A 286,613-nucleotide genomic window follows, 5' to 3' on the forward strand; every position below is an offset into this window, starting at 1 on the left:
ATACCAAGTCTAGCAAATATGAGTACTTTAATTTACAAGCTTGATACTATTAATGCAATTTCTGATAGTGGGAATTACACTTCAGAATCAATATACAATTTTTATAATTCATAGCATAGCATAACATATAATGTGCACCCTCACCATGTTTGCTGATGACACTAAACTGGGTGGTGAGGTGGATATGTCAGAAGGGAGAGCCATCTCTCACAGAGACCTGGACAGGCTGGAAGAGTGGCTTAGCAAGACCAGTATTAGGTTTAACAGAGAGTAGTGCAAAGTCCTTCACCTGGGAAGACATAACCAAAGAGCCCAGTACAGGCTGGGCTCTGCAGCTGGGGAGCTGCCTTGCTGAAAGGGAACTGGAGGTCCTGGCGGACAACAAGCTGCACACGAGTCAGCGGTATGCTGCTGCAGCAACAAAGGCAAATCGGCTCCAGGGCTGCATCTGCAGAGGCTTTACTAGCAGAGAGCGAGCTGTGATCATCCCACTCTACTCAGCACATGTCAAGCCGCACCTAGAGTACTGTGCCCAGTTCCGGTCCCACAATTCAAAAAACATGTGGACAGACTGGAGAGGGTCCAAAAGGAGAGTCACGAAGGTGATCAAAGGGCTGAAGAACCTGCCCTATGAGGAAAGACTGAGGGAGTTAGGTCTCTTCTTCCTGGAGAAGGCTCAAGAGGAACCTCATCACAGTATTCCAATACTTAAAGGGCAACTACAAAGAGGATGAAGGCTCTCTCCTCACAAGGAGCCACATGGAGAAGACAAGGAGCAATGGTACAAGTTGTACTAGGAGAGTATCTTGGTTTCATTTGGAATAGAGTTAATTTTCTTCATAGTAGCTAGTATGGGGCTACGTTTTGGATTTGTGCTAAAAACAGACGTGATAATGTGGAGATGTTTTAGTGGTTGCTAAGCAGTGCTTACACTAGTCAAGGACTTTTTCAGCTCCCCATGCTCTGTCAGGGGCACAACAAGCTGGGAGGGGACAAGGCCGGGACAGCTGACCCCGACTGACCCAAGGGATATCCCACACCATATGACATCATGCTCAGCATATAGAGCTGGGGGGAGAAGAAGGAAGGGGGAGACATTTGGAGTGATGGCGTTTGTCTTCCCAAACCACCGTTACCCATGATGGAGCCCTGCTTTCCTAGTGGTGGCTGAACACCTGCCTGCCCACGGGAAGTGGCGAATGAATGCCTTGTTTTGCTTTGCTTGTGTGCAGGGCTTTCGCTTTACCAGTTAAACTGTCTTTATATCATCCCATGAGTTTTCTCACTTTTACTCTTTCGATTCTCTCCCCCCATCCCACTGGCGGGAGTGAGTGAGCAGCTGTGTGGGACTTAATTGCTGGCTGGGGCTAATCCATGACAGAGAGGTTTCATCTTGATACAAGAAAAATTTTTTACAGTGAGGACAATCAATCACTGGAACAACCTCCCCAGGGACATGGTAGAGTCCCCATTACTGGAGGTTTTCAGGATGGAACTGGACAGGGTGCTAGGAAATCTCATCTAGGCTCCCTTTTCCATGAAAGGTTGGACCACATGATCCTTTGAGATCCCTTCCAGCCTGGGCTGATCTGTGATGTTTTGGTTTGCCTGCATAAACCAACAAATCTATGCAAACATTGAATAATCATCTGAAGTTTTCTTCTCTGTCTTTATATCTGCAACATCAAATATTGCCTTTTGTTCTAGCCTACTTTTTACATTTTAACAGCACCAACTTTTTAATATTTTGATGGAATTTATCTACTTTGCCTTTCTTGTTTCTACACTTTCTGCAAGTTCTGCTTTTTCTTTATCTAGGTTTCCCATTTTCTGTGGATTTCCGTACTTCTATATAATGCCATCTCTTAATGAACCTTACTATTGGACATGTTTTCAGATCTAAAATTCCACTTTCCCAAGCAATAATAAATGTTGTAATTTCTGTTCCTATCAAGGCGAGAAGAGCTGTCACATTTTAGAGGAGAGTGATTCCTTTGGAGAAGAGAGTCAGAAATCAAAGCATTATTTGCTGATATGAGTTTCCTCTAGTTTTTAGGTCACTGTCCATTTATTAAAAAATATTTCCTTTCATTTGCTTCTGAAGTGTTTCCTTATTTCCTAAAGGATTTCTGCTGCATACAAATTGTTTGGTAGGAACTACATCATACAATCAGAATAAGTGGGTGCAGCACTGTTCCTGGAACTGTCTCTTAGAGTTACGTAAAAACGTTACATCGCCCATCTCCATGATCCAAGACAACTCGTGCATTATTCTGAAGACACCCAATCCTACCTGCCCAATGCAAGCAGAGTTGCAGTAGCCTATTGTGTGGCGACACCGACATCTAGTGGGCTCCAACACCACTTCCAGCTTTCCCAAATGTTCCAAAAAATCGGTTGAGGTCAAAGCATCTCTCTGTGGGATACTCTGACCTTAATATAGATGCATATTTAAAAGTACAATGAAATACGAATAGCCGAATGTTGAATTTCTTATTTAAGGCTGGGTCTTACTACAGAAGCATGAAGATTTATTTGAATTAGGAGCTGCAGGTACTGAGCTCCGCCTGTAGTAAAAGCTCTGATGAACTCAGTTCAAGTAACACAGGATTCAGCACTCCCCCAAAGAACTCTGCAGAAGACAGACAAAATCTGCTCTTTCACGCTTCCTGACAAGTGCAAAATGACAGGGTAAGACTGATTGATTTCAACGGTTGTGTTTACACTAACAGTACGGATGCTCAAAAGCTATGTAGGCTGGGGTCCCAGTCGCTGCCACAACTGCCACGTGCCAGTTCAGACTAGCTAGAAAAGATGTGATAGGCAAAGTCAGAACCATATAAGCTTCTTTCCTCAATATGGTCTGCCCAATGTTCTTAAAATAATTTCAGCTTCCAGCTTCCTACACAGACCTCACGATGTCCCACAGAGAAGATAAGTTTAATTATTCCTATGCCATATGGAGAAACTGTAGTACCATGTGACAAAGTAATTTTCTCACAGTCATCAGCAGGGAAGTGGTAGAGCTGCAAATACTCCTCTGGTAATTAAACTATCGTTGCACAGTAAAAGGAAGAAAGCCCAAAACTTTAATTTTTATTTCCACTGGGGCCAGTTACGGCCTATAGAATTTTCCATACAGTCTTCCTCAAAGTATAAGATAGACAGTTTCTACCAAGACAGACAGCTGGGGTGTGGGACGGAATTATTATCCTGCCTGGGTATCCAGCTAGCCCTCTACGGCTCCAGGAAGTATGATACTGAAAGGACAAAGATCACAAAAACAACACATGATTTACCTAGTGGAGTTCCCTGAAACGTCAGGACTTTTGCCTGCTGAATGTTTTGCCAACTGCTGCACGCAGTCCTAGTACAACTCCAGTTCAAGTGTTTAGGGGAAGCACAGCAACAGCTGCTGTAAGGATCAGTGGAAGAGTGCACTAATGTGAAAAGGAGCATTAACTCTCACTCAGATAGCTGTAGTTTCTGAGCGGAAGCATGCTGTTGAGAACAGCTGCTTTCTGGTTCTGTCAAATCCAGTCCCCAGATTTTTCGTGAAAGCCTGATTGTACACAGGCCAGGCAGCTGGCACTACTGATTTTATAATCTTTGCCTGGTTATTATCAAGCTAAGCTCACAGTTGCTAATGTTGGCACAGAAGCCATAGATTCACACATAAACAAATGTCCTTACCTATTTCAGTAAAACAAGCTTTGACTATTAAACGGAGGTAAAATTTAATAATGTTTATTTTAAATTACACATTCTGCTCCTTTTATATGTCTTTTCACTACATTAATAAATGTTAAATCAAATTTACCTTCAGATTTCCACGCACATCTATTTTGAAAACCTGGTTCCATGATTGCTGATGTTCTTCAAAGTATTAATCGGCATTCTGCAGAGTTGAGACTGGCAACACATTGCCAGAACTCTTCATTTGCTGCTGTTTAACTACACTGAAAAAGGACATAAATACATAAATATTCATAAAGCAGCTGTTTTATGCAAATATATGTGGCAGTTCCATAATCATGAGTAGGAAGGGGAATAGTGTACATACATGCAGTGACAAAAGGTGTGACCCCTATAACTCAATATATCATAGAACTAAATATGTATGAATTCCAACATGGGTACTACATTATTTGGATTACACTTGCTACCAGAATGTGTTTATTTATTTTATTGTGTTTTCACAGTGATATAAACTGACTTATGGAGGTATTTTGGGGCTGTCTTTGTTAAATCTTTGACTCCAAAGCCTTTGGTTTAAACACTACCTTCCCGTAAGTCAGAAAGCCATACTGGAGTCAGCTTAGAAGCATTTACGTTATAAGCTATTATTCTTTATATTAAAATATTTTATTTTCCTAATTATACTATAAACCTTTATATTAATATAATTTGGTTGGTTGGTTGGCTTGGGTTTTTTTGGTAAGTGCTAGTCTTTAAGGATATGGTCTAAGACTCATTAGCATCAAGGAGAGAATACTGGAAGCACTCCCAATGAATACACTAGATATTGGTAAGTGGTAGTCAAAGGATTACTTTAAAAATCAAATATTTCAGGAAAATCATACATACATTAAAATTACAGCACACCTTAATGGCAAGGTGAACAAACAAAATAGAAATTGACATTATCTATCAAGCCATTCTGAACCACACTAAACTATGCTAAACCTATGTTTCTCCAAAGTGACCTTAAAAAATGCTCAAGATTCCACACACTTCAATACTTTTCAAGAAAAATGACAAGAAATAAAACCTTAAGATTAAATTCTTCACAGATAAGCCTGACATAGAAGCAAATTTAGTAGTTAGTAACAGTGACTGTGCTGCAGCATCTAGTTGTTCAACCTACAGATCTCGAGCTTCTTGCCCTATTTTACAGTGTATTCAAATGTAATACTTTGCTGCAAAACTTTACAGCTACGTGATCAAGATTTAGGCAGACAAATGTGATGATTTAGAGAGATATAAAAGGCTAGAACTACAGGAATTCTAACCATTGGTCTTATTTGTCTCCTACTTCAGGAAATCTTAATCTGAAATCCTCAAAGCCCTCACTCAAATGCTTACCAAGTAAGAGTATTAACATTCTCTATATAAATTCTACTTCTGGTCATAGGCAGGGATGTTCCAGGGTCTGTTCATATCCAACAGTACAATGCTGTAAAAGGTTATTTTTTCTTTTTGGACATGTTATAAGCAAGGCTGAAGATCAGGCAGTAGGCAAAGTAGGGTGTTCATCATACCTGCCGGTGCATTGGTCACCCACCTTCTTCTTAATCATCAGAGACGAGGGGACATGGCATGCTTCAATTTCTTTTTCAGCCTGAGATGATTCCATAGATTCTCTTTTGGCTTATACTTCATTACTTTTACAAGTGACCATCCGTGCTGTCTACCCTGCACTTCTGAAGGAAGATACTGTTCCTCCAGCACATGTCGCAAAGTAAACATGCTGACTCCTCAGCTGTTTGCAGCTGATTTTATCAGAACGTGCTGGGTATCTCTACACACCGTACATTCTTTGAGTACACCTCTAGAGCTCTCTCAGTCAGCATCTAGTTTGTAACCAAGCCCACATACTATGGCTCTCCTTACCTGAGCCAGATGCATTAGTTTATCCCAAACTCAAATCCCTGAAAATGTTTTTGGCTCTGAATAGCAGCTGTAGAGGAGGAGCACATTTCCTACTAAAATTGAAGCTTCCAATAAAGACAGGACAGACAGCCTGTGTGTGGTAATCTCTTGCAATGACAACAGGAATCTCCCACATTCAGCTGTTAATACCTGAATGCCTGTTCCCTCTAGGATGCCAAAATAATGTCCAGAGTTTGTCCTCAACACTATGTTATAGGCCTATAGGGTGTGAAAAAAGATAATTTCAAGAAAGGGAGTAAATCAGTAGTGTTTTAAGAGTAGTAGAATGCTGTGGAACTCAGGAAGCATGGAGTTCCAGGTTGTGATCCAATAACTGAATTTATTTTTACATTGTAGAATAAAATGGGGAAAAAAATTATCCAAACTAGTTTTATATGAAATACGTAACATGCACTACAACAGATCTTCCTCTTAATAAGTTTAGTAAGCATTAGCCTGAAGAGTTTTCTCCCTCTCACTCACATTCTGACTGCTTAAACATTCATGAAAAGAGGAAGAAAGTTAAAAGTGAGAACTGAAAAAACACATCCAATGCCCCACATGCACCAAAGAGCCCATCTGCTAACGGCGGAAGTAGTGCCTACTTAGGGCATTTTCCTAAGAAGCGGTACTGTTCTGTTAGGGCTCCTTAGGAAATCAGCAATTAAAAGTAGGTATTCCAAATCCTACAACACTCTAACCCATGGGGGCTTAAAGGATGGCAGTTGTCCTCCTCTTCCATCCAGTTATGCTAGAAAGGAGAGGTAACTAACCATTTTCTGAAGTAAAAAAGTGGAGTGTCAAGGCTGTCAGTCAATATACCACAGAAAGCAGCACTTTCCTCTTGGGCAGGTAAGGCTCACGTCATGGGCAGCAAAGGGGTGCAACCTTCAGGGAAGAACTAGCAGTATTTTGTTTTGGGAAGAGTCAGACCATGTTGGTTGCTGCCAATTCCAGCCTGAAGATACCACCCTCCCAAGGCATTACTGGGGTACATCCCACCTGAAGTGGTGCTTCTGCTTCAAGGTCAGGCACTGCTGCTCTCAGTTGTTCGGCATCTCTGTCTGTTCGTGGAACTCAATCAACAGGAACTGCTGATGCTTAGCACCAATTAAAGCTATGAAATGAGATAATTGCATCTGTGTGTCCAAATTTAAAACCTTTGGTGTTGCTGTCTTTTCACATACCCTACGCTATCACAAGACATCGTAATCAGCTCTTTTATGACCATGTAGTGCTGAGCAAAACATAAAGATTCATGACACCTTTATATGCTAGTAAAACTCATTTTAAGATACGGAAACAAACATGCCATATCGTTTTTATACATAAATACATACACCCATGTAAAAATGAGACAATAGAAGCTGAAAAAGGTATAATGCATTCAGGCAAAACAAACACACACACAATAGCTTTCAGGCCCTCTCCTTATCAGCACTAAAGATACAATGGGGACTTTACACAGCCTGGGTTCTGTTTTGGTTTTAATTCCTGGAATTTGACTGCACATAAGCAAGATTGCATCGACTGTTATTTTCCTTCTCTGGAATTCACTTCTTGTCATAATACCCTAGGATATCCTGTGACTTTATCAAATTTAGCCAAACATTACTTATCATTTGGATTAGGAGGTAAATTACTGAACCAAATGACCAGGATCATTTTCAGGCTGGGAATATTAGTTTGTTGCCAACGATGCCACACTGTAAACCTGCTTTCTAATTGCTAGCCCATGTCAAAGGTCCTTTCTTCTCAGTCATTCAAAAAATCAGAAGAGATGATAAAATAATGAAAATTATAAAAATGAGAGCCTATTTTCTAATTTTCTCAATTGCTGCCATGAAGTTACACCACTCCAGTTATTTTCAATTACCCCCTTTGTGATGCTTTGGTGCTATTTTATGCTTGTGACTCAGTATACACTTATCTAAAAAAGCTCTTTTAACAAACAGCCTTTTTCTGAAAGACTTTAAAAAAATCTTTCCCAGCTTACATTTCCATGGTCTATTCGAAAAACGTTTTCCGTGAGGGCAGGATTTGACTTACAAAACTCAAAAAACGGGGAGGGGGGTGGTTGCACTTGTCCTCCCAGAGCCGGGTCCGAGGGCTCTGGGCCGGGCCGGAGCCCCACGGGGCGGCAGAATTACCACACGCAGGGCCGCTGACAAACGTGCCCCGGGCGGGCCGCCACCGCCCGCCTCGCTAGCTGCTCTTTACCGTAAAAGCCGCGACTGGCTCCGGGGAGCCTCCCCTCCCCGAGGCCGCCGGGCGGACTGACACCGCTCCGCAGCCCCCCGCGGGCCCGGAGCGGGCAGATAACGGCGGGATCGCCCTGAGGCGGCGAGGCCTTCCGGGTCCCCGCGAGGGGGCACCGCCTCCTCACGGGGGCGCGAGGTGGGGCGAGGCCGGGGCGGGCGTCGCCGCTTACACCGGCCGATCCGGGCTCTGCAGCTGACGCCGCGGCCGCGACCAATCGGCTGCGGCGCCGCGCCGGGCCTGGCACCGCCCCCGCGGCGGGTCCCCACAGGGAGGGGCCGGAGCGGCCGCCGCCGCCGGTGCCCGGGCTGAGTCAGCGCCCCCTCCCCGCCCCTCCCGCCGAAGATGAACATCATGGACTTCAACGTGAAGAAGCTGGCGGCCGACGCGGGCACCTTCCTTAGCCGTGCCGTGCAGGTACGCCCCGGTCACCAGCCTCACGGGGGCACCGCAGCCGCGGCGGCCTCAGCCGGGGGAGGCCGCGGGCTGGCTCCGCGGGGCCGCCGCTGGGCGCGGGGCGTTGGCCGGGGAGCTGGGCTCCACAGCGGAGCGGCGGGCGGGGCCGGGCTGGCGGCTGGGCCCGCCGCGGGCTCCCAGCTCTGAGGGAGCGCCGAGCCCGGCCGCGCTGGCGAGGGCTGAGCCCAGAGCTCCGGCCTGGCCGGGCAGCGACGTGCTGCTGCGAGGTGCCGCCTCCTCCTCAAGGCAGCTCCTTCCCCGCCGGTCCGCCGCTACCCCGGGGCTCGGCAGGGCCCGGGGATTTTCTCCAGGCCGGTTGCAAACCAGCCTGGCCTCGGGGGGAGGCTGCGGCAGCCCAAGGTCAGGGCAGGCGGCGAGGGGAGAAGGCGCCGGGGGGACGGGCTGAGCGGGGAGGAGACCCGCTCGGAATTCATGGGTGAAAGGACAAAGGTGTGTCTCGCCTGACACCAGCTTATTTTTTTACTGGCTGCTAAAACTGCATCCCGCTTCCCGGTCGGTAAAATTCGAGCTCTGACTTGACACGTGAATGTATGTGTCTGCACAGGCTTTTTGGGTCTGTTTGAGCTCTGTCGTTCCTCGATAGCCCATTGTTATTGAATCGGTCTTCCCCTTTCTTCACGCTAAGGGCACTATAATTGGCTTTTGTTCCTTAGCTGTTGTCTTGAGCCGTAATCCCCTTTCTTTATATAATCAAACCTGAACAGATATCCTGTCGGGAGGTGGACGTCCAAGCAGGGCATGGTAATCCACTTTGGTTTCTCATGAGTTCTCGCTGGGTCGCGGTCAGGTTTGGAGCGTGATTAAAGCTGTTATCTGGTCTGGTCGGTTCGATGTGTTGCCCTAAATCTCAATATTCAAGCAGAATCAATGACTGGCAGCGCAGCAGAGCTCTGAAAGTGCAAACTCGTCAGAAAACATTGTTAAAATTTAAATGAACTTAAAGAAGTCGATGTGGCTTCTTTTTGTGAAGGAGATCTTTCCACCCCACCCTCAGCTTCTTCCAGGTCTACGTGTTTCCCAGATCATCTCTTTCTCTCCAGCCTCCACCCCTTTCCCCTTCCTTGATGGACAAGGAGAAAACGGAGATGCAGTTCACTCTCCATTATAAGATCCTGTGGTAGGACCTTGTGATTTCATCTCTTCGTTTTAACTTTTTACATGTAAATCAGTTTATCGCACTAAATTTAATGTAGATTATTGCAGCCTGACCTGGTTTAAAGGTGGTATAAACGGTGGTTTACTCCACTATGCTCGCTATGCGTTGTTGGATTACATCTGAATAGCTACATTAGTTAGCTGCTTAATCTAAAATTATTGGAAATGTGGAAGTAATACTTTTGCTCTACCAGCTGCCACTTTCCCCTAAAATGAGAAGTTTGATGAAGCCATTGAGGGGCAGGAATAAATCCCTAACATGTTGTTATAATCTGAGTAATTCATGTTCTGTGTGCTACTGTTGCTTCCCTGTTTGGTTTTTTTTTTAAGTTACTGTGTAAGGCCTACAGATAATACTAAGGGGTAATAATTTTGTGGATTTTTTTTATGTCATCTGGTGTAGATTTTGTGTCCTCCAGTAAAAATTACAGTTCTCTATTTTGAGTTAAACTCTTACGCTCAGGCATCATTGGATGATGTGGTATCACTGACACTAACTGTATGGGATATTAGAAACAAAAAAACCCCACCAAACCCTATGGAACAGTTCAGCAGCATAAAATGGTACGTAGGAAAACCACTTAAAATCTCCATTTCAACTCTACTTAAGTTGTTTTACAAAATGGTGAACAATCCTGTTAGTCTTTCACAGGCTTATCAGGCTTTCTGTTACAAGGGGATTGGGGCTGTTTTACCCAAAACCACCTGACAATAATGTTCCAGGAAACCTGTTCCTTCTGTGGATGAGATTGATACCGTGTTCAGATGGCCATATTCTAGTTAGTAATCTGCAGTAAACTGCAGAAAAATCAAGGCTACTGGCCATTTTCATCCAAAGCCTACCCTTCCTTCTGGCAGGCAGAAAGTGCTTTGGAGGAGCCGTTCTCGGTCAGTCTTGCAATTTGTGGAACAAAGTAGCAAATGGTTATAGTTAGTGGTATTGGAGGGGAAATAAATAATGTCATAGGGTGTACTAATAGGAATGTGAGTCCTTGCCAGGCTCTGTAATCGACAAGCCGCCTGCGTAGTGGTCAGGAATGAGCTGGGCTTTTACGCTTTGGTAGCAGAAACACTTTTATTGGTCATGACTTCTGCCTGAAGTTAGAGGCTTATCTTAATGTAACTTCTAGTAATTTTGCAGCCTGGACTTGAAGTGTCAACTGGGCTGTGATAACCCAGTTGTGTACAAAACAGTACAATTACCTTCTGTGTGAGCTGGTCACCGTCAGGCAACTTGTGTATATATTTTGAATTTAATAAAGATGGATGGATTAGATGTCTTACTGATCTGATTTGTTCCAGCAAGTGCTTACATTAAATATCTCTGTGTGACATGTTTTAAACTTCAATAAAAAGGAAAAACTCTTAGTATTCTAATGACCATAGAAAATCATGAGTATCTGCCTGTCTTGGAACAGTTTTTTCTAAGCAGAAGAAAAATTCTTGGTTTGTAGCACTACCTTCCTTATTTTGTTCTTATCCTTAAGGTACAGAGTAATGTCTGAAATAGGATGTAAAACAGAAAGACCAGTTCAAATTTAGGTTCCAGGGTAACCGAGATGGGAAATCAGAGTGGCAGCGTTGTTTCGTTACATTGATGCTGGAAACCATGATTCTGTCAAACTGCTATTTACCGCGCCGCTTGATATTGCTAAAACGAAGTTTTTCTTTTAAGTGTATACATGAAATCTAACATTGCGATCTTCACTAAGCATTCTTCATGCTGCTGAGAGGATTTTTGGAAATATTAATACGAAAGCCCATTTTATATACAAATACTTTTCTCTGTAATTAGTAAAAATAATTTCAAAACCATTGATGTTGTATTATGATGAATCTTACAAAGACTTTGAGAACAATTTACAGTGCCTGACATCTTTTAAAAGAGCCTTTTAAACAGTACTAGTAATACATGCATAAATAAAATCCATTCTTCCCAATACTGCAACTGAACTTTCTCACAAAGGCAGTTTGCTTTTATGTAGAACTGCAAGTGCCTCAGCATTTATCTAGACTTTAGATGTGTATGCTATCAAAGTTGGGTTTATTCTACATGTGATCGAAATTAAAACAAAGTTGGACAATACAGCTTGTATTGTATTCTTGTTTCTTACTGCAAGTTTAAATATCCCACCAAAGAACTTGTTAAGAATGAAGTTTGATGGTAAAAAAATGCTTCAAGTCCTGTTACATGCTTAATCGGTAAGCTTCTTAGGGATTTAATCATAAGCCAGGTTCTTCTAAAAATGCCTGACTTTTGAGCAGGCTGTTAAGGGATGAGGTCATCATTGTCATGAGGAGCTACTACTCTGGAGAGAGGCAGGCAAAACCCTGGGTTCCGGTTTTGCTTGGTTCCCTGATGCGAAAGGCGTGGCTTCCCCCTCTCCCGGAGAACTGGGATTGAAGTATGAACTGCTTGTGTATTAACAAGAGTTGGCATGAATTTAATATCAAGTGGAATGAATTGTCCACCAGGCTGATTTAGCTAAATGGAGTTACGTTGTGTTTCATTGTCACTGAAAACACAGCTTGGAAGAGAACAGCAGAGGTCATCTTACTGTTTCTGTAAGGCATAACAGGATCAGTTATATCTAAACAGTTCATCAAACGTTGATTTGTCCTATTCTAAAAAGCAAAATGTCCCCTGCCCCCAAAGATATATATTCTACAACTTTCCAGGGAGGTCTGTTTTAGCTTTTAATCCTTGTCTTTAAAAACTTTCTCTGATGTCTACAAATTTAAATCTTCATGCTGAAGTTTAAAATCACTACTTTTTGTCCTGTTTGCTGTGGACAGGACAACTTTTTTTTAAGCACATCAAAGGTAGCTGCAATGAGAATCTGTTGTGCCTTCAGGTTTTACTGTGGGAGAAGGGACAAACTTAATTACAAAATATACAAGATTACTTCAATCTTTTAATTGCCTTCATTACCTCTGGACTCTCTCCTTTCGGGTCATGTTTCAAGGAGCACTATGCGAAATTGGACAGAATGCTTCAAGTGAGAACTCAGTACCAGGTAGAGCAGAGGATTTCTTCATAATGTCATAAATTACCTTTCTTGTCTTGGTTTGATTAACACCTCCCCGCCTCTCTCTCTTCCTGATAGTAAGGGGGTGTTGTTGATCTTCATAACTTTCAAATTTATCCTTAGATAAATCTCAGATATAAATCTAGATATAAATCTAAGGATAAATTTGATGACTGGATAACAATTATATCTTTGAAAATGTGATCTGCAGCTAATATGAGTGAATAGTTACTGTCTTAAACTTGTCCTGGGAAATTATATCTGTGACTGAGTGTTTTCAACCTGTCTCATAGTTCACAGAAGAAAAGCTTGGTCAAGCAGAGAAGACTGAACTGGATGCTCACCTGGAGAACCTTCTCAGCAAAGCAGAATGCACTAAACTGTGGACAGAAAAAATAATGAAACAAACAGAAGTCTTATTGCAGCCAAATCCAAGTAAGGAGCCCTTCAAGTTTTTGTTTGCAACTTTTAAACTAATAGATTTGCCAGTATAAATGTGTGCTGCAGTAGGTATTGCGTAAGTGTTGACTAAATATGGCAATTTTAAAATTTGAAGGCTGGAATTAGGGAAAGCACATTCTGAAGAGCTACTCAGAACGAGAGTGAGTGTACCAATTGCTGGTACTTTTTTAACCCTTCAAATGGGAAAAGCTTTAGGCAGAGCTCTTTAAACTATAGCATTGGTTCCACACTCTGGGCAGTCTCAGGCTGACTGTTTTTTGAGTTGTTTCCTGTTTAATTGATTTCCCCACTCTAATTCAAAAAATCTTTCGGTAAGAACTGAAGTTCTTCATGGAGTAGAAGCAGTAGCTCAAGAAATTTCGTTACTATTTCATTGCTTTAAACTGTCTGCATGATACAATCTAGCTTGAAGCAAGCAAGATGAACTGAAATGCCTGTCTTTAATAATTTCTTTACTAAAGAATTATTTTCTCCAGATGTTGAGTCTTTATCATTTGCCAGCATTTTATACACTATACTTAGGCAATACAATAAAGTTTCAAATATGCTTTCATCACTGGTGAATCTCTTACTGTAACAATAACAGAAAAAACATAGGTAGAAGAAATCTAGTTTTCTGGTGTGTTAATTTTATTTGCTTCTGAAATTGCTGCTGTGAGTGGTAATGCTGAGGATATTCATTTCAGAGCCCCATCCTACAGTTATCTGTGCCGTTTGTGGTGGTTGTACTAGAGTTGGCAGCTACAGGAATCTACTTACCGTATAGATCTAGATTTCAAGTCAAGACCTGGTCGCTAGCCACTGGGCAAACTACTATTAAAAAAAAAAAAAATCTAAACCTTGTTTAGGTTCACTCAAGTGATAAAATTATAATACCGCTAATGCCTCTGAACTGAAAAAATAAATATTCTCCTTGTAGTGACACACTGAGTTAGGATTTGTCGGTACAGGTAAGTCATACACTCCTAGCACTTCTCTAATGCCAAATAGATAAATTCTTTATAATGCTGATCTCTGAAGTATTATTTTGGAAGTTTGTTGCATAAAAGCAGTATTTAAAAGCAAACATAAAAACCAGAACAATTAATCCTGTGGGAAGGATGCAGTAGAACTTACAGAATACTCCAGCTCAAATTTATACTTTTGTCTAGGCCAGAGACAACAGTCATCTCTTCATTTAATTCAGTATTCGCAATATGTATTGACTTTTTCAGAACCTTTTGATTGTGGAATATTGGATCACTAAGTGTAGGCTGGTAGAACTGCGTGAGGAAGATTTAGTAGAAGGATAATACATCGTAGTATCTCAGTTACGCTGACCAGTCAGTTTTGTGACTGCTAAAAATACTCAGCTAATGCAGTGGTCTTTGTCAGTGAATGTAACTTCAGCTGCTTGGCAGCCTCCTTGGGGGGACTGTCACATGCTGTAGAGAGCTTCTTTTGGTTGTTAATGGAGCGACCCTGCCTGGAGGAGGAAAAGTGACTTTCAGTTGCATTGTCAACTGTACTTTTAGGTCAGACCCATGTAATAGTCCAATAATTTTTAGATTACTTTTCAGCTCTTTTGTCATTTAGTCAAAAATAAATGTTATGGTTAGAGTAAAGAAAACCCAATGAATTTGGATCTTTCTTGGTCCGCCCTTGGTGCCAGAGAATCTACTGGTACCCACATTTGTCTGTGTCAGGTTAATTTTTGTGACCTTCGTGAGAGAGTAGTGATTTAATCCAGTGCTGATGAAAGTTGTCTAATTAACAGCATTATTTTTGGTTGCATCAGAGAGGCACGTTTGTTCGTTGGAGAGCTTCTTTGTGGTTTTCTGTACTATTGCAAGCTAAAATTAGTTCATACTGACTGCATAAATAAAGTGAACTAATTATGAAGCCAAAACAATTGGTCAGAGAGATTGGGTGTTGTATCTGAGGAGTTTGCTATTGTAATTAACAGTGTCCCTGTTGATGCCTGTGAGGCTTTTTCACCTAAGAAGCATACTGTGGCTTAATATTGCAGTGGATGGATATTAATGATCATATAGTCACAACAAGTTTTTTTATATAATTTTGTTGCTCAAACTAGGGAGAGACGGGAGTACAAAATGAAACGCTTTCTAATATCTTTAGTGGGTTGTTTCAGAGCATTTTAAGGAAGCAGTGGGAGTGGGAAAGAGAGGATCAATTTTCTGGAGCTACCAAGCTTTCAGAATATCTCAGCAGGGCCCTACAGTAGCTGTTGAACTTAATACCTATGCTGCTGATTCTAGTGAACAGTTTTCAGTTTTTTCCTGGAGGGGGGAAAAAAATAAGACTGGTTTTGTTAAGGAGAGTGTTCTATTATGCTCTTAAAATGAAGACTTCTGGGCAAAGCTTTGGAAAACTGTCAAAATATGCTGATAGGAGCAAGAGGAAAAGTATAATTTTTCACTGTCACAGATGGCTCTAAGAAACACTTGAACATAGCATGACAAACATGGAACACAGTCCGTTTCCAAGAACAGTATCTTCAGCTTAACATCATTCACTTAATGTTGAATTTAATGTCCAGATTTTAAAATTCTTTTTTTCTTTTTCCTTTTCTCTTTTTTTTTTTTTGGTTTCTATTTCTAACTTGTGTTTTGAGTGACAGTAATTATTTCAAATACACTTTTTTTAGATGCCAGAATAGAAGAATTTGTCTACGAGAAGCTGGACCGCAAAGCACCAAGTCGCATGAATAATCCAGAGTTACTAGGCCAGTATATGATTGATGCTGGGAATGAATTTGGCCCAGGAACAGCCTATGGTTAGTAGAAGCAAAAAACGTCTTGTGTTGCAGAAATGAAGGGGGCGAAAATGCACAGATCTAGTTTTTTCTTAACAATGTAAAGTGGTTACTTCTTGTCTTCCTCTAGATAAAACAGGTCAATGACTTTTGTATTAGTTTGGGATGACCTGCTCTATAACTTTGCACATTAGGAGATCAACAATGAGGTTTCTATCCAAATCTCGAAATAGAACCTGCTGTTGGAATGATAACTGTCTTTGTGGACAGATAATTTTCTTACCAGAACAAAAAAATCTGGAATTTAGTTTCCTCATTAAAGGAACACATTGGCACATGTGACAACACTTATGCATTTTATTTGTGGTGTGGAGTGAAAAGGTTATATGAAATCAAATTCTTTAATAAGAAGCCTCTCTAACTTTACAGTATTCTGCTTTTCTTAATATATAATATTTTGCTAAAGTAGAATGTAATCTAGATTTTCTTCCTTCCCCAGCAAATTTATATACCTGTGACAGGAAGGTTGGGGGTGTTATATCTAATGTTTTTACACTGGTATTAATTATAAAGTCTACTTCTAGTGTTCTCTATAACAGATTTCGCTGTTAATTTAACTTAACTAACTGAAATGCATAGGTGTCTGTATATATAATGCATTCTGCAGTCAAAGTCTGATAGTTAGCCCTCTTTAGTTGCTTTCTTCAAAATTGCAGTGTGAGGGAAAACTTTTGTTCTGGAAAGAATGAGTTCTTTATATCTGGCAATAATGGAGTTCCTTTTCAAAAGCAGGAAAGTGCACTTAATACATTTACCTTTTTTTAATTTTATAGAAGACTTATGAATACAAAAACAATAATGGCAGGCTTTGTTCCTCTTCTGCATGGTTTTGTGCTGTTACCTGTGGCCTTCCTTCTGTTCGTCATCCTCAGGACTTGCTTTTTAACATCAAATAGTTGTACTTACAGGCACACTGTCCCTTAACTTGCAGAATTTTTAGAATTCAGGCAAGTAACTGTTAGCGTAAAGGTAGATATACTGTTAGCTTTCATGTGGTGTCACAAAATATTTTAGTTCTCTGAAAAGTTAGTGTCTTTTCTAACTCATCTGTATCAGCCTGAAACATAATAACAACTGTATTCTTGTACACTAACTTCAGTTTCGATACCTAACTCACGACCAAATTGCAAAGTATTGTTCAGTTAACTTACAAATGCCTATTTAGGAGTTGATGGTGGTGGGGAAAAGCACACTATTTTCTCGTAGTTAAGTGAAGTTTTCCTTTGCTACCCACTACTTCAGATTTAAACAAAAATGTGGTGTTAGGTGAGGAGGTAAGTAGGTATGATACCCAGTTCTAAAACAGGTGTTCACAATGGAGTTACCATAGTTAGTGCCACTTCTACAATGCTGTATCTATTCTCATTGTTATTAATGAAAATGGTTTAGTTCTTTGTGTGGGTTGGTTTGTTTGGGGTCATTGGGGTTTTCTTGGGGGAACTCGGGGGTATTTTTTTTTTAGTTTGGGTTTTTTTCCGAGCTGATTCAGATTTCTTTTGAAAGCCCTTGTGATGGCACTGGATTATCTTTCAAACTGCTGGCCTAAACTTTCCTTCCTGTAGAAACTTGTTTTTTCAACCATCTGCCTGAATCACTATGAAACTAACATTTATTTTTTTTTTCCCTTTGCAGGAAATGCTCTCATTAAATGTGGAGAAACACAAAAGCGAATCGGGACAGCAGACAGAGAACTAATTCAGACTTCTGCTATAAACTTTCTCACTCCCCTAAGAAACTTTATTGAAGGAGACTACAAAACTATTACTGTAAGTTGAATTGTGCATTCTTCAGCATTTCACAACAATTGTAACTGTAGACCTTCAAAATGAAGTAGTAGCTAATTGTGCATTTTTGTATTCCCCAAACTGCTTTGGAAAGAGTCAGGTAGAATTTGTGCCTTTGGTGTGTTTTCCTTCCTTTTGACCAGGTAAAAACAAAATAACTCTGAAAACTTGCTTTTTGTAACTATTGTTCTAGTAAAAAGTATGTATTACATACCTTAATTGCTTGATCTGGTTTTACGAACGCTGGTCTTGTGGCAGCAGTTTGATCAAACCCTGAGGTTTCACTTTCTGCATGGTAGTTAAGCTGATAGAGTGAGCCTCAGACAGGCTGCTGCCATCTGAGCAGGCTGCTGATTTGGGGTTCTTGGAAAGGGACAGGAGATGTTCAGCGGACATCCAGCTGTGCTTGCTTTGGCAGCACATATATTAAAGTTGGCACAATACAGAGAAGACTGGCCACTGCACAAGGATGACAAGCAAATTCATGAAGCGTTCCATATTTTAGAGGAGCAGTCATGGAACCAAGCCTGTCAGGAGTTTAAGGAGTGTTTTGATGACGCTCTTAGTCATATGGTTTAGTGTTAGGTAGTCCTGCGAGGGGCAGGGAGTTGGACTCAATGAACTTTACGGGTCACTTCCAACCCAAGGTATTCTGTGATCCTGTGATCTTGAGTATAAAATGTGCGAGATTAAATAGGATCTAATTCTGGCTCTCTGTTCAACTGAAGAACGTTTCCGTATGTGATACTTCAGTAAAAAAGTTTCCAAGTAGACGGGCTTTTGTTTTTGAGTATGTCTGCCTATTCTCATGAACTAACCTAACTCGCTTTCAGAAAGAACGTAAACTGTTACAAAATAAAAGACTAGATTTGGATGCAGCAAAAACCAGATTGAAGAAGGCAAAAGTTGCAGAAGCTCGAGCTGCAGTAAGTAGATTTTTTTTTTCATTTGTCTATAACTTTCAAAGTTATTGGTATGTATTTATAAACTCGGCTGCTTTGTTATGCTTCCAGTCCTAGCTTCTTACCCTTGCTATTTTTTCTGGGTACTTTGTAAGAAATGCCTCAGTGGAACACAAGGAAATGAAAGTGAATTGCTGATCAAGGTGTTAGTCTTCTATGTTTAGATATTCCATCAAGTTGAACTTATGTGAACCAAGTAAATATTCTCCCCTTGTTCTATACTAGATGAGCCTACGCTGCCAAAAATGACTTGCTACAGTCTGCCAAGATGGTTGTAAACACAAATCCTTCAGAGGTCAACTTTTGGCATTTGAATCTGTACAAGTGTTGAAGCATATGTATAATTACTTCCAACTGATGAACTGGTCTAGACTTAACTTCTCTTTATCAAAAACATTTTTAGTTTACTCTTTCTATATGGTTTACTACTTCACACCACCAGACAGGGTGAGATTCTCAAAGTCACTTTTCTTAACCATTCTTATTCCCTCAAGAAATGCTTGCTCAAGGAGATTAAAATTACTATAAAATAAAAAGCTTTTACTTTTTAAACTTTTAAAATGCCTCTAAATGGAGGAATAGATAATTGAACGTATGCAATTTCAGCAGGGCATGCTTATCATATTTTCACAGTTATCTTTTGACTGCATTCCTAAAAGTGCAGCAGTTCATGATGGATAGCAAAGTGATTTTTCCGGCAAGGCTTAATGCAGTGGGGGTCATGGACACAGATGGTGAAGGAATACAGACAATTTAAATGCACAGGCACCGTGTACATGATGAAGAGGCAGAAGTGGGGCTGTCAGATTTTGCTGACTTTTCCAAATGGATCGCTGTCCTGAAAGATCTTAGAAGTGTCATCTCTGAGGCTGAGCTTTGTTGAGGAAGCACCTCACATCTTTGAGATGGCAATCCTTCTAAAAAGCCAACATAAACTCTACCTGAAAGTTCTGCTTCTGTGTCTCAATCCTCCATGTAATGCACATCGTCCCCGTGTATTTAAATAGCCTTTATTTCCTAAGTCTGTGCATGCATTTTCCATTATATTATGTAAATTTTGTGCAAAAAAGTTACTTCCCTACTTAAGCTTTCTTGATTTCTGAGACTAACAATGGAGAGCAGAGCAGGATTTTAGTCAGCTAATAGTGGAATTTGGAAGCAATATGTAGTAAATTATTCCTTTGCTTGGATTTGTTCAGAGTTAAGTTTCTAAGAAAAAAAAAAAAGGTATTTTGGTTATTAACTTCTTTGTGGCTTGGTAGCAGGTATATACAGTACTTTCTAAAGCAATAGAAAGACCATAAGGAAATTGTTCCCCTTGAGATTAGTATTAAAGAAGGGGTCTGTACTTGAGTTGTATTTGCATCAACAGCGTAATTATCCAGAGCTTGGTGCTTGGACAAAATTATTGCCAGTTGCTTCTGCTACTACTTGACCAATCTTAAATATTCATATAGTAAGTAATTCACAGTGGTAGAGCATGAAACTCTAGGCCTCTGCCTTCACTACCTTGCCAATACTTCAATTTTAATTACATTTTAACAGCAGTGTGTATGTTTAAGAAGTATTGGACTGTAGAATTCCCAGAGAAGTGAAAAAATTGCATCTCTACTTCATGCTCTACAATATAGAAATGACTAACCTGGATATAGGTGTGATGCAAATGGTTCTTCTTCTGCTGGCTCACTTATTTATGAAGGAAGATATCTGACAAACAGTGCTGAAGTGTATCGAGCTATGATGCAAACTTTTGTTTCACTACTTTCTTTCACAGGATAAAGTGATAAATTGCACCTACGTGTGATTATTTTTCCCCGTTATAAAAATATTTAATATTTGATGAAATTACATTGTCCTGTGTTTACTGTACAACTGAAGTAGCTTAGAACAGTATTTAAAATAGAAATCTAAACAGTTTTACTTATCTATATTCAGTTCAGTCTTGCTTAGCTTAAGTTTGCAGTGCTTTGTGCCGATAATCTGTTCACCTGCTATATTCACAGTGTTGTAACTTGCTTTTGTCTTTTATCTATGCACTTAAGCAACTAAACACCTCTCAGCCTGAAGAGAATAACATTATGGTAAATGTCTCTTACGTGCTCAACTTGCTGCATGTAAAATGGCTAAAGGTTTGTTGGCCTTCTGTGTTCATTCATTTTCCTATCAAATGTTTCCTCTTGCTATCCAGCTCATTTGGTCTTGTTTCAGATGTTTTCTGTTCCAAACCGGACTGGAATAGTGTACTGAATACGCTTATGTTAGTATAGCATTATATGTTGTTTTTATCAGAATATTTCTGATAATCTGAAGTATACAGTATTATATTCTAACTGCATCCTAAGTTTACATACATGGAAAAGGAGTTGATTTTTTTTTAATCACTTCTGAAATTAATTTCAACCCTTGGAGGGAAAGGAATTATTTCACTTTCCTATGTTTTTAATGTGAGTAGGAGTGAATTATGTGAAATAGCCAGGAATATGTAGAAATTACTCTCTTCAAGCTGTTTTACAAATAACTGAAACTAAATAATGTCACATAAATTAATGGCTTGGCTTAGAGTACAGTATATCCTAACTTGCAAGGACTCATCAATGCAGCTGCTTTCAGCACCATCATTGTAAAAGTTGAACAGGAAGGGGTTAATTAATTTTGTACAATATAGACTGTGGTGGTCAGCCCGTCCTGGTTTGGGTCTTGGATCTGCACAGCACCATGGGTCTCATCTCAGTAGTGTTCCAGATTTCTCAGTCATGATCAGATAAAAGAGGAAATAAACTTGTTTGTTACAACTTGCTTCTGCAACCTTTATGCACTTTTCTTCCTACTGAAGTCATGATTGTATCGTCATCTGCAGAAAATGGAAGTTAAAGGAGAACTGCATTGCGAGAGGGAATTGGAATGGCAAGCTGAAGTAATTACCTTCTAGAGTAAATTCCTTGCAGTTCTCTGATTTTGCTGTTCTACTTGGAGCTGCATTAATACTCAGCTTGACATACCTCTGTAGCATTTTTAATTAAATTTAGGTTTCAGTAAAAATTCTTGTGAAATACGAAACCGGTAAATGGAATTAGCAAGAGAAATCATTCATCTGTTTCAGTCTTGACTTAATGTGGTGTTAAAATTAGAATAGCTTTACATAGTTTTCCAGTATTCTAATATATTAAGGTAACTTAAGTTCCTCCATAAGGTAACTTAGTTTGTCTGATTCACGTCACTCTCTAAGTAGTTAAGTCTTCATGTTGTAATACCTTGCTTTAAACAGATTGATGTTACATGTAAAGTTCTAGAAATCATACACTCTTCACTATCTACTTTATTTCACACATGTAGTACTATCCATACTCATTGTAGTTTCATTGTATATAAAGGGTTTTGGGCAACTGACTGACAGCACTCCTCAAAGCCCTGTGAAGTTCTGAGGACAGGAAAGTAGTTAAAAGCCAAAGTATGGTTGCATCCTGTATTAAAGCACCACCACTTTCTAAGTTTGTATGTTTTTATTTTTTTCCCCCCACTCTTAATGCTGACTAGATCTGGGCTGAGGAAGTGACGAAAGTAAGTACACAATTTGGAAACTGCAGAATTCTGAAACCATAACTTGTGCTGGTCTGATGTAATAAAGGATATTGCATGTTGTTAATTCCAGTCTAATGATGGTAGCCTGATGCATCACGTCAGAATACGCTGGTTCTCTCTCGGGCAAGCTCCAGTGGTGAAACAGTGCCAGGGGCTTGTTATATAGAAAGCCGTTTCTGGTTAAGTGGCATTTAGTACCATCAGATTCTCATGTGACAAGATACAATAGAAAAAGAACTACAGGTCTTGACTCTCAAAATTTACTAGTATGGCATCCTGTTAAAAAATGACCTCTTAAGGATGAGCTTACTTGAACATTTTCAGAAAGGTTGGGGTCTAGTAATCTGAACTGTCCTGAAAAACACTGATCTTCAACTTTTGCCCAGAACATGGAGCAGTAAATGAAATCCTGGAGTGCGGGGAAGAAACTTAAAGCAAACTCTGTTTTGCAGGGGTTGGTGGTTTTCTGTGTGTTTTGGTGTTGTCCCTCACCTGTCTCCCCAGTGTTTCTAGAGAATGCTGTGCTTTATCTTAAGCAACTGAAGTTAGGAGACAGGCACATCTGAAACTGCACCTGCGCTGAAGGCTGGTTCGTAAATACAGCAGTAGCCTTGGGATGGGGGCTGCAGCCTTCTCTCTTCAGGCCATCCCGTGCACAGGGGCAAAGTCAGTGGAGCTAAGGAGCATTGGGCGACGGCTGCTCAGGTGCCGCGAGAAGGGCTGTTCTCAGGCTCACTGGCTCTGACAAAGCAGTATTAGGAACAGGCTGTGCGAAGCTGTGCTGGTAGTTAAGAAATTTCTTAGGGGATTTCTGTGGAGGAGGGGAAGTAAAAATTAAGGGTAGCAATAGAAAGCAAGGGTTGCTGGAGGGCAGGGGCTTTGGAGTATGGTTTTTAAAGAGGGACTAGATAGGCAGCTGTAGGAGGTGTAGGGAGCTGCTATTAGAATCTGGGATACGGAGCTTTGGGGGAAATCTGGGGGGTTGTGAGAAAATAAATGAAGGCTTTTTCTATTCCAGCTTTCTGTGAGTTGTGTTGCAAACAAAGGAATTTATGTGTAAAGTGAGAGTTTAGGGTGTAGGAGGAGTTTAGAGATTGGACTGTAAAAGGAGGGTTAGGTCAACTTTCATCCCAAAGTTTGAGAATTATTTTACTATTTAAGTAAAGTGACAATTTGGAAGCAACAAGCCTGTGTGCTGGAGTAGTTTGTACTGTTTTGGGAAAAAGATGGCAGGGGAGCAGTAGTCCTGTAACGAAAACTACTCTTGAAGCTATAAGACTATGAATAAAACTGTTTGCTTTTCAGAGACGATGGCGAGTGACTTTAAGGATAGTGAGATCTAACAGATTGTGTTTTGGAGAGAAAAAGAAATAATGTGAAGTGCTTAACCATAGCATAAAGGAGACTAAAAGCTTTAAATCTTGTAATAAATTATGTAATTCAAGGTTCCCTTTTTTATTAAGCATATAAAAAGCAGAGACTATTGAGAAGAAACTAAAACACACATGTTCTGCCGAAGGAACAGTAATTCATGCAGGTTTCTAAAGGCAGTCAGTCCTTCGATGTTTGAAAGTTGGAGAAAGAGATTCATAGATGTTTTCAATTTAAATCTAAGAAGCTTCCCAACAAGGATTTCAGCTGTCCAGTAACCTCTAGCTCAGCAGGGGGTTTTTGAGTTTGAACGAAAGATCTGCATGGTGTCAATGAAAAACTTTCTTGTGTTTAACTTCCCCTCTGAAATGTGGGATTAGAGGATATTAACTACTGTACTATAAAACACATGGACCAATGTTACACACTTCATAAACATATGAATTTTGTTAGGAGTCTTCTGAAGTGTCTGGTGTAGTCAAGGGAAAGAGCAGAGGCTTCTAGCATGTGTTCAGCACATTGAGGTTAGAGTGGTTTTGAGCATCAGAAGAGCTCCTGTCTTTCTTTGACAACCAAGGAGATGAGGAGGCCCAGCTATATTCTGTAGCATGAATACATCCATTACCACTGTTCTTCTAATAGTGTGTCTAATAAAACAACATTAGGAAGATGATTTTATTTCCTGTGCTCTTATGATTGTGTGTTATCCCTTAGCTACAGGATTGCACAGTGTTTCTCAGAGGTCATATATTCTTATGTGAAATTTGGGGAGATTATGAACTTCTGAATGGTTATATTCACAAACAGGGTTCATATTCTGAACTCGGAGAGCAAGGGCCATTTTGAGGGGTCTTGGTGGGACATACTCAGTGAGGCCTTCTGGTTGTTCTAAAAACAAAATATGACTGCAGCCGGGGGTCACTGGAAAGTTCAGGCTTGTGTTTTGAGCTCTTCATTCTGTTCAGAAACAGAAATGGTCAGGCCATAAGCTTCCCAGATTGCAAGTCAGCTGTTTTCCGCGTTTACCACAAGGTGTAGAATAGATAAACTGTCCTGCTACTGTTCACCTGGTAGTACTGAAAAAAGGGATGGACAAATAAACACATGAACACATAAGTCAGTTTATGTAAATGTCTACAAAATCAGTATATCGGGCTTTTGTAAAGCAGTGTATTTAAAGTCTGTACTGGCTAAGTTAATCATGTTACCACATTACTCGCTTTGCCTTTTCTTATAGAAAGTAGATTTGTGAAAATATTATTGAAACAAATGGAATTAATCGGATGGATATTTCCCTTTCTTAGAAGTTCCTATTCTCATGTATTTACTTACCTGGCAGGAAGAAAAACACATTAGCTTCAGAGAAGCAAGAGACTAGACTACCTTCAGATAAATGGTTTACCTATGATTTTGCTGTTTTTCAGGGGTTTTTTTGTGTTTTTTTTTTTTTTAAAGGAAATTAAGATGTTGCTAATACAGAAGGGAATGCTTTTCTTCTCTTGGCTATCAGATTTGCTTTTTTCCTCTGTCTGTTCTTACATTTCTCTCAGGGACTGCCAGATGGAGTTCACTGATATTAATATAGATTTAATAGGAAAACTCCAAGCAAAGATTCTTGCCTCAACAAACTTTGAACCCCTAATTAGTTTGTAAGGTGATACATACACTGCTATCTCAGTTTTAAGTAAGAAACACACAGTACTCTGTAGCTGCTTCCTGACTGCTTAATTAATGTGTAAGCCTTCCCTGCTGCAGTGTCTTCACATGAAAAACATTTATTGGATAACTGCGTCATTTTTCTGTGCTCATTACTGAGATGAAGATCTTTCCATGCGACTTTTCATATTGATTAACGTTGGTGGAATGCAAGAGCAGAATGTTTGCAAACACATAAAATCCTTTTGAAACCAATGTTTTATCAGTATCACCTCGTTAAGTTTCCTGAAAATATATTTCCTTACTCAGTTTTGTTGAGAACAGTAACTGCTGTATCTTGGACTTAATGCAGATTTTTGCCTTTGGGTTTGGTTTTAGAAACAAGCTATTAAAATTCATATAAGCATTGAGGCAAGGTAATCTAGATTCCAGGCTGAGGACATTCTATCTTGGAATGGTAAATCTTAGTTTACAACACACATTTTTATGTATTTTTGTGTTTTGCATAGTGTCTCCCCCCCCCCCCCCCCAAATACTCTAAAGTAATTTTGGCTTGTGTTAGATGGGAGTCCTTTAAAACTGCTATAAAGTTGTTAACTTACTTAAAATTACTGATAACAATATGTAACAAGGAATAAATTTGAATTGGAATAATTTAAATGTGGAACTTAAATCCAATCATTTTAATAGAAGTTTTATTCTAATTGAAGTTAGAACTTTTGCTATAGTTAGATTCATTTATTTTTAAAGACACATCAATTATAAGCTCCAGCCATAGTTATAGTAATTTGGTGGCCAGTATGAGATGTTAATTTATGAAATATCCTGTTAAAACTTCCCATCAAAGATTTATGAACGGTTGATTGCTGTGCAGTTACCTGACAAAAATAATGTGAGGTTTACTCTAAATTATTTGGTCAGAGTCCTGTTTAACTTGAAATATGGAGAAAAATTGTCCTTGGCTGCCACTGCTGTGCTGGCAGAACCCCTGGTGCAGACACTGTTGTGCCAGTGAGCGCTTGGTTTGGTATCGGGAGAGGTGGGGTAATACTGCTGGCAGAAAAATGCCTTCCTTTTGCATGCGTTGACTCTTTGTGGTAGGTGTCTGATAGTAAAATCTGTTTGTTGTGTGTGCAGGGGGCCTCAACATTTCTGAACCCAAAATGCAATTACTCTTTTTACCAAGAAAAGATCTGCAAAGAAAAAGCACGCATTTCAAACCCCCAAGCTTGTGATTAATGCGTTTGTATGAGTAGCTCTGAATAAAATGGAACTGTTGCAGTCGGAAGGTGTAGCAGAGTGCATTGTACAAACACCTAACATGCATCCTTACTTTCAGTCTGAACAGGAAGTACGGATTACTCAGAGCGAATTTGACCGTCAAGCAGAGATTACCAGACTTCTGCTGGAAGGAATCAGTAGCACACATGTGAGTACCCGAACGGGGTAGAGGGGGAAAGTCAAAATCAAGGTGCTTTCTAAAAATAACTACAGGAAGCTGCTTGGAAACTCTGGGCTACAAATTTTCACTTTAACACCTTAAAGCATCAAACAACTGTGGGTTCTTTATTTTTTTAATTCTAGTTTAGTATCCACTGAATTTACGTTTAGTTTCTTGTTAACCTTGAGAGTGCAAGAGCTTTCATTTTTACCCTTTAAACTCAACTTCCAATTCATCAGATCAACTGAATATTGAAACCACAAAAACGTGCTAAGGTATTTTTTTCTGTGGTGGAAACAATAAAGGTAAATGGCATGACTCTTGTACAGCACCTATTTTCTTGTGCTCAAATACGTTAATTTTTGTGACATTTAATCCCAGTTACCTGGTAAATCCAGGCACTAGGTTTATGTGGCATAAAGCCCTATGCACCGATATTGGCGTTAGCACCTGATTAGGGGGCCAGTCTTTCTAATGCAGCATAGTGCTTCTACAGACTAAAAACTCAAATTCTTTGCTGTATTATAGGCACATCATCTTCGCTGTCTGAATGATTTTGTTGAAGCTCAGATGACCTATTATGCACAATGCTACCAATATATGTTGGATCTCCAGAAACAACTTGGAAGGTAGTATCTGTAAAAAAATCAGAAAACCCCCAGTTTTTTCTAAGTGCTTATAAATAGTAGGAGAACTTACACTGATATAACTGGTGAACATACAGGCATGCTGGACTGAAAGGAAATATATCTGTTCTCAGGTAATTAATATGTGATTACCCCAATGCAACTACTTCCCTAAGCCTACACACAGCACTAATGCCTTTTGAGGGTTATTTATTGAGATTTTTGTAATTGAGGAAGATGGACCTGTCATGTAATGACACAAAAAAGAGTTTCTAGAGATGTACATGTAATCATTCAGTTGTCTTATATTTCATGCTTCAAAACTCCTATGCAATGTGGGAAATGTTTTTGTACTGCCCGTAAATTCCTGTTACCTCTTAATTCGCTACAAGACACTACCTGGTTTTCAATGAAACTGCATTCTCCACTGTTAAGTGAGTTGCCAGCGTAGATACTGTATCTAAGGAGAAACGTACTTCATAATATTTAAGACCAGTCATCCAAAGCACTCACAGTGGAATGAACAAGTTTGTCTAGTTTTAATGTTTCATGGGTTTAGCATTTGTAAAGTAAGAGAAGAAACTGTTTGACATTAGTTTGTGCTTATAACTTTTTTGTGACCAGTGGTGATGTAAAGAAATCTACATGCTTACTTTTCATAAAGTTTTCCTATTCTAATTCTTATTCACAAATCAACCTTTCTTAGGTTTATACCAGACCATGTTATTTAGGTGAGTGTATGCATTGAAGGACTATCTGTACTTAGAAGTTTACTGTAGTTTCTATTCTAAATAACTGTCTCTCTAAACCATCTCTGTTTGTTTTTCATGACGAGGAAGTAAAAACAAAAGTGTTCTTGAGCTTTGTCCTTTCCTGACTTGCAACTTCCTGTGGTGTTTGATTTCCTTTCCTTAGTTTGTTTGAATGGGTCATTTTAAAAAAAGCTACATCTTTAAAGTTACATTCTGTTGAAAGAAGTGTTCAACTATAAAATTCAGTAGTGCATAAATGCAGTTGTAGAATTGAAAGCTTGAAAATAAAGATTTACTGGATTAAGGACAAGCACCTCTTAAATTAGAAATTAAGTGAAGTATATTTTTACAACTATTTTGAGAGGATGTTTTTAAAATCTAGTATATTTGCCAAACAGAAAGCTTTAAGCATAATACCCTTAACCTAAGGGAGAACACATGCCTCTCTAAATTCTTTTCCTTTAGGATGTATAGCGTGACCAGAACAGCTGTCTTTGTTTAAAATTTGTGTAAACTGCTACCAGGTATAAAAAAGGGTATTTGAAGAAAATACTGCCTTCAGGAAAACAGAAGGATGTATCTTTTGTCTGGCTACGATCTGATTAGTATTTTTAATAAAATTACTGTGACTGCTAGAAGACCAAAAGCATTGAAGCTTTGCAAAATCCTAAATGCCTCAAACAGCCAAATGAATGTGGATTAAAACAGTAATGGAATTAAATCTTGGGCGTGTCTTTCCTTCCTTGTGCAAGGAAGTCCCATTGAACTATAATGGAGGGCAGTGGGATAGGGTCTCAAGTTGCCCTCTGTGTTTTGGAAGAGTTCCTCAGTTCATAGGCATATGGTGCATAGCGCTTGCATTAAATAAACAGATAAGCAGGATGTGCGTGTGGTATTCTTCCTATGTTATGTGTAGGCAGATAATGGCACCAAATAAATAGCTTGGGCAGCTCAGATAGATTTTTTGCGTGCACTTGCCAGCTCTCTGGTGGTTGACAAGGGTTATACAGAGCTGAGTTACACATGCTTTTCTCACACATCTAAGAATGACATGTGCCATATTCTCATATGAAAGTCAAGAGCTGTGAGGGACTTATTTCTGGGTTGAGACCGCTGGTGAACCAAAGGTGTTCACCCTCTGAGTGGGATAGTTTGTTGCTTAAAGCAGAAACCTGGTTCTCACAGCGGATGCATATTATATGTTTTACCTAGGGCATAAACCCTAACCTGGTTCACACTGAGACTATTCAAGTTCCAAAGCTGACCACTGACTATTTTCCTGATGTACTCTCCAGAGTCAGCTGTAGGGAAGGTAGAGGGAAAACCTGTGCTCAGTTCTCTTTATATAAATAGAGGTGGTTTGATGGATGTTTCTCTTCAAGGCAGCATCAGCTGGTTATCCCTCCACTGCTTCCCCCTCCTGTGGGGCTACTTAAATAAGAATCGCTTCTCCCAGGTTAAAAGCAATCTCCTTTCTTTCAGTTCCCAAGAATGAACTAAACAAATCTATTTAAAATATCCTGGTACTCCGGCTGCTTTTTTTTTTCTTGCTGATAACTGCTTTTGCTTTGAATTTTCTCAGCTTCCCTGACAGCCAAGCCTAAGATTTGGCATAATTATTTTTTCAGATGGCCCATTACTAGTCCCCTACTCTACAACCTGTGAAACTCATGCTACTCAAGTGTTCAAGAAGCCCCCAGACAACCTCTGTACAGCTGAAGCTTTCCAGTAACACACCTACATATAGCTTTGCGAAATGAGTGAGGCATAATGCTTTACTGGTTGACAGAGTGGTTATAAAGCTTTGGCTTTCTTTTTCACTAGCTGTACAAACCAGTGACACTTTGAACTGAGCAGAATGATTTACAAATAATTATTTTGTTAACAGAGAACAAGTTTAGCAGTATATTAAATGGTAATTTAGCAATATTGAGAAACAGCTGATTGTCATTTAAAATTAAATCCTTCTGAATGCCAACTAATCAAGTAATAACTCAGCTGTGCCTCTTGATGTGTTTATCCCTAGAAAAATGTGGGGTACTCCCTTTGCTCTGCCATTTTGATTTGCTTAGGGAACTTGGTGAACTGGTTTGAAAAACTAATCTGGCAAATGAAAGAAAAAGAGAAAATATTTGGCAGAGAGGCAGTCTCTTCTTGGTGAGTTGAACCAGCTCTTTATGACCAAATGAGGTCAAGGTAAGCCAGCGGGGAAGTGGGACTTCTTCCTTTTGACGGTAGTAAACTGCTAACTAAACTCACAACAGTCTCCTGAAAGTCTGCCCAATTTTTTGTATGCTCCTGCTGTTTGCCTTCAGTCAGATACAACAGATATAACTGCAAGGCGGATGTGTTTAACAAGCTGTTCTGATGGAAAGTTAGCCATCTTCTTGATGATTTTTGTTAGATTAGATTGTTGAATCAATTCAAAAGCAACAGATTGCTAGGTCTGACTCAAATGACAGAGAATGAACATTTGTACAATAAAGGGGTAGAGGAGTGGGTCCAGCCCGTTTGGTGGCAGTGTAAATTTATGAGATTAAGTATGTATAGTGTGAAACTGTAAACTTGTGTGCAGTACTGCTGCAGCTGATAGAGATTTCAGCTGCCTTATTTCCACCTGTGTTCATGGCCACACAAAGAAAAAATTAGCCACTATATTGATAGATTTAGTTTTCACCTGTGTCAGCCACCTAAACTAGCTCCTCTCATGATTATATGAGCACTAGTAATGCTGCTGACATGGGTGTGGGAACATACTGATCTTGATTTACATGGTTAAAGTTGCCACTGAACTGCATATTCAAGGAAAACTTAACTAGAGAGGATAGGTGGGAAGGGATGAGATGAGACTGTGTTTTCTGACAGGTTCATACACAGAATAAGAATAGATCTTTATGTCAAAAGAGTAGGCAGAAAAACAAGGCGGGGGGCTAATAGATCCACATCCCAGATGTGAATGAAACAGCATCTGTGTAGAAGGACTGATGAGGAAAGTTATGTATGGGAATTGACTGACTAGTTGATGTGTAGACTGGCCAAAAGAATGGAAGGAAATGCAGCTATAGTTCCACATCATCCTGACTCAGTCTAACTCCTTGCTGACCCTTTTTCACTGCATCAGCTCTGCCACTTTTCAAAACCGTCATTGACTGGCTTTTAAGGTGGAAACATGAGTGTTGGAACAAAGGCAGCAAAGATGACAAGGAATGACTACATCAACTGATAACAAGGAATGACTACATCAACTGATAAATAAGTTTAGTCTGCCGTGGAACTTCACCCCAGGATGTCAGGCAGAGTGACATGAGACAGCGACCCAATCTCACAGCTTATTGTTGTCCCCAGTGCTGTCCCATTCCCCCTACCCCATTGCCCCAAAACCTCTTGCTGCTTTACTCTCCTCTCTGTTCATTCCACTTTTCAGCCATGTTATTCTGTCCTTTCCCTTGTATCTGCTCTGGCTCTCATCACGGTTTCTTGTGATTCAGCTTGTTGACTTAGATGGTGATACATAATTTTTTTTCTACCCCCTTTTTTTTTTTTTCCAGGCAGGTTAATGAGTTGAATAGACTTCATAGAAGGGTCTGGCAAACACTACAGCTGGCACAGAACAAACAGCAGCCTGACCTAGAAAGGAAGGGCTTAAGTTGATATAAGTTCATCTTTAGTATAACAAATATTTTTGCTTTACAGCATGTAGTTAGCTAAATCAACAAACTGATTTAGGTTACAAAAATAGTTGTAGGTGTTTTTTCCCCTTCTTTCAGAGGGAGGCTGTGTTTTTACCTGCATTGTATTTCCCTGATCTGGTTCACCAGCACAATCTTTTATGTAGCCGCATAATTGAGGAATGAGCAGGAGGAGGTGGAGGCTACTTTTACTGGCAGAGTTGTCAAAAGAAGTGTTTATTAAAATACAGTCTGAATTAAGTCTGACCAACAGTGCTTTCCTGGTTTGCCGCCTTTTTTAAGGCAATTATCAAGTGTTTTTTTTTAAGGTGGCAGTATTTCTTTTAAAGTATATTGGTTTGATTTATACCACAAGTCAATAACAAGTATGTTTAGGTTTATACAGGTATCAGTGCTGTTCTATTACTGTTGTCTGCTGGTGTTTATTCTGTAGTTGATGAAGGCAAGAAGGCTAATTTAGGCATCTGGGCATGTATAACTCCCCATGTAGAACTGATTCACTCAGAAGTATTTTCATTTTGTTTTCTCCCACAGCTTTCCATCTACTTTCCTCTCTAACAATAATCAGTCTTCCTCAACTCCTGTGCAGAGTGTTTCTACTCCTTCAGTCTTGGCCTCAGCCTCTGCTTCATTGCCTTCAGTGAGCAATTCAATAGTTACTTCAGGCATCAGTGAACTGAAGTCATCAAGCGGCAACAGGAAAGCTAGAGTTCTCTATGATTACGATGCTGCAAACAGCAGTGAATTATCACTACTTGCAGATGAGGTGAGAGTTTTCTATGTACCTTGATAATATAAAAGTAAAATCAGAATGCTTGTGACTAACCAGTTAAGATGTGCTACATCAAGAAATCTCTGTAGTTTATTTTTTTTAATTAAGTTTCGGTTGTACTCTTAGAGCGTTGTCCTGTACCCATATACCCCGATATTCTGTAGTGAGACTTAACATTTTTTTACACCAGCTTAGCTTACAAGAACATTTGCTAGACAATAAAGATGCAATTCTGCTGCCTTCTACCACACTTTTACCACTGATATCAATACAATTAGCCTTTGAAACGTTAACTGTTGCAATTTGGGAAGAATATTCCTGTTCCAATTCAATTGCACTGTTAAGTCAGAGAGCCTGTACAAAGCAGATGGAGCTAAACAATGAAGCAGGGTGCTAGAACAGAGTTCCACCTGGTAATGTGACTGTAGCTTAAGCCTGAAGAAGAGCATCCACAAAATTTTCAGACTTTTTGGTTTTTTAAATATGCATTACTTAAATATTTCTATTTGACATTTTCCTACCTAGACAGTGACTTAGAAGCTGTGGCTTAAGGTTTTCTGTTAAGATGTAGCACATCAACACCATCTGTCTTTCTATCATGTACTTGAAGATCCAATGAACTTTCTTTTAGATTTCCTGTTAAAGTTGATGGCAATCTACAAGGCGTATAGATAAAAATAATAGAAAAGAAACAATAATGAATAGAATTTCATAAGAAAGAAAAGGGACTTTGACATATGCTACTATATCCACTTCTGGATCAGTGAAATAATTTTTATGAGCCCTAGATAATGTTCCATGGATGCTTATATTAAATGTTCTGTTTAACTTGGTTAATCTCAATTCTAAAAACTTGGAAATCACCTGAACGTAGACTCTTAACTTTTTTTCCAGGCAAGGCAAGGGTGTAATAACGTGTTTCTGTTTTTTAGGTGATAACAGTGTACAGTATCCCTGGCATGGATTCAGACTGGCTGATGGGTGAAAGGGGAAATCAGAAAGGCAAAGTGCCTATTACTTATTTAGAACTGCTAAACTAGATGGTTGGCCTGAATAAAGACTGTCAATTATGGTGACACCATATTTATATACAATTAATGTTATGTAAGCAGGTTTAAGTGTCTTCCATGTTATTGGCTTGAGGGACAGATACCAGCCATTACAAACTGGCTTTTCTGCCAGCACAGTTGCATGGTAAATACTCTATTCAAACTAAATGTGTTTAAAGCTTTTACTTCATGTGCCAAGAACATGTTTCCTACAGATTTGTTTCTACTGAAGTTTTCACTAATACAAGCTTCTACTTTTGAGTAATCTAGATTGAAAGCAGGAGGTACTGTTTTCTACTGAAATTTTTCATTAATGGCAAAGCTTTTCTTCACATAAAATAAAATTATTGTGAACCAATGCAGGTGTAATGCATGTTATTTGAATAACCAAAACCAAATGTGAAACATAAACCTTAAAGAAGTCCATATGGTTCTGTTCCCAACGCTTGTGGAGTACAGATGTGCCAAGGCATATATGGCTATCTGCTGAGGAACTCGGACATTTAATCACATTTGAAAAATGACAATGGTTATTTTCTCTCTGTTGAAAGTTTAAGGCAAAATGCCTGTATGTTAACATTTTAAACTGCACCTAGGTGGGTTGACACAAGCTAGTGACATATGTTCTGACTTGTTTTCATCTTGCCTTGTATTTTTTTTCCTTTTAATTGCTTTCCAGAAAAGAAGCTAATTCAGTTTGATTAGTAATTACTAGATTCTTTCAACTGCAAATCAGCCCTTATGTTAAATTAAGCACTGCATTTTGCGAACCAAGTACGCACTGTCTCTCTTCATTTAAGTAGTCCTATAGACAAGCGTGCATTTGTTCAGATTACAGGTTTTTATGAAAATCTGCATTGACAATTCTTATGCAACAGTTTATTGTCATGTTCTAATTGGATTCAATTCGTGTTACATTTCTTTGTTTTGCAAAAGGACCTCCTTTAAATATGTGGGAAGGAAGAAAAAAATGTTTTGAACCTAAAAAAGGCTTTAACAAAGGTAGTTTTATTTGCAAATAGCATAACGCTTTCCTAAACGTTGCACCCTTTAATGTTTCATAAATAGCAGTCTTTTAAGGGCGTAAAAAGATTAAAAGGATAGATTATGGGGAACTTTTTAAGTTCCAGTGTATTTAATTAATTGGGTTGGACTGGTTGAAGGAAGTCCTTGCATTGAGAAGGAAATTACTCTCCTTGCAGAAGATGCAACATTGACAGGAGTCCCCTTCAGCTCTCAGGGAACACTGGTACCAGGTGCTTAGCTAATTGCTTCTGATCAGCACCTTTCTTTGCAATGACAGCTCTTTAAAGACTTTTTAACGCGGTCACTGCAAACATGCAGTGGTGAAACTTTCAGTGATACAAATTACTTCAGTGGGATGGGTTAAATTGCACTCATTTACGTGATGTGGTTGTTTTAATTAAAAATGATGATTTTTTTTTTTTGAATTGCACTTCCAGAAATAGTCTCTTTCATTTCTAAAGTGCAGAGGTTACATTAAAACAAATACATTGAGTTGGTTCATCAATTGCAACATTCTTGGGGTAACTACCAAGAAAATATTAGATTTATTTGGTCTGTTAAATGCAAAGGTTAGAGGAAACAATTGTAATAATTACCATTGAATTAGAAATAACCATGAATAATTCATGATGCATTAAATAAAATTAATAGGAAGATAAAGCCCTATAGGTCAGAAGGGAAAAGACCAAACACTTTATTTAACTGCAGTGGTGGTCTTGTCCAGTCCTCTCTAATGTGAACTGCCGTCAGATGTATTTCAAATTCAAATCAATATTATTAATTTGGCCTAATACATGTATTCTTGAATAATCTATAAGTAAAATAATTTAAAAATGTAATTGAGTCTTTGCTATACTGGACCATTTACTTCCTATTTAAATTCAATAAAGTGTTATAGAGCAGCATTTAAAAAGGTGGTGGGGGTTTAGTAAAATATAAGTAGTACAACTTTGTGCAGGCAACGTTTGGCAGCAGTCAAAATTACTTTTTGTTATACGTCAGCAGCTTAAGCTATGTGTGAGGGAAATTGCAGTTGACCCCTTAGTCTAACAAAACTGCAAATCCATATTCTCAGTTCTCCCTGTTTCTGTTTAATTTCAACTCAAAAGTAATTTTCCTCTTAAGTAATGAAATTTGTTACTGTTTGCTTAAACTCATCGATCTTGAGGTTCTCTGCTCTACCATTGAGAACAGAAGCTGGTAGAAAAGTGCTTGTTTAACACTAGTATTAAATTCAATAGAACTTTACTGCAGGTAGTCCCCAAACTCACTCTCTTCAAATGTCATTTTGTGGGGAACTTTCAAACAAAAATTGACTCGACTTCTGGTTTTGCTTTCTGACTCAATAATTTTCACAACAAATATGAACGTAACTGAACTTGGCTTTGCGTCTCTCATTTCTTTGGTTAATTCCCTGTTTTCTTAGAACAAACTTTATTGGTTGCAAGGAAGGATAAAAGGTAAATCAGACTAGAAAAACCCTACATGAGAGTTCCAGACATTTGAGAAATCAGATTCCAAACATGGAACAAGGCATAGAATGTGCATTACTTTATATTTAGTAACTGGTTTGGCAAGATAAGTGCATTCTGAATTGATACCTAAGGATGTGCATGGGGGGGATAAATACTTTCAATGCTGTTCAGTGTGTACCTTTATTCTATAAATACTGGCATTTTACTTCATTTTTTCTAATTAATGCTAAGATTTTGGACAATTTCAATCAAAATAGCCATCCCACGTACACTCTGTAACAAACCTGAGTGAGTTTTCATCAAAGATCATCAGCTTTTGTGGCAGATGGGATAATATGAGGCATCATCAGCGTGAGTAAATGAATACTTTTAGAAAACTAAATACTAGCTTTAAATAGTTTCTACCATAATTGCTGTTTTTAATTCTTTCTTAGGCTAAGCTTGAAAAGTAACTCATACTAATTCTTAACGGAAATCCTGTTTTGGACTTTTTGCAAACAGTGAGAATTTTGTAATTGTTACATTGCTTCTGTTTCTCTCTAGAGTAGTGTATCTTGGAGCAGGATTCTCTACCATATGGAAATTTTGGCTACAGGTAAAAACGTCAGTATATAGTGTCTTAATTCAGGCAAATGTGTGTGGGAAGGTGGAGGAAGGAACTACATCCATGAAGTACATCACTGAGGAAAGATACCGAACATAGGGCTCTGCCCAAAGTAATGAGTCTTCTGAAATGGGAGCATAATTAGCTCACGAACAATGCTGTGTTATTACAGCTCTGCTGCCTCTGGGATTGGAGCTAGCATCTCTGGATCTCACGTACAGTATGTGAATCGGTATGCTGCCATGCTAATTCTTACAGTGTCACCAGCTCAGGCTCCTCTATAATGTGCAATTTATTGAACATTACAGAAGTTGCAAGAAAGGGTAGAGTTGAGCCTGTACGTTCTAGTTGTCAGAATATCCAGTACCTTTAAGGAACACTGTAGGAGAGTGTCTGTCTTGTTTCGATGCAGGTACGGTAGCAGTAGACTAAAGCAGTAATATGAAGATTTGAGAAATACAAAGTTTAATAACTAGGTGCTCTGCTTAAACAGAACTTGAGAGAAGTACTTACAAGCTGCTAAAGCAGCGACCATCAAGTCCAACAGAAGCTTCCAAAAGATGGTTGTGGTGTACCGGGGGAGGAGAAGCAATATGGGAAATGCCCATATGCCCATGGATGTAGGTTCCAATTGTACAGCTACCTAAGTCTGGCCTCGGGATGCAGCTTCATAATTGCAATTTGCTGTATTGTTCTCAGTAGAAGAAACAAACATGACAGTTCCACTTTTTAAATCTGGCCCAGGGAACAGGTAGCATTTAAACCATTTTGGTTCTGCTATCGATAGTACATTTGGAGTTTAATTTGGGAATTAATGATTAAGCATCAATGGATTAAATGAAATTAAAGAGAAATCAATTAATTCCCGAGTGTTTGATTATCAGCACTGAATACTGGCCTCTTAGATGTCAACTCAGTTCTTTTTGGAAGGTTGTGCAAGTGTGACCTGAGGTGTATTCTAGGAGGCTAGGTGTGATAGTATATGGAAAATTAGTTAATTTGCCCCTGTAGTGCTTCAGAATAATTAGCGATACAAAAACTTGATGTACTACATGCAGCTTCAGTGCATCTGTGTGGCTTTTCATATATTACATCTGGCCTTTCCAGTCTCCTCTTGAAAGAATGCTTTCTCCCAGGCAGCTTCATTAAAGATCATTCTGTAAATTTGACAAACGTTTTCTGTCCATCCTTAATAGTTGCACTGATGCATCCACAGAGCCACTTCTAACACCAATTGTCATTACAGTATCCCATGACAATGCTTTCTACTATTGTCTCCGTCAGTCATGCCACAAAATAAGCATCGAAAGTACAAGTATGTAGCTGCTTTTGCCAGAAGATTATGGTCATGATTGCTTAGTTCCAGCAACAAGTTTCTGCCGTCAGCAGTCTGTCCATCTGGCTTTTAGACTTGGCAACAACACAGACATTATACTGATGTTCCCTTTCAAGCACAGGCATTTGAGAATGTATGCTGACTCCAACAAGTACTGGTACTTAAAAAGTACTATTAAATACAAGGTACTATGCGAGGTACCCTAGCAGAATCTGCTGGGAATACGGGTTGCTTCATAATGGTTCTGCTCTTTCTTCAGAAGTCATTAAACCTTTACGTATTAAGATGGCCATGTTAAAATTTAAGGTTTAGTATGACAAGAAGTCTCCGTTGTATAGAACATTTTAGCATAACGCCAGTAATCACTGGAAGATACATTTAAGACAATATATCGAACAGAACCAAATTAGTGGTGTATTTTTAGATTAGTGGTGCCAAAGGTATGGATTTCTAGGAATCTGTCTGTTGGCACTATCTCATCTGTCTTAGAATAATTCTCCTGTTTTTCTGTATATTTGGTGGTACCGAATATAGAGATGCTTTGAATTTATATTTTGCTTTGTCTGTCTTCCTTTCTTAGCTTACTCCCAAATCTGAATCTTGCTATTAAACTGGCCATCAAGGCTTTCAGAATACTCACCCCCAAAACGAACTCAAGTATTTAGAAGTAAATAAGCAGCTCAAGAAGGCAGGTATTGCTAATTCCTAACAACTGCAGTATTGGAAGAAATCCTGAGTATGATCTGTTGTGGATTTTTTTTACAGAGCGGTGGGGGGGGCAGATGCACCAATCAGCAAGATATGTGAATGATAATTTCTTCCTCACAATGTGTAGTACAAAAAGTTCCTCTAGTGCAGGTATCATGTGCTAGAGGTTATAGTCTTCTATATCCATATAAGATATAGTCTTCTGTATCCATACAGATCTGTAGGTCAAACCTGGAGGAAAACTGTATTTAGGACTGACTTTGCTGTACGTTGAAGGATTCCTGTCAGCTTTGGTGAGGGCTGAACTGGCCTGGCAGCTTACTGGTAGTCTAACTGTGGTAGGCCAGATCTTTATTCATGCGTGTAGCATCATAGCCAGGGGTTTATATGCGATCACTTAGGAAGGCAAACTGGACAGGATTGGCCTCATCTGTATTTTGTACAGTGAAGACGTGGCTACTCCACATTTTACAAGGAGCTGGCATGGGCTTCCTGAATGATAGAACGTATCAAGAATATATTGCAATTTGGAAAGCATAAGAACAAATACAAAACTTGTTAGGACTTACGCTGGCTATGTCTGTACTGTGCAAATCCCTTGTCTGGGATTTCAGAATCAAAACTGTTATTCACTGTAAAGAGTTTTGGTACTGGTGTCTACATAATGCCATCAGAATCGATTGGAATAGCTGAACTGTTCTTCATCCTACCTTGAAAGCTGGGAGGGCTTAGAAACTGACATAGTGAAATAGATAATTGGTCTGGGGTTTAAGCCAGGTGCTGCAGTACTGTGGAATTGTGTGGAAACAGCAACAGACTGTTGCTTCCTTTCTTTTCATTTTAAAAGCCCCAAGAATTTGCCATTTGAACGTTGTACACCGAAAGGCACTCATGACAGCCCACAAATATGAAAGGCTTATGAAACGAATGTTCTCCATTCAAAAGACATCATAGTACTTCCTGACTGAAATTTCTAGCAGGAGTCCCATTAGTAATTTTTGTGCTTTCACCTGGAAGAAACAGGCAAAAATATTCCCATCTGTAATCAGTACAAAATACTTGAGCATAAAGAGAAACAGAGTTTCAGTTCCCCAACAATGGAGACTGAAATTGTCAGTGGAAGGTAGTGAAACCTCCTGAAGTTCTGCAGTCCGACCTGGTAACTTTTAATCCTTGTTTCAGAATTTGTGGAATGGCTCCACCTAGCCATGCAACTCTGCATTAAATTTAGAGCGAAAGGATTTAATGTTTAAATGTCTAATCAGTAGTTTATGATAAGATGTTTTTGACTTCCCTTATCCCAGTTCAAAGCTAGTCTTTTAGAGGGTCAGGTGGTCATTTGGTCTGAAGTAAATACTTCTGGGGAAGGGAATAGGGTTATCAAAGCTCCACCAGCCATAAATAAACTAAGGTCCAGTCCTGGAGTCCTGTTTAACAGAACCCCTGCAAGAGTGAGTAGATGATGTGTGTCCCTGTAAGAGGAGATGGGAAGTTAGTCATTGCCTTTCCGGCACTACAATTACAAGTGTTCAGGAAACAAGGACTGCAGAATTAGGCTGTCTTATTTTCCATGGACTGTCCATATTTATTTAAGGTCAAGGTCTACTGAGGCCTGTGGGACAAGAGTTGAATCCCCATATCTCAGACCTACCTGAAACCATTTTAGTTTTTTGCTCCATTTCATTCACCTTAAGAATTTATGAATTGCTGAAAATCCTTGCTGAACTTGGCCTGCAGCCCACTGCTGGTCCATTTCCTTTTTCTTTAAGTAGAATTTCTAACTGGGTGTGTTCTAATATAACGGGCTGTAACCAGTTAATCACACAGCTATTAATGGAAGTATGAGGCAGTGCATAGCAAGCTTGTTAGTTTCACTTAGCCATGCATGTTTGTGTTTGGTGAAAATGCAGAGGCATCAGTCAAGCTGACAGACACAACCTCAGTCGTGTTCTATGCTACTGTCCTTACTGTTGTTCAGTGACATGGAGCACTCGGTGTGGCATCTGGCAGAGAGAAACCCCTCCAAACAAATTGGGTAGCTTGGGGAATTCTGTACCTTAGCTGAGGGAGTGGCAGGAAGACGTACCATGAACGCAAACACAAAATTACTGTATGAATGTTATGCCTTTTGTAAACAGTTTCCTGCCAGAAGTGAATGATAGGAAACACATTAGCATGGGGAGCTTGCATGCAGTTAATAATATGAATGCTAAGAAATTTTTTCCTCCTGACAGCACAGAATTGTTTTATAAATTTTTTAAAAATGTGAAATAGGTGTTTGACGTGAGCAATTAAGTGGAAGCTATTTAGAATTGCAAAATGAATTAAAGCTTTAAAATGTCTTTACACAGTTATAGGGAGAAGTAAAAGTACTGGAAATGGAATAATGAGCTAGGAAATTGCTTCTTCGAAAGGAGAAACATTTGAAACCAGAAAAAATCTTCCAATTTTACTTCCCTGAGTTAAATTGCTTTTAACTCTAGATACTCAACAGTGATGTTGATATACTTCAGGAGTCTCACAAATGAGAGGGGGTGGTTGTCTGTTAGAAGTTTTAAAAATGTTGAAATCCCCTTTTGGGGGATTTTAGGGAGTTATGTTTTATAAATCTTTGGAAAACGGAAAGGCCAATGCCGCTGAAGGTTAATTTGACATTTCCCACATCAACCTTTACACGCCACCAGCTGGAAATAGCATTGGTGTTTCTCCACTGAGAATATTAAGCATCTAGGAGAGTTTCTAGGTTTCTAATCCTGTTCCCCCTGCAGAGAAGTTATCCATTGTTTTCAGTGTAATGCTTGCATGTTGCTGATCATAAACTTCCTTTACAAAGGTGAGTGTCATTGTTTACCTGGGAGAAACTGCAGCACAGAAATGTGGAATGATTCATCCATGTTGTCTTAGTGTTGTGGTGATGTGGCCTTAGTCATATCCTGCTGCAAAGGTTGGCTCCGAGATGACCTCTCAAAGGCTGTGCTCACATTTTGTATTAACATCAAGAGCGAAAAAATAATTCAGGCTAAATTCATTCTCTCTCGTTGTCCTGAAAGGAGACCCTGACATTATTTTATCATTTTCCCAAACTTTCATTTTGCTCTGTGGCTTTGGTTCTTGGACAGCCTGAACAGGAGAAAAAAAAAAAAGGGAAAAAAGGAAAAAGCAGGTTCAGCACCAGTTGTGAGAAGGTCTGGCAGCCACTCGGGGAACACAGAAGTAGACAGGGTCCAACCTGGATCAGAACAGATGTACTTGCCCTCTGCTAATAGAATACCTGCTAGTGTCAACTTCATAGGGATTTGGTTTTTCCTGTCAATTCAAAGCTTCCTAGCTTTTTAATATCTGTAGATTTTAATATTAAGATACTTCTAGAGACGAGTATTTCTCTAGAAAGCAGTATACAGTGACTCTGGTGCATCAGGTGAAGATACCCAAGTTACCATGGCTACCCTAAGGCTTTTCCAAGTCGCAGTTGTCTGAGCTCACACAGCTGGCAGCACTTAAGTTTGCGGCTGTGAACGACAGGAACCAAAAGGCGGGCTGGGTTCTGCCTCCACCAGCCCTGCTCTGTTGCTGTGCCACCGGAGTCTGGAAGTTTCTGTGCACCATTTGTGCTGCAGGAGATGGCTTCTTAGAATGGCAGACTCTTCCTCCCTTCCAGCTTCCCAGACAGGCTCAAACCCTACCATTATTGGTGAGCAAGAAGGTAAGAGGTTATAGGGCTACAGGTGGTGAGAAAAGAATGATAAGAAAACCAAAATCCAAACTCCACCTGTTAATGTCCAGTGGAAACACTGTGGTTCCTGTTGTAATCCTAGTTGGAGTCATTAGGTAGCATGTGTTTGCTAATATGCTGAGAGGCTTGGAGAAATCTCTGGTAACAAGGGAGGAACGTTAAGTTTTTTGATAATTGTGTTAATCCTGTAAAAAAGTTTGTAGATTGCTCTTTTTTTTCTTTTTCATTTAAGACATGCTTAAGGATAAATAGCGTTTAACTAAATTTGGCATGGAATGGCTGACAAATAAGGAAACTGGTTAAGATTAGAAATGAGGGGAGCCTGGTTGGATGCAAGTTCATGGCTAGGGTGTGATGGTCTGGACTGGTAGCTTAACGTCTTTAAAGCACTGTAGAATTTGACTGGAGAGATATTTAAGTTTTGGTGCCAGATGAATATTGAGTGGGTGTGCAGGTAGTTTCATTTAATTCTGTACACTTCAAGCACTACGTATGTGAGACTCGTATAGATGGTAGCTCGTCCTCGACTGGGCATTTCCAGAGGCTTTCTGTCCCAACAAACCCTGTACTGCTTTGCTGACCATAGAGGACCACAGCCAGTGGCATTAGTTTCTGTGCTCCACTGTACTGTTCTCAGCTTATGCAAAATCCTGTGTATTTTGATTCTAACCTTTATTTGCTCTAGTTTAAAAAAAAAAAAAAGGTGATGTCTTTGTCCTTTGCGCTTGCAAGGTGCAGCATACATACAAGTCTGAGTCCAGCAAACCTTTTAAGCCTGCCTATATGAGTAGGATAGTTTGTATGTTCAGATTATGTGTATTTGTAAGGTCTTTGCTGGATGGAATTAAACGCTAGCTGCTTTGCAGCGGTAACCATTTGGAAAAAAAGTAGAGAACAGTGTGTTATTTTAGCCCACTCTGTGGCACGGCTGCCAAATGCTGATTCTGTCTCAGTGGCGATTACTGTAGTTGTTTGTCATCCTGTCAATTCTGCAGCAAAAATCAGTGTAACTGATATGTTAAATGCAATTTTTAAAATCACACAGTAGGATCATGAACAATGGTGACGAGGGTGTCCATCCTTAAATGTGTATCTGCGGGAATTGGGCGCTGTTCTTTGTCAAAGTGCAGTGCTCAAAGGAATGGAGACTTGGACTGTGGGGTGGGGAAGGGACACACTTTGATTGTCTGCATTCGTGTTTTCGTTCACAATGGGAGCATGCTTCTGATGTGAACCTCCCAGTTGTCCTTGCTTGGTGTGCTTTGATTCACATCATCGTGGTCTGGATTCCTTTAATGTGAAATGAAAGCACGAGGTGTTTCCTAGGAACACACCTGGAATGTGCTATCATGTAGATGTTGGATCTCGGCACTAATTCTTTTGCTCTATAATCCTCTCCCTCTGTGCCATGCTAATGCACGTGAAGATGGTGAGTGGCATTGATGAGCAGTGAAAACTCTCTTCAAAAGTCTCACAGCTCTCTGAGCTTGGATTAAGGTTTTTACCTGAGTTTGGAAATCATTCTTGAAATTATACTGCTTTAAGCAAGATCACAACTTGTGCTTGTTTCACAAGCACTGGCATTCAACACAGGCAAACAGCCTCCCTTCTCCTCAGAGACAGACAATTACCATAGCTAACACACTTTAAAAAACCACTTAAAATGCCAGCATCGTCATACTGTCCTCCTGTGCCAACAGAAGTCCTGCTAGAGGTATGCTGACAGGCTCTGCCCCTCGGAAGGCTCTTCCTCCTCAGGGGTGAGGTTTATGGATGTTGCTCATAATGAGTGCCTGAAAAAGAGGAGGGTGGTAATAGGCATCTTGTCGCTCCGGCAGTTCATTGCAGGGCCGCTCACACATGTGCCTTTCTATGTACAGAAATTCTATGTATAGAATATGTATACATACAAATTCTATGTATAGAATTTATCTGCTAATGACAGCAGTTCTTACCTGGATGCTGTGAAAACCATTGACTCTTCCGCAGAAATGAATCCAGAGAGTTTTTCAGTGACTGTGTCAGTAGCATGTTTCAATACAGAGTTTATATGTTAATGCTGTCATTATGACAAGTAAGCCACTGAGGAAATCTGTAATCGTGCAGCTCCAATGCAGACATGTCATGCACGTGTGATCTTCATGGTCCAAATGGGCCTTTTCTCCATCCCTGGTTGACACTGTTAATGCTTTCAACTTGGCGTGAACTGATGCTGGCCCTCTGATTTTGTAACCAAAGATGCAAAATGAAACTGAGGTAAAATTTCTTACCGAATACAGATTCACAGCGTGTTAAGTGATGTTCCTTGTGAGTGCATTTTAAAGGAATAATTATCTGCTAAAAAGGAAGAGGGATATGATTATGTGTGTCTTAACTTAAAGCCTGTAAGGGGGAGAGCACTAGCAGAGCCGTGCCCCTGCCTGTGTGTACAAAGCAGCAGGTGACAGCCCGTGGTTTGCCAAGATCAGGGTCGGTCCTTGTCATCATGCTCCCATCCTGAGCAGGGATCTGGCTGGACCCCAGTCCCAGGAAAGGTAAGAAATGGGGGAACAAACGCTCCTAGTATTATTAAATTTTGTGGCTTTCCGGTGCTTGTACATGCATGAATGGTGAACAGCAGCAATGCTCATGTTAGGCTAAGGGGGGAGTTTCTTTCACAGAAATAATTTACTGCAATCCCCAGCTGTTACAATGATAAATGATGATAAATGAAATAGTTTCATGGTGAAGAAGTTGTCAGTAAACTAGGAAAAGGGTGAGCCAGGGAGGCCGAAGCTGGCTAGAGCTGAAGCTGTGCACAGCTCTGAAGCTTAGGACAAGCAAACTCAATGTCCCTTTAGACTTACTTTCTTTTTTAAAAAAAAAAAAAAAGGTAAGAAAAGCCTACTCTTACACGCACTTCCTTATATGATTCTGTCTCCCAGATCACCTTAGGAAAATGCATCAGCGTCAGCCTGACATCAGTCACTATCCTCAGTCCCTGCAGTGGTGGTCAGTGCTGCTGGCGGGAGCGAGGGGCAGCCAAGATGGCGCCGGGCAGCCTGCAGCAGGGCCACAAAAGAATGCAGATAAGTCACTCCCTCCCTTTATATATACACGCACCTCTTTGTGTGGGTGTCAAATGTCCTCTAATATTTGTTTCATGGCAACATGTGCTTTGCCTGATGGCAGGATCCGCCTTTTGTTCCAGTGATGCAGAAATGATCTGTAAGGCTTATTTCTTGGCCTGGCAAATCTGTTTGAGGGCCAGTGACAGGTGCCCTGCTTTTTTGAGGGAAATCCTGAATCTTTGCAGCCAGGATTAAGAAAAAGCTTTGCTTTGATTTTGTTTCTCCGGATTTGCTGTTCTGATGGGCCATGGGAGGCATGACAGGGACTAGGTGCCAGCACAGGCTCCAGAGGGAGCCGCTGTGGATCCAAGGGTGCAGGCTGAGTCAGAAGGTCACAGGGAGGCTGTCACACAGCCGGTAACACACCTCTGCCTATTGCACACAGCGGGGAAAATCAGATTATGGATCTTCTTTGTCATATTCCCTTCAGCAATCTTTTGGCAAGACGGAGGTGGGACTTGGCCGTCCCCCCTGGGGACCCTCTGCAGGGAGGCCGAGTGCCCCAGGTGGGGAAAGCCTGGCCGGGCTCCCAGGGACATGTGTGGCATGGGGGTGGTGGGGTTCAGAAGTGAGAAGTCATAAAACTAGATACTCTGTGACTGATGCAGATAGTCTAATAAAAGTGTTAGTGAGAGTCCCCTCTGGAGACATGGCTGCTTAGTTGGGGGCATATGTGGCTGACTAATGCCTGGAGTGTGAATGCCGGTGTTTCCTCGCTGCTGGGAGTGGATGGAAGCTGTGGTTTGTTACCTTATCACAGCCCTGCTCTGTCAGACCCGGGTGGGGAAAAAACCAAGCTGTCAGCATTACGAGTCAGACTGGACTGGACTGGAAACTGCAGGCTGGAGTGTGGCTGCAATGAGTAAGTACAGAGGCTCTGAGGTGTTTCCCCATGAGCAACCTAAACCTGCTAGTTAGAGATGTCTCTGTTCTCAAGACCTTTTCTTATCAAAGATCAGCGCTTTCCAGAAACTGAATCAGGCAGGCTAAAATGTAGGGTAACACTGGAGAAACCAAGTCATTGACTGCGGGGGTAAAAGGTGGAGTAAAAAATTATGCTATCATGTTCTCTGCTTACCATCCACCAAAAATCTGTGTTTGCCCATGGAATTTAGAGCCTAGTCAGGAACTGTAGCCTAGAGATAGGTTTGTTAGACATCCTGCCTTAAAATTACATACATCCTACAAGAGAGAAAAGTGGGAATTTTTATCTGCCTGTATTTAAGGTGAGGAATGCTTTAGTCTGTGATTTGGCCATTGTTCCACTGAAATAACTATATGAAGAGAATTCTAGATTAAAAAGAATTGAACTATACCAAAACATGAATTGCTCTCCTAACCATAGCTTGGCCCCAAGAATGCAGAAGCAAATACTAAATTATGTGCTTTCCTACCAGTCTTGCTTTAAACTTTGGGGGGAAGTCAGAAGGGCTCCTAGCTAACTCACTGTCAGGAGAACATCTTCCAGTGTCTTTTCAGGATAGAAAACTTAACAAATAATGGTATTATAATTACTGAGGGATGTACCTAGAAAACTTTTAAGGAAAAATTTGGAGCTGACTTTCAAGTTTATATCCCAGAAAACAAAAGCCAGAGGTCCCCTTACAGGTCTTCCACTTTTAGGTACCACTGAGATTCTCTCCTGATAAGGTTTTACCCACCCAAAGTCCTGATTTTGTGTCTCTTGGAGACCGATTGAAGTTACCTGGGAGAGACTGTTATGCTGCTCTAAGCCACAAAGCTGTGCAGTCCCCATGTCTTCCTGCTTTCTCTTGTTTAGTGGTTGCACCCTGGCATGCAGGTTCTGCTGCTGGCACCCCTCCTGTGGAACCCTTTGTCTACATTTATGGGGACATAACATGTAGATTACCTTCCCACGTACGGTTTTCTAAAGGAAATGACGACGTATTCTTTTATGCCCTTCCTAACCAGGCATCTGCTCAGGCCCCATCTACCTGGTAGGTAGAGAAGTGCTGTGGAATGTCTCTTTCTTTCCCCTGTTCTCACCCATGAACACGGCCTTTGCTGACAACTTCAGAAACAGTTTCCTTTGTGCTTGATGCACTCAGCCCCAAGGGGATGTATTCCCAGCTCCAGGATACGCACTGTGCTGCAGTGCCGGATTGCTGGCTGAGAAGGTCAAGGTGTGGAATTGCTCTAGTGAATCTTTTTGGAAATGTTACGACTTCTACACTGTAAATCCATTTTCCAGTTATTCCTATATATCAAATACCAACACAGCCGCCACTGAGGATTTCCATTATACATAAACTAGGAAATATATTCTTAGATGAATTTGTGGTTTTACAGTAAGACTCATTTACTCCTTTCCATTCCATTCAGCATGACTTATAGTGGGATTTCACCACAGTAAAATCTTTAGAATACTGAGAACTAAAAAATTATTCTACTGTGCTGTTAGGATGTTGACTCACTAGAGCGATTGCTTTCCTGCTGCTGATGAGTAAATCAGGCACTTAAACTAAGACAAAGCAGAAATATCCCAGTCTCTGGGCTTTGATTCTGCTAGTTTGATGGTTAACCCTTATTTTTTGTGATATATTTTGTATGGCACATGAACGTACAACTAATTTTCTTTAGAAGAATAATTTATTGAAAGCCTATGTAATTAATATAGCAGTAAATTAAGCAGGGCTTTTAAACCAAGGAATTAAGGTGCTCTATTTTATGTACAAATCTTTGCTGTTTTACTGAGATTGAAATCCTGAGTTATTTATGAGAAAATGCTACATTCTTTCATAGTTTTGTAGCATCCATTGATTTTTACTAAACAATTCTTACCCATATTACTGCTCAGTTGTTCTTGTCCTGCTGCCTTCAGTTCATGCCCTCGTTCCTACTAAATATAAAACACTGTTAAGTGTTCCTATGAAAACATGAAATTGTTTTCCTCTCCCCTCCATTTCTAATATGTCCTTTTATTTGCTGTCACTTTTGGGAGATGTTCAGAGCAGAGTATCTTTGCATTCCTGAAATGGCTAAGGACATAACTTTATGTCTAGTCAAGTGACCTGATCTTAATCTCAGTCTGAAAGCAGAAAACAGGTAACCCGCAGGGAGACAATGCAGCAGCACTGAAGGCACAACTGCAGCAGGCTGTAGCAAAGATGTGATTTAATCTTGCATTATGCGTGCTTGGCAACTCTGGTATATACTCTAAGATCCCCTCACAGTGTTTATATCTAGTAATGATACCTATACCAGAGTGTTTATTTTTTTGAAGCTAGTCAGACTATAACTTCCCAAGGCACAACAACATGTGCTCTTACCTGTATTTGATGTGGTACTGCCCTACTCAAGATTATAATGACCACCAAAGGGCTCATCCTGGCAGATACCTGCAACTCTAACTGAACTCCTGTGCACTAGGATCAATTCCCTTTCCACAAAATGTTTAAACTATATTAGGCATCATATATGGCCTCTGAGGGCCGATGCAATAAAATACTAATATTGCTAGAAACTTCCAAAAGATGCATAATTAATGTGTCATTAATACAGCTTCGTAGTGGGCCACTGTAGAATATGTGTGGTGTGTGTATTTTCAAGGATAACAGTTACTGGTAGGAATACTCATAGGAGGGTACGTATATCACCACTGTCTACCTGAAGCGTATGCATGAGGCTGTCTAGGTCACCTGGGCCCACTGCATTGCTGCGAGGGCTTTGAAACAAATGTGCTTGACAGCACAGCCTGAGAGCAGGCAAAATGAGCTATGACTCAAAAGAAGTGCTTACCCTTGCTCGATGTAAGGGTAAATCACAGTCAACTCTCTTGCTCTTGCTTGCCTTAGCAGTGGGAAGCGTTGAGCGATGTATTCCATTTCTTCGTGGTTAGAAGCTTTGTTTAATTTGTATGCCAGTGGACACAGGTGCTGTATGTAAGGCTTTCCGTGTGCAACGGTGCAACTGAAATACGTCGTTGGTCCAGGGCATCACCTTGTTTCTTGGACAGCAACAAAGCTGCTAGGCCTCGTTCAGCACCAGGAATCCCTTTCAATACGTAACAGATCATCAGGTACTCTTTGAGACAGTCTGTGTTCACCTGGTGCCATGGTTCCTATTTAAATCAATAAATGCAAGAATACTCTGACTGCTCCTGTAGCTTGTCTCCTGTCTGAGCTCACTAGGTCAGTAATTTCATAATGTAATTCCTTCTGTCCATTCTTTATGACAAGTGATAAGGAGGAAAAAAAATACTGAAAATAGTCTCCAGCTGCCCTCTGCTTAGCCTTCTCAGGAGAGCGCATCTGGGAGGGAAGCTGGTGTTCCGAGCCACAGGTGTTCAATAACAAACCGTATCAGCGGGCTGTCTGTTCTTTGTCTCCTTGGCTGTCTTGTCCCTTGGGCTCTTCCTCTTAGACACAACAGCAAATTTGTTTCGAAGTAATTGGGTTGGGCCTTCACAGTTAACAACTCAAGGAAAAACACGCAAATTCAGAAGATGGTGTTTTCTTTAGCTGCTTTTAATATAAATAGTCTGTGTTTTAGCATCTGATGGACCCTTCTCAGGCACACTTGACAAATTTCAAAGTCTATTTACTTTAAGTGGTCAAAGCATCCCTAGCAAAGAAAATTTTGTGCTTTGCCTAACCTTCCTTACACACTGCAAAAACCAGCAAATGCTGCTGTTCCTTGCAATGCACTCTTGAAACTATCTCACGTTAGATTTGAGCCTGTTTGCCTTGATGGGTAGAATGTAGAGAAGTTCTAATGCAGCTCTAAAAATCCAGCTTCCCTGCTAATGAAGTCGAATGGCCAGAAAGCATTTTTGGCTTTTCATTTCTTTTGGGTTGGTTTTTTTTTGGGGTGGGGGAAGAGGTCTAATCTCCCTGGCTGAAGAGGAACATCAGAAGACTGACTTATTTTGTTTCTGAAAGTGACATTCTCAATAGGATCCCAGGTTTCCAAAGACACCTACTTAAATTTTTGTGTGCGCTCTTCATTAAGTTGGCAATCTGTTCTTGTTCTGTCTATGTGATGAAACAATAAAACAAAGGCTGAGCTGAATACTTTCTTTGCATGATTTTAATGTCTGCTGGAAGGTTTCCTTCAGCTCTGAAACAGAATTTTGTTCTGGTTCACATTGCAGGAATCTATGGCTAAGAAGATACCCAGGGAGCCCTTCCAAGTAGCTTGTACATTATGCTTCAATTTCATCTACATGCCATATGTAGAAAATGGAATGTATGCCACTTTTTTTTTTTTAAATGCTTATACTCTCCTGCAAGATGAGTTGCCTTTTTTTTTTCCTCCCCTCTAAAAAGATAGGCGGGGTAGATGGACACTTCATGTTTCAGCTCAGCCATGCGTGCTTGCTGCTTTTATCCCTCCTTTCATTAACTCTCTCAAGGTTTGGCACAACAAGAGCATTATATAAGACTAAATAATTCTTACATAAATTTGAGTGAATGCCTTTCATGAAGCACTGGGTCCTTACTGTGGCTATAAGTAAAAATCACTTCCTTTTTAAAGGGGAGCTTCAAACATTGTATTTTGTGTAGTTAATTGCCACAAGCCAAAATAACCTTTTGAGCTCTGTGAATTTTCACAGCTGCAGACTGGAGGAAAAAACCCCCACACTAATAAATAGAAACTTAATAATTTCCAAAAGAAATTATTCCCCACTCCAACTGCCTCTTTTAGCACAAAGCCCAGCTCATTTTTGCCAGAATGTTAAATGTTCCTAGCACGTGGCTATAGAGCCAAGAACCTGAGTATCATCTAAAGGACAAAATGAGAAAGAATAAAGCAAGGACAGTATGAATTTGACACTTCAAGAACAGCATGGAGAGCAGTCAACAGGTCAAGAAGCGCAGGTAATTAAGCTTTTGCCAGAGGCTAACAGATTGACTAGATTCAGGGCTCGGCAGCTCAGTAACAGAATCATGGAAGACTCTCAACATATTCCTATATATAGGGATGTACTTTGTGCATGCTTTTCAGTTAAGAGAATAAATATCTGCATTACAAGGCAAGATCAGCGTGTGGAACAGGAATCAGCAAATCAGGAACCTTGGAGGAAAACTGGGACAAAAGAGAATTTCCAGTCTCTTGGATGAAAATAAGTGGGAAAGGTGATCTGAGGCTGCAGAAACAGTATGGGGACTACAGTTGTAAAACCCAGTTATGCTAGAGGAGAAATTCTTTGGCCTGTCATCCTCCTCTACTATGGGACTGTTATCTCCTCATACAAGAGTGAGTTCCTTGGTTCAGTGAAAGATAAGCAAGCACAGCTGACCCTGGAAGAGGAAGTTTGTGTAGAGAAGTAGTGGGCTGGCACTAGGAAGACATGGAAAGAAAAGGGAGCTTAAACATCAGAAACTCACTGGCCATCATGTTAAGGGGGAAGAAGGAGGAAATACTGAAAGAGAAGCAGAGAGAAATATTTGGTAAATACCAAATGAAGCAAACAATCTCTCCATTGAGTGGTAAAGAGGACCTAAGGCTGGGGAGGAGGTTAAAACATTCTGCTAAAACAGCATGATCAATCATCAACACAGAAACTGAAATCCCTTGCTGGCAAACATAGGGATGAGACGTGTGGGACACAGTATATTAAAAGACCAGTGGATGGCAGCATATTTTTACTACCAAAATACTGGGTTGTCATGCCACATGTTTCAGTTGTAGCTCATCTGCTGACTAACACGTCACATGTCCCAAGAACAAATCCATGTGTGGTAAGTTAGCACAAGCTCCAAACATTCGTGCTTTTTGTGTAGAGTTGTATTTCTCTAGGACAGCAGTGACTGCTATTGTGGCTGTCCCACACTGAGTCATCTGGGAGACGAGCAGCACATTTTACAAGGATAGGAGTGAAAGGCATGTGGTCTCAGTCCCAAGTTTACTCTTCTGCTGTGAAGCTGATGATTTTTTCCTCAAGTTGGGAGTAAAATCTGTATGATGTAGAGAAATTTCCTATCTAATTTTATATTTCAAGAACAGAGAAACCGAGTAACAATTCAGGCCATAGCATAACACCCATTCAACCAAATACTGGTGTGCATGAAGTAATTAAAGGGAAGACTTATTTGCTAATTAGACTTCAGAAAACCCCCCACATTATTCCTGATTACCATATTTATTCACTCCAAGTGGAAAAAACCTGAAAAGTCATAATGGATTTGACTCATTACCATACATACTGCCTATATTCCCTGTTAATATAAAATTCAACTAAGAAAGAAAAATACACATTTTAAAAGAACAGTTTATAATTTTATTTGATAAACAGACTTCCAATAAAGTTGTGCAAGTAAGAAGGAAAGGTTTTTCAAGACTCATATCTCGTGTCTTCTGAAGCGAAACACTTAACGTAAAGTACACCTGACATCTGACTTCCATACACCTCGGAGGTTTTCTATGTAGTCTTCACTGAAGTGTACTTAGTAAATGTTTCACAGTACTGGAGCATGAGTTCCTCCATCAGCTTCAACACCTGTGAACTAGATACTGTAAACAATGCTTCTATAAAAAGGACAGTTCAAATACAAGAAAGAAGAGGGCATTAGCAGTCAAGTGTCTTTGGGAGATAGTACATCACATTTGGTTCTGACTTTCTTAGAAATGCCAGCAGACAAAAGAATGGTAATCATTTCAATTATGTGAAGCTCTTCAGTTTTAAGAACATTTGTAAAAACAGGTCCAATTGTAACAAACTGATATTTGCATAATTAACTTTGAAGCAAAGCATTTTGTTAATGCATTTATCACTAAGAGCTGAAATACATGAAGACAAGCTATTCTGTTTGTCAACTTGTCAAATATGTGTGCTTAAGCTTCCCCTTCTACTTACAAGATGTTTAGTACAGCACAGATATTTTAAAATTAATATAGAAGCTGGAATGTTTTTTCAATTGTAGCATACCACATCTGAGAAGATTACCATGACAAAACATGAAAAGGAAAGAGGACTGAAAGCAATGATTTATAGACGTTCTAATTTTTCACTTAGGAATTCTTCCACACTATCTGTATTCCACTTGAGGATGCTCAGTTCTTCTGCAATGTTCCCACTGTCGTCCAGCAGCTTTAGTACAGGGTCAGAGCCACGCACATACTGTGGGGGGGTGGGGAAAAAAAGTCAGTTACCTTGGACTGGGAAATGCATTCTCCATATTAACACTCCCCACCCAATTGATTTAAATCAGTTAAAAAAATGTCAAAGCAAGAATAGTAAAAAGCCAAAAGAGTGACACCATGAAGCATGAATACTTAAGAACAGAGCACTAAATAAAATCAGAGTATTCTGGGCAAACTTTGGCAATGCAATGCAATTTGTGCTAAAAAATCCACCTAAGCTTTGGCTTTTTAAAGCTTTGAATTCTGAAAAAACAGACAAGCTTCATTGTCAGGAACAATACTCAATGCTATAAATATTCCAGTACATGTATTTTGTTCTGATTTTATGAATTTCATTACTAGAGTGTTTATGTATTCTACTATCCTTGAAGAAAATAGATCTATAAAAATGAAGTTAAGCTTATGAGATCCGTCTTTCAGCTTTTTCTCTCCTATGCTGCTACCTCCTCTCCAACATTTTTTCACCTCCTATCCAGGTTCAAAGGAGAAATAGATATTCCAAGCTAGAGTTTGTGTGCATGTGTGCATGCAAAGGAAGAACAGCTAAGAGGGGAAACACCACACTGAAGCTTTAAAGAAAGGGACGCAGTAGGCTGCACACTCCACCAGCAGCAGCTGGCCAGTGTTTGCCTAGTTCTAAGGAATGAGGGTGGGAGAAAAGAAGGAAGCATAAGGGAGGGACAAAGAGGCCTCAAATTCACAGAAAACTAAACCACATTAATTTAAGAGCAGTAAATGTTTATCTTGAGATCCAGAACAGAGTTGCTTGCCTTCAGTTAAACAGGTAGGAAATGGCTTCAGTTCAAGGCTTCTGACTTGCATTTAATGACAGAGAGGGAACTGGAGGAACGAGTCGAATGGAGAGATGTGTGCGTGCGTGAGAAACGTCTTGTTCTCCAGGGCCCGCTACACAAACTAATGCATATGCAGGGGAGCAGTGCTATAAGCCTAGCTTTGAAAGATGGTATTCTACTTAAACTGTTTTAAGTTACCAAAGTTGGATTTTCGAATCAAGCAGCCGAATGGTTTTTCCTCATATAATCAACAGCCTTTTTACCATGTTAGAAATTTCCGTCACTTCAACAGCGCGAAGTCCTACTACCAATTTCTAATGTAATCACATTCTTTCCTGCCATGTTGTATCTCTGCCTACCAGGCTTTGCTGGTAACGTAATACTTCAATGCTTCTGAAGACTCACTAAGTCACAAGATATGTAATGCAAATAGAGGCTTTTAGCAGTGTTAGAAGGCTCTAACCATTTAAGTTTATGGAAATATTTCCCCAGAAGTGTCTTACTTTACCCACTGAGCTAACCTAGTTGGTTTTACTTAATGAAGCTAGTGGCATCTCTAATCCATTTTCCAAGTCTTGTAAAATAAATACCAGATCCATTTGCACAAAATTTTTCCTGGTAGTGCTCTGTACCAATTGTAGTCTAGACTGCTTTGATGTTCAGTACAGCTACAAAGCTTAAAATAAAAATGAAACAGTCAGACATGCAGAAGGAGAGAAAGCTTTTGAAAGAAACCGGAGGACACAGACATGAATACATGAGACAGACAGAGGAAATCTGTTTTAGATGGAATCTGCTGCTGAGAAGACAAATCACTTATTGCAGCCATGCATAGCTACGAAGTGATTCCAGATGGTGCCATTTGGTGAATTGAGATGGGAGCACAAGATGTGAGAATCAAGATGTGTATCTGTGAAGTGCGCTGGAAGTTGACACAGGATTTTAAGAGGAAGGTGAGTCTTATACTAGATTGTGAAACCAAATAATTATTTGAGCTTAAGGCAGTGCGGCTTATGCAGCTTTGCATATATGCAAGTCATAAGAAATACCATTCAGTATATGCATTTCTAAAAAGCTGGATGTTTGAAGACTATAAATAAAAACAGAATCATAAAACACAGCAAGGAAATTCTGAGAGGGAGGAGAAAAATCTAAGAATAACTGAATGTTTGGAAATGGCAGCTCCATCAGAAAATGGAGAACAGAACAGGAGAAAAGGAAACTATGGCAGAATAAACGTGAGTAAATCCAAGGTATCTACAGAATAAGGACAGAATGCAAGCATTCCTCACATTCTTTTGCCATCTGCTATTACTTACAGGTTCCAGTATATTTTTTCTTGGATTAAAAACAACAACAAAACCCCCCAACTCCAACAGCCACAAAGAATTGGTACCAAACAGTTACTGAGCAATAACCCAATTAATATTAGCAGCAGGAACTTGTGAAGATTTATACTGGCAATGCAAATATATGTCTTCTGCTAAAGGATTACTTGATCAGCAAATAAGGAACAATCCACAGACGGACTGTCTCCACCAAGCTTAATTCTTCCTAACATCCCAAATAAAAAAAGTTATGTTACTACTCACCTTGATTTGCAGTCCCCTGAAGAGTTTTGGCTTATCACTCCTGACAAAAGCTATGGTTTGGAGGGGGAAAAAAAAAAATTATAATCAAACTCTCCACTTTCATAAAGTAGATTTACATTCAAGCTAGTATTCCCTGAATTATTTGTTCTGGAATGATGCTTCAGAAGGTATTTTAATGTTAAAATTCTTAATACCCTCACAAAATTAATAATACTAACCCTATTATGCTTAAGGAACACCCTGTATTTGCTAGTATTCCAAACAAGCTTTGTGTCTGCTTGGACTTTCCTCAAACACTAGTGCAACTGTCTAAATCAGTTTATCTGCACATAGAGCTGACAGCCTTCAGCAGACTGGCCCATATGCTGCTGCGATACTCAAATGTGAGGAAAAGCATTAGAGTGATCAAAATCTGGCTGAAGATAAGCTTTGTGAGGGAGGCTAAATGCAACACACATCCCACCAGCACACTCCACACAAGCTGCAGCAGTGCAGGTGAAATGGCACAGAGGAAACCATGGGTAGAGGCATTATTCTTGTAAACAAGACAGACAATCTTGTTTTCCTGAGATAGCTGAGATTACATGTCAAAAACCAGCACGAAAACAAGAACAGAAAACAAGAAGAGAAGCTGGGATCTCCTCTTGACACTCCTAACGGCAAGCAGTTTTAAGATGGACTCTATGGCCTGTCACGTAGCTACATGGAGGGAAGTTCAGGCAAGAGGTGGGCTGCTGATGAACAGTTCCTTGCTTGAAGTGCCAGTCAGCAAACAGCAGGCATTACCAGCAGCATACTCCCTACCTACAGCACAACCAAACTTTAAAAGAAAAGACAATATTAATTATTTCAGGACAAAGTGTGAGCATAATCCCCTACTTCCGAACACTTTAGCCTAATGAATGTCCGAGTTCTAGAAGTATTTAAAACTTACTTAAAAAACAGCAGAGTCTTCATTCCTCCTTCTTACATTCAGGTTATGCTAAAGGCTGAATTTAGTGTCTGTACTGCCATTAAGTGGCTTCAGGACACTCCTGTAGTATGCCAGTAGAGTCTCCCCAAGGATGAACCCTGTCAGTACGGATTGACTCTTACCAAGGTACTAGCTGCACGCTAAAGCTGCTTTTTCAAGGTTAGACAACAATGAATCTCTCACAAATTGCAGTGTATCCTGCTGGTGCATAGAGATGAGGGCAACCTCAGGACTACCGCTTCATACTGCTTCACAAAGTATAGTGCTTTCTTCAGTAATTGTAGAGATGTCCCCTGGCATCTTTATACCTAGCTTTATATTAGTGTAGACAGTTACCGTAACACTTTCACAGTATGAATACACATAGTGGCATTTATTTTCTTTCGTCTTCCACTGTGCTCCTGGTACAGATCAAAATCATCGACTCTGCCTGCCGCACCAGCCGTTACACAGTATAAACAAATTGAAAAAATACCAATAGCCCAGTGAGCTGCCACACATACTCGACCTCTGAAGAAGAAAATAAAGCTTGTTTTCGTTCTTTTTACAGAACTATACACTAATGTCACATTGTAAGCTGTTCTTGTATAACGATTTCAAATAACCAGTACTTGCTCACATACTGCAGTTCAATTCCGATTTAAACTCACAAAGATATAATTTTCAATTTCAGTGTTTCCCATGTCCTTGTGACCTGTGAGTTGTCTTGGCTGTCAACAACAGTAACATGCAAAAAAGTGGCAAATAGATTTCTTATTCTTTAAGTCCACGACACGTTAAACTGTTTCATGGGGAATTTTTCCACATTTTCTCAACTTAAATCTAAAGCCAAAATCAGTCTCTAGGGCTTTATACGAAAAGGAGCTTGTAAGAAGCAGTCAGTGCAGTGGGTAACTTTAATTGCAAACCTTAAAGAAAAACTGTAAGAGCACAGTAAAATGGATAAAGTTTCAGAAGCAAGTCTGAACTGTGGAACTCCACTGTATTAAAGAATAGCCTTTGGGGGTTAACTCAGGTTACAGCACTTTAAGCTTGTAACAGGTGTGAGGATTTGTTACTTGAGTGACAGATGACAGCTCATTTGGACATGAGTGGCTATTCTCTGGCTGCAGTATTGGACTGAACAAGATCGCATAAAATGGGAACAGAATTAGGTGGAAAAAGAAAGTATTCTCTAGGCAGTATTACATTTGTGACTTTAAAAGTAGCTATTACACGCTTGTATCAATGTCAAATGTCTAAATCTTCTGAAAGCTGAAGCACTACAGAACATTTTTTCTGAAATTTTAGACAGCTGGAACAAAATCGGTTTCTGTTAATGGCATATTTATTTCTAATGCTGATCATAGTGACTTTCTGCATTAGTCATTTGTATTTGCAATGCAACAAAGAAAAACACTCACTGTACAAATAACTTAATTTGTATGGTCTCAATTTTGGAAGCTAAAGTGAAAAAACTAATACAATGACATGCATTAAAAATACAGATTATTCCATCAGACTTGTTTTTTCCTTCCTTCCACAGAATCATGCCCTAAGTTGAATAAACAGCCTTTGAATGGAATTGATGGGGTTAGGAAGTCTCATGCAGCTACCGCCTGCGTTTTGGGACACATGGCTGCTTGCTTATCCTGGGACGTGGTGCACATGCTCTACCTTCAGCACTGCCTCAACAGTTTTCCCTCTATACCCTGACATCAGCATTGTTGCCTCCTATGATCCTATATCTGAAGGCTACTTGCACATCTTTACACCACTACATAATAGTTTCATGTTGAATACTAAAATCCTAGCTATCTCCCCATTTTCCTCTCCCTGTAGCAGCTGTAGAAATTACACACTGCAAGGAAACAAGCATTTATATAATCCAACCATGGGTAAGCAAGGGAGGCATTTTCCACTTTTACATCCGTAAGATGAACTCTTGAGCTTGGTGCCATGACACCATGTTCTGGTGAATTAAACACCAGACTAGCAGTCAGAACTCTTCTACTGCCAGCATTGCAACTGTCCTTTCACATAATGTTAAGAAAATCACTTCACCTTATGCTCTTATAAAACACGTGCAATACCAAAGCATATGCCTTCCATTTCAAGGCAACCCTGAGGTGAGCCTACAGAGCGGACTTGACTGCTGTGCAATCAACTACAGCTAAAAGGTCAGAGAAAAGGATCAGGTGTGTACAGGCATTTTAAGGCCTGCCCAGCACCAAACTGTTCTGCAAAGAAAAGTAATACTGATCAGTGCTTTTAAAGAGCTAAGAGCAGCCTCAGCCTATGAGCATAGCAGAACAGAGAAACTCCCTCCTATCATTATAATATCACTTTGCTTTGATACATAACTTTGTTTAGAGAAAGTCTGTGAAAACTAGTCTGTTGTAATTAAAGCCTAGAGTCCCAAGTGGAGATTACTAAGGAATCTAAGAATCACTCACACCCAAACGGTATGTCCATGTATATGCATGCACGCACCCACGCTGTTCTCTCCAAGGTACAGTAGGATATACCATAATAAAACTTCCTGACCCAAAACTGACATGATACCACATCTCTTTGTGCAGAGTTACAAATCTATATGCTAGGCATTACTTCTTTGTAAACAGAGTTGACTACCTACTGTTACACATTAAGGGCATGATCCAGACTACCAAGGGTATCTACATTCAGGTACAGTCACATTATTTAGATTCCTGTTTCAGGAGCAAAGATCTCCTGCTTGATCTGTAACCGAAAAAATCCAAAATGATGTTGAGAAAAAATTAAACTTCTCTCAATACTTGAATGAGAGCCAATAATATATGATGGCAGTAAAATCTCCCACTAGTTTTCAAACAACTATGCACACAGACAAGCATTTTTAACCTCACCTGTCTCTACACACATCAGAAATATTATAATGGCCTCAAATCAGAAAGGCTTAGAGGGGATTAAAAAAACCTTACTCTCTATTATACCAGGTTCAGATTTTAATGGCAGAAAAGCACAAGTCAGAGCTAGTCAAATCTTCAGCACAAGGTCAGCAATGAATTTTTACGGCACAATTTTTCCTCCTGGCAAGCTACAGCATGTCTTCTAGCAAGAATCTAATGTGATTATGTATCTGCCAATAATGGAAAAGTCCACTTGTTCAAACATCTAATCCTTTTGTTATTTAAAAAGCTGTGCTTTTACTAGATCTATTCCATTGCTTACTGTTGTAACACTTGAGGACTATGTATGTCCATGGAGATTCATCCAACTCTTTAAACTGGACATACCCTTCTCAGTTTATGGTATTTTTCTAGCAAACAGAACCCTTTAGTTTCTTTTAAACTCTTGATGATGTGTACAGATACACAGCTTCATATTACAGGTAAGCCTCATTAAAAAGGCTGATTGTGCACTAAAAAGCAGCGCGTACTTCTTTGATGAGGGTGACTATCCCTCCTGTCCCTCAGTATTACACCAAAAGAGCCCGTTATGTCAACAGGGCAAAGAATTGTTAGTGCCCCGAGAGCAACATCAGAAAAGAATGCTTCCATCATCATTCACAAGAAGGAATGTTTTAAAATTAGTATAAAGGATGATCTATTTTCAAGACACAATTAAAGTCTTTTTGTGATGCACTTAAATGTTTCACATGTGGAATCAGCAATAGGAAGCACGTGAGTTATTACTATCTGTCCAAAGACATTTTATCAAACAGTAGCAGGGTACTTCATGCAGCTCAAGGCAGCACATACAACTGATTTTTAGGAGTCAAAATTAAGACAGACCAAATGTATACAAAATGTGTTATAGGAAATAACTGAAGTGATCTAATACTAGCACATGAGGATGATTAAAGTACATCTATATCTATTATATCTATTATCTATAGTTGTTTTGAGTGAATTTCAAGATATAGAAAGCAAATTAATATTGGTTAGCATAAACCAATGAAATAAAGGGTAGTTTGCTTAACTTGGCACTGAATTATTAGACAAAAGCAGTTTGAAAGTTAAAATTACTAGGAACACGAGTTTGTGCAGAATGTCACAGATTTGTACATAAAAAAGGCAAAAAGGACTTGACCGTTTTGTACCTGAAATGAACTTGAATAAAACAATGGTTTTACTGAGGCATTGCTTATTATCAAGTGTTAAGCCTAAGGAAAAGAAAAGGAACAAAACAAAAGGAAGACTAGCAGAGTGATATTTTATTAAGACAAGAAAGCCCAACATTTAATTATGTCACAAACATCTAAGGATTGCTAAGACAACTGGCAATATTTGCTAAAAATGTGAATGTGTACATCACTGGGAATGCAGGCAAACCGAAAGCATTAATTTATTTCCTCAGACTCTAATAATTTGTTCTGGGGACAAATCCATGCTTCTGCAGTTTTGAAGATTGCATGAGCCTGCTTCAAAAGACACCAGGAGGGCCTAGCAAAAAGACAGAACTACAGCAGACATCAGGCACTCATTTACATTTTAATGGCTACAGCTCTTTACCTTTTGGGGACCTGAATTTGAGACAAGAACTTAAATTTAAGAATTCATATGGCACATCAATAACTACTATTTGTAGTCTATTAATCAAGTTACAATGCAGGTGTTCATGATTTTATACAAAGCACCACAGGCTTTCAGAAGCAAATCCAAGACAGAGCTGTGATCAAGCCTGAAGAAGAAACTTCACAAAACCCAAAGACAGGGTACTTTGTAGAAGCAGTAGGGCAAGACATTTCTAAATTTGAAGAGAATTATTGTTTTAGTTTGCATATCATCTGCTTACAAAAGATTATAATAAAATCATGCATGTCTCCCACTACAATACCTTGTATTTCTTTGCAAGAGTTTTACTAACATTTCTACCAATGCAAGCTCTAAGAGTAATACAACTTACTTTCACCAGTATTGAAGAATTACATATTAAAATAACCAGGAAAAAAGTGATCTTACCTAAAAATACAAACCCATAACAAACTACATTTCAGTAGCTAAAAGACTCCCCCTCAGAACTTGGGCAATATAATAGAATGCTTACTGACTCTGAAGTCAGAGGATCTAACGTAGTTGCATGCTGCATGAGTTCAAGGATTAAGGACCTTGTTTCTCTAACAGATTTGCTGGGAGCACATCCACTTCTTAACTACTAGAGTCACACAAGGAGAGGTGAGAGTTACTCTACTAATGAACAAAAAGAATGCAGAGAAATATGAAAGAAATGTTCAGTGAAAAAACCCAGCCTCATTTGGTTTTTGTTAAACAAACCGGAAAGAATGTAGGAGTCTGGACACTGTGATCTCCTATCTCATCATGAACGGAACACGGCTGTCACTGAAAAGTCAACTTAAAATAAATATGGTAGATTAATCACTGACCCAGCTAATTATTCTATTTCAGAGACTTAGTTTTATGGATGTCAGCCAAAATTGTCACATTTTCAGTGTTACCTGGTATAATAAGATATTGCTTCATCTATGAATCTTGTCACTTATGTTTCATTTTTCTACTTTGATGGAGTGCTTTTAGATGATAAATATTTAAGAGCAGTTTTATACAGAACAATTTCAAAATATATGTAATATAGGCATTACTTTTACACTACAGCATTTATAATGGAGCCATTTATTTTTAAGTGAAACTTAGCAGGAAAAATATTTCAGTCTTGAAGTTAAGAGACTTACAGAAATGTGGTCTGTTACCTGACTAATCACAAGAAGCTATATTTGAAAAACATAATATACATCCTTGGCCATATGCACAAAAGCATTTAGCAGCTTGTTATGATATTACAAAGAATAATGTTCAGTTTAAGATTTGAGATAATTTGCTGAGGACTAGATTTTTTTCATCACTTGTCACTTCTCTGCTTTCTCAGTATCTATAAATATATTCCATATGTAATGGTTCTCACATTTCAGGGACACAGGTGTATTCAGCAACTATTTGTAGCTAAAAATTATCAAACCAGTAATTTTGATAGACATTTTGATAAAGGAGAACCATGGAATATTACATTTAGAAATCACAAGCAACACAGAGGTTTTTCGAACTGTGTAACTTCCTTACTGTGCAACTTTTAAAAAGCTTTATTAATTCAACAGATTTTAATCCTGAACTATTTTAAGATGTGTATCTCATTATAAAAACACCCCCCACCCCGTTCATCCTTTGGCGAAATAAAATATAAGCCAGAAGTTGTCCATGACAAATAAAGTCTGTGGGAGTAAGCCAAGTGACAAAACAATTTAACAGGTACATAAAGGTGAAGACTTCACGGTCAGATACAGAAGTAACATATACCAATCCAAGTAATTCTAATACATAAACAGTCCTGCAATTAGTGGTGCCATTTTGTGTATATGCTGCAAAAAAAAAAACCAACCCAAAAACATCCTAGCAGAAGCTGTGGGAAAGGAATAAGAGTTATTTGCAATGAGACACTGTCAATGACAGGCTACACAGTTCAATGAAGCCTACCAAGATAATGCTTCAAAAGCAGCAGCATGACCTTCAGGCAACCTAAGTTCCGTAGCAAACATTCAAGTGAAAAGTTGACATAATGCTTCTTGAATGTTAATGTCTTAAGATGGAGGCATTAAATACTGTTTCTGGTAGAAGTTAGAACGAAGGGGAAAATCTAAGTAAAAGTATTCTGAGATTAATACTAATGAGAGAACAAACGCCAGCTAGAACAATATATTCTACTGCTTTTTAAAATTTATAAATATGCTCTTAGTATTCCTATTCTAATACCCTAGCAGTAAATCTGGTCAAGATAAATTGAGATTGGGTAACTGCAGAAATTGGTGATGAAAAGGCAAGAGCGATCTTTAAGTGCACAAGTCAGTTTTTTTCTTCTTACTGTACCAAGGAAGAACTGCTAGTCAAAACAGAGGACCTACTGAAAAACCACCAAAATTCAGTCATTTTAAAAAGCAAGCTATATGATTAATGGAATGTAAATCTTTGAGCAGGTTTAAATAACCACAGATTGAAAGGACAAGAATCTTTACAATTTTCAAGTTTTTCCTTTTGCACTGTGAGCTTTTGGAACATGTTTCACGGTGCGCACACAGCGGAACTTGAGGGCCATTCCCTCAGGACCCACGCATGTAGGCAGCTGAGGCCATAATGCAGGCTGGAGCCAGGCTCACAGGCTGACCTTTTCCTTCAAACCTATAGCTCAAAAGAGCAATTAACTGTTACAAATTCACAACCATAAAGAAGCTCAGTGAACAGGCAACAACAGTTGGGAATGCTTTTACATTTGCTAAATTTGAATGGTCATGGAGATAATCTCGACTCCTGTGCTAACAAAGGTAATCTCACACCCCTGCAGTAGGGCAAGCCGCGGAAACAATTCCTGTTTTGGCATTTTAAACAGTGGCAAGGAGAAAATAGCTTTGCTCTGGTCTTGCAGACAATTAACTGAACTGTGTGTGGGTAGAGGTGGCAGGAGAGGGTCTAAAGCACCATACCTTATGTTAATTGTAACCTGTTTTAAAGTCCTTTTTTTTTTAAACTTGTTTGCCAGTCGGCCCTTAAACAGGGAGGTAGTGATGTTGGCCATAGTATATGGAGACGTGCTGTTTGTGCACTTTTATGTCTAAAGCCAGATTAGTCTTCCTTCTCTATGTCCAAAGTACAGTATGAGGATCTTCATTACAGAAAAAAAAAAGTCAAAGTACTGCTATCACCTAAGCTTCTCCCCCATTTATAAGAAAATTCCAGTCTGAAATTTCTCACAGGTGTTTTTCCTAGAGCTTCTTCCCACCACACACCGATGGTACTGATTTTCCTTTTACAGTGCAGTATTCCATTCACTTCAGTTGACTGCCATTATCCACTGACAAAGCAATTACACTGCAGGATCTGTGACACGTTCCATAAGCGCATGATATGATTTCATCTATCAATTACTGGAGACCAGTTCCACAACTCTCAGGTCAGCACAACTTTCCTGATACAATATACAAAATTTATGACTCATTATAGTAGTACTTAAAAGCACGTTTTGTCATTCAGCTGCGGCAGTGTTTCGTATTTGAAAGAACAGTAGTGGCTTTACTTACCCTGGACTTGTGGGAACCTTCCCAATTTTCATCCACATACCTCTAGGACAGCTCCTGCATAAAGCTGTAATAATAAACAGAAGCTGTTAATGACATAAAAAAGTCTAAATTACTAGTTTACTTAGTAAACTTGTTGAACTATATTTCTTTGAGGAGGCAATATGCTATTGTGTTGATGGTAACTACAGACAAATAAGATCCTAAATAGCGTCACAATTCTAGACCTGATTGATACAACAACTGACTGTTCACTCAAGATACATGATAATCTCCATGAATCCTTTTAAAAATGTAAAAAATAATTTGAGATATACTGTTGCTGGAAGCAAAGCTTCAATAAAAAAAAAAATGCAGTTGGATGTGTTACAATGGGAATGCTGGACTAGTAATAGGAAGAATTTATTGCTTGCTCCTGAAAGATGCTGAGAAAGTCTCATTAAATGAAATTTTAGTTTCCATTTTAAACCTAACTTGGACAGTGAAATACTGTTTATAATAAAGATAAGGCAGTGACTTTAGACTTCTCATTTGGGCTAACTACTAGTAGTTTATTGTAGTTAATTATGATTGCAGAAAGAGGACAGATCACTTTAATGGGCCTTAGCTGAAGTAATATATACAGGCTGCGCTAACTTTGAAGCTTGCACTTAGATGTCAAATCACTTCTGTCAGCTATGCAAGGTACTCAGATTCAACATTCTTAAAGCAAAGTATAAGTTCATTTCAATTTTATGTAGTATCTAAATTAAAAAACCCTATTGATCTTGTATACTGCCACATTTTTAACCTTTTGGGGATTTTTTTGGCAAGATGCAACCAATTCTATAGTTTGCTGAATCTTAAATACAAACTAACAACAGATTTTTCTGGCTACTAAAGTAGAACTTCATATTGTAAAGTCAGGCATTTTAATCTTACACAGTTGTCAATACTGTACACCAAATCTCATCCTTCTGACCCTGAAACCCCACTGTTTGTGGAGAAGTTGACAGAGTAAGCTTCAGTTAAAAATTTTTCATTCAATTCATTGCCTCTATAAACAATTAAGACCTCTGCTTTAGTTTTCTTTTAGACAGTGTTTTCATAACAAATGTGCAAGTCAGGACATGAAAAATACGTCCCTACTGAAATGAAGTAAATTCATACTTCACTTAAAATATTAACTATTAATATATGTAATTAAAAATAAGCGAAATTTAATTAGTACTAACCCCTCTGAAAAAAGTGACAAGTCATAAAAGCAAACCATACACAATAGGACAGAAACCTCAAAGACAATTTTATTAACACTTCGTCACCTATGTGGGCATTATGGACAGCCAAGAATACATCTTCATTTCAGAACATGAATCTTCTGAATTCATGTTGGCTCAATATTTTCCTAAATACTATGAATTGGAACATAAGAAATACTCTCATCATTTGCAGGGAAATTACAACTTCTTTCCCGACGTGAACTTACCAGTAAATCATTACTTCCACAGGAAACAGAGCTAAAAATATTACATTGCATTATCTGTTCAGAACAGCATTGCTGAAATTTGCTTATCTACATTTACATTTTCTCCTAGATGTTAGATTTTAGATAAAAATTAAGGTTTGACTGTTAAACCCCAGAACTGCTACGAAACAGTACTCACGAGATCAAAAATACCAGATTTTTTAAAGCTTTTTTTCACCACCCAAGTAAAGATTTTAATTAAAGAGGCACTGATAAACAGCTCAGATATGAGTTTGCATAATTAAACTTCCTCTGGACTTAAAACATTAAACAATTACAAAGATGGTAACACGGAATAGTGAGATTATAAACTTCACTTACCTTGTCTCTATTTGTTATTGTTCAAAAAACATTCAACAACAATTATATCAGCAATCCTAGATTTAGATATTAGTTTGCACACTCACTAATATGCTCAATGTTTACACTGGTTCTCTGATACTGACAGTTATCTGCATTTTTCTATCAAGAAGTTGGTATAAAGAAGCAGATAAAGGAATAAATAGACTTCTACCTAGTTAACTACTTATTTCATATATGTGTATAAAGAACTAAGCACACTCAAATTTAGGACAACAGTAAAATGAGCATTTTAAAATTCTCGTTACTGCAAATAATTCTTACAGTTCATTTCTTCCTTTCAAACAGGGATTTCTATGGAACAAGATCACTGTAAGAATCTAAAATATGCATGACATCTTGTAATTACAAACTACTCCCAGTTTGTAACTCCTAGCCAATATGTGATAGAAGTAAAGTTGAACAAAGAAAACAGCTCAATCATTGATGTCTATATTTTGAGCTTATAACTCTGCTGTAATTGAAGCCCAACTGTGCTGGTACAAAAAAGTTCAGATTCATGCTGGGACAAACAGCTGCTCTCTAGATGGCTAGACAAGGAAAAAAAAAAGAATAATCAATTGGCTTCATTTATAACTCTAAACAAAGGTGTCTTTTGCAAGAAACACAGGTTTATTTGCATCACTCAGGCCACAACAAAAGCAGAGTTGTTAGTATCTACTGCTGCTACCACCCCATCGTGTCCAGAGCAGACATCCTCCAAACTTCCCTGGGAAGGCGTTTACTCCGTTCAAGTATTACTAAGAATGACATGTATCAGTCAGCATGGAGGCACAGAAACACAACGAGTCAGTTCATTCCACAATGCTTAACTCATAAGTTCCTTCTTTTTAAAGTAATGCTTCACTTGTTTTAGCGCTCATGAAAGTGAGTTTAGTACTACAAGCAATGAAACAGGCTCTCTAAACTATTACTAGTGTCTATTTTAACATCCAAAACAAGTGCTGTTATGATTTCCAGGCTGATTCATGTCTGCATCTATGAAAATAACTTAGCTTTTTAAAAAAAGTTCTAATAGGATGCTTTCTAAGGCAATAGTGACAAAATCTGAACTTCTCCCTCATCTTTCACAAAGCATCAACTTGAGTTAAATTTCATTCGAAAGCTTTTTGTAAGAACCTGGAGGTCTTCAAATGGTTTGCACTGATGTAATGAAGATGGCTCTTCACTACTGATAGGAGGAAAACCACACTATCAATTATGTCAGCTTTAATGATGAAGGAAAGTGGTAATTATAACAGAATAAACCTCCAGTTACTTAAGAATAATGTTAGATAAAATATGTGTATTGTAAAAATAATTGTTTTGGCAATTGAAAACAAGGAACCTTAACTTAGGTGAAAGAAAACATTTCACCTGTTACTAGGAAGGGAATTGAAGTCATTTCTGCAAGACAGAATTCCAGAGGTGCTTCATTTATAGGTACGGTATTGTTACTACAATTACTCATGGTGAAAACTCCAGAAGAAAAATTACAGTTGTTCATGCTATGAAGCTGCTATGTAACTGAGGGAGTTTACAACCAACCTGGAATTCAGATCAAACCGAACTGAAAAAAAATAGTACTTAACAGAGACTGATCCTTGATCATAATAAAATGCTGTTAGATCAATGGTGACGGTTTCATAAAATACAATAAATTATCCCTAATTTTATCTCTATGGCACCTATAGTTTGCACTTTTTAACTACTGACTAAGCCTGACCCCACACAGGTTACAGATGTCACTCAGACTGGATTTGTACAGCTGTTCACAATCAGCTGAAAAAACTACAGTACCATCATGTCTTAAGACATGGAATGAAACAGGCTGTTAAGGTAAAGCCACACAATGGTAAATAATGGTCTTATGGTATCTGGATTCTCACTAATGTCTGCATATTTTCCTCTCCTAATATCAAGCAGTTTAAAAAAATAAGGTTAAACTCTGAGAACAAGTAGTAAAACACAATTTATGACTACTGCTAGAACTCTGGAATTTTCACTTGCCTCACGTACAAGACAATCTTCCACTAAATATTTACTAACAACTAATCTCCTTCCAATGCAAACAATTTTTGTTTTTTATGAAATTCACTATAATTTTAATTTCATATTATTATATAAGCAGATCCACCAAAGAAACCTCTTCATCCCTATCAACTCATAATATTGTTTGACTTCAAAGAAAAGTCAGGAAAAATAGGGCTATTATTATTCTTATTAGCCAAAGTTGCTTGGCACTTGCAAACTGGTATTGTCTTAAAATAGGGTGCATTCTCTCTTTTTTGAAAGGCATGCAAATTAACTTTTAGTGTGTCCCACCCAAGAAGCAAAACAAGGTAATAATTTATTCTTGTTCTTCTGAAACACGAAGTCACAAAGAAAACAGATTTCAGTGCAAGTTTTTTCTGCTCTTCCCTAAATTCTTATAATTACCAATTAACTTGTTACTTTTACTAGAAAACTAAATTAGTTAAAAAAAGAAGAGACACCGAGAGAACTATAAAACTATAAAATATTTTCTCTTCCACAGGGGAGAGAATGCAGGGTATTTGTATGGACAGTTAGAAGTTTTCAAAATCACTCTTGTCTTTCCCTTCCCTGGAGATAAAAAATGCACAAGAATCTGTGGGTTAACAGAGAGCAGTGAGAAAGCCTCACTGCCAGGAACATTATGAATTACTGGTCTGTAATGCAGAAAGCCAATAAAGTCATTCCTACACACACATCATTCAGAACTGATGTCATCGGTAAATTTAGCAACAAAGCAACTGCTCCTATTCACGACTCATTATCCTGTGAAGGGAGATGCCTAACTCAAAATAAGGGTTTGGAAACAAAGAGAGTCAAACAGTGAAAAAAAGTTATCTGAATTAGTGCTATTCCAGTGACTAGTGCTACGTATTACAGGCAGTTTCCTCTGAACAAAGCTGAAGCAGAATCTAAGCTCCCACTTATCTGCAGGACAGGGAATTCCAGCTGAATATAAGGGTGAAAAAAGTCAGTGAGAGTGTTTAATCATTGAAATAGTATACTAAGAACTGTTGTAGAATCTGTATCCTCAGAGATCTTCAGAACTTTGAGTTCTGCTTTGAGTAGGAGATTCAACTTTTTTATTCTGTATGTACATAACATAGTTGCGCATTACTGTTACAGTCTTCGGCACACAGAAAATGTGTGATCCATCTAAGTTTTTTATTTTGGTGTTAAACAATGCCCTCCTTACAGTATTACGTGAACATTTTTGCTCCTTAAATCCAACCACCACCCAAAAAGCTCCAAAACAACATCCCCTCCTGGCAGACTACTTTTTGTTAACTTTGCTCTGTGAAAGGGTTTGGTGTAAGGTCATGTGAGAAGGGATCTGGTGCAAGGGCGAGAGAGAAAACGCAGAAGCTGAGCAACCATCAGCTTCAGGCCTCTGGAGCTGTAACACGGATTAGGTGGTGTGAATGCCCAATTTATGTGAGTAGGGGTGAGGGGCAGAGCAGAATAGAGGTGGTGGAAAAAGGGCTCCTATGTACAGGATCACACTTGGACCTAGTGACAGAATTATGTAAGCTAAAAAGAAGAGGCAGAACGTTAACAGCTTAAGTTCCAATTCTGGAATATACTGTCCAGGTAACTTTGCTATCTACCTACTTACCACTGTAAGTAGAAGCCCTGAACACCTCTTAATTCTCCAGAATCTGTGCTTTTATTAAAAAAGAAAGCATCTTAGAAGAGTTGCAAAGAAAACATTGAGAACAGAACTCAACAACTATTGATCTGATTTTGTGTATTTAAGTAATTTGGGGACTTTGTACTTTTTGAAGTTGTTTCAACAAATGTAGTGAAATGACAGTGCTGTATCCAGATGAAGGAGGTCAGACTTAAATAGCTAAACCTATTCCATTCACCGGCACAGATGCACATCAACAACTTAACTCACATTTAGCAAATTCACATCTACAGACAGATAATGAACTTTATCTTAGCTTATCTGACAAGAGATGAACCTTTGGTGAATCTGATCCAAACAAAAGATGGTAAATTTCTGTCTAAGGCATTGTCTAGCTAGCTGCACCTTCCTTATCTAGGGCTACTGTTTGTCAACAGCAATTTTCATTGCTGATAACATCATGTACAGAAGGAAGGGAAAGAGGGTACATGGAAAAGTTCTCAAGGACATCCACTTCAGCACATTTTTAGTACAAGGAATGGCTGTGCATAATATTGAGAAGCGACAGCATGCTGGTAAGAGACTTTCTCAATTAGAACATAATTATCTCAATTCCCCAACTTCCCTTTCAATATTCCCCATAAAATTATTCCTCTGAACTGTATGGGACGCTTTTTAGTTAAAAGCAAACTTTGAAGGAGATCATTTGACATAGTAGCCTCAATTAGAGAGTTCCGATTATTTACTTGAGTGTTAAATAAAATATGTTGTCATTGAATTATGCTATTTTTAAAAGTCATGCTTAGTAAAAACACTGAGCACGAACCATTTTTATGTAGACTGTTAGAAATAAGGAGTACAGCTACGTAAAAGCGCAATTTCATTTTTACAAAGCAGACAAAGGGTTATATAGAACACATCAAAAGACAGAAAAAGCTAGGATTTTTGAGAAACAGCTACAAGTAAACTAAAATTCTAACGTATTCATACAAGTATTGATATGACACACCACTGAGATGTCAATGAATTCTAAGTCATTCTCTATTTTTACCCACCAAGTTAAAAACCAAGATACGAGACTGCTTCATTGGAACTAGTCATATTAAGAGCCTCTGGCAGAACAAGCAGGCAGCCAACAGTGATTTTTGAGTGTAGCACTTTAATTAGTGAAAAGAAAAAACCCTGAAAATTAAATTAAACTGGGTCACACAAGAGTAGCCTAAAGCACTGAAAGCATTTCAAGTTATGCTAGTTTCAGTAACTGAGTTTTGTAAACTATTTTTTGTTTTGAAACATAGGTCTGAGCAAGAATGCCACCTCATTCCTCCTTGTAATTCATAACAGGGCGTTTAAAAGGTCTGTACATGTAAAAAGGTGGAGTTTTAAGAGCGCTTTCTACTTGATTTTTTCTTTTTTTATGAAAAGTAGCACACAGTCATAATTACAATGGATATGTTTATTACTAATATTACAATAAATGTTTATTTCATTTCCAGGAGGCATCTAACAATAACTCCACCCAGAGAACTGGTTTTAAGTTGTGGTCAAACTACATCATAAGGAGAATATAAGTATTATCATAGGATTAAAATAGCCCATTCTGAGGAACAGTTTCTGGATACATGCTCATTTCCTACCCTACAATGTTTAAAGGCCTATGCGATAGATACAGTAGACTACAGAAAACTGAATTTGTATACGCATGTTTTTTACCTTTCAGTGAAATTAAGGGTTATCTTTTCTTCAGAAAAGACCAAGTTGAAAGTAGCAGCTACTTGTTACATGGGCTAAATAGGTATAATTCACTCTTCTTTCGTATATTGTCCCTCACCTCTGATTCTTCACCCCCAGAACCTCTCATGAATTGTGTGATACTATACAGAAACAGGTGGCTGATGTGGAAGTAGGGGTCAGAGCCCTTCACCTTCACAGACTAGAAGTTCTGTGGTTTTGCAGTGTTGAAACAGGCTGAATCATTCATGCCTTAAAATGACTTCCCAAATTTCAAGTACCAAGGACTTGCAGGGAAAACAATCTCAGCTTGATGCAGTGAAAACTTGCTATGATCTTCCTGCAGAGGTGTCCGAGTACAGCACCAGCCACTAGGGACCAGGTCTGCAACATGCCCAGCTGCCACAGGGTTTGATCAACCTAACTAGAATGAAGACACGCTTACCCGACTGGCCATTAGAAATCCATAATAAAACTCTAGGTAGGAAAGGTTCCTCTGCTGTGCTTTGACTTTTCTCCCCACTTTCCAGAGTGTTTTGATATGCATTCTTAGGATCTCCTCCCCAGTTGGTTCTCCATTTTCAGCATTTTTCAAAATATTGAGAAAACACAATAATTACTAAAGGTCACTAAATACCACTGTTTTCTAAATCTCATCCATTCTGTTTGTCTACAGGTAATGGGCTTATGTCCAGAGACCTGCATTAACTTTCAAACAGCAGTCATAAATACTGAAAATCATTTTAGGTTCTGGTAGGATGTAGAATGAGGATCTGAATGCAAAGCAACCTTAAGCTGGGCTTTAGTATTTTTTGGGGAAAGTAATAGCCAAAGTTTAGCCTGCCCACATTTATTTCAGGTTAATATTTCACAATACTTTCAAGCCAAAATGAAAAGGAAACTTATATTTGGTGTGGCAAGAATATCAAGTTGGAAACCTCCCCTCTTACGGCACAGTAATTCATTTCAAGTCTCTCAAATATTTTAGTTATTTATATTACTACATCTAGTACAAATTTGATGAAAAATAATCCTAAATCTCTCACTATTTTAGTGATGCAGAGGCCAGATGTTCCAAAAAGTTATTAAACCATGCTTTGACAGCTTACCTTATTTTGACAAGCTTGGATATGTGTACAAGGAAGTTGCTAAAAATCTCAGGATTTTACATGGTTTTGCTTAAATCTGTACAGTGGAGCAGTTAATACCCATCTCTGTGTAACTTCAAAAATACGCATGTAGACTTCTGTATCATTTGCACTGTTTTACAGCAGAAACCAACAATTTAGAAACTCTGTATGACAGACACGTGTAATGTTACTCCAGACAACTTGCCATCTTCACTGTACGTTTTCATATCTCAAATCTCCTGGCCAACTTTTGCTTACACCTGATGTCATGTTACCTAATTCACCAAACACCGTAACATTACAACATGACAAACACTTCACAAAAGACATTTCAAATGCTGAAATTCAACACATCTTACTGAGCAAAATATATGTCAAGAGCTCTGTTTGGAAATAACTTTTAAGGGTTGTAGCAATCTGCACAGTGCCACTGTGAAATGTAATGTATTGCAAATTTCATCAGAGTTGATTCTTAAAATCAATTTGGATTTTGACACGCATATATTGTTGAGATAAATCTAAGATTATAATATACAATTAATGGAATATGCTTACAGCTATGTCTGAAACGATCACACAGCATAAGCGAAGCTGCAGATGGAGTGCAGCTATTTTCAGCTGCTGCAAAATATGGACAATCTCTCCTGCTACTACAATTTCACGCACAGTTAGCTTCACCTCCATTTCATCCTTCTATGTTTTACACACCAGCAGTACTCTGCATCTGACAGACTGAGGCTTAAAACTTGCAGCTGTCTAAAGCAATACTGTTTAAGCTAGCTTCTGAATTAGTCTGAAAGTGAATACAAAATCTCCAGAAGAGGAGAAAATCACCAAAATCATTTTTTCATTTTACCCACAGGATGATTATGAAATAATTAAAATATTTCACTGGACAGGTGTCAGCAGAAGTTAAGAGCAAGACAAACACTGGGTAACAGGAGTACCTCACACCTATTTTCCGCAATGTCAATTCACAGAATACTGGACCAATAACAAGACCAGGATTAATAAACATCTTCCAATGCTATGAGAGAGTTGAAATCTGTAAACATCTCATTTGAGATTGCACTGATGCTCGGCAGTACAAAGTATTTTTAGGACTGGGCATATTTCTCAGATCGTTGGTGAAAAGCACAATGATACATAAAAATTCTCAGGTACATATGCTATCTCCTTACCTATCCCCTTAAAATTCACATTTTAAACTCATGCACAAGGCATGCAGTAATCTAACTCCTGCTTTCTCCATTTCTAACACTTGCTACATACTTACAAGGAGAATTAACTTAAAATCCTGGAGTATTTCCTGGAATTCTAATAGTTTGCAAGTCTGTCTGCAGCCCAGGCTACCAACATGCTGTCTCATGTGATGGGAACAAATACCTGCTCATAGAATGGGCAAGGTAGGTCATGGACTGGCATCATGGTTCAGGAAAAAAAGGGATTCATGTACTTCGAGGATGTTTGAGCACGCAGTCACAGCATTAGCAAAACCCAGAGCACCACTGCTCTGGAGCTCAGCAACATACAAGGTTGCTAATCAGCAAGTCAGATACAGTACATCTGGATGCAGGTTTTCAGAGTAAGATTAAAAAATTTTCAAGCAAGAGGATAGGAAGAAACCCCCAAACTTTTAAGACTTTCAACATCCATTCACTCTTGACTATCAAATATTCATTAGAAAGAAGATTTCTATGGTAACCTCAAAAAAAAAAACCTAGGGAAAGGGAAAAAAATAAAGCACATGGCAGCATATTTTTTTTCTGCATGGGTACCATAAAAAAACTACTTTGGCAAGAAGCTACTATAAATTAGATTGTTAATTTTTATGTAAGAGTAATATCTTAAGCTCAGTTACAGACACCTATTACAACCAGCACTATGTTAAAACATCGGTCAATCCAAGATGTGATGATTCTGAATACAAACTGTTAAGATAATATTTGTGGTTATTTCTCCCAACACTAATCTTCCACTGGCTAGTCTTCAAGGGATGTTACTCAGTACAAGGTTTAAAAAAAAAAAAATAAATAAAAAATCAGCAAATCCGAAATATACATTTCCAAGCAGTGGTGACAGTATAAAAAATTTCCACCTTCTGAAACAGCATTCAAAAGAATACTACAAACAATGCTATAATTTAATTGACAGGAGAATCCTGCTAAACTTCCTCATTAATTTCCTGTTGTCAGTTATTTAGCTATCTCTTAGCCATTAAAATCAATTTCAGTATCTCCTCTCCTTGAAATCTCTACTTTCTTGATAATTGACTGATTTTCAACTTGTTCTAGAATACTCTTAAATTACAATATATTTGAAAGCATATACTCTTTTCAAGAGCTCTATAAGAATTCTTCCTTGCTGACGTACCTTAAGCAAGACAGATATTTATTTACTCCAGATAAAGGAAAGGTTTTGCCTTAGCCTAAGTGATTGAAGCACAGCATGGGCTCTGACCAAGATCATTCCCACTATTTCTAGCTGCTAGAACCTAGCTGTTCTCACAGCTGCAGGAGGGCACTGAGCAGCCCTGCTTCTGTCAGCTTTGTGCCACTTCATGAGCTGACCTGATGGCTGTACCAGCCTTTTGTTCCCAGGGACTGAACTATCCTGGGCATTACAATCAATGTCAATGATCAAGCAATAGCTGCTGTCAAGAACACCAGTCTCCTCTACCTCTTCTTTTGCCCTCTTCAAACCCCACACACCTTTCCATTTGAAGAAGCTCAACATAGCTGCCATTAGTCACTTCGCACTAGAGAAGGGCTGTCACAGAACCAAAGGTTCCTCTGCTCATACAGGGATGTTATTCTAGAGCAGTATGGCATATCTGCAAATCCATATCTGTATTGGACTATCATGAAACATGGCATTTTCCTCTTGAGATCACAATCCAGATTCTCATAGATTGTAAAAGTGAAGAGTTTAATAAGCATAATGTAATGTATTAAATTATTGCACAAAGGACTTGGTCCAAAACCCACCTTTCTAACTTCCAACTGAGCTTCTTCTTGGCAGCACTGCCTGCAGAACGGATCCAACTGATTCAGATTGAACTGCCCAAGAAGGTTGCAAGAACTGCATAGCAAGTTACTGGAGAAGCCCAGCTCTCTGCAAGCTTCTGATGACAACTGTGCTCCATATACACTTATCTGAAAATCAGTAAAATGTAATACTTTAGTATCAAGTTAGTTGTTTAAAAAAAGGAAGATTTTAAATGCTTTAATGATTAGGAAGAACAACTAAGTGCCTTGTAACCATTTTACAGTAACACCTAATAGTCTGCCCATAAGTGCAAAACGCCACCTTATTTTGAAGAATAGCCTTAAACTAATAGTGAACTCTGGACACTCATAATAGATGTGTTTCAAGGTGTCAGACCTACCAAAACTCACTTATACACTTCTGACAATGCAACTGTTTTCCTATAGCTAGCTCCAAATGAAGAACAAAACAAACATAATGAATCAGGTGAAACGCACGCGGCTACAGTTCTCTAAAGCTTGCTCTTTCCAAACCATTTCAGTAAATTTCGTATCACCGAAAACACACTTGAAAAATAGATAACAGCTAAGCTTGGGAAAAGCACAACCAGGGAGTGATGCAGCAGACCAAACTGCTCAACAAGGCACGCAAGTAGGATTTTAACTTCACGTTTGCATTAACGTTACAGGAAAATCGCATACTAGAAGTGGAAGCATTGATAAAAACCTGCAATTCTGATTGACCAGTAATAAGGAGCAGTGACAGAGGCGCGAGCGCTGGAGGGAAGAGGGCAGAGGCAAACAACGTTCACCGACAAGGAGAGGAAAAGCGGCGGCCCCGGAGCAGGAAAGCGCCGAGCCTCAGGGGTTGGGTGGGCAGCTCAAGGCCCGCTGCCTCCGCCTCCCGGTGCGGGATACGCCCCGCTCCCGCCCCCGCCCTCCTGGCACCCTGTTTCCCTCAGGAAATCGCGGCCGCACGCAGCCCCGAGCGCGGATCGGCCGCTCACCGCCTGCAGCCCCACTAACAACCAAGCCCACCAACGCCCCGCCGCCAGCTCGGCGGCCGCCGCCATCTTGATGCCGGATCGCTCTTGCCAGCGCCGCCGGGAGGCCGCTGAAGGACCTCACCCATTGCGGGTGGCCGACACGCTGCCTGATACGAGAGAGGGTAGACTCGCTCCCAACCCCGGCACCACAAACAGAAACAGCTCACTCAGAATCTCTGTGGGAAGCCTAGCGCAAAGCTATTTTAGCCTGTTCAGAGTAGCGCTTCACAGCGAGGCTAGAGGAGGCGCCGTTCCTCAGACTTAGCCAGGCATTGCGGAACCAACCCCGAGTAGGGTCCTTTCCCGTTCCGGGAAGTTACTGCCAACCGGCATATAGGCCCCTAGACGCGGCGACTGACAGTCAGCCTGAGCAATACTAATTGTTCCTGTCCCAAGTGCTGCTGTGCCTGTGCCCAATGAGGGCGGGCGGGTGGGCGGCTCTTGGAGAAGAGTCTCCCAATCAGGAAGGGTCGCATGTAGGCGGGACATCGCCTCGGTCGGGCAGCACGGAGCTGAGGTGTAGGAGGAGGAGTCAACACCGTGTGGGCGGGGCGTCGCCTGAGCGGGTCCAATCCTATTGCGAGAGAGGCGGGTTGGCGGTAGCACCGCCCAATGGCGGAGGACGCGGGGGCGGGTCCCGCCGCCGGGAGTCGGCGGCGGCGGCGACGGCGGCACTGGAGGCACTGGCGGGGGTTGGCGCGGGCGTTCGGTTGCTGAGCAGCGCAGGCGGGCGGGGGAGGGGGAGGGGGAGGGGGAGGGGCGGTCCGGTGGCCGCCGCGGGGCGGTCGGTGACGGTGGGCGGGGGGGGGGGGCCGGGCCGGGCGGTCCGCGGGGCGATGTGAGAGCGGCGGCGGGCCCTGCCGCGCTCCCTTCGCCTCCCCGCGCTCGCGCCGTCCCTGAGGCTCCGGCGGCGGCGGCGGCGGCGGCGGCGGCTCCGGCTCCCGCCGGCCTCCGCGGCCGGGCCCCGCGTTATGTCGTGATCCCGGTCGGGCGGCGCTGCTGCTGCTGCTCATGGGGCTGCTCAGGATTATGCTGCCGCCCAAGTTGCAGCTGCTGGCGGTGCTGGTTTTCGGGGTGGCCGTCCTTTTCCTGGAGAATCAGATCCAGAAGCTGGAGGAGTCCCGCGGCAAGCTGGGTGAGGGGCGGCGGGGCGCGGCCGGGGGGGCTCGGCCCGGGGGGCTGAGGGGCACCGGGGGGGCGCGGGGACGGGCGGACGGACGCACGGCCAAACACCGCCGGCTGCTTTTCCCCTGTGGCTCCGTGTATTTACACACCCGAAATTGTAACGGACCTGATCAATAGGGTCTGGGGACTCTGCAGAAGGGGCTGTCAGCAGCAGAGGCGGCGGCCTTGGCCTCTGAGTTCATCTGTGTGTGTGTTTTGCGAGATCATGAGAGCTGGGGGAGAGCGGTGTTGGAAAGATAAATATTTCTGTAGCGTGTCTAAATGGGTTTTCTTAAAAGAGCAGCGGTGTTCAAAGCCATTAGGAGCAGTGGCTGGCCTGCCTGTGCCTTCCCACCTGGGGAGGGAGAAGAGAAGCAGTCACGGTGCCCAAAGTGAGTCTAGTCCAGCTGCTGCAACGGATTATCATCTTCTTCACGTTTAATTTCTACTTCAGACGTTTTGCTAATGCTTGGCATTGTAAGGGAGAGCACAGTGTCAGAAAAATAATCCAAAGACATTGTTCTTAATGACAGATGTGACAAATGGGTAATTTGTTTTACTCTCATTGAACATAAGATGTTATTTTCTGCAGTTTACTGAGCGTATTAGTGATCTCCTAGACTGTCACCGGGCTGTAGTTAAACAGAATAATGATGAACTTGAGAACTCTTGTGTAAGATTTCTTTTGATTTCCTACCTTAAAAAGACCTTTTTAGACTAATATCTGGCTGGTAGGTAATGTCTTACTACTTTGTCTGTAGTACATAAGGCTGCAGAACTTGCATAGATTTTACATTACTTAATTAAGTGTCTTAGGGATGGGAAAAAATACCATTCTCAGCCTAGTTTGTGGTGCCTCGGAGCTGTAAAGACAGAACACTGAGACTTCTGGTGTGTACAAGTTCAGGGGCTCCTTTACAAATATTGTTGACTTGTTTTCTCGTATTATTTGACTGTACGAAGGTATGTAGTGTATGAACACTTCAAGTTTGTAAGAAGGAAAGCACACATGTCGCACACCTACTGGTGGTAAAACTAGAGGTGGACTTTGAGTGATATGGGAACCTTAACAGTCAGGTTCTAACAGAGCCAGAGTCAGCTTAACTTAATGTTGAGCTGTATGAATGCCATTGGGATTTTACTTCCCAGCATTTCTTTTCCTCTTTGCTCTCTCTGAACTGGATATTAGACATTAGGATCCTGGAAATGGCAGTGGTTGACTGCTTGAGTTACGGGATGCTCTTACTCTGCATGTTTTTCAGCTGAAAGTTCATACCGATTATAATTAAGGCATAATTTTTGCAGGGTTTCAATAACTGTAAACAAAATCTTGAAGAAAATGAATGAAATTGGAAGATAATTCAAGCAGATGTTAACATAGTGCTCAAGGTTCAGTGGAATTTTGTATCCATCTGTTTTGAACTGGTTGGTGCCCGTGGCATCGGTGCCTCTGTTGCTTACGGTGTACGTTACTTTAGGAAAATCTACCTCCTGGCATGGAAAGATTAACATAATGCATGTGAGAATAAAGAATTTTGCTGGTAAAACTTCCTCTTCCTCCTTAATATATATGCAATGGGCGTGATTAAGTTACATATTTAGAGGATTAAAATACACAGCTCATACTGCTTTGGGATAAGAATGTAATTACTATGTTCTGCTGATTTTATTTCTTAGGGAGAAGAGAAAACTATTATAAAGTTTATTAAAAGTATGATGGAAAGATTTGCTTTGTGAGCAATTTACTAGTGTTTCTCAAACCTGTCTGAGGGGAAAAAGGGCTTTCTGCAGCAGCTTTGAACTAGGGTTCTGTTTTTTTTTAATGTGAGTACGCTTCGTTAAAATGCTTCTGGCTGTCTGAGTGTCTCCCTTTTTACATGTGTGCCTATGTATTTTGTGTATGTATGTATTTTAAGACTAACAAATGTTGATATTTCATTATGGAAATTTTCTTTTTACGATCACAGTAGGGGGTATTTCTCCTGAGCTGTAATATGGAGAACGGTTTTCTCTGAATCTAAGTCATTAGTTGGCCTAACGGACTTGAATTCCAACCTTCCTCCCTGTCCCCCAAGAGAACGAGGCGTGTGTGTGCAAAGAGGCATCTGACACTGTGATTTTATGATAACGACAAAGCAGTTCTTTAGGTCTTTCATTTGGGTTTCCGTGGGCGCTTTATGTTAGAAGTCACATTGCATACTGTCGGGGTACTGGCTTTTGAACTATGCTATGTGTTTGCGTTGATATATTGTATGATAAACTGGCACCTTGGAAAGTAATTTTAAGAAATAGGCGCTGACTAGGAAAAATGAATGACTCCAAACTTGATAGCAAATAAAATAATTCTGCAGTCTTATCAGCAGTCCTAATAATATTCAGCCATACTTTCTCATAGAAAGGGTTTTATCCAGTTTTTTCACATATGAGCAAATCCCGATTCTGTACCGAACAGTTGGGGGAGAGGGGTTAATTTCAATTTTACGTCTTAAATATAATGAAATTGGATCATGTTTCTGGGCAAAAAAAAAGTATGGGAACCTCTTTATTCCTGTAAGACTTTATCTAGGCAAAACTCAGTCACCCTGGCAAACTTTTCTATTTTTAAGTTGAGAAATACAGGAGATAGACGCAAATGACCGTCACAAATGCTGCTGCTGCTCTTTTTTCCTCTCTGATGACATTATTGTGATCCTAGTAGAATTTTAAAAGGTATTTGTAAGCCTGTGGATTTCTCCATCATGTGAAACATAATAAAATAATTTAAAAAATAAAGAAAATCAAAATATGCATTGTAACTTCTCTGCAGCTGTTGGACCACTTAAGCTCTTTGCAAATAGTCCGTAGTGGTGAGATCATGAGCAGAGCCCAGTCAGAATCCAGGTTCAAGTACTTGTTTGGTGAGGTTTGTACATATAGCTATTAATCTTTCATATTATTTTCAAGTTTACATGTAAGGGCAGCTAAATTGGCATTCTCTCCAGACTAGGCTGTCCCTAGTTGCTGGTGAGAACTTTAGTGTTTTTATTTAAGCCTGGTGTAGGCACTTGCCCATTAGCTCTAGGAATGCACAGCCCTAATAGAGAATATTGCATAGGAAAAGCAAATGTTGAGGTTTGCGCTGTCATTCCTGGAGCAGAACTAATGTCTGACCATCCCCTTTGGTTTTTGCAAGCCTGGTGGGTGCAGCTCTGCCTCTGGTTTAAGCTGACCTAGCATTAAACACATCCTGTGCCGTCTCTTGCGTTGCCATTAGTGTTTGTGGCAAGTTGGATCAAAAAACTGATCCAGCTGAAAGTAATCCGTCCATCTTTTCTCTTCCTTCCCCTAAATTTTATAATGTGTTGGTGAGGAGAAGGAAGAGAAATTGGCATGTGTTCTAGTTCTTCTGTTAATTATATTCCACAACAGCAAGTACTAGAAGCGCTCCAAGGTTGGGCAGAGGGGTGGGGGAAGACAGTGCCTCATTCAGGGAAGAGGCTGTAGGGATTGATCAGGGAAGGTGAGGATGGTATGTGGAGAAGGTTACTCTTCGGTGGGGTGGAAGTGAAGCAATGCCGCTACTTTCTAGCTGTTCAGTGATACTTAGAACTGGATTTTGAAAATAGTCCATGTCTGAGTAACATAATATACCATAACAGGGAGAGCAAAGATTGAACAACTTTATTACTGTTTCAGGTTATTGCTTCAGATCATGTTGAAGCACTGTCTAGCTGTACTGTGGGAGTATGTCTTCTGCTAAACGATGAACAAACTTATGGTGCAAATTTGTTAATTCAGCACCTTGAATTCAGCATACAGAAGTCTGTCATTTGAAAGCAATTCTTAATATTTTACTTTTTAATTTTTTTGTTTGAAAATACATTAATAATTTGAAAGGCTAAGGCTCTTTTCCTAAGCCCAGGGAAGAAAATTTAATTGATAATTAATCGATTACCAGATTATTTTTTCTTTAAGGTAGTTTTGTAGCACCTGTGACCCTTGCTGCGGTAGTATCCTTCTGAGCACTGTGCAAGTACCTAGCAAACCATTTTTCTTTTGAACTTAAATGATTTAACTTCCCAATGATTAAATCTTCTGCCTTCTAGAAATATAAGAGTTTCTGCTTTTTTTGGATGTTGAAATAATAGGCATCTTATGAGGAGATCACCAGGTAAGGTACTGCATCTTTATAGAATCTCCTTTGGAAAAGGTCCAGTTTGGGCCAGCACATATCTACATATGTTGCTTTTTAATGCATAAATTTAAGTTGAAGAGCACAAAAATTTACCGTACCATCCTTAAGGGAAATCCCTGAAAGGAGTCACCATTACAATCCTGTTCTGTCAGCAGGATAGGAGAGGCTTGTTGGACAGCCAAAGGAATGCAAGTGCCATGCTTCTCTTTGAATTAATGCAGTATTACAGGTTTGGTGATGGTAGCTATGAGGTAAGGAGTTAGCTCAAGGCTGAGAACCTCATTTAAACTGAGAACCAGTTTAAATGAGTTCTAGGTCCTGTTCTTCCATATCATTGTTTTTCTACATAGGAAGGGAGATCGGCTTACTTCAATAATGAAATACCTGGCAGGTTTCGGTAAAGTGCTTGGTACTGTAACAGGGAAAGTGGTAGTACTACTGGAAATCAGAAAAAGCTACTTTTAATGCCTTTATTTACTCTGTTTAAAAGCAACTAAACCAATGACATTATGGCACAATGCCATGATAGTACTGCCTTTGTTTTTCTTGTCTATTTTCTGCCTCTGAGCATGGTAAAAGTAACTGAAATTTTCATGTCTGCAGTGTGCCTATGCAGTTGAATGACTGGAAGTTGCTGTGTCTTTTTTTTAGTTCTCACTGGAGGCTATTATCAAAGGAACTGGTTTAAAACACAGCAAAACCCTAACAAAACCAGAGACCCCCAAATACTCCGCTAAATTAAAACTGACTGGTTGTGCATTTTATATATGTATACATGTATATGTACATACGTAAACACATAGAAAGTATGTATATATACTGGGAAAAAAAAAAGCCCGAAACAGTCCTTGCTAAACCACTTCAACTTTGGAGTTAGCGTAACAGGTTAAACCATTTCTTTCTAGTTTATCATGCACATCTGAAGAGAAATAAATCATAGGAATTTTTTTTTTCTTCCTTATTTCAGAAAGCTGACATATTTGCAGCTGGATTCTTCTTTTGCACAGCTTTGTATTGCCCCTGGCTGTTGAATTTAGGGACATTTGAACAGTTTGTGAGCAAGTCACTTCCATGTCTGCTGACTGGCAACCATGAGTCACTCCCTGTTAGACTTATTCTGGCCGGACTTGTCTTCTAATAATGAATGTCTTCCCTCAAATTCTTGCTCTCTTTAGGAAATAGTTGGCTTTTGCACATGGAATCCTCCATGTATTATCACTTAATTGGGTCAAAAGACAGCCTTTTTGTGTAATTGCGTGCAATCTGTAGTTTTTGTCACTTACCTGAGGTGTATTTAAACCTTGTCAAGCAGTATTAAAATAGTGGTAAGTGCTTTGCTTGAAATATGGTGCTATTTATCTGTTTATATATCTGAAATACTAGCCTAGCAAGGATAATGAAGGTGCCATGCTGTAGAAAAATAGCTGAACTGTTACATGTATTTGCATTATTTTTTCAACCAGAAATAAAAGATAAAAAACTGAGTGAAAGGAGTCCAGTGTTGAGAGAGGCACCTGAAATTTAGCCACCTGGCTGCAGCCTTTCATAAATATGTGCAGACTCTTATCTGCAATCTGTCCTACTCCATATCTAGATGGGGGTGAGCAGTATCTTATTCAAACCCTTAATTTCATGTGACGCTCAAGACCATCAGTTCTGTTGGATTTGTCTGCTCCCCTAAAAACTTGTGGCCCCATGAAGTTGTTGTGGTCAAAACCCAGCATCTTGAGAAGGGCAGTGGTCAGAGATGTCTTCAGGTGCTTGGGAGGGAAAAGCCAACCTCTTTCCTTCATGGAATTGGGTCAGTTGGTTCTTTATTCACCCCCCAACTCCTCTCCACTTGACCTTTTAAATTTTGGAGAACTAAGTCCCTCCATTTGGGGTTCCGATCAGTAATTGCCTGTGTTGAAATTACCGCTAGTGCTGGCTATAGTTGGTATGCCAGGCACTTCACTAAAGGTATGAATTCTCAATTCATGTGGAAGCATTCCTGTTGCACATGTGTGTACGTTTTTGTGTCAGGAATATGCTGACTATCAGGACATCAGTGTTATTGCAGGACGTGCCCTTGAGTGTCGGGGTCTGGCTTCATATTGAGTGTCTGTATGGTCCCAAGTAATTAATTCATTGCTGTAGTTTAACGGTTTACAGCTATAAATTAAGAGCATGTTTTTACCATGGAGGTATTTTTTGCAAACGTGTGTGCAGGAAGCCCAACTACATCCGCATGTCTTTTTTTATTGTCTCTAGTATTCAGTGTATTATTGTTGTCCTTACTTTGCAATATCCTTGTGTCATCATGGTTCCAATAACAGTACCACTATAATAATTATTATTCAACCTTTCTGGTAGTGATAAAATTCATCACGAGTAGCTAGGAGACTAGGGCAGTGAGAGAATTAATAAGATAATTAAATTACAAAAAGTATTTGGAAAGAAGCTATCTATCACTTTGGCCCAGTCTTTGTCTGCCTTCCTTTACGTCCATTCTCTTTCTCTATCCGGTGAGAGTTTAAAGTGACAGCTGACATCCTTTTTTTTATCAACTTGCTGTTTAATTCTGAATACTAATTTGTGTTGAAACATATGTAAAACTTAAGTGCTGTTTTGATAAAACAGCTTTTGATGATTTTGAAGTGTTTATGCAAACCTTGTGCATAATTGCTGTAAAACTGTAAAGAGTGCGGGGATGGGATCTTAGGTTCCTTAAATTAAAATGCATATCTTCCCCATTTACTTCTGTAGTGGTTTTTCTCTCAGAAGATCTTATTTTATTCTGCTATTTAAAAAAAAATACATAGAGGATGGTAAGGCATATATAAATTCATAATGTATATGATAAATATAAATATTATGCATGTATATATTCCTCACCCTCATTGTCTGTCTTTTCCAATGTTGTAGTGTAGGACTGATCTTTCTTGGACAGCAGATTGAAAGGCAGTAGCATTTCATTTCGCTTTGAAGAAGGTGCAAAAAGGCTGTTGAGAACATGAAGGAACTTGGCGATATGAGAGCAATTGAACTGAGATTATGCCTGTTCCTCTCACTTTCTGCAAAGTGGAGAGGGAAATCCAGCTAATACAATTATTTTTTTTCTCCTGAATATTTTGCCTGTGTATCTTTCCATTTTCAGTTCTGCTATTATCATCTTTTCTGGATATATTGTTGTTGAACATATTCGGAAAGATTGCATAAATAGCACATCTGTTTTGTTTGAAATATTTACATTTCTTTACATTGATTCTGTGGGGAGCTTTGGAGGAGGTTTTGCAGAAGTATAAGTCTCTCTTTGAGAAACATGTCATGTGCAGTGGGCTTGAATATACAAAACATCAACCAGCAATTGATTTTATTATATCGGAGTTGATTTTGTTCATTCATTCAGAGCGAAGGATTTCTGTAACTCTGAGAAGGATTTACAAATTTAGAGTAAAAGGGAATGAAGTCAAAAAGTAGGATGTGAAAATGACAGAACCTTATTCCGACACATTAAACAGACCAAAAATTCTCTCCAGAGCAGAACAAAGCAGTCCAAGATTTTGACTCCTTTAGCATTTGAATGACAGATGTAAATTGAAGAGAAAATAACTTTTTGGAAGATCTACTTTCAAATTTTTGATTGCTTAAAAAAATGGGGATTAAATTTTACAAAAGCTGAGCCCAGCCATGTCCTCCCATTGTCTGTGGTAAAAGCAATATCTTGCAGGGTTTTGTTCCCATCCTGAAGACAAAAATACTACGCCTTGTCTGTTGACCAAAGCACTCTTGAGCACAAGTGTATGATCATTTTCTGAAGTTGTGGTTTTGTCCCCAACACACAAAATATTTTGTATGAGGATCCAGGCTTTCGAAAACAAAGTCATAATACCAGATTTTTTGTATCCTGGTATTGAATGAAGTGTTTCATAGGTGGAATCCTATTTCAGCTGCACTCCCACTAACAACTTCGGAGCCAAGATTTTTCAGCATCTCATTTGTCAGTAAACCTTCAGAAGTGTGTGCTCTTAAAAGTGAGAAATTTACATACTATTCTTGATACGTTATCCTGTGAACTGTGCTGAGATGACCATAGCACTGAAATGCTTTCTCTTAATCAGGTTAGCACCTTTGGGAATATTGAATGTCTTATCATTTGCCCCTCTTATTTTTTATGTATTTTTAAAAACAAGATAAACAAAAGAAGCTTACAAAACCTGCCTGGTTATCTGAGAGTAATTTAGTCTGTTTTAATAGGTTTTGAGGTAAATTAACTATTTTCCGTTAACTTTGGTGATGCTGCCAATGAGGCAAGCTTTTGAAGATAAGTACCTAACAAATAGTTTGCTGTCTCATGATGAAGTGATTAGATCTTGCTGTCCAATTTGATGACTTCAAAGTATGTAAAGTGGGACTGGATTGAGTATGTTTTTGAACTCCATTTCACTTACATAGCATTTCAAGATCAGATGTGCATTTGCTTTTTGGAGAATGTCCTTGTCTACAAAATGGGCTTTTGGAATATGATAATTTAGTAGGAATTGGAATGTTTTATATTTTTACTCTCTTCCTACTTTTATTAAAACAAATTTTATTTTTAGATACTTCTGGGCTTCCCTCCCTTTGCTTTCTAAATTATTAATCCTAACGTGCTACTTGTGCAGCTGCTGTTGGTTTGAGCGAAGACAAAACTTGCAGTAGCGCAGGTAATTCAGAACCTGTTTAAGGTTTAAAGTAATCTTCAACAGGAGTGAACTTCATGGTTTTATTTGATTAAGCTGTAAATAAAAAAAACAACCAACCAACAACAAACAAACCCAAACAAACAAAGAAAAACCCAAACCCAAACCAACAAAAATTTGTGGCATACTGCTTGATTTATACTTCTTAATTAGGGTTTATAGTCTGTGTGTTTAATGTGTACCAGTAGTCTAGGTGTTTTCTCCTATGAGAAGTACCAGAATGCATTACTTTTTAGTAGGCTAGTAATATTTATTCTAGTTCTTGACGTGCCTCACAAACATGCTTTCTGAGCCAAAAGCAAAGGCTGAATGACCAGAAATACCTGTCTGAACTTATATTTAAACATAGTAGTGTTCATAACCTATCATGTGTGGTGCAAACTTAAATTTTATCTTTGAAACTAGCCGGTGGCCAAAGCAGTTAGGGTTACATGAAAACTTTTCCACAGAATTCAGTTGGAGCAATTTTTATTCCAAAGTTTTGAATTTTGAGGAGAGATTTTGGAGTGGTTAATGATGTAAAATTGCTGTCAGTCATGGAGGTGCACAAGAGGGCTTGAGAATTCACAAGACCCAACAGATGAGCTGTCAAAATTAGCAGTGGGCACATAAAATGTTGTTCCCCTATCAGTGTGCCCAGCACTCTCATGAGAGACTGTCACCCCATTGCTAGCCAGGGTGGTAGCCAGAGCTGTGCCCAGCTCCTCCGCCAGCAGAGATCAGAGCGTGGAGCATGAAGTTAAAGCACTCTTGATTTCAGTTTAGCTTTGGCCTTTGAGCTGCAGAGATGGCATATGTTTGCTTCTGGGCAGGAAAGGACAGCCACCCCTTCATCCAGCCCAGAAAAAAAGGGTAGAAGGTATTTGTCAGGCTTCTTAGTTATTCATGAGGCATGTTAAATGCATTTGGCCTAAAGGCAAATTTATCTTGTACACGTGTGGTCAAGCTTAGAGGGCAATTTTACAGATGAACTTCTGAAGAGGGGAAATGAGGAGTAGAAAGGATGTATATGTGAGGATCAGTGCAAATTTTGCATTTGTGAGCTATCCACAGTCTGTCTGATCCCGACAAAAAGGCAGAAAGTCTTGGGGAATATGCTTATTTTCAGGGCTGGCTTTGCTATAGCTTAGCAGTCTCAAAATGTACTTGCTTCTGATTCCTATTGCTCTGTCATTTACCCTCTACAGTACTATTAAACCCTCCTCTCCTTTCTGATGTGAAAAACCAACATAAAACTGGGGTGGTGGTTTAGCAGAAAGAAACGATAAATCAAATAGGAAAACATTTATATGTATCCTCTTCTGGTTTTCCTGTCTGTGCTTTCCAAACCATACTCTGAAAAACATGGTCTTGCTAACATGTTTGTGGGAGCGTTTTTCTAAACATTTGTGGTCACTGGAGCAACCCAAAGCATTGTTTCTAGTGATTTTTATGTGCCTACTTATGTGTGATTGCAAAGTGCAGATGGCAAGGCAGTCTTAATATGAGAGTTAGGAAAGAGAAATAGATGATAAATTAATCACATATCAAGTTTAAAGAAAAAAACACATGTGAAGGAGGAATGGAGATAATGAAAGAGGATTTTTCTTTTTTTTTTTTCTTCTTGTTCTAAGCTGTAGAAAAAAAGCCCTTAGAAACTGAGTGACCATTTTTATATTTTCCCAGAGCATTAGTGGTGATTATATTTAAGTTTTAAATGTGTGCACTTTTTGACTGGTGGAGGCTTGTGTCAAGGTTGCAGTTTAAGGCACGTATTGTTTTGTGATTACTAATGGGATGTAATAAACTTTAATTTCTTAAACTGGTGCTATAAAACTCACATACAAAATATTTGGTTTGCTGAAGATGATGAGAAAGGGTTATAAATGTTAACTGAGATTGAAATACTAGTTTTCAAGAATGAATGTTGGAAAACAGTAAACTGTTTTTAGACTTGCTTCTTCTCATTGTTATGCCATCTTAAAACAATATGGAAATGAAAATAGCACTTACACCATGGGCTTTTTAAGTATGAAAAAACCTACTAAATGTCTGACAACATGACACTTAACCAACAAAATCTGTCAAGTATTCATATAGCAGCAGGAATGTGAGATACAGTGATAGTTCCTACATCCACCTCTTTTACTTAATCTATATGAAGTACATGCATGTAAATGTAAACATGAGATGGCACTCTAGCGATAACTGGTATGCAAGAGAAACCTATGTGAAAATCCTTTCAGATATCCAGGAATTGATTTGGATACGTTTTCTGACCTTGATGGAATCGTGTATCTACAAACTCTCCACGAATTCTGTTAATCCTTCAGCCTCTGCTGTATCAGGTTCCACAATTAAACAGCAACCTAAATTGGCAAGAATGTTTGGCTTCTCTACAGAAGAGAAGAGAAGGTATATAGCCCTCACAAATACATATGGGCAGAACTACCAGGTTAGTTTAAAGCTTTACGAACTGATAAGGGTTAACTAAGTACAGACATAAAACTGTAAAAAGGGATTGTTCTTTTTCATTTGTTCAAAACCTTTGTTACAAGAAATTTGAGGAGCTAAAAAATGATATTTAAGGATCGGAAATGCATTGATTTCAAACTTGCCTAAACTTGTCTTATGTTATTGCAGTAGCACCCCTCATAATTTTCCTGTGGTATTTAATATATGGCATTTTGTGGTGAGAAGATTTTAAGCAACTGCATGCTGTACAAGATGGAGTATGGGAACGTTGTGTATGCTAATGGGTTGTTATGTGTCCTCGCCTTGTCCCAGGGAGACCCTCATACAGGTTTTGAGAGTTTGGTTTGGTGTCAGAGCAAAGAATCCTTGTTTTAGGCAGTTTGTAGACAGAAAAAACTTAAATGATTTGAGGATAATTATTTTCTTAAGTGTATCGCTGCTTCCTGTTTGATCTAAATGCAAGGTCAAAGTTAGCCAAAAATATCCCAATGAAAAGTATGGCACTTAAATTATTACCAAATGCAAAGTTTTTAGGAGGTGTACCATTCGAGAGCTGTTAGCATATGTCAAAGAGCATATGAATTAGCTGAATACTGAATTAGAAAGTATTCTTGGATAATAGCGGCTGTTTTTCTCTAACCATTTCTTTAGAAAACAAGTAACAGTTGGCACTGTTGCAAACTATGACTGAGCTTACTGCAATAATTACACATTTTACTGTTATTATTTTATTGTACTCTGCTGCCTGTCAGCAGTACTGATTTTATACATGTAAAAATTAGTTATGCTTTGATTCCTTTTTTTTTTTTTTTTTTTTTTTAGAATAAGAGATAGTCTGATACATAGCAAACTTCCTAAATTTCACTTTAGTACTTATTAATCATTCTGGGACTATAACTTCCAGTAGGCATCACAGAATGCTTGTTAAATGAAGCAATTGTGTTTCCAAAACAGAACCAGACACAATTTTGTGTAGGGTAGCAGTTAAAGAATTAATTAGATGCTTACTGTTCTAAATTTGATTTTTTGGGGTGTTTGCTTGTTGGTTTTTTTTTTTTTAACTACAGGTTGATTTCAGATGAATTTAGAGTGCTTTGGATTTTTTTTTATAAAGGGATTGCTTTGACCAGAAAATTTTGGTGTAACTTGTACTCGAGAATTTTATGTGGTAGACTCCAATTAAATATTCTGGTGGCAGGCTTGTGGCTAGTATTTTTTATTTTATAATAGTTGGAATAAAAGTATGCAGTGACACTGTCTTCCATGATCAGTTGCTAAAGAGCTAAACTTTGTTTTGGTGTAGAAGTGACTATTAGGTTTGGTGGTGGTGTTTTTTTTTGTGGGGGCATGTGGTTTCTTTAAGGTGAACGTCCAAGAACGTTTACTAATGGCAACTGTTGGACTGGCATTTTCTAATGAAAATTTGAGATCTCTTGGCTTGAGTGGTCTAGCAACCACTGGATCAACAAAGTACATGTGGCTTTCCTTGTTTGTGTGCTTTGTGGAAATTGTCCCTTTTATGCTCTGTGAGCCTTGGCTGCGATGTTAGAATGAAGAACATTTTTTTTATTGAGCTTTTTGCCATTTTACAGGTTAATTTGTGAACCACTGACTGAACAGAACAACTTTTACAGACTATAAAATGCAGCCTTGTAACATGGAGTAACAATCAAATAAAATGGAGTCTGGTGGAGGAAGTAATTTTCCCACATCTTTTAAAGAGTCCGTATGTGAAGCAGGGCAAAGGCTGGGGCTGTAGGGTCTTGTGGTGATTCATAGCCATACAAGAGATGACAGGGTGGGGAAGGTTAGTACTAATGGTGTGGGCCACTTACGGCCGTCAAGCTTAGAAACGTTCAGTAGCCCTTCTGCCTCTGCCCCTCAATCTGTGGAGTCCCAAGGATGCAGCTGATGTGTTTATATGAGGGGGAAAAATAAATGAAAGATCTTCATATTTAGATGGAAAGCAATTTTTGAAATATCCATAGGGACCACCCTAATACCGACATACAGAAACAGTCTGTTTGATCCATGTCCTCCACGGGTAATTATTGCAGGTATGTGACATTCTAAACTTGTGTATGTACAAAAAGCCACTGTTTGTATTTATACTTGAGTTTAAACTTGGGATTTCATCATACAAACCTGAGAGATATTGCAATGGATAGAAAACTGTATGGGTATCCTTGTGTTGCCTGACAGAGAACTGCTTAGTCTCCCTTACCCTGTTTAAAGCTACGTGAGTTAGGTTTAAATGAGCCAGTACATTTCCTCAGGTAACTTCAGCCTCTCTTGAAGGCTTTGGCTCCTCTAAGCATGTTTCTGCCCAGGTATTTGTTCCACAGCTCACTTGCATGTTTCTGAAGTGCTGCATTTATGGTGCAGTTTTAAGCATCAGTCTGTTTGTGATGTGCATTGCCCTGAAGTTACTATAAAATAGGGGTTTACGGGTCGTCTCTTCTTTCTATGCCATTTGTTTCATTGTGCATCACACAGAACATGGAGCAATTTCTTCCCTTGGAGTCCTGCACCCGTCTGAGCGCTGAGAGAATCTTTATGGCTAGGGTTAAAAGATTTCCTGAAATATTTTTAGTAATTAGTCCATGTGGATTGTTAATTATTTAAATAACTATGTTCAGTAGGCATTGAAATAAAACCTTTATAGAGTTAGTTATGTTTTACATTAATTGGAATTAAGCTCATTAAACTAACGTTTCAGAGGAGAAAGCGTATGTTTACAAGACTGATGACTGTTTCAGGGACAGTATGTAATTTCTCCATGGTACCTCATAATAAAATCATGCTATTAAAGACTTTCCTATGTTTAAGGTGCATATGGACAAATGTGTCATAATTATTATTCTACTCCTTAAATAAGCAGTAGTCTGTTGGCCTTGGGAGCTCACTGGCTATTTCAAGAATTTAACCTGCTTTGACTCTTCCATGGTTTCTTCCTGTGAGCAGCTTGAATACCACTTACTCAGCAGTAAGTTAAATAAAATCAGCTAAGGAGAGCAGCGTACTCTAAATGATGCTGGTAACAGAAAAGACATGTAAAATTGCTTGTAAGATAATAACATTTCATAGCATTCTGGAAAACAACCTCTCATGTATTGATTATTTTTTTCTTATTTTGTTATCCCCCCCTATCTGCAAAGATGAAATGTAGTCTTTCAAGGAGTCTTACTCCTTCCTTGAAGACTTGGTATATTGATCTGAAACCACAGAGCTGAAATTGGTCATACTTTAACAGTGTTCCTTCTCTAATGACAATATATGACCCTACTGTTTAAGTGGAAAACTTGCTGCAGTATTTCTGTTACTGGAATTTGTGGAACAGTCAGTGAGGGACTTCTCTAAAAATCCCTTATGAGATACTGCAAACGGAATACTTCGCTGACATCTGTGTGAATGGATAGCAGACCCCTGCAGGCGAGATTCCTTCGTCGTGCTTCATGGAAGCATACCACCAACTTGCTCTAGAATAGAGTAATGGGAGCAGAGAGATGTTGAGTAACCCCATATTCATAAAGATTTTTGTGTTTTCTTTTTGGCCAACTAATTAACACACTTCTTGTTAGTCCAACTTTAGGTTTCTCAATTAGTGATAGATACAAGAAAACTTACCATCTCCCTCAGAACAAGGGACAAGACAATTTCTCCTTCTCTCCTACTCCCTTTGCCAGATGATGAATTTAAAAGCTGCTGCATAGTAGTTATTCCCCATGATAACAATGTTAGCTGTTGTTGCAAAGCCTTGCTGTAACTCTAAATATGTGGTACATTTAAAAAAAGTGTAGGACTTAATTAGTGAGTGTTTCTCTGAAAAAAAGGGGGGGAAAATTTCATAAGAAAACATACACAGAGGCTTGTGAGTTTTTATGAAGTCTGGTTCTGGAAACAAAGGAAGTACAGAAGGTCAGAATAACAGTGTAGAATTTTTGGTGCTTTCCAGCCTCATGTCTTGTTTTACCTCCACCACTGTCATAACCCTGTTGCTTCAGAACATGGCAATGTGCGTGTAATCTCGCAGAGGAACTGAAGATGAGTTACATAAGTTTGAGAGTAACAAATATCATCTTAAGCTAATTTAGCCTGGCCATTCAAGCTTATGGCACTGTATACGCAATAACAGAATTACCGTATTTTTAGACCTAACAATCTGCAGGGTGAGGGCAGGCAACTGAAGGTTGTCAAGAGTCTGTGCAAGGTTGGCTTTAGGGAAGAATAGGAACTCAGTAGGTCTAAGTAACGTAAACCAAGCCTGTTAAGTTTACAGTCTCTGAACAGATTTTTCTATTTTGGAAACCACACAAATATAACTTTAACATTAAAACAACAAATAATTTAACTGTAGACATGTCTGCCAGAATCATGTTTTTAAATCCTACTGTAGTGAAACTTATGCCAGGAAAATGGGCCTCAAGTGAAACAAACAAACAAACAATCAAAAAACCATTATAAAACACACAGTTTGAAGTTTTGAAAACTTTAAATGTCCAAAATGTTTGTTCTTATCCAATGCACAGGAAAACCAGTTGGTTAATAATGTCACAAATGGTTGAGAACAAAATGAATTCAGGATGATGCACTCTGGTGTGATATAAACCCTTGCAGAAAGTGGTGTTATCAAGAGAACATTAGACACTAAGCAGATGTATTGTTGCACAGAAATTATAAAGGCATGTTAGGCACAGATTTACTGAAATGAGATAGGAGCTGGACAGTGAATTTGATATTCCTCTCCTTCTCTGTCGCCATTGTGCTGATCTCATGTTCGTTACATGAGAAATTTTTGTTGTATGGTTTCACAGCACTTTCACTACTTTGCATATTAAATAGTATAAGTTTTTGAAGCTAAAGTTTTAACAGTAAAAAACCCCAGTTGTCCTGCCAGTCTTTAATAAAGCCACATGGTAGAGTTGGTTTAAATCTGGGGGTTTTGGAGTCTTGTGAGGAGTAGACAGTTGTTAATAGTAAAATTGATTAATCTGGAGTGTCCTTCTGCAATTAGATTTCTTAAGTTTCTAATTTAGTCACGGTGCATACAGTAGTACCCAGGGAATGCTTGTGCATGTTATTTAAGTGTATATGCATATGTATCTTTGAACTTAAATTCGGAAGAAGTCTGTTTAAAAAAGTAAAAAAGAAAAAAGCTCTATTGCTCGGAAACTACTTCAATGTATTTTGGAACAGTGGAGTTTAAGTCATTGAGTGTTGGGGCCTGTGTGGGCTTTTAAAAAATAACCACATGGTGTGACCCCTGCAGGTATCTCCTTTACATCTGACTCCTGCTCCTTCTAATGCTTTAGAGAGAGGGCTGAATGGTAGCTGAATGAGATTTGTAACGTTTTTTAAAAGCCTTTCAGTCCTGTTAATTAGATGAAAAAAAATCTGAATCTTTTGAGGATTGTGATTAGAATTGTTACTTGTATTTTTTACTGAGCATTAACTCATGGTTTGAACTTGTGATATGAACTTTTCTGTTTGTTTTAGAGATTGTTGTGCGTTGTGGGATGACAGTTTGATGATAATGAGCTATTCAGGGGAAGAATCTCTCAATACCCAGTACCTGGTAATGGCAGGTGAAACTAAAATTAGTCATATCTAAATGTATTTGGAGAAAAAGAATCTCAAATTTACATATGTTAGGTTCTGAATTGGCTGTCCTCACTGAGGAAGGAGATGTTGGACTTACAGAAGTTAGCTCTATGAAAACATCAGATCAATTCTCAACAGTGGTCAAAAATGCATGTAGCATGCTGGAAGACATTTTTAAAAATGAAGAACCACATGAGACCTTTTTTTTTTTTTCCATTGGATACAGCAGTTCTGCTGTGTTGTCCTTTCTTGCCCTTTATCTCCAGAAAGGTTATAGCAAGAGTTGGAAAAGATATGACTGGTGAGGGTAATCAGAGGAACAAAGCATCTCCCATATAGGGAGTAGTTAAGTCGACCAAGGCTCATCAGACTTGGGAAAACATGTTAGGAGATGAAAGGTAGGAGCCTGTAAAATCATGAGTGCTATGGAAAAAGTGAGCAAGGAATGCTCTTTATACAAGTGTACAAAATGATCAAAAATAAACTATTTGTTGATAGCTTCAAAAATACTGGAACTGGTGAACTGTAGAACACACTGCCACAGCATATAATGATTACTGAAATGTTTAGACAAACTGGGGGTGGAAAAATTCATTACTAAGTTGCAAGTAGGTGGACAGTGGTAAATACATCAGGAAGATACGACCATGTGCTTGACCTGTTTTTATGTCTTCTCCAGACATCTGTTGGCCTTTGTCAGAAACAGGATGTTGGAGCTTTGGTCTGAAACAGTAAATCCCATTAGGCAATGTATGAACCAGGCCACTTCCCTTAAATATCACGTGTCCCTTAATGCATCCTATTCCTCCTTTCTGTGCAAGGACTTGCCTGGCAGTTCTTCAGCATTGCATAGATTCATAGCTTTTGCCTCTTCAAAAGGCAATTGAAGACTTAAGACTGACCTTTTGGTTGTCATTAGTCACTTGAAATTTCAAGTGGTACCTACCAAAAGTTTTGCTAATCCATTTCTTCCAGGAGGGGATCCAGTCGTGCTTTGAAAATATAATCAAGAAATGGAGCATTTCCTTTGTGACCTTTGAAGCCCTTTCATCACTTTGAAACGTTTCAAAATAAAGCCTCAGTTTCTTGAAACCTGAACATGGTTGGTCTCATGTTACAGCTACTGGATCTTGTTATTATGCTCTGTGTACTCCCCTCCCCACCACCCTGTGGTATTTTTCCATGAAAGTACTTATCTCCTGTAATCATCTCACTTCTCAATCTTTCTGAAAAACTAAACACATTGAATTCCCTAAGCCTCTCATTGTAAGGTAGCTTTCTGATCCTTGAATCATTTTTATGGCACTTCTGCACCCTCTCTAGTTTTCTACCATCCACTTTAAAGTGTGGACAAAAATACTATGCAGTGTTTCAGTAACAGCCTCTTCCCCGCCATGCACTCCATCGTTTGTCCTCCGTTCTGCCCTCCTGACCCGCCTGGGGATGCCGTTTGTGTGCGTGCTTGATTGGCAGCATTATGCAGCTGCAGATAGGGCTGAGGTGCCCGGTTGTGTTAACCAGATGCCATGCTCCGACGTGTCTCAATTTTTAGTGAAAGCAAATAGTAGATAAAAGTCTGATAACAGCAATATTATATGAAATTGAAAGCAGAGAATTTATCATATTATCTCCAAACTAAAAATGCCAACAAATACTAAGTTTCAATTTATTTGCTAGGTAGTAGTGACTTAGTTTGTAAATCTAAATACAGAGCTTTTGTGGTATAGAGAGGAAAGTATAGCTAATGCTTCCCCAGACTCCTTCGAAGAGTTGATACTTGCAGTATTTCCTGATTTATTTTACTGATAGGAAAATCTATCATCTACCATCTATCAAATCCTGTGAATATATGTAAAGTGGAGTTTCTGGTACCAGACCAAAACCGCTATAGTTGAGCTTACATGGAGCCATCTTTGTGCAACTGTGCTGCATTTATTTTTTGAGCTGGTTTCAGGTTTGTCCACATGATACACAGGGATTCAGTAGGATTTCTTTATAGAAAACAAATCAGGGGGGGAAAAAACCCAACCCAAACTCAGATCTTAATTTTAAAGGTCTAAGTAGCATCTGGGGAGTGTTTAAATATGTGTGAGTTTAATAGTTTTTTGAAACACTGCATAGATTTTCAGTGTTAGAACAGGATGAAACATGATAGAACACATTTAAGGGTGAGTGATGGATTGCATTCTGAGTGTGTTGGTGGAATAAATAACAACTCTTAAGATACATGTTTTTTTATTGCTTGTAATAATACAGTGAAAGATAAAGCAGCTCACTTACACTTTTACATCTCAGGTATTTTTTTGTTTGTACTTCTGGAGGAAAACTGTTTCCCCAGTTTTCCTTCAGAAAGTAGTTAGGCTTTTTGGATTTCATAATTGACAAATGCTACTTCTGCTGTCTGACTACCTTAAATATTTGAAATTTCATTTCTTCTGCTTGAGAGGAGAACATCAGTTACTTTCCTGCCTGAGTATTCTGATTTCTGTTTGTGATGTGCTTAAGCTGGAGATGAAGTGGTTTGAAGCTTGTGTTTCTCTTCTGTAGCTGATACTGTCACACATTAGAGGTTGGAAACCCTTGTGGTAGTAGCTCTACTTTGAGAATGTCATTCATTGTAGCAGCTGCTTTACAATGCGTTTATATTCAAATAGGAGAAAGTGATCTATTTTGAATTTTAAGAGTTGTTCCCATGGCAAAGTAACTTGCTGTCTTGTCGTTTTCTTCACCGTTGATTGATCCATTTGCTTACTTATCCCCAGGAGTGGGGAGGAAAAAATCTAGAGTGAGAAAGCCCTCATTTAAGGAGTATGCTGAATGCTTCCTAATAGCATTTGAGTTCAAAAGACCAGGGTCCTCTGGGTCTGGTTTATTTATACAGTTTTAATTAGCACTGAACTTCATTAATGAAAATGTGCAAAATAAAACAAGGGCATCTCTTTAAAGTTCAAAGATATACATTGTGAGAGTGGTATTTCTGTTTAATCTAGGAAGCTGTGAGTTAGCTGCAGTACAGTGTTCAGGTCAACTGTTACAAAGGACCTTACCCATACTAACCATTAGTATTCACCTGGTTCTCAATTATGCTAAATTAATTATTGTTTCTTCAGATGTAAACTTTTAGTATCATTAGTCAGGTACCTATGTTCCTGACTTCTGAAGTGAAGAGTTTGAATGTAGCTGAGAAAATGATTACCAGCTTGTTATAAAGTGATCTCTGTTTTATGAGGAAATATTTTTGGAGTGCTCTTTGCTCGGACTGAGGTTGAGACTCTGTATTGAGCACCCAGACTGAGAGAAGAGTTGGTGCTCTTTGTCTCCCTGGATGCCTATTCATTTTTTTTTTTTTTTGATGATGAAGGAATAGAGCAGCTATAATGGTTCTGTTCATTTTTTTTCTAAAGCTGAAAATATGGAACCACAGGAGATCATGGGTGTAATGCCAAGTGTGTGAGCAGTTGCACTATTTTATTTATTTAATTGCTTTTTTAAAAGCTAATCACTATTTTGCTGTCTGTGGTGGTTTTTTGTTGGTTTTGTTTGGTTTGGGTTTTTTGCTTTGTTTGTTTGGGGGGTGTGTGTTTGTTTGTTTTCCTGGAATCAAGACCATAGCTCAGTCTTGTATGTCACTGGATATCGGGGGTATTTTTTAGGAGAGCATGTGTATACGATGTTATAGCATCAGCGTGTCATCAGGCCAAGACTGTATTTACTGTGCCTCTTAAGGTGCTGTGAAGTGCCATGCTGGTCCCAGTTTGGAAGGAGACAGACAAACCGATCGTGATATTGGAGAGCTTGTTTTCTGCCCAGCAGTACCCCTTGCGTGATAGTATTGGAACCTCTCAGACGTTAAGGCAGGGTAATGCACAACAAGCTGTTCACTGTGTTAAGAAGCAAGCTTAAGCCCATCTCATGGCTTTATCAGAAAAACTGAGACTTAATTTTTCAAGTGCAGTCTTGCCACAAATGAAACTTTGGGAGAGAGGAAAAAATACGGGACTGACGATCAAGTATGCTTGTAGTAGCTTAAATTCGTGATTATTCTGGATTGCAAGCATGTTTCTCCACATTAGGAAGTGCATTGCGTACATTTACTTCGACGTTGAAATCATTCAGTTTCCCTTACTTCCCTTGGTTTTAAAGAGGAGGAATATGTAGAGAGCTTAAATGCATGCAACATATGGCTGAAATATCACGTATACCAAAGATCTAAAAATCAAAGTTGCTGTTTCCATGACGACTGTAGCTGAGCCAAAGACTCCTTTTCATAGAGACAGCAGCCATGCACAGCTAAAGTTCAGAGTCTGGGAACCTGATTCCTAGGATGCTTTAGGGTCCACATATAGATCTCCAAGGAGGTGCTATTTATGTTTGTATCCACTTGTAACTTAGAGTGTCACTTGTTCCCAGCTACTGCCTACAAAACACTCTGATGGAGTAGAGTGTTTTTATGGTATCTAATTGATATGTCTGACATGTTGCAGATGGGAATAGCAAACTAAGAAGTCATACCACCTTGGCAAAGGGGATTTTTAAAATGGAAAACCGGAGGATTTCTATCTTATAGAAATATAATAATCTATATAATCTATAGTTTAATTTTTCTTCTCTCTGATGCTAATTGTTCATGTCTTCACAAAATAGGAAAAACGAGTCTTGGCTACAGTCAGTCAAGATAGTGAAACAAATGAACCAATATCCTAAGCATGGCCAGTTCTCTGTAACCGTAGGGTTGCATCGGCGTATTTATTGTGCTTAACTCTGGTTTAATTTGGATTTTAGATTGATACTGGAACCAAAATTTTATGAGGTTAGTTATTACTTACCCTTTTTTTGAGTGTCCAGACTTAGAGATAAATCAAGGATGGATTAACCAAATCTGTCTGCAAGTCATTTTCTTTTATCCAGGCTACCCAGCAGAGAAGCTTTATTTTACTCAACTGAAGCAAATATTTCAAGTCATTTTTTTGGGCTAGTCACCAATTTAATCTTAACATCTTTAGTATAAAATTATGAAATGGGCGATCTGGTCATTTTAATTTTGGTGAACAAAAGCCCTATTACTTAAAAAGGGAGGAAATAATAATATACTGCTATTTTTTTCCCAATTAAGGAGTAACACTTTAATTCATGAAAACTCTTAAAAAGTTAATTGAACTTCAGTAACCCCATTACTGTAACTGGTTGGCAGTACTTTGATTTGAAGAGTTCTAACCTTTCCTACTGGGACAGCCTGTGTAATAATAGAATTGTTCCTTTTTTTCTGCTCTGGCTCCTCTAGACTAACGTATCTCAGCTCAGTAATACAGTTTGATCATAATATTTCTGGAATAGTTATTCAAGAAAATTAAATCCCCTGGTGATATGAATTAGCCTTTCCAAATGCACTGTTACAAATCCACGTGAGAACTGAGCTGGTGGTGTCAGTGTTAGCACAGTAGATGGTAGCTAAGTGTTTAGATATCTGGTGCCCCTCCCTCATAAAAGAGCTCTGATTCATATTCCCAGATGGATTCTGCTCTCTTGGATTAAGCCATTCTCTGCTCCATGGGCCTGACCTTCCCATCTGCCACAGCTAGTGCTCCTTGGCAGAGATGGTTGGAAGGGGCTTTGTACCAGCTCACAGACCCATTTATACGGATATCCCTCAAGGTTTGATATGAACTCTAGGCCAGATCAGAAGCAGAGTCTCTTGGCTGAAGGAACAGCATAGTACATGCGCAGTGGGCTTTGGATTGGGTGCTCAGATACATTCGGGCAATTTTATCACTAACTACCTATTTGAGGGGGTTGGGGGTGAGGGTAGAGAAAGGCTTTACAGTCAGGCATGGGCATGCGAAGAGTCTGACTAGATTGACTGGTCAGAAATTTCCAAATACAATATGACTTAACGAACAAAGTTCTATTAATAAATAAGAAAAGCATTAAAAATATTAGCAAATGCCTAGCAACAGATTCTTTCCTGTATTCTTCAATTTGGAAGAGGTTTGTGGACAGTGCCACTTACCCCATTCTCCTTAGGTCAGTGCTTCGCGTTACCAGTGAGGGCACCCTCTTGATTTAATATGTTATAGATGAAGATTGCAATAGGAGTTTTAAGTTCACTTTATAAGTGACATTGATTTTTGGGAACATATTTAGAAATGGAGCTGTATTTCCTGACAAATAGTTTTACGGTTAAATTTTTTTTGTTATTACATGAATAACTGAATATGCTTTAACTTCTGTCATTGAAGTCTTGGCTCATGCATCAGGTTTTGAAATCGAATTTGTAGATGGCATTTTCGGAAAAAGTGCCACCCAAATGAAGCGTTTTTCTTCTGGTTCTTTAAGCACTACAGATGTATCACAGACTGAACATGGATGTCACTGAACCAAAATTCTTAAATACTTTCAGAACCAGTACCCTGGAAAATACGGCCTTTCACTTCAATTTTTCTTTACCTGCAAGCTCAGGTGATATTCCTCAATTTCTATAAAGTGCATGAGACCGCATCACAGCAAAGTTGCAGGTTTTCTGAGCAACGTAGTGTTTTAGAGTGTGCAAGCTCTGTCATCTCTCATGATTCTGTGGATATTTGTATAGAAAAGCATAATTTTTTTTTCTCTGCTTTGTTGTCATTTAATGGCAGAAAATCGTTACGTTTTGTGAGATTTCAAAATGGCCTTTTCTTGACTGGTTTCCCAGGCTCCATTTTGTAGATCAAAAGTCTTTTGAGAATAGCTAATGTTCTTTTGTTTAAGCAAAATATATATCATTGATAAAGTTCCTTTGAAAGTAATCTTTAAATATAGAATTCAAGTGTCTCTGTTAAAATGGTTAAACATAGGATTTGTCTCGTGCTAATCAATCCTACCCAGTCTAATTCAAAAGCGAGGAGGGTTGATGAGAGAGAAGTAATTACCATTGACAAGAATGTTAGCATTATATTTGAGTACTGGAAGCACAGATGAGCTTGAGTTACTGTATTAGGCAAAAACTTCTATCCCTGAAGTTCTGTACATGTAGCATTTTCCTTTTTCTGAGGTCTTTCTTAAGAAACCACTACTCTGGCATATTAGATTTTCCCCCCTGAGAAAATTTTTCTTCATGTATCCCATGCCCTTTTATACCATTAAGGCTTCCACATCCTCCTATTAGTTTTGTTTTGTTTTTTAATTATGGAGGTACAACTGTTTAACAACTCCAGTGTTCTATTACAGTTGCTTTCAGGCATTTCCTAAAGAGTGACTTTTGCCTGGGGGAGAATGTAGATGAGAGACCTTGCACGTCCTCATTCCGGGTGTTACTAAGCACATGAGGAATCGTTTTACAATTCAGAATCCATATCTTTCTAATTAACGTTAGTGAAGTCTGGCCAAAATATTTAAAATCAAGCTATATTTTTGCTTATTAGGGGTTTTAAAAGTGCATAATGTCTGGATTCCAAACTTGTCTTCTACATTATAAGATAACCAGAATACAAAAGCTTTCTTTTCCATAGTTCTAAATTGTAATGCAAATATATTTGTTGGTTAGTTAATTAGTTGCGACTTAAAATTTTATTTAGAAATGATATTTACACAGCAAGTAGCTGCTGTTGCCATAGTTCTGCTGGCCGGCACATGGTACAGTGGGATCACGGTGCTTGGTAGTTTGCTGCTAGGAACAGAATTTTCGTTATGATGCAGGACTTTATATTTACACGAGTTCTTTCAATAAAGTCCATCAAGCTTCGGTCCTGAGCAGAAATCTGGTGATAATGTGATTCATTACTTTTAAAGCAAGTCAAGTTTAGGTGAATCATTGAAAAATAGATTACTAAAACACAGACTTACATAGTAAATGCTACATGTTGATGCAAGTTGGTAGAAAAAAAAATAAATTGATATAAACTTTGGCTTTCTGCTAAATAGAATTCTTTCTACAGATGCAGGTTGACTGCTTCGTTATTATCTGGTTTAATTGGTATAAGCTTGCCAGGTTTATTCTGGAATTTAGAAGTCTGCATGGGACAGATACCTTGAAATAACTTAGAATACTTATATGATCTAATGCTCATTTTAAATAGCAATTTGATCTTGGCAAGATTAGCCTGGGGCTTCCTCTAGCTGAGGTTGAATAATGAAATATTTAATGCAGTGACAAGTTGTGAGGTTTCTAATAACGGTCTGGGTCGATCAAGATGAACTTTCTGCTTTGTGAGTTGTTTTTTAATGGTGATCACCATCTAAATAATGCACTAACTTGACTGTGCCCTAAGCCTGTCTGAGCTTATATCCTGGGGGAGGACATTGCCTAGGAAGTAGGAGCTTCATTCAAAGACTCAAACTACTAGTTAAACCACTGTAACTAATTGCTCTATGTGTTACATTAGGATCATGTAGGAACACGGTGTGCTGTGACTTAGGATCGCCTTTATAAAATACTTGATGCTTCATAGCTCTGGTATTATGTTGTATCAGTTTAAATAAGGATTGTCCAAGGAAGGAACAGGACAAGGGGATGAAGTGAAGATGATCGCAATTCAGCTGAAAAATGTTTAAGCATTTGCTGACTAGTCCAGGAAGTCGTTTTAATTAGTACTGGAAAGACAGACTTGTGAGCAAAGAACAAATATTTATTAATAGTATTTGGAAAGGAGGATAGTGCAAAATAGTTATCCTGAAAACTGTCTGCCAGATTATTTTCCCCTTTCTTTTAAGAGCAGAAATTGAAAACGTGAAGTGTGCTTTTCAGATCTTTGAAAATGACTTTACTATGTTTCATACTACTCTATCGTGTCTGATTTTGTGTTATATATCTCTTTGATTTCTATTTTAGGATTTCACAAATTTGTGCTTTTAGAAGCGACGAGATGAGGAAAACAGGCATTTAAGTGTGCCTGCAGACCAGGCAGGCTTATTAACAAAAACAATTTTTTGTATTTCTTACTATGAAAAAAAGGAAACCAAACCCCAAAACCAAAAAACAACTCATCCTCTCACCTCCACTTTTGTACCTTGTTGTTACATTTTCTGACTTTTAAGTTTACGGCACACTTGTGAATCTCAGCTTTTTAAAATAGGTATCGTACACATAAATTAAAACAAACATGAATTTAGTAAGAAGTAATAGTAACGATCTAGACAGTTTATCCCTTCTCACAGTCATGTCTATTTGAAATAATCTGCTATAGTAAGGCATTAAATGTGCACTCATGACTCCTGTTTTTTTTGTGATACTTCCAATAAAGATATAAAAAAAAGTGTCACTTGCATTACCTGTGGAATATTGTTTAACGTTTGCATAAATGTACATTTACCAAATTGTACCAAGAGGGAAAACGCAACATAATCATGTCATAATTGCATAATCAATTCACTGTGATTATATTTTCTCCCTCGATGCAATTTAGTAAATGGGAGTTTGGGTGAATATGACACAGAGTTTCTTGCTTACTGTGATTTGTTCAGTTAGTTTTGGGTGGCTTTTTAACTTCAGAAATAAGTTTAAAAGATATTTCTTACTAATTCAGTTCAGGTCCTATTTCCGTAATGACCTTTCCAATTTGTGCAGGTGTTTTCATGGAGGTTCAATCTGTTTCTCATTATTTAAGTGTCTAGATTCTGTACAGTCTGGATTTAAACCAGAATGATATGGATAACAATTCCTTTATGTAATTTTTTTCCCATTAGTATCAGTTTGATTATTCAACATTTGTAGCATTACTTTACAGTAGCTAGGGATATAGCAAGTCTTTGTGAGCAGAAAAGGTGGCAAAAGAAAAGGAGTTTGAGATCTGGGGTTAATTTTAGTGTGTGGAGGAGAAACTATTTCCTAGTTAATACAGAATAAATACAAGAAAATAGCTTAAATATTGGGAGTGTTAGCGTACCATGAAGGCACTTGTCACATAGATTTCGAACGTCTAGTTTAAAGCTTAGTGTAATTTTCTTAATTGTGCGTGACACGGCTCAATGGTAAGCAACATGTGGAGTATCATTGACTATTATGTTGATTCATACACGTTGTGCTGTATTTAAGAGTTCGTGGTGTGTTTGTGTAGGATAGACCATATATTCTACTTGCAGTTACTGAAACAGGGGTGGATGTTCTTATGTGGGCAACTAGTCGAAAGTGCTAGAACCCCGCCATGAGCAGTGGTTTTCCTGTTTCAATGAGGTGTAATGATGTGGAGGCGGAGGAGAGGAAGCAATAGGAGGTAATAGGTATGTGGTCCTCACAAGTGCCTTGTGCATATAAATTAACCAGATGCTATTTACTTTAAACTGTATTGCTATTTTAAATTTTCACAGTTTTCACACAGGGTAGGAGTTCAGGGCTTTGTGGTATGTCAGTAGGTGTCACTGAGAAGCTCTACCATTAAAAGTAGAATACAAAGTCTGCTGGAATATGGAGTAAATCACAAGGCAGCCATAGCTTTATAGCTCTGATTTAGAAAAACAGGGAATGTAAGCTCTGCCCTGAGAAGGGTAGTAGTTATTGATACATAAAATCAGCAGCGATGCTCAGAAGGAATGGATGAGTACTGAAAAGATGCACTCCACTTTGAGCAAGGACACACATTGCTTCCCTTCATGCACTTTGACAACCTTTCAAACTTTTTTTATCAGTACTGACACTCCCAGCCAGGACTTTTTGCACCGTAAAACTAAACAGTCTTGGGCGCTTACGTAGCTAATAGAGAAGATGCCTAAGGCCTGGGACAGAGGTCCTTCTCTGGATCTAGCTGTGCTTAACAGAAGGTCTTGCTGCTGCCCAGGTGGAGGTTTCTCTCACTGTTTTGCTGAAAAAAAGGATTACGTGCATACTTCCTCGTCTGCTTTAGGCTGGTAGTTTAAACAGATGATAAAGGCTGATATGAGCCAGCTCACCTGACCCTGCCTGAGGTTGTTTTCGGAGAGCTCATGTGATTCTTGGACATGATTTTTCCAGAAGAAAGGAAGTGAGTAACAGCTGATAGAGTTCAGCAGTTAAGAATTGCAAGGTACAGGGTTTTTCAGGTCAACATCAGCCTATGACCTGAGGAAAACAACCCTAAGAAATTGCTATAGAAATAAGCGCTTGCATATTAGGATCGTGCAGATATAACTTGATGATTTTCTTAATTAGGTAGGAGTTAAGTTACGTGATTTCTTGAGTCTGAAATTGTTTCAACTTCAGTGAGTCAGTAAGTGCTTGACTAGATGTTTAACAGACAAAGGCATAGCAATTCTGGGTTTTATGTTTGTGAATTGAATTTTGGCCTTGCTCTGCATGTAAGTAATATTTATGACAGCAAAATGATCGTTTTGTTTGTTTTGAACAAACACTTCCAACATCAGTCTCTGCTTTGGTAGTGATCGACAAAATGATACTGATTTTACAAGCAAAGTGTTTAACTGTTAAACAGTGTATTCACTGAGATGTTAATACATTTTTGGTGTTATTAGGGACACTTCTTTGATACACAGGATATGTGAATATCTTCCCATACAAGAATTAAAAAAAATAAATGCCCTCTAAACAAATGCAAACGAAAGCCGCAGAAAGCTAAGGTTTCTGATAACAAATCATTTTAAATGTGACTAGCCCTGTACAAGTGAGTGGAAATACTCACATGCTTAATTATCTTGTTGAACTGGAAACAGAGCTATTAGCAGTATCTTCAACGAGTACAGGATTAGATGTTTATCTCACTTACATGCAGAGGTCGACGAATTAAACTCCTGGGGCACATTGTTGGTGAATATGCTGTCTAACTGGGCTCTCCTCACTTTCTGGAACACTGAGCAGAGCTTTTTTTCTATTAAGATAAGTAAGTGTAGCTTGCAAAATTACTTTAGCTATATGTTACTCGTTCAGAATTCCTAATTTTAGGAAGCAATGCTACAAACGTCTTGAAATACACAACTTAAATTTGCTTGCTTTCCATTAAAATGTTTGTCACATATCATGAAATAGTTGTTAGCTTTTCGTAAAGCTTTTTCCTGAAAGCTGAGTCATATTACACTGAAATATAGAAGATCTTGTTCGAAAATTGTGGGGTTTGGTTTTCTGTTTTGTTGTTTGGTTGTTTTTTATTTTTTTACTTCAGCTTTTCTAAGACATCTTAACTGTTTTATATTTTGTTTTCAGGTAATACATAGGTTATATTTAATATTACACTGAGGGCAAAGAGGCTTTGAGAAGAGTGTCGGTTTTCTGAAAGGCAGTCCAGAATCCAGACATATTATTTATTCATTCCTCAATGTTCTAGATGTCTTAGGGATGTACTTTGACATGCATTATTACTGGCAGCAATGCTGATTTAGGCACTCCTCCTTCCCTTGCTGCTAGTTCCAAATTCTGTATAATCTTTGTGTGATACAGAGGTAAACTGCATCAGAGACTTTGGGTTACCATGCAGCAAAAGTGGTACTGGGAGGCATAAGGACAGCAAGAGCAGTGGAGAATGTGGATATTGCTTAAATATCTGTATATTGGTGGGGTTTTTTTCTGTTTCTTTCCTCTATTTCTCTGAAAATAGGTACTTGGACCTAGAGAGAAGCTAGCTGCTGAGGTATTGCTGCTGACATTGGAACAGGAAATAACAAAGTTGATCTCCCAGTAGGGGTAGCAGGAAGAAGATGAAAAAATATACCCCAAAAGTAGCTTAAGTGTGTATGCTTTCTAAGATTGTACACCAGTGTGTACAATGAAACTATTAATGAAAGCATGGTTGAAGGTGTGTTTTATCCTATTGTATAGGAGCTCTGTTGAAGAGTAAAGAGTGGTAGGTAAAGGGGACAGAGAAGTAACAAGGATTGATGTTTACTTCTAGTTTGTGTTAAGTTGGCATGCTAGAAGTCACTGGAATCAAGACTTCATAAAAGCTGGACTATTGCACTTCAGGACTCAGGAAAGAGTCTTAACTGTGCTACGTTTTCACCTCAGCATTAGGTGTAGGTTATTCCATAGTCCCTGTTTGATAGCTTATGGAATGGTTTAATGCATTTCTCTGTTACCACAGACGTTTGCATATCCCATGGTAACTGTTCCTTGGGAAGTCAGTAGAGATGCTCTACTAATACTTTCTTCTCCATCTATTCATTGAATATCCTTTGTCTTCCCAGTACCTAAAAAAGATAGGGAGCTAGAAAGCTAGCTGACGTGTACTTTAGTTTTGCTAAAGACAATGATGGTTTTGGCCAGAAGGCGCAGCAGATCTAGAAACTAGCTGGATTGGTAAATGCAGTTCGATGTGAAGGCACAAGGCCTTCAGTTGTGAAGGTGAACTGCAGTCTGAGCTACAAGAGATTTACTGCTTGTTCTTTGGATAGCCTGGGTAGCCGGGGAAATATATTTGTCTCCAGCTGGCCAAGTGATTGCAGCTTTTCTTTGAGGATTTGAACAAAACTGCAGGTATCCATCTTTGTCATCTTTAGACCTGATTACTATAGCACACATTTTCTTTATGTACTTTATGCCTGACGTTTTGCTCCAATCAGCATTTCCAAGTGAAACTGCTTGTAATTGGGCTTGCTAGCCTAACATGCTCTGTGTTTTGCATTATTTACAAGTTTACTCTTGGAATTGCTTAGTATTTGATTATCTGACATTTCATATAACCGCTGACTGACTTTATGGGGCATATATTGATAAATATCTGGACACACTAGCAGCCTGCTCAATTGAAACCATCCTGGTTTTCATGAGAGCCTGAATCTTACCATTTACAAGTCTTGATGCATTGATCTGAGCCATCTATGTGGATTAGTAATTTTTTTAGCCTTCTTGCTTACTGAGATATCCCTCCCATCTTATATTTTTCTAGCTTGAACAGATTTTCCTTAGTTCTTGTTTTTTGTGTCATGCAACTGGTAGTGTCTCTTGCAGTTACTTATGATTAGAACAATACTATTTTTAAGCCTCTGAAAATATTTGAAATTCTACACTTACTAATAAATAAGGCTTCAGTTATGACAGCAGTAAAAAAAATAGAAGAGTATAGGGATTGTATCTGGAATTTGCAGCTGCTGAAAATGGTGTTCATGGATTCTGTATGAACACTTGATATCACACACCACCCCCCTGCCCCAAGGCCCTCAAACCAAGCATCAGTCTTTTTTCAGGCTCTGAAACTTCGTAAGGTCTATGAATACTGTGACTGCCATTGAAAGAAGGGAACAGCCAATTTAGCAGCTGATACTTTGAATAGTACTTCCTTACGTACATAACCTGAAATACCTTTACAGATAAAGCACTTGAAAAGGAAATGCAACAGTACAAACAGTGTTTGAGGAAATAAATAAATAGCTTGCGAAACAGTCTGCTTTATTTATGGCCTGACAGCTTACTTGTGCAGTTGGACATACAGACTTAGACAAGCGTATTTGAGAAGGTACTTTAGAAATATTTCTCAGCACTAGCTCTATAGAAAACCCGTTGACCTGTGAAAGTACGCTGCTGAGTGCTCTATGTTCATCTGGATAGTAAATGTATTTTGTTATTCATTGCGGGTGCTAGTGATCCTGAAGATGTTCTAATGCATACTTTACTTAACTCAGGTTTTTCTCTGTAGTTGCAATCAATGTTACTCTATTTTAATCTGATTTAGTGTAACAGTAGCAAAGAATGGCCTCAACATTTGGTTACAAGAATAAAGGTACAAGAATTCTGGAAATAGCCTGATGCAAATAGTGTCTGCATTTGTAGGACAGTGCTTTTGTTTTCACCTTCACCTTTAATATATCACTAATGGGAATGTCCCTGACCTCAGGACATTTTACCTCCCTTGGTGGAAGCTCGCTAATTTTTTTTATTTCTCTGCATTTCCTTTAGGTACCACATTGCTGACTATTGTTTTTGATATCATATGAACTGATTCCCTCAGTCTCTAGGGAAAGTATTTTGAAAAAAGTCCCCCATCCCATCTGGTAATATAGGAACATCATTGATGCGTCGATTAGTAAAAAACGTGACACAAGGGAAACAACTCCTGAAAGAAATCACTGAAGTTATGGGGTTTTTTTCCCCCAGACATAATAGAAAATAAGGGAGAGAGAAACAACTCCAATTTATGCCTATAAATACCATTTTATTGCGATGGTGAAGAAGAAATCCCGGGTAGGAACTGCTTGGTCAGTGACTAAGTGCTTGGCTTTGAATGTATTTATTAAATAGATAGTCTGGATATTTGCTGCAAATAGATGAGTAGCCTATTGCTGCTGACCCCTATTGCATCTTTCTCTCACTTTTTTTCTGTGACTCATAAAATCTAGAATTCCTTTCAATTTATGAGATAGAATGACAGCTTTTCCTGCTGATACATTCACAATTGATTTGCCCAGGAAAACTGCAAAAAAACAAGTTGTTTTTTTTTTAAAATTGTCTTGTAGAATATACATGGAAATATTTACCCCTGTTTCTATTCATGTGAGGGAAGAGGAGCTGAATAAGAACATTCAAATCATATTTGGTATGTAGTAACACTTAAATTCTTAATAGAGTTTTGGATTATAAAATTAAATTAGGTGGCTATCTTTCTTGCACAAAATGAGATGAGAAGAGAGACCTTTTGTTTTACTATAAATTTTAATGACATTCCAGAATACATTGACAGGCTCTTCAGTGCATCAATAGGGCTGCACTAAAATGCTTGCTGTTTTCCTTGGGGTATCTTCTGTTACTTCAAAATGTACAGCAAACTAGTCATAACAATATTTTCTCGTGAGAACAGTGGTGAATTAAGGCCTGGTTTTTACATTGACATTACCAGCTCAGCTTCTTTCTGCTGCCAGAAAAAATCAGTACAGTTTATAGCAGTATTTCCAAATGTATTAGTTGTGCTGGTTTGTTGGTACAGTGCTTTAAAAATATGACTAAATCCTTAATTAAAAGATTTAATGTAAACAATGTGTCTGCAATATGTAGAAATCAACTGGGGCTGATTTGCATAGACAGCGGTTGCGTGCTGATTGATGGCATCCGTTACAGTAAGGCTGTATTTGTTTTAAACAACAAATGGGTAATTATGTGCAGACTGCCAGGTATAGAGGGTAATTTGCAGGTAGGTAAATTATAGTTCTTGATCTCATTGACTTGGTCTGCTGTGGGACTATAGATTCCTATTAGTAAATGTTTCTTACCAGGATCGTAGAAAAATCTGAAAATCTGTGCTAAACTTTTACATTCCTCTAAATATTAGGATATTAGGAGAAAAAATCAGATTTGGGGCATCTATCTTCCAAACAGTAATTTAGATTATCAAGTTCTTAGAGTAGTAATTGTTTGAGGGAGCTATAAGAGTTATGCAGCTCTTCGGGCACTGAAGTGAATGTGGAAGCTGGGAACAGATGGCATTATCTTCCTCAGTTCTGTCACTAGACCTTGGAGTATCTTGTATTATAAAATATATAGTTTGAGAGAGAGCATATACTTCTAAAACCTTAAACTTCCATGATTTCCTTTTCTAAAACTCTGATTAATGAATATTGTATAATTCATTGGATAGATCAGATTATAGATTGATGATTTTTTTTATGCTAGCCAGAAAGTGAAAGCTACTGATTGATGATAAACTGTGGTCAGTATTAGATGTATTTTAAAATTTTTATTAAAGCTCCTAATTCAGTTTTTAATTCTGTGAAGGGTAAATGTACAATGGTATGTAAGTTTGTTTTTTTTTTTTTTAATTAATATAATGCTTAGAATATGAGTTTACCCAATGCCTTCAAGAAAAAAAAATCACGTGTATGTGATAGAAAGGACTGATAATATTGGTCATGGAAGCTGCAAGATGCAAAGAATTGTTTTCTTCTCCAGAACCATAAAGAAGTGAATAAAGTATTTTTAAGATCAATTTTAACATTGAGTATCACAGTGGAAAAAGCAAGCAGTAATGAGCTCAGCCTAACAAACTCGGCTTCCAAAGGCCAGCAAACCTACCTCTGCAAAGCTAGCTGCCATCCACAACGCACGCTGAGGAATATAGCCAGGTTTTTGTGTAGCACTGCATCTGTTTTTGAGGCTAATGCTGCTGACATTCTCCTTAGCAGTTTTGGCATGACTTTCACTTAACAAGGATTCCTTTCAGGGAAATGAAGCTCCCTTTTTTAACAAGCTAAATAAATATTGTGTAAAAATGTAGTATCAAAGAGTAAGATGCCCTTTTGCCAAATATTCATCTCTCATAGTCACCTACTCCCTAATTAATAATCTCAAAAAATTATTACACAATTACTACTTTTATTGGGGGGAGGAGGAGCACATATCTGGAATGAATCTGCCAGAACCTCTTTTACCCAGCTTTCAAACAGCTTGACCACTCTACTAAACCATTACTGATAGAGAGCAACAAACATCACGTGGTACCAGACCTTGCTCAAACAATAATTGTAAAGCTTGCAAGTCTCAAGGGGTGCTCGGAAAAATACATCAAAGTACACGAATTTTGTGTACGTGGAGTCGCAACTGTGTATTTTATTGAGTCTGGTACACGGTATGTCCACGGGGAAACCATGTTGGTGGGACTAAAATATGAGGGCAAATTCCCAAATAGTTGATGGATAAACATTTAATTGCAATGAACTGTACCATATCACTAATATCTAGGGCCATGTTCTCAGGGAAAACTACAAGATGTAAGATAATTCAGATGACTTAGATTTAATATTGGGCCGAATAAACTTTGTTCTTGATAAAGACACTGATTTTTATTGTATTTTTTTTCCTTTTCCTCCTGCTAACCCTTCATTAACACGTATGCAGCAGTCTTTGTGTCTCTTTATACAGGTACTAGCAACTTGGTCCCATGCTAATAAACTCTTTGAAAGCCAGCTATCCTTTTTGTCTCAAGGGACCTAATTAGTATAGTTAAGTTTAAGCACTAGTCTCTAAAACTGTAATTAGTTTGGGAAGTGTCACTTCTTGTCAGACCTGACACTTCAGGGACTGAACACTTGCCCACCTGTTTTTGGGTTTTTGGTTTTTTTTTTTGATTCCTCAGGTATACAGTTTTGTGTAATTTGAAGTGCACCAGAGAAATGAGTAGGGAAAGGTAAACTTTTGGTGACAGATTTTTTTTTTTCTAGCAGTTATGTGATGTCTATTGTCATCCTCAAAGGATCCCAGTGACTTAACTGATTTTGAAGCATTATTGCACTTCATGCAATAATGTAATTGAATTATCTGCACTGAGCATCAGCTTCAGTGCTGGCTTAACTCTCTGCAGTATGCAGGATTCAGACCTAGCATAATACGTCCTTTTAATCCAGCTACTTCAGTGTCAAGTGCCCAAACAGGTAATTTTATGCTTATTAGAGAACTGCATTAGTTGCAAAATAGGGCATAAGGCAATACTACAGCAAAATAAATCCTATCTAGCTATTTGAGAAAACATTCTGGTGAAGAGGTAGTAATTAAAATGTGCGTTCTGGTGTGCGGCTGAAGTTTTTCTTCTGAGAAACAAACTTGAATAAGATTTCAAGACTCCCTTCTTGAAATATCAGCTGCTTTTTTGGATCAGTCAGGGCTACCGAGAGCTATGACAAGTCAGTCTGATACTACGATTAAGGTCTGAGCCCAGGATTTATGCAGTCTAGCTTAAAATTCTGGTGTGGGTGTGCGCGCATGTGCAAATGGCTTTTCTGTGCTAGGCGTCCTTGTTTATAAAATGGAAAGATACATCTTCCAATCTCAAAGGAGTTTTGGGAGATTAAATCCATAAATTCTGGAGGCATGTGGATTTCATGGCAGATATGGCCATCGTGATCATTCCAGAAACTCCTAAGATACAAGTAAGCATCACCCTGCACTAAAACACTCTAGAAACGATGGTCAAGTTAAGGACCATTGTATACTGGTTAGGTTCTTTTTAGAAATATTTCCTCCCTTCCCCTACTCCAAAAAATCTTTTATATAGAATATCCTTCATTTTAGGAGTAAACCAGCTTGGAATCAAATGGCTATAGATAAATGCAGTGAAATGTTCTTGGCATCGGCTGCATTATTCTTTCTCGCTCCTTCTATGATGCAGTCCCTGTTCAACATTAAAAACATTCTACTTGGTAGGAATTGTAAGCTTTGAGGCCAATATTCATTTAGTGAATAGTTGCACTCATTTCTAAATTTGGTAATTACACTGTGGTGGGTTGTTTTCTTCTCACTAGGAGTGAAAGAGAAGAAACTGGAGCAGATTCCGGGGAGGAAAGAGCAGCTCTGTTGCAACATTCCAGCCCTTTGTGGTACTCCAAAGAGGGGGGAAAAATATCACTGCAGAATTGAAGAGACGGTCTTAGAAACAGAGTTGGGTAATCAAGCACTGTGAGCTATCAGAAACTCAGATGGGGATTAGTTTTGCAAGGAGTAAAGTTCTCGCCAGGTCCATTCCCTCTGACGGCTCTCCCACTTGTGGAATCTGGGAGGGTAGCTGGAGGATGGAGCAGGGAGGAAAGCAGTTCTGCACGTTGAGGCAACACGAGGCTCGGCCAAACATGAAAACTTTGTGCCATCCTTGTGGAGCTGCTTTTAAAAGCATATGTGTAGATTCCTTAGACATGGTAAATGGCTTCTCTGATCACACCTGTGAAGATTTTTATGTGAAAAAACTTCAAACCAGAAACTGTATTAATTTTTCTGTTGCTTCGAAATACCTGTTCTGTGACTGGCATTTATTCTCTTAATGTTCATTTAAAGCTCTGTAAAAGCACATTGTCTATTTAATCTTTATGAGCTTATTCACTAATTTTGATTTTGATTTTCCAATGCAGTGTAAACATGAGTCTAAAACTCTAACCGTAGCAGTAGTAGTTTTATTGTTTATTGTATAAAAATTGTAAATATGCAGCAGTTTTTATCAAAATATGTTTTACAAACTTTTGAATGAACTAATAGCACTCCTGGGGAAGAGCCAAGAAATTCGGTCTGTCTAATACGCTGTTTCACAAAATGTACATTCAGACCATGACCAGTTGTGAAACTTTACGTAGCAGTATATTAAAGTTGGTCACAAAATGCAAGTGTTCCCATAATTTCATCCTCCATTAAGCTTCAGATCTATGTGTATTTATTGTCATGGAGATTTAATTGTGTTAATGTAGTGCCTGGCTCCTAATGAATAATTTGCGAAAGAAGTGGACTGACACTTTCTCAGCATATTGTGCTTGCATCTTAATGAACATTTTCTGCTTGGTCATGACCAAAATAGGAATACATTTCCATAATGTTAATCAAGCACTTGTTCTTAGCATTTGGAAAAGGGCAGGACTTAAATTTAATTTTTAGTATGTGCATGTCTCTAACACAAATTTAACAACTAGTTTAAACTACAAGTTGCTGTCACGGTGAAAACTGATATTGACTATCCCTTCTACAAGCTCTATATTAAATGTTCTTTTAAGATGTTTTATGGATTGATATTTTATAACTCATTCCTATTGCTTGCTCTCTAGGCATAAATCTTACCTGAACTTTCCCTAATCTTTCTCAACCTTTTTAATTTAGGTGATCACTTTCCATTTTTAGCTATTCATGGAGTGATAATTCTTTTCTGCTAGTTTGGTGCCACTTCATCTTTGGAACCAGAGAATAAAAACATCTTGAAGAGGTTTGTGTGGGAGCCTAAAGGAAGCAGTCTTTTTAAATTTTCTTTCTTCTTTTTTTTTCTTTTTTCTTTTTAGTCTTTAAATTCTCCAATTTTGAAGTGGAAATCTAATCAGCTTAAAATTAAGAGAAACAGAGAAATAGATTCAGAGTTAGAAATAGTTATTTTTAGACAAGGTGTTGTCTATTCTTATTTGTTTGATTCTTCTGTTCCTGGTAATAGTAGTATTTTGTATAAAAGATGATGAAAGGAAGCATAAGAAAAATATTTGTGACACTTCAGTTGTAAGTGTCAGTCATAGGCAACCTGTTTTGACTGTGTAATTTACCACCACCACCACTTTTGTTTTTTCTGTTTGCTTTTTTGGGGTTGGGGTTTTGTTGGGATTTCGGGGAGGGGGTTGTTTGTTTTCTTGGGTTTCTTTGGGAGTGGGTTGGTTGGTTGGGGTTGGTTTTTGCTTCCTATTCCAAGAGTGTTATGTGTTTCATTGTTTTACTAATTGACAACCCAGAAGTTAGCGTTCACTTTTCTGGAATCGGGGAAAAGAAGCTTTGCCACAGGGGATATTTTAGGTAAGAGAAATGTGTGTCTTCCATTGTGAGAATGGAACTTTTTGGCCAAAAGATGCTGTTTTAGTGCACAAAGATGTAGAATGGAAAGGTGAAAAATATGAAGTATGAGAACATAGGAAAAAAAGTGAGACTGAAAAAAAAAAACCAAAGGATCACTTTCCTGCTTTGCCTTCTTCAGTACTGCTGTTTGTTTGAAGAAGAGCAAAACACTATGGATCTTTCTCTCCACCCCCCATCTTTCAGAAACAGCTAAAATGTGCTTTTCTCATTTTTTAGTGGCAAACAAAGCAAGACTACAGGGACTTGTCATACACTTTCAGGTCTATGGTAAGAATTGGATTATGAGGGAATTGATCAGCAGTACAAACACACTGTGATCTGTTGCATTTCATGCAAGGGATTCCTGAATGGGGTTTAGCAAGTCATTTGAAGTGCAGGCTTGTGTTGTTAGTGCTTCTGTGACCACATCTTTCATCCGTTAGCACTAATTGTGCTCCTAATGGTTCTTTTGGGCTTGCTTTGAAATTTCAGTGCAGTTCCAATATGACTAGAATCAGGTATCATTTAACATAGTAGTCCAACTGTCTCCCAGTTTTTAATTGTCATAAAAATCATATGCAGATTGTGTGAAGCAGCTCTGTGCCTGATCTTGGTTCTTGCAGGTAGAAACCACTGTTTTCTGTCATCTTCTTGCTGAGATAAATCATCCATTGCTGGTGTTAAAACAAAGAGCTTCGGGCTGCACCTTCTACTCTGCAGTAAGCTCACACAACATGTTCACTTTTGGAAAAATAGCATGCCTGTGTGTTCATGTGTAGGACCACAGCAAGAAAAGAGGAACTAATACTGCTTAATAGCAAAGAAAATTTACTTTCTCTTTATAATAATCATATCTGGTGACTTGATCCTTGTGAATTTTTTTATTAGAGCCCATGGATTTACTGAGAAAACGTCAAATTTTGCCATGATTGCCTTTATGCAAAACAAATAGTGATCTGGTTTTTGTCATCCCAAACATTCTTTTTTCAGTCCAGTTGGCCAGGACATTTCCTTAGCAGCAGACGGTTTTGACAAAATGCCTTTTCCTCAGAACTTCCTCTTCACCCTGAGCATTGCTTCCCAGTGTCCTGGCTTCAGCTGGGCTAGAGTTAATTTTGCTCCTAGCTGGTAGAGTGCTGTGTTTTGGATTTGTGATGAGGATAATGTTGGTTACACCTTGATGTTTTAGCTGTTGCTGGGCAGTGCTTACACTAGTCAAGGACTTTTCAGCTTCCCGTGCTCTGCCAGTGAGGAGGTACATAAGAAGCTGGGAGGGGACACAGCCAGGACAGCTGACCCCAATTCACCAAAGGGATATTCTATACCATATGGTGTCTTGCTCAGTATATGAGCTGGGGGCAGTTGGCCAGGGGGCGGTGATTGCTTTTCAGGGATGAGCTGGGCATCAGTTGGCGGGTGGTGAGCAGTTGTATCGTGCATCACTTTTTTGTATATTGTTATTACACTACTACTACTACTACTATTTTAATTTATTTTATTTCAGTTATTAAAGTGTTCTTAACCCACGAATTTTCTCACTTTACTCTTCCAATTCTCTCCCCCATCCAACTGAGGGGGAGTGAGTGAGCGGCTGCGTGGTGCCTAATTGCTGGCGAGGGTTAAACCATGACACACAGATAAAGCAAAAATCATAAGAGGATCAAACTGAGAATCATTCCGTGGTCCTGGTAGATGAATTTTGCTGTATTTCAATGCATCTGTCCTCAGTTTCCCTCAGCGTTCTGCTGTGTATTCACTGAAAGTTATGTCACTTGTTTATGGTCTACCATACTGGCTTAAGCCACTGATGGAGGTGGGTTTGTGGTAAGGGGCTACGATAGGAAGTAATGCTAAGGAGGAGCAGCCACACTGCCCATTCCTCATCCCTGATATGGAACGGTACTTCCCAACCTCTACTGTGTCTGTCTGAGCTCTTTTGTACAATACTTGAGAGCTCAGAGGAGCTGGCGAATATTGCACTGACATCTGGATTTTTAGGAGACCAAAACAAAAGCATGTGATATTTGCCATCACCTTTACTAAAATACTTTGATAGAAGCAGACATTCTGGTAGTAAAGCACAAGTTTAATGACCAACCCCATAAAGACAATTACTGGTTTTGATTTTACAGAGAGCTTGACTTTTACCAAGTGGACATAGTAGCTTGAGTTGTATAATGAGAATGTGCTGGTGTATAATGTGGAGATTTTGTTTTGAGGAGGGACTGCAATGTTTTGATATTCCAGGTTCCTTCTGAAAGGAAATAAATTAGCAATTCATTGTTGTGAACCTTTGAAGGGTCTGAGTAATCTTTAAATTCATTCAGTGCTGGGAAGAGCATTGCAAGCCAATGCGTAATAGCTGTTTCCCTAATAGATATTGACAATGGACTCTCCTTGTGAGAGAAGGAAGAATGAGTGAGTATTTTCACTTTGAAATCAGAAGTCTCGTGCCTTTAACTCAGTCTTTCAAATATACGTGAGCAGTATTTAATTTTTTTACTGGCAAAATTTTTTTTTTCCACTCAGAGGAAGTTCTGATTTTGGTGTCATTAGATATTCCACTGGGTCTCTGCACTTCAAGGATGGAGAAATTGATCCCTTAGCATAAGTTTCATTTGCATAAGTATGCTATATCTGTGCTGCATAATTATAGACCACCAGTACAAGCAGCAGGATATTACATGTCTGGAACTTGAAGAATTCTTTTAATTTGACATTTTTGTATTTTTCATCAGTCACGGGTTGGTTTCATTTTAGGGAATTGTTGAATAGAGCAGCTATGATTGAAGTACCAGTTTCAGACATCTACTCTATATGTTCGTCATCAGCATGCTTACTATATCAACGTTTTATTCTGTGTAAAGTAAGAATTTTGCATTCTATTCCATGTCTTTAGCCAAATATAGGCATAAAAATGCATATGGCTAGCTTGGATTGGGAGATAAAGCTCTAAAAATATAGCATGGAGCGGAAAACAAAAACAAAACTGAAAAAATCCCAAATAGTTCCATTTGTCACCATGTAGTGATTATCCAGATCTTGACAGACGTAAGAGAGCTTAAGAATAAGCATTTCCAAGTGATTTTTGTTTGTCTAGTGTTCACAGCTTCTTCAGAGTGAAGGTGAAATCTTTCCAGGAAGCATCCATGTATTACCAAAAATAAATATCTACTGAAACATTTCAGAATTACAGTTGATGTAGCAGATGTTGGCTATGGGATAGAATCTGCCAAATGTGAAGCAGAAAAAACTCTTCTTTTAACTGCAAAAAAGGAGAATTTTTGTTTATGTTGTGTAGGTGCGTTTGTCCTGGGGGAGCTGTCTTAAAACTGCTATTATCTAAATCTGAGGACTGTTTCTGCATCGATAGATGAAATGTGGATTTTCTTAGGTAATAAGAGTAATGATTCTGTCCTTAGGTGTTTAGCTTCTTTATTCCTGTTGCTTTGGTTTTAAGTGTAAATGGAAAACTAAGCAACAGCAGCTTGGATGCAGGCCCCTTAACATTTGGGAGTATTTATGGCAGAGAACTAGGGCTTCGGTGTGCGGAATTAGAAGCAGGAGAGTTTAGGGAATACTGGGGAGATTTGACACTGGAAGCTGAAGAGCTAGAGGCTTAGTGCTTAAAATGAAGCCAGTGAAGGGTGGCAAGGTGTTTGAGAAGACACTAATAGCTGTGAACAGAATACAAACAAGGCCATCGTAGCGGAAATCTCGCAATTGTGGACTTAATTACAAAGTACTTGGCATAATTGTGTACTCGTAAGCAGTTTTTGATGTTGGCGACAGGGAACTATTTTGGGTGGGTTTTTTTTAGTTGTGTGGTTTGTTTTGGGGGCTTTTTTGTGTTTTATTTGGGTTTTGGGTTTGGTTTTTTTTTTTAGGAGTACTATAATTGAGTACTAGATCTTTTTTCCCCTCAAAAGAAGTAAATGCTCTATCTTCCCACTGTCAGAGCTTTGAGAAGAAAGGAGTTGTGATATATTCCTCCTCTTTAGTTTGGGGGTCTGCAATCAAAAAACTTGTTTACTTTGGTCTGCCAGCACAAATACCAAGTGTATTGAAAGATCTGGTTCCTCACGTTGATATATTGCTGAATACTAGTATACTCTCTCTGAACAGATCAGTGGCTTTATATACTTGGTTCTTTTTTCAGTCTCTAATAAATGGGCAAAGAAATGTCTTGATTATTTTTATAGAAATAGGTACATTCTGCAGAGCAGAAGTTTGTGCTTGGAGGGAATTTAAGCGGAGCTAAAGTGATGTCCCCAGTGTTTTCAGCCTGCTTCACAAGCCTTTTGTATGTCATGTTATATTACCTCTGAGTTGGAAGATACTAAAACAAAATCCATTAAGACAAGACCTAATGTTATCTCAACTGCCTTACATATAAAAAGGTAGATGAAGACTATCATTCTTCTGTATAGAGAAAGCCAAATGTCCATTCCCCCTCAAATTCCCGAGGCTTTATAAACCAGCATTTGTGCTCATTCTTTGATAAAGCAACCATGGAAAAAGGGCTGAGGCAGTTGATTGCGTAAGCCTGATGGTTGGAAGATGGGATCCTCAGGCTTCTCACTACTTCCTGGCCTCAGACTGTTCTCATTCAAGTCTATTAAAAGCTATCTAAAAAACTTTAAAAGCTTCTGAAACTGTCTTTTTTTTTTTTTTTTTTTTGTTTAATTTGTATGGAACTAGCACTATTTCTTTATCTGCAGTGCACCTGGTTAGACCTCAAGGGTGTCTGGTGTTCTTTTGTTGTACTACACTGGGGTATATTTTTCTGCTCTCTGAGATGATTTCCCACCTTTTTTAGTGGTTTTCTGATTTTTTTATTTTATTTTATTTTACTTGCTAGAACTACAGTTGTGTTTTAATGGAGGTTTTCAATAAAGTCTAAGACTTCTTTTCTCCAGTTTGGGTAACAGGAGAGTTGTTATTCAGCTGCGTAATGTAAAAATGAAAGGAGAACATTGTTAATTATAAATGACATATATTGCAGAATTCTGATGCCCTTCCCAAGGGTAAGCTTGAGATAGCTGTGAGCTGCCAGGTTTACTTTCTGTACAGACTCCATTCCCAGCTCTCACCAAAATAACCTAGACTTTTGAACTTTTATGCAGCTGCGTGCATCTGTATGCACAAATAAGACATTTTGGATACAAAGTTTGCTCTTTAGTGGTGTGGAATAATACAGCATATTCTAATTGATAGTCAACTTGTATATTATTTTTTCTTTCCAATTAATTTCCTTCCTCCCCATGTTTAATATACTTTCACCTCCTCAATTCACCACATTTGATTGGGGAATTCAGAATGTTGTCTTGGTTGTGCTTGAACTGTTGTTAGCTTGGAGTAATTAATAGTAAGGCCGTCTGTTATTAAAATCCTTTTGGAGGTCATCAGTGATCGTGAAGGTTGGTTTGGCTTTAAGACCAATGAAACAGAAGAGAGTCTGTATGTTCCTTTGGTTGTATTCCATTTGTGCAGAACAGAAGTGAAATGAAAGAGGCTGAATGTATGGAAAATAACATTAAAAGCTTTCACTGGTGACTCTAGGAAGAAAATAGAAAATTCAGTCTAAGTACAGACTAAAAATTTATGCTACATTTGACTTACATGCTAAAGGAAACATTTGTGTGGTACTTATGTATTCTGAAGTCTTGATGAAAGAATATTTTGGAGATTTGCTGGTTTTCAGGTAGCTTTATTTATCAATTTATCAGTTGTTCAGTATAAATCAGTCGTCAGAGTTGTATTTCACAATAAACCAAACACAATCTATTTAATAAGGTATGCTAAGTATTTCAAGGAGTGCCTCACCCTTCACATCTGTATGTTACCTCCCTTGCCGCACATTCTTCTTGGATGACATATTCAGCAACTGTGATTGACATTGGGTTTTTACTATAACCTTTCTATAAAGATTTATGTATTGTACTTTAATACATTAATATTTACTTCTTTTTTTAAATCCTGGCAATGAAGCTAAAAGTTCTAATTAATCGTAATCCAAGACTGTGTTTCAACGTAATTGTATTCATTGCAACAGCTGATAATACTTTGCCCTTAAACTAAGGAGCACTTTATTTTCATACTAAGTTGATGTTACACACCTTGATCTTTGCAACTGCAGTAACTTTAATATCAGAATGAAATAAACAATGGGTTTGCTATTCTAGCCAAGACAGTTCATTACTGCTTGTATGGGAGAGTTTAGTATGTTTCTGTGACGCGATCCTATAATCAGCTCTTCTGATGAGTCCGAGAAGCTCTGTAGAGCTTCACTGACTTCCACTGATGTTCAGCCAAAAGTAAGAATTCAAACCTGAAAAGTCTTTAATTTTTAACTGTAACTGAAATACATCTACATGTTGTGTTCTCTGAGTAGTTTATTGGTTTTGATCCTATATTGTGTCCTTAAAGGTGAATATGTAGTCTTATTTATGCCTATCTTACATGCAAATGCAAGGGACTTGAAAAAAATGGATTAAAAATAGGTTGCTGTGTCATAGGCATTAAATAGATTCCTCTGATATTTTTTTTTTTAATTTTATGTTGGCTAATGGATAATGTTGAGCATATTTTCCCCCCTTCTTTTTATATAAGTTTCTGACAGGAAATCTGTAGCTAAATATCATTTTATGATATCCATCTGTTCATGTATAATAGTGTTTTATAATGCCATCCAGATTGCTGCCCAATAGAAATGTCCTATAGCAGGAGATAGGCTTTCAAGTGATTGTTGTACATACTAATTATTTTTTTTAATGAGTGCTTCATTTAATTTTGAAGAAGAGTAACTCATTTTGAAGGCAACTTCCTTGATGCAAAAATTTCCACTAATTAACTAAAGTAGTTCCTCATTTTTCTAGTGGCAGTTGTTTTTAAAAGAAGGGTTTGAGTAGTTATACCACTATGGTAAAATAAGAAAATAAAATGCATCCTTAGATTCAGAGGGAAAGAAAAAAGTAGGCAGTAGAAACAGAAAACTGTTGCTGAAATGTTTTTTGGAAGCTAACTTCTGTGGTGTCTGCGTGCGTTTCTCAGCTAGCGAGGACTAGATTAAAGAGCATTTATGGTAACAGATATTATTTTAATTTTGACAACTCAGGTGATTTCCTCAAGTATTACGAGTAATTGATAAAACTGTTAAAACACTAGCTCTTGAAAGAGGTATGTCAGCATATGTTTTAAAATGAAAGTTTCCATCCTTCACAGCTGGGAAGGAAGGCTTGGTAATGGGAACCAGGTGAATCTGTATGGTGGGAAAACATGGCAAATAAAAAAAACTTGCGTTATTCATGGACTTCATCACATGTCAGTCTTGATTTTTGTACAACTGACTGTAAAGCATTGCAGGGGGGTTGGACTAGATGACCTCTGAAGGCCCCTTCCAACCCAAACTATTCTATGATGCTGTGATAAATGGTAAATTATTGTTGTTTTTCTTTATAAGCTTTGCAATCAAGTTGCTTTTAAATATCTTCACTGCCTGGGAGTTTCCATCTTTCACATCTAATGATAATCTGAATGATAAAATTAACATTGTTTTATTATTTATCAGTTTAGGACTAATTTAGGGACAACTGTATTGTGTGTTAAATGAGGCAGGATGCTGTCTGGGACTTCCAAATTGGGCTGAAAGTGCCTCTGGGAGGCAGAGCTGGGCCCCCCCTAGTGGGGATTAGCTTTATAATAGCCTAAATAATTATTATAATGAGCTCTCACTTCCTAAAAAGAAATGTTTTGTGTCCATGTTGGATTTCTTTTCACCAAGACAGTTTGCAGACATTTTAATGGCATGGACGTGAATTTTTGTGGGGTATGCAGCTCAGTTGTTATCAATGCAAAAATGTTCTCTCTCGATAAGCTAGCTTCCTATGGTTTGTTTCCTGTGGCTGTATGCTTTGCACAGGGTGACCCTGTGCAGAGGAGGAGGTAGTAATGCATCTGAAGTTCAGAAGTTGGGACTATTCATCTGTGTAGTCATGAGGGAGTATGGATGTATCATTTTGTGAAATGAAAGCCATTGGATTCAACTGGGGTTTTTTATGAATATACCAAATGAGTTAGTATCTGGGCTGAAAGCAGGGATTGTTCTCAAATGCTTATATCTACAACAGATGTGCAGAGACAGCTAGTCTGACTCCCACAGCTCTGTTGGGCTAGACAGTGCCATTAAACTTCTGTCAATTACCCCATTGCCAGTCACATCACAGCAGCTTGCGACATCTTTCCTCTGATGTCAGGAGAGACGTCTGTTGTGTTCTGATGCAGAGTCATGTTTTCCTCCTCTACGAGAAGCAGCATGAAACTCCTTTGCTTCAAAGATGCTGAAAGCCGTGATTTAAAAAAAAAAACAAAACAAAACCCCACAAAACTTAAAACAACTTTTTTTTTCCCCTTCTGAGCAGTTGGAAGACACAAAACCAGAAGAGAGCTGTAGCAGATCGGCTTTTTTGTTCAACAGGAACCTGCTGTTTGGAAACATGTTATATTTTACAATAAACCTTACTACGTACATTTATAAATATAGTTTTGGGAAATTAATATATTGCAAAAAATCATACTTCAGTTGAAGTACAGGTTGAAAACAGTTTAGGGGGCATGTAAAAATTACTGAAGTTCCAGATATTTTTGAAGTGGCGCATGTAAAGTCAAATTAAATTTCTGCTACCTGTTGAAATTTGTAACATTGACTACAGAGGGGAAGCCTTTCCTGTAGTCTCTGGAAGAAAAGGCTGCTGTCTTAGCCAAAGTATCATTGGGATAATTTGTCCACATTTGGGAACATAGAAGGCAGGCCACTTGGACAGAATAACCTCTTTTAAATTTAACATAATTTTGCTGAAAAAAAAATAGATATGCATATGTACTGAAGTACAGCTCTGCGTCTTGCTCGAGAGTTCTCTTTATCTTTCTGGTTGGCCATAGGTTGGTAGTGCACAGAGATGTGAAGTCCTGATCTATCACAATTTTGATACAGAATTTTCTTTTGATGAAAAGTGACCTATTTTCTCATTGATGGGGTGATGTTTGAAACATAGAATTTTTATCCTGCGTCAATTTTAGTCCTGCCAATTGATTTCAGCCCATGATATCCTCTCCTTCCTGAGAAGAAGATAGCATGCTACGAACTAGGTGTCAAGAGAGGTGTGAAAACATTTTGAGAAGGCTTATCAGAAACTATGAGAAGTTACTTTTATCTGGGAATGTGAAAGTAATAAGACTTCAGAAGTTATTTTAGTATGAGCAAAGGAGGTATTTGTTTAAAACTTACATGCAACCAAAGTCTTTCCTCTTTCTGAAGGATAAATTGTGTATTGAAAAAACAAACAAAACAAAACACACCCCCAAACCAGCAACCCAAAACCCCATACTTGAATCAAAAGGCCCAAGTGACTTTGCACTTCAAAAACGTGCAGTAGGAATCTGGCTTTTGTGTATGTCTTTAAAAAGCGTTTGCAGAAGTCAGGATTTGGGAGATGTGCATTAATGCTAGCCTTCCAAGGAGGCAGCAGGAATGTGATTCTTGCTGTATCCTAACAGGTCGTTTCAAGTCTAAATGATTCACGGGGAACCTTGAGCAGAGGCGTATGATTATTAGCAGGGCACGAGGAGTGTATGAGGAGAGGCGATAGCTATCTGAAAGGCTCAGAGGAGGAAGATGTGGCAAAAAACTGAAAGGTTTAAGAAGACATGAGATAATGCAATTGAAGGAGACTGGCATGCGGGTGCTAGTCTGTAACGGGCATGCCGTACTGCTAAATTATTTGTTACCAAACAGTATAAGTTTGTCTATTATTTATTTCTAAGTAGAGATTTACTGAACTTGTGTGGGAGAGTCATTCTGTTTCCCCTGCACAACTGCTTGCTCTCTTAGAAGGGATGATGTTGTTGCTTCCTTTAAGAAAACTCCAGTGAAGAGAAAAAGGCATGAGGAGATGAGGATAACGTTAAAACTTGAGAGGAATTGTAGATGAGGTGGATCTAGAGCAGTGGCTTTGAGGAGATGAAGGCTGCGGGTACACGCATTCTCACTATTACTTATCCTACAGCTTGAACCATGTGGTACTATAACAGGAGCATTGCCTCAGCTTTTCTCACTCTTTTCTGCCCAAACTCGTGTCTGAATTGTTCCTGCCATGATATGATGCCCTTAGAGCTCTGTTGATACATGGGTAGTTCCCTCTCTAACCACTGCAGCTACATTTGCTGAGGATCGTGAGTCAAAGTTCCTTGTATTTATTTTACTTTATTTTACTTTATTTTATTCCTTATGAAACAATGTTGCCAGAGAGCCTGTGTCATGGCAAAGAAGTCCTTTTCGTGTTTTGCCCTGCTCACTCAATCTGAGGAATAACTTCAGTGTGTGACATGTTTCTGGAAGGTAATATGTCATCTCCCTGGAAACAGAATTCACCAGTGGTATTTCTTGCTTTGAAGTATCCCAGATCAATAAGCTATTTCTTACCAAAAAATATATCAATTGGTATAATCCTCCCACAGAAGTTTATAATAGTCCCGCCCCCCACAGAGTAAAGGCTTGGATTAAAATATTTTTCTGTCTTAACACTCCAAAGAAACAACTTCCATTTCATATGGCAAAAAGGAAAGCTTGTGTGTTTTTCCACACATGCTCTATTTGAATTACCAACAGATTATTAGTATATATATGTGTGTCCTTACATGGTTACAGCTTGTTAACATAAAAATGAACTTTTCAACCTTACTATTCATTAACACAAAAATAGTAATCGAGACTAATGGAATTTGAGGATGATGACTTAATGCAACAGCAAGGCAAATTTAATTTATACATATGGAAACCATCTGTGGTCACTGGAGACGAAAACCAAAAGCAACTCAGGAAATTTGGGGTTCATGTATAGAGATGTGAAGAACAGAGGGTAAAAGCTCATTTTAGGTGACTCTTTGGTAGCTTTAATACTGGCATAGAAAGGAAGTGTTACGGCTGTACCTCTTTTCTGGGGAAAGCTGAGCTGAGACCAACGCCTGCATCTCTGGTAAGAGCACTTAGTCCTCAACGCCACACACCTTTCTTCGGGAACATGGGCCACAACGTTTCAACAAATCTTTGCTTCAAAACATAGTTTTAGTGCTGTTACTCTTGGCTGACCGTGTAATATACTCTTTAAAATCAAGTTAAGGTATTTTAAGTGGCTTGGTATTGACAGTTCAGAACACTTTCTCTCTGAATGACAGCAAAAGGGTTATTCCCTTATGGAGCTCTACAGGTTTCAGCCATATTAGAAATGGGTTAATGCTAGATTTTAGGCTATTGAGTATTGTTGGAAGCAGATTACTTTGCTTCTATAAAATAAAATCTGACAATTTAAAGTCGTAATGTCTGCAAGAGATAATCTGGCCAAATATGTGGGTGTTCCTGGTGGTTGGTTTGGCCTTTTTTCTTTTCAAGACCAGTCAGTTCTTTATACACTGTACAATTCTACATCAGATGCCCACAAAATGATATGTAAAGCTAAATTAACTTTCTCGTTGTTCCAGGGGCCTTCATAAAATGAATATTTTAATGAATTTGAAATGCTAAAAAGAGAGTCTTGTTTCTTTTTTCTCTGGTCTTACTAGGGGGTGTCTGTAGGAATTCCTTTTAACTTTTATTTCAGTGGCATTGCATTATCCAGCATAACTTCCTTCAGTTCTGACTTTTAGTAAGCTCAGTGATGATGTACCTTCTGATAGTGAATAGCTACAGTATATTACAGTCAGGATTGATTGTTGTAGATGGATGAATACAGATCTGTTGTATCCCTTACTGCTGGTGGACCAAAGGTCTGAGTGAGGGGCTGGAGTTATTTTTGTTTTTGCAGCAGTTACCTAAGATGCAGCAAGGGAATTGCTCGCCCTTTTGTTCTGGCCAAATTTTCATCAAATAGTCCTCCTTGTTCAAAAAAGGACAGGTTTGGGGTGAGAACAAAATCTTTCTCATGCATGTAGGAAACAAATTAATTTTTAATTAAAAAGTTTAATCCAATTTAAATCAGGATTAACACCCAGAGGCTTTCAGTGAGCAGCTGGCTCTGCTACCAGTGGGAAGTTTTTTGTACAAAACTCCCTTACGGCACACCTCACCCATCCTGGACTGTTCCTGTTTTTACCGAGGGCAGGGAGCTCTGTATTGCACTGGTGTGAAACTAGATAAAGCTCTTGTTTGTGCAGTTTGATTTCGCTAATCAATGTCTGCAGCAGAGTTTTTATAGATGTGTTGTAGGTATGCAGGTGTGTTTGAACTGAATATGATTGCCACTGTTTCTTAGCCTGGAGAGAATGGATGTGGAAGGTTTGCATTAGCTGGCTAGTTGTGTCACGAGTCTTCTCTAATGCATGATTTCAAGTTAGTCCCAGGGATTTCATCTGGGCTTCTGTTATGAAAGCCCAGCAGAACCTCCAGGGTAGGACCCGGGAGGGTTCCTGTTGCGAGGGCTTGCAGGCCTTCCTCTGTAATGTTCCCTCTTGAGCCCACAGGGCCACTGCTGCTGGGTATCCTCTGAAAGTCAGAGGGGAAGCGTGACCTGTAAAGCAGGTGATTATTTTACTGAGAAAGGAACCGGGTTGATGCTGCATGTATTTGGTTTCCTAGTTCTGCCTGAGTATAGCTTGGACCCCTTGGTGTGAAGAGGTGTAGGATATAGCTAGAAGAGTTTTCCTGAGGTAGTTTAAAAACTTTAATTTAGTGTTCATTGGAGTTCTAGCATTTAATTAAAAAAGAGTTTTTCTTGTGCTTTCATTTACTTAAAATGGCTTTGAGGTTCCTGAAATGTAATTTTTGAGTGGTCTGTGTGTTTTTAGAGCTTATCTTTACTCATGCTTATCTTTTAATCTCCATCTCAGATGAGGTCTTTAGGCTGCAAGCCTAAGATTGGAATAAGAGATAAGGCAATATTTTTTATATATATGTTGTTATTTAAGCTACATAAGCTAGCAAATTTCTCAATTAACAATTTACAGTTTTTTGGGGAAAATAAGACATATTTTTGATTTGTATGTAAAGCAACTAGGGTATAGAATTAAAATGAAGCTCTTAAAATGAAGCTAAGAGCAAGATAAATGGTTTTCACAAAGAAAACAAAAAATATAATCAAGAGCTTATCGAGTCAGTGTTTAAAAATGTAATTAAAATTAATTCTGTTATGACTTAACAACAGCGGGGCTCATTCAGCATGCAGACTCCTTTCTGTTTTTTCAAAGGACTTTACACAAACTCCTTTAACTACATTAAAGTTAGAAATAATGTTTATCACTGTAAATGCTTAGTCTGTACTCAGCCGATGTTAATTAAGCAAATATCATGGTGTCTCTGTTGGTACTACATAGAGTTATCATAAGCTTATTCTTGGTACTCTAACTTCCTAAGACTCCTAGCAAAAGATCTGGTTTTTCTGCCTTAACCACGTCAGCTCTGTTCTCATCAGAAGGCGATGCTGTTTGCTGTTTGTTCCCTTTTTTTGGCTGCTAGACCAGCTGGCAAGAGTTTATTCTTCAGATTTGTTGGTGTAGCCATGAAGTGAGAGGTATAATATGTTGGAAATAACAGTATATCTTACTAATTAGTTTTATTAAATGTGACTTACTGTAATATGGCATTGTCCATACATATAGGTCTTTCAATGATTTTAACAGTTTAGTGGTCATTTTTGCTTTTATGCTAGCCAGTACCCTCTTAGAAAAACCAAGTGATTTGTATGTCTGGAGAAAGCTTGTATAAAATAACTAGTGTCCAGGCTGCCTTACTAAATGGAGTCCAATGATCTGTACTGATCTTGCTTTCTTTCATTATTTGAATTGGATTTTGCTTGAAGGAGTGACACGCATATTTGGATACTGGAACGCTTGTGACAATTGTATCTGTGTATAAAACAGTTTCATTAACTTTTCTTGCTAACACCAAAGACCTGCATTATAAATGAGAGCAAGCCCTGCTGTTACGAACTCAGCTGTGGTTTATTATTTAGAGGACAAATCCCTGATTTGCAAGTATTTTTCATTATTATAGTAACAGTCAACAGATAGTTTTGGGGTTCTGAAAAGTCACAAACCTTTCCTTGTGTGATTACATCCTTCTCTTAACAGGTCTCTGTTATTCAAGTTTCCTTGTCCTACAGAAACCTGAAACTGCAAGTGACTGGGATGAAAAAGATGAATCGTGTCTATTGTGTTCGCTCTCATGCTAACTCGTTAACTTGAATTCAACACTTGGGTCAAGCAAAACAGTTCAGTCTGAACTTCGAGAGTTTATGGAGTTGTTTGACGTATGCTTATTTTTAAATCTTACTACCACACCATGTTGCCTAAAGTGTTTCTGCGAAATTTTATGTACCTTTAATCAGTATTATTTGCAGTATTCAGGAATCATAGCAGTGATGCTATGGTTAAAGCTGAAGATGTGTGTTTAGTATGCACCTTTTCAAGCATTTACAAGTTTTTCAAAATTTTGTATTTGGTGGAACAAAACCTCCTTTTTTCTGTTTTATTGCATGTTATTACACAAAAGTGTGTGCTATAAACCACATTTTTTCTGAAAGTAACCATGCTTGTTGGGGTACCTAGGCTTTGATCTCTCAGTGCAATTCATCTGGTCTGTGACTTTTCATGGGTATTTGCTTAGTTTTGCCCTTCCTAGGGCAACTTGAGATATAGGCCCTTACCTGCCCTATGTATTGCGTAACTAAACACAGATTGATTTTATAGTATGCGCATGGTATGTCTGGTCTTGTATCAAAAAAGGGCCACAACATAATCTTTCATTAAAATATTCTGCCCAGTGGAGTGCTGGAGGAAAAATGTGTAAGGCTGTATGTCAACTGTAGTTTGGGGGGGGGGGGGGAGGGGAAAAGGAAATACTTGGTCAGAGCTTAATCTTTAAATACTTTCTTCCTTACAAATGCATTTGACGGCCTAAAACAAAATTGCAGAAAAATAAGAAATGCAGGCTCTGATGTTAAAACCAGCTTGGATGTATATATGGGATATTAATTTTACTGTTGGGTAAACATTTTTATTTTTTAGTTTCATATCAGACCCCTAACAATATCACACACTAATCAATATGCTTCTACTTACATGTTCAAAATAAAGCCCTGGCAGAAATGCTATCTTGAAATTAAATGACGAGTATCAAATGCTAATGAAACTGTAGCAGGCTTTTCAGCATCACTACTTCTAATGCAGCAGCTGTCTGAAAATTAGATTTTAGTTAACAATCTCAGTGCCTAGCTGGAGGTGCCTCCTAGCTGGTCTGTTGGGGATTTGGGGGGGGTTATTTTTGCTTTTAATCTGTCCCAATGTGCATTTGTTGAAGTTTGAAAATAATTCTCTTCTGTCTAGACTGTTTCTTTTCCTTCTGTTCAGAAAATGCATTAACCACTATTAAGGAAAATGTTTTGACAATGTTAGTGAGTTTTAATTGTTCACTAAACTACTGGTTTTTATTACAGAAGATCTTTTATACCTGTTTCTTCTCATGCCTTACTAGGAAAAAAACAAGCTGGAATGAAATTTTTAAAATTATTATTAGAATCTCTTTACACTGATGCAACTGAATTTTTGGAAGGGAAGAAAAAGATGGGGTGTTTTGTCCTGACTGAAAAAAAATGAAAATACCTTTCCTGGTATTATTAAGTTTTGTGCTCTGTTTCCATCCATGTATGTGCTTTTTGCACATGATCTTCACTTGCTGTAGTTCAGAACTGGGCTCAGAGCACGTATGTGCTGAGACTGTCCTGGAATTTGAGGACTTTTTAAAGACAAACATTAAATTAAAGGGCTTAGTACATATTTCATAGGCTGATTAAAGATAGCTAGATTTGTCAACGAGACCAACAGTCTCTCGTGTCTAAAATGCAAATAGATAAAATATCTTAAGGGTTAAGACATTTTTAATTATGTAAGTTGTTCTGAGCTGCACAGATAAATATCTAATAAAAGAAGAAAGTGAAAACGCCTGATTTATTCTTTTCAACTAGAATAAATTATGGCTATTGCATATGGCATTAGCAGTGATTTTTACAAGCGTGGTTCCTGGAATGGTATGTTTGTTAACCAAAGTTCATGAAGGTGTGAAGTGATTGGCCGTGTGGCGGGGGGGCCAGGAGCGCTATCGGACCATCTAGCCTCTGCCTAAGGGCAGTGGGCTGCTGCTTGAGTACCGATGTTCTCACTAGCGTCAGGTCTCACTGGTGACTGGAAAAAGTTAACTAAAATTGCAGGTTTTTTTCTGAGCGATCCTTTTATTATTCTTGTTAATAAAAAATTGGCAAGATGAGGGTAAGTCTGCCTGTGTTGTATTGCTTCACACTTCGGTTGTGTTTGCTTTACCGGTGGAAAGTCACTCTGCTCTGATAAGCAGAGGCACTTTGCAATGCTAGCAGTTTGTACTTTTATCAAACAGCAAGCGTTTTGCTTTCCGTGTTCCTTAATATTGATTGTAATATCTATATTTACCCCTGCTAATGGGCATCAGAATAGTTAATTACGGTTTTAAGTATGGTCACCTAGAGGTAGTTGTAAGGAGTCGCACCTGAGAGAACCTGAAGCCCCCCAGACTGGTTTTCAGAACGCTGTAGTTACTGGAGCGAGAAGTTTGCTGCACTTTACTGACACCCCCTCCACCTCCTCCCACAACAGCTCACTCAAAATTGCCTTTGAAAGTAGTAAACATTGCTTTCTCTTTATTGCTGATTAATGAGACTTCATGGAATACTTTTACAGAGGAAAAGGAAGTAGGAGAAACCACAGGCTTGCCCAAAATACACGTTGGTTTTTAAGTCACGAAGTTGCTAATGAACCAGTGTGGTAGTTCTGCTGTCCGTAAGACTTAAAACTAGAGCGGGATAGAGTTGTTATCCTTAAGGGTCTTTGAAAGAGTTTTTATGTTAATACTGATACCTTGAACAACTTCAAATTTAGGTGTTTTTTATTAATTCAATCTATATTTTTCCTGCAGTTTTAATTGGGTATAGTGGGACAAATCCTCCATCGCCATAAATTGTCATAGCACCATTGATTCTTTCTCTCCTCCTCTCCATCCCCGAAGTGTTGATATCCATGTACGGCAGCGCTGCTCGGGTTTATAAGAGTGTGCTGCTAAACAGCTCCCGGAGGAGGCTGCATTTCAATGAAGGATGAAGACAACGTGTATATGGTGGGTGTATATAATTTGAAAATGAATCAGGACATTAACTTGGCTGCATAATTATGGTTCATTTTTAAGCTGCTGTTCAGTTTTCATTCTTCATCAGAGGAGAATGGAGCCAACAGTTTGTAGGTTTTTGGTCCTGCTCTGGTTCAGTATTTAGGCCAATCGTGTTTAGTGCAGCTTTTGGGCAGGGAAACAGCTTGAGAGCAGCTCGGTGCCTCAGGCTACCAGCTGCTTGCCTAATTGGCCTGGGAGCACAGTGGAAAGAAAGCTGAGACACCAAGTCATCTGGCTTCAATATGGTTCCCAACTGGAAGAAACCTGCTTATTGGTTTGATGTGGCATCCAGTGTCATAGACATACAGCAACTGTTTGCTCAGGGATGGTGCTATCAATGCTCGCTGTCCAGTTCCTTCACATCAAGTCAGTGTGAGCGAAGTTTGAATCTACATCTTTCTCTTCTGTTGGGCAACACTTGAAGGCTGCTGAGCTAAAATTTATTTTAAGGCTGAGCCTTTCCTTATCTGAGTGGGAGGTTTCACAAGGAAGCATGGCAGGCGCATAAGACATGTTGAAGAGAGAGCCTAAATACTAGCTGTAGATACATACAGAAGGAAAAGAGACATAGAGGACAAAGAGCATGGTTTGGGGAAGTAGGGCCATATGCTCTGAATTGTTCTTCTAGATCCTCAGTTAACTTGACTTTGACAGTCAGCGAGGCTCAAAACGTATCCTTCATCAAGAGCAGTAAGTGCTAAGCTATAGGGGACAGAAGAGTTTGTGGTTTTGGTAGATTTTCTAGTTAAAAATCCCAGGAGGTTCTTGTGCTTTTGTGAAAAATGTAAGGAATTGGAAATATGTGGTTTTGTTAACCTTTAAGTTGTTAAAAATCCATGCCACTCTATTTTGTTTGGGAAGATAATATTTTGTATGTAGTTAACACTTGGATTTGAAGTAAATGCTAATAAACTTCTTTTAAAACATTCATCTGTTTGAATGTGCAAGAAATGTAGACAATAACGGCCTGTGATCACAGTGATTTGTTTTATCATTATGTAAATATTGTTCAGTTGGGTTTTCAAATATTTCTGTAGGTATGTATGTATCCAGTGCATTTTCACAGGTGATTTTATTAGTTGGGACCCTAATAAAATAGAGCTAAGCAATAAAACTTAGTCTGTCCATTTCTTTCCAAGTTGATAAACTGCGTTGACTTGAAAGGGCAGCAATCTTGAAGAGAAATATTTTCAATTTTTTCCATAATCAGTGGTGGCATAGTGATCGAATGCTGCTATTAGTGCTTCTGCTGAAGGAGAAGACATGACTTCGCCATTATGTGTTATGGTAGTCTCTGACTGGCAAACCAACTTGCTGCTAGCCATGGTAATTCCTGGGGTTTTTGGTATAAGAGGATGGCTCAAGAAACATAAGTCGTGGGAAGGTGCTGGCAGTTACAGAAATGGGATAAAGGAGGATTTCAAAGAGAATGTAGACGTATGGGTGAGAAAATAAGCTTGTTCTGTTGTTCACAAAACAACCTTCTGCCAACTGAAGACTTTCTCCAGATAATTCATCTGCTGGTAAAGAACCAGTGTAGCAACTAGCAACCTTTATTACGCTGATCATATATGGTACTGCTTGTGTGCAAATTGCCCTAGCAGTTGATGAAAGTTTGCACGTAGGACAACTGCAGATGACAGAACAGGATTTTTCCCAACTGTAAAGTAATTATTTGTTACAGTGAACCTAAACAGGCAGTAATAAAAAAGTGTGAGACAGAATATTTTATACTTTAGCATTATCATGTATTATATTACTATGAAAACTGTCTTGTTTTCAAAGTACTGCTTGCCTAAATCCCAGTTAGCTTTCTTAACTGATGTACCTAATTAGTGCAAAATTTAGCGTGGACAGTCGTAACCCAGACGTTTGGCTCTTAATAATTTTGCCTAGATGTTTTTCTTACAAAATCAAGTTTAAGTACGATGCAATGAAAGCAGTGAGAGTGTAGGACATCGTTTTGTCCACAGGATCTCTGATAAGGAAAGAAATGACCTGACCTGATTTTATTTTTTTTTTCAATTGATTTCAGTGAAACCAATCCAACATTAGGTATACAAGTTCTCATCAAAGTTAAATTTGCAGGGCTGTCATCTAAGGAGATTTTTGCTAACCAAAATATACCTAGCATCTTCTTCCTCCCCATCTTCCACATGTAAAAAGTCATTAAAGTATACATTGCATTTTCTAGTGTACTTGTAAACATGAATAAGCAATGTTCATTTTTCAGCCATTACAGGACTTTTACTTCCAGGATGATCTAAATTTTATAGGACAGCAAATGACGTAGTTAATCAAATGCTCACCAGCTCCTCAAATTGTCGAACTCCTGATTAACATAGCTTTCCCACAGACTAGTAAAGAGTTGCATGTTACCACTGCTGGACCTCCTCCCCTTCCCCCAATAAACAAACAAATAAAATTCATATACATCAAATCACTTGCCATTTAACCATTAAACTGAATTTTCAGTTGAACAGAAGAGCTTCCTGACTTCACAGGAAAAACTGCAAACTGTTCATGACTGGGGAAAAAACATGCATTTTTTTACAAAACTTGCAATTTTCCTTGTTGTCCTATTAATGGACTACAATGAAAGAGGCCTTTAGGGTGGCTGGCCAGGTTAGACACTTTCAGGTTTTTCATCTGCTTCTCACTAGCTTTAGCTTCCCTTGCACTTCAGCAGTTTATATCCTGCGCTTCATCACAGCTTTTGTGTTTTAATTATTGCAGTTATTTCAGTTCTTCATCATAAAGATTAGTTTTCATTTTAATTTGAAGTCTAAAGCCTCCTTATTCTTTGATAATGCAACTGTCTGTGCACTTCATGCTTATGAAGGTTCTCCTCCTTGCATGGGTTCTCGCTTTCCTCTCTCACCGTATGAAGTTGGAGGTGATTGTGTGCAAGAGACTTTCAGCTAATTGCATCCCATCATACATCTTTTATATCTTATACCTGGCCTTTTAAGTGCCATTATCGTGTTCATTCTTGAATCATCATGGTTTCAAACACCTCATTAGAGGAACACTTCTCATCGCTCCTCTTGCAAATCATGTCTGTTTTCCACAAATGTTTACTTCTTGCATGTAAAGGGGGAAGCTTCCCTCTGCCCCAGCCAGCCTCATCAGCCCTGGGGTTCTGTGCAGTTATGATTCAAATCTAGCTGAGATCCACTACTCTGGTGTAGAAAACACAAATGAAATTTGTTTCATTTCAGCCTCTCTAGGTGGTATTCAGTATCCACGTAGCCTTGGGCAGCCATGTGGTTAACTACGTCCCCTACCAAATGCTTCCACTGATCCATTGCTGGCAGGAAGGGACGAGTTGCCAGTGCCTTTGTGTTGAAGCCATCTTCAGAGAGATGAAACCTGAGCCTGTTGCCTCATCTCTTTCCAAAGTAGGATGTTTGCCAGCAGTGATGGGAGAGGTAGCAAATGAGAAAGGAAGGAGCAAAAACTGTGACTGATGTAGTGGGGAGCAACAGATGCCATGTGGAAAATTGAGATATACTCAATAAGCATTTTCTACAAACATTTTCATACTGATGTAACTTAGTTATGGGGTGTGAGATACGAGCATATGAGAGAGTGAGTGAGTTTAAGCTTTGAAGCATTTCAGACAGATGGAAGTTTGTGGTTGAAGACAATTTATGTGGAATTACAGGCTAGTGGTGTTCACAGCTTAATGATTCTGCTTTAAAAGTGATTTTATGTTATAATTAAAGAGATGTGGTGAAAGAGAATAGAAGGAGCTGGGTTACAGGAAGCAAGGGAAGTAAACGCCAGGAGCTGCTGCCGTTAAAAGTGTGTCATTCAGAAAGAGCTATACCCTGTGTAGGAACATAATACAGAGAATACAGGTTACTCTTGTAGTACCGACTTCAGCTTGCACTGTCGGCCAACGCAGCTTTCTTTTATTAAAGGCAATATCACAATAAATGGATTGGAAAAGATGCTTTGACATCTGTATTACAAATCGTATTAAAGTATATACTTATCTAGAACAGAACAACGCTGTGTCTGAATCAGCACAAAGTATTTTACATTCAGCAGTGGGGGGGGGAAAAGCTGTTATACTGTGGATTTTATTTTCCAAATAGGCTTTTAGCACTTGAAGCAGAGTTCAGTTACTCAGAGTATTGCCCTTTGTATAAAAGGAAAAACGGTTTATTTGCAACATACTCACCTTGCCAAAATGTCTTGTTCATAGCTTGCTTTTCCATGTTTCTTTCTTTTTGACGTATTTTGGTGCTCAGATCATTCTTCACCTTAATGTTAACTGTTTTGTAAGCACCTCTTACTTCTGTTCTTGTCAAACTTGAAATTAATAAATCTCATTGAATTTTTGCAAACCCATTTATTGCAATGCTTTAACACTTGGGCTTGTATCAGTTGAAATAACAAAACAACAGTTTCATCTGATTTCCAGTGCCTCTACACAGTTAATTGACTAAATTTCTAGCATTAGTATTTCTACTGTTTTCAGAAAATTCATATTCTCCAAATTGCTTGAGTTACTCCTTTTATTATAATTTTTAAATAGTCGTTGTGTACAAATTATTTGGACTGTTTTGGGGATGCCACCATTTTGATAGCACTTGATAGACATTTTTTCTTTAGAGACAATAGCTTTCAGTGCATTAGCATGAGTCATAGAATACAGTATGTGTTCCCTAAGTATATTGTTCCTAGTCTTCATGTTCTGTGTCAGACTAACTCACCTTTTGGCATTCATACATTTTATAGATTAAGTTTTGCTTCAGATGCGTCAGAAATATATATATGACAGCAAGCGTTTCTGTTATCGCTGAGGAGTTATTGCTTTTCACCAGGTTATTTGCATTCTATGGTTTGAACTTCAGAACTGGTGATATTTACATCAAAATTTTGTATTTGTCATCCTTAACAGAAAGGGCTATTGCCAGGCATGAAGTCCGAGAAATAGAACAACGTCATACAGTAGATGGCCCCCGACAAGATGTGACACTGGATGAAGAAGATGATGTGGTGATTATTTACAACAGAGTACCTAAGACTGCCAGCACATCCTTCACAAATATTGCCTATGATCTTTGTGCAAAAAACAAATACCATGTTCTACATATCAATACAACCAAAAATAATCCTGTTATGTCTCTGCAAGATCAGGTAAGCTGCTGCATTTGGGATGTCTTTATTAAACAAGGGGAAAGTATAGAAAACTTTTTTGCTATTGCAAACTTACATGGTCTGATGGAATTGGCTTTTATGTCACATTTTTCCAATATAAATTAATTCTAATGTGTTTATATTTTCTTCGTAGAGAATTAATATTATTTATTAAATAATAGCTTTAAGTTTTTGCTGGGCTGCTGGAGGTGGTAAGTATCTGTTTATCAGGCAAAAACAAAGCTAAAAAGGGATACAGCTGGTGCAGAAATGACCTTTGTTGTTACAAATGTAAAAGTTTATTGTATTGTCAACCGTCTCCCTTTTGGCTGTGTAATAATATTTGCCTGTTGTCTCCACCTTCAGTGAATGCAGTCTTACGTGCCTTCCTCTCTGAGTGGGGCAGGCACTGCGCCATGCTGTCAGGGTATACTTCTGCCTTTGGTACTAGGTCTGGTCAGGCCTCACAGGTGATAAAAAAAACAGAAAGAAAAGAAGTGGTTGTAAATAGCATGCATTCCAAAGGGTGGGTGACTTTGCACCCACTTAAAGCTCTTGCTAAAATCAGTGCAGTCTGAGGCTAGAGATGATCATGGCTACCATTGCATCAGATGAGGGGTATTAAAACAAGATGACGGAGGACCAATGCACTGTTTTTCTTGGGATGTGATGTGGTGAGGGAGTAGGGTTTTTTGTTTTATTTTTTAAAATAATATATCTTTGCTCATCCTGGGTGCACATGCAAGGAACCAAGGTCAGAGATCTGAAACATCACTTTATCATCATCCCTGTCTGTAAAACAAATGTTTCCAAACTCTTGGGTATGTACTACTTGTTGTATGCTGATCATCTTAAGCTGATATGCAGTAGAGGCAGGAGCTGTTCTGCATTGCAGCATGTCGGTACTGAGGCTTCCAGCTCCTTTAAGTGCGTGCCTACAGGCAGAAGCAGCTCAGCGTGGCTGCTGTACTGGGGCGAGGGGAGGCAGGTGGTAACGGGCCCTCTGCTTTCAGTCTCTATGTGGGAGAAGGGTTGGAGCAGGGATCTCAGTGCAGCAGACACAGACTGTACTTGGAGTGGAACTGGGAACCTGTTTTGTGACAGTGGGGTTGTGTTACTCTGAGGTTTTTGCTGTTGTGAAATCTTTTCCTAAATATGAAAGTGATATTGTCATATATTATTACTAAGAGTAAATCTGGTAGCCACCCCTATAGTCCTGTCCACTGCACAGAACAAGTACTAAAGACCTATGCACCAACAGCAGTGTGATTTTTTTGTTGTTGTTGTTGTTTTTTGTTGGTTTGGTTGTTGTTTTTTTTTCACAAGACTTAACAACCCTATATCTGTTAATTAAAAATGCTGCTCAGGTCAGTCATACTTAGTGCTGCACTTCCAAACACAGATTCTGTTTCTGTCACGGTGTCTCTTTGAATCATAGTGGTCTGTCTTGAAGGATAGGAGAGCTAGCCGTTGATAGTATAAATTAAACATAGGCAACCGTGCCTTAAATTTCTACTTCCGTTTGAATTTCATTCAAATGAAATTTGTTCTTTACTGGCTTAGTTTTGTCTAAGAGAACCTCTCTTCCTCATCTTCCCTCTAATAATTAGCTAATGAAAAATGAAAATCCATCAATTCTGGGCAGGTATACAATACCAGCAGTCCTACACTGACGTGGTCCTATGCTATTGTCCAAGGTGGTAAATTATGTTGTTTAATTAGACCACTGACACTCTTCTTTAGTAGCCATTAGCTGGGAAACGCTGACAATGAAAAACTTTATATATTGCATAGTTGCTCAACTACAAAGAATTATTTCTCTTTAGTGTATCAAGATAGCAACTTGCCGTTGTAAGTCATATAACACAAATCTGAAGATGGCAAGGGTGCTGAGTAGTAGCTGATGTAGGTGTACTCTTTGTGGTCTTGGGTGTGCATGAAATATTCACGTGCCACCTTCATCAGTATAGCTGACTCGAGTGCATTAGGTGTATGCGCACCAGTAGTAAAACATGTAAATACATCATAGAGGCAAAATTGTTTTAGCAGTGATACTGTTGGCTAAAACAAATCTTCCTAAGCAAGGTGAAGATTGTCTTGAGCCTGATATAAATTTGTAAACCCTCTACTATGCACTATTTCTTCTGTACTCTTTCCAAACTATTCTAATTCTGTAAGAGATTTTGTTCTCTGCCCATATGTGAAACACTTACTTCTTGAATGCAATGTGGAAAAAAAAAAAACGTATTTAAAGTCCACTCCAGATATAATCTGTAGCTGATTTGAGACAACCCGATAAGGGTCCCTAATATGTCCATTTTAGTTGCAGATGGAACTTCTCCCAGCAGCCCTCCTTTCTTTTACAGCTTCTCTGACAGCAGGATCCTGGGAACTGCCCCTCTTTCCAAAGGTTGGGCCTTTTCTTTGCAGCAAGCTGTGCCATGTTGCCCATGTTGCATTTCTGACCTGTGTGGTCTGTAACAAAAACACTTGCTTTCATTAAGTCAGAGTAGCTGTTTGGTTGGATTTTATTTGTTGCTTGCTCGTTTCAGTACTGATACTTTTCAGCCATACGAGTATGCCTGTGTTATGGCTCGTTGGATGGCATACCAGCTACACAAACTTTAGCTTTTTTGTTACAGCGAAGTTGTCATCTAAAACATTTAAAACAAAATTACTGTTCTATCTCACAGCATGTATTCTTAATATATTATTAGAAAAAGGGGTATGAGAACATGTTTTCTGTACTGTTGTGAACATAGAAAAGCCATGGTACAATTTTCCAGCTTTTTGCTACCTTGGCTTGCTGTTTTCTGTTCCTTGTTCTTTTTCCTCCCACAGTTAATCTCTCCATTTTTCCCAAAAGAGCAACCTGAAAACATACAATCTTGCTTCCAAATGTATTCTAAAACAGTGGCCCCTTGGAGTTGTACTGACTTTAGTAGCATTTACTTCCTCTGCTGGTGAAGGGTTGCAGCAGCTCTGTTATAAGTACTGCCATGTGCTCCTGAACATTTAAGATTTTTTTTCTCTTGGAGTTAGATGGCCTAGTGGGTACTAGTGTCCACTGCTGTACATGTGCCAATTGAATTTTTCCTTCTGAGAAAGAACTGTTCACACGAGGCGGGTATCCTGTCTGGACTGTGGCTGAACTGGTGAACCCTGTCTTATCACCATTTCACAAAATCGCTTCTCAGCTGCCCTCATCTTGAGCTCGCTGGTGGTTTCTCATGGCACGCAGCCAAAAGTGTGCTGCTAGCCTGTTTCCAGTGCTCCTGACCCTCTGATTTAGAGCTCACTCTAAGTTATTCGCTTGTTATGATAATTTGGATAGCCAAGCTACCAGTGCCTTCCTGCAGAGGGATTCTGGTTCAGTCATCATGCTTGGTCTTTAAATCTGAATCTAAGATTTCCTTTAATGGGTCTTCAGTCTTACCTGAGAGCCCTTTTACTGTAGTTCAAACGGAGAATCCTCATGTGTCCTCACCAGGCTGGGCTTGTGATATTCATCCATCCCGTTATTTGTAATTTTAAGCCAGTTATTCAGCAACTGACAAGCAAAACTAGAATATAATGACATGAAAAGCTGGGGCTTTTTTGGTATCCAGTAGTCTGTGTGATGCCAGACAACAGGGTAATGACCATACCACCTTTTGGGGGCAGAGGGTATGTATCTGTGTGTTCAGACTGTGGAGAAGAGGGATTGATGGAAGCAGTTAGTGGACAGAGATGACAGCTTACAGCATCACTTCGGTTTGCACGCACTGATTTCCCAGGGCTTTTTGCTTGACCACGAATGCTTGGTTTTTCGTTTTTGGGGTGGTTTTTTTTTTTCCCTTTTGACTCACTGGGACTTGTTTTAAATTCTTATCGTCCTAGAAACTGAATGTATTTAACTTACCTTTCAGGACATCTTACGCCCCCAGAGTACATTTGATCTGGCTTTTTAATTCAGTGAAGCTCAGCTGATTTCTCACTTACTAGAGGCTGTGAAGCAACTTTGTAGCTGATTATATAAAAGCACCATGAAACAACTTCACAGGAATGCCATTCACGTCTATCTGAACTTTCAAAGTAACCTCAAATTTTATTCAGTTGGGTTCAGATGGGGAAGCTTGCTCGGTCTCTTGAAATCTCCAATATCTGCTAAGCCCTGAAAAGAAAGGTAAAATTGATCATATTTAACAGTATGAAGCAGCAAGAATATTCATCTGCCCTAAAATGTGTGAATCCAGACTCATTAGGCTGTCTGTGACCTGGAACTATTCTGATTTTTGGAATGCTGCAAACTGTGTGTGTGTGTAAGAATAATCTCTTGCCTGCAGGCTAGTTATAGGTATTAAAAGCTTAAATTCTCAGGGGCACAGTTTGTTGCTGGTCCATCTTAAGGCAGATGTAAATGGCACAGCTGTCTTATAAAACCTTCCTAGCCTTCTCTTAGCATGCCTGATGTTAAAGTTAATAAAAGGCTAGAACATCCATCCTATATTCATAATAATTATTCCCTTAGCAGACAACAACATTGGAAGACAAAGGCAATAAAGGATTTTTTTAAACTATTAAACTATTTAAGGTTTGATGCAAGATGGTGGGATGGGGATCTAAGACAGGACTGACCCTTGGGATTTTGCACTTAACTTCTAGTCCTAGTCTATTAGAAACTGAAATCTAGCTGGTGCATCAGAAAGCTTGTTCATGGAAACGTAACTGAAATGTATGCTTTAAAATGCATGCTGCACTACACACAATAGATGGCATAACTGGTTTACCTGCGGAGTTGTATCAACCAACTGTGACATTTTGGGGTTTGGGGTGAGGGAAGGGAGGGTAATGTATATGTTGCATTTAGGAAACTTCTTTCTCAGGTATAGAAGTATTCATAGCTGAGGCTCTCCACTGGAAATACCTTGTTGTTAATCTTTGAAAGGTACAGTCAATGAAAGTGTGATTTGTTTCAGTTGCAGTAAAGGTAGTTCAATTGGATTCAAAGTCTCATAGATATATTATCAGCGTGTGCTGTGGACAAAACCAGACAGAAAGCCAATGCAGTTATGGAACACCATTGTATAACATTGTGCTGTGCTTTTCAGCCAAATTTGCCACAATTTTCATGCGCAATATATGGTTTAAATTGTGAAATACCGCAGAGTGTGAAACTTGTACTCTGAAAAAATGAATGCTGCCTGTTACTAAAAAGTAATATCCATTTCTTTTACCCGAGAGTTCAAGAGCCAGTGTTTGAAGAATTAAGTAAAGGTTATCAACCTCTTAAATCCTAGACTGCAAGTTTTGCACATTTGAAGAAACAGCAGCAGGCCAGCCTTGCCTCTTAAAATCCTCAATTGGTTGGTAATAATAAATATTATGTTTCAGGACACCCTTAATCCATTAGACCTTACAGAATGTTAGTGTGTTGTCTTGAGCTCCCAAACTGTTCTTTTTTGACTCTCTTGTCTCACCTCAATATCTTCGTGGTTATCTATGTCACTGTATGACAGAAAAGATATTGTAGATGTGTAGGGAACGCTATCTTCTAAGTCTCAGCTTCAGAAATGGCATATCATTGTCAAACAGCTCAGGCAGTACAAATTTATCATCTTTTCTTTATTATCCAATTCACTAGTTTTGAATTAACTTTCAGACTTAAATGCTTTGATGTTAAAATATTCTGTTCATCTAATAAAGCCAAGCTATATCAGGATTTGCATGTCCCACTTAATTTGATCATACTTTCTGGTTTGGGGCCTATGCCTTATTTTGTTTTTTATCTTTGAAATGTAAAGCTATTCCTATTTTTGTGAAGTTTGCCGATAACTACTTTATCAGCCCTTGTTTGAGGGCTACTTCATTCTTTAACATGGGAAGTTTCACTGAAATGTTAGGCTTGAGGTAACTGCTCCAAATGGTAAACTATAGATCTAATTTACACTGTACACATTTATAAAATTTCTGGATTATTCATGCATTGCCTTTTGAGATGGGGGAGCAAATGAAACATCAGATTTGTTTCTTATGTCCCAGTAAAATAGGTCTAAGAACATGCTTGTAAATCCGGTACACTTTTATTTGAGGGACTAAATACAGGTCAAATAATTCCACTAATGGTGCAGTTGCATTTCTGCTTGTTACTGAGGGAATTTCACACTCCTTTCAAATTACAAATAAAATGGACTAACAAAAATTTAAATGTTTGTCTTGCTAATGTTTTTGTGGTAGCTTTCCTTGAAATGCCCTTCTGATTGCTGTATTCTGCTTTTGTTTAGTTTCTGATCATTAAGTTGTGATGATCTAAAATGAGTCATCTGTATGCTTGCAGAAAAGTCTATTTTAGCTGGCACAAATTCTTGGGTAATATTCAAAATAGACTTTTTTCCTAATGCATTGTAAGATTTTACTTACAAACCAGAAGACACCAGGTATGAGGAAGCCTAAGGTGTTCCAGCTGTACAGAAACACTTTGTGCTGTCTACTTTTACAGGTCCGATTTGTGAAGAATGTGACTTCCTGGAAGGAAATGAAACCAGGATTTTACCATGGACATATATCCTATTTGGACTTTGCAAAGTATGTTACCCTTGGATTGATCTGTTGAGTAGCCTAGTAGTTTAAGTTGCTTGGCTCCAGCTGGGATATTAATGCCCTCTAGTGATGAGTCTGACAACTGCACTTTTGAAAAATTCACACGCTGAAACTCCTATGATGAGCAATATTTGGTTTTGATTTTCAGTTTTCTCTCATCTTTTTGCATGATAAAATGTAGCTGAGTCTCATTTCAAAACTATTTATATGCTAGGTTTAGTATTTCTTGTCTGAATTACAAGCTGCTTATACTGCAAATCCTTGCTTTTTTCTGGAACATTGGTAGTTTTGCCTTAGGATTGGCTTCCCATTCTGGAAAGTTTGAGATACCTGTTGTCGTGGTTTAACCCCAGCTGGCAACTAAACCCCATGCAGCTGCTTGCTCACCCTCCCCCAGTGAGATGGGGGAGAGAATTGGCAGAGTAAAAGTGAGGAAACTTGTGGGTTGAGATAAAGACAGTTTAACAAGTAAAGCAAAAGCCACACACACAAGCAAAGCAAAGCAAAACAAGGCATTCATTCACTCCCTCCCATGGGCAGGCAGGTGTTCAGCCACCCCCAGGAAAGCAGGGCTCCGTCACATGTAACGGTGACTTGGGAAGACAAACGCCATCACTCCAAATGTCCCCCCCTTCCTTCTTCTCCCCCCAGCTCTATATGCTGAGCATGACGTCATACGGTGTGGGATATCCCTTGGGTCAGCCGGGGCCAGCTGTCCCAGCCGTGCCCCCTCCCAACCCCTTGTGCACCCCCAGCCACTCGCTGGTGGGGTGGGATGAGAAGCAGAAAAGGCCTCAGCTCTGTGCAAGCCCTGCTCAGCAGTACCGAAAACATCCCTGGGTTATCAACACTGTTTCCAGCACAAATCCAAACCACAGCCCCACACTAGCTGCTATGTAGAAAGCTAACTCTCCCAGCCAAAACCAGCAGACCTGTTCTCAGGTATGTTTCATATAACAAGTAATACCGCCTGCCTCTTAAGTTACGTAGTTTTGCTCTATCAGAGTATCCCTTTACAGTTTATCAAAATATTAAAAGTTGTATTTTAAAGCAGTTTTCTGACCTATAGTAATATGACTTTCTGTAACAAGCATTGAAATAATTCTTGTGGACTTAAATCCTGTACTACTTCTAAAATTAGTTCAAAAGAAAATGAGGTAAAAACCGTCCTAGTGACTTCAAAGTTTCAGGATCATATCTGTATTCCCGCTTCCATGTGTTTCTTTTCTTGTCTTATTTTTGCTTCTGGATCTAAAGCAGTGATCCTCAGCGGCTCAGTTCTGTGAAACCTCCCCTTGAAGTGGCAAGTCACTTTTGCTTAAGATGCTTACTAGGCAGTGCTTCCTCTTGCACTTGCAGCACGTGGAAAATGGTTTAAAATTGAAAGTGGATTTTTCAGATCTCAGCATATTCGACTGCACAAACAATAGTAACCACTACTTTTCCCTCTTGCTGCTGGTCAGTCCTCAGTAATGTTCTGTTTCTGTGTATTAAAACATTTAATGAAATGAGAGGTTTTGTATGTAAGAATTTCTTCTGTTTAGTCATTGTTTTTAATTATTCATTCTGTTATATACACTGATTTTTAATTCTAGCTTTTTATTACAAAGAATGAGAAGGGGAAGTAAGAGCTTCATACAATCCCAGTACAGTATATTATATAGTAGAAAATGCTAAAAGCTACAGTAATAGCTGGAAATTACCAATGGCACCAAGTAAAAGCTCGAAGTTTACAGAAAGTAACAGGCAAGAAGTCTTAATTGCAAATCAATCAATAAAATAAAATGTATCAAGTTTCACTAGCCTCCTTTCTGCCTTTTTAAAGTTTTTAAAGCTGCACCATTAACAAATGTGGGACTGAATAACAGCTTTCTGGAACAGCGAGGGTGAATGTTATTTTATATATTAATCACTTCATAAAGCTGAAAAGATTTTCAGATACTGGAACTTTTTAACCTAAAATAATGATTTTACATCTAGAAAGCATCTAAGCCATTTCGAGATTTTTCATCTGTATCTTCCCTCCAGGACTGTGTTATCCTTGTGTTTGTGGTTTGTCTTCCTTTCGCCTAAATGATTTATTTTTTCCCCCACAACAGCTTGCTTTCTCATACTTTGGGTTTTCCTTATTAAAATAATATCTCAGATACTCTGGTTGTGCTTGGCCAGGCCCACACTTTTGAGGCTGTGAGGTATGTTCTTGTAGGGAACATTCTTGTAGTTGAGAAGTATAAAATATTTTGGAAAAGTCTGTGCCTGCTTATACACAGACTTCATCAAACTTAGGTCCGCTGTCAGATATCAGAAGTACCTCTTTAAATTATGCTGAAGCTTAAAGTACTAGATTTAATCGATGACTTACGGTATTGACGACAGGTTATCATAACCTATCCATGTCGAAAATACAGTAATAAAAGGGGTTTTTTTCCCCTCTTTTTTTTTTAATTTCTGATCCACCCTTATTCTCTATTTTCTCTGGTAAATGGTTGGGGAAAAAAGTTCTTTGACAATGTAATTGCCAAATATCTATCATTATTAGTAAGTTATAATAGTAAGTAGCTTACGTTATCGTAGCTGAAGCTAGTTTTGCGAAATCATGTGTAAATCCATATGAATGTACAGTCCAGCACAAACATTTCTGAGGGCTCTGACGCCTTCATTTAAGCCACAGATACATATTGCTGGTTGAGGCTGCTACTACATCAAAATGGTTTGTTACAGCCTTCTACAGGACTTGCAGTAGAGTCTGTAGAAGGGGACGCGCGTGCCTGTCAGGCACTTCAGGGGCCCTGAAAGAGGGTGCGGTTCCAAGTCTAGACTTTGCGTCAAAATGGTTGAAACATTCAGACACTCCTATGCTGCGGACTTTGAGGAGTAGGAGCTGGCATACAGAGAGATGTCAGCAATGCCGCCTTTAACTGCTACAGTCTGATTCACTGGTGCTCTGCTGGCAACGTCTGAAGAATCAATTGCTCTTTCTGTAGCCTTGAACAATCCCGGTATCTGTAGTGCTGGTCTCTTTTGCCAGTTATGCCTTTTAATAGGGTTTTGTTTTGGGTTTTTTTTCCAACTTCCTCTTTTCTGCTGCTTATTCTGTTTCTGTTCTTCAGCTTTTCAACTTTTAGGTTCCTCATGAGAGCAGTATCTGGTATTATAATTTACAGAGTACCACTTTAACAATAATGGTACTGCATCTTAAATCCATGAGTGCGCTCTGGTTTAGTCAAGCTAGGAGGCTTGAATGGCCCTCTGCAATGCAGAACACTTCCCGCTTTGCATGGGAACAGAAGAGATTTTTTTTTTTCCCCAGCTCCTAGCTTTACTTCAGGGCACTTGACACACTTGCAATTTCCATTGTGATATAACCTCTTTAATGTTTAGATACCATATTTATTTGCCACAGTAACATCTCAAATGGAAAAGAAAATAAAACTGAGAAGCTGTGTTGAACATAGATCATTGACAGGTAACATTTGCACAAAACAGTTCGGGTGATTTAAATCTTTCTCGTGTGTCCCGTGAGCTTACCACCTCATTTCATCAAGCTTCCAGTTTGTACCACAGTAAATCAAAATTTGCTTAGGGTAAATGTCTAAGGAAAAATTTAATGCCTTTAGATAGAGAAGTTAATATGGTTACAAATACTATCTTAGGCTTATATTTAATAAGCATAGCCATATGGATTCAACCCAGGTAATGCATGGGCTCTGATCTCTGTCTTCCTTCTGTTAGAGTTCATGTCTCTGACAACTGGAGACCTGCCAGGAAAACTATTGCAGCATTGCATAGCACAGTTCAGGAGGGCAGGAACTCAATATCAAACTTCTTTGTACTTATTGTAAACAAGTATGTGGCTGCTAGACTAATTAAGGCATTTCTAAAGTTCAGGATGGTTGTATAAAGATTTTTAGTATCTACTGTGTGAGAATATTTCAGTTTTATTTGTTTCTCTAATAAAAAAAATAACCTAAAATAGCAATCCTAGGAAACCTGAAATTGAATTGACTTTCACATCCACGTAACACACTGGATATGAGGATGAGAGGAAGCGATGATTAAACTTCCTCCCACCATCATCTCCTCTGTATATAGATTTCAGCTGTATCAATAGAGACAGGCTTTTAAAAGATATTTTTTCCTCTTTTACTTTAGATTTGGTGTTAAAAAGAAACCAATTTACATAAATGTCATAAGAGATCCTATAGAACGACTAGTTTCGTATTATTACTTTCTGCGCTTTGGAGATGATTACAGACCAGGTCTACGAAGGCGAAAACAGGGGGATAAAAAGGTAAAGTACATTTTATTATATATGTTGTTCTTACTAAAGTTAATGTGAAAACAATTTTTAAAATGTCCTGACAAAAGCAGAATAGTTCTTGTATCAGCCTTGGTGATGATGTTGGTTTTGTAAGTTATATTCTCCCCTTCGTGTCCATACTGGACCAGAGTGTAATATTAAGTATGTTCTTTGTAACCTTATAAATTCACTTCATGTTGCAATTTGTTTAAAAAATGAAATTAAATAAAACAAAAAAAAATGTTTTCAGGTATCCAGAGTTGTAAGTATGAAGTTAAGTTTATCCTCCTACGTAAGAAATTTTCATCTCTTCTTGTTGAAGACTGAGATACATTTTTACCAAAAGCTGTCGAACTGCTGATGCTTTGGCTTGATGAGGGTTTTTTTTTTATAATTAGCAACCCAATATTGTTTTTTTTTCAATGTAAATATTGCAAAGTAATTGTATAAAGAGTCTCCTTGATAACTATTGAGTATGAATCACACATTTCTATACTTCCCCCATCTGTCTTAGGTGACTATAGGAGTAGTTTATGTTAGCATATGCAAACCTTGATTGCTAATACAGTTTCAGAATGCAACAGCATTTAGGCTCCATAATATATTTATGCCAGAAAGAATTTTTGTCCACTGTCATGATTCACAGTAAGACATTTGTTGGAGCATGTTGCTTTGGGCTTTTCTTAAATCAGGAAGAAAAGTAGGGTATTAAGTATCTGAATATATTTCATAAAACTATAGTTAGAACAGTGTGGAAGCTTTTACAAAATGTAAGGGGGTCTTGTACTTACAGAGCTAAACATTTCTTAAAATTTCAGTGGCAGTATTTTCTTAAACTGATGAAATTTTTCTGTAATGTTTACAATTTAGTGTAGCACTGTGCGAATACCAAGAGACATTGAAAAAATAACTAAGCAAAAATCACACCGAATACAGCTTAGTGTCTAAACACTGTAAGAGCTAATAAATGTGACTAATCACTTTGTGTGCTCCCCCGCCCATCCAAACTGTGGTTTTTAGGTATTGGGAACAGACCATTCCTCTTTTCCTTCCAGCTGATAACTGCTCCTCTGTTATTTAGGTTTTGGCGCCATCTTCTGCTACTGCATTTCATTTTATCCAGACATCCTACAGCATAGGTTGAGGAAAGCTTTCAAGCACAACAAATTGAAATTAAGCTTAAAAAATGTATCTTCGTAGAACTGGCTACAGAGGTGATCTGGTCCTATGGTATCACAAAGGTATTTTTAAAAAGAGAGGCAAGATCTCATCTTTTGTAACCTACTCTGATCCTTTTCATGAGGAGCACAGTTTGGCCAGTGGAATTCCTTCCTGGTAGAGGTCAATGAGCTGGAAAGCTGAGCACGCTACCAAGTCCTTCCTACACCAAGTATAGGACTTAATATTTATTAAAAAGAGTGAAGTTTAACAGTGTTGTTTTAGTTTTGAATTATGATCCGGACAACCTGGTTAGGTATTCACTGGGAAACATTAAGCCAAAATCCCTAATGTTCCTGCTTGGTGGACTGCGCTGTAAACTCTGATTTGCTGGAAGAAGTTGAAATGCATTCTTGTTTGTAATGCATTGCATTAATAATTGTATGTTTTTTCTATTAAAGATGCTTTTTTTCATTTTGTCACTATCATACCACTTTATTTAAGTCTGAGATTTGTGCATACAGATTTAACTCATACTGTAAGCATTTCTAGTTCATTTGAAGTGAAATTGATTTGCTATGCCAAGTTTTAGGGTTTCTTTCATTTAAATCAGGTAATACTATTTTTCTATGATGTTTCCAATAAAACTGTACCTATATAGAGGTGTCAGTTTTTACATACATTAGGCTTAAAATTCAGTAAGCTCAACAATGGATTGACCCAATTGCAGTGTCTATAACACTGATATCTATTCTAATCCGTGTTATAGTAGATTCACTAAGAGCTTTTCAAATGAAAAGTAGCGAAGGTCAAAAATGCAGTCTTTCTAATGGAAGTCAATTGTTCTTTTATTAAGTGGAAAGGACTCTCAACATACTTTACACCCTGGCCCCTTCCCAGTCATACCACAGCATTCACATAGAAGAATTGTTCATTCATTTTCTGTCTATATCCATGTGCTTCCACACTTGTAGAGAGCTTGGCTCTAAGAACAGAGTCTGTAAAGACAAGTGTTTCTTATAATATAATCTCTGGATGGAGTAGTCAGGGGAAATATGTAAGCGGAAGTGGGGAAGGAGGCCTGTCGTATTTCATCTTACGCAGAAAATTACTTGCTTTTGTGTATTAACTATAAAATAACCTGCAGGTACAAGCAAAGAAGTCTTTCTTTTGAGAGATGCCAGTTCATATTTAGTATATACATTCATAAGTTAGGAGGTGCCTTTAAACAATTTAGTTCTTAGGTAATGTTGATGTTACAAAGTACCCATGATCAGTGCAGAATTTCTCTAGAGAACTATGCTAGAAGCAGCATACCAATGTCTTGTTTTCCTAGTTAAGCTGCATTTTTATCTGTCATACGTGACATGTACGAGCTATTCTAAACTCAAAGTGCAACATGGACCAAGGCACCACAGGTTAATCCCTGCTTTGGCCTGATATCAGTAAGTTTTTCAGATTATCTCAGGAATTTCACTTCAAAATAGGAGCAAAGGACACTGAAAAATTAAGCAAATATATTTTTACATAGTTTTTTTGAACAGAAACTTGTAATGGTGCAGAAGAAACACTCCAAAAAGTTGTTTCTATGATCACTTATTTGTTTTTAAGTAAATATTTAAAAATCTATCCTAGATACATGGCCTATATCTTGATTAGAAGTATCATAAATACTTAGTTTATGGTGAGTGGGTAAAAGATTTACAAATTCTTTCCAATGCTAATGGAGTTCTTACTGTAACTGTGCTACTGCAGTTGAAACTCTCTGTCACTACAGCTGCCTGTCCATGTAGACGATGTTGTATGGGATATTCTGTTATGCAATGAACAACTTGCTTTCACTTCTGACTGCCAAAACCAAACTGGCCTCTGAAATGGCACTTATTTGTCATAGTATTTAAAATGTAATTGAACATTGTTTAATCTGAAACACAAAATGCAGTGTGCTATGGTATAAAGATCCAGCTGTTCCAGTGTCACACAAACCCCGATGGCATTTGATGCTGTATCTTTAGTGATTTCTTTTGTGTGGGAAAAATAATGATACCACCACTTACTGACTGGTTTTGCTTGTTTTGACATATAGCCTTTATCAAGGTTGTATCAAAGGTATATCAAATGTATCAGGTAAGATTAAATTGTTCATCAGTTCTAACCACAAAAAAACTGTCCAAATACTATTTTAATTGAGACAAATAGGTCCTCCTAATAACACTGAAAGCAAGACTTGAAAAAACTTTTTTTTTCTTTCACATCATATTTTTTGTTTTTCTGTCCCCACTACATTTAGCAACTAACCATGTTGAGATGTTTGATACCTAGGCTAGATTTTAAAGCTCAGCTCAATTTTGTCTTTGTTTCAGACCTTTGATGAATGTGTGGCAGCTGGAGGTTCAGACTGTGCTCCAGAGAAACTTTGGCTTCAAATTCCATTCTTCTGTGGCCACAGCTCCGAATGCTGGTAGGGAGATAAATGTAGCTTAAGCTGTTAGTCAGGTATATCAGCGCTGAAATCTAAACTTAACAAACTTTAATATGTAGCACAGTTGGGGAAAGTGTGAGGGACTGGACAGCAGGTACTTTAGTAATGTATTTTCTTTTGAATATGGATTTTAGTGAAACAGTCTTGAAGTTCTTTAAACAAGCAATATGTTAGGATACTGTATTAGCAGTGCTGTGAGGGAAAGCAGATGTTTTCAATTTTAGAAATAATTTTTGTAGATTTGGAGTCTTGACATTTTTCTATTATGTCAGTCTACAATATCTGTCTTTCTGAATGGAGATACTTTGTTCAAGCTCCTAGAGTTTCTGGGGAGAATAAAATAATTGAGAACAGGATAAATTTATCTTCTTGAACCTTTACCAGACATCCAGTAGTCAATGCTACTTGGTAAAAACTGAAACAAAAGCAACTAGTGTTCAGACGTCAATGCAGCATGTTTTATAACAATGGCACAGACTTTAAAAACTCTTTCGCAAAAAAAAAAAAAAGGAAGAAAGAAAAAGGAACTAGATGATTTGAAGCATTCTGAGTGAAATCAAGGGCAATTATTCATCAGAGGTACTGTTCATCCAAACATAAGCAAAGTAAGTGACCCCTTGGGAGGTCCTTTTTCAGTGGCTGTTGGTCAGACCTATCTACACCTGAGCCAGGTGGAGAAGCAGAGAAAGAAGGAACTCAACCTATCTTTTCACCCTGTCTAGAGCTATAAACAGGAGTAAAAAATGTCAGTTTATTTTCTGTCTGTTGTTTAGTAGCAAAGTCCTCCCATTAAATGCAATGACTTTGTAGTTCAGAATTGTGCTTGTAGGATGCAAAAGGGAAGGTGTGTTCTTACCAGAACCATTTCTGGTATCTAATGTGGAAGTGGAGACTGAATGTTGCTATTGAGAAAATACAAATCCTCCAAAATTGCATTAATAGAGACATTAACCATATGCGCACATGGGGTTTTTTTTTTAGTTATAAGTCAAAATAACTACAGAAGTCAAATTTTTAGATAAGAACACGGATGAGAGAAACTGGAAAGGGAAATGAAGTTAGGAATGGTTATAACTTGAAATGAGTCTTGTCTTTCCTATACAAATGTCCTGTTATGAAGTAATCGCCATCTAGGGACCAAGGATTGTTGGCTGACATCAGAAATCACTGTAATTGTTCTTTGCCATTTTAGGAATGTGGGAAGCAGATGGGCTTTGGAACAAGCCAAATACAATCTGATTAATGAATACTTCCTAGTGGGAGTTACTGAAGAGCTTGAAGACTTTATCATGTTATTGGAGGCAGCTTTGCCCCGGTTCTTCAGGGGTGCTACAGAACTGTACCGGACAGGTATTGAAACGGTTGATTTCCATGAATTCCATGGATTATTTCATCCTCTTCTCACTTTTTTTAACGTGACTTCTTTAGACCTAGATGAATAGTTTTGAGTCTCTGCCAGGTTTGCCCCTCAGTTGGTTGATGTTCCTATAGAAGAGACAAACTCTTTTAAAGATACTCTGTACAAATTTTTGAGGGAAGCCCGAGTAGCTTCCTGCTTTACACACATTTTAAACATTTACAGTTGGGGTGAAGGCAGTTGTGTAGGTATACCACACTTACAAAATCGTGACGTGTTTATCAGTCCAGTTTTGAAAGGTCTTGCAGGGGCTTCAGTTTTGTAAAATGTCTGGGAGTGGCAGATTTCCATTTCCTGAGAAGCCCTGCTGAAATTAACAGTGCTGGATGCAACCTGGTTGGCGGTACAAAAAGCCCCAAGGGATGCAAAGGCCCAAGTACATGTTTATCTTCCTGGGGTTGTAAGGAGACATTTGTTATATAGCTAGTAGCTCAGTTTCTAGGAGCTGGCCATGCAACTTGTGATGAAGAAAAGGTCTGTCTTAGCAGGGCTTCTCTCTGCAAACAGAGGGAGAAAAGGGTCTGAGGTATAGCCTAGTTGTGTGGCATTAACAAGTTTATTATAAAGCCACAGATAGCACTTCTTAAGGAAAATGCTGTCGTCATTTTGGTCATCTTTGTCTCATGAAAGAGGTCTCTCTCTCTGCAGTTTGTAAAATTCTTAACATTTGATACCAGATTAACATCTAAATAATTAACTTTGAAAGACCAGTCTTGCTCCAAGTACATTATGTAGAATAATTGTGTTCCTTAAATGAAGTGTTCATTCCCTGGGTTTATTAGAGTAAGGAGAAAGAATTGAAAGAACTGATGCAAAATTCATTAACATTTAGTGAGAGGGACTGCAATTTTCCAACCCTGCATGTTATGTTAATAAATTCTGGATTAAATTCTGTCACTTCTAATGCAGTTTATCAACATGCTGAGAGTATAAAACCCTGTAAGTAAAAGGACTGTAAACATTTTTTAATCACGTGAATTTTAAAGTGAAGTTATTGCTTTCGTTTTGCATTTAGGAAAGAAGTCTCATCTTAGGAAAACAACTGAGAAAAAACTTCCCACAAAAGAAACTATTGCCAAGCTACAACAGTCTGAAATCTGGAAAATGGAGAATGAGTTCTACGAATTTGCACTGGAGCAATTTCAGTTTGTCAGAGCACATGCAGTTCGGGAAAAAGATGGAGAATTGTATATTCTGGCTCAAAACTTTTTCTATGAAAAGATTTACCCTAAATCAAACTAAGAACACTATACTGTTAGATTTATGGACCTAAATCTTTGGTCACATCATCATCTTAGTCCTCAGCCATGGAAACTAGATTGCTTGTAGACCTCCAAGACGTTTCCTTATAGATCTGAGAAAAGTGGGCTGTGGAACACCTCCAGGGCATTGGATACTGGCTAATTATGTTGATAATCCAGAAGCAAAGGCTTCATTTCTTTTATCCAACTAATATTTTCAGTGGAAGTTAATATCCTTTACCTGAAGAAATCTACACTTTAATTCGGAGCAATTAATACACAGCAGTTCTAGCTGAAAATATAAACAAACAAAAAATGCTTCTGTTGATGCTCTTTTTAATTTTCAGAGCAATTTATTTTCATTTATACTTCTGTGAAGAGGAAATAATTTTTCCCAGCTTTCAACATGGAAATTTTGGTTGTATACAATATGAGTAGTGTTAATAACTGATTGACATCTGTGCTTTGTTTTTGTGAATCATGTCACACGATATTAATTGGGATGGTTAATCATGTTCTGCTGAGAAATGCTGCTGCTGCTGAAATTGCCCATATTTATATATGTGGTTTTATTAAAAAATTACAACTAATCATTAGTATTAAAACATCATTTCCACATTAATGTTGTAAAAAGTTAAAGAATCAGAGCAGTGGGGGTTTTGTTTCATTTTTTACCCCCACCGCCGCTGACTGAGGTTGGGAAAACTACGAAGAAAGTTGATATTGTCTGCAGTTCTAGTTGATCCTTCCACAGTGGTATAAAAACCTTAAATTCAGTATTAAGTTTCTCCATGGATTCTTTGTAATAATTGTAAACTGAGGTATTGGTGAATCCATATTATGACTCCATTAGTGAGCTGTGGTATGGTTAGGGTTTTCCTACTACTTCGATACTTTTACCTGTAGAATATTTTTACTAAGGTGCTTTATAACGTGTTTTAAAGCATTGCATTTACAAAAGGAGTAAAATGCTGTAAATACTGCTTATTTTATGTATTTGGACCAAAAGGTTTAAAGTAACTAGTTTAAAGTGGGGTTTTTGCACCAGTTCTGTTATGTGTGAAGTGAAAAACATCACATCTACTTCCTGGTTGAGTTAACTGTTGGACATTGCTGAAATGCACTTCGGTGACCCCTCTGACTTCAATATCAGAATGTTGTCCAGGGATTCTCTTTACAGAAATGTAGTCTTCATCCTTTTATTATGGTAAGAGGAAAAGAAGAAAAATGTCGTGTGTAGCCTGGTTGAGAAAGCTGCGGTGAACTTGATTGACATCATTGTATTTATGTACCTGCCTTATGTGACTATTGTAAATTTGTGAGTTGCCATTATTAAGAATGTGAAACACCTGGTAGATGAAGCAAATTGAAATTTGAGAACAGATGTTTGGGGCCACTGCATTATAGCAAATGGCAGTGGAGAACTACAAGAATTTGTTTCCTATTGAATTTCCTTAAAGATCTGAGTATTTACACATCTTACACCTGCCTTTTCTTAAAGTGCTTTTCACAGGTTTAATGGGGGAAGGCACTGAGGAGACAAAGTAAGGAATGGTGGTAAAGGTTTAAATTCCTAAGGGGTGATGCTGAAAGCGTAGTTTAAAATCACCAAGCGGAGTTTCTTTAACCAGCTTGTTCTTCTAATGAAAACAAAGGAAATGGAAAATGGTCTGTGAACTGGATGTCTGCAGCCAAAAGCAACAGCCCAATTACAGAGAGGATGATGAGAGACTAACAAGTACGTCTTGCATTTTCTTTGTTTTCTTGGATTTTTCCCTTTGAATTTTAAAAATAGGTCTCTCTTTGTTCTTCCCAAATAATCAGGGAAGTTCCTTCTGATAGCTTACCATTTACATAGCATAGCATAAGGTTTCCTGTTCTAGTTCTTGTCTGTTGACATCATTAATAATGCCAGCGTGTTTGGGAATAGGATGTGTTAGTTCACGCATGAAGACATGTTCCCTAGCTAAAGAAAGGAACGGAGGAGTCATACACAAGAATTAGCTTATGCAGATCTAACAATTTCCAAAACAAAGCAGTAACTTTTTTGAAGCAAAATGAATGTTTATAATCCCAGGAAAGATTATCCGCTCAGTGAGTTTTATGTTAGATACTATTTTGACTATGTTGTTTTCCTTCAGAATAATTCGGATCAGCTTATCTTCTTGAGTCTCCTTCAGAATTTTCAGAAGAGCACCTCTAAGCGAGCAGAAGAGTTTACTAAGGGAACACATAAAATATTCACCTAGGTAATGAAAGCGGCGTGCAGACAAATGCTACGGTACTGACAAGAAATAAGTAGGCAAAACTTCTGCTGATTTCAGCAGGGTCTGCAGAGACCTCTTCTATTCTGCAAGCAATTTTAAAAGCTCTGTTTCCTTTTTTCCTTTCCAGGATTTAGAATTTCTTAATTATGAGTCTTCAACAACAAAAATAATAGAACAATGCAATTTTTTTTTACTTTTAAAAGAGCAATATATTTTTCATAGTTCATATAAGAGAACGTATTTTATTTGATCAGATATCACTTCCTGTTCTTTGCTGTGAACAGACGGGGTTGAGACAAACAATTTTAGGAATATTTTTTCAAAATGCTAGCTACAGGTGGAGAGGTATTCATTCCGGACGTACTCTGAAAACATTACTGTCTGTGGAACACAGAAGGAATCAGAACTGTCTACTTTTATATCTAGTGCAACCATTAAGTCAACTGTGAACTTTTTAGAATCCTTTGCATTCAGAACTATCAGATTTGGATAGGAAAAGGAGCTTTACAGATTTTTAATAACCTGCTCTTTTCATCTTCTATTCAGAAACAGAAACAATCCAACTTGTTGGTAGTAAAAATATTTTACAGTATATAAACAGAACATATCTTGGGTATTTTCCCTTAATGACTTATAGTGAAAAGCAGCAATACATGGATTTTTGTTGTTGCAGGTTGTGTGATTGGTAAACTTACTATGCAGCTTCCCAAATTCCCAAACATGGATCTTTTAACTGATGTCACTGTAGCCTCTGCACAGGAGCGAGATTGACTTTTTGCAGGGCTAAGTTTGCTTGAAAGGTACTGAATATATATATAAAAAATATATAACATATAGATTTGAGAGTAGGTTTTGTTACATTGTTCTGTACTTTTCGTACAAAATTAACACCCAGATTTTGTGCAAAACTGTAGCCCTGTTGAAACTCTTGATGTCAGCACAATGGTGGCAGGTCCAGCTGCGCTGGTCACAACACAGCCATAACCACAGCGCGCCTGGAGCACTTGTGATAGTCTGGGCAGCGTTGACAGGAGAGCAACAGTATTTTTAGCTCTTTCCCATAATAATTCTGCAGCCATGCAACAAGGATTTCACTCTTAGGATTTCACTCATGTTTTGTTAGTGCATCTACAAGCAGACACAAGGCTAGGGTGCAGAATGTCCTGCGTGCATACTCCCGCTTGCTCTGGGTTGATTTTCAAGCTGCCTCTCTATTAATGGTATGCTGATCATGGCTTCGTTTTCAAACAAGAATGACAATTTATAGCTGTACCATACGGGAGAGGAAGAAGCAGCCCATCCTGCTCATTTGAAATGCCTTTTCTGGGTACTTAGTTTTTCTGAAGATACTTAGCTATTTTTACTTTCCAGGAATAAACATTTGCTTATTTATGGTCTCAGAGCAGTTCTGTTTTATATCAGGGAAAATTCTGTTATTTTCTGTTATAATTCTGTTAAAATTTTCCATTATGCTTACCTGGCATTGCTAAATGTGTATATGACAAAAGGTGTATGGATGATGCAGTCTGAACTGTGCTGCTTAAGCAGCCAGTGGAAAAGCCTGATTCGAGTGCACTGCCAATTCAGCTCTTCAAAATTAGAGCATATTTTATGACTACTAGAGATTAAACTTAAGGAAACTGTAAGGCTGCTTAGTTGCATGAATGCTTCCTTTGCTGTAAGCCTATGCAACTACGTAACCTTTGCAGCAGTATTTATAGAAAGAGCCCTCTTCCTGAGACTTTTCTGGAGCATAATTGTAAATGTTCATACACTTGTACTGTCTGATATTTACATCAGCAGCTTTCTGTAGCTTCTGTAAAAAGAGACAGGTTTGTGAGCATTTCTAAAGCAGTACTGAATGTAACTTTGAAAAACATGGATTGTGCTTCATGACTTTTTTTCTTTTTAAACACACACACAGCTAAATAGTGCCTTTTTTCCTCACAATCCATGTTGAAGATGCTCGCTCCCACTCACCCTCCGTAAATTGATTCGCTTGTGCAATACTATTCCAACTTGAAACCGTTTTGTCACAGCTGTTTGAGAAATAATCTCCATTTTTCCTTACTATGCTGCCAGCTTTCTGTTGTTGAAGTGTTTCAGTTGATTACCTAATGCAAGTGCTATAAAATAAAACACCCAGTGGGAAGGGGAAAGAAAAGAAGTCTGGTGTCCTGTGTTAATATTTGCATGTCACATTCATATTACATGCTCTTTTTCTAGAAGATGTTGCTTGCATAATTGTGAACTTCATTTGCAGCTAATGTGATTTTGGAGGGGAGGGGTGAGCTGGGTTGTAGCTTGTCTGTAATAACGTCAGATACCTAAAACCAAATATATTTATAGGCCCTTAGAATTTGCCATGGGGTTTTCTGGCCGGAAATGTAATAAATTTGCAGAGGGTATATGCTGTGCTGAAAGCGTCAGTGAAAAGCTCTTAATATTAAAACAGAGATTTGTAAGAATAGAAAACTGGCATTAAAACTGCATTGATACGTATGTGCTTCCCTGCCTGAGGGAACAAATGACCTGACCGATGGCTGTGGTACTGGAAGACGCTCAGTTACTGCGGTGATGAGTGTGGTGTAAGAACTTGAGTAGAATAGAAATGCCATTTCAATTTGTAAGCAAGCACTTAAAACAAGAAACTCTCGTGAGCATGGGTACGCTACTCTGTCTGGGATTTCTGACGCATGCTGTATCCATTGGCCTATAAACATTGCTAGCTGCGAGCGCTATGGAGCTGAACAGTCATCTGCCCCAGCCAAGTTTCTTAATGTGATAGTTCCTAAATATTTAGTTGTCAGCCTTGGTGATCAAGAACCATCCCGCAGTTACTCAACAGCTTCCACTTGAGAATTTTGATGGCTTTTAAATCCCCCTTTGATTGCAAGTAGATTTTTTTTTTTTTTTCTTACTTCCATTGGTGGAAGTGAGAGGTGTAATTGTGCACAGCAGACAAAGTCTCTCTGCTTATATCAGCCAGGGTGAAGTGCAGGAAAAGATTGCCTATATAAAGGTACAGGACTTCCTAAGGTCGCTGCACCTCTTTCTGAAATGATGTAGTAAACAAAATGACAGCCAAAAAAAGTTACAATACAAAAATATCCTTTATTTAAAATTACTGTAGCTTCTCCTGTGAAAGACAGAGTAACCGTAGTGTTACAGATTTGCGTTAAATACTGGTTGAACATTTGTTTTTCCACTGATGCTGCCATTTGCACAGGTAATTAATCTCATCAGCTGGAATTCCTGGGAGGGGAGTGAAAGAAGGGAAAGGGTTTTTTTGTTCAAAGCTAGGTTCTTTTTTTTCAGGTCCTATATTTTCATTTTATTTATTGTTTGAATCTTGCATTTGATTTCGGTATAATTTCCTTGCTTCTTAATAAAATACAAGAAGTTGCTAGTGAATGTCAAAGCAATGTCCAGATGTTTTCTTCAAGCACAAGTCCCCTGCTATGACCTCCCCCTGGCTTCATTACCACATAACGCAGATGTGGTAACTTTCAATAAGAGCTAATTTAAAGGACTAATAATACTCTTTATTAAAAAAAAACCTCTACAAAGAACACCTGTGGCCTAAAAATGAAGGCTTTGAGACCTTTCACCTTGTCATAATAACCAACTGCATCCTCATAAAAATGGAAAATACTGTGATAAACATTCTCTGCCCATTTTCTGCACGTTTACAAGGCTGGTCCTGAATCCACTCTCAGATTTGCTGCACGCAGACATTAACTTCTCATAATAAACAGGGTTGTCAAAATAATTGCACAAAGAATGACTGCCTATATTCCTATTGGGGAAAAAAAAAATGTATCTCAGAACAAAATAGATTAAAATGGTCATTCATGGGAGTTGTGGTTATAGTTACTTATATATTACGTATGTAGTATACTTACTATATATTACTTATGTAGTATACTTATATAGTTAAAGTATACAGGTATTGCCTTCCTCTGGTGCTTTAAGAGATGTTTCACTACCTTACTGTATACATGCATGTGTTATTTCACCCTGCTATTGATATGAACTCATCTGTGCTATTTCAAACATAAATTCAGTATTAATAAGGAAAAACGCTGTTCCATTTTGAGAGAGAAAAGTACCTAATTTGGTATGATAATTTAAATGCCCCAACTCGACCAGAACTCTGGGTTTGCTGCAGCAGTTGCTGGAAAATATTATGAACTGTCTCTTTACCAAAAAAGAAAATCAGTCTAGAGAATAACAGCCTTCTGGCCCTAAAGACATTATTGTCTTGACAAATATTGATTGCCATTTTTAGCACAGACTAGAATTTGGCATCCCTAATCTCCTTTATTTAGAATTTAATAACTTTTAAAATCTTGCGTGACTTGGAGAATTGGCAAGGGGAAAAGGAATGCTGAACTGCTAGAGACTTGTGCGGTTACAGGCTGGCTTTGTCAAGACTGCCTCAGTGCAGTAACGATGAGTGACCATAAGGGCAAACGTTGTGTAAAGCAGTTGATACGGTAATAAAGGGTATATATGCATCTGTGAAGAGGGTATGTAAAGAATGCAGAGGAAAGTGCAGGCAGAAATATAAAGCGCTATATGAGATTGCAGTAGATCCTTAAGCTAGCAGCTACGATGGCTATCTTTGGCCTGATTATCTGCTTTGGATCTTCAGTGCCTTCCCTTGACTGAATTAATTAATTCAACGTTGCAGCCATCAAGGTCACTGCTATTATAAGCAAGGCCTGTACGCCGACAAATGAAATCTCTGCTCTTTATAACCCCAGACCAAATACCTACTTCCAGCACTTAGCTCCAGTAATACTTATGGCCAAGCTATAGATCTGGAAAAGCAGATGACATTGACGGGGAGGTTCATCTGCTCTGCATTTGAGATCCTTGCTTCCTGAAGATAAAATAGTCAGTAACTGTGTGACAGAAGTCAAACCCATGAAGTCTGGGAGAAGGCATCTTATGTTCAGATTATGCAGAGCAAAAACTGTGCACTATTTTTTGGTGTCCGTTCAGAATGAGTTCACTGGCTCAGGCAGATTCCAACCAGACATCTGTTAATACTAAAGGCTACTTCAGAGAGATGACTGGAAACCTAAGGTTTACTTTTAGCAAAAATTGCCGTAAATGTTGTTTTCCACAAAACTTTTCATCAGAGGTTTCTTTGTCTTAAGAAAATAAAAAACAAAGGGATTTTTTTCCCTTAAAAACAGAGCAAAACAGGAAAACATCAGTGCCCCCCACCCCACCCCAGCAAACAGTCTTTGTCAGTGACCTTTTATTTTCCCCCAAGTGGATGGAAAAACGCATGAAGAGTGTATGGCATCTGTGTTCAGCCTCTTCCTTTCCTCAGCTGGCTCGGTGAGATAGCGTAAAAGGTTTCATTCCTTCACAAACCTTCCAAAGGACAAGTCTTATCTTGCAGGTATTGTTGTAGCACATGAGATCACGCTCCAGCGTGGAGTTTATCAAACGTGGTGTTTACTCAGGATCACCTTTGAGAGTCTGGTGGCAATAGAGGTCCCTGTCCCGTGCGTCGGAGGTAGTACTCGCGTATTGTGCTGAATTAGCTTGTGCACACCAGTGACTGTGCATACAGCAGTTTGGGTACGTTTACCCGATGTATCTGACAGTCACTTAACCCAGCAAGGATATTTAACTTGTGTATTTTTTGCTTTTAAAAAAATCTTTGTGCAGGGCAAGTGCCTGACAAGATGAGAATCAGGCTGCAGTCCACAGGTTGTATTGACCAAGGCTTTGCAGCTGGCTTGTGTAGCTTTGGTTCCATACCCTCCTCCCCAACTCACCCATCCAGAAACGTCCTCTCACACATGTATGTGTAGACACGCACACATACATAGTCATAGTTCTCATCGCTTGATCATACTGAGATAAATGGAGAGTGACTTGCAAAGCCAAAAAGTCATTCAAAGACAGTGTTGGAAGTTTGAAAACCTTGTCAGTAGTCAGAGGGAGCAAAGCATGCCCAGGCAGCCGCTCAAGTGCGCTTTCAAAGCCCAGTTTCTTTGCGTATCTGAAACAGACTCTCGGCATCTGTTGAGCAGTCCAGTTTGGGTTTTACTCAGTTCCAGTATCTAGGAAACAAATCTAAAAGAGCTTTCTGCAATGAAAGATCCTGATGTTAAATCTTATTGCTCCTTTAACAGCGGTGTTTTCCAAGACAATCGTGTACCTCGTGACTGAGGGAGGAGGGAGAAACCCTGATGTTGTGGTTTGTCATATACATTGAGATGGTTGTTAAAACGTATTTCATCATATTCTGTTCTGCTTCTATGTCTTGATTTTAAACTCATTCTTTTACTTGTGTTCTCTCATATGCATGAAAAAGATGTGTTCAAATCCAGAAGACTGTGCTTTTCTCTGTAGGCTGTGTTGGTAGACTCTCCCCCATGCTAATCTCATTTTGTTTATCCAAATTCAAATAATGATTGATAACTGGAAGTCTTACTGCCTAATTTCAAAGATACTGCAAAAGACAAGGGAATGGGGACCTGGCTATCGCAGCCATACAGTATATTCTAAAATTTCTTGGAGTCTGTGATATTTCATAGCTAGGAGCGATGCAAACTGAGTGGTGTGATAACACTATTTGTCGGCTTTTCAAATGCGGAGCCTGAATTTAGGTGGTTATGTTAATATGTAGATTTTTTTTTTTTCAGGTTGATCAAGTATCAATAACTTTCTAGGAAAGCAGAATATCTAGTTTTGGTGCCAAGGTATTACCATCCATTCACAGTTTGGCATCTGAGTTTGTAACTGTTGGTTTTATGTTTTGAAAGCCCCCCAGGAAATTGTTTTCTGTTGCTCCTTGTTATGAAAATATATTTCTAACAATTTTTTAAAATCATTTCCTCTTCATATTCTCCTCTGTAGTCACATCTGCAAGAAAAATGTGAGTTAGGAACATTAATCATTTGGGAGTCTTGTGTCTTAAGTCTTTGAAGACAAAGTGCCGCTTCTGCTGACTGTAGACTTTTTGCCCAGGGTGGTTTCCTCTTTCCATATAAATCAAAAAGAAACCCATACTGCTGTTCTGCCCAAATCAGGCAGGGGGAAGGGGAACCCTCAAGGAATAAATAGCTGGTTCTCATTTGATGTCACCGCCATAAAAACCAGGACAGGGACAAAATCCTAAAAGATTTTTGCAAAACAATGTTTAAACAACATAAACAAAGCCAAATTCTCCACCTGCCCAAAGCTGGCGCAAAACCTCACCCACATCACTTCAAAACTGAGAGGATTCCAGTCTCTGAACGTCCCTTCAGATTACGAGTGTTTCTTTGGGTTCTGCGGATTGTTTCTAGGCTTCAGCTACCAATAGATCAGCTGTCTATAAATGCATCAAATAAGATTTATTAGCAACATTTGTTCATATCCTCAATTTCTGTGAAGAACATGCAGGTGGTGGGCGACACTGGCTGCTGGGCGAAGATTTGCCTGTTGAAAGGCAGGAGGAAGGTTAGTTGTGGAATATTGGTGTCCGGTTTTAGGAATGGTTATTTTCCAGTCTGTCAGGTGACATAGAGCATAACTGAGAAGTTTAAGCAACTTCCCCGCAGCTACTCATCAGAAAGAGATGTTTCACCCTGCACATGCGAAGCAAGTAGACTAACGTAGACGGAGGAGGTGAATTCCTGCATCTTGCATTTCTCGTCTTTCTAGCCATCTCTGGGCATCTGTCGTCATCATCATCTATCCGGTAGAGAAGAAAAGTTTCTCCATCAGGTAAGAGCTTTCTTTTCCTGCTTCAGAGCAGTATAGATGCTTGTTCTTTGTAGATAACTTGGTGTAAGAGCTGTGTTAGTATTACCGCACATAAATATTTTTATTGGCACATAAACCGATAGTGCTGTAGATCAAAGGGAAGCCTGTGTTGGTAAGCAGTATTGGCATGTGGCTGCCATAATATCTGATTATTACCAGATAGTATTGAATAGAGTCCTCTTGTCCTTTGCAATGTTTTTGTTAGACAACCTGGTACTGTAATCCTGTATCAGAGGTAAGGCACTGAAACACAGGTGGGATTCATCTGTCCTGAGAAACTGCACCTTCCGATCCCTCCTGCTGCCTGTGCGCAGGCTGACCCCTCGCCCAGCTACGGCGTGGGCCCGCTGGCGCTCCGGCAGGGACGCCCGTGCAGGGGAGGGAAAGGCCCCGCTGGATTCCCATTCCTGCCGGCAACGAGAACGCTGCTGCCAGCCATCAGGTACAGCAAACAGGAACAATTTTGAGGAACGGGGCTTTGCCCCGGTTGGGTATGCCTGCTGAGGTGTTTCGATATTGATTTGCGCTGAGATAATGGCAAGATTGGGCTTTTGATTGCGCTCGTAAACCAGGAGTGTGGTGCCTGCAAATATAGCAGGGATGCTGGTATAGGTGAATTGCCTGCAGGTATGCAAGAACGTTGTGGGGGAGCCAGGAATTCAGCTGAGAACTCCTGAGCCCTGCAAGGGCTCCTCCTATGTCTCTTTGCTAATCTTCTTCCCATATAACTTTCTACTGTGGCATGACTAATGCTCTCAATTAACGTGTACTAACCTCTAGCATTTTAACATAATAAAATAATAATTTATGTCTTAATACGGGATTTAATTTTTGTACTTGCCTGTCATGTTTCAGGCACCGGGAAGGGTCAAAGAACAGGTGTGGGTGTCTGGGGAGCGCTGTATTTGCAGCGCTGGTCATGAGTTATTGATGTTGTTATATCAGGGTACAAGATGTTCTTTAAGACTCCAAAATTAAAATCCTAGCCCCTGAAATGGGAAATAAAGCAACATACAGCAACTTTCTGAAAGCTGGAACTAACTCCTTTGACTCATTTGGAAAAGGGTCCGTGCTGGCAGCGTCAGGGGATTACAGTGCAGCAATTGCGCCTGCTTTTCTCCTCCTAAGTCTGATTTGTGCTTCTGAAGTTTTGTGTGATTGGAGAAAAGAAATGCCACGATTACCTTCTTCGTTGGTCTGCTATATTAACCACTTTAAAAACCACGGAGAAAAAGATCAAAGAAGGTGATCTGATCCTTTTAGGCATCTGTAGCCGTTGAGAACAGCAGTGTTTCAGAGCCCTGTCTAGTGAATGCTTTGGATACCCTTGTGGTGAAGCATGCAGCCGGTGGGAAGTATTGGGGAGAGGCAGAAAACTTCGTATTATATAGAACCTGCCCACTTGTGTTCCCAGACTAACATCCCTCTTGCTCAAACTCTACTAATCTTTACTTACCAGGGTTATTTTTGCTTCATTTTGAAAAAGAAAGCAAGCATCTTCCCCTTCCCCAGCAAGGACTAGTCATACAAAACGAAAGCACAAGAATACAGGCTGAGGTCACGCAAAAAAAAAAACCTTTAAGCTTAAGGCCTATGTTTAACTAAAAACACGCCCAAGAGCACCTGTGCCCTTGCCATGCAGTAACGCTGTCAAAAGCAACATTACCTTCTCCTACACGCTAAAGAAATACTGTTGGGCCATCATAAATATGGGCCTATGCAAGCTGAGGGCTGTAGCATCACATCTGCTTTAGAGAGCGATGCCCCAGGGCTTTCCATGCCCATGGGACTGCAGCACGCTTCTTAGGGGTCTGTGCAAACAACAGATGTAAACTCTGCCCGAGCATTGCTGCAAAGGCCGTTGTACTGTCCCCCCCGTCCCTGATCATCCACTCTGTGGTTTGGGTTTTGAAGGTGAGACTTGCTCTCACAGCCTCTGAAAGCTCTCCCCCTCTCCAGAGGGGCTGGGGGTAGGCGCTCTTCACAGGGCAATAACTGCTTTAAAATTAACACATTTCTCTTTGCACTTGCTGCAATTATTTAGAAACCTGCATGTCAAATGACCCACGTTAAGCCAAAGAGCGTATTACTAGGGGTGTGCTAACAGCACCAGTGCACTAAACCACAACTGACAGCCTGACCCAGCGCTGTGCTTTAAAAGGGCAGGGCTGCAGCGTTGGAGTCGGAATTCTGCTTTAATTAGGCCATTACCTGACCTTCAAAGCTGTATTTTCTTCCTCCTCTGCATGCTATGCTGGAGGAAGGGCTGCTGGAGAAGACAGGAAGAGCCCTATCTGATCGTTATCGGGAGCGGACGAAAGCCATGCGTTGCCTTTTCCTTTTGACGTGTGCAATTAGTTTGGCTTGTGTGGAAGAAACATGTCAAGGTAAATGGCGGTCTCTGTCTTTCCCCTTGGTGATCCCTGGCAAGGTCTGTCATTTGCTCCTTATGTGAAAAGCTATTCAATCACCTGTTGACAGTGGTATCCCTCTCATAAAACTTGCAGCATATCCTGATTATACACCACCATGAGATACCTTTGCCCAGGCAGTGCATCACACGGTGGCCTGCCACTACCGTTAGGCTGTTTTACAGGCTGAGTGCACTCCAACTCTCATAAAACTTTGTTTGAACCCGGGTGTTTCTACATCTCTTTGTCCTGTCCCCCTCATCCCCCCGCCCCCTTCAAAAGAAGCTTTTCCATTTTTATGGGGATACAAGGATCTTTCTGTCCAGAACACATGACATCTGTGGTGCTCGCCAGGAGCATGCTGCCGTTGCCCCTGCTTCCGAGCAATCCCCTCCCCGCCGGCCCAGCAGCGTCCCACAGCTCTGCCACCTCCTTTGGCCTCCTTGTCGGAGATGTTGTATGCCTCCTGTGTTCGCTCTGGCTTCTCGGCCGGGATCTGTGCCAATGTACTTACCTTCGGAAAACCAGTGAAATCAGTTTCTGTCTGGAACTGCTGCTGGCCACCACCGGCGCTCAGCACGCAGAGGGGACAGATCCTCCGTGGCTGCGTGTTGCAGGTGACTCTCATGGAAGGCAAAAGATCTGTTTTGTGGGTTTTTTAAATAAACAGATATAAGAAATTATTTTCTCCTTGAAGTTCAGTTCACTAGATTTAAGTAATGCTGTGCTTATGAGAAACAAAGTCAAAAGCAAAGAAATCCATTGCAAATACTGGAGAGGGAGTTCACTTTTAATTCAGCTTTTAGGCCAGTTGCAACCATGTTGCTGATAGGTTGTGCCGAGGAATGGCATTAAACTTGCTCTGTACTCGGAAGCGAGTGCGTGTGCCCTTCCATCGCCGCTGAAGGGGTGGCCCCTCGCCGCTCCCAGCATGAGCCGTGATCACAAGTCTCCGGTCATACCCTCCATCTCACTGCAGATTTCCTGTGTGGCCATGGGAAAGCTGTTCTAAACTCATGCTATCTCCTCTGCTTTGACCAGAAGTGCTGCTAATCCTTTTCCTTCTTCTGAAGTTGAGTGTGCATGAATACCGACAGTGTGGTGGGCCGGCGGCTGCGAGAGCCCTGTCTGTCCCAGGACTGTGGGGGTGGTTTGTATCGGTCCCCATTCGGGTGCTGTACCTCAGCAGATGGTGATGCCGGTGCTCCCTGGCGTCACTTAGGACACAGTGGAGAATGCTCCAGGGAAAGGTTTGCAAAGAGCTTCTTTGTTCGATTAATCACAGGCATTTTGTCGTTTACTCTAAGCAATATTTGAAGGGTGATGGAGTCACAGTTGAGCCTATCGGGACAGAAATCAGGTAGTGTGTTAGAAAAGGAGGGATATTCAGAGATGAGGATAATGGAAACGGCGCTGGATTTTTACGGTGCTATTATATGGTTAAAAAAAGTAATTAGCTCTGTTTTATAAAGGGGAAGATTGAGGCATGGCAAGACTCAGGGGCTTCCCCAAGGGCATACAGGAATTTTTTTTTTGTTGGCACTAACATACAGAGCGCTCCGGCCAACAAATAACTGAAGTCCTGTGCTGCCGGAGAGCCCTGGGAGCGTGGTGCCGGAGTGGGACGAGGCCGTGTGCTCACCCGCTCTTCGCCAAGACCCTGCTCTGCAAACACGGACCCCCATGCGGCTGCCCAAGCCCAGGGGCGGCGACAGGACCTCGGCCCGTGCCAAGGTGCCACAGGATCTTGGTGGGGCATGGGGAGGGAGAGGAGGCTGCGGGCACCCGGGGTGCTGCCTGCGCCTGGGTTTGTGTGCAGGCTCTCGCCTGTCCCCCTCCCCTTTTCAGGGGGTGGCAATCGTGCAGTTACGGTGACACGACCGGTAACTGGAGAGAGCATTTGTGCTTTTTGTCACCCTAACTATTGCCAGAGGGCCTGCTCTTTAACCTGGCCGTGTTCAGAGCTGAACCTGGGGACAGATAAACTGTTAGCTGCTAGGTTCAGTCTTTCCTGGGCTCTGAACAACTCGCGGGAGGCAGCTGCAGGGCTGCAAGCTCGGGAGCTGGGAGAGCTCAGCGGGGACAAACCCAAGCAGGGACAAACTCAGCAGGGACAAACTCAGCAGGGACAAACTTTCAGTACCAAAGGGGGACTATAGGAAGGACGGGGGCAACCTCTTTAGCAAGGCATGTTGTGACAGGACAAGGGGTGATGGTTTTAAACTAGAGGGGAGATTTAGACTGGATTTAACGAATAAATTTTTCACAATGAGGGTGGTGAAGCGCTGGAAGGGGTTGCCCAGAGAGGTTGTGGAGGCCCCATCCCTAGGGACATCCAAGGCCAGGCAGGACAGGGCTCTGAGCAACCTGGTCTAGCTGAAGATGGCCCTGCTCACCGCAGGGGGGTGGGACTGGATGGGCTCTAAAGGTCCCTTCCAGCCCAAACCGTTCTATGAAACACAGCAGGGACAAACTCAAGAGAAGCTCTTACCCCCCACCCGCTGCCCCCGCCTCGCCGCCCTTCGCCCTTGGCTCCTGCCAGCGGACCGCAGCGTTAAGGGAACGCACGGCCCCTGGGAGGCCTCCGCACAGCCAAACCCGCTCCAACGCGCGGCGGGGAGCGGAACGGCCCCCCTGGGCTGCGGCACCGGCTGGCAGCGGCTGCGGAGGAGCCGAGCCGTCACTAGATGGTGCCCAAGGAGCGGCGCGGCGGGGCCGCCGCGGACGCGGGTGGGGGCGCGGCGGGGCCCGGCGCGGCGGGGCCCGGCGGGGCGGCCGTGGGCGGGCGGGGGGCGAGTTGTCGCGGGGGGGGGGGGCGGGGGGGAGCTGCGCAGGGCGGGGGCTGCCGCGGGCGGGGTGGGGAGGGGGCTGCCGCGGCTGCCCCCTTCGGCCACGACCACCGAGCTCACCTCAGCACCTCCTGCTCCCGGCGAGGGGTGGGAGTTCCCTCCTACCCCTCTGGGGATAAACCCCGGCCCTATCTTTATTTCCGGGGCTTAGCCCTTTTTTAAAGTCAGGTGGCTTTTTTTGGTGGCCGGTTTTTGTGCTAAATCGAGCCTAATTATTATAATATAACGGAGGGTTGCTTTCAGTGAAATAACGACCCTTGCATTGCATTTACGCGAATGAAGAATGAACCTTAAAAGGTTGCCCTTCTCAGAAAATGGATTGCGCGCTCGGTTCTCTCTATTGATTAGTTTAGGTATTTAAAGTGCTGCATTTTATCTCACCAGCCGCCCGGTAAATTTGTCATGATGATACTTAAAGGAGCAAATTGACGTTGTTTATTTTCCCAAACCTTTTTGGCATATTTCTTGGCTTCTTATTGCACCTTTGAGCTATATAGTATTGTATGAAGGAACAGTGATAACCCTTCTGCTTAAATAAGCATGACAGTATAACATCTCTGTTCAGCTGAAACACCAATGAAAGGGATGCTGCAGTGCGAAATGTATATTACGTTGCAGCTGATGGAGTGAGGTTAGCAATCCTGAAGAGGTTTTCAAGAGGACTAGAGTCTTCCCGTATTAAATGAATGATGGGAGGGTTTGTCAGAATTTCTGTTCGCTCCAAAAATTGGAGTTCATTTCTCCTTGGAGCTGCCAGATAACAGGAGCCATCCTAATAATTGCAAAGTACTTCCAGACTGCGTCGCATTAGATTTTTGAATGTGACATGTGCAGCTAAGCAAAAAGAGACAGGACACATGCATGCATTTCTGTATTATAGATTTCTGAGGAAGTAATGGGATGATGTAAAGTTTTTGAGTTAAATATGGGTGTCTGGTTTTCCTACTTGAGTTATGAAACCTTTTTAAATATTCTCAAAAATGTATTGGGGAATTGGGGGGGGAATTTTGTGCCCTGATGCTAACAACAGCTGAAAATCACTCCTCTGCGTGCTGCCGCAGGAAGCACCACTAGCCGTGGTTGTGCCCCCGGAGATGGGGTGTTCCCCCCGCTGGCACCCAGCGAGCAGCCTCGGCGCTGCTTGCCCCAAATTCTCATTTTCGGGGGGTGGGTGAGGGCTGTACCGTGGCTCGGTGTCCTCCACAGGCTGACCCCAGCGGTGCCTCCCGTGGGGGGCCGGGGAGCGTGGGTGTGGGTGCAGGTGCCCCATGTTGGGGGGCGGGAGGTTTGCTGGCGCCTGCCGTGGGCGAGCCACAGCAGTGTCCCCACTCCCCACGCTGGGCTGGGGTGCAGCCAGCCCCATCAGGACGCGCTGCCCAACGCGTGTGAGGGGCAGCGAGCCTCCACCAAGGTGGCTATTTCCACAGCTGACAGTCTCCAGCGTGCTCCTTCAGTTCCCCTCTCTGGTTTCTCAAGTTTACAGATCTGCTTTTGGTCTCTGCGTGAGCAATTGCCACCCCTTTCCTAACCCCATATCCCGGCCGGCGGTAGGAATACGCATGCCACTTAAATTCCCCAAACAAAATGGAAATGGAAAGTCTTTGGTTTAGTTGAAAAGAACAGCGAATTCTGCTCGCAATCTGTAATGCAATTAGCGTTATTTGACTTGGCAGCCTTCGGAGGGCCTGCGTGGGCTGCAGGCTGCGAGGGCCTGGAGTCAGCCTCCGTCTAGGAAGGACTTGGGAGGAACTCTCGGTAATTTTTACATCTGAAGTGTCTCAGTAGTTTTTCTCTCCGATCTCCTCTTCCCTCCACCCTCAGCGTTTGGATGCTGCAGCCGGTCGTCCTTCCCAGCTGGGAAGGGGTGAAGTCGGCGGGTCCTCCAGCCCCTGCCCTCCTCCGCGCCCCTGCCAGCTCTGTGGGCGTCTGCGTCCCCCTGCCCGGCCCAAGGAAAATAATTTTGGGTCAGAACTCACTGAGCCATCTGTGTTTCTGAGGTTAAATTATTCCTTGCAAGGGAAATAGCATTAGGTCGCTGTATCTGGCCTGCTAATTGCTTTAACTGGCTGAAAAGATATCGGCCTGTTCGTGAACTGTTTGTGCAAACTTCACAGAATAGTGTTACCTTCAGATCCTGCCCCTTCCACAGCCAGAACGTATAAACAAGTCTTTTGGTAAGAAAAGCAGCACAAAGTTTCAAGCTCTGCTAGCAGAAGTTATGAGAGACAGGAAGTTATGGGCAAATTGATTTCACCACTGGGAAACTAGGGATTTTTTTTTTCCCCCCAAGTAATGACTGTAAAGCATGCTAATGCTATTCAGCATTAGTGCATTAAAGTGTGGCCTTATTAATTCAAGACATAAAGGCAACAAAATAAGCTGTTAAATTTAAAATATAATACATATATAATGAGAAAAAATGTGTGAAAGCTTTATTCAAATGAAAATGCAGAATTGTTTGAGCTAGTGAAGTATCTTTTGTGCTGAGTTATGAGCATATGTAATAGATTTAATTATTAATTTCTCCATTGTTCTATGCACACAGACAGGGTTCAAGGCACAGTCATTCTCTGGCTTTCATGGATCTAATTTGTATAGTTATTGCCTGAATAAAGAATTGCTCCGATTCTTAGCTCACTTTTTTTCCTCTCCGAAGTACTACCTTACTGCTGCCTTCCGAAAGGAGAGCACCTGCCAGTTCTTCAGGAATCAGCTGATCACTTCCAGTGATGAGGCACGCTCCCAGTGACGTTCTTTTTCAAGCCTTTTTGTCTAAATGAATTATTGTGCATCCTTTTTAATTTTATTGAACAAATTACATTTGTCAAGGTCTAGCTTTGTAAGTAAATAACTAGAGACACATGGATGCATATTGCTGCTGTTCAAGGTCTCTTGTTCTATTTATGGAAGCCAGATGAATGTGAAACAAAAGAGAAACTTTTCTCTAAAAGCAATTATCTTTCTGCATTCCCATCAGTATAATTATATTGCAGGGAATTTTAAGAAGTCATACAAGTAGAACTGAATACTTAAAATCATGGCTGAATCATTATGCAAAAGCTGAGCAGAGTGTCTTGCCTCATGCTAAGAAAACACGCTGTGCCTGACTGTTCTCTTACACCTTTACACCCGAAACGTATGTGTGTATTCGTCACAAAATAAGAACCTGGTATCCAAGAGTACGCTATACGTATGAAGAGTATTTGTGGCAATAACTACTGAATTCCTCCCAGTTTTGAAGCAGTGCTAATATTAATGGGTTGAAAGATTTTATCACTCAGGCATTTAAAAAGTCATGGCCCTGCTCCGTGAGTATCTTTAATCATGGGTATTTTCTTTGACTTTGGAGACACGTTGTGTTATTAGAACAGGGCGTCGTCTTTGTTAATGGAAAGGTCTTCCTAGGTGGTAAAAGGAGTAAGGCCCAAGAACACGTAACAAGGTCCAGACTGTGTTGGTAGAGGAGTCTGGTAGAATTCATTATTTTACTGTGCTTAGAGAAACACCGTTAATGACTTTTTAGGAGGCTGCAGTACTGGCACGGTTTGTAAAAAGTCACATCATTCTGAGGGGGAGTGGAGAAAGTCTGCCAGGAGAGTAAATTCTTTTTGTCTGTTGTCCCATCAAATTTTGCGGGCTTTTGTTGAAAACAGTAATCTTTTCCCTTTAACTTGTTGGGAAGATGCTGTCAGACCACCAAAATAAAAATCATGGGGATGTTCTATGGGTGCTTTTAAACTCCTATCAGAGCAGAAAGCTCAGCAAAAGCAGCCGCAGGGGTACTTCTTGGGGAGAAGCAGCACTGGGCTCGGCAGAAAGCCTTCTTCAAAAGCAAAGGAAACAGAGGTCCTGTAGCAGGGATCTGCTACACCACGGTTAATCTCTCAGCTGCCACCTTTCTTTGCAGGGCGGTGAGGATATGATAGTGCAATTAAAAAATATTAAACAACCCTTGTATGCAGAAGTGAAATAAAAGTGGCACGGGTTATGTTTCCAGATTTGAATTTGTAACCTATATTTTTAAGTGTATATTTGCATTTAATACTAGAAGTAGACGGATGTACTCTTTCCAGCCAGATTTTTTTTCCTCTCACCTCTCTCCGCTCCTGTTGTACCCAGGGTTGCTGTCTTTTCCCTTTGCTTTGCTGCCCCTTTTTCCCCTCTTCCAGCCTTTCTCATGTCAAACAGGACCGTGTAAATCAAACACTTAAAGCCCAGCTATGAAGAAATGAGGTATATAGCCCAAGCTTTAGCAAGGCAGGAAATGTTCGTCACTCCCCGTGCCATGGCAGACGGCTGCGCAAAGCTGCACGCAGAGAGATGCCCGTCCCACACGGGACCGACTCCGTGCTGCACACCTACAGCAGCTCCAGCCCAATGTTTTCTTTTCTGTGAAAGCCATTTTGACTGCCATGTGTTTGCATTTATTTCCTTTCCGGCTCCGTACATGACTCATCCGCAGCAGGATGGAGGAGCCAGGGCAGAGCTGGGCTGCCCGGGAGCTCCTTTCCCCGCTTCCCAGCCCCGTTTTGGGCAGTCGCACGGTGAGGAGCCGTTCGCCAGGCTGCAGGAATTAACTTGCCGTGCTGGTGGCAGCTGGGCTCAGTGTTGCTTAGCAGGGGAGGCACGTGAGGGCTGTCCTCTTCCCGTGCCTTGATACAAGAGACTGAGATGCTTCTCCCTCTGTAAAGTGATAGAGGCAGCTTTTATTCACTCTGGCTTTGAACCTTGCTGTTCCCTGTAGGTTACCCACAAAGCGTACAGCCACAGGTCTGCCGTTCCTCGATTTTAGTTCAATCCAAACCTAATCTTTTCTTCTTTTTCCAGAAGTCCCGTTGGCGCCAGCGTTTTCTTGCGTTCAGCCATGGGCAGGGTTACAGTAAACGGTTTCCTCTCGCTTCCTTCTGAGATCCTGTGCCAGGGCAGGAGGTATGTTTCCATCTGAGGATCCTCCTTGGGAAAGACTCTCATTTCATGGGGGGGGGTCATGCCTGAGCCATAATGGTATTTTAACTGACTTTTGGTTTTTAGTAATTTCTCCTTCCCCCTCCAATAATCCGCAAATCTGTTACCAATCAGAATATGATATGTATCCTCAGCCAGTTTCAGTGGGGCTTATTTCTATTACATCTGGCAGTGTGTCCAGCGGGGGAGAAAAAAAAACCTCAACCAGAATTAGCTGCGCTGAAATCAGCTGAATTTTGGATGTGTTCAACCTTTTTGGCCAGACTCATTCCGGTTCATGAGAAGTAATTATCTCTTGAGCATCACATTAATATTAAAGATCCACAGGCATTAGAGTTTAGGCAATATACCTTCTTCCCAGCTCCAAAAAAAAGATGTGGGATAATTGATCTGAACATGCTCCAAATGTGCATATGTCTTTATTTATGAATTCCAGTGTGGATTGTTTGGGAGGATAAGGCAGAATAAGGAAAAGCAGGCAAAAATGTTGAGACCTCTCATCTCCCTGGCCATTTCTGTTAGGAATAGTTATAATCCCCTGAAAATGAGTTGTGAAAGCTAACAGCATGTTAATAGCATATGTTACAAACACTAAATCCCTTCAACTGGTATTTCTGATTTACGCCTTTCCGTATTTCTTAGATCAGGGAATTCGTGGTAGCTGGAGCTTGTGGCTCCCTGTGGCCAGGCCGGTCGCTGGAGAGCCAGGTTTGGGCACTGATGGCTCCTCTTCCTAAGGTTGGTGTGAAATTGCACCCCAGCTTCTGCCTGCTGAAGGAGCAATTGCCCTTGGAGCACCCAAAATGCTGTTCCCTGCACCATGTCCATCAGCTGGAGTGCATTGTCTGCAGGGATGCTGGGGTGACCTGTCCCAGGCATGGAGGTGACGACGGCCGCGCTGTGTCCCCGGAGATGGTGGCTGTACGCACAGGAAACTGTGGCCTCGGGTGTTCGGGTGCTGCTCACAGCCAAAGTGTGGCAGGACCCCACAAAAACAGCGCGGCTGGCTTAGGGCTGGGCTTAAGCCACCGGACAGCCCTATGCTGATGCGCTCCCGTACCTTCCATCATGACCGTGACACCTGCATCTATGCTCAGGTAATGCTTACGGATACGTGGATGGTATTGCATCGCTCATCCTTATACTGGCAGAAAGTTTGATTACTCCACACTAGCCAGCAATGTCATTACATTAAATAGAAGGGGAACCTTTTCCTTACTGAATTTTTTTATTGTGTTCAGCTTCACTCAGTAGGGGAAAACAAGTCTATAAAAGTGCCGCTAGCTTGTTTCATCTTCTGCACGTGCACCCACCTCATTTTCACGCCCTGGCGAGGGGTGTCAGATGCAGCCTGGCCACCCGAGCGGTCGTGGACTGGCCCAATTTCCTGCAGAGCGCAGCGAAGGCCGTAGATATCAACTTCAAAGGTAAACAATTACCTTTTATTATCACACATGGCTTTAGCTCTACCAGTTTCAAATAGCACATAATCACAAGTCTGTGATAACATTTACTCCTGATGAGAGAAAATTTACCAAGTACTAAATTGCTGCTGAGATGACGGGAGCATGAGCCAGGCAGAATTAACTCCGATGATGAGTCAGCAGACGTTAATGTCTTGCACCACGCTGGAGACATCTGCCGAGCCGTCCACTGTTGAATCATCTTAAATATTTCTGTGTTATTACCCCTCCAGGAACAAGCATCGGAGAACTTTTGTGTCTCTGTGTTATATATGCATAAGCTATTTTAAAATAAATATATGCAGGCATATAACAAGTGTATGCGTTTAGGTATGTAGGTAATTTTCAGCTACGGGAAGGATGAGCAACCAGCAACTATTTAAAGTAAAACATGCATGGAAATGCTAATAGCAATTGCCTACATTTGGTGCTTAGAAAGTGATAGCTTTGCTCAGTTGTGGCTCTGATGAGCCTGGGAGGGTGACCTCGTGTCCACGCTGTATGCCCTCAACTTTCATGCAGACCAGCCTGGTCAAGCTTGGAGTGGGAGCCAGAAGTTCACTAAAGGGTCCCCATGTTTTTAAAACTAATCCCTCAAGAACAGCTGCAGGGTGCTGCGTTCAAGTGTATCATCACTTTGGCTTCTTCCATTTTTTTTTTCCATATGCCCAGAATGTCTATATGTAGTTAGATAAATGTAGTAACTAGGCGCAATCAAGAGCATCAGATGAATTCAGTGGAGAGGGGCAAATGACTTCTTAAACGAGATCCTTTTTCACTGAAGGCCCTGCAACTGTGCCATCATACGCTGTCCTTCTGCAGCAGATCTTCTGCAGATGCTAAAGACAGTGGCGCATAACTGGGGGTGCCGAAGGACTTTACTCTGGGCAACGTGACGATTGCACAAAGGAAGAGGCTGAGCTTTTATTCAGTAAATTCTTTGTTGCATTCAGCTTAACGCAAGTTGTTTTAAAGTACGTTGTTCTATCTGGCCTTAATTAATTTAAACTTTTGCAAACATAATTACCCAATTGTATGCACGTGAGAACTGCAGTAATTCAGCGCACATCATGCAAAGCTGCATTTTTTTGAAACTCTGACTCTCTGAGGTCTGGAGGTCAAAAGTTAATTTTAGTGAGATATGTGAGAGTTGTCCATGTTTGCCAAAAAAAATTGTTGTTTCAGGCATTCTGCAGTCTGAGTGTCACTGCTCCAACTCGTGTTTTTAAAGTTTCCCCACCCCCTTAATATTTCAGACGCAACTTAAACAAAACACCACCCAACCCACCCGGTGTTTTGGAAAGCAGGGTCAGAGCAGCCTTGGCTGTTGTTGAGGGGACGTGGGAAGCACAAGCTGACAGTGGAGCTGGTGCCCCGCAGGTGCAGCCATGGGGTGGTGGGACCAGACAGCCTCGCGGTGCCCGTCCTCCCTCTCCTGTTCTCCTCCTCGCTGCCGCTGATGCTGGGCTTAGCCTCTGCTCAAGGCAAGCCCATGGCTGCCTGCCATCTGATGGAGGTGCTCTGAGCCCCTGTCCCCCTCTTGCCGGGACCTGGGCGTAAGCGCCCGTCGGTCCCCACTCATGGGCCTGTGACCTCAGGGCTTCTGAACAGGTTCGATGCTAGATGCTTAAAATAGCTCAAAGGAAATGATGTGAACATCCCCTGCACGCTGGGTTTTGCACTCAAACACTGCTTTTTCCAAAAAATTAGCTCTAGCAACTCATCTTGAGGCGCCCTAAAATAACAACTTAGTATTTAATGAACATTAAGGGGGAATTAAATTAAACTAAACAGTAGCTTGGTTTCAGCCTTCTCAGTAGTGGCTGCACAAAAATAAGGCAGTGTTTTTAGACCAAATAAGAAATCCATCCTTTGAGGATTGGTTTACAGTCCTCCAGAATTTTCCACAAGGTTAATAACCAAGTGAAACGTCCTGGCGGGAACGATCACGTTCCCGCTACTGCCCAGTCATTAGAATGGTGCGTCAGGAGGTTTCGAGTAAGTCGCAATACTTTTCTTCTACTGTGGAAGACGATGCATCTCCATATTTATTTGAAACGCTTTCTCCCATTTTCCTTTGCATGCTGAACTTCTTGGGCACAGTGCATTAACTCTTCTTGAAGTACAAAATGGAGAACACAAGTGCCAGAACATTTTTGTCAATGGTTTCCAAAAACTATGGAATTTCCTGCCCAGCTACATCAGATCAGCCAACAACTTTGTAATTGCTAAAAACAGCCTGTTGATTTTCCTCCCAAGTGTTTCAGCTGGCCTGGCTGAGCTTTCTCTTTTCCACTGTCTTGAGATGTTTCTCTCATTGTGCACTGTGCTGTGTTTTTATGGTCAACATATCCTATAGCAAACAATTTCAGGCTGATGGCGGAAGGGAGATTGGGTTCAGGTTAGAGATTTGAGCCCAAGATGGGGAGCCAGGAATGCCTCAGTTCCTGGACCAGATCTGCCACTAAATCAGGAATCCACATAAAGCAAAGCCACATGATGAGCATTTGTATGATGATTTGATTTTCTGTGCAGAGGAGGAAGTGAGTGTTTGAATGCGGTTCTCTCCTTGGCGTGCCCGCTGCAACCGAAGCCGTGGCTACAGGTGGGCTGTGAGCGGGGGGCAGGGAGCAGGTTACCTCCAAGGGGAGGGTGAGATTCAGGAGGCTGCTGTCTAGTTGGGGACCAGGAGTATTCACCAGAGTGGTACTTGGACTGACATCTCAGTGGTAAATGCAAATAAATTAGTTAAGTACGCCTATATGAAATTTTCCTGCTGAAAAATTCATTCTATAAAAACATTTATACTGTATTCTTTATTGTCAGCTAATCCTGACCAAACTCATTAAATGGCAGTGTGTGGGTTACTCGCTGTCAGTGAAATTATCAAAGGCATTTTTCAGCTGGTGCACCGGGAAAGCATGTGCTTCAATGCCAACTAAAACAATAACGAGGAAATGTTATGATCAGACTTGACCAAATGACCTTTCCCATTTTAGATTAGTTCTTAATTTCAGCGCAAGGGTCATCCTGTGAGAATACTTACAATAAGTCACTGCTCACCTCTCACATGAAAAAGAAGTGACTTATTAGAAATCTCACTGTACTCATTGCAGTTAATGAGATGTGGAAAGCTTTGTAATTTGATTTGCTGGACCATATGCTGTAAAGGGATACTGCTGATTTCATTCCTCCACATTTAATTTAAGCAGTATGCAATGGCTTCTTCGTATGGCTACTTATATAATAAAAATTAACTTGAAGTATAAAAAAAATACACCATTGTGGGGTTTATTACTCTATGTGGTTGAGTTTCAAGTGTTTTTCATTGAAACATCTGTAAGTAATGTGTAGGTCTAATTTTAAATCCTGGCAAATATTTTCCATTTAACATTTGGTTTTACTGACAGGCTTGGAGCAGTGGTTTTCAGAGCTTGTCAGTAACAGATATGTATTTTCAAAGACAAACATTTTTTTAATTGAAGATAACTGTAATTCAATACCTGCTTTTCCTATCCCTCTTGTATTTTAGCGGTTGCAAGCAGCAACGCAGACACTTGTCCCCTCTCGTTGTGGACCCCGGCCATGGCAGCAACACCGTGGCAGTTTGGGCTATCCCTCATGGGCAGTCCCAGAGGCGTGGGGCAGCTGCGTGGGGCTGCATGGGGCGGTGGCGTGGGGCTGCGTGGCATTTGGCAGAGCGAGTGCAGCCGCGCGTGCGGGCTCACCCCCAAGGGGAGAGGACGACAGCGTCGGGAGATCGTGAACTCCCTGAGGATGTTTCCTTCAGAGATACCCTTGCGGACATTTTTCAGGGGACAGTTGCCTCTGGGGGGTGGATTTGGGCCTCAGCCCCAGGTGGAGCTTGGCCACGTGCCGCGACGCAGCAGCACGCGCTCCGCTCGCTGGGCCAGGCGTGCTCGCTTGTACCACAGAGGCTCGCCGTCAAGGCTTTATTTCAGGTTATTTGATTTTCGGCTGCAGACAAAATGAAACAGCTCAAACAGGCAGGCCGGCCTGCACAGCCCATAAAAGTGAAAACCAAGCTGACTTGTCAGCGTGTGCCGCGCTGCCCGGTGAGGGCTTGCACGCTCTTCTGGTCGTGGTGCTTCGTGTGAGAGCCTGAGCCACCGCCAGGCTAAAGGCCATGCTAGAAATAGCCGGCCTGGGGCAATGAAAAGTCAGTTTGGAAGTCTAATATTAAGATTGTTTTCAAAAAGAAGTCCTGGAAGGCTAGACATGCAGGAGACTCACTGGTTTCACCTGAAATAAATGCCACAGCACTATCTGCAATTAATGCCACGGTGTCCATGAGGTCTAAATACGAGGACTGTCTGCGTTTTAATCTAACCCATTGGTTAAATTTGAGATCAGGCCAAGAAGCTTGTGAAGTTGCTGCCCGTGGGGAATCGTGGCGAGGGAGGCCGTGGCCCCGCAGCACTGCAGGGCTGCAGCAGCTACAGAAACATGGCCATTTTGTGAGGGGACGGCGCTTGTCTGTGCTCCCCTCACTCTGTCTTCCCCCCCCACTCTGCTTTACTGTTTCCTCACTATGATTTTAAAAACAAGTTTAATTTCTGCTTTCATTGAGAAATAACAATAGCAAATTATTTCTCTTAGACCCAGACTGTCATCTTGTTGAACTGCAGCAGCAGAAAATTGAGGTTTGGCACAGGGAGATTTGCCGTGGCAAGGAGCCGTGGGCAGAGGACGCCATGACGAGCTCCCAGGAAAGAATGTCGGCGTTACCCAAATTTAACAGCTTTACACTTAGAGGCAAACATGTCTTTGCTACCAAAGACAACCTGTTCCTTTTAATTTGGAAACTGCCTTTAATGCTTCCAGACAGGCTGTGGTGTGGGTTCAGTGGCTGAACCGAAGGTGTGGGCTCAAGCCAACCCTTGCGCATCTCGGGTCTGAGTCCTCCTTGGTGGGGACCCCGTCAGGGATCGAACCACGGGCCCTTTGTGGGTGGACCTCCGCATTAAAAAAATAATAACAAAATCAGTTTTCGATTTTACTATGTCTCAGTTTTCTTTTGTCAGAAGTTTTGAAGTGCTTCTGAGGAGGTTGGTGATAGTCATAATCTCAGCTACAGTGATTTCTCATAAACATTGAGAGAAACTGCAGCTTTACTAAATATAGCATCTGTTTTAAATGGCTGGTGGTTCACTTGTTTTTAATATGAGTACAAGCACAGAGGCAAGTAAAATCTAATGAAAGTGCTTAGAAGATTTTGTTTTGATACCCCACAGCAGCCCTGCTTTATACTGAAGGGGGAAAAGATTTCTTTATAGCCAGGCCTGCAGAAGCCAGAAATTTAATCTTGCTCCACAACTTATTTTATTGCATTTTTAATTTTCTCTTGCATTACCCTGACCCTTTTCTATAGCTTTTGACGCCTGGTGCTTAATTACTTATCATTAGCAATGTACATGGGGGCCTTCCTGCATATTTATAAATGTGATCATTAGTACACGGGAAGACAAAGACTTCTTTAAGACCGTCATTAGTTATTCTGTTTTCATAGAAATGTTCATTAGAGAAACTACCCACCTGGTTAAATAATTATAATTAAGAATTGGTAATCTCCTTTGCATTTTTAACTTGATCTTCAGGACGTGTGTGCATAGCTAAAGGAGCCTTGTTTGGCCATCTTGCTATCTTTTCTTTTTGATTTGAATTGTCAAGCAGATTTAAATGCTGTGTTTTGGAACTGTGTACTCTAAGAATGATTTATGGAAAGATAGGTTATTAAAAAAAAAAAAAGAGAGAAATCAACCCAGCAATTATCTCTGAATTCATTAACTGTGCACTGGCAGCGAGAGGTTATATAAGCCATTTACTGTAATGCACGGTATGGAGGTAAAACAAAATGTCACCAGAGCCTGATTTCTCTGTCCTGTCTGCGGTACTCACTGCAGACACCCAGACTGCAGGAGAACACTTGCAGAAAGGTATCGTTTCCATGTCGCGGTATGGTATTACTTGGAAATGCTGACAATAAATGCGATAGTGTTGGTCCTCCTGCTCCCAGCCATCGTGGGGAGCTGGTGGGAAACCCGTCCGAAGTTGTGTGCATGTGCCCATCTGCTGCGAAGCTGCAGGGAAGGGAGAGCATCACCCCTCCGTGCCCACGGCGGCTGGCACGGGGAGGGCTCACCTCTGGTAAACCTCAGCGATGAGAAGAGCTTGTCAGTGGCATAAATATCATCTGTAAACAATTAAGCAGCTACTGCTCATTCAGGGCAGTTTTGAGAAGCAAAGGAAGTCTGCAATCAGTTATATCTCCAATTACCATAAAAATATATTAGCCATTCATTCATTTATTAATGATTCATCAGTTAACCACACATAATGAGCAAATAATTAGCAATGCTGTACGGTTGCCAAAATTGAAGAAGTGTTGGCATTTTAAAGATGAAAGGTTGCATTTATGTAAAAAGTCGGGTGGTGATAAAGTTAATACAGAAGATAATTATAAAAGTGGCTGTCCTATTTTAGAGGCTGAGGTCCCACAAAACTTGCCTAATTGAACTGAAATTAATATTCTTCAAAAGCACGCATGTTACTGCATACTAGCTGCTGCATTTACTCGGAGATCTCCCTTCAGTAAGGTATGTCGCACAATACAAGTTAATAAAATGCCAGACAGCAAGACTGCGTTCTTTGTTTGCTCGGTTCAGGGCCTTGTGGAAAACAATAAATTGCATTCATGTCAGCTGAGGCCCATCCCTTTGCTAATTACCGTTTGGTGCTGAAATGACTTCTGTGAAATTGGGAGCATGAAGAAACACACAGCCGTACAAGGGAGGCTTTTCAGACCACGGCAGTAAATGTGAGATAGGCCTTAGGCGCACAGATGTTAAAACAGTGAATTCCCCTACAGATTACACTAATGGAAACCCTGTCAGGGTAAGTCAAATCCGGGGTCTGTGGTCAAAATCTAATTAATGTTCCTGTACTTAAAAAGAATATGAATGCCTGGAGGTGATGAGGAACGTATAAGAAACTTGCTTGTTTGTAAAATTGCCCGTGCGGATGGCAAGCGCGGCTGAGCCCTTCCTTACGAGGTAACACCTGCTGGAGGAGCTGCTCACACCCCTTGGTGCAGCGCTGTGGGCGCCGGGCTCAGCCCCTCTTGGAAGTCCTGCGCGAAGACGGCTGTTTGCGCCTGGGCCGCCTCCCCAGTGCACAGTCATTGCCGTCACTGAAAGCCCGCTCTTCGCTCGGCACGACCGAGCGGTGTCGGCATCGCTGCTGAGGAAGTACTTGTAGCTGAAGATGTAAGAAAGGACCAGCTCCTCTTTCTGCAAAAACAAAGGCTCGCCCGTCTAAGTTGAGCATGAGGACACTGCTGGGGCTCTTACGGCGCTTTCACAGCTGCACAGTGCATGGCCTGTGCAATAACAGAGGAAATGAATTTATAATGCAACAATCTCTTCGTTTTCACAAGCACAAAAATTCCCCTAAATACTTAAAATAACACTCAGAGTGGGACAGACCTTAAATTTTGAATAAATGAAACCCTAATCCAGTGTGTTGCTGAAACAAGCTTGTTATTAAAGAAATAAATTTGAAACAGCAAGTGGTTTGAGAATTTTGGATTTAATTATTTAAATCTACTTAAGAGAACTCTCTAGCACTGTGTTTGGGTTTCCTGTTGAGAGCATGTTTTCCAGGAAAGGTATCCCACCCAGTGGCTTGGAAATATTAACTTTCTCATGCAACAGTGGTTTAAGTAGTAAAGACAAATAATTATTGTAATAAGGCAAGATATTGTATGGCAACCTGGTGATATTTCCTGGCTGCATCCTGTCATGAAAACTGCACAGAACTGTTTGGGGGTTTGGAGAGACGACCGCTCTCCTGGGCTAAATGGCACATGTAACATGGCTCCAAATGCTCTTCAGGCAAGGGGGAGAGTAGTTCCCTTAGTAGTGTTACAGAACCGGCCACGACCAACAGGACCTGAAACAGCAGGTTTGCAATTGTAACCTAATTTGAGGTATTCTATGTTATTTAACAGATAAATATTGGTATCGGACTTTGTTAATTCCTGATTGCCACACTTCGGTTAAAGTCTACTATTTCGTCTTTAGGATGTTAGATTGTCTCCTAATTTGGCATAGATCAAGAAGGCAATAAATCTCTCTTTTCTTTTGTAGGGCTATAACAGGAGCTTCCTGGATCCTGGGTCTGCACTTAGAGTAAGGATCAGACAAATGTATTCAAGATTTCCCTGATCTGCACAAAACCCAGGAGAGGGACAAGAACCGGGGAGGCGTTCCTTGTCCCCGGCCACGGCCCAGGCACGGGGTAGTCAACTTCCCCTGCAGCCAGGGGCGAGCAGGGGACAAAACTCCGGCTCTGAGTCACGTTTCCTTCCCCTGGGCTTGTGCTGGTTCGGAGGGACACGGCCATGCTGGGTGCCAGCTCGTCCTCGCCGCTTGGCTTGGCTTCTGCAGTGCAAGCACGCTGTACGGATGCTGTGAAGAACAGGGGTGATATCTTAGCATTTGAATATCCTCACAAGTAATCTTTTATGTCTTCAAGGCAGAATGCTCATCTTAACCATTTTTTCTTTCAATATGTTCTCCCAGCCTTGTCTGTGTTTGCAATACAGCTCTTGCAGGGGGTTTACCTGCTGGTTTGGGGGCCAGACTCTGTTGCTGCATTGCCAGCATTCACTCTGTCAGTGATGTTGGCCACAGTGGCTCAAGCGCCACCCTGCATCACAGGGATGAAGCCTTCCAGCTTTGCTGATGCTACTGAGGTTGTGTTGACGTAACTGAATTTGTCCCTTCTGTCATGCATAAGGGTTGCATCTTAGGGAGGGTTCAGCTTTCTCGGCAAAGTCTGCGGGGACAAAAAAGGGCAAATCCAGAGTTTCAATTAATCTAGTTAAATGGTTCAATTACTGCTCATGGGTCTAATGGTCAACACAGCTGTGTCATCCTCTGAATCCGACACCACCAACCAACTCAAAGCTGGTGCTCAGTTCCGCACTGGATTCTCTAAAGTTCACAACATGTGTAAGGATGATGTTCAACCAAAACCCAAAAGATTTGCCTGATTTTCCTCATTCAAGCATGCTCACTGACCTACCTTGTGATTATTAGCAATACTTCTTTTTATAAATAGGTTTTTATTTTCAAGAAAAGGTAGTCCTACAAATAATTTTTCTTAAGACATAATGTCTATGCTTACATATTACATGAGGTAGATGTTGTTTTGAAGCTTAGCTCTTGCTTAAGAGAGATCTTTTAGTCCACTGAAAGGGGTTGATCAGTGTCCCCTAGCTGAACCATTTTTTCCCCTCTGTTGCTTTGACCCATTGATTTAATTAAGGTCTAATAAAGAGAGGGCTGAAAGATTGTTAAAAATCCTTTTCTATTTTTCATGGATCTGACCTATGCTGGTCTGTCGGTACATTTTTGACTCGCACATGCCCTCTTTAATATGTACGCACAGTGATATGAAGGTTGTCTTCCTTAGAGTCAGTTGGTTTTTTCCTCAATGGTAGATCAGATTTAATTTTGCTTTTAACCAAAACAAATGCTTTTCTGGAGACCTTTTATTTTAATGAAAATAAGTAATGAAAAAATAACTAAAGCAAGTCACAGTATCAAAAGGAAAGACCTTAGAAAGCTTAATGGCGACCCTTTCTTTCTGTTTTCTTTCCCATCTTGCCAGCAGAGGAAGAGGAAGAGAAATGAAAACTCTGGTTGTGCTTTCCAATTAAGTAACAAGAATGAATGGAAGTTTATGAAACATGGAGGGTTCTTCATTGAAAATGCTTGCTACTTTTCAACTTTGTGTCTTGCCTAGGTCAGTGTTAATGCTCAAAAAAATACTTCACGCTACTTGTCATATTGCCAACCTCCCCTTTTCCTTTCCCTTCTCCTCCCACCAGCTCTGCAGTTTGCTACTCTCGGGTGAGAAGAGCTCTTCTCAGCATGCTAATTTTGCTGCTGAGCAGGCTCATCTGTATCTTGTAAAAGGGAGATTACCGCAAATGTGCCCCCTCTGCACACACTGCTTCTGTGGTACGAGAGGACTGGGGCTCCCAGTGCTATCACGGCTGTGCCAGGACCCCAGTGATGGTCATCAGAAGAATTAAAACAAGGAAAAAAGCCCCAGCTGTAACTTCGAGGAACGGCTCTAATGTGCTGTTCGTGGCTTGAAAGAGCGGCATGGCTATCCACAGTGGCAGCTTGTGACTGTGAACCTTCTTAGACGGCTCTCGTGCTCAGATTTCCGTGCTGCGGCTCGTTAGCAGGATTGCTGCCTGCAGGGCTGTGGCAGGTTTGCAGTACGGCAGGATGCGCGCTAAAATAAAAATGTGGTTAGTGGTGGTGTGATCCCAGCGCTGGCTGGGCACTGGCAATTAAACCTGAATGAGACTAAGCCACCTGGACTTTGGGACCCCTGGGAATATGACATACCACTTGCTGAGGGCCATCCCTGTCCCGGAAAGCACTAAAACAGGTGTATAAATCCTGTTCTGCTCAATGGGATTTAGGTACCTGCTTAAAGTTAAGTGCTTGTTCAGAGAGTTTCCTGAATGAAAGCCTGACAATTGTGCCCGAGAGTGACTTTGAAATTAGTTTTAATTTCCTCGTCATAACCAGCTGTCATGAGTCAGTGTAAAAAGGGTTTGGTTTTGGATAGATGAAAGACTTCCCAGGCCCTCAGCTTTCATGTAAGTGCCCTTCCTGGATGCTCAGCACCCTGCTGAGCTGAAGCAGCCCTGCTTTTATTCCGGGTTGCTCCGTGGTCCGCTGGGGCTGCAGTGCCAGCCTGGCACTCTGCAAAGCAAACTGCACTGCCAGCAACTGAAATTGGCCGACTGCACCTCACCAGCCATATCCCACCTGAGGCAATCTCTGCAGGCTGCAGCAGAGGAGGAGAAAGCCCATGCTATATTTAGTAGGTAAGTGCAAAGGAAAAGTAAGGGGAGCAAGAGAGGGGGAGAGGAGATTTGCATCCAAGTAGAAGAATCAGCTGGACCTCCCACTCAGAAACATACCAGGCATCGAGTCCTTTTGTGTCACGGGAGTCAGAAAGCTTCAAGAGGTTTTACTTCTAGGAATTATTTTTCCTTTATAACCCTTTCTTTCTTACAAGAGAGTTTGAGGGTAAACTTGAAAGTAAATCTATCGTTACAGCAACCAGTCTCAAAGGAAAAACAAAATCCAACAAACTTAAATTACTTCTTAATTCTGTATGTGCACACGTTTACGTGCATCATCTAGTTAAGGCAAGCAGGACTGTGTCCGTGTAGCTGAGAGTTATTTTATTTTTTTGCTCAAATACATGGTTAATTAGTCAATGGATAATACCACTGTTATGTAGCTTGGAAAGACTAAATTTGCAATTAAAACATTTTAAAGGCTTTCTTTTGTAGAGTCCTTAGGTAATTAAGCTGAAGTGCATGTACATTTCCATATATAAATGTACTGGAGCCGTAGTAGCTGATGTAGTAGTTAAGGTCAGGTAGAAACCAGCCTTGCATTTAGAGTGTTTTTTTCCAGTACCTCACTCAAAAACTCCCTAAATCTAAATTAATCTTCCAGAAATGTATGGGAAATTTGGTTTATGAGGGGAAAAAAGGGTCTTGCATTATTTCCACAGTCTATCAGTCTTCCCTCAGCGTGATTCCATTCATTTTGCGATGCATGGCTGTTCGGCATTGCCACAACAGAACTTCAGAAGACTTTTGCTAGAATAAAGCGTACCACGGGAACGGTCACGTCAGTGTGCCCCCACCAAGGCAGGAGCAGGGGCTCGGCCCTGCGTGGCCGCAGCCTGGGCGCTAGAGGCAGATGTAGGTGAAGCTTTTGCCTGGCCCACAAGAAGGGACCTGGGGACAGCACGGTGCTCAGGGTGGCAGCAACAAACCTGGGAGCAAACCTGGCTCTGCTGCTGTGTCCCGCTGCAGCACTGCTGTGTCCTGCTCTCCTCCCTGAAAAACGCTGCTCCGGGCTGCAGCTTTCCTCTCCACCTCCTGAAGCTGTTCCCTCCCTTGCAGTCTTGGTTCCTCTCCTTGCCAAGTACACTGACTCCAGCCTGATCTGAAAGTTAATTTTAACAAATAACATCTTGGGCCGAGCCAAGTTAGGATCTGGAGATAGGACACGCTGCGGGAAGGGAGCAGGGTAGGGGGGTGTAAGAGAGCATGAACACTCAGCCTTGTAATATGTGTGAGAGCTGATGCTCTCTGAGCAATTGAGTGCTTATTATTATTTCTCTTGGATAGGTCACCTGGGAGTGGAGGAATTTTTCATTTTAAATTAAAAAGAAATCTTTTATAATGCTCATTTCTGAAAGGAAAAAAACCCTCACCTCATCATGGAAGCAATTAGATGGAGGACACATTGAAAGGAGTGATTAGTTGTTAATTTTTGAGCTGTTGGCCCTGACAGAGGGGTTTTTTGTCAAGGATTTTTTTTTAAAGGTGTCTTTCATATGCCTATAGTCCAAGGTTACTTCTCATTCAATAGCAATTACCATATGTCTGTTACATGCTAGAGACTGCTTGAGGTGGATGCAGTGGTCCCCATCAGAGCGTGTGCCAAGTCGAAATGCCAGCAGCTGTGTGAGCCACGGGATAATTGTTCCTATCTGCTGCTTCTCTTTCCCGAGTCCCAGTAAATGTTCTAGGGAGTAACTTCCCCATCCTTGATGCAACCTGAAGGTACAGCCGTCCGGTTTGCATTTCAGGTTCCAAGTCAGCCGTGTCAAGATTTGAACAAGAATCAAGGAGGATAATGGGTCAGATGTAATTAAGAGGTAAAACTACTGGCGAAATAGCTGCACATTTCGGTTTCCTTTCTTCCTGCCCATCAGATTACAAACCTCAGTCCCACCACCACTTAAAAAACCTGATCTGTAACTGCGAACCCTGTATAACTGCTCTATTGTATCAGATGGAAATCAACTAACCAGACACCACAATACAAAAAAATAAGCACGTTGTACCTCAGAAAAATATGGGGCTGAAAACACAGGAAAAAATGCTGTCTTGTTAACATATGGACATGGTCCAGTAATGGAATGAGTAGGGAAACTTGAATGGATCAGAGTCAAAAAACACTCTGCTTAATTCTTGGGTTTTTTTATTCGCCATTCAGCTTACATCAGTGTTAACATCTACTGAGAAATGCAGTCATTTACAATTTGCAGTTCAATGTGTTACTTTAATTAGTATGAAAATTAAAGGGCAACTATAGGCCGATGTGAATGATTATGGAAATACATGTGCATCACATGCAATGCTCTCATTTAATTAATCGTCTTGTAAACTATATCGAGCACTTTAAGTCAGTTGCTGAGTATAACAACTCTATTTTAAATAACCACTTAATACTTAACAGGATGTGGAGAAAACACTATAGCACACGACTGCTTCTCAAGTTTCAGTGTCTGAGATTTTTTAAAGCTGACCCAAGTCAACCCAAAGAATGTTTAACACCCCGTGTCTGAACACAAGAAACTCTGTGATGTACAGACATTCAATTACATTTTTTAAAAAGTGAGAAACATTTTGTAAAATAGTGACTTTAGAAAACTAATTGGCAGCAGCAAACTTGAGAGTGAAGGCCAAAGCTAGAGGGGACCTTTTACTACAGTAACTCTAGTCAAGGAAAATGAAAATAAAGGTATCTTTGTTTCTGAGTCAAATTAGCTGATTAAGAAATAAAACATTTTAACATGCTTTAAATGCAGCATTAATTATTTATATGAAAAAAATTAAAGCCAGGTTCCATGAATTACACTTTGTGTGTGTGAATTGAACGTTACGGGAATAGTAATCCTTTTACATTCATGCCTTACTTCATTAGGCAAAACTAAATATTAAGGGCTCTATTCATTCAAAAAATTCTTATGCATTCAGGTCACACCTTTTCTATGGCCTTTTTTTTTTTTTTAAGAGTACAATTTACAGCACTGATTTTTAAATATGATTCAGAAAAAACACTCTGCTTCTGCAGGATGGGCTCTAGTAAATGGATGTGTTTAGAAAAAGACAGAGATACAGTGGTGGGTCTTCCTTGTCATCAGTGAAAAGGCCCAGAGTAAGAGGCCTCAAAGCTGGTGTAATAACATAGAAAATCAGATGCATTGCCAGTAGGGAAGCTCCAAAGTCTGTGAACCATTTTTCCTATAGATTGATTAGTGAAGAGTTTCCCCCCCTCATTGATTGTTTCCAATGACTGGGCAGTTCTTTATTCAGGTGAGTGAAGAACAGAGGCTATTTACTCGGGCAGGTGTGCTCAGGGATGTACTTTTCTATTTTCCATATATGCCCATTTTAGCAATGGTGTGTCCCATGCTTGGCTCCCCGGGGGGAGAGTCCATCTGCTGAAGCTGCACTGATCTGTGGGACGTGGTTAAACATCTGCTGGGGCTGAGGCTGGGATCATCAAAGTCACTTGCCTGCTCTTCTTTGAACGCAGACCTGTAAGGTGAGGAGCTGGTGAATTAATTAAGTGTTTTGATAACACATATGTGAAAAGAAGTGAGACTTGAACTCTGGTTTGTTTCAGCTTCTTTCCTTGGCTGTTTTGTTGTTGTTTTTTACTGACTAAGGAGAGGAACAGCTAGAACTGTGCAATAATAATCTTCTTTAACTTTCAAAATAATTAAAAGAATTGCTTAACATTAAATAATAATTTTAAAGGAGAGAAAGAGAGAAGGAAAAAAAAACCCCAAACCCAAGCAAGAAGTGACAAAAATGGGGTTACCCAGAAGCTTGCAAACTGTCTGCTGGCTGAATTTAAATAAACTTTTGGGAAACAAAATGATGGGAAATGGGACAAGGCGTCAGACGGTTGGGTAAGATTGATGTATTTAATAGTTTAGTTAATATGGATCAACATCTGCCTTTAGTTACATCTGCACAACCCCCTGACTTCAGCAGAGTTGTACTTTTGGAACCAAGTTTGGACCAGTGTTTTTAAATAGGCCCCGGTGCAGAATATCAGCAGAGAGCCTGCGCTGCTGGGCGCTGGCGTAACCAGGCAGCTCTGGAGAGAATGGGTAATACAATATGTTTTTGTTTCTCATGTAATTTTTAAAATACATTGAGGACTAATATATTTTTTTATAATAGGGTGCTCCCTGTCTCTTTAATTAACTGTCAGATGTAGGACGTCCTCATGCCAAAATGCTACGGTCTGCTCCCTCTGTGCAATTGTTAATTAAATCCATCCCTTATTGTAGAGCCTGCCTAGTCTCTTACCCATTCTGCTTATCTGTGATACCAGATGATGCTCAGTAATTCATGACCAACCTGCTCCCACCTTCTATAGGGCCTCCTGTGCACTGACCTTAACCAGCTTCACCTTTTTGTTGTACCCAAGGAGAACGGAGCCCCAGAGGCAACAGTTTTATCAACTTTTCCTGTTGACCAGATGATGGTTCAGTGATAAATAAATGGAGTGTGCTTGAGCTGGAGGCCTCCCACACGCCGTCACTCCCTGCCCTTCTCCCGCTCCCCACTGCTTGCCTGGACGCAGAGCTGTGCAGGGAAAGGGGACGGGCCTCAAAGGGCACCGCAGGCTGCACTGCTGCTGGCAGGCAAGAACCACTTTTGCCTATCCAGGTAATGTTACTCTGCCAGTCATCATGTCAGCTGAAAACCTCCTCTGCTTGGTACTGAGCTATGCCACCTGCAAATCTCTTCACCCCACCAGTAAGGCTGATATACAGGAGCTGGTAGGAATATTTTCATAGCTGACAAGCTGTTTCCCATGAACAGTGTCAAAGATTTAAAAGCCACTTCTGCAAATGGGACTTTCTGGCAAATATAGACTAAGCAAATCTTTTATTATTACCATATGGCTAGAAATACTCCTGGAGTTCTCCTGGAAATGGGTACTGTACCAGCAGAAAGCAATATTCTGTTGGCCTGTACGTTGCCTCAAGGGTATTTACTATGGTAATAAGATCAGTAATTCATCTCCTAAAATCACTGGGAGTACAAATGCTTATTTAAGTAGATGGTATCTTGATTGCAACTGAGTCAGGAGAGCTCTTAAAGCTGCCTGTTTAGGCTACAGATCTTCTGTTAAAGGCAAAGGGCTGGTGGTTCTTGGTAAACACATGAACATGGTGTATGACAGCTACCTTACATTTCCAGCGATTCACAGTGGATGCACAGCACATCCCTTGGCAAAAATGGGCATATACAAATATGTCAGGAAATTATGCCTATGGGTTTTGGGTTTTTTTGTCTTTTTTCTTTCCAAGGCAATGTAATGGAAAGAGATATAAATCTTTCTCCATGTCCAAATGTTTGGTTAGAACAACAGAGACAAAGCCACATGGAGCCATCCGAACCCCATTGTGCTGGGGGATGCAGCACCAACATAAATTAAAAGACAGCCTTGGCCCAGAAAAAAAGAAAGGGAAAGATCTGGGGTAAAATTATTTGCTTCATCTCAGAGTAAGGCAGTGTCAGACAAGTATCCTGTGTTTTCGAGACTCTTGCAGCCTCCCATCTGTTAGGTCACAAACTCAGTGGGCCTCTTCTCTGGAAGTCCTGGAGGCAGAAGCCTCCAGTCTTGCTCAACTGCTTTTTGTTTGTTTGTTTGTTTGTTTGTTTGTTTGTTTGTTTATTTGTTTGTTTGTTTGTTTGTTTGTTTGTTTGTTTGTTTACAACTCTGATCAGGAGAAACCATGGTTTTATGGCAAAGGCATAGAAATAAGAGCTTAAGGACCTAGTTTCTAATCTCAAACTCTGCTGCATGAAGTCTTCACAGGAAGGATGATACTGTCTAGAAATACAGAGATTCATCAAATTGTTTCATTTGAGGAAAACCACAGTTTGCCCTCTGAAAATCCAAAATCAGTGCCCTGTGCCAGGAAAGTCTCAGGTCATCTATAGCGTTTCACATTGGTGATGTGGCACTGAAGGTGAATCACAGAAAAACTGAGCTAGAGGTGCCTAAAACAGATGTTCTGTAGTTTGCCAAGAAGCCTGAGCCCTTAGCGAGGACATGTGGCTGAAATGGAAAGCATTTGCAGTTTTCCTGCAGAATGTTGTTCTGTACTTTAATTCATCAATACTGTTCCTTCTTTGCACAGTTATTAAGCTAAATATCACTGAGGTGAGTGCAAATTTGACAAGAGAAATATTTATTTGTTCTCCCTCTATATTTCAGAAATTAAAGATTTTTCATCAGGCACAATTCTGCCTTGTGAGCCAGAATTTTCACTCTAATTTTTTCTGCAATCGTGGAGCATAACAACCATTTGAAATAATTTTCACCAGCTTGATCACTGTTGTCAGACAGAGTATATATGCAAATGAAACTAATAAATTTTGTTGAAGTTCTCTGGATTCCACCAGAATGTATGGAATTGTCTTTCGTTAGTTAACAACGCTTAACACTTATGTAGCATTTTCCATCCTTGGTGACAAGCTTATTAATCAATGCAACACCTCTGAAAGGAGCATTGCTATGTATTCCTATTAGAGTGTGAAATTTAAAATGTATGGATGTGCTCTGAAATGTTGGTCAAGTAGCCGAAGAAACCTGGGTTTCGAATTTGGGAGTTTGTGGTTTCTGTCCCATGATTAGGCCAGACTCCTTTGGCACACAGACCCCTTTATGTGTTTAATAGATCAAGCGCTGCTGGGTTCAGAGCCACACATCAGCATGGCTGTACCCTGACTTTGAAATGTGGCGATAACACAACCGTTTTTTATAATTGCTGCCTAGAGGACCTGAGGTGGGGATACAGCACACTGCTTCGATTTGCTCTTTGCAGCTTTGTTAAGGCTCGCAGGAGCTGGAAGGTGTGTTTCCAGTGCACAGTAAATAGGGTTGTGCTAAATGACCCCTGCCTTTTTTCATGCTAATAGGTGTGACAGTGTTGGGTTAACAAAGAAGTCAATCCTGACATAGCGATGATAATTTTGTCTAGAGTGAAATCCATTGAGTTCCCTCACCTCTTTTCTGTGCCTGCTATTGTAGGACACTAATGGTACCGCTGATCTGCTCTCCTTGCAGCAAAAAGAGTGTCAGATGAGAGTGTTTTCTGCCTGCTACATCCCAGGAAAAAAAAAAAAAGTATATTTTATCAAATAAGCTTGGTTTGGGAAATGAGTTTTGTTCGCCGTTACCAGGTCTGCAGAAGCCACCAGGCAAGTGCCGTGAAAAAGGCCTCCTATAAAGCGTATAATGAAAGACAAACCGTTTCAGTTGGTGACTAGAGGCGTATCAATAAATATCACCTCCTGCATATATCAAGTGATTGATAGCAAGTTTGAAAGCTTTTTCCGTTCCCTGGTAGTGCCATCCAACTGCAATAAAACACATGGATTTCTCTGCTGCCCTTCCAGATAAACCCCCTCATGCTGCGTGTAAGGAGAGCTTCAAGAATAAAAAAAAAAAAAGGTACAGGGAGTTATTACTTTTAAGTAGCTCAGTCCATTGCTTTTAAGAGCGACAATATCTAAACTATAGCAGGAGGGGAACTGTTAAACATCTTGTTGCTTTGCTCTGTTTGTAGGCAGCCTCTGAGACTTTGTCAGCAGCCTGACAGAAATCAGCCTGCTCAGGGGTAACAGCCCAGGATGTGCCCTGCGAGCCAGGAGGGGAGATTTTTGGGGTGCCTGGGGGAAGATTTCAGATGAGAACAACTACCTAAAAATTCACACCCCTCTGGCAAGCTCAGCAAGCGTAGTCCCTGTGCCGACTACCTTGATGGGACAGACCAGGGCCATGGGCCTAATGGCGATGGCTCCCACATACCTGCCTGCAAGGCACAGGCTGCAGTCCCACTCTCGCTGCCCGTCTCCTCCATAGCTAAGTTGCAGGTGCTCCCCATGGTTTGGGGTGGGGGCTTGTCGCTGCTCCTCTCCCTTGTGGATGCTGAGTCTGGCCCCTCAGTGCATCTGGTCTCATGCTGTTTCATAGGAACTGATTGCTCCTGTTGAAAAGGACTGTGTTTTGAGGATTTGTGCGTCCAGACATTGTGAAACATTCATACCTAAAAGCTATGGAAGCATTATAAATGAGGTTTTATGAGCAAATCTGTATCTGTTTCATCACCTCATGCTCATGGAAGTCTTGTGTCAGCCATTGGGAGCCCGTGAATTTTGGAGAAGTCAAGGGGCTTCTGGGAAATTCTTACTGAAATGAATTCTATAGTTAGATGCTGTTCTTTCTTACCAGAGAGCGAAATCCATGTTCATGAGACTCCAAGACCTGGGAAAGCATCTTGAAAATACCAAGGCTGATCTGCTTCATCCACACACAGCCGGTTTAAAAACTGGTCCTGGCTACAAGGCTTGGGTTTGGATCTGGGTCCAAATATCCCTTAAGTTAAAGGTGAGATTTCTACCCTGCTGATGTCAATGTGACGTCTATCACTGGCTTAACTGCATGAGGGTCCATGCTGTGTTTTGAATAACAGAGTTTTAGTTTGACCTATATGTAATGTAAAGATGGGTATTAACTGGGAAGTCTAAATTTCTGGAAGTCTCTCTCTTAGTAGTTCTTATTAAATTCACTTCTCCAGCATAATGTAGCTTTCTGTTCTAATCATAGTGTTGCTGTACTTGGGCCTGGCACATCAAAGGGGTTACCTTGCTCTCATAGCAGAATCCTCCTTAGGTTCGCTCACTCTGGGGACCCACGCCAGATTTCCCCGGTTCTACGCAAGGGCCAGATTTTCAGCTCCCTTTTAATCTTTGGCAATTTGAATTTATATGGAAAACTTACAGGTGACAGTCTGGCTACGATGAGACAAGTAGGATAGAAACCATGTCAGAACAGTCCCTGAAAGTCCTACGATGTGCTTAAAGCATTTCAAGAGAACCCTTGATCCAAAGTATCAAAGGGTTACAGTAAGATCAAGAAGAATTAAAACTGATGGTGTGCCAGAAATCACGTGCAGCACAAGGTCATTACTCACCCTCGTTAAAGCGGTCTCAGTACTGTGGCCTGATCTGAAGCTTAATTGAAAAGTTTCAAATGATGCATTATAACGAAGACATGACAGCCACTGCCCATTCCACGACCTCTGCTAAAAAAGGCAGATTGGTAATAGGGCAGAAATCTAAGCAATTGCTTGAGGATAATCAAGGCCTAATGAGGTATCCACTTCAGTCTTTCAAAGGCAGAGGAACCTCTCCCTCACGCCGGAGAGAAGGCAAGGGCTGATGTGAGCAGGTTCCTGCATCCAGGGAACAGGCCACCTGCCCAGAGTAGTCGTGGTCCTCCACAGTGGAGGGAATACAAAGGGCAACACCGTAACTGTAGTGTGGGTTTTCAGTTGTACAAAAGGTTCGTGCCGTGGCCTAGGACAGCCTCCTCTCCGTTGCTTTCTTTTGCAATCATTTTCTGTTACCCCAGACCTTGACCCACAATGATCATAAGAAGCCCATTGGGTCTGAATTACTAGTTGTGTTAGGAACCAAGACAGTGGCAACAGGAGATAGCTGACTGCTGATGTTATCAATTTTCCCTAAAAATTCACATAAAAACCCAAAACCTGTTGATGTTCCACTTCAGCGTGATAACAAACTGCAAGTCACAATTACCCAAAGAAATCAAGTATCTCCTTGGCATCTTCCTCTTTTTTTGTTCTATTATCTGTTCTAGCAGAGAGGTCAGTGCCTGTATCCACATGATTATCTCCACATCCAGCTGCCAAATTGTGAAAGCTGCTCTTCCTGGACTATGTCTTGGGCAGCCGTATTAAAGGGCTTGCGTGTGCCCTTGCCCGACGAGCAGTTACAGTGTGGAATCACCTTTCAGACTGCAGAAGCCAAATGGTTTTTCATCTTTTTGAAATAGTCAGCTCACCCATTTTAACCCATATCTGTAGGCTCTGCTTTTGTGAGGAGAGGGTGTCTCTCAAGATTCATATCTGTTTGCTGAGCAGGTTTGCTTGCTGTTCCTAATCTCTCCTGTTTTGATAAGATCTCCCTCCTGTCTTGAGATACACTAGCCACGGGAAGCTAGACCAGACAAAAACATTGTATAGGATTTCAGGTTCAGTGACAGAGTACAGCCTTCAGTGATGGACTCGCTTAAAGGCATCATGCACAACAAGTTATAAAAATTGTTTAGCACCATGGGCCGTTTTCTTTGGCCTTCAAGTTCCTCCTTAAGTACAGTTAAAATCAAAGCACCTCCTTTCTTTGCTATGAATCCCGCTTTAATTATGTTCTGCTTTTTTTGTGTAATTTCCTTCAACTTTAAACACAGAGGCTGAAAAAGAAGGCTAATACAGAGAAAAAGTTCTGGTAAAATAACTAAAGCCTCGTTTATTCAGCTCTTTAGGTAGCTGTCTTGAAGACCATAAGAGGTGCAACTGGCTTCACTGGGACACCCTTGGGCTTAGCATTAAACCGTGTGTTTTGCTGAAGTAAGACCTTTAATAAATGACATATGGCACCAGCTCTACAAAATATTACTGGTTGGCTGACAGCCCTGCTTCTGTCTGTTGCTTGCAAATTAATACTGTAACTCTGTGTGGGTAAATAGGTTGTCATCACCAGTGCCCATGGTCACTGCAGGCTGCACCCATGAGCCTACGGACTCTGCGTCCGTACTTTCCTCGAGAGGGATTTGTGTGTTAAGCTGCCGGTGCTGGATCCATGAAGGCAGTGGCTGAGCAGTCCTGCCTGAGGAGGAACCACTGCCACTGTGTTTTCAGGTCTCCGAGGAGCTCTGGGAGAGCACAGGATGACGGGGCACTGCCAGCTGCTGCATGAGAGCTGCCACGGCAGCCGGCTGGGCTCTGCGTGACCTGGAGCCAGCCACAGCGTCAGCGCGGCGAGCAGTGAGGAACGGGCTGCCTGTACCAGCCTGAAGGTACGGTGTCAAGAGGCATTTCTTGATATATTGCTTCGTGTTAAGGATCATTGATTGATTTAGCCAGTTACAGGATTTTTTTTTACTCATTTTACCTGTATATGAACAAGGACAAAATGCAGATGGAGGGATGCCTAGCATGTCTTGGGAATGGGTACCAGTCTGCTCTTCTCAGGTGTCTGCAAATCTCAGCTAGCGCTAAATGTTTTTGACTTCAGGGTTGCGTTTTCCTCCTCTATTGCAGGGAGTACAATTGCCAACGCTTTCCCTGGGTCCTTGCAGCATTCGGACAACTCACTGGGTCTCCCTGCTCACCTTACAATATCCTGGGCTCGGGAAGGTTAAGGCCAGCCTTAATTTGTCTATTCTACAGGAGTTGTGTGCATGTGGCGTGTGTGATGGGCCATGGGTCGTGGACTGGGCGCTGATGATTTGGCTATGAAGGGTAAGAAAAACTTCCAGAGAACTTAGTTGTGCCATGGCGGGGGGAAGTGAGAGCAGCCAGTGAGATGTTCTATCTATATGCGACCCACTAGCTTTGCTGAGATTTAAGTAATGAGAGGGGAAAAAAACTCTTTTTTTTTTTTTTTTTTAAAAAAAAGAGTAGATCCTGGAATCCAGGTGGCAAAAAATAGGGCAGTTGAGTTATCAGTAGCTGATGAGAATATGAGAAGAATAATTATTGTATAGTCTTATTAATGAAATTGTACTGCAGCTCAAAAGAAGTAAGAAAGAAAAGTCACCAAAGACAGCCCGGTGAGTTACTTCAGGGAAGACGTAGCTTCTATTATATGAATAGAAATATCAGCTTGTTAGCTTAGCAGAGAGCTCTGGACACTTATGGAAATTCAAAACATTTCCATATATCCCAGTCCAGGATGGAATTAAAGTGTTGTAAAGCTTCCCTGGAAGCCAACATTTATCTAATATGTAAGCATATTTAGATTTCATTTTGAAATGGTTGTTAAAGGCTATCCTTTGGCTGCACTCTATCCTTCATTCTAACTTTTTTTTTGAATTGTTGAACTCTGAGATTTTTATGCTAAGAAAAATGTACTTTCAGAACCAGAAATGCCTGAATGACCAGTTATAGCATGTACTAACCCAGAGAGATATCCATTGAGTCTGCTCTCCTCCTCCAATTTACTTGCTCTTTTTCCAATCATGCCTTGCATTAATGTTCTACACTTAGCTAAACTGTGTGTGTTATATTTTAGATCTATTTTTGTTTTGTCTAAAAAATTTCCAAATTGACATTAAGTATTCAAGATGTAATCTCTGTAGCAGGAAACTAGTTATCAGATTCCTATAAAATAACTGGGCAATAGAAATAACTCTGACCAGAATGCTTTTTTTTTTTTTTTCTTAGAATTCATTTAGAGGGAATTTAATGCCCGTGAAAGGTGCTGGATTGCAACATCAGAGAACTGAAGCTACTATTTAACCACAGAACGGTTACAGGATGGGAGATGGCTTTACAAGATTCCCCATGAGGGTTGACAAAATATTTGTCTCAGGTTTGGTGCCTTTCCTCTAGCTGGAACAGCCAAGCTTTCATGTGCCAGTAACAGTCACTCTCAGGTTCTTAGCTTTTACCTGGGTGATGGAGAGAGCCCTTCTGTAAAAAGGGGGGGATTTTGCTTTTGTGATTACTGGCTAACATTTATAATATGGTTAAACCGAAAAAAACTAGATATACTACAGCTGAGCTGGCATATTGCTGTAAGGGACAGTCCTGGGTCAGAAATTCAAAGCACAAGGTGTGTCCATGCTGTCCCTGCCCCGTGCCACAGAGGCAGGTAGAGCTGGAAGGGAAGGAAGGGGCGGACGCTGGGACCTGCACCCCGCCACGTGCTTTGCTCTCCGTTGCCACCTGTTTATCAAAGGAAAGATGAGAGTGGCAGGCTGTAAGATGCCGTTATTGGAGCTATGCCACGTTCAGGGCCCAATTCTCATCTTTTCCCTTTTTTCCCCTGACGTTTCCAGAATAGTTATCTCTGAAGGCCACATGTGGTCTTCATGGTTTGAGTCTCAGCTCTCAGTAGTCAGGTTCCTATTAGACAGGTACGGACAATATCATGTGTGCTAACTGGTAGTCTTGGCAGCTGCAGGAGACACCAAAGAGCATTTTTCATGGTACAAGTTAAGCTTCAATTTATATTTGCTGCATAGTTAAATTAATGTCTTTGGTGTTGATGTTTTTTACTGACTTCATGAGGAGGGGGAGAGGTGAGTTTTTACTGAGTTCTCGGAAAGGGTAGAGACTTTCACAGTCCTGCCTGCCTCCTTGCAAGCTCATCAGGAAAAGAAAATCACCTTTTCCGTGTTCTGCGTGTGCCTGGTCTGGCAGGTGAAGGCTGGCCTGCCCACGGGGGACGCCCAGCAGGCCCTCCGCCGCAGCTCTGCTGCTCTCATGGCAAGGCCGGCAGAAATACATCCACAACTGAATAGATCAATAGGCTTGTTACTGTAATGCAAAGTCAACTTATAGGCGTCCCCACTAGGAACCAGTTAAAAGTTTTTTTCCTCTGAAGCCACATTTTTCTGCTGGTTGTGGTATGTTGGACAGAGGCTGCGTTCCCTCGCACTGGAATTTCCTGTATTAGCACTGCAAGGGAGTGGATTTATTTTGTAGTCCTTGAGATTTCTGAGCTTCATGGATTTCACCGCCTTTATGCACCATGAAACAAAGATCTGGTTTCTGCTGAGGCATTGCAGAAAGGATGAGCATCTGCTGACTTCTTGGTCTTCCAAAGATTGACGCCCTCCAAGACCAGAGGTGACCCAGTCTGGGATTATCTCACTGAAGACTGAGGTATTACTGACACAGCTCTCGTATAGCTCACATATGGTTTTTTGTGCTCATTTTTGGAGCTAAAAGAAACTGTTCATTCATTGTTGTCGATTTGCACCCTAATGTACTGCTGAGGGAGCTCATGTTGCTTCTGTTGTAGCAGGAATAGGGTGGTTACAATCTGTAAAACACTAAACTAGCCCAGGGGACAGGCATCCTCCTTTAAAATCTCCCACCCTAAACAAGTCTGTTGTCCTCTGGGCTTGTGGGCTCAGTACCCTAAAGGCAATGTTATACGTTCATTTTGTGTTGCGGGCTTTTTGGAGAGGCCTATGGGCTCTTTCTCTTTTCTCAGACTCACCTGACTCCAGCCCAGCTGTGGTTTTCCCACTTCTTAACTTAATCAAAATTGCATTTCAGATATCCGACTGCCAAATTTACAGCTTCATTGAAACGGAGATAGGTTATGTAAGACTTTCTGCATAGAAATGTGTAATATATTATACTATATTGAGTTTTGTGGAAGAGTGGAAAATATCTGTTTGGTTTTGGAAATACATTATAGAGTTATTTAGATGCCAAGTTTTTCATTGTTCTACTAATGTCTTCCTGATCTGCAAGTTTTAAAAAGTAAATCATTAGACTGTTGCAAATTTTAAAATGAGACATCTAAGAAATCTTGCTCTGTGGTGTTGAGTCGGGTCTCAGACCTTCACAGGAACGAAGTGGCAGCTGTGATTTTCTGGAATAGGTTTCCCAAAGTTGCCCCAGCCCATATCTTCCCCCCCCCCCCCTTTATGCACTTCCTCACCTTAAATTGCTCTTATTGAGCCAGTTTGCCAGGGGCTCTGAGTGACTGGTGAAGTGGACTGAAATGCTCAATTTTCCCGATATTGGTACTTTATGACATTATTGGTTTAGGATTTTTTTTAATCCAAGTAAGGATGCTTTCCACCTTAATTGCATGCTAATTAACATTTTGCTTTGTGGATGATTAATATTATATAAACTGTAGCCCTACCCCAGCTATCGCTCTCCTAAACTCGCAGCCCAGAAAACTGTTATCTTTTTCCCAGGGTGGCTGTTGTGCTTCCCAGCAGGCCAACACCAATTTTCAGATTTGTCGCAGAGCTCCACAACTAACCAGCCAGCCACACCCCCCCCAAACCTTCCTGACAGAGACTTTCGTTTATATCCTTACATTCTTTTTTATTAAATTTGCCTCAGTAATCAATATGTCCCAAACCTGCGGACTGTCTTAAGTGGGAAATTTCATCACCCCCCCCTTAGAGGCACACTGCTGTCATGTCCCTGCTGCATCTCCCGCTTGCCTGTGCAAGAGGATGTCAGAGCACTGGCTGATCTCATCTCTCCCAAGCACTAATTTAATTTGCAAAATGTTGTGTTTTTTTCTAAAGTGTGTGAACTTTCCTCACTCTGTGTTCTTGAAACATGAATTAATGCTCTGTTTTCATCTGTATGGCCTCGGTATATATCCTGCCTTTGCATGCAAGCCTTCAAAGCTGTGTGGCAAGGATGGTATGAAAAAAAATCTCCATTAAAGGAATGAACTTAAATTTTCTTTAAGTCCCACTGATAAGTTTGCAGTGGGCCTTGCTGGTGACACCCTTATTGGTGCTCAGCTAATGGCCAAGCCACCACACTTGGGTGGGCATGTCTCAAAGCACTAACGTGATCACTGAAAACTAACTGAAAGTAAAGGAGAATAGAAGGGAACAGCTGAACCGTGGTGTACCCTTCCCTATAGATACAGAGTCAGGCCATGCACTGTGTGCTCAGGCAGTGTGCTGGTGAGGTCCTGCTAAGCAAATACAAAAAGAACCATGGTAAAGTTAATATTTTTCATTAAATTCTTAGTTTTTCCTTTCCATACTTCATTCTTATCATTTATATTTGAAACCATCTGGCCTTTAAATCAAGATTTAGTATTGCTCCATGCAGTATCCAGGCCGAGCTCTGGTCTGAACTACCTGTTTAAAATTCCCCTTTTTTTAATAATTTCAGCTGAACAGTTTTAAACGCTTCTTGTTGTGAGCCGTGGTGCTGTACGGTGGGCTGCACATCGCTGGGAAGCTGCGGTCTAGAGGTAGTTGCACTTCAGTGCCAAGGGAAATAATAACTGGATGGATGGAAAGCGTCTGGGATTGATGTGGTTTAAAGGTGCTGTTCATGCAGGCTATTATCAAGGAAGGAGTTAGGGAAGAGACTCACTCTTAAAATGCAGGTGCTCTTGTGCTTTCTCCGACAGATGTGTTCCAACAGTGTTTTGAATTCTGTTTAAAATTTGAAAGAGCTAAACCTTCAGGCTCTTCTCTTCCTTTCTTAAATTCATTTCCCTGTTTAGATGAAAAAGAAACATTTTGCAACTTACTTTAAACTTTCTTCAAAAGAACTGCTGGAAAAGGAACATTCATGTGAAGAACATAAGCTGTAAACGAATGTTAAGCACAGCAGACGGAGCGATTTTAAATGTACTAATGGACAGACATTAGACTGTAGAAATTTACCTAAATTACCGAAAACCTCAGATGTGGAGGGACTGCCAGGTGGGGATAAAACCCCAATGAATGAGCCAAATGGCAGAAAAGTGTTACCAGAGTAAAGAGCTGTACATGCGAGAGAAATACTGAAATGGGGAAATAGCACCAGCGAAGATAATGAAAGATAGAGAACATTTCAGTTAAGTAACTGATGCAGGAGCATGTACACACAGCCCATACCAAAAATACAAGCTCTTAGGGTGGATCTCTCTCTCTCTCTCTCTTTTTCTCTCCCCCCCACCATTTTGCTATTTTTTTCCCCTGCTAATGATGGCCGCTTAACAGAGTTAACAGCATTAATGGGCAAAGCTCTTTCCATCTACATGCATAGCAGACGTTTTCTGAGTGCTCTGTCAGATGTTTTCAGGTGTGTACTTGCCTCAAAATTTCCAAAAAACTGTTTTCCTCGGATAATTTTTGATTAATTTTGTTAGGCTGCCTGGCTGCTGGTTACTTTCTTCGGCTGTGTTGAAGTAGCAAAGCAAGTGTGTTGAGGTTTGCATGATTTGTGAATATGAAGGGGAAAAAAAGAGCAGTCTGAAAAAAAAATACCCCACAGGAAAGAAATAATGGGCAATATGTTTCCTTTTGAACTTTTTCAAATCAACCTCTGGAAAAGGTGTCATAAAGCCCCCAGAAATGAGTAACAGCACAGGGACAAAGAAAACTCTGTTACAGATGTCCCTGCAAGTCTATGAGCAAATTGTTTTTTTCTAAATAACTCCAGAACATTACATGGCCTTAACAAGTTTCCCAGGACAGGAACTCCTAGTTTATTACTTGCTCACATTGTCATCAGAAATTAATTTTGTCCCTGAAAGACAAATTGGCTGGTAGCTTATGAAGTTAAATGGAAAGAACAAGTGAGCATCTGTTTCTTCTGCATTTTGTCTCCTTGGTGTCTTACATATAAATGAATCAGAGTGTTCAAACTTAAATTAAGATCTTTGGCTAGATAAACAGTTAAAACTGGTTCCCATAGCTACCTCTCACACATAGCTGTGATTGCATTATAATCCCCTAGTAATCAGGTCTAAATGAAAGAAAGATGATAAGGGTGCTATTTTCAGTTTTCAGTACTGATTTTTATTAGCTCTCAATCAGATCAGGACTGCTTTGCCTTTCATCACATTGTGGCAGTGTTTGTAGAATCATTAGAGTAATAAAGTGTAAATCTTACCAAGGTGCATTTTTCTTGAGGTGTTTTATATAACGAAAACTCTGAAGATTACATTGGCGGGTACAGGAAAGATTTGTTTCTGCAACTAAAGTGAGGATGTAATGTACGCTATATTCATTTATTCTTTACCCAAGCGAATACCTAATGAATTACCTTGCCGAGGTAAAACAAAAAATAAAAATATCCAAAGAATCAGCCTGTCTGAACACGGTCCTAATATACTGTATATTGCAAGTACTGAGTTTAGTCGTTTTTTTAATTTGCCTTATTATCTTGTATCATATCTCTCCCTGTGCATTACCATGCACAAATGAATTACAGGCAAAACCACAAGCACTGCTATTACCAGCCTGCTGTTTTTTGTAAACTAGTGCAGCCCAATAAAACATCATGTTGCAGCAATATATAAGTATTTATTGTAGAGTAAATTTCAGCTAAACAAAAGCACACAGGGAGGCCTGATCCTGCTCGTAGGAGAGGCAGCGGCAAAAGCTCGAGTTTGGCTCATACATCATTTGCGTCTCACCTGCGCCCTTGATTTGCAGTATCCTTTGAGGTAAATTTTACTTAATAGCTTTACTTCTAAAAGGTTCCTGACTGCCAAATTTAGAGGAGACTTCACCCAACCCTCAGAGGTGTTCCTGGGTGTTTCTGCAGGCAGAGCTATCCTTCAGCACAGAAATTGCCTTGTGTAGTGTTGCAGGATTGTTTGCAGAGTTTGCAGGTGTGCCCCACATTTGCAATTAACTCCCAGTTTAATACTGGAGTGATTTGACTTTCCCATAGACTTTTTCTTTTTTTTTTAAATATCTGGTGAATGTTGCAATGTATCATACTATAGCATAGCTATTAACATGTCTCCCCATTTTAAATATTTGAATTTTGTGTATTCTATATTTAAATGAGGAGTAAACTGTCCTGGTAATTCAGTGTTAGATATTTACAGTCATTCACACAACTGCAGGAGCATTAGCTAGCAACAGGGATTAGTCAAAAGCTTAAAAAAAGAAAAATCAAACAAACAACTTCCTGGTTTTCTGTTTGATTTAATGTACTTGATGTAGGAACCCTGCCTGCTATTAACATTACAAGTTATACTTACTTTCTATTCTATAAAAGATTCATCCATTCAGCCATCAAATAGTGGTGTTTGCATAGTTAGCAAAGTGTAAGATACTGTCTGATGTTAGGACATGGAATACTTTAGGACAGGGACGATTTAATGTATACAAATTTATACCTGAGATAATTAGATATTGGTATTCACATCAGGCAAAAAAAGAATAAATCAGTTCATATGATGTTATAGATAAGGAAACTAAATTTATGTTTCAAATTTTAATCTATTAAGACTTCTAAGATGCAGAGAGGTTCTCAGTCTAAAATGATTAATTTGCTACTAATATTTTAAACCACAAAAAGCTCAGATTTAAATGGTCTTTCAAAGCAAATAGGCAAAGAGAGTATTTTGGTCAGAAAGGTTTTGTGTATGTTTGTATGTTGACACGCAAATGTAATATGTCTGGAAGATGTTGCTATGTCTAATGACACAAAAGGGAGTAAATTGTAGAGCCTGATTATCAACAGATAACAAGACATACTGTATATAAATAAATGCTCAGCATCAAAACCCATTATTGGATTAGCTATATAATCATGTTTCAGGCTGTAAGTCTGTGCTGACAAATGAACACTTTTCATTTGGCTCAAGGTCCTCATCAGCAACGGAACTAATTTTACATTCTCACCCATTAAGTGAATAAGATGTGGAAAAAGCTGTCTGCTTTTTGAAGTGTAAATTTGCTGCTACAGGCTGTGCAGACCAAAGCTCTTTTGAAGCAGTGAAATGAGATCATCTCTAGGGACATGTGAACCTGACAAAGTTTAGGTCATTTCTGTGGAAGGTATGGCGGGGGGGAGCCATTTGGATATGGTTTCAGTAGTGACTTATATGGGGCAATTTGGAAGATGCTGAACTTTACAAGCTTTTTGTTCAAATTTGTGAGAGAATGTGAACTGGAAGCACAGATGCAAGCTTTCAGCCCTCGGAAAGAAACCTCCATAAACATCTGAACTAGGTACTTGGCCAGCACAGTTTGGGAGTGCTAAGCAGGTTGTGTGCAGAGCCTCTCCTGCTCAGCAGGAACATCACCAAGTCATTTTCAGGGGCTGGATACTTCCCCTGCTTTCCCCTCTGTACACACATACACGAATGGAGATCTGGGAACTAACCTGGACCTCTTTCTGGGGAAGGCACTGGAGGTAGAGGAATTAGACCATCACATCTCACTTTCCACCCCCTGGGAATTTCCCCAGGAGAGAGGAAAATCACAGCTCTGTACCTCATCTGGCTGCCAGCCCTGTAAATTGCAGCATGGCACCAGCTTTTGCTTGTCCTGGCTGCAGGGGAGCCCATCCTGCCTGTGCCAGTGGGAGAGAGGCATGGTGGGCATGGAGGGCAGCATGGACAGAAGGGGAAGGGGAGAGGGCACCTCAGGGGGCTCAGTAAGGATCCCCTGGGTCAGCTAGCGTAAGGGGCAGGATCACAGTAAGCTCTAGGCCTTCCATGCCAGGGAGCAGTGTTGTGATGCACCTCAGTTCAAGCAAGGGTGATGAAGATGTTGCTGACACCAGCTTAGAAGAAGAGAGTCTCATGAAAATCATTTAACTTTTTAGATTTCCAGACACGCAAAGCAGTGTTTAACCACTGTTTAGGATCATGAAAAAAATATCCCCAGGCTGTGCTGCGTGTCTAACCAAAATGCTTTTCATTTGCAAACCAACTAAAAATTAAGATAGGCTTTGATTGTTCATTTGTTAATTTGATTTCACCCCCTGCTCTTTGTTTGCTCACTGGAACATGCTTGTACAGCTTTCAGTCTTCCTCAGAAAATGTGCAGTTGTTTCATCCACCACTTCCTGATATCTTGTAGCCCACCAGTGGTCCATGGACCACAAGCTCCGAAACACTGTGAGAATCCTGTATAACAAAACCAAAGAAAATTGCAGGAAGCCCAGGCCGGCATATTTGCATGAGAATATACATCCTTGATATGCCCCTGTGTAAATGGGGCTAGTTAAATCTTAGTTCAAGCACCTTGAGCATATGGTTTTGAAATTGTTTTTCGAAGAGTAATGGCTATCAAAGAGTAAAGATGTTTGTCAGGCACTTATATAAAGCAACAACAGGTTTTTAAAAATATCCTCTAGGCAAACAATTGCACTGCTTTCTCCCGCAGCATTTTTAACCAGATGTATTAATATCGTGTAGAAACACCTGACTAGGTGGGTAACCTCTGTGGAGTCTTCACCTAAAAAATAAACTGAAATAAGGCAGCTGAAAGAGAGATTTTGCAATCCCTTCCCTGAGCTCAGCTTTCCAACTCTGCTGCTGCCGATATTGCGCCCACTACCAGGCTTAGCTGTCTACTTGCCTGAGCACACGGATGGGGGTTTTGGCCCTTGAGGCAGCCCCTCTGCAGTCAGCATCGATTATTCAGGACCTTCCCTCCACTTTCCTTCTCAAAATAAAGCTGTTAATAATACTTCTCTACCTCTCTGGCATGTTATGAAAGTTAATGAGTTGACGTCTGCAAAAGACTTTGAAAGTATAAAACGGTGTGGAAGTTCTAAGAGCTGTGTTGTGAAGGTCTCCCTTTCCTCAGCTTAAGGCAGAGTGAGTTAAAGTTAGCCAAAGGGGATAAGAGAAACAAGAGAGACTTTATGAGTGTATCAGGGGAAAAGGAAATACTGGAGAGAAAATAGACCCATTAGCAAATAAGGAAGGAGATGAAGTTAATTATGATTTTAAAATGGATGAGCAATAGAACAGTTGTGTTTTTTTTAAATCAGTCTTTAACAAAAATAATAAGGACTGACAATTAGGAAGAAGTGAAGTCCTTGTGAAAACAGGTGTTTGATTAAAAAGCAAAGGGGGAAAGCTTGTAAAACATGAATATACATAAATGAGCAAGCCTAGATGAAACTTGTCTCTAGATTAAACTCTTCTTAAGAGCAATGCGAAACTAATGCATTTTTTTCAAATATTTACAAATAATTTGTGAAAAATATGGCAGACAGGGGTAAAGGCATATCAGAAAAGAAAATGCAACAACAGCCACAAAAAGGCTAATGATGTCTGGGTGAACGACGCTGGTGGTTACTGGCCAGTAAGTATTCATTTGTACTAAAAATGAGAAGCACAACTGGAGTGAGCTGGGAAGCGCCACATCTGTTGGGTTACAAAGCCACGCTACACAGCGAGGTCTTGTTATAGAGTTTGACAATGCAGCGATGAGAAACCCAGTACGTGTTGGGTCCGATCCAGAGTTGCTGCTCTGCCTCTTTACACCAGCAGGTCTATCTGTAGCATCTGAACTTGAGTAAATCGTTTGACAAAAATACCTTGCAAACCTGTGTCTGAGAAAAGAAATCCAAATTGGGTTTGATAGGAAGGGTGTCATTTGGGCTGGAAATGGCAGTATGAGGCCACACAGAAAGTGATCTGAAGACAAAAATTAAAATAGAGTCTGGTTGTAAATATGTTATGATTATTTCAGCATAAAGAATGATTAAGACATAATTATAAAAAGAAAAACAAGTTACTGTGTGAGCAGCAGAACTAGGGCACCCTGGTTCCCTGTGTCTTTAGGTGCTGTGATTGGATTCTCTGGCGTCTAATAGGTTTCCTCTGTGACAGCCCCTCCGAGGTGGGGGCGGGCTCGTGCCTCGATGGGGGCATAGGTAGGGGTGTGCTTTGGGATACCTGTGATAGCTGTGTGCGTTTGAGACCTACACAACCTCCAAATGCAACTGGGGTTGAAATGGCCAGCCTTTCCAAAAGTTATGAGGAGGGGGCTCGGAGAGGGTGATCACATTTCCCACATCCATTTATTGGGAACATCTTGTGAAAGGGTAAATTCTAAATAAAAATTGGAATGTCACGAAGGAACAAAATGCTCTGAATTTTGAGGCTCTTTCCCTCTCCTTTCTCTTGTTTCTAAAACGCTGTGTCTGCACGGGTGAACTGTATAGAGGTAATAGCTGTAATGATCTTATTTTCATACCTACTTCTTAGCTACTATTTTAGAAGCTCCTCCACCTCACCAAAAGTACAAAGTATTTTTCCAAGGAGCTATTTGTTCCCTTTTAGTGTAAAGGATTAAGGAAATGAGGAGTTTTTACACTGATTATTTTGAGATATATTCTTTTTTAAAACCACTGTTCTGAGTCTCTGACTGTTGAACATGTACACCCAGCTATGATCAGTAAAAATTGCTTCTTGGAGAGAATGATGCACACAGAACTTCAAACAGGTTAAATTTGCCTATTGTAGGGAGGGGATCAAAGCTAACTTACAGTTTATGCTATTCAACCTTCAGTATAAAGGTAGCTCTGCAAAATCTGCTGAATATCAGGTCTAAGTCTCCGTTGCTGCACTGGGAACCAAAGTGAGGACAAGGGCACTATTTCTTGTCTGTAATCAAGAAGTATCACTGAATTACATGGGGCATCCAGCAGCTTCTTATATGAGGCAAGAAAGATGCAACTCTTTTTAAGGTCATGGGAATAATGTTATGGTGATTCCTTTTCATGTCCAATTACCATTCTTCTCTACTCATTAATACCAGAATAGCTTCTAACCCTATCAGATTCCACATTTTTTAAAAAAAAATATATATGTGTCCTGCATGGTTTCACATCAGTAGAGAGGTCACAGCACACATGGACTGAGAAGCAGAAATCCCCTTAAACAGCAGGAATTGTGTAAGTAACACCTTGAATATGGTTTTGAGAAAAGTGACTTAGCAGTTTTCATAGCTGTAAAGCTGGCTCAGAGGTGCATGGAAATCTACACAGAAATATACTGCCCTGTTTACCACCAGGATTACAAAGCCCAGAATGGAAAACGTAGAAGGAATGGTATGAAAATGCAGCCAGCATATGTTTTCTAAGAGCAGCAAGGCTCAGAGAGCCCAGCTCCCACCTATAACCACGCCTCTTCCCATGGCTCCAGCACAAAGTACGTTTGGAGTGGCAGTTTTATGGTGGGGAGGATCAATGCACCTACAGAGCCCTCCTCCTCCCCCTCTCCTCCCTTCAGGTCACACATCTGAGAAGCACCCGTGTACCTTTGCCGGCTGCCGGTGTAGTGTTGAGTGTGAGGATGTGATTTGCACACCCCGATTCCTTCTGTGTTCCTTAGGGTCCTGTTTTCCCTCTTCCCCTGGTTTCCCTTTCAGATTTGCTTATTTCTTAATAATGCCACGTAGTATGTTGTGCATTCGCTGGGAGCCTAAAAAAGCAAGACAGATTTTATCATTTCGACTGTAGATATCTAATGCCCATTATGGGCTGACTAAATTTAGTAGAGTGGCAATTCACCAGACTACTAAATTTAGTTAGGCCATCCGGTCATATCATTTTACTTAGCTTAATATTGGATATCATAAGATAGGGCCTATCAAACAGTATGGCTCCAGCTTCCCTAGCTGCAGATTATATTATCATTATAGCTTTTCAAAACATTCATGCTGACTTTTTTAAAACCTTGACATTTTTTAGTTTGTATATTTTTTTACAAGTTTGTAAAGATAGTCAAAATTCACTTGGTTTTCATTGAAAAAAGCACTGTTTAAAAAAACCCAAAAGACGCTGCTGTTTTCATTTTAAGCAGAACCATTGACTTTCCCTCTTAAACTTTAACGTCAATTAGAGTAAGATGAAATTTATCATCAAAGCTAGGTAGACAAGGTGGAGCCCAATTTGGAGAGAAATTTTGCACAAAGTTTTTCATTGTTTTCCTGCATTTCTAGTTGCCATCGAATCTCAGTTCTGTTCCGGACAGAAAGGAAAGCTTTATGAGAATCCAGACAACCTGGACTGTGACAACCAGCAGGAGTTCTCAGTGCTGTAAATTCAAACTTGTCTTGTGCAGAGTAAATGGGAAAGAGATCTTGGTAAGGATCCCATGCACAACAGCTGGAGTTATGGCAATGGGATCAAATATGACTAACAAAATGGCATGTACAAACTCATCAGCCCTGCTATAATTCTTCCTTAGTATATGGAAAGAAAATTGCAGTAGCAATATTCTGGGAGTCTGTAGACTTAATCTTTTTCGGTAGGCCTTGAAAGGGAGCCAGTGTCTCTCCATCCCGAGTCAATCATTCCCTATCCAAGTAAACTGAACTGAGATCATCTAGATGCTGGTCTTCGTTTCTAACGAGCTTTCACAGTAAAACAGGAAATAATAATCTTGAAAGGGGAAAAAAATGGTCAAAAATCAGCCAGAGAACATTTAAAGGTTTGTTCTGAACAAGCAGGGCTAAGAAAAAGGCCTGAGAAAAGTGTGTCCTGGGATCACTCACAGTTAAAGCACTGATTAATTAAGCAGAGGGTCATTCTTCAGAAAGGCTCAAGGGCAGTTTTGGCCCTGGGGCTGTAATTTGGACACTTCTGGAGTTCTAGATACACTGAGCTATTCTGTGCCGGGCCTGTGAATATGTGCATTCTTCTGGCTGAACAATGGCATCTTTATTCAAATGGGAGCGACTAAGTAAGTGGCTGTCTCCTAATACGGGTGGTATTTCTTCCTGCTCTGCCCCAATCTCTGCTGCTTTCCCGTTGCCTTATCAGTGCTTTGTAGCACAACTTACAAAATGAAATCTATTCATAATGCTAAAAACCTCCCCCTTTATAGACACAGGAAAAAAAAAGCCCCAAACACTTACATATCCTCCAATTCTATAGCAGGGTGTTTACTTTTTTAAATGCAATTCTGCTTATCTGACGCTGGTTTGGAAATTAATAAAATGGTGCCTGGCTCTTATTGTTTTGACTACGGGAAGGAAATTAATCCACAACTATTACAAGTGTTTGATCCAAACGAGCAGAGATAAAACTACGGTTTCAAGAAACGTCGTTCCCTGTTCGTCATGTGTCCTAGTGCACCTGACATGTCTGCTTTATTCCTCTCATGTTTAGCAGCAACACTGTCCAGGTAGATGATGCCCATTCATCTTGCTTTGTGTAGGTATTTCTTCAGGGTGGCTTTATTTATTGTGCCTTAACTACTGTTTCTTCTTACTCACTCGGTTTAGCTCTGCCAGAGGTTAGAAAAGAGGTTGTTTGTCTGAAGAGACAAGGGTGTGGTGAAAATACTGTGTGCCAGCCAAGTGAACCAAAACACTCTCTGAATTACAAAGCAGGCTGGAAAATAAAATTTAACTGACAGAAGATCTGGATGCAACCTGTGCTGAGAGACAGGGAGAAAAGGAATCCCAGGAATTGGGCATGTACCCGGAGGTAGGTCCAGAGAGGGGAGCTGTGCCCCCCAAAATCTTCTCACAGCAGCAGAGCAGGATTTATAGCATTACTGCATGGGGAAAACTAATGTCAATGTTTATGCAGTATTGCTTGGTATTCTTAATAGTCAGTTGGGCGAGAGCAGGCTCGCTGTGAAACTGTACTGCAGAAATCTGCGACTTCACTTACCACGGGGACTGGGCTGAGGCACCACGCACACCCCAGGCCTGTCCCAAAGCCCGCTGCTACTCACTGACGCTGCCAGAGTCGCAGGGATTGGCACGGTGGGGCCGACACACTGCTTGTTTCCACCAAAGCCCAAGCCCAGGCACCTTCCAGCTGCATGTGCCTCCACAAATAGCGCTTCCACAAATACTTCTGAACATCCTAGATCTGCAGAACCACCAAAAGACACTGTACAGAGCACTGGTTTGGTATTTCGTCCAGTTGCAATGTAATATCGAATAGACCATTCTCAGAGTGGAGGCTGTCTTCCTCTTCCTCTGCGATAGCCCAGCCATGGGTGTAGGCAGCCACGTCCCTCTTCCCAGAGGCTTTTGCTCCTCTCCGCCACCCACGAGTGCCAGGCCGGGCAGCAGCCGCGCTGGAGGTGCCCCCGGCCCAGCGCCCAGCGCAGCCTGGCAGCTGCGGCCCTCGGTGGAGGCGTGAGTCTTCACAAACCATGTAGCGATCATCTAAACCTCCACTGAGACACCTGGCGGTCTTTGGGATGGGGACAAAATGGGAGGAAAAATGAGTGCTGTTACTCTTAGCTGCTGGCTGTTAGGTGCCTCTGACCTGCTAAGCAGGGTGTGCCACAGGAGAGGGCACCGAGTGGCTCTGCCTCCCCATGCCTGCGTGGGGATGGAAGCCACGAGTGGAGCCCTGAAGGAGTCCAGAGAACAGAAGTTTTGCATTAGCGATGAGCCAGAGTCAATTATTCGTATTTATACAATACCAGGCTCTGGGGAAATTCAGATGCAGACCTGAAATACATGGCTTGGCAAAAGACTGTTGTTACTGTCACATGTCTGACCTCTTGAAAATAACATTAATTCAAAAGTTAAATGTGTTCAGCTGACAGTGATGGAGTATTTGTGTTAAGGAGGAGATTTTTCAAAGGCACAAAATCAACTTAGCGGTGTGTTACAATTGCCTCACTGATGTCCTACAGAAGGCCTGACTGCGGCAGGTTTTGGGGGGGCTTTCAGCTGCACTGAGGCACTCGTTGCACTGAGGGGGGTTGTTGTGAGACCCCACTAAAAAGGCTGCATCTCTAAAGGAGATTCTGAAGATTCATGATCTTTCTGGACACTTTAAATACAATTACTTAGGAAATGATTTCCCCTGGTTTAGTTCCCAAGTAGGCAGTTAGACCTGGCAACCACAGACATAGATCTTGTAACTGGCTTTGATGTGAGAAAGCAGCATTGCTGTAATGCTGGAGATATCCCTTTCTTTTCTGAACTACATTGGCAGTTCATGATACCAGCCTGTCAAAATGACATTCACTCTGTATTACACAGAGCATATAAAAGCTTGTGTTTACATTTTGTCTCCTTTGCCCTTTTCAATTCCGCTTTATTTTTTTATAGTTTTATAATTTAAGCAGTACATATTTGGGAATGTTTTTTTCCATGCCTTGTCTAGCTTTATGGCTTGTTCTGGCTGAAGCATCCTTATATGATTTGATTTTACAAGACATATAGGCTAGCACATATGTATGTAATTGTTCCGTAGTGAACCAATCTGTCTGGAGCACTGGGGGAAGATATAGATTAATACTTTCTTTCTTGCTACTTACAAACTAAATTGCTAGATCTACAAATGAAGCAAAATATTAGGAACTGCAACAATAAGGCTTGCGCTAGTTAGCAGGAAGCATGAGAGTATGGTGGAGCCTGAGAAACACTCATCAGAGTAATATTTTCATCAGAAACAGAATGTATTGTAACCAGGGGAGATAAGCATGAGTAGGCAAAACCGACTATGCTTACAACCAACATGCTGCAGCAGCTACAAATCACAAACTGCTGAGTGAAACCTGAAAAATCGAAGCCTGATTCTTCTACCAGGAGGAGCCCCTCCCCGCTCTGAGTAGGTGTGGAGCAGGGGCAGGTAGTGGGGCCGGCCAGCGCGTGCCAAAATGCATCAGCACTGAAAGCACAGAGCAGCCTGTGGCACTAGCTGAGAGGCTGTGCCATGCCCAGCTGCTGGACACCTGCCACTTGGTCCTTACGCTGGTGGCAAGTGGCCCTCTGATAGCGGCGTGTTTAAGGAAGCAGAGTGAGAGCAGGGACCTGCTGTGGAGGACATCGCTAGCCTTTGCCACACAAAGAAATCCTGGAGGACTTTGATGTTTCCAAGTAGGAGAGCAGTGGAGAAAACAGCCAAGAATTGATGCTGAGGTAGAGTAGCAAACCTTGTTTAATAGCGGGTGCATTGCAGTGGTATCAGCAATGTGGAGTCAGTGCTGCAAGTGCCGCATACTAGGACTTATTTAAAGAGGCTATTGTAAAAGTCTTCGAGCCAGTTAATTACCAGTTTTTGTTATGTCAGGAACTCCTTGAGTTAAAGCAGAAAGAAACTATTCATGAATATGTTCCAGTTCTGTAGTTTAATGGGACAAATTTAAAAAAAAAAAAGAAAGAAAGAGAGAGAGAAACTGATAAAATGATTTAGTTCACAGAAGGACTGAAAACCCTCACAAAAAAAAGCTGAAATTACATATTGTGCCCCATCTACTCTTGCATAAGCCATTGAAATTGCTGGAGACTTAATTGGACTAATCGTCCATTGCAGTTATGCATGAGCCTTGGGGAGCGTACAGGGTGCATACGGGCCAAAGCACCAGCCTATGAAAGAGAGAGAAATTATCCAATAGCATTTTAAAAAAAGAAGATGTCCCAGTATGAAAAGCCAAGAGGCTTGGCTTGCATTTAAAAAGTATTAAGGGCAAGTGAGGAATTTCATTTAATGTATTCATCAAGTGGACTTGAAGAGGTGTGAAAAAAGGGCAGAAGTTACTTTAGGCAAGAGAAAACTTTCATTGGAAAACAAAAATCTACAGAGGACATTCATGTAGACTCATTCCCCCCTGCTTACATCAGTTTTTTTCCCTCCGCACCTCCCTGTTTGCTGTGAAGTTACTGACGGACCATGGTTATTGCAAGCAGATCCAGGCCTAGAAATTCCATCTGATCAGAATAAAAATCATATTGCATGCTGCATATCGAATCGAACTGCAGATACTGGAGTAAACAGCAGTTTAGAGCCTGTCTCATACTATTGGTATTCTTCAGACATTAACTTTGCTGCCTTCCGCTGTTCAGAATACTCTGAAAATCACCAACACCTTTACTGAACTGAGGTTTAAAGGCAACACAGAAGCAGAAACAAATCATTGTTCTTAGCTCTGCTGAAGGTTAGAAGAATACTTTTGCTGGGGGGGTGCTTCCTGTGTGTCCCTGAGTACCTCCAAAATGACCTGCTGTGTATACATACGTTCTAGTTTCTTTTTTACAAAGAGTTTGTTAGGAATTAAACCTAACTCTTGGGAGAAAAAACTAGTCCAGCATACCAGAATACCCATCTTCCTAATTCTTACCATGCCACAGACTGAAATCCCAGACCTGCTCCAATATTATGAAGCATCTTGGAGAAAGCTTTTATGATTTGGTGCCTATAAATGCAATAATCTCCCAGGATATAGAGACAGTGCAGAGGATATTGAAGACAATCTGTTAGATCTTTTCCCTTTGTATTACTTGCATCTTCTCATCCCTCGTAAACTTCTCTGCTTTTCAGAAGTCCCCCAAAGTCCTACACCAAACACCTTTGGTGGTGATACAACTGCAGTGTGGGGCTGACCACACCGTTGAGGTTGTCAGCCTTTCAGTGCTGCCCCTCTTCCCAGGGCTGGTTTCCCATTTGGCGTGCTGCTTCCCCCTCCTCCCTGCTCTGCTCCCCTCCCCTGCCCAAGGGCTTTGCTCCGGGAGTGAGAGCCCCTCTGCTGTGCGCTGAACTCCTGGAGTTCAAGACGTGACGCTTTTGCTGTGTTGTTCTTTAAAGTGCTAGCTTGGCCTTACTAATATATTTTCAATGGTTGGGATTAGCAGAGCTTGTAAGAACATATCAGACTTGTCAGGTTTACAAGTCCACTCGCCACCTCCACCCTCTTACATATATTTTTAAATAGCTAATTAGGAGATAATGCCAGTGGAACCAAATACTGTCACAAGATAATGATCTCGCACTGCTATAGAAATGGTAAGTGGAAATGTTTATTTTCAAAGGGAAGAAATACTGATCATGTGCCTAATCCTATAATTCTTAAACAAGTAAAATTCCTGTAGATTTCAGTAAAGCCTGAGGTGACAACATCCTATTACTGTGGTAGTATTTCTGGATACCAAACGGCCGTAAGTGATGCAGTCATTTTCTCCAAATGATACTGGTGCAGTATTGGAACAGATGTTTCCCTTACCTTTATTAGCCTGTTGTAACTTCTAACTTGGAGGACAAATTCTGCATGTGCTTCATTGCACCAGCTTAGATGATTTTTTTTTTTATTTTATTTTATTTTATTTAGATGTGCTTTAGGAAGCAGTGGTTTGGATGAAGTTATGCTTATTTTTAACTTACTGACAGTTCATAATGGTGATACACAAGTCTCTGTTGCTACTACAGGCTCCCTTTGGCACACTAAGGATCATCTCTTTTAATCAAAGGTGGCCTTTCCTCCGTCCTTCAGGAATTTTGGAAACAAGGGTTGTCTTAAATTCACCTTTCAGGAATAAACCACATTATGTTTCCAGTGGGATGAAGGAGTACACACGGGCAACAGTCACAAGTTCATTGGCTGCTCTGGCATAACTGCCCCTGTGCTGCTCTTCCCCAGTAATAGATGTGAGACAATTTGGGGGAGATTTACCTCTTGCTCAGGCTCATCCTCATGTCTGTATTCCCACCAGCGGTGCCGGTGGGGGCTGCACCGTGCAAATCCTCCCCATATCACCTGCCGGGGAGCCTCTCCCTCTGCTACAAGGCAGCATTAATGGGATGGGTACATTCACCTTTACTGCCTCCCCCCAGGGAAGCCTTCTTTCCACTGCAGCTCTGGAGTCACTTTAGATGCAGGGTTGTCTTACAGACAGGTGAATACTGCAGTGGAAATTGGAGGCAGAGGCAGAGCTGCTTTCAGAGAAAAGCATGAAGGTTTATCCTAGTCAGAATTAACTTGCACAAGTTGTTAGTGTTTCACCATGGAAGGTGGCCAGTGGTTTTCAGAAATTACTGCTGCTTTCACGATCATTCCATTAGATCATCTCTAACCTTCTCTAATTGTTCTGATTTTTATTTTTTACCTTGTTCGCCAGTTCATGTCTAAATACAAGAAGATGTTTATATTGCATACATTGAGCTTTAATTGGCCCTTAAAAGAAGGTGTTGATTAGAATCTTCTCAACATCAACAGCTCGCTCGCACAACATTCTCTAATTACTGTTTATTAATTTAGTTCAAGTGGCATAGTTGAAAGCCCTGCTCAGATGGGAGAAGTAAATTGTCACTGGTATTGAATATGTAAATTATGTGCCGTGTAAGTTTCCATGAAGAATGTTTAAAGTTAAATGCTACGCACATAAAGCCTTCCAGTTTCATCTAAGCCAGCCATATGACAGCTTTGCAAAAAGTGTCATGAAAATTTACCAGCCCTAGCAAAAAACTACTCGCCTATCCTTTACTTTTTTTCCTATTAACATAATCATGATGATAACAATAATTTATTTGCCAGTCAAAAAAAAAAAAAATCATTCATGCTGGCTGGCTGGAGATTTGCAAGGCTGCCAATGGAATCTGAGCTATGCGTTGCTGTAGAATAGACATTCAGCAGCCTGGATTTGTTGCCCTAGTGCAGTAACCCTTCCTTCTCTTTAATTAGCTTATAAAGTCAGAATTTCTTAAACAAAGTACTCATTAAACATTGCCTTGTTACATTTCTTTAAAATGCAATTAAAAGTTTTAAGAGTGCCGCGGAGTTTGTGTACCGTTGTCAGCGTCCATGTCACTCACTATCAATTTCCACCCACTCACACAGATCAGAGGCCTGCCGTTAAATATAGATGGCACTTCACGGCTTTTGTGTATAGACTAGGCATAGAACAATATACTGATGAGGATGACCTGACTGCATCTTGTACTTCAAGGAATAATAGAGGAACAGAGGGGAGGATATTCTAGAGGAAGGAAGACCCAGGAGTCTTCGTTGTCCTTCCACCTCTGCAGTTGTCTCTGCGACCTTTCGTATGGGAGTAGCTGCACGTTGCTGGTGCGTGTGCTGCTTCAAAGTCTTCCCAGACAAAGCTGCATGGGAACGCCATGCAGTTATTGTATTATGCATCCGAAACAATGAGACCAGACATCGCATTAAAAGGGGAAGAAAAACATCCAACGCCTGAGTGCTGCCTGGGCCTTCACCCAGTCCTCACACTCTCGCTGGCTGCTGTTATCATGAATGGCACTAATCAATTCCAGGAAATCTCTACACCAAGCATTATGTCACATGCGGTTACATCATTCCCTCTAACCTCTAGGGCTTCCTGTTGACATCTTTGGAGCTCTTCTACTACCAACTGGTATCAGAAGAAATGCCAAACGGTATTTTTAGCCATTTCTGTCTGCCAAAAGGAATCCGAATGTTTCCATTTTGTGGCTTTCACCTGCTGGATCTCATCTTTGCTCCTTAAAACAAGCAAACTTTTGTGGGTCTGCTCGGGGTCTCCCCAGGTGTTTGCATAAAGGACAGTAGGAGCCTGTGAGGGGTTTGTTGAGGCAGAAGGGGCTAATGCCTCTGCAGAATGTATTTATTCATAATGTCTACCAGATTGCTAATCCAGCCTGTCAGTTGCATAACTTCTGTTATAACTTCCACCCCAGGAGGCTGTTTCTCTTTTTCTTTCTGAATTCTTTCCTAGGAGATGCTGCTTCCCAGCATGGGCTATGCTTCACCTCGAGACTGATTTCCAAGCATTATCCTGTGGGGCATTCCCCTATCCCCTTGCAGGGCCATCCCCACAGGTACACAGGAGCCGTTTCTTTCTTGGAATGGACAGTGACAGCCCATCAGCTTCTTGCAACCCGTACTTTTCCAGTTGCTCAGCCAAAAGAAGCAGGGCTCAGTCTTTCCAGACCTAACTTGCAAGATTATTCCTTCTTGAAACCACTAAGTTTCTTGGTTTGAGTCTTTTTTTATTATTATTATTTGTCTGGTTTATACCTTCCTTTCATTCTAACGGTTTGATTTTTGTGGCTGTTTCTGTGTTTGTTCACAGCTGCAGTAGATATCAACAACATGATTAAATTCCAGCTCTGACTGTTGCAACATAAGCGGTCTGCCTTCATTATCCGTGGTGCCTAAAACTATTTGACCTCTAATAAGTTCATCTGCAAGTACGCCTCATTTGCATGATGAGGCTAACTGGTGCAGCCTGGTTGCATATTGGTCTGTGATTTCAGTTTCTCTTCGATCGGATGCATCAAACAGAAGGAAATATTGGAATTGCCAGCAACTGTATTTTTTTCTGTTAATCATACCAGAATACTAGGAATCCCAGGCAGCCTTACTAGGCTGGAGAAATCCATGATAAAAGGCACGGGCGAGCTTCTCACGTCAGGTCGCATACAACCCAGAGCTGTGCTGGGGATAGTTGGTCTGGTCTGATGGCACAAGCTGTTAAGATCACAGCCAGCTCCCGAGCTGGCTGTTCAGTAGCCTCCTTTGGTGAGCTGCACTTCCCGCTGCCACCAAGCCCATGAGGGAGCTGTGCCACGCATCAAGGACCTCTCCCCTGGCCCATCAGGCTCAGAGCTGGAGGTGTCCTTCGGCCTCCCTGAGGGTCTCTGCCTGACTCTGCCCCAGCTCACATCCATCCTCCCCAGGCCTGCACTTAGACCCAGTTGACATTCACTTGGCAGTAGTGCCTGCTTGGGCTTTACTGCCCAAGAGAAAATATGTTTTCTTACAGCAAGCTTTTAGGAACCTGAACCTTTCTTCGTGTCTGAAATGGAAGCAGCAAACTTCAAAGCTAAAAGTAAGTAGAGAACAGCTACCCAGTAATTGTGAGATTCATAGCAATAGTGCTGAAAACATGTCTAGTTGCTTTTTTCCTTTCTGGATCATGCTCAGGATAGACCTGTGGGTTTTCCTGTATTCAGTATGATTTTAAGAAATGTGATTTGCAACCGCTGCAGCATTCCTTACTCCCCTGATTTCAGAATTCAGCTTCTTACATTGTAATGTGTACCAAATACCTGCATTTTCATTTGAGACAATTTTTAATTGAGCTGAATGACCTCTGAGAACACGGAAATGTCTCTCATTGATACGAATGGGTCCTAGGCTGAGTCCTCATTTCATACACAAATCCCACTGGCTTTTTTTGATCTTGGGCTCGCACAGAAACTAAAAAACTAAACCAAGCAGAACCAAACAAAAGAACTCTGATGATCTCATCAGCAGTACTTGCTTTGCACATGAACAGTAATTTTTCCCTAGCACATACTTCCAAGAATTTTTAAAAATGTCATTCATACATCATCTGCCCTAGCAGACAATAGTTGTTCCAGAGAAGCTGTTGCTCTCTATTAGGTCAATGATCAGTGAACTAAACATTTTCTACTTAGGCCTTCATATGATAAAAGCCTAAGAGCTTTGAAGGAGCCATTACAGACTATTGCCTAGAAGAAATATCCATTTGAAAATTCAGCAATTATGTACTTCTATAATAGCGTGTAAAAGGAGCTCTGGACCCATTATGGGTTATTGAGTAAATAATGTATTTTTAAAAGTGTCTAAGTAATTTATATGATAGCCTGTATTGGCAGCAAAGAGTGATTGTAGACTAAACATTCTGTCTTCCTTTCTTTTTAAAAATCTCATTTAAATCCCTAAATAGCAATTAAAAAAAGAAATCCCTGATGCAGTTTCAGTATTTCTATAGTAGCCAATAGCTAATGGCTCCGACTTTACACCACTGAGGCTGCCATTTTGTGCTGAGCCAGTTTCCTCTGGTCTGACTTACTTTTTTTTGTCTTGATTGGATAAGACAGGAGGCTTCATTATCAAATACAATATAGAAGTGTCCAGAGGCCTCCTGGAGGTCAGACTCACAGTCATCAGACCTCCCCATAATCAGGAACAGCCACTAACCAAAAAAGCCATGAGTCCAGAGAGAGAAGATAGGAAGCTGTCAGCCCCTATTTCAGGGAAAAATTGAGGCTTGGAGAAAGGAAATACATTGTCTGAGATCATGCAGGGGACAAAGGACCTCTGCCTCCGAACACCAAGTTTAGTTTCCCTGCTTTATGTTCAGACCTTCTATGGAAAGGCACATTCTCAGCTCTCGTTGCTGTGGATCCTCAGTGCTAATGCAAACAGCCCCTTTATCAGATGCCCACAATAGTCTTGCTTCAGACCACTGCACTCAGCCCTTTCAAGCGCAGACCCTGGTCAAAGCAGATAGGAAAATACTGCAGTTTGAAAAATTTATATTGCAGCAAAAATGTGCCATGAAACAGATATGCTGGAAAACAAACTTGTTTTCTACTCTTAAGTGCAGAATAACTTTCCTTAGCCCTCCCCTTTATTTATCATACTGCTTCCTGCCACAGCAGGGGTAGTTGCTTCTTTGATAATTTTCTGTCAAAAATTGAAAGAATAAGTTGAAAAAGTTGTTTTTATGAAACACTAGTGTTTGAGCTGCACTGGATTTTGGAGATTATCTTGACATCCCCAAATACCTGTTAGGCCAAGCAGCCTGGATTTCCACAGGGACACTACTGTACTTATGTATTACATGTACATTAAAATAAAGCAATGGGCCTGACTTGAGGGGACAAAAGTAGAACACCTCTCTGCCTACAGTGATGCTCCACCTTAACTCTCTGATGGTACTTTCCCTGGCATGAATTACAAAGTCACTTAATCTGGTGTCCAGACCTGTGTTGTGACTAATTTTACACATGAAATACCCTAACAGTCAGCAGGAAGCAGCCATCTGTTAACATGACTGTCAGGAGTTTTTATTTCCTTTTTTAGAGGCTATGTAATGCATACCTATGCATGTGCATGGTCAGAGCAGATTGTGTGCTTCCCATAGCTAGCTATGCTCTTCAGTTACAGCTCAAGACCATCACCTTTAGACCTGAATCTGAATACATCTGTATAATTTCTCATTGTTCAAGAAAAGTGGTTTTGATGCAATGAATGAAAATGTGGCATTTTGGGTCCCCTCTGGAGAGATGTGGGTCTTTGTAGTGAGGCCACTGGCACATGAGAGTCTGTTTTTCGTGGTTTTGGAAAGACACAAAGAAGAGAAGAAATACAAGGATGTCAAAGAGCATGTAGCTCAAAGACAAAAAAGGAAGGGAGTGCCTTAAAGAAAAAGGGTAAGGGAGATGAAGTAAAAAAAATGGTGAAGGAGAAGTAACAGACAGAAATAAATAGAGAAGAAACAAGGTGAAACGCATAAATATATTTAAGTGGTATTTGAGCAAATCATATCACGTCTAAGAAAGCAATCGGTCCCTCCTACCGTTAGACTGGTTTTGTCTCTTAGGAAAGGACAGTTTTCTGTTGGGATAATTGACTGGAGCAGTGATGAAGTCTCCATCACTGGAGGATTTCAATGGTAGAGTAGTCAAAAATCTGGGAAATACTGTCAGGTATTGGACTTTTTATGATTCCTTCCAGCTCTATTTTCTATGACCTCAGCATCCCAAAGTGTATGACTGGGAGCAGTACCTCAGTTGTGTGCTTATGGGAGACCTGCTTCTGGCCTGGTCACCTCCTGGCAGAAATTCTGTCAGATGTCACAGAGTAAACAAGGCACGTACTTGGAGATTAAGTCTATGAGGAAGACGAACATACAGGGAGAAAAAATGAAAAGGAGCTGGTTGATCAGAAGACAACATTTTCTTCCAAGCTAAGGACCCAAAGCCACAACCCTTACATCTTCTCAAACTGAAGAGCCCCATTCTGCAACAAATACATAGCTTGGCTTAGATGCAAAACCAAAGCCCTTGCAACTTGAGATAAAAGATCTTGGGGCCTTTCTTCCAAGAACAGAGTTATTAATTGCTCTACTGTGCTTCAACCCTAAATAATTCTGTTCTTCCTTTCAAAGAAAATTACCCCTAGCTTCAGCCAAAATCATTCTTCACTTCTTTTCCTGGCTTCCCCTGAATGGTGGGTGATGAGAGGACAGAGGTATGGAGTGGTCTGGGATTCTTCCAGACCGATGATTATTTCTATGCAAACCACCAGTTACCATCGCAGTACAAAACAAAGTTTAAAACAGGCTTTTAAAAGAAAAGTCTGGAGAGGCATCACATTGAGATGAAAGAAAGCTTCATTCTCCCATCTTGTTGAGTTTTTCATATCTTCCTAGGGGATCTAGCAAAGCCCAGTGTGATAATGTCAGTGGTCCTCCCCTGAAAGCAGAAGGCTTGGGTTGCTCTATTACTGCCATAGGAAGGCACAAGCCTTTAAAGCGACTGCTCCTTCCCCATGCAAATCTGCTGTGTATTCGCCGTTTTTCCATTCTGGGCCACCAAGTACATTGCTGGCAACTGGAGGAAACCGCTTTTTTTCCCTGACATTACTTTAGAGGCATTAGATTCATTATTTGAGGGTGTGTATGAGATTCTGGAAGTACAATTTACGTCTGCTATGCTGTGAGATCTTTGGTATGATATTGACTCATTCGTTGGCACCTGAGAGAGGTTTGGGGAATTCAGCAAGCTTTCAACAATCCAGTTTGAGAGATTAAACAGAATTATGGCTCACTCAGGTTTGTCCTAATTTTATTAGATTTTCACCATTTCTAATTGCATAAACATATGCAGCCAAGTATACAGATGGGGACTGGGAAGATGTACAAGGACACTCAGGCTCCACAGCCAGCTAATTGGTCGACTAAGTAATAGGGCACTTGGAAAGACTGGTAATTTTTTTTTCAGAACATTTCAGGGTAAAACCCTTCCCCATTAAAACTGAAGCAATCAAGAGAAGATTTTAGTTGTCGATTTTTTTGGAACTGGAGGAAGAGACGAGAGGAACTATGTGATGCAGAAAATATCCAGGATGAAGGATGTTGTTTAGGGCCAGATACACTACTTATTTGCCTTAGCCATAGGAAAAAGATAGAATGTCTCAAAAGCATAGAACAACTGGCCTGATCCATATGGTTACATCAGAAGGCTTTTGATCAGGACTAAACACAAGACAAACAATGGTTAACAATTTCAGATATTGCCAGGGCAAATGAGAAGTCATTTTGTGTGAACATTGTTATTGGTAGCAAGTGCCAGGCTGTAATGTTTTCAGAAATATTTTTTATTTTCTTTTGGAAAATAAATCTGGTTTTGCTATGGCTAGGAGAGCTCTTGGGCCACAAAACAAAGTATGCTATGGCTATTTCTGGTCAAATGATACCAGCTGAGGTATTGGCATGGCTGTTTATATGAGTGCTTTCACATGAAATAATATTGCTGCCCATACTTGTTATGGGAATGCTGCTGTTGACTTATTTTCTACACTCACGTTTTTGCTGTTGCACATACTTCATCCCTCATATGGCATCTGCACTACTAAATTCACCCTGAATGAGTGGGCATTCAGGTGTCTTCACCTCCAGGAGACAGGACACAACTCTCAGGCTGATTTAGCCCCAGTTGGATAGTTTTTTTTTTAATCTCCGTGAGTAACAGACCAGGAAGGCTTTTCCCTCACACTGGCCTAGGCTGAACACTTGGTGGGTGAGTAAATTTTTTTTTTCCCTTATGAAAAGTAGAATAAACCAAACAAGTTGGTCACATATTTGAACCCAGACTTCTCAGCAAAGTTTTGCAAAGGCCTCTAGAGAGTCAGAATACTTAGTAAATAGATCATGAAATATTTTCCAGTAAAAAAGTGCAATCTATATGTTGGGAGGTAGTTTTCTGTTAACGACTTCATTTTCTTCTTCCTCCTGTCCAGACAGTAACATGCAAACTCTGACCACATCACCGGTGTGAAATTGCCGATTAACCTTTTGACTCTGACAATTGGGACTTCTCTCAACACCAACTGGTAATGCAAAAGACCATTAGTAGTTAATATTGGGACATCCCAGCTCCAGATGTCAAAAGGTTAATGAAAAATCAAGTATCTTGCTTTTACTGGGCAACTTGGAAACCTTCCTCCCCAACGTTTCATTTTTTTGTGATAAATAAGCCAGACTGCTTGAGCTGAGAAAGACGAGTGTTTTGCTAATGTGTACAGCTGTTAATTGAAAAGATTTTCGTTATGCTTGTTCTTCTGGATGTAGATAAAAGAGAGATTTGTTGGCGAACTTTAGTTGGTCTTGAACACCCCTTTGTCCAAATACACTACTTAATAATAACGCTTTGTTCTTTCTATAACGGCCATGGAGGGATTTTGAGTGGAATACTCATTTTCTTTAAGTCATATCTGCCAGTAATCATTCCTGGCTTAAGACCAGCTGCCATTTATGTGTTTTATGAAAATATAACACTACTTTTATGCTCAAAACTATTCTCTTTTAGGTAAAAGCTTCAGCACAAGCTGGTTCCCCATATCTACCATAAATGCTATTTATCACAGATTTTGGTCTTTAAAACTGAAAGATAATGTTAAAACATTTTGATTACCCTTTCCTTACTGCTATCATTCACAAACCATCTTTTCTAATTATGGTATTAGGACATTTACATAACCGGGAAAAGGGTCCTTTAACTACATTTCTATTATGTTTGGCACTTGTGTGAAAGCATATTATATTCATGTGCATTAGAGATTGCTTATAAAAGATCAAGACAATAATAGCAGATCAGACGATAAAGGTTCCCTTTTCTCCTCCCAGACAGGCTGTCTCTGACAGAAGAATACAGTTCATCAAAAGTGTCTGCAGGTTGTCAAACTCGGTGAGATTTGGGGACACTCGGAGGCTGTCATGGCCAACAAGAAGATTTTCTGTAGGGTTCTGCCATCATTCACCCTCAGGAAATAATCACTCACTACATTCTGCATGCTCTCATGATAGAGCTCTATTTGAGAGAAAAGAGCCATTTTATCAAAGGACAATATATCCCTTCTCTTGGTCCATGCAGCTTCCATTATCAGACCGTAATAAATCATATTTATGTTCTCAGTTAATAAGACTGATTACAATGCAGGTTACAGGCATGGGAAAAGCAAAGCAGGTGAAAAGATGTTTTAATGAAAATATGATAAGCAAACAGCTTCTTGTGAACATTTCAGGCTGTTATTTGTAATGATCACAGGCAATTTTTGATACATCTTCTTTAGCAATGGTTTAAGCTGCATAAATTGGCTTGCCACTTTATACGTTGAAATAGGAAGAATCCCAGTGTCCTTCTTATGTTGTCTAGAATCATTATATACATTATAAGCATAAAATGAGTTTAATGTATGTGCTTTGAAAAGTAGGGGAAAACAGAACATCAGGGAAGACTGATTTTAATGCTGCTCAAAAGGATTTTGAAATTTTCTACTCATCTTTGTTACTAACGGTGCATTTTCCATGAAATTTAAGAATGACATGTACTGCTTTCATCTCATTAAAATTAATACACTGCTCTCTCTGTTTTTCTCAATTTCTTCAAAGTTCTTTTTAGAGCACTGTGCAAAGAGACTGAGGGAAATTCTCCACTCGATGTGTGAGCATATCTGCTATTAATGCTGAGGGGAGTTAAGTGTGTGCTTCTACAGGAGAATATACCCCAGTGTTCAATACTGAAAGGTACCTTATTAAAAAAAAGTGCAAGTGTGTTTAGCTCCAGCATATGTGATGCATTCAAGGGCCAATTCCCTTAGAATTTTTTTAAGTGATTAAGAGTTCTGATACGATTTCAGCATATAACCATATGGAGGGAAGTGGCTGATAGACTGCCTTGCTCTTGTCTTGTGAAAAGTCTTCTTTTGTTATTAATTTAGCATCATACTTTCAAGATGAAGTTAGAAATTTAAGGAATAATTCCCTCCTGCTGATACATAATTTTGACCAGGTCTCTGAAATTCTACACCACTTGCAGAACGCTGGTGGCAAGGAGTCCTTGGTGTTGTGTGTCTGCAGGACCTGTTCTGGTCACCAATATTTCCCCAAAATCACTCTTAAACAAATTTTAAAGCTTTGTAATTGGCCTGGCCCTGGAGAATAACCGTGAAATTCCCTTAACCCTTTTAGGTCACTTCAACAAGAGAAGCACCCACACAACAAACAGCAAACTGCTCTTCAAAGGCAGTATCCTGATATGACAACAGACGTAGATAATGTACTTCATGATGGAACTGCTTGATACAGAGAAAAACATGTTGTAACTGCCTTCACCATGAAAGGGGTTTAAAAACGCTGCCTGCCAACTCCACAAAAACCAGAGCTGCTATTTTAGTTAAAGGCCAGTGGATTGTATTTTTCACGTCACTTTTCACTAACCTCAAACATCACTGTTATGACAGACTGTCATCCAACCAAACCAGCACTCTGGTGCCATTCAAGCAGGCAGGAAGAAAGCAAACACGAAGGAAACTTAGAAGTCCAATTAGTAAGGGTGGGGGGGAGGCGTGTGAGCAAACTGCTTTTGTGTAATGATACTGATTACTGAAAATGAAACACTTAAAAGAAAATAAACAAAAAGCAGTGCTTTCTGAACCAGTGGTGTTTTCTTGGCTGGCAATTTCTCTTTGTTCTGTTTCATGACACCAGCTTCAATGGTTGAAGGGGTGTTCTGGGCCAGATGTCAATCATAATGTCTGACATAAACAAAAATAGCTAAAAAGGCATGCCGGCATCTTCCTTTTGTTTTCCCACTAGCTCCATTTTTCTTTTCATAGGCTGACAAAAAATTACTGCCTCCAAGTGAATTCAGTAATGTCACTATATATCTAATATCTAGGAGACCTTTTGTTTTAGCTTTACTGGGCTTAACCACAAAAGACACTTGACATTGACAAAGAATCTGTCAAACATACAATGATCAGTGCAATGAAATCTCTCATGACAGAAGGGCACTATTCTGCCTCCCCCCTGCCTCCAGCAGCAGCCTGTCTGAGCAAAATATGCTGGAGCACATGTAGCAGCTGAACCATTACAGACCAGGCCAGAAGCTGAGATATGTCTTGTTTAAATTGTCATAGCATATTAGTATAATTAAAACCACCAAAAGAGTAGAAAAGATAGATGGAAATGTTACATTACTTGTTTCTAGAGATTAACCTCGAGCCAGAACTGAAATAGAGACACATTTTGGATTTCTTAGAGCTCTGATATTGAAGAAAACAAGACCAAGAGTACGTCTCTTGAAGTGTGAGACATAAAGTCATAGTTCCTGTATTTACACAACAAAGCAGAAATACCGTTTCACACAGACACGCTGTTTTCTCTGTGATTACAGCTCCCGTTGTGGCTGTACTCTGCAAAGCAGTTGCATCATGTCTCAGCTACCTCCTTATCACTCCCCTTTGCCTTCATGCCTGCAAGGTCTTGACAACCCTTGGGCCTGCTGATGAGCTGGTGTCACCACTCTCTGTTCCCTCTCCATCTGTGAACTTGGCTGGTGCTCCAGGTGCCCAGCCCCAGAGCACAGTGTCCCGGCTGGCGGCTACAGAGGCCACAGCTTGGGCTCTGGGGCTCAGCAATGCCCAGCAGCTACAGTCAGGAAGTCCTCCTGCACAGGCTTCATCTCCCGGGCATGACCGTGCCTGGGGAAGAGAAACAAACACCTACTGAAGGCAGGCTCGGGCAGACCAACCCTAGGACAGCTCTTGAATTGCACAGGAGAGCCAGACAGCGAGCTAGGAGTCAGATGAAGATTGTCTTCGCCTGGGCTGTTTCTGCTTCTCGTTGCAAAAAAAGATGTTTGAACAATGGCTTCAATTTAAAACCTGACCTTTCAAACACCAAGCTCCATGCTTGCTTCTGAGTCAAATGTACAGTTAAAAACATATGACTTTTTAATATTGACCCTGAAAGTGATGTTCTCTTCATCGGATGAGATGTTTTCCTTTCCATGCATCATTACTTCTCATAACTATTCAGGACTAACTAGTTATGATCCCAATTTCTAATTATTCCCTGAGTTATATCTGGTGGTGAGAAACCCATGGAGAACCTTCTGTGGATGTGGTCAGTTGTAGAGGTTCAACCTGATTTATCCAGAAGCTGAGGAGGACCTGAACTGGCTCCAGCAGTTCTGAAAGACAGCAAAAGTAACATGGCTTTCCTCTAACAGAAGTGGTACGTTCGAAGAGAAGATGCAGGAGTCAGGTAGGTCTCATGTTCATTTCTTCTAGTACAAAGGAACTTCACAGCCTTGCTGCATTTGCTGATTTGCTTGAAGTAGAGAGATGTTAAACATGGGCCTTAAATTTTAGGTTTTCCCATATTTCCTGTATTTCCCAAATTTAAATCTCAGTTAATGACTTCTCCATATAGTGCATCTCTTAAATTTCTGTACAGATATGCCTGTAAATGTGCATAACTAGCCAAAAATATGTTATCTGCATTTAGTGCTGGCTTTTGGAACCCTCACCGCCAAGGCACCTCACCTCTGCGTCTCACCTCACATGTGTTTCTGTGTAGTGCCAGGAGAAGAATGGAAAATAGCTATGAAGTAAAAGCTGATTCTGCTCCCATTAAAGGCAATGAAAACTATGCTTTTACTTCTACTTACTCATAATAGCGGGGGAAAAACGAAGTGGAAACAAGCACAACAAAACACCTCTGCCAGCTATCTACAAGCTAACCAAGGCTTCCACTAATGAGGTGCTCTGGCATTTTGAGATAGACAGGTTCTTCCAGAAACGGAAAAAATATGCCGAGTTTTTCCTTCAGGTCTGAAAGGCTAGGGAGAGAGTAACAAATTTTGTTTAAAAAAAGGGATAGCAGTCAAACTTTTAATGCTGTCTGTGCTATTAAGTACCTACAGATGCCAGTTGTTTCTTGTCAATCAAATGCTTTTACATGTATGTTTAGCAGATTATTAAATACTGATTCTTATATACTTCTCTTAATTATCTGCTGTATTTACAGGTTCATCTAAGTGGCCATAAACTTCTTGAGAAAGTTATTAATTTCAAATCACAGTTACAGAGTAATTTCCAGGTCAGATTCTCTAGAAGATGTTTCAACACCACGGACAGTCACACGGCCTATTAAACAGAACAGTATGGTTTGTGGAAAAGATAATAGTCCAGATCACAGGGTAGCACCAGGTTTTACATATGATCTCCAGATGCCTTTGGGAACTTAATGCATCCAGCATTGGTTCAGGTCTAACTGCATGGTGGAAATGCGGGTTGTTCCAATTTTCTCCTCTCTGGGGTTGTTCAGAGAAACTGTCTCCCCAAGGGCTGCAGAGGACAGGCTGGGGTAGTTTGGCCATGCTTTGGTAAGAATACAGACCACATTGCCAACTGCTTCTGGAGCACCAAGTGGTATCACATGCAGAAAAGAAAAGGTGTCGCCTTTGCTTAGTGGGACAGTGCTGTGCCCAGGTCTTTCTGACACGTGCCCGTCGGAGCTGGCTCTACACATTGCTAAGGAGGCAATTATTTAGGGAAGTTAAGTGATTGCGGCCTCATTGCCTGTTTGATACGTGCTTCCAGAGTGCTGGAGAATTAGGTGGGCATCCTGCTGCTGCTTTGGAGAGAGGAGTTTCCCTGACAGCCAGGGGAAAGTCCCACCTAGCAGCAGCCTTTGTCCACACTCCTGTCTGGCTGCAGAAAGTTAGCAAGCCTACCTGCAGCTGCCAGCTGCCAGCTTCCCATCTCAGCTGCCCTTTCCCTGCACACTTGCCTCCACTCAGACAGAACAGACCTCCCTGCCCTGTCCCTAGCCCTAACCACTGGAGCACCAACACTCCCTTTTGCCTACAACGCCGAAAATCCCTGAATTACAGCAGTCTGTCACAACTGCCAGGCTTCTGTGACAACCTTGTATTATTTTAAGCAGTGTGTGTTGATTCACTGGAGAGAGGGTGGACTTTGCCAAACTGAGGCATTGTTTACTTGCTCAGAAGCTCCTGGAGTGAGTGGCTCTGCAATGGGAAGGCAGCTCCACTGCTGTTTCCAGAGTGCAATGTTGGAGTTCAGTACGTTCCCCTGAGCGTCCGCTGTAAAACAATATATTGCATCAGTTCCCTGAACCAGGGTCTCAGTGAAGTCCACAGGACAGTGGTGTTGAGTGTGGGACTTTCCAGGGCAGCCTGGTATGCTGCTGTGCCCGCGGACCACAGATGTCCAGGGGTTTCTGGTGGGTCGCATGTATCTATAAGCACGATACAGCATTTACTCCATTGCATTCCTGGTGGAGAGCACTTCGCACTGGTACAGGTAGATGGTGGTGGATAACAATGCAAGGATGTGCCCGTGCATTCGCTTTTCAATTTCAGCACCGTTGGGCCGGGAAGTGAAAAAGAGCTCCCCGAACACGACATGACACTGCAACGCAAAAATCTTAAGGCTAGTCTCCCTCCATGGAAATCTGTACAAAAATTGTCAGCTTGGGACTTTGCGAGTTTCTCTCTGGAGTCAAAAATTCAGCGTGAGTGCACAGAAGAGTGTGAGGAGAGAGCATTTCAACTCCTTCAACCCCATGCACAAAGCCTCGCAGGGTTTCAGATAGGATTTTAGCATTTCTCTCAGTCTTCAAATGTTGTGCTGTGCAAGGATGTGCTTATACATAATTTTGTAATTGAAATGGCATGTTTACTGTTCTATTTCATGCTTGATTGTGTTTTTTAAACACCTTTACTCATGCTGTTAGAAGTGGGATTATAATTAAAATGTCCTGTTGAACACCTTGTTCAGTTCAATGAAGGCATAATAGAAGTATAAATACTTGTTCTCGTTGACTCTATGATGTCAGCACAACAAACGCAGTAACTGTCATAAAACAAATTTCTCTTTCACCACATCATCCATCAGAAAGGAAGGGGAAACAGAATATGTGGCTGGACAAAGAAGGGACCTCTTTTTTTTTGGTAAAGGGAAATATTTTGAGAAATTATAATACCTGTGATATGGATGTGTTAACTAAGGCATCGAATGATTGACTGATTTAGCCAGTTATGAGCAAAATCCAGAGTGGAATTTGTTTCTCTACTCACAGAACCTTGGCCTAAAGACTAGGCAGTACTCTCTCCATCTACAGCTGCCATTAGGAAATGCTGAGTCTGGTTGTAATGTGTGAAAGAATAACTTATATTTCTTAGTATTCCTGTTTTCTTAAAACGTGTACAGATATGCAGACTTCGTGTCTTTATGGTGGGGTTGAACTACAACACAAAGTTCAAATGTTTCTAAGCCAACATCCAGAGGTTACAGCACTTTTCCATGCTCATAATGGTTTAATTTTCTCTGTGTTTTCTCTTCTACTCGAAGTTACCACTGATGATGAAATTCCTACCCATCCTGGCAGGCAATTGTTCAGTCTTAAGGCGCTTTGAATTACTTCACAGCTTTAAATTCCAGGTAAGTAGGGATGTTCCAAAATTCAGCTTAATGTTTGATGCTTACTTAGGCAATTTACTTGGATACCTTGGCTCAGTTTCCTCCTCTGAAAAATGGGGAGAACAATGTCTGTGTTCCTTGTGCTCATTGACTAATGTAATAGTATTTTTAGTATACTAAGTACTAGGCTCTACACTGCACAAAACCATGAGATTTTAGGTTTGTATCCTTTCACTAGCTGAAAGAGGGCTCTCAAAACCAATCCCAGGATGTATTGTACTGCTGTGCCAGCACGGACTCGCCACTCAATAGCTGCCTAGTCGGGAAAGCCTGTATGATCTTTATGAAGCAGGCAAATAAGCAGATCCAAAGGGTGTGCAAATTGCCTTCTGTGCCCAGTTTCAGTTCCAGCAACTTAAAGCTCAGCAGAAGTTGTGCAGGCAGGTGGTTCACAGGATTTGGTCTTTAGAATGAAAGCAGTGAGGAAGTGACTAAGTAAGAGATTTTCTTCCTGGGATGAGGGAGGGAGATGGGTACACAGGGCCGTCTAACCCTGTCCAGAGAAAGATTCAGCAGCAGGGATAAGGCTGCTGAACATGCAGGACAGAATGTACAAGAACATTGTCAAGCAGGATTGCAACAAAACTTAGTGGATTTATTTGAATGTCTCATTATATGTACAGGTGCAGTTCTACACACCCACACACGCTGCATTTATTTCAGTGTGTGATCGTATAAATACCTGCAGGTGCGACACTGAAGAGTTACCCGTGCTGAGGCATGAATATGGAGTTCCACATCTGTATTTACTGCCTGGTTCACACAATGAACTAGTGCCGTCAGTGGGTTTTCTTCCCACCTCCCACATGCACTTTAAAACTAACACTGAAGGAAATTCCGTCCTGGTAACTATGTTTAACAGGATGTCAAGGCATAGAACCAAAATACAGTAAGGGGAAGGAGTATGGAACAGCCATCAACACTTCACTATGTTGCATATATATATAGAAAATTAGGAAGAAACTAATTTGAGATAAAGATGGCCACATCAGTTTAGCGTACGGTAATAAATCCATGAAGTTGGAATTTAATGTGCCTTTTGGGGCACCTAAAACTTCAGCTGGCCTTCAATACAGTGGCTGGTTTCTCTCTTCTGGCACACACAGAGATGTCTCGTTGTCTATAATACTGTCAGATAGTCTATAATACATGGGGTGCGAACCACGGCTGCTGCATAAGCCATGGTTTTGAATTCATTGACGTACATCCATGTAAAAATCTCAGTCACAGCATTGCACACAATTGCAATAAGCACAGCTGCTTGTATTAAATCTTAATCCGATGCTAACTACCTGGCTACAAAGGCCCTCCTCCCCGTGTCAAAAATGTAAAACAGCTTAAGGATATAAACTGGGGACAACATTTTATGTGTAATTGCTGCCTGTAGAGACTCAAGGCTGTGGAAGTTTCTTCCTTTTTGTAATGCCTTTTGTGATAACTTTTGTTTTCCAAAGAGAAAAAATAAACCCACCAAAGTTCCTTTGAACATTTCAGCAGCCTTTCATAGCGTTAGCTGTGAAAGTAATGGTGTCACATTCCTAATAAGGATGTATGGGAACTGTGTTTTAGGAGTCCCTGCTGCTTTCTTTGTGGAAACTATCTCAGATGCTTTGGGATTATTTGGCAGTAACTCCTTTTTGCACCATGATTTCACAGGGATCTTCTCTGTTATCTTCTGTTCAGTATATTCCTTTGAAGATCTAGGGAGAAAATGTGGGACTCGAGCATTCAGTGAAACCCTGTTCATGTCTCCATCTAGCTAAAGTCAGGCAATAAGTTCTCCTGTGACAGAAATTGTGAAGGAACCATAGTGCCCAAAATGCAGTGGAAATTTTAGGTAGTGTTGTCCAGGCAAAGGAATAATGGTCGGTGGAGATTTCATAGGAAGCAAAGCCGGAAAGAAAGGATAAATTTTTGTTTCTGATCTGAATGTCACCGCTTTGTCCAGAGGGACCATGGCTGCCATCCGTGGTCACGACAGCCAGTGTGCTCTGTAGAGTGCCACGGAGAAAGGGACCGGAACGGCTAGAGCAGTGGAAGAAATAACACTGCACTAATGAAGAGTTTCGCCCCGGCAAACTTACCTCCCTATGAATTAGCCTGGGTATCTCTCCATGACACATTTATTTTAGAATCACAGCATGTTGCAGTTATTAGGCTCTGGCAGGCTCCTAGGTAGGAACCGTGTCCAAGAGCCTTTATTTCATCTGCTCCAATTGAGAAGAGTGTGGCAGTTCCTTTTGGTTGAGACTTTGCTATAACGATCTGAGCTTTAGTCACTGTGAGGCTAGCCCACTGCAAAGCATTCAGCTGGTGTTACAACCAGAGACAACTGAGCTCCAAAAGTGAGTGCAGACCGTGTCTACTTATTAAGGAAAGGGGCATGTGGAGAGCCCATTACTCAGTAATTGGTGCTAGCTGCCAGTTAGCATTCAGCCGGACTTGCAGCATTTGTATAGACCTTACAGTCCAGAATGGCCTGGGATTGTTCTTGTCTTATTTGCTGCCACTGTAATCGGATGGTGGCTCTCTGCTTTGCAGAGCTACCAAAAGCAGCTTTATCAGGCTGAAAGGTACCTGGAAGTACAGGATGTCCCTGAGGAATTCAGCTGGAGGGACACGCAGGTCCGAGGCTAAGGTTGTGTTCCAGTGACAGCTACTTTTGTGGGCTTGCAGGTTTTTTACCTTGCCATGGGAGAGGAAAACGATGCCTGCAATTTGTGGTAGATGATACATATGACTGCTTGACTGGGTAAAACCTTAAACAGGTCTTTAGAGATGAGACCCTCAAGTGTTGTGACTCTGTGGATCACACAAACAGCACGGGGAGTCTGGAGAGGCAGCGTGGGAAGTCTTTACGGCAGAGACTAAATACACAAAAATACAGCCATGTGAGGTACATGCCACTTGCAGCTTGGACCTGGGGAAACGCTTTGTTCTCCTGATACCAGCTGCTGCTGTTACTCACAAGGACACAGAATCACAAGCAGGTGGCTCCGTGGGGTTTTAGGTGGGTGCACACAGACCCCCGGGCCGGGCCTGCAGGGCTGGTGGGCCCAATGGGAGCAGGTCAGACTCGGCATATGCAGGGGGGCAGAAAGGGGCTCTGTTCACATGATTATTCCCTGCAATATTAATTTTTTTTAACAAATTCACAGCATAGAGCAGCACGAGTCCCAGAAGGTTGACAAGGTGGTTAAATGCATGCAGGCAAGGTACTCTCTCCAAACAAGCGGGCTTTGTTAACATCTGTCAAGTTAAAAACCTGTCTTTACACTGCACTTGAGAAAGCCGATAACGGTGTAAGGCGGCAGAAGTACCACCACAGCCCCGCGGCCCACCCGGTAGTGGGGCTGCGACAGCCACGTCCGCTGCCCCAGCGACGGCGGCCCAAGGCCCCCGGGCTCAGGCCCGGCCCCCGGTTCTCGGTAGAGCTCTCCGGTCTCGGCAGAGCCCCCCGGTTTCGGCAGAGCCCCCCGGCCTCGGCAGGGCCCCCTCCCCGCGGCCGGGCGGGCAGCGGCCCCGGCACCCGGCGGCCCTGCGGTTCGCCGCGGCGCCCGGCAGGTGGCGCCCTTGATCGCCGAGTGGCGGGCGGCGCGGGCGGGCCCGACAAACACATCGCGCGTGTGTGCGTCCCGCCCTTTAATTTAGGAAGTATTATAACTAAAGTGTTTTCAACTTATTATTATGCATGAGTAAAAATTCCATGAATGTGTAACGTTTTAGCCTGTATTTCCCTCTTTTATAACATCATTTAAATTCCTCATTAATAATTTAGCAACGTTCTGGATTTTAATCACTTTTCTCCTCACGATGGCATCTATCCCAGGGCCAGCTCTCCTCCCCTACCTGAAGGTGACATGGAGGGAGCGAAAAGGGGAAAGGGGCGGGTGCCATCCTGCCCCAGCACCCTGCCTGGCTGCAGGGCATTTTGTTCATTAATTAAATAACCCAAGTTTACCAAACCTGAGGTTTGAGTAGGTCACCATTAATAAAAATTCTAAAATTTCCTTTTTTTTTTTTTTTTTTTGGCATCTGAGTTTAATTATGGTGGTATTTGTTTGATAGCTTGTTACTGTAAATAAAAGAGATAAAAGCAGCCCTTCACTCAAGTAGCTCTAGAGCTGTGAAATATGTACCTAATTAAAACTATTGGTGTAAGAGGCTAATAAAGTACATGTGCCTACTAGATGTCTTATTCTAATGAATCTCGGTTAATTTGCTTTGAGTGATGAATTTCGGTGTTGGTAGTAAGGGCTGGATAATTATGAAATTTATCACAAGTTGCGGGGACTCATGAAGGTCCGTGGGGGTTTGGGGACGGAGAGTGGAGGGAAAGGCCCCATGGCCGTGGCCGGGTGCAGGAGGAGTGGAGGCCAGGCTGCAGCCCAAGGGACTGCCGGGGCGGCCAGGGACAGGCAAGCCTGGGGTGGCCTGAAGGGCTCCCTGCAAGGCATTTGCATGCCGGTGTGGGTGCGGAGGTAAGGGTGCTCCTCCTGAGAGCGTAGGGGGCCAGGAAGTGCTCTTCCCACCCACCTCCTCACCCCCTTCTTTCCCCCTTGTGTTTGCCTGGCACCAGTGAGGAGTGGGCCGTGGCATGCACTCCTCAGACTCCCAAAGTGGAGTTTTGGTTTTGGTTTTGCACCAGCAGCTAATCAAAGTCTTAATTTTGGACAATAAAAAGGCCAGGCTTTCCAAGTTTCCTCCAGTTGGTTTATGCCAGGGACATGGACAGCCGGCACTCCTGAAAACCTTTTTGCCCTGCATGCTTCCAGTGCTGTGGGGCTGCCTGTGGGGACAGCGTATCTGGCGCCCTGTGCTCATGCCCCGTGTAGCCGATCCATGCGCAAGGGTTACCTGACCCAGCTAAAGGGCTCAGCTTTGTACAGGCCTGCAGATGGACACCCTTAAATCCATCCTGGTTTGACCTGTAGTGGTGAGAAATCAGGCAAGTGAAAAAGTGTGTTGACAACTCCTGCCTGAGACCTGAGCTTTGCCCTTTGGAGCAGCGCTGGCTTGCTGGGAGAAAGGGTAGAGTCTTAGAGAAGCTGGATGATAATAAAAGGGCTGGTTAAGTAGAGAAAGAACCCTCAGAGTAGCACATGTTTTTATTGCTTTTTTGCAACAGAGTAGAGAAAACATCCTGAGGCAAAATGTCTATTGTAGGCTTTCCTGTAGTCCCCAACAACGAGTATTTAAACACTTGCACGTGCGTATGTCCTGTCAGCATCCTCCATTTACCAGCACTGTGGGAGGGCCGCCAGGGCTGCAGCATGGGCCTGCCCAACTTAACCTGGGGCCTGCACAAATCTGCAGGGCCCCAGCCTCGCATTGCTCCACCCTGTGCGAAGCACAGAGCTTTATGTACAACCAGGCCACCTGGGCTTTGTTTGCTGTTGTCCTGGTTTTGGCTGGGATAGAGTTAATTTTCCTCCTAGTAGCTGGTATAGTGCTGTGTTTTAGATTTAGGATGAGGATAACGTTGATAACACCTTCATGTTTTAGCTGTTGCTGAGCAGTGCTTACACTAAGTCAAGGACTTTTCAGCCTCTTGCGCTGCCCTGCCAGAAAGAAGGCTGGATGTGCAGAAGAATCTGGAAGGGGACACAGCCAGGACAGCTGACCCCAATTCACCAAAGGGATATTCCACACCATATGACATCATGTTGAACAAAAAATCTGGGTGGGGAGCTTACCAGGGGTCACAGCCGCTGCTCGGGAACTGGCTGCGCATCAGTCAGCAGGTGGTGAGCAACTGCATTGTGCATCACTTGTTTTGTGAGTTCTTTTATCATTGTTATTATTTTCCCTTCCTTTTCTGTCCTTTGTCTCAACCCACGAGTTTTACCTTCTTTCTGATTCTCTCCCCCATCCCACTGTGGGGGCAGCGAGTGAACAGCTCTGTGGTGTTTAGCTGCCCACCGGGTTAAACCACGACAGCCGTGTATCCCAGACTCAGAGCTGATGAGTTCAAATGACTCTCTGAAAGTGTGTGGTAGTTGCAGCTGTTGAAAGCGCACCGTCAATTTCTGATCTGCACATGAATTTGGAGGTTTTTTACAAGTGCTGCATTGGCAGTTTTTCTGCAGAATGAAATTTTCACTATTGCTAGTATCAGCTGGAGAGACAGGTGGAACTTGTTATTTTCCTCACAAAACCTACCTTTTCAGGGGGAAGAGATAATTTTTCATGGCTGTACAATCTGTTAATGGGGTAGATTGAGAATAAGATTGGGGAGAACTAGACTGTTTCTGTCTTTGCCCCTGACTTAGTGTTTGGCCTTAGGAAAGTCTCTTAGTCATTCCGGAAACCTGGTTTCTCTATCTCTAAAAAAGGCAGTAACAGCTATATCAAAAGAGACAGTCATCAATATCCAGAAGTGGCTTTAAAATTTCAGGTGGAAGTGTTAAGTATTGCCACAAAAATGGTGTCTGTTGTGCTTTCTCAGAGACCTGCAAAAATCTGTTTTTCCCTGCTGAGAGAATTCTTTCCATGTTGCTCAATCAATGATCATTTAAATATATTTTTCTGCCTCTCAGTTACATCTCAAATATTTGTGTCTGTGCAATTTTCATGGTCTCATATCTTGTCTCTTTCTGTATAAAATGTATGTTGTCAGCTTGAGGGAATGCTTTTCCTTTCAGCTTCTTTGTAATTACCCAAAATAGTTTTAACCTGTTAAAACATTTCTGAGTTGTTGACATGGCATGGTACAGTATTAAAACCTCGTTACTCCACAGCAAACCTTACTGTGTGTTGTGTTTACCTTCTGATAACATTTCTAATAAGAAGCCAAACACCAGTGGAATGAAGGGGATACTTGCAATGTTGGGTCCAGTGCGACTCTGCATAACGAAAATATGCAAAAATAAATGACACTCCTGTATAGCTAAGAGAGAGGGAAAGAAATAGAATCAAATTGTTTCTGCTGGCTTTTCTTCAAGGAAGAAAACCTCTGTGTGTCTTTTCTGGACGAGCTTTATTTATACCATGATGTGGGACCTGACAGCAGGGATTCCTGCCCCTGTGTAAAGTTCTTCTGATTCCAGCATGACTCCACCAAGAGACCCCAGCAGAGAGGACTACCCCCTTTTGGAGGATAGTACGCTAGGGCCCTCAACAAGGCCTAGATTTGAGGTGCTCTGAACTAGAGTTACAGGTAGAACAAGAGCTTAAGAGCTAAACTCGGTTACTATAACAAAGCCTGAGGCTGCAAGGAAACTTTCCACCCAAAGCATGTTTCTGAAATGTTGATAGCAGATGGCCCTCCCATCCCACAGGCTGCGGATGTGCTGACTTTTCACTCTCAATGTCACTTATTCTCACATCACAGGACTTCTGATTTTTAATTTTTTTAATAAGTTTGATCTGAGAAGATAAGCTAAACACACTTTTAAAATAAATTTCAAGTGTAAAGATCATTACTAATTATGTTGTTCAGATTCACAGAGATGGTTAATATAATTTCCTTTGGCACCTAAGCAAAATCTGGCCTATATTTAATTCTTCTGGTGGTAGATAGGGAGAGTCTAACCAGAGGTGACCAGCAGTAGTGCTATCTGAATGTGTCTTGCAGTCTCTGCTTTTGTAGTGAATCAAAGCATTTTGCTTTTCTATATCCTACCCCAATCAATTTGACTTTTTCTGCTTTTTCCCAGCTTCTTCAAGCTCAGCCTTCTCTGTGAGGCCAAACACAGCTGGCATTGGTAGACATGTTTTTGAGATTACCTGCTCAAGAACAGAACAGAATCATAGAATCGTTTAGGTTGGAAAAGACCTTTAAGATCGTCAAGTCCAACCATTAACCCAGCACTGTCAAGTCCACCACTAAACCATGTCCCTGAGCACCACAGCTTTTAAATACCTCCAGGGATGGTGACTCAACCACTTCCCTTCAACCTTTTGGTGAAGAAATTTTTCCTAATTGGCAATTTTCTTTCATCCTATTTCTTGTTACTTGGGAGAAAAGACTGACAACCACTTTGCTACAACCTCCTTTCAAGTAGTTGTAGAGCGATAAGGTCTCCCCTCAGCCTCCTTTTCTGCCGGCTAAACAACCCCAGTTCCCTCAGCCGCTCCTCACAGGACTTTTGCTCTAGACCCTTCACCAGTTTTGTTGCCCTTCTCTGGACATGCTCCAGCACCTCAATATCTTTCTTGCAGTGAGGGGCCCAAAATGGAACACAGTATTCAAGGTGTGGCCTCATCAGTGCTGAGTACAGGGGGGTGGTCACGTCCCTACTCCTGCTGACCACACTATTTCTGATACAAGCCAGGATGCTGTTGGCCTTCTTGGCCAACTGGGCACACTGCTGGCTCATATTCAGCTGGATGTCAGCCAGCACTCCCAGGTCCTTTTCTGCCGGGCAGCTCTCCACCCACTTTTCCCCAAGCCCGTAGCGTTTCATGGGGGTGTTTTGGTCCAAGTGCAGGTGTTGACCCTCATACAGTTGACTTCATCCCATCAATCCAGCCTGTCCAGATCCCTCTGCAAAGCCTTCCTATCCTTGTGCAGATCAGCACTCCCGCCCAACTTGGTGTTGTCTGCAAAATTACTGAGGGTGCACTTGATCCCCTTGTCCAGATAGTTGATAAAGATATTAAACAGAACTGGCCCCAAAACTGAGCTCTGGGGAACACCAACAGCCACCAACTAGATTTACCTCCATTCACCACAACTCTTTGGGCCCAGCCATCGAGCCAGTTTTAAACCCAGCAACCAGTACACCCATCCAAGCCATGAGCAGCCAGTTTCACCAGGACAATGCTGTGGGAAACGGTGTCAAAGGCTTTACTGAAGTCTAGGTGGACAACATCCTCAGCCTTTCCCATATCCACTAAATGGGTCACCTTGTCATAGAAGGAGATCAGGTTAGTCAAGCAGGACTTGCCTTTCATAAACTCTTGCTGACTGGGCCTGATCACCCAGTTGTCCTGTACAAGCTATGTGATGGCACTAAAGATGATGGGCTCCATAACATATGGCAGTGGTCAGATTAAGTTCCAGCTGGGCTTTGGCCCTTCTAATTTTCTCCCTGCATAAGCTTACAACAGCCTTGTAGTCCTCCTGAGCTGCCTGCTCCTTCTTCCAAAGGTCACAAACTCTCCTTTTTTTCCTGAGTCCCAGCCAAAGTGCTCCATTCAGCCAAGACAGTATTCTTCCCTGCCAGCTCATCTTTCAGCACATGGGGATGACCTGCTTCTGCACCTTTCAGAGTTCCTTCTTGATGAATGTCCAGTCTTCCTGGCCTCCTTTGCTCTTCAGGACTGCCTCCCAAGGGAGTCTGTCAACCACTCTCCTAAACAGGCCAAAGTCTGCCCTCCAGCAGTCCAGGGTAGCAGTTCTGCGGAGCCCCCTCCTTGCTTCTCCAACAAACAAAATCTCTGTAATTTCATGATTGCTGTGCCCGAGATGGCCTCCAGGTATCATATCTCCCACAAGCCCTCTGTTCGCAAACAGGTCCAGCAGGGCACCTTCCCTAGTTGGCTCACTCACCAGCTGTGTGAAGGTATCTTCCACACACTCCAGGAACCTCCTAGACTGTCTCCTCTCCTCTGTATTGTATTTCCAGCAGACATTTGGTAATTTGAAGTCCCCCATGAGAACAAGGGCTTGTGGATGTGAGACTTATCCCAGCTGCTTATAGAATATTTCATCTGCCTCTTCATCCTGGTTGGGTGGAAGGCACACCCTGACACCTGGGCAGCAGCATGTTCCCACTGGAGCATCCGCCCAAAGAAGTCTGTTTTCACTGTTTTGCAAAACTGAAACAACAATTTAGGATTTGATGTGCTGCTGCCTGGACAAGTGTATGAAGACAATTTGTTTAGCCTAGTTCAGTGGAAGGGAGCTGTTTATGGATGGACTCAGATGCATGGAGGTCTGAGAATGATAAATGAAAGGCTTCATCCCTCTGGGTCAATGGTCTTTGGGACGAGGCAAAGAGGAGAAAGACGTTGAGGAGACACTGCCAGCTTGGAGTCTGTGTTTCAGGTCACAGTCTTGTCAGATCAATGAAAGTCATGCAATGTGAATGGTGCCAAAGCACACTAGATGGTTGTTCATGAGTATTTATCCTCTGTCTTTTTATTTTTTACTTCATTTTCCATTCTGACAGACTTGTAATTACACACCTTCTTTGAAGATCTACTAGAAAAAAACCCCGAAATGAGCTTTGTTTTGTAGTACACCTGGCAATGAGCCAAAATATAGGTCTGAAGAAGCTTTTGTGTCACCCTCTTCTTGGAGCTTTCTCGCAGGAGATATCTGTGTTGTACTGGCTTCTCTCCTAACTGAAGGAAGGGGCAGAAAAGGCCTTCTAGCTGAGCAGTGGTCACCCCAGACATTGTCCTGGGACATGTTTTGGGGCTGCTGTCTGGGCTGTGATGCTGCTTGCAGCAGCACATACATTTCTTTGACTGATCATCAGTTGGAATGTATGGATAGTGCTTGACCCCTGACCTGTGGCTCACACCCTTGTCCTAGGCCCTGGTGCTAACCTGTAGGCCAAACTGCCTTTCTCTCCTCCCTTTAGCTTGTAGATAGTTCTTTGGCATCCATCCAAACCAAATGCAGTATGGAGGGAGAGGTCTTCAGGTTCCCCGAGTATATATACACATGTGGTCAAATCCCCAGCTCATTAAATTAGTATGTGTGGTGAGGACCAGCTACTGATTTATGTTTTCATCTATGCAAGGTAAATTGGATTGAAACTTCACACTGTTCAGGAAGGAGAGCTGAGATTCTTGCTTACATTTGAGTTCTAAATTAGCAGACACATGACTAAGCTTCATGGACCTGAAAACGCTAGGTCTGAGTTAATATGATGCCTATACCATTGATTTTACTGGAGCCTTTTGTACCAGAAACCTCATGTACACAGATTAATTTAGCTGTTGTCAAATTATGTGCTGTGTAAGAATGTTCTGTGCATGACTTGGATTGCAATTTCTACTTCTTAATATGTGCAATGCAACGTACCAGTAACATGAAAAGGGCACTACTGGTTTCAGCTGAATTGTACAGAAATGTGAATGACAAGGGCCCAAAATAAGGAGATAAATGGTGGAGAACTAAACAACATAAGGCCTACTGAGTCAGATATTAAAAGCCTCAGTCTAAATGATAACATAGAAGATAGATATAAAAGTAATTGCAAAGGTTTTACAGCTGCAGTCCCTTTAAAAACGCAGATGGGGTGGCCTCTTACAAAAAGTTGATTTGTGATTATTCTCAGCTATAATTACAGGGAGCGCCACAGAGGGGGCTACCAAGAATATTTTCATGTTTCAGTTCAAGACATTATATTAATGTACCTAAAACGTATCCATTTTTAGAACAAAAATTCTTGTTCCCTCTCTTCGAATTGTTATAGCAACAGCTGAAGCAAAACAAACTTCCCATGATCTACCTATCTCGGAGAACCGAACCACTCTGGATAATAGGAATAAATTAATGATATGCAAGCTCAGTTTTTGATGTGCTTCCTAACAGTACCAATTCACTTCACACAAGTCCCTAAAGGAACATGGGTATTACGCTATTACCCTGAAGTGAAAGCCACTGTATCTTCTAGTGATCCCTTATGTGCAGTTGCTCTTCAACTTTGCTCACTTTTATGTTGGTAAAAATTTTGATTGCTTGGCATTTGCAAATGCTGAGTATATGAAGCTGAAGTAGCATAGACTACAGTTTTCTATTGGACCAAAGACAGTAAAATCATTAATCTCTTTGGTTATGGTTCCTGTTAGTCACTAACCAACCAGTAACTGTAATTTCTCCCAAGCCCATAGATACACCTCTGCAGAGATTATCCTTGCACCAGTAGCGAAGGCATTAAAAGCGTTCCTTGCTCATATCAGTGAGATGTGGAGAAATGAACTTTCCTTGTACTCTCTATTGCTGATGAAGACTTTTTCCTTGAGTCTTGTTCAACCTTAAAAAATTTGCATCCTTCCACATGTCTGGATTGGTTCCAGTCTTACATGTTCATGCGCTCTCCTAGACCAAACAAATTTCCTCCCCAGTGCCTAGCCACCATTTACTAGCTGGAAACTACACCACATTTTGCTGCTTGCCCTGGTCCTTCCCCATAGCTCTGCCATCAGAAGAGGCCAAGCAAGCATTCCCTAATGCACTACGAGTAAAGCCAGCCTGGTTAGCTCATATCCATGTTCATCATCAGGTGAAGTGAATCTGTCTGACTTAGCTTAAACAGATTAGGAGGTAATGTGTGATCCCTTTCACTGATGGAGTAGTATGTTGGGCACTTGGAAGGCAGCAATAAGCACTAAAGACAGTCCTGTTATCTCTCAGAAGAGCTTCTCTGCAGTCTCAGGCTGAGAAAGCACTCCCATCCTTGAACCCCATCTTGCACCCCTCAACTTTCATGCTTTTTCTACATACCTTGTATTTATTTTTACTTTAGTGGCCACAACTAAAAATATATTTTGACATTTTAAATGGCTCTTCTCTGTTCAGCTTGCTTTGCCTTGTCTTTAATTAATTAAACTTGTGTCTTCATATCAGGTTCCTTCAGCTCATCGCTTTCAGTTTCAGCCCTTGCTTTCCATTTGCCTTCATTATACTTTGCCATCCTTGAACTGCAGTGAACTCTTCCTCATTGCACATCTTCCCATACGATATTCAGATCTGCTATTTCTCTGCCTAATTTTACCATGGCTGATGTGAAAATCTTCTTTGCTAAGGAACCAGAAGTGAGGAGGCAGAACTTTCTTCTCTTTGCCACGTTCTTTCTCACTCTTACATAAAATCTCAGCTGAAAAAGAAGGGCATTCTCTTCTGTGATTCCTCCTTTTCATGCACCTCTTCCCTTTGAGATACGTTTTAATACGTTGTCATCCATGGAAACTGCACTGTTTATGTTTGCAATTTTTTAATGTGCTTGGAGTTGGGGTTTTCCACATGAACGGTATATTAAGATTTAATCTGAACCTAGTCAGATAATATTGACCTGCAATGAAAAAGCTGTATGAATGAGATAGTAGCAGACAGCCTGAAGTGTTGAGTGCCAAGTGCTGACTGAAAAATGATACCCCAGAAGTTTGGTGGTGGAGAGCAGATGGGACATTTATGAATGGAAAAGCTTTCTGATTATTTAAACATTGTGAATTATTTTTTTCTTAAATTCTCTCAATTTTTTCAATGTTTGCCAGAATTTCCCTGCTCCTGTAGGGTGGTGCAGCAGGGAGCTTCCAGGAGCTCCTTATCCCTCTGTAAGCTACCACATCTTGATAGCAACTTCAAGGCTTTTCTGTTTTGCCACAGTAGACTTCCCCAAAATTAAAACTTGAACTTGAACCCACGACTTTGGATTCCTGATGCTCCTCTCTATGCCCGTTTCAGCTATACTTCCCACTGTTCAGTGTTAGCAGTCATCAGGAAACATGTATTTCGTTTCCAAAATCAGGGTCTCCTGAAACAAATCCCTAGGTATTAGAGTATTGCCACAGCTTGCACACCGCATTGTGTTAGGGCCACAAACAATGAGTTGGCCCTTGCCCAAAGCAGCTTTTAATCCAGGTCATGTATATGGAAGATAGGCAAGGGAAGCTGTTTCCGCATATATCTGAGTTGCCTGGGTTAAATGTGGTGAATTATTTCAGCAAATATATTCTAAACCTTCCCCTTCAGTTTTTCACAAGTTCCAAATTTGGATGCTGCTCTAAATGAAAAGGAACAATTCAAATGTGTTTCTGAATGCATTTGAAATGAAATAAGTTACTGTAATTTCCCTGGGCAAGCCAGCTCTTTGGAGGGGGCAAAATTTGCAAATGGAAAAACAAACAAACAAATGAGTGAGTAACTGTGGGAGGTGCTGCCAGAGAATCAGAAACAAGCCTGGATAGAAGGGGGAGGGAAAGGATTCTTGTCTGCACTGGGACAATCTGTAGAAAACAAAATGTGGGAAAGAGTTGAAATGAACAGGGGGAGAAAAAATCCACTGTCTTTTTTTTTTAAATCCAGATAATCAGGCTGCCAGGACCCATGATGCTGCTATTAAAGAGGACTGACTTCAAGGTCTTTGAGAAAGAAAATAGAAAATTCCACCTTCATTGTTCAGATTCTTCCTTTACAGCATTTCCTACAGCTACGACAAGGAGGTGAGTCCCTTGGTCTTAGCTGTAAAGGGGAAGAATGAATGAGGTTGCTAGATGCCCCAAGTTAACAGTCAGTGAGCTGAGAAAAGCATGAGTACCAGCTACATTTCTGCTTTCCAAATCCCGGACCGGTGAGAAATCCAAACATAGTTAAGGTCAGCCTACAGGTATAGAGTACGCTTCACCTCCCATGAACTGGGGATGGGAAGCGAAGGAAAGAGTGCAGCAGAGCTGTTGATTGTCTGATCTCCAAAGACTTCCTGTTAAGAGGAATCCTCAGTTGTCCATTTAGGGTAGTATTATAGCTGCACTGAGCTGCTGAGGCATGCAAAGAAGCTGCAGATGGGGCTAAGAGTACAGCTCGATACTTCTCTGTTGAGCCATCCAGTTACGGCATTATCAAATGCCTGCTAGAGGTGGGTACTAAGGCTGCTGGTAATGGCTGAAGGCAAAGCAGGGGGTCTGGCTTTAATAAAAAGGTAGTTTACGAACAGCATTTTTCTTATTATAATGTTAAAATGGATATGAAACAGTTACACTCCAAACCCTTATTTTTCAGTGCTATTTATTTTTTTTTCAGAACATTGAAAACAAAACAAGCAAAAGGAGGGGAAAAAAAAGAGGGGTGGGGGTGGGGAAAGAAAATTCCCTTCAGACAACAATCACCTTTTGAGTTAAATTCTCATGCTTGGTCTTAGCCCAGAGGGATTTGTCTTGAGTGAAGTTCGAAGAAAATCCTTTCAGCAGTTTCTGAGTTATTTAAATGTAACCATGGAGGTTTGGATTCAGATGCTTTTTTGCACTTGTATAACTCAAAAATAGCTTTGCTTTAAAACTTCTAAATTAACCCTCCTTAACTTTTCAACTTGTCACCTATCCTACTGTATGGCTTATAAAATTTTAAAGCTAATAGTATAACAAACTCAAATAATGATACTGCAGATGTTCAAATGAATCTTGGGAGGAATAAATTATAGGAGTCACAGTAGGTTGTTACTGAAGAAAGAGCGGCTGCATGCCTTAAACCATGTGTTCTTACTGGTCTGAAATAGGCCCAATCTTTTCTACTATTAAAAAGCTAAGCATGCTTAGGTGTGGATTTTAATACTCAGTTACACATATGAAATTAGGCACGTAACTCCTGCTCCTTTTTTTCCTCCTGATAGCAGTGCTTCAGACTTGTCACAACATTCCGTTAAATTTTCCTGTTTTCTTTTCAACACAGTCCTGATCAACAGGATGCTTAAATGCCTCCTAAACATTTATGGACTTCCAAGTCACTGAAATGCTCTGTGACTGTGTTACTGTTGTTATTTTATTGCCAGAAGATTGAGGCAATGAGAGGTGAAGTGTCTTGGTCAGTCATGGCTTTTTTCCTTTTCCTTTTTCTTTGTCAAATCCTCCTGCTGCTTACTTATGTTTCTTCCTCTTTGTCTTCTTTCCAACATTTCCGCCTCACTTACTAGTTGTGTCCTCGCTGTCTCCTATCTGCCTTTCAACCATCTTTCTCCATTTATTTTTCTCTAATGATTGCACTGAAGAGGACCCATGATGGAGAGAAATTATTTTTACTTTGGCAGCAGCTTTTTACTTTTATCTTTTCCCTAAATGTCTGGGATGGGTCCAGGCAGCTCTCCCCACTTTCATCATCTCTCCTCACATCCCTCGTGACCCTGAACTCTAGTCAGCGATCTGATGTCTGCCATGAGAGCACCTCCCACGATCCAGAGCCACGATCAGACAAAGGTGTTGTAACCCTGTGCTTTGCTTTACCTACTTACCACGCTTGCTCTGCCGCTTTCTAGGAACTGGACACCCGCACCAGGTTTTTCTCACAGAATAATGACAGATAGCGCTGCCGCCTTCTGCACGTCTCTCTTCCTTGCTTCTGTGCCCTTCCTCTCCCAAGCTTTTGTGGTTCAGTCTCATGGCTGGTGCAATTTAGGCAAGATACGGGAGACACGTATTCAGCCTCTGCCTGAGGCAATTTGAACTTGAATCTCTTGCCCCCTGAATTAGCACCCTCCCCAAGAGATTAGCTGTGAGGAGTGTGACCTGGGTCCTTTCTTCGAGTGGGGAGGCTTGCGCTTGCCTTGCCAGCCTTGTAATGGAGATGCTCACCTAGGTGGGGAAGCCACATCTGCCGGGGCCTGCCCCAATGAATACTTGATACGAAGTATGGAAGTGTTCCCTGGAAGCGGGTAACAGAACCCAGGTTTCTTGCTCTCCGTAATGCTTTGAGAGCATGCACACATAGCAATCCAGCTAATATTTAATTATTCCATACAAATTGGAACAGCTCCAACAGGATGGATTGGAGAGAGCCCCTGTTCCACAAGATGCTTTTAGACTGAGCTGTTCCCACTTGGCTGCTGCGGGTCAGCTCCTCTCACACCCCAGAGCAGCAGCGGCAGCTGCCTCAGCACTGCTGGCACGTTATGGCAATAGGTAGTGAGGACACACATGGAGGTGGGAGGGAAGGGAAGGAAAGGAGAAGGTGCTCCTGAACATACTCTGTTATCCCTGGCGGCAGGTCTGTATCCTTAGCTGAAACAAGCACCTGCTGCTGCCGCCTCAGTTCCCATTCTGGACAGGAGTGATAATGAATATGTGGTGGAGGGAAAAGTCTGTTAAAAGACAGGGCAGCAGGCTGGGGCACTATACGGGAAATTGCTTTTAAAGGTGGAAATACAACAAAAATAGACTAAAGGATCTTAAAAGACAAAATCAATGCCAAAGCAGGGGAAGCCAGAATGACTTCCAGAGCTCAGCTATAGGCAGTTGTCCCCCAACATAAGCCAGACACTGTCAGTACGTGGGAGACATCCAGGAATTTTCTCTCCTACAAAAATATTGAGGACATTATATGTTTTAACTGTAATGGAAAAACTGGAGCTCTAGTGCCCAGTTCCAAAGGAGAACAGTAACCATTGGGAGCGACGTGGTACAAGGGGCTGTATGCGTGCGCTTGTGTGTGGCTGCTCCTTTTTCTCCCAGGGACTCTATAGCTTCCTTCATTCTTTGCTTCTCTCATATTACAGAAAGAAGGTAATTTTTCCTGGCCATTTACTAAAGCTCATTAAAGACCGAAGAGAACAAACAATGCTACTCCTTAGAGACTACCATTCAAAGTCATTCTACAATTCTCTGTTCTAATACTTGAGACAAATTAATTATTCCTTAGTGAAAAGTGTATAATTCCTATTCTTCATTTTTGGGGTGGGGAGCGGGGAATAATAATAGGAAGTTTATATCTGAGTCGAAAGCTGTCTGTGCTGAAGGGAAATGAGAAAAAATGTGTGTTCTGAGAAGAGTAAAAGCAATTATTCTAATAATAATTCTAGGGATATTAATGTCTTTTTAAAGTAGATTGCTTTCAAATAAACACCAAAGTTGAAGGGATAGGAAAGGCTGGTTTATTTATTAATCATTCCAAAAGTGCATTTTTCTAAATGAACAAGTGCATGAGCAACTTCGCTGGCACATATTAAATTCAGTTAAACGGCAACTTGTAAATGTCTAAAAACTTCTGTAACCAGAGACTAATTTGTTTAACGTGTTGAAAATGTTATGTGGATGTGAGGAACTACATATTAAACTTCAAAGCAAAATGCTCCAGAGATTACACCATCTTAAAGACTGCGTATTGGAAAGGCCTTTATACATTAAACATAAAGGATTTTTAATTATCTTCTATTTTGAATACTTGTCAATCTGTGTGACTCACGCTTAGGATTGTAAACTGCCATTTAAGGTGTGATGTCCAAGTTGAGGCCCGGACCATGATTTGCAAGGGGCTGGCTTTTCTCTTTCATCTCTATTAATTAATCCTGTCTCAGTTTGCCCAGCGTACACTTCTGTTGACATCACCTTTTCCATATACTTTAAAGAGTCCCCAGAGAGATCTACTGCAGAACAAAAACTGGACAGAGAATACATTTGGAAACCATTTTATTTCTCAATTACCAACCAAAACGTATGGAAAAGATTTACACACTATCTGATTTACACAATAATTATACTTTGAAAGCCTAGAAATAAATGGCTTGATCCTTGAAATCATTAGTTACTATACCAAATGTAATTGGTGTAAACTAATGAGTTTACTGGATGGCTGACCCTTAATTACTGATTATAGTTAAAATCTAGCCAATCAAAAATGAGTTTACTTATAAGAGTACAGTATAGTATTAACAAGCATTACATTTCCAAGTAAGCAGCTTTATGATTAGTTGTAGCACACAACTCAAGCCTGTTCAGGGCTATCAAAAGCAGCTTTTTAATAATAGTGCACTAAGCAACCATCACTCTCTTACCTCAGCGTCTATCAGACAAACAGAAAGAAACCACATAATTAATCATCTCATGCAATAGAAATAAAGCATCTGGGCTGGATCCAGGCGGGCTATACATAGCCGCCTTAGTCAAAAGAGCTGCAAGAGGCTGGGGATTCACTTTAAGACAGGATAACCGACATGGGGAATTCTGGCCCTCTGTGGGAGCAATATGTGGTGTGGAAGTTCAATATTGATTGATTGTGTGCAGTCCTGGGCGATATGGAGAAGCCTATTGACAAAATAGGTTTAATAATTCCTTGAATTGCGGGGGATTCCTCGAGCAGATTCAAAATGCGGTGGTAGGACATTTGCTTACTGGACTGGCAATCCCAAAAATTTGGAAGTCATGACTCCTCGCTATTTATTAGAGCAAATGAAGAGCTATTTAAAAAATAACATTCTAAATGGAAAGAAATAATTTTTATTTGTTTCTGTTTGATCTTTAAGAATTAATGTTTTTACTTAACTAGGAAGACTCAAAATTCCTATTAAAAAAGTTAAAAGCAGATTTGTATAAAGACCATGATTCCAGAGTTGGGACTTTTAAATAGATACACCAAATATTTTGATAAAATCATAGGACTTTACAATACTTAGAGTCACGTCCTTAAAGGTACTTAGGTAAGTGACTCCAGTGTTTTAAAGATGTGGAAATTCTCCATCTCCTAGAACTTTCCTGTGAATCCTGAACTTCAGATAGGAGACTGATGCTGGAAGGCACAAGCAGATCAAATCTGACACACTGCTGCTACAGTGATCTAGCTGGAAGAGTATGTATTTGCTGGAGCTCTGTAGCCTGCGTGCTCCTCAGGTAACCTGATGGACCTCACAGCTGCCAGGATTCATTCTGTCGGGATTACAGGTCTCCCATTTCTGCTTTTCTCCATGATGTTCTTTCTAGTGCTCGCCTTTCATAAACAGCTAGGCTCAGCAGATGACCATCCTTACCTCATGGATTTTTGGCACAAGTGCTGTAATGCTTGCCCATTTATTAATACAAAAAATGTCTTAAAACTCAGAAAATGAAGAGTGAATTAGTTCTTAGAATGTCTGCACATGGGTTAAAGTGAAATTCATGCATTTACTGAACTCCTACTTGTGAGATGTGTCTGGGGTCAAGAAAAGGTTAAAGTTGTTTACTGCCTTCAAGCTCTGGTCTTAGAAGTTAATTCAGAGCTGTGCTGTGAGCAGCCACGGAGAGTAAGTCCTTGGAACAGTGAATTGCTGGTTTGATATCAAGGTCCTTGGGCCTTAATAATAAAATTAGTTTGTTTCTTAAGGAAATCCCATCAGGGACTTTATGGTCATATAAAGTCATTATGCTGTTTTACAACATAGCTTTAAAGATGCTTTGGAATGATCAAAGTTTGTGGGAAGGGATCATATTTTTTATTGTTTCTGGGATATCCTTCAGCTGTCATAGCTACAACACTGCCACTCGGAATAGCTGCTCTACAGTTCCAAAGAAAAGACACAAGATCTCTAGAGGCCTAAGTCAGGCAACTGGGGCATACCTGCCCAGAGAAAGCGTGTTGGATTGAGTGGATCCCATGCACTTCCAGACAATCAGCTCCAGTTTTGTAGGAGCTGGATACTTGGGGTAATCAAGGTGTTTTATTGCAGTTCCACATGTGTACTCAAAAATAGAGGAAACACTAGTCACAGACTTTCCTCTCCCCGCCCTGCAGAGTAGTGCTGGTGAGAGCAATGCTCTGCCATTTCTGCTCTGCCACAGCTGAGGCAACAGCCCCTGCTGCAGAGGAAGGGAGGCCAGGATCCATTGACTGGGCAGGAAGGGAAGATGCAATGGATAGCTTCACCCTCCGTAGCCTGCCTTCCCTGGGGCACGGGGAAAGGGAGCTTCTGGATGGACCGGCAGAACGGAACAAACGCTGTACGGCCTCGCTCTCCTCCTTTTCTGTGAACTACGCCTAACTGCTTCTGTGAAAGAAAGCATCAAGCCCCATCTTGTTCATAGAAACACAACATATTTTAAAGCTGTAGTTAATGGATAAACTGTTTTCTGATTGGGTGAGCCGCACAATAAATCTCTTCCTGAGCCAAGTGCAGCACAGCTTATTCAGTAACAGTGAAATGAGCCACTGTCACTTTGCTGCACTTGCACACATCAGGCAAAATGCTTCCATCTTCATCAGTCTTTTAGTGAAATAGAAATAAAACAATTGTAACAGAATGGTGTCACTGGATCTGTGGCACCTGCTTTAAAAATAAATCTCTTCATTTTGTCTTCACTATTACTTTCAATAAATGTCCTAGCATTGCCACAGCATTCATCTAGCAGCAGGAAACCATTATCCCATGACAACAATCTATTCCATTAACATTAGCTCTTAATTGTAAGATTGTTTATAAGACAGCAAAATCTACTGAATCACAGTAGAATGATAAAAAGAGTTATGGTCATGGAGTATAGTAGTCGCTCCTGTTCTGAAAATCAGCTTAGGAAAAGTAGAGGGCTATATTTTTATATGAAAAATAATGTAATATTCTTACGCAAGAGAATGCTTTAAAATAAAGGATTACATCAGCAAAGTAACTATTAAAGAGTTAATGTTAAAAACTGTTACTTAGAAACTCTTGCTTTGATAAATGATATGACTAGAAAACTGAATAGAAAGCTTGGAAACTCTTCCTGAAAGCAAGGCTGCACCGAGTCAAATGGAGAAATCATAATAACAGAAGCACATTTGTCTGGCGGAGTGAACAGAAGGAACGTTGCAAAATTGAGATATGAAGAACCTCGCTGCAGAATAGAAGGAGAACTGTCATTCTGATTGTTTGTCATTATTGTTTCATGTCCAGTTAAGTGAACTTAGAGTGACAGTCGTGTCATAACCACTGGCATCTATGTAAATTTCAAATCAAATACGATAGAGGCATTTCTGCCAGACACAAGTCACCAGGCTGCTCTTCCTCTTTATTTTTGTAACCCTCCATTTTCTCATACTGTGCTGCTAGCCCTTAAATTAAAAAGACAACTTCAACGGGAGACCCCTGTAATGTGTGCATTTCAGTTCTCAGTCTGTCCCTTGCTTTCTCTCAGCTCTTTGAAACAATGGCTAATGTCAACTTCCCATCAGAAACAGTCACCACAAACATCTAGATGTATTAGCTCAAACAATGCCTTCCCGTCAATGATGTATCATACAACAGAATCCTCTCAAACTCTAGGTTGTGGACTTCCCCAGAAGACCTACAGAGAAAGTGGCTCTTGCAAATGTTCCTCCGCTGGTTTCCGATAGCCCAAGCCAGGTATCACAAGGGTCTTCTCGGTGGACAAGTGCAAAATAGGTGGAAAAGATCAGTCGTGGACCTTTCTGTAAATTCCAGTGTCGTTCAGAGGTTATGGGAACTTTACAAGGCTATCAGACGTACTCCTCCACGGCAATGAGCTACAGTAAATAACTCATTTCCTGGATACACTCATAACAGGCAGATATTCTAATGACACGGGATTTGCTACTGGACACACATCTTTGAAAATAATTTCAATGCAATTATAAAGGTATTATACATGGACAACACCATCAAAAAATATTAAACATGCTGTTTATTCACTTGGGCATAATACTAATTTCTTCTGCATATTTAAACTCACTTGGCTAATTAATTAAGTAACACAGGCTAGAGTTAAGTTTTCATTTTTCACTGTAACACATTATTCCAGAACATAATTTTTTCTAAATTCTGCACAGGACTGTTTTCAGAAGTCATACTAAAGTCCAGCTATGTTCTTCAAAATATGTGCTTTTGACAAAGGAAATTTTAAAAAAATGGCTACAGGAAAAAATAGTCAGCTCTGAGTGGAAAACATTTAATGTTTCAATGATTTCTTATCTGAGAGGGAAAAGAAGACAAGTTTACTTTCTCTGCTGCAATTTTTTGAAGTGAATCCTGACTGAAAAGAAGTGGCAGTGATTTAACAAAACCATACCGTTACAAAACATGATGTATGTTCAGAAGCATAAATGACAGTGTTATAAACATGTACCTCCGCATTAGGTAAGAGCATTTTGGTCAGTTGAATTAGATTTTTTTTTTTCTTTTTTAATCCCCTTCCAGCTGATCTTTCTTGTTCTGTAAATTTAAAGTCGCTCAGTGGCTACTTTAATCTATAATTTGGGCCTTCAAACAGCACCAAATTGTGCTGCCCCATCCTCTAATCTGACCATTTGTTATGGTGACTAGTGAACAGTGGCAACATGTTAATGAAAGTTCTATAAAAATACCTGTGAAGAAAAGATTTTTTAATTTTAAAAGGTAAGTTCCCTATGAGTTGATATTTTTAAGTATTTGGCAAAGGTTTTTTTTTTTTCCCTGTTAAAGATGGCGACATGTGAATCGTAAAAATAGTCCATTCATGTTTATATTTATGACAAAATATCACTCTATAGATATGTCATAACAAAAATCAATCCTCAGTCCATGTTTTTTAAGAATATCAAAATAATTTAAACTGATTTGCTTAAAAAGTGCCTTGTGGCTGTGGAATGTAAAGCCCTCATTCAAAATCCATACAGCATTTCCTATTGTAAGATTGTTTTATGTAGTGAACTTATTATTACATATGCATATTCTAGTGGCCTCTAGAGACTTTTAATTTAAAACATAAATTACATATAATTTCAAACTCTGATGTCTTTGACTTTAGTCGCAGAACTGACTTCCAGGACTTTCTGCTACTGATGGCTTGTGGTAATATATCAGTTCTCCCAAGAGGAATGTGCACAGGACAAATTAGTGAACATAATTTTAGCCATATGAGGTCATTACAAATATAACCTCAGCTCTTCCTAAAGTGGACTTCATTGTTAATATAAATATATATCTATAATTACTGTCATTTATATTATTTGGCTCCTGTCCTAAGTTAAGGATACAGTGATGATAAAAGGATCTTGCAAGCCCTTACCTAAGCGGTCCACACTTACTAATTACCTTCCATGGTTCTGGGTTCCTGTAAATAAAGTTACTCACATATTTATAAGCAAGTCAAAATCTATACACATATTTCTAAAAGTGAATTATCTTGCTCTTTGGGGCAAACCGTACAGTCTACTGCTTGGAAAAGAATGCTGCGAGTAAAGCCATCCAGGATTCTTCCCAGCTTCTGCCAGGGCGCGTACTCTCCTGTATCATTGGATATCTGACTTAAATACTTAGTCCAGTCACATTTTTAAATTGTTTGAGGCCCTAAAACAGAAGATCATATGCGAGTAAGAGGATGCATGACTTTAAAGTAACAAATGGCTGTTGATTTTTCATCACTGTTTCCAAAGAGACTGGGGTCAGAGGGTTTGTTTTAAAAGTCTAATTTGTTCAAAAGGTGTAGCTCGAAAGACACAAGGACTAGCAAAGTGCAGCATGGAAGACCTCAAGACAAAGCAGCAGCCTCAACATTTCCCTCTAATGAGAAAAGGCAAAGACAGTCGAGGTCCCAAAGGAACACAGTATTTAGGGAGAGAACCAAGACTCCTTTCATGAATAGAGAGATAACCTTGATGAATTCTGGACTACCTGCTATCTTAGGGGCACGTCGAGGTTTGAGAATGATTTGGATCACAGGCTGTAACATTTTCCAGACATTCAGATTGCAACTACGAAGCCAGCAATTTTATGCTTTCCTTTCCCTCACTCCAACGGTACCGCGATATAAGCAGCCAGATTTTCTTCTGCATTGTGTTTTTTATCCATTCAGCCAAAATTAACAGTCTTCGAGGATAACGTATGCCAAGTGAATTTAAATCTTGCGGACTCAAATCGACCTGAAGTTGATGGATACATTCATGCCTACTGCTGAAATCTACCAATTACACAGAACTCTGTTAACTTACCATAGAAACATCTCATCTAATAGCACAGATGATGTTGAACTAACTAATTACATTATGGCACATAGACAATGAAAAACATAACGAAGATGACAGCACAGCAACAGCAGATGCTGCACAAAAGAAAAATTAGAAAAATATTGCTCTGCAAAATGCTCTCAGTTAAGGTTTCCTCTGTTAAAATTAATCACAAAAATTAGTGAAGATCAGATTGCAGAAAAAGATATGAGCATTGTAATGGCATTGGGAAGGCTGTTTAGAACTCTGCTCCTTGAGAAGGTAATTCCCTTTTTTTTTTTTGCATCACTATCCGTTTTAAGACTAGGAAACATTTTAGTGCCTATGGCAGAGTTTCTTGGTAGAATATATTTTCCAATAAGGAGAGGTCCTGATGGCTCTTCCAGAGCCTGAATTTGGTAGCTTCCAGCCATTACAGCCTTAGATAATTAGACAACTTAGATTTTATTTTAGCTTGGCATTTCCTCTATTCTTGTGCTCTTAACTGTCAGAGAGCTAGAGTAACAGTGACTGTTGATTATCTGTAGCATGCCTTGTTACTTTATTTTAAATTGTACCAGATCCTAAATAACAAATCTAAAACTGCTGAGTATGTTTAAATGTTATAGGTACATGGAGATTACATCCAGATGATCTAGTTCATAGACCTATACTAAAAAAATAGATTATTTTTAACCACAGCACCGGTCCTCTCCCCCCTTTTCCCCTTGGAAGCTCCCAGGCCGCTTTACGCACAGACTCTGGATGTACCCCAGTCTATGGAGAAAGGCAGAAATAGACTTTTCTCCTGCATTTAAATCATACCTGTGGCAGCATTCAAGTTTCACTGTTTTATTTGCTACATAATTAGAAAAAAAATACATCTACGGTATCCTATGTTTTCCCGAGTACATTTTTCCTAGCTAGACATTTTTTCCTTAAATTTTAAGGGGTTACTGGGCACACGCCTCTGTGGTCCAGCTAAGGCCAGGGATGCAGAAACGAAGGAGGCCCACAGGTGGCGATGTGGTTAAAGTACACCTGGGCTGTGATTCCCGAGACCAGACATACCAGTCGGCCTGTCAGAGGGAAGTCGGTCTGCAATTTTGTGCCCATGCACTTATTTGTAAATAAGCACTCCCGGCTAAAGTTTCGTATACCTGTGTGGGTACATACCCTTCTACATTAGCCGCCAGCAGGAACAGGTTTAAAATACTTGCTCCCTTGGACAGTGGACGCACATAAACTCGTAATTCAGTCACGCTGCCATCACTACATATTTATTTAACAGAAATTAGCTGTCCCCCGCCCCGAGCAGTGCTGGGACCCGTCCTGCCCTCTCCGGTGGCACAGGTCAGGGGCAGCGTGTGTGCGCACAGGGCAGCTGCCCCTGCCTCGCTGCGGCCGCAGCGGCCAGCCAGTCCCACCGTCCTCGCTGCATTGGCTGCTACTTACGTCAGCAGCCTGGAATCGAGAAATTTGTATCGTGAAGTTTTTTCTGTTCTTTCACAGATCCCGGAGATCTGTAATTTATCCGAGTCTTTAGCCGTGGCGCGCTCGGTGAAGCACGCTTGCGTACGCTGCGTGACAGAGGCGTGCGTGCATCTGCCGGGTGTGAGGCGATACCGGGCGAGAGCCTATTCCAGCAGCTGGGCAAATCCCCGCCACTTGCAGGAATAACTGTTCACGGGGAAAACACCCACTAATTATGGCATGTTTATATATATTCTTATTACTGCAAGGGTCATTTTTAGCTACATGGTGCTGTACTTTTCCTTATCCCATGTTCCATGCTTAGGCCTCAAAAATGTGCAATTAATAATTTTTTTGTTTTGGTTTGGTTTTTTTTCCAGTTTTAAGTGTCCCTACTGAATATTACTTTTGATTTGCCCTCATCCTTGGGCTTCTTCCTCAGAAATGCAGTTGTCTTCTCAAACGACAAGCCGCGCTGCCAACTGCCAGCCAATTGCGGCAGTTTAACCCTTTTAAACCTTTACAGGGTGCTAATAATAGCGGGCCGGATCCGGACGCGGATCCCCGACGCTTTCACCGGGGGAAACGTTTAAAAGTCGGCGGCTCGACACGGCCGTGAGGGAAGGGACGCGCCCGCCCGGCCCCCGAGTGCCCGCCCGCCCTGAGGAGCGGGGTGCGCGGCCCCGGGGGGGCGCCAGGAGGGCGGCGGGGACGGGGGGAAGCGCCCAGCAGCGGGAAGGGCTCGGGGGGCGGCCGGGGTGGGGGACAGGCGGGACGGCCCTGAGCCGCCAAGTTTCTCAACTGGTGGCCGGGAGCGGAGCGCGGCGGGCGGCGCCCTAACGGCCGGCCGCGCGCCTCCCCTCAGCGCCCGGGCGGCGCGGCCACCGCTGCCCACCTGACTCCCTCCTTCCTCTCCATTCCCCTCCTCCTCCTCCTCGCCCCCTCCCTTTCTCTCATTTTTTGGTGTGGTTTTTTTTTTCCTTCCTCCCCTTTCACTCATTCCTTTGTCTTCTCGGCGATTGGCAGGTTTTATTATTCCGCCTGAACAAGCCGGGGGCGGATTGGCTGCGTCGGGCTGACGGCGGAGCCGAGCCGGAGTGTAGTTGGGATTCTGCTCTGTCAGTAACACATGTGTGAGGGGCAGCGGGCGCACACCCGCACGCACACACACACACACACGCTCGCACACTCACGCGCGCACACACACACACGCACGCAGCAGAGGGGCCTCCTCCCGCGTCCTGCCACCGCCTCAGGATCCCCGGCAGCAGCTCCGCGCCCGGCCCCTCTCAAACTCGCCGCTTCTCGCCCTCTCCTCCGCGCCCGGCCCCGCTCCGCTCCGCGCCGCTCGGCGGGAGGCTCGGGAGCCACCACAGCCCAGAGAAGGGGGCGGAGGTGGTGGTTGGGGGGGGGCGGGGGGGAAGCGGTACAAAGTGAAGCCACATTGCCAAACTTACCCGGCGATTGCAGCAGCGAGCGGCGGCGGCGCCCTGCGTGTGCAGCTCGGCGGCGGGGACTGAGCTCTGCAGCTCCCCTCCGGGGAAGCGGGAGCTGGAGGAAGGACCCAGGCAGACGCCTCTCATAGCAATATCTATATTTTTCCAGCCTGGGCTGCCCCTTGCCGGGCGGGGGGCTCCCTCCAGCGCTCCCGAAAGCCAGAGAGAGGGCGAGCGCTGTGTTTTTGTTTCTTTGCAAGGAGACCTCCTCAGGCACCCCGAGCGACGTTGCTCCCCGGCCTTTTTGCAATATAGAGGGGAAGCAGGTAAGAAGTGCCGGTAACGACCCCTTATTTCCCAGCGTACGCGTGTGCGGCCGCCCGCGCCCCGCCGCCCCGGCCCGGCCCCGCCGGCCTCCCGCGCTGCCCGCCGCGGCGGAGGGGCGCGGAGCGGCCCCGGCCCCGGGAGCGGGGGGAGCCGCCGGAGCCGGGCGTTGTGGCGGCCCCCGCCTACAAAGCCTGGCGGCCGCGGCGGCCGCTGCTCGGGGCGGCTTCCCTTCCCCCCCCCCACCCCCTTTCCAGCTGCCGCCGCGAAGGGGCTCTGCCTGCCTCGGCTCCGAACGGGGGGACCGGGGGGCCGGGGCACCCGCTTCCCCCGTAGTAAACACTATTCTGAAACAGTGGCAGAAAAGATCAAAGTGAGCTCTCTATTTTTCTCCTCTCCAATTCCCTTCCTGCCCCCCACACGGTCTTTTGTTTCAATCCAGGAGAAATCCGGTGAATCACCTAATTAAAACCAAGACATGAATTAAGCATCCATTTTTGTACTACAAATTGCCAGCTCTCGGCTTGTCCCTCCCTTGGTCTCCATTAAAAAAACACCAGAGACGCTGTTAAGGGGGGGGGGGGGCGGGGGTATTTTGCCTCTAGCTTCCAGCTCTGCTTTCTATTTCACTGACTCCTATCCCAGGACCTAAATTGCTTGGCTGTGTAATTACTAGAGTAAGCCTATTTAAGTTAAAAGCTTTTTTTCGCCCCCCTCTTTCCCCCCCCCCCCCCAACTCTACGTGAAACTTGATGAGGGCCCGTCCTTAGTTATCAAGGGAGTCACTTTCTGGTCAGTCCTCTTGATTCATCTTTTTAGATTTAATCAGCATTAAGGTATTGCTTGTCCTTAAGAGCTTTAGCTTAATGGGGTTACTGGATGGTTTTCTCAGCATAACGTTTCCCGTTTCATATTTATATATATTTGCCTTCGACAAAGACGGGCTAAGGTGGTGGCACGGAGTCTCTTTCTTTCTGTTAAGAAATTCGAAGTGATTTAAAGCGTAGGGAAACGGTTTAAAGACTCGGAGCAGGAAATGCAGATTCATTTAGGCTGTAGCTGGAAACTGTAACAAAAGGCAATTCCTTGAACAAATGCATCAGAAATCAATTTACATAAAGGTATATGATGCGTTCGGATAAATGCAATGCTAATGGCTTTTAGAGTGGTTTTCTTTCCAAAGTCTCGGGGTTTTTGTTACAGCTTAATTGGTGCAGTTCTTCTGGTTTATTGTGCGGTCACTGGACATACCTCCAGGTACTCTTTCCGAGGAAATGTGTGTTTAAAATCGGCCTGGGTTCTCCTCCTCCTGCAGCCGAGTTGGGCCAGTGTCAGGAAAAGTTCGTCCTCGCCGCTCGGGAGGTATCAGTCTGAAGGTCCTGAGCAGATAGCCAGATGCCTCGGCATGAGCACATACGGCTTACAAAGGACAAAGACAAAACATGCTGCTTAATTGGCAGTAAATAACTTGATCTTTTTATAGTATAAGTGACTGGAGGAACACCGGGAGTTTATTGGGCTCTGGATTGAAGGCAACAAATTAATCGGTTTAGAGTAAGCTTTATGAATTGATTCCTATATTATCTCTCGGTTGTCCTGCTTGCGTTACAGCATTTATTAGAAAGTGAAAAATGCCCTCGGTAGCAGTTTTGGAGGCGGCCAGAGTAACTCCAGCAGAGCGGTGCGCTTCGTGATTCTGCTGCTTTCCTACGCTCGGGAAACTTTTTTTTTTTTGAGTAACAAAGCTTTAGCATTTAAACTGCTGATCAAGGGCAGATTAGCGAGACAAAAGTTGAGTGTGTTTGTGTAGGAAGTTAACAGGCGTCCTAAAGTTCAATGATCTATTATTCGGGCCAGTGTCCTCAGTCTGGAGTGTTTTCTCTGGGTGTTTTTATTTCTCCAAAATAATAATAATAACAATAAAAAAATTTATAAAATCCCGAGGTGCGGACGGCCGGTCCCGAGCCCCTCGGTACCGCCCCGAGCCTCTCCCAGACTGAAAAACCAGTTTCACAACTTTTTCTTTTTTTTTTTTTTTACTCTTCACACACTTTTCTACTTTTTTTTTTTTTCCATAAGCAAAACAAACCCCGGGACTGTTCCCGACTTGTGAAGCTGCAGCTGCACAAGCCCGGAGCGGGGTTGGGGGGGCGGTGGGGTGGTGTCTGTGCCCCTCGCCCGCTGCGCGGCCCCGTGTGCCCCCCCCCAGCGCCCCCCACCCACCCATCCCCCCGCGCCGTGTCCCCCCCCCCCCCCCCCGTGCCGGGTCCCCCCTGACCCGTCGCCGCCCGTCTCTCGCCCAGGCCATGGTGAACCCCGGCGGCAGCTCGCAGCCGCCCCCGGTGACGGCGGGCTCCCTCTCGTGGAAGAGGTGCGCCGGCTGCGGGGGGAAGATCGCCGACCGCTTCCTGCTCTACGCCATGGACAGCTACTGGCACAGCCGCTGCCTCAAGTGCTCCTGCTGCCAGGCCCAGCTGGGGGACATCGGCACCTCCTGCTACACCAAGAGCGGCATGATCCTCTGCAGAAACGACTACATCAGGTGAGGCGCCGGCGGCACGCAGCGGCCGCCCTGGCGGGGAACGCTTACCCTCTTTCCTCGCTGCCTTTCATCTCCCCTTCCCTTCCCCCCCCCCCTTTTTTTTTTTTAATTTTTCATTTCTGGCGGGTGGGTGCCCGTGGCGTGGGGTGGGCTGGCTCAGGATGGCTCCTTCACCAGGAGCGGAGAGGCGTGCGGGGTGCGGAGACGGATGTTAGCGCCTAGCCCAGGGCACAGTTGTGGCTGCCAAGTGGAGGGAAGAGTTGGGGGGAGGCGCGGGGGGGGGGGGGCGGAACGACGGCTGTAACTTTAAAGTGGTTTGTCAGCACAAAACAAGTCCTAACTAAAAATAAACAGCAATCAGAGAGGCTAAATTAATCTGCTTTGTTGTAGTGTTGAAGGAGAAGTGTGCATATCTGAACGGTAAATGTTAAAATCATAGGGCTTAAATAAGGCTGTGGCGGAGGTGCTAAATAATGCAATGCCTGCTTTAGTATCTGATTAATTATGATATTTACATAAGCACCTTTAAACTCCTTTGAGTGGAAAGAGAATGACTCATTCTCTGCTCTCCTTGTGAAAGAGCTGATTAACCGTCAGTTGGAGGGCCACCGACTCTACTTATAGCCAAAACCAGTGGTATCATGTTTGTCTCTGCATTGTTAGGGAGAAGCTTGGAACCGACATTTTTCTTAACTTCCAGTACAGAAAACGCAGGGGGCAGGAGAGGAGGGATATGCTCTTGCCCTTTATTTCTTTTTTTTTTTTTTGAAGCTGTTGGCTCTAAATGCCACAGATTTGGGTAGGGGGAACTAAGCCCTGTTAATCTTGCATCTGTTGGGGAACAGTAAGATTACGCAGAGTATCCCTTCCAACGAGTTTCCGATATAATTAATAGAAAGAATTCATGAGGTCAGGTGCCCATACGATCTTTTCAGGTGAACTCAAGCTACTTAAACTCATTAATTTAAAAGGAGGCATTTTGAAGGATTACACATTTAATTTGAGTAAATGGTTTGATAGACTGATGCACATGAATGCTTCAAGGAGGTGTTCTATTTCAACATTCAGTAATTAAAAAAAACAACAGAAAAGCCCCATACCTTCCCGGCATAACAGAAATGCCTAGTTGAAACAAATTGTGTTTTGTTGGAATGCTTCTGGCTTCTTGTTTACAGTAAATGTCAAGAATTAACCCAGGTTTTTCTTCCCCCTGATAGCCAAAAAGTTCGACTTTTTTCCTTCCTTTCTGCAGTGTTTCCCCTTCCCTCCCCCCCCAATAATCAGCCACAAAATGTTACAAGTTTGCTTATGTTGTGAAACTTGACTTCTTTTTGGGAAGATGAGGCCTGTACCGAATGTGTGCGTACGCGTGAAGACTGCCTTCGTCTAAAAGGACGGAGTTAAGACTTGGTCGCTCTGACAGCGCAGCCTCTGTCCTGATAACATGGCTGCATCTTCGGTCAATGAAGTAGATGAAACGCAGCCCTCGGGACCTTTGAGGAATCGGAGCCTTAGCTTCACTAGTTTTGGGGGTGTTTTTGGAGAGAAATGCTAGAAAATCAGCACGTGGAGGGGTTTCTAATGGTGCTTTTTCGGTCATTGTCCTAAGCAACAAGCCTAAGCCTGGCAGAATTGTAATTAAATAGAGCAGAACGGTGTTAGGGAAAGAGTCTCGTTTGAAGTGGAAAAATTGACACTACTGTTAAGATGCACTGAACAGTAAGCATTCATCGCTCGACCAACACCATCAAACAACCCTCATGTCTGATTACTACTAATTAAAAAGAGAAGATGCGTCCACTGTGTCCCAGAGGCAAGTTCAGGCAGGCTTATCGCAGTCCTCTGGTTTTGTGTTGCCAAAAATTAATACTCGTTTATTTTAATGTAGGCGATTATGAATAGGATGCTTTATCAGATGAGGGGTTTGAATTGATCTCCTTGTTCCATCGCCTGACTTCTCTTTAGATCTGTGTAATTTGACTTGCAAAAATAACTCTGACAGATGCTTGCTGAAACTTGAACTGGACACCGTACGCTCAAGGTGGGGTGGGACGGCCTGGCCCTGCCCGTGCTGAGTTAACCTGGAGCTTTCCCGCTGGAAATGGACTTCGCAAGCTGTCCACCTGGGTCGTGTTGGCGTGAGCGAGGCCCTCGCCTTTCCTTGCTGGAAATGGCCTCATTTAGCTGTGGAGGCGATGCCACCCATTTGGCAGCGAGTCTCTCCGGTTCCCCTATGCCACCACCCGCCCCTCTTAATTTTCTGTAGGGCTTTCCCTACACATTCCCTTCCCCAGGCAAGAGCCACGGGCACGGTTCTTAATCGGAGACGCGGGGGCACGTAGACATGACGACTAACATGAGAAGGAGGATTGATCAGCCCGGCAGGCGCCAGGTGAAAGGGACTTGCCTCCTCTGGGCCAAGACCACGGGGCCATCTATTAATGAGCTTTTTTAACCCTCTGAGGTTGTGTGAGTGTGGGGCTTTTTTGTTGTTGTTTAAACAACACAACACTCCCCTTTTCCTCCCTCCCCCCCAAAACCGACAACAAATTAGCTGTGGAACTCCAGGTCTACAGCTTTCATTGAAGGCCAAGGTTCCTGGGAAAAGAGAGGGAGGTGAAAATCCTGGTCCCTTCCCCTCCCTCCCCACGGCGAGGGGAGCAGAGCGCAGCCCTCCCAACCTTGAGATGCCAGATAAAGCAGCAGCGTGGCAGGGAATCCGCACAATTAAAAGCTTTAATTAGTGTCTCCTCCATTTTCTCTTAGTTCTGATAGGTTTTATCTAATGAGATCTGGTCCCTGGCTTAGATCTGCTCGGAATGACGTGTCCGAAATGAATGAGAGCCGCGTCGCAAACAAAACATTTAATTAACAAAATTGGCCTCTATGAGAGAGCAGGGAGTGGTGGGGAAGGGGAGGATGGGGCGGGGGGGGCTACCCGGGAGCCTCTTAAAGGGGCAGCACCCCCGGCCCCTCCCTGGGTGTCCCCTCCCGGTGGTGCAGCGTGGGTGCAGCCCAGCCGTGGGGGGTGCGTGGGGCCCCGGCCGTGGGGCGCCTTGCCTCGCCTCACCCGCCCGCAGCCGCAGTGGGCGCCGGGGAGGGGAGCGGCGAGTTCATTTCCCTGGTAATCAGCCGGCGAGCTGCTATATTCAGGGAATGCTGTCCCTTTAATTGAACAGGCTAGGTAATTAAATGGCACTTTTCCAATAGGACGTGCTAGGTAAATCTAATAGTTGGTTATTTAATATCACTTTGAAGTCTGCCCACTCAAGCACAATGACAGCGCAGGAGCATGTGAACTATTAGCTAGGAAAAAAAAAAAGAAAAAAAAAAACAAACCAGGATCTCAAAAATTAATTAAATCGCATGCAATTTAGGGGGAACGTTTATCTTGATTTGTCATAACAGAATTAATTCAAGGCCTCCAATTCACTTGGGGGCAGATCTGTTACTCTGAATTAACCAAGCGTAATTTGGCTGGTTTTTTTTTTTTTTCTTCCCCTTCTCTAATGCAGCACTTGCCATTATGCACAGCCCCCCTTTTAAGTATCAATAGCTTCTGGTGCTTTTAAGGTGCTTGGTCTCTAGTTATTCTGAAGTACCTTTAATGGACTTGGCTCCAGGCGTAATTTCTGCGTTGCCTTTCTTTGTTACACTTAATATAGCTGGTGCAGAATTTAGATTAAATATAGGGAATGTACAGAAACAGCAATTGCTTCTGGATCAGTAGGTCTGGATGTGCATTTCTCTTTGCTAGGGCTTGGATATACGTTTGTGGGCGCAAACGTGCACCGTATTGTGCGAGAACTAGAGCGCTTAAATCTATCTCCGCAATTTTGGAAACAACTGGAACCTTATTTTGTTAGTGTAAGTTGCTAGAGATGGGTTTCTGCTGATAGTGAATTTTGGGCAGCAAGGTGGGGAAACTGGGCTGAAAAAGATCTCTTGCTGCCTTCATTCCCACTCTTGTGAAAGTTCTGAACACTCTGCCGCCCTGCCACCCCCCAAAAATCCAGGAGTGGTTGTGTGTTTGGGGGTGTGGGGAATGCTGTGCTGAAACCACACAGTAGTTAATTTAAGGTGGCTCAGTAAAATGCTGCTAAGCGTAGAAGAGCTGCCTTGTCTGTATAGGGAACCTCTTGATGTTTGTGATTGATTGCATTGCCCAAATGTTGAAATATTAATGACCTTCTTGGACTGAGGACCCAAAGAGGAAACTGAAACCAATTCTGTCATCACAATTAAAGAGTCCCCTGGCTTTAATTAGCCTGACCTGGGGTATCTCTACCCATTGCTGCAGTTAAAGAGAAAAGAGCCCATTAAAGTCCAGTCTGAGACCGATAGCTACTTAATTGAGCACCTAAAGCCTCAAGCCTTTTAAATCAAATACTGTCCTGGACAGTCCCCCTGGTTAGATAATTAGCTCTCCAGCCTCTGAGAAACCATGTGAAACAACTTTTTCAGTAAAGAATAGTTACTGTGGAAGACTTCCTTTACTGCTAAGGAGGAATAACATTTTTTTTTTAAAAGATAAAACCTTTTTCCTGTTAATGGCATTACAGAACAAAACCATTCATAACAGCAGAGAAGGAAAAATAAGCTTAATTTTCCTGGTAAATAATACAAAGCAGCGGAAAGGTGTTCTGACTTTGCAAGTAATTTTTAGGATTTTTAGCAGAAGATTCAGCTGAAGTGACTTCCCGAAACAGAATTGTTCTGGGAATATGCTGAGGGAAAACCTAAGATGCGTGGAAAGCCTCTGGATTAGTTTGACTCCATTTATTAGAATTTGCAGGCATTCAAGGTGTACGACCACTTCTAGTCAGAGAGAATTGTATAACGAACGAGCGGGCGAATGCTTAATGAAGCCAAGTAGCGCAATGAGATCAGCATTCCGAAAGCTGTGTTTTCGGTTGGGTGGTGCAATTGTACGGGGGGTTGTGAGAGACCGCTCGCCGGGTTCAGATTCTCCCAGACGAGTAATGTCGTCCGTGCATCTCCACCCTACCCAGCGATGCCGGTTGCCACCCCTTTACCCTAGATTTTTGGATCTTTGCTCTGGAAATGTAACAGAGCCTTGCCGCCACCTCTTGCGGTGCCTCCCGTGCCCCTTTTCTACGTGCCAACTTCACTGCTGGTAACAATGGAGGAAGAAAAATGTGTATCGTAAAGCTTTGGAAGTAACCTCGATACATCATGTAACTACTCGGAACTGGTCCTGATTTAGAAGATGCCCTAATAATGGACCCTGAGTTTCCAGACAGTTTAGTCCCTTTGGCTGGAGGTCCTGACAATGTATTAGTTCAGCTTTGCCTTTGTACCCACTGTGATTCTGCAAGACCGTGTCAATGTGTCCTGGATCTCAGACTAATTAGTTTTGAAATGGAGTTTTGATTGAACTCTTCAAATCGATGCTGCTGCAAAATTTGTTTCTCAGCTTCCTATTAAAAGCCATCTTAAGGGGCAGTTTTACTACTCTCTCTGTCGTTCAGTCGATACATTTAATAACAACTTACAGGCTATTTTCAATAAAGTGGCGACAGCAAATTAGTAGTTTGAACATGACAAGCCTCCTCTGCAAGCTCAGATTCTGAAAATTCAAAGCAATTATTTTTATACGGAGGCACACTGCAATCATTCAGATTACGGGTATTCTGTTGTAATGTGTCTCCTAGGTTGACACAAACAGAATTTTATGACTTTATTTGGACAGGAAGGAGATGCAAATATTAATATTTATTATGACACCAATACGCTAATTTGTAAATCCTATTACTGTGTTTTACATCGTGCAGAAAAGTGGGTCTGTGACCCTGCCGGCTAGTTCAGTTTCCTTTTTTACTGCGAAATGATTGTGGTAGTCTTTATAAATATTTGTGTATATTAGAGACGCACGCAAAAGCAAATAAAGGTTTTCTAATTCCAGCTAACACAGCCTGTAAAAGTAGAACTCGATAATCATTAGGGTATTGTATTTTGAATCGATGCGTTGTGCCTTTAAATGGATTTGAAGAATTATGTATATATTTTTCTTCACCACTCTTCTGCCTCTTCCCCCCTCCCCCATGGCGTGTGCCCCCCCCCCCATGGCAGATGTTGTGGTCTCATTTGATTGCATAGGAAAACTGCAGTGATACAGCAAACACCCAGAGAGATATGATGACAAATGGGTCCAGATCCCGGTAAATTACTTTCTGCTCAAATCGAAATTTCATTCAGTTTGTTGCTAGCAGAGATGAAGTAATCTAAATTGTGGACTCAGGAGCAGATAGAGGGAAGTTGGAGCAAGCATTTCATTATCAAGAGAGAGAGAAGGTTAGGATGAAAGAGATGAGCAGAGGCAAATCTAAAGTGTTGACACCATGATTGAAAAGGTTAACCCATACACATTATATATCAACCTGGATAGCAGAGAGTTTCTAATGGAAACTCTGCACTGATGGAGGTTTACTGGAGTTTCAATACACCGAGCATGATGTCTTCTTAGATATACAATCAAATCCTCTTAACCCTTTTGATGACTCATATCTCAAGATATGATTAAAGTACAAAAGAGTTCTTCATATAATTTCAAGGACACAATGCATTTAAACTCCAGTCATGAATTGTATCTTTTTTTTATGATGAACCCAGTAATCTGATAAAATGTGTGTAGTACAGAATTGTTTGTGTTTCTAGAGGTGTAAGTCAATATTTCTGATTAAATCCCCTGTAACCGCATCCAGGGTAGGGGGAAGCTACCAGTTGTTACACAAAAACACGCTATGTTACACATATTATGACGCGTAAGCAAGTTGGAAGGCGGGGGTCAGAAGTCTAAAACAGTTGGGTAATAAACCATTGCAGTGATGCGCAAAAATGCTTAGAGCCTCCCGTGTATTAAATTATTCATGATCATCACCTCTGTTTCAGGTTATTTGGAAACAGCGGTGCTTGCAGTGCCTGTGGACAGTCCATTCCTGCTAGCGAGCTGGTCATGCGGGCGCAGGGCAATGTATATCATCTTAAGGTGAGGGGCTTTTTCTACGTCTTTTTTTTGTTTTTTTCAGTGGCCGATCAGTACTGCCGTGCTTCTTCAGTGTAAAATCTGCATCTGCTTATGAATGAAATGCAAAGCCATAACTAGAAATACGAGTATGTATTATAAAGCTTCCCTTAGCGTGTAGCTTTGTTCCCTCGTAATCGGTAAAACTGTACTTGAGTTATGTACTGCGTAGTCCCAACAGGTAAGACTAATGCCATATTTGGAGGTGCTGGAAACCAGGCAGCTCCATATCTCAACTGCACTCGCAGTCTCTGAAGTGCAATTTTCAAACCTGCAGCATGCTTAATTTGTGCTGTAGTTTCACTTGCTGCCTCTTTCCTTTTTCAGTGTTTTACATGCTCTACCTGCCGGAATCGCCTGGTCCCCGGAGATCGGTTTCACTACATCAATGGCAGTTTATTTTGTGAACATGATAGACCTACAGCTCTCATCAATGGCCATTTGAATTCACTTCAGAGTAATCCACTACTGCCAGACCAGAAGGTGAATACTCAACAATTACTAATAAGCTTTATTAGAGCTAAATGAAGATCAATTTCTTTTCATTCTAATAGTGGACGTTCCCCACCCCTGCAAGGAGGCCTTTAAGTAACTGAACTTACCTTAAATAACGTAGGCGTGGGGTATGGGGAGAAAATACTAACCTTTAAATATGACGTATAGGGAGAGTCAGTTTATTTTGGTTTGGGCATGTGCACCTGTACAGCTGTTGAACTCCTTATGTACAAAGCGAAATGGAGAGCGCACGTTAGTATAAATTCTTAACAAAGTATTTTATTTTATAATCTTGAAATTGAGGGCTACAGAAGAGCAGGTTTCTGTGGGAGGAAAATTAGATCCTTTAATATGGAAATAAATGTCTTGTGAAGAGAAGGTTCCTGAACCGAACCAGCGTATTTCACTTTAATATTAAGGTTTCAGTTGAGGAAGCATGCTGGGGTGCTTTTCAGAAGTATTTTCTTGTCTGTTTTGTATGTCATAACTCAGATTTAAAAACCAAAATGCTATTTCCTTATAGCTCCATAACACTAGTAGCTCAACTAGAGATTGTGTATCTCTGTGGTTGATCGCTCGTGGTTTCCAGCTAAATGAGTAAATAATGACTGTACAAATCATACAGAGAAGAAGACGACGACTAAAAAAAATTCTGATCAACAGTTGTCCTGTAACTCTGAAACTAGATAGTTTTAGATCTATTTTAATCTCCTTAATAAGTCCTAAAGCTATGCAAGTGAGTGCATTTTGATAACTGCTGTGCCTAATTTGTAACAATTACTGTCAACCTTGAGTTAAGAGACTGTTCATTCCACCCTGGTCCAGAAAAGAGTGAATGTATGACTCTTGCACATAATTTTATTCACATCATATTTCATACTGATTATGTATTGATGACATTGATTCATTTACTCTTTACAGCGCCACTTGCATGGATATTAAATCTTATTGACCACAGATGAATTTTAATTTCAGATTGGTGATAGATTTTTCCATCAGCTCTGATAGTATATTTGACTTTTTCATCATTAACCCAGGCAATCACACAGCACTGAGTTATTGCAATGAAACAAAAAGTGCACACTTCAGTTGGTAATTCTTTATAGATTTACAATAGGAACTTCATTAATGTCTGTAAGGATCACAAAAAATAACATTTATCTGCAAATAGGAATTTGGAAGACTTAAAAAAATCTGGGACAAATGCTAGGCTGATCTGTTTGGTAACGTGCAGATTATTTTTTAGTGCTTTTACTTAGTGGAGAAATATGGCCAAGAAAACACAAACTGGTTTTTAATTTCCATGATTTTTTTTTTGTTGTTGTATTGCTGCATTTCAATATCTGTGTTTGCTTTTTTTTCCTGTGCATAAATTTACTGATTAATTTTAAGTATTCTTTCAAGTCTTATACAGTGAATGTAATTACATCAAAATAAAACATGGACCTTTTTATTTACTTAATTTGTCAATCGAGGTGATGAGAGAGTTGAGTACAAAAGTCCTACGTAGTTAGGCAGAGCAAAGATAATTAAGATTGGAGAAGAATGTGCAGCCTCCTCTCAAGGAAGTACAAATACAGTTAAAGATTCATAGATTTATACTGTTGTGAATTTTAATGAAACAAATCCGTAATAACAGACTAGCCAGCGGTGAGTCTGTTAAATGGATATTTGTAGGTGTCCCGTGTCAAAATATAGGTAAAACCATTCATCTTTATACACGGCAGTAAAAGGTTTACCATTCTGAGAGAGTGGTTTATCCACTTGTCTTCTCCGAATGTAAAGTTTAATGTAACTTCAAATAGGTGCCTAAATTGTCATTTAGTTTTATCAGTTTCTTACTATGCCTTAGCAAAACATAAAAATGATTTAGTTGCAATAAAAGCAGTAGACATGATGAGGAACATAGAACATGGAAAAGAGAAGTAAAATTGGACTGGGCTTGCAGAGCCTCCTGACTGTAGACACCTGGTAGAAGCTAAATGCAGAGAAAATAGTGAGAACAGGTTTTTATTAGTTCCTGTCACTGACTATTAACTGCATTGCTACAGGCATCGATGAGGCAGGTGAAGAGGTATTGGGGGGAAGGCTGGGGGGAGAGATTATAGTTTGGAAGGTGTTTTTTTTTCTTTATAATATGATCTCTCTAGAAAATGGTGTAAGTTCTACCAGCTTTCAAAGGGGGATTGCGGAGCACCTCCATCACCCCCCAGAAAACTGAAATGTGGTTGAGGAGACAAGTTGATAATTCATAGGTTTGTCAGGAGTCTGGAGTTTGGAAGCTACAGGGGCAGGTGCCAAAAGAGCCCTGTTTTCTATGTTAGCTTTTTAACAGTCTAAAGATGTTTACATCAGAGATGTTTTCCAGAAAACTGTGTGTTTCAGGGCCACTGATTATAAGAATGTTCTTCCAGTGTGACAGAGTTGGCTGTAACAGATACTTTTTATTAAACATTAAAAATCAATCAGTCCCCAGGTTGTTCTGCCACGAGAGATGATAGACATGGCAGACTGTTCACGGGGGGGTTTTACTGAACTGAAGAGATTGAGGCACTCCCAGCATTAAAACCCATTTTTGTTGCGTATGCGAAGGTGACAGTTATGAACTTGCTGTGGTCTTAATAATAGCTTACAGGTTAATACCTGTTGGTGATGGGTGCGGGCAGAAAGGCTTGCATGGCCTAACTTTGCTTCAAAACTCGCTTTTCTTTCTGAGGAGGCAAACGCAGCGATGTTGGCTATTCCTGCCTTTTGCCTCCCTGAGGCAATTCGCACGCATAAATTGTAACTTCCCATCGCTCGCTGCGTAGTTTGGAAAAAAGACTCTGTTTTCTCTGAATTGGGTGCTGCTTGCCTGCAGAGCTGCTGGTTTGGGACGTCCTGTGCGGCGTTTCATTCAAAGCGGCTGTAGCGTCGAGAAGTCTCTACGCTTTTTTTGGTAGTGGTAGTATTCCTGTAGTGTTCCTCGTTTGCAACAGTATCACCACCTACTAAAAGTGTAAATTTTCCACAGGTTGGCAATGTTCGTAGCAAGCGCTTGTCTTCAGCTTCTCCGCTTTTAAATAAAGTATGAGTTAGATTACGTCTCTCAGAGAAGATCTTAAAAATCTTCTGGTTTACATATCACTCAACAATTCCCTTGTAGTTACATAATTGGTGTTGTCTGTGTCCATAGTAGAAGATATTTGATGCTCATTTATTAAATATGCTTGCTGGCTGCTCCCTAATCTTTGTTCTGGACAGACAAATTACCTTTCTCACACTGAGCTTCAGCTCTGGGGAATTAAACCTCCAAGCCTCTACTACTTTAATTAGCTTGAAAGTGGGGGGTTGCAGTTACTAATAGACCTCAGGCTTTTAGTAACTTAGAGAAAGGGTGAAAAAAGAACTTCCTGGGAAGCGCAAAATGTCATTTAAAAACCATAAAAATCTAATATATATTATTTCATTTTGGTAATTGCAAACAGATTGTATTTGAAGACTATGGATGATCATTTCTATTTTATCCATGAAAGTTTAGATTTTTATGGAGTTAGACACTTTTAATTATCACAATTCATTAACACCAGTGTGAAAGCACATGTTTGACTTCATACATTAAGATGTTTATGTAACATTAACTAACACACCAGATGAGGAATTTTAAATGGGGGGGAAAAATCCTGAAATATCTATATTTAGCTCTTGTGCAATGCAGCATATTAACCAAAGTCGCCTTGGGAGGATATTGGCTGTACTTCTTATTTGCTTTACACACTATTTCTTCCAATTACAAGATCACATTACTAGCTTCTTCAAAGGCATGGCATAATGTTTCTTCCCTTTTAAAAGGGGCCCAGAAAAACCACCTGATTCGCTGTACGATTTGTTACCAGAAAGTACACTTGTTTATTGTTGTCGTCTCTCTCTTCCCCCGCCCTCCCCGTCTGCTCCTCTTGGTAGTGAATCTGCGGAGAATGTTTGCTTTTTGCTATTTGAAGTCGAAACGTTAGCGGTGTGAATGGATAGTGTAGAAAGCCGTAATCAAGTCACAGTTGGAAAGTAATCTAATAAAAAAGAGATTAGCGAATAAGGAAAAGACAAAAGCGGTCATGTTGTAGTTTCCTATCTCAAATCTAGTATTCTAGCTAAGATACCCATTTTTATTTCTTGCAGGTCTGCTAAAAGGTCAGAGTAATGCAGAATGCGTGCCTTCATCTCAAATTTTGTTCATCACAGATGGATCCCATGTCTCCAAGTAGACAAGTCACCTTTGTAGCTAGCATCAATGCCAGCTCCATGCCATTGCACCTTCTTTATTCTTGATTGCCCTTCCCACATTTATTGGTGTATTAAAATGACTGAATATGAACATTAAGGACTCCATGAACCTGGGCTAATGGGAGACTGTAGAGAAAATGAAAAAAGATCCACCGGAGGACATCTTGGGGGGGGCGGGTGGGGAAGATGACTAATGAAGCTAATTAAAAGAAGCATTGAAATCTGCTTTCTACCCTCATTAACAATTAGCAGGGCACTGGCCAGTTTGTACCCTGTGTTTTACCTTAACAACATTCTATTTGCTCTTTGTATATTTAAGTGTTGTAAGGAAATGTGTTTCAATCAAACTGAACATGAGATAAAGATGTGGCTTTTGTGATATTCTATCACAAACACTTTTATTGTATCTCTGTAAAATACAATGTATGTATGCATGTAAGTGTTTTTGTCCTAATGTTGCTACTTCCCATGGCAAAAAAAAAAAAAGAAAAAAAGAAAAAAAAAAAGTCAGGCTCATAGCAGCTACTGTGTAGAAATTTTCACCTACTTCTAATTTGCTGAATGAAGAAAAATCTTTTATTTGTGATATTTTCAGAGACATTTGCTCTAGTATGGTGTATTTAAATAATAAAAAAGTAAAACAACACTGAACTGAGTATGGGTTTTAGAAGCTTTGGTTTGGGTTGGTTGTTTTTTTTTTTTAAAAAAAAAACCCTACATTCACAGCATTATTCTGAAACTATATCTTACATAGTCATTACCTTAATCATCAATTACCTTTAAAAGCAGCTTTTTGCTTTGGACAGGTTTTTTTGTCTTATGCCAGTAAAGAACCTGTTAAACTACTTAACCGTGTTACTTTTGGCAAGGATACAGAGCACTACTTCAAAATGATCTTTATTTTTCATTGAGATTCTTAATTCTGGTAACAGCAAGTATATTATAATTGATATTGCAGTGAATTACGGTGCGCGCAGAGGTACTGTCATGCAGAGCCTATCCAGAGGTTCCATCCGGTCCCTTTCCGCAGACCCGTCTGCGTTAAGGGCGCGCGTCTCTCTGCGCGTGCAGGCGTGAGAGCGTATGTGTGTGCCATAAGAGGTCAAAGAATAATAAAATAAAACCCAGCAAAGGTCTGTACCTCACGCTGAGCACTAGAATTGAGTATTCATAAAAAGGAATACAATAGCTGTTCTGATCCGAACAGCATAAAGTTGCGCTTGCTGCGGTGAGAGGCTAACTTTTCAACGCTGATAATCTTAAGGGAAGAAAAACACATTTCCCCGGCTGTTTCCGAGAGCTAACAGATCTCAAGTATGATCTGTTCGCTGAAAGCAAACAAACAAAACGCGCGCGCACCCCCCGCCAAAGCAACAAAGCCTGCTCTGGCCTTAGAGAGGGAGCAGCTTCGTTCCGTGGCTTTTTCCCGTCAGCGGCGCGGCGGTAGGGCTCTGCGCAATCATTCCGGGAGAAAAACTCTGACTTTGCGTGTTTGTAGCACGAAAGCCAACGTGAATCCGGCTGTGCGTTGCGTGCCTTCCGTCAGGAAACTGCACGCACCGCGAACGCGCCTCTGCCCCAAGTAATAACAAATCAATACTAACAACCACCCTACTTCTCTAGGGCCCTTAATACACTCGAAAAACATCGTGATTATGTTTTCTTTTGTAGTTGTGTTTTTGAGAAGGCGTTTGCTGTCAGCGCGCTTGGTTACGGCGGGAGCTTGGCTCGTTTTTGTTGGCGATGCCGATACGCAAAAAGCTGATTTATAGATTTGTCTGTCTAAACAACCAACAGCAGATTTTTTTTTTTTTTCCCAGATCCTACTTCTTGACCTCTAGCATATTCGAGGGCTGCTGAATTCCTCCTTTTAACACTTCAGTGCTGGAGGAGAAATAGGACTCTCGCAGGGGAAAGAAAATGTCGTAATGTACAGTATCAGACAGCAAAGGCAAAAGAACACTTGCATAACGCGCAAAGCGATGAAATGAGTGAAGCTATGTATGACTTTTTAATTAAATGCACTTAGGTATTTTAAAATGTGTTTCTAAGCTTTTTGATCTGGCATTAAAGTCTTTAGGTAGGGTCCTGCAAATTGTGCTGCTTCGATAGCTTTGAAAAGACACTTCAAGTCCTGTGAATATAGAATTCAAGTATTAGTGAGGCTGTAGACATCTTTTTATATTCTTTCAGTATAAGCACGCAAGGTACAGTGTTTAAATCTAACACGTACAGATTTTTGGTTGTCCAATATAACCTAGAAGTGCTAAGAAGATAGCTAATAACTTCTGGTAAGTAATGTAGTACAGCATTTAGTGATGTAGAGGTTGAAGTTCATTAACGGCTTTAAATAAACTATTATATGACTCGTTTGTAAAGGACAGCTACCTATTTAATAGCTTACTTTAAAAGCATTTCTTAAGTTGCAGACCTATAAGATTACAAATGTCACTCATGTTAGCATAATCCACATGCAAGTGATGAAGCCTTTGCTTTGATGTGCTAAATTGGAGGAGGACTAATGGAGCTATGAATATACAATAGAACATATTTAAGTAGTATTCTTGCTTTAGGTAAAACACTTTCTTGAAACCAGAGGCATCTCAGACAATAAAACAGGCTCTAATGGGGACGGTAGGTGTGGGTAAGAGGCTCCTGGAACCACTTAGATTTGTCCTTATGTGAAAAATCACTTTTTTAGGAGGTCTGTAAGGCAAAGCGTGTACTTGTTCACCTTTTATCACGCACATTTGCTACGCTGAGGCTGAAACGCACCCTCTGCGTTTAGTGCTGCTGAAGAGTCATACAAATAATCACTCAGTAACAGCTTCCCTCACTTTCAAAAATGAATGCTCTTTAAAAAAAATCAAAGGCAATATTACTAATCTGAAGTCATCCTCGTGAACCTGGATAAAACGCTCAGTCTATACTGCATCTAAACGTCTCAATCATATAAATTGTCACTCTTATTAATGAAACAATTTTGTAAAAAGATTGCCCTCTAAATGGGTTTAATGTTTTTACCTATCCAGCTGTCTAGTTATGAGATTTACGCATCCTGGCAGGCAGTGGGACATTAAGCCTTTCCAAACCAAATCCTGTTTGCAACAAGATACTGTCTTCTCAGTCCTACATGATTTATCTTTAAATATTTTAACAGGTTATGCGGTATCTTATGAAATATGAGAATGTCTTACCAAAATGAAGCCTATGAAATTAAGTCACATCTTTAGAATATTAACCACACGGCGTTTGTCTCCCTTTTTTTCCTCTTAGTTAACACTGATAAAATTGGCCTCATCTAATTTTAGGGTAAACACTAAAAAAAAAACCCCACCAAACCCCATACTGGCATAGTATGCCTTGCTACCAAGTACCGTCAGGCATTTCATAAGATCATTTTAATTTAAATTTTTTTATCAAATTCTTTGGCTTGTAGTTATATGTCAAGTGTGAGGCTTTTTGCAAGGATCTACATTCTGAACAACTCTATTAAAATGACAAATAAAATTGAGATCGGAACATTTACGTGTGTGTATATATATAAAGTATTACATTTCTTCAGTGTGAAATTATGTGTTCCAGGTCTGATTTCGCTGCCTGAGCCTCCCATACATGAAGCAACAGATAAGCAGTGTTGCTGCTTGTTACTTTTAGTACCAGGTGTATGCCTATTGTCAGTCCAGCTAAGCCACAGAAGAGCTTATTGCAATTAAATAGCAATTTGTTTCTATGAAACTGCAATTAAAGTATTACTGATCAGCCATTTTAGATTGGCAGTGCTTTGACTGCATGTTAAACAGTGAGGAGCTCTCGATTTATTTCTGCAGAGTCTGAACTGCGAGTAACAGTGAAGTGTAACATGCTCACCTATGTCCCTTGTCAAGTTGAAAGTATGAGTCCTCCGTGAAGCACTCTGATCTCATCACGAACACGCTGAGAGCAATGACAAGTCAGGGCTGATCTCTGTAAGTTGAACTTGCAACTTACAGGACCTGAAGTTATTACTGTTTTCTGTTCCTGTATAAGCAGGGATGTGTACGCTTCCTACAGGGGATGTTTTCAACTTCAGATTGATTCTGCTGAGAATGGACTGCAAGTTGTGGGCCGCAAGCCAATAACGTACTGCAGGTCCTGACTTGTTAGAGCTGTGTAAACAGGGCTACTATATCTCCTTAATCACAGCTAATAAAAGACTAGAAGAAAGCAATCAATTACCTTATAAGTTGTTTGGGTTTGGTGGTGTTTTTTTTTTTAATAAAAAGCACCAGTTTATCTGACATGGCTGTTATTTTCACACTTGTACAACGGGCGAGACAGTTTCCAGCAACCCGACGGGCTTACCTGCGTGCACCCGGGGTTCGCTGGCAGCCGGTCGCCTGGGACGTTCCTGGGAAGGCGCAGCGCTCCTGCCCCCCAGCCTGGCAGAACCCCCCAGCCTGGCGGAACCCGCCAGCCACCGCCTTCGGTCCCCTGCCGAGCTCGTAGCCATTCGTGGTTGACTTGAAATCTGAAATGTAAATTTTTGGTGCAAATTAAAAACTTGTTTGTCAGAACTCAAAGAGGAATTAACTTTGTAGTGGTAATTATATTTCTTAATTATCACCATATTTTAACAAAGTCTGAGACACGTTAACGTTAGTTCCTGCATTTTTGCACAGCGGCGGCTGTAGACATCCTCGTTCCTTCGCCAGAGGGGATGACATCACACCTGTGGCATGCATGAGATAAGCGTTGCTTCATTTAGAAACAGGTTCCTGTCTCTCGGAGATGTTCCTTGCGGGGTGAATTGGCGCGGGTCCTAGTCCTGAAGTGTGACCCAGCCCGGTGGATGAGTGCCGCCGAGCGCGCTGCCGCGGCAGGTGGAGCGCGGGCAAGGCGAGGGCCCGCGTGCCGGCTGAGCGGCGGGACGCGCCCAGCGTGTGCAGCCTCTCTTAGCCCCTGGCGACCGGCAGGTGAGATGCCTGCGCTTAAACCTCAGTGAAAATGGCCCAGCTGGCAGCCAGTAATTCATTCACCCGCGGTGGATTGGTCATACGTCTGAGCCCAAGGCCTGAAAAAAAAAGTCCTGTTTACTGGAGACAGACACGACCGTGTTGAGGATTTCCCCCCCCCGGGTATTTTTTAACAAGTCGGGTTCTGTTGTTGTGTTTCTTTTAGCGGCCGGTCTAGCATTAAGTGCACAGAAATGTTTTTGGCGTGCTGGAGGCTACACCGCTCAGGGTGAGGCAACAGGCTCTACGACGGTAGCCGGGGCTGTAAGCCCCAGTCCTGCCTGGTGGCTCGTGTTGCTTTTCTGCCCCGATCGCCTCTAGCTTGTCCACTGAAGGGCCAAAAAGGGCCTGGCACCACAGGAGCTGGAGTTTTCTGGGTTTTTAACGAGGCTTCTCAGTGCTACTGTACTAAACGTAATAAATTTGTGAATTTTAGTGACTGGAAAGGCACGCGCAGGCGATCCCATGATGTGTTTAGCCAGCTTAGAAAAGATGTAAAGTCTAGTGACTTAAAGAACAGCTGTCCCAGTAACAGGGTGGTGCTTGAGGAGCGCGGTGCGGGGGGGGGGGGGCTGGAGCCTTTGAAGGACCGGTCCTGAAGAGATCCTGGGCTTTCAAACAGCAAAGCACACACGCCCAGGGAGGCTGGAAATTTTAACAGGTACTGAGTAAATTTTGAAAAATTTGAGCTTAAACTTCTCTCATATTCACTGGTCTAATACAGGCCACGTAGACTGTTGTGCCATTTTATTCCCAGGTGTAATATCACTCATATTTTTGTAATCATTTCATCTGTTTAAACCAGTTCCCGGCTACATTAGATGTTCACCTCAGCTTACAAATGCTAGGCTTGGAAGTCAATTTATTTTTTTAATGGATACAAAGGTTTTTTAAAAAATAATATTTTGCTTTTTGGGATTTTTTTATTCACTGCTAAGTATTTAACATTAAAAAAACAAAACAAAAAGCCTCAACCATTTGTCGAAGCAGTCCTACAAGCTATAGCGTTAAGCCCAAAACTAAGCCTGAGACAGTTTTGCCCCAAAGGAATTTTTTTTGAGCAAGCGAGAGCTATACTGGAGAGAAAATAGACATTTTGAAAAGAATTATACCCCTGCTTGGGCCCTGGACCCAGTGAACATGCCCATGAGGGAGGGAGCCATGCTGCTGCGCACAGGGAGGTTGGTGGTGTGAAGGGAGCAAGACAGAGCAGACAGAGCCCGCCCCGGTGCCCTTCTCGGCAGCGGCGAGCGGTCCCTTCTGGTGCCCACTGTGTCCTTTGCTCCTAAGGGAGCGGTGGCAGCAGGGCAGGCTGCAGCTCTCCGTGTGCAGCCGGGTTCCTCTGCAGCTATACCAGCCACCGGTTCTTTCTTGCGTCGTTGGAATACGCTGTTAATTACATTTTGAAATATCCATATACTTTTCCTCTTAGGGGATCTTAGAAGCAAGCTTTTCGCTAACAACTTCTGTGGTTCGCCGTAACCTCTCAGAATAATCATCGGTTCCATTGAACTTATGCCAGTTGTTTTGTTAAACTAAATTGAGAGAACAGGGCCTATATTCATTCTCGAAAGGCAAGAGATTGCCCTGTGATTTGGGGAAATCTTGATTGCTTACAGAAGAATAAATGAACAAGGCAGATATTAACTTTATACCTGACTTCAATTTCTTTGAGCAGTGGAGAAATGTCCAGCAGGAGGAAAAAAAAAACCCCAGCTAAAACTCATAAGCCAGCCATTAATAGGCTAATTTTATTGTGCTGTAAAATCATCAGCTGCTTATAGAAAACAAAGGGGCAATGAATGCGGTATTTGTCTTTTATTCTTAGGAAAAAAAAGCTTAAGATCAAACAGCCCCTAGAAGACTGAGCTGATATGCATCCCACTTACATATTTTTGGTTATCCTCTGATATTCATTCCACTGATGCATTTGATAGGTAATTATATCAGCCATATCAAGATGCTGATACCAAATAGTGGAAGACGTGCAGTGTTTTGCCATAAAGCTTATGCCCCTTGCTATTGAACTCTCATCAGACTCAGGATCTGCAGCAATCATTCAAAAGCTGCAGTTGGCATTTCTGTGCTTATGCCACATTTAAAAATTATTATTCTTGCTTCATCAGTTAGTCTTTTTAGCTGTCTTGAAAAAAAAACCATATTGCAAATGAGCTACTATTCTTATTTGTTTTAAGAAGGGTAAGCACTGAAGTATTCAAATGGAACAGATTATACCTTTAATTACATCCAAACAGGATGCTGAGCTGATTTTTCTATTTTCTGTTTAATTGCTATAGTTCAAAAAGATATTGCAAATTTGTAGATGAATTATTTAAGCATAGCCTTCTGGCCGCTGTGTTTAGGAGAGAGACCAAAAGAAGGGGAAAAAACCAAAAAAGAATTTAAAGGGGAAAATTGCCTCTTCCTTCCTTATGAAAGAAGTGTAAGTAACCCGTCTTGGCGGAGCCGTTTTAGCTGGATAGATGTTTTATGCTTTCTGGGAGCATCTTGGGACTCCATGGGATTTGTTTGTATCCCACCACCCGCACCGGGTCCCTCACCCCTGAGGGACACCCCCGCCCTCGCACCGCAGGTAGCAAAGCGCTGTTTCTTCTCTAACCTGCTCACCGGTGAGCGTGGTGCTTCACGGACGCGAGCCCAGCCAGCCACCCTCTTCGTGGATGTGCTTGATCTCTGCTCGCCTACATACGAAATGAGAATAATGAAAGCAAATACAATTCATCACTTCTTAAACTAAATATATTTCCATTTTGTTTGCATGTGCGTGTGTATATATCATTCACGGTATATATTTAGAATATGTACTACGACATTACAGCCAGTGATAAATCCTGCTCGCTTACTATATGTGTTATTTGCTGCAACATTAAGCTCAGTAAGACTTTTATATGTAACTTGTACCAAAACTAAATATATTGTGGAATTGATGTACAGTTGTAAACAAGAGCATAACTTCCTGCTTCAACACAGTCAAAGGTGGCAGCTTGTGAGGCAATTCTTTGTAAACAGTTGCAGGCTTTCCAAAGAATAAGCCAGTTAATTACATTTTTAATGATGTTTTTAGAAAATAGGATTCGTGGGGGACGACGGCAGGACCCTTTAACACCAACAAAAAGGTAGACCAAAGCTGGCACTGTATAAAGAAATGCCATGTGTGAAAAAGTGCATTGTGCTGGGCTCATGTCTTTTGCTCCCCCCCAACCTTCTTTTTCTCCTCCTCCTGAACTTGCCTGTGGTGTTTGTTTTTTTTTTATAGCTCTGCTGTGAATTCAAAGATGACACTGGCACCATCTATTTAATTTTTTTTTTGTGGATTATCTTATTTCATTACTTTCAATAGTGCTAAGTATGTACTACCCACTTAGAGAGCTGATGCAGTGCACAGCAAAGCTCAAGATGTCCTCTTAAATACGCAAAGCTTATGCAAGGCCGTGACACAAGTAGGTTTTAAACGCTGGCAGTGCTGGCAGCTTTGAAGGGCTGACATGATACAGCCTTGCTGACACGTCACAGGTAACATGGAGAGATTCAGGGAGAACCTGAACTAGCTGGAGTAAGAGTAGTACCCAACTTTTATTGATGAAGTTCAGGGGAAAGAGGCACCGGGGGCAGCTGTATTAATCCCATAATAACTTGAAATATAATCAGTACATTGCTGCAGGGATGGCTAGGAAGGGAGGGAGGTGGAGGTGTCAGGGTTTAAGTTCACAGGCTTTCCCAGTTCATTAAAAAGTGAATCAATCAGAGAAACAGGCTGGCTTTTCAAAGGGCTGGCAGTTGTGAGCGGGCTTCGGACGTCGGGAGGCACGCAGATGGCGTGCCCGTCCTCGCGCGGAGGTTGCTGGAGCTCAGCAGCCATCCGTTTGAGGAGACGGCTGTGTTTTACCCTGCCCAAGCTAGTAAAATGTGTTATAATGTGCTAGGGGAGATTCTGGCTGGATTTTGAGAACTTAAAAGCTAGGCAGTGTTGGTGCTGTGGGCCATGTAAAGGTGACGCTGATAGATGTTTATAAAGGGAAAAGAAGTTTTGTTTTATAATTTCTAGCAGGCAAATGGGCAGAAGGAGTCTGCCTACAGGACCCCTCTTTGTAGGCAGCTGGCATAGTAATTAGCTCATTACTATTAATTTTTGCCATCCCTGGATTGATCAGTGACGTATTTAAAAAAAAAAAAAGAAGAAGTGGCATTCACATATCTGGACCTGGCATTTCCAACATCTTTTTGATGAAGCTGGTGCATGTACACAGACCAGGGAACAGCCTCGGAGAGTGAGCTTACTCACACCCACAGGCACTCGGAGGTTTAGGACAGAATGCCCTATATTTAAATAGGACTCGTGACTTCTTAATTACTGCACAGTACAACAGGGCTCAGTGAGAACACAGGGTTGTCCAAACTGGTGTGCTGTGATTGCTCACCAGCGGTACATGTGCACATTTAATCA

General features: G+C 40.8%; 4 protein-coding genes, 2 long non-coding RNA genes and 1 other non-coding gene across 10 annotated transcripts; 5 read left to right on the forward strand and 2 right to left on the reverse strand.

Moving 5' to 3' along the window:
- Positions 1 to 2,509: 2,509 nt before the first annotated feature.
- LOC135313969 (uncharacterized) lies at positions 2,510 to 8,124 on the reverse strand. 2 transcript variants are annotated; one of them, XR_010373477.1, is made up of 4 exons: positions 7,649 to 8,124; positions 6,655 to 6,769; positions 3,821 to 3,959; positions 2,510 to 3,260 (listed from the first exon to the last, which is right to left on the reverse strand). It is a non-coding gene; the product is annotated as an uncharacterized LOC135313969 (long non-coding RNA). The 2 variants fall into 2 exon arrangements; XR_010373476.1 differs by having other exon boundaries at positions 3,821 to 6,769; positions 7,649 to 8,027.
- Positions 8,125 to 8,149: 25 nt separating this feature from the next.
- SH3GLB1 (SH3 domain containing GRB2 like, endophilin B1) lies at positions 8,150 to 33,888 on the forward strand. 2 transcript variants are annotated; one of them, XM_064455451.1, is made up of 9 exons: positions 8,150 to 8,328; positions 12,866 to 13,007; positions 15,682 to 15,810; positions 17,482 to 17,615; positions 18,467 to 18,559; positions 26,541 to 26,630; positions 27,171 to 27,271; positions 32,244 to 32,475; positions 33,414 to 33,888. In XM_064455451.1, exons 1-9 carry the CDS (start codon positions 8,257 to 8,259, stop codon positions 33,519 to 33,521), a joined length of 1,101 nt encoding a protein of 366 aa, XP_064311521.1. In that variant the 5' UTR covers positions 8,150 to 8,256; the 3' UTR covers positions 33,522 to 33,888. The 2 variants fall into 2 exon arrangements, with proteins under 2 accessions (XP_064311521.1, XP_064311522.1); XM_064455452.1 differs by lacking the exon at positions 8,150 to 8,328 and adding an exon at positions 9,393 to 9,505.
- On the forward strand, positions 18,036 to 18,137 carry LOC135314131 (U6 spliceosomal RNA). The gene has a single exon (XR_010373600.1). It is a non-coding gene; the product is annotated as a U6 spliceosomal RNA (small nuclear RNA).
- An 18,854-nt stretch (positions 33,889 to 52,742) lies between the features above and the next one.
- SELENOF (selenoprotein F) lies at positions 52,743 to 77,505 on the reverse strand. Its single transcript, XM_064455455.1, has 5 exons — positions 77,391 to 77,505; positions 76,384 to 76,551; positions 65,032 to 65,095; positions 56,015 to 56,064; positions 52,743 to 53,605 (listed from the first exon to the last, which is right to left on the reverse strand). The coding sequence occupies exons 1-5, from the start codon at positions 77,454 to 77,456 to the stop codon at positions 53,474 to 53,476; spliced, it is 480 nt and encodes a 159-aa protein (XP_064311525.1). The 5' UTR covers positions 77,457 to 77,505; the 3' UTR covers positions 52,743 to 53,473.
- A 704-nt stretch (positions 77,506 to 78,209) lies between these two features.
- Positions 78,210 to 160,701, forward strand: HS2ST1 (heparan sulfate 2-O-sulfotransferase 1). Its single transcript, XM_064455454.1, has 7 exons — positions 78,210 to 78,564; positions 138,852 to 139,090; positions 145,569 to 145,654; positions 149,822 to 149,960; positions 153,491 to 153,588; positions 154,802 to 154,959; positions 156,042 to 160,701. The coding sequence occupies exons 1-7, from the start codon at positions 78,441 to 78,443 to the stop codon at positions 156,266 to 156,268; spliced, it is 1,071 nt and encodes a 356-aa protein (XP_064311524.1). The 5' UTR covers positions 78,210 to 78,440; the 3' UTR covers positions 156,269 to 160,701.
- Positions 160,702 to 169,833: 9,132 nt separating this feature from the next.
- Positions 169,834 to 183,721, forward strand: LOC135313970 (uncharacterized). Of its 2 annotated transcripts, XR_010373479.1 has the most exons (4): positions 169,834 to 169,974; positions 176,401 to 176,502; positions 177,181 to 177,635; positions 182,622 to 183,721. It is a non-coding gene; the product is annotated as an uncharacterized LOC135313970 (long non-coding RNA). The 2 variants fall into 2 exon arrangements; XR_010373478.1 differs by lacking the exon at positions 182,622 to 183,721 and having other exon boundaries at positions 177,181 to 181,233.
- A 78,441-nt stretch (positions 183,722 to 262,162) lies between these two features.
- LMO4 (LIM domain only 4) lies at positions 262,163 to 277,800 on the forward strand. The gene is made up of 5 exons (XM_064455466.1): positions 262,163 to 262,814; positions 265,116 to 265,354; positions 272,267 to 272,363; positions 272,727 to 272,882; positions 277,050 to 277,800. Exons 2-5 carry the CDS (start codon positions 265,119 to 265,121, stop codon positions 277,056 to 277,058), a joined length of 498 nt encoding a protein of 165 aa, XP_064311536.1. The 5' UTR covers positions 262,163 to 262,814; positions 265,116 to 265,118; the 3' UTR covers positions 277,059 to 277,800.
- The last annotated feature ends 8,813 nt before the right edge of the window (positions 277,801 to 286,613 follow it).

Source organism: Phalacrocorax carbo, chromosome 6 (genome assembly GCF_963921805.1).
Source record: "Phalacrocorax carbo chromosome 6, bPhaCar2.1, whole genome shotgun sequence".
NCBI lineage: Eukaryota > Metazoa > Chordata > Aves > Suliformes > Phalacrocoracidae > Phalacrocorax > Phalacrocorax carbo.

Coding starts and splice junctions, on each gene's coding strand:
- LMO4 (XM_064455466.1), top strand. CDS start 265,119: ATGGTGAACCCCGGCGGCAGCTCGCAGCCGCCCCCGGTGACGGCGGGC. Junction 265,355..272,266: donor TGCAGAAACGACTACATCAG/GTGAGGCGCCGG, acceptor CCTCTGTTTCAG/GTTATTTGGAAACAGCGGTG. Junction 272,364..272,726: donor GCAATGTATATCATCTTAAG/GTGAGGGGCTTT, acceptor TTCCTTTTTCAG/TGTTTTACATGCTCTACCTG.
- SH3GLB1 (XM_064455451.1), top strand. CDS start 8,257: ATGAACATCATGGACTTCAACGTGAAGAAGCTGGCGGCCGACGCGGGC. Junction 15,811..17,481: donor TGGCCCAGGAACAGCCTATG/GTTAGTAGAAGC, acceptor TTCCCTTTGCAG/GAAATGCTCTCATTAAATGT. Junction 32,476..33,413: donor TATCACTACTTGCAGATGAG/GTGAGAGTTTTC, acceptor TCTGTTTTTTAG/GTGATAACAGTGTACAGTAT.
- HS2ST1 (XM_064455454.1), top strand. CDS start 78,441: ATGGGGCTGCTCAGGATTATGCTGCCGCCCAAGTTGCAGCTGCTGGCG. Junction 78,565..138,851: donor GGAGTCCCGCGGCAAGCTGG/GTGAGGGGCGGC, acceptor CATCCTTAACAG/AAAGGGCTATTGCCAGGCAT. Junction 139,091..145,568: donor TTATGTCTCTGCAAGATCAG/GTAAGCTGCTGC, acceptor CTACTTTTACAG/GTCCGATTTGTGAAGAATGT.